This window comes from Oryx dammah, unplaced genomic scaffold (assembly GCF_014754425.2).
Source record: "Oryx dammah isolate SB20612 unplaced genomic scaffold, SCBI_Odam_1.1 HiC_scaffold_10, whole genome shotgun sequence".
In the NCBI taxonomy this organism is placed as follows: Eukaryota; Metazoa; Chordata; class Mammalia; order Artiodactyla; family Bovidae; genus Oryx; species Oryx dammah.
In genome coordinates, this window is record NW_024070194.1 from 65,295,733 (window position 1) to 65,584,090 (window position 288,358).

Below are 288,358 nucleotides of genomic sequence, written 5' to 3' on the forward strand. Positions count from 1 at the left end.
CTTTTATCCAGTTCAGCGTTGAAGACCAGCATTTAAATGTGACTCTGTAGGGAATTCTCTGGTGGCCCAATGGCTAAGACTCTGTGCTCCCAATCCAGGGGCATGGTTTTAATTCCCAGTGGGGGAACTAAGATGCCACAAGGTATGGCCAAAAATAGAAAATGTGACTATGCCCATGAAACACTGCTAAATCTTAATTTGATGTTCTAAAATACTGAACAGGGTCAATTGCAATAAATTCTCATATATTTTTTTCTTGCCTTAATCAAGTTATTGGATCTTCCCTGTAGCTCAGATGGTAAAGAATCTGCCTGTAGTGAAGAAGATTCTGGTTCGATCCCTGGGTTGGGAAGATCCCCTGGCGAAGGGCATGGCAACCCACTCCAGTATTCTTGCCCGGAGAATCCCATGGACAGAGGAGCCTAGCGGGCTTCAGTCCACGGGGTCACAAAAAGAGTTGGACAGACTGAGGCGACTTAGCGCACACACATGCACCAGCTAAAAAGCAGATTAAAAACAACTTTCGATACAAAAGACCTTTAATAAAGTTTGTGCTTTAAAAATATGTAACACTAGTGTTTCTTAAATCTTGTACTCTTTTCAGTTGTGGGACAAACCCCTCTTTGCTGTAGGATCATTTAAGTTTCCTCCACAACCTTAATGACTTCTAGCCAGTGGCATCAAACAGAGCTTCTGGAAAATCTGTAGCATTTAATTTCATATTTCTTCTGACACAATCTTGAATTTTCTCTCTCTCTAATTTATATTTCAGAAAGGCTTCCTACAGCAAAACATTGTGATTCTTTCATAATTATCAATATTTGTTGAGAATATTAATATTATAGACTGAAAATTTTCCTTTATTGTTGATATTCTAATTAAAATGTAGTATATAGATTATTAAATTTATGTGTGGGGCTTTTTGCTGTTTAAATTTTTTAAGTTGCTTTTTGAAATCATGAATTGAAAAACAATCCAAGGTACAAAGATACTTTCTATAGCTCTGTTGATGTACAACTGATGTATAGTAAATGACACATATTTAAGATGTACTATTTGGTCAGTTTTGACGTATATACATACGTTTGGAAACCATCACCAAAACATGTTCATTACCCTTGAAAATTTCTTTCTTTTTTTCTTCGCCTCGCAGGGCATGAGGGATCTTATTTCTCTGACTAGGAATTGAACCTGTGCCCTGAAGTGGAAAAAGTTTCTCAAAAGTTCCCTTGTGCCCCTCTGTAATCCTCCCTTTTTCCTTCCTCCCACCCCTTCCAGTTCTTTTACTCCCTATAGATTAGTTTGAATTCTCAAGAATTTAAAGAAATAAGACCAACCAATCAACATGTCTTCTTTTTAACCTGTTTTCACTCAGCATTATTTTGGGATTCATCCACACCATTGTATCAGAAGTTTGTTCTATTTTATGGCTGAATAATATTCTGCAGTATGATTTTTTTTAACACTATTTTTTAAAATCCATTCTTCTATGCTGGACAGTTGGGTTGTCTCCAATTTGGGACTATAACAAATAAAGCTGCTATGAGTATTTGTGTACAAGTCTTTGTGTGGACATATGCTTTAATCTCTCTACCTAGGAGTAGAATAGCCAGGTCATGCAGTAAGTATGTGTTTAACTTTTTAATCACCTGCTAAGCCATTTTCCAAAGCTGTACCATTTCCATTCCCACAAGCAGTATCTGAGTTCCACTTCCTCCACACCCTTGCCAACACTTACTACAATCAATCTTTTTAATTTTAGCCATGCTAGGATAAGTATTTAGTAGTGCCTCATATGGTTTTAGTCAGTGCAACAGTTTTGATGTCAAGTTTTTTTAAATTTTGGTTAAGGCATAAGTATTTTTCAGGGTTCCGCTGGTGGTTCTCATTTATACCCAGGTGTGGCAATCAAACTGGATGAAACATACAGAGGAAAGACTTTAAATATTGGTTTTATAGCTTGCATTTTCACACATTTTACTTTGACAGCCCTAAACCACTTTTCACCAGGTTTGGTCTTTCATACAAAAGCTGACTGCTGGATGTTGCCATTTGCCATTATTGTGTGAAAAGAAATGGTGTGGAAGAACAGGGGTTTTTTTTTTTTAGGTTTTGCTAGGGTTAACACGGAAGGCAATGGCAACCCACTCCAGTACTCTTGCCTGGAAAATCCCATGGATGGAGAAGCCTGGTAGGCTGCAGTCCATGGGGTTGCTAGGAGTTGGACACGACTGAGCGACTTCACTTTCACTTTTCACTTTCATTCATTGGAGGAGGAAATGGCAACCCACTCCAGTGGGTTCTTGCCTGGAGAATCCCAGGGACAGGGGAGCCTGTTGGGCTGCCATCTCTGGGGTCGCACAGAGTCAGACACGACTGAAGCAACTTAGCAGCAGCAGCAGCAGGGTTAACAACTGAGTGAGCAGAAAGTGGATATTAAAAATGTAAAATTATCTAACAAAACAGAAACAGGCTCACAGATATAGAGATCAAACTAGGGTGGCCACTGGAGAGAGGGAAGAGGGTGAGATAATACAGGGGTAAGGATTAAGTGACACAAACCAGAACAGATAAAATAAATAAGCTACAAGGATATATTGTACAGTACAGGGGATATGGCCACTATTTTACAGTAACTTTAAATGGAGTATAAACTTAAAAATTGTGAAACTTCTGCACACCTGAAACTTACTGTTCATCAACTATACCTCAATAAAAAAAAAATAATAACCTGGTATATTGTACAGCACAGGGAATACAGCCAATATTTTATAATAAATCTAAGCAGTGTATAATCTATAAAAATACTGAACTACTATATTTTACACTTGAAACTAATATAATATTGTAAATTGACTATATTTCAATTTAAAAAACTTAATCACAAAAATTTAATATTCTCATAATGTACAAAGAACTCATAACTCAACAATAATACAACAAAGCCAAATAAAAATGGAGAAGGCAAAAAATGTGTACAGAGCGATAACTACAGTTAATAATACTGGATTGTCTATTTGCAAGTTACTGATACAGTAGATCTTAAAAGTTTTCATCACAAGGGAAAAAAAAAGGTAACTGTGTGTCTGTGGGTGGTGACAGATGTTAACTAGACTTATCCTGGTGATCATTTCACAACATATTCATGTACTGAATTATCATGTCGTACATTAAAGCTACAATGAGGTACCTACTGCCTCACACTTCTTAACAGCTGCTAGAAAGAGGGAGGGTGTGGAGATACTGGAACACCTGTGCACTGCTAATGGGAATGTAAAACTGTACAGCCACTGTGGATTCCAGCACAACAGTTCCTCAAAAATAAAAGATAGATATGATCCAGCAATTCTACTTCTGGGTATATACCCTAATTTATTAAAAGCAGGGGTTCAAAGACATATTTGTACACCCATATTGAGGCAGCTTTATTCACAAAAGCTAAGATGCAGAAGTAAGCCAAGTGTCCATGGATAAAAGAACAGATAAGCAAAATGTGAATACACAAGGAATGGAATATTATTCAGCCTTAAAAAGGCAGGAAATTTTGATTTACACTACCACATGGATGGAGCTTAAGGACAACATGTAAGTGAAATAAGCCAGTTTCAAAAAGACAAACACTGTATGATTTTACTTATATGAAATAGTCAGAATCATAGAGAAAGCAGAAAGGTGGTTTCCGGGGGCTAGAGGTAGGGGAGTTAGTGTTCAATAGGTACAGAGTTTTGGTTTTTACAAGATGAAAAAAGCAATGGAGATGAATAGTGGCGATGGTCCCACAATATTATAAATGCATTTAATTTTTGTTGTTGTTGTTGAATTGCTAAGTCATGTCTGACTCTTTGAGACCCCACAGACAGCAGCCCACCAGACTCCTCTGTCCTTCACTACCTCCTGGAGTTTGCTCAAATTTCTGTCCATTGAGTTGGTGATGCTGTCTAATACCACTGAACTGTACCCTTTAAAATGTTTAAGATGATAAATTTTATGATATATATATATATTTTACCACATTTTTAAAAATTGGAAAAAAAGAAGAGATTCAGAGCCTTCCTGGTAGTCCCCTGGTTCTTAATGTAGTCCCTCAAGAGACCCAGCTGTACTTCCCAAGTTCAATGAGCCATCAGAGCTTTTCTCCAAGAACTTCTCCTTTATGCCTGAGCCACTTTGAATGGAATTTGTTCCTTATAAATCAGTGATAATAGGTAGCAATGATAACGGCTCAGAGTCACAAGGTCTAGGGAAGCACAGTGTATGCGTGTATCTCAGTATTTCACAGATGGTAATGCTTATTAAGTAACTGAACACTGGGCTCCCATGGGCATAGTCTGTGCAGTGTCACTGCAAAGAAACCAACAACCACATTTAATTTTAAACCAAGCCTACAATTCTTAAACCCCTCTTCTTCCCTTTCTTCTCACTTTCTGCCTCTCTCTTACCCTGCAATGTCCCCAAACATCCTTCTCCCTGCTTAGCTCTCAGCTCCCCACCAAAAATTCTCTCCCAGGCTTTCTTGGGCATTGTTTTCTTCCCCATCCTTCTCCTGGGGTTATTCTTCCATCTCTTCTGGTTTTCCTCTCACTCACTAGCACCAGGGTGTGGAGCAGGAAAGGGTTGGCTGAAGGTGAACAAAGGTCAGAGGACTAAGTGGTCAGGCAGAGGGAGGTTTTAAGAAGCAAGAGCAAAGATATGTACTATATTTAAAGCATATACGGACTTCCCTGGCAGTTCACGGATTAAGACTCCACTGCAGGGAGCATGGGTTTGATGCCTGATAAGGAAACTAAGGTCCCATATGCCACACAGTGCAACTAAAATTTTTATTTAAAAAACTCATCCTCCATCCATGGGATTCTCCAGGCAAGAACACTGGAGTGGGTTGCCATGCCCTCCTCCAAGGAATCTTCTTGACCCAGGGATCAAACTCGAGTTACTTACATCTCCTGCTTTGGCAGGTGGTTTTTTTTTTTTTTTTTTTTTTTACCACTAGCCCCACCTGGGAAGCCCTAGTAATAGGATCCTAATTACACATAGGTGTTATGGTTAAAATAGAAATCATGAGCAGAATTATTTTTTTACTACCCATTTGTAAGTACACCTTTACCAGGACAGAAAGAGGAGAAGCAGATACCCGAGATGATATCCTGAGCATCTCTGGCTGTGAACAAGGTGGAATTCAGAGGCTCACACAGCTGTTTATCATTATCTCTCAGGGAGCTGTGGATTGACTGGACTCAGCTGGGTGGTTTTTTCACCCTGGTCTCTCTCCTGCAGCTTTATTTAATTAAGGGGGCTGGGTGCCTTCACCTCATCCCTGATGCCTCTGTGTTTCTCCACATGGCCTCACCCTGCTGCGGGCTGAAAGAGCCAGTGAAGGGCTAAGCCCACCACCACTTCTGCTGTCCTTTATCTGTCAGAACAGTCACAGTGCCTGCCTGGATTCAAGGGGGAGGGAAAGAAATGGATTTCACCTCTTCATGGGGAAAGAGAGAGATGGTTGTGGCCATCTTTGGAAAATACAGTCCGCTGCAGGGGGCATAAAAGTTAGACATTTATATCAGAAACAAGTATTCCTTATGATTAAGAAAGAGCAAGGCAAATAAATGGGCAAAACTATACAAAATGCTAAACCAAAAGAAAAAATAATCCCTCTCCACTGGAGGAAACAAAGGTAGTAGGATTCTTACCTCAGGTCAACCCAGGCCCCTTGCCAGAAGATGAAAGTGCCCTTTAGCTGGGAGGAAATGAGCCAAAACACAAGTTGGACTCGGTGGATGTGCCCAAAGAGTGAGGTTGGAAGAAACTGAAAATCCAGCTCAGAAACCTAATTCCCCTGCTTTCTCTATCCACAAGTCACCCTCTGCAGAGATATTCCAGGGAGGCCCTCCCCAGACAGGAAGCCACCTGGAGAATTTTCTTCCACTCCATCGTACCAGGATCATCAGTTCTTCCTTGCCTGTAATTCTATCAAGCATTCTCTTCCCCATCTCCCAAACTCAGTCACTGCCACTCCTGTGTCCTGAAGCTATTTCTGGAGTGTTCCTCTACTGGGGCTTTAACTCTGCCCTTGCAGACTCTCCACTGAAACTTTCTCAACGGTAGGTGGTCTTTTCTCTCACACTCCATGCACCTTAAGCTCAGAGGGTGAGTTTGCTGTTCTCTGTGCTTCCCATTGCTACCTGCAGACATTCTAGAGGCTCAACTTTTTATTTAAAATAATACAAAAAGCAAACACATGTTTCTTTTGAGGCTCATGCCATTTGGGTAAACTATTCCGTTTACCTCTTCAGAACTGCCATCTCCCTGACTTCCAGTCACTCCTGCTCTCTCAGAACCCTGACACTTGACTCCCAATCTTCAATTAAGATGACCTTAAATCTTGTCATCATTCTGTTTGTCCAGAAGAGTCATGCATTGCACCTGTTTCCTGATTTCTCATCCAGTTGGCACTCTGGTCCCCTCAAAAGTGTTCCAGTCTCAACAGTTCTATGTGACCACCCTAACCCTGGGTGACTTAACACTTTGCTACTTTTTGGCATCTTACTTCCTTGACCATTTCAGACACCCAGGCCCTTGGTCACACCCTGGACATTGTCAGCATCCATAATCTCAGTGCCTCCAGAAGCAGACTTCAGACTGCCTCCCTTCTGACCACAATGATCCATCCTTCCAGCTGGCTTGTTTTGGCCACTCCCATTACAGCTAAACGTTCTCCAAACCTAGGTAACCAGCTCTGCAGGAGGGCCACATGAATGAACAGACTGCTTCTGCCACCATCACCAATTTAAGACCTCTCAGGCTGCTTGGAAATCCCATTATATTCTTCTAAGCATCTCACTCTCCGATTCTTTGCAATGCCCTTGTTAAACTTTCTCCAGCTCCCTAAATCTATGACCTGCTAACCTCCTATCAACCCCCTCCCCCAGCAGATGATCCTACTTCTTTTTTTACTTTAAAAAGAAAATAGAGGCTTCAGATATTATTTTACAAAATCTCATGGATGAGAAAACAATCCTGGACATGGTCCCCATGGTCCTAACCCAGCTTGTCCCTACTGATCTTTCTTCAGTAGCCCTGCCTCGTACTAGCACTCCCAGGATGCCAGTCTCACTGGTTTACACTTAATTTCTAATCCCTTCTGCCCCTCTCCCACCTCCAACCCAGCCCATCAGCAATGCTGCAGGTTCTGGTTTCATACTGTATCTTGGATCCAAACTCTTCTCATCATCCCCACTGTTCAAATCCTGATCAAAGCTACCATCATCCTTCATCTGGATGGTCCCAATGGCCTCCTAAATGTTCTCTTAACAGCTTTTCCTCTTGTCTCGTCTGACTGATCCTCCAATCACAGGCCAGCACAATGGCACAAGGCAGAAATCAAATCACTTGCTAAAAACCTTCCAATATCTCCCCGCTACAATTAGAATAAAACCCAAAGTCCTCAAGGCTGACTTCCAGCCCTGCTTGGTCTGGGCCTGCCTACCTTTCTGTCCCCAGCCTTTACCACTGCCCAACTCTTTCTCCATATTCTAGTTACCTTGCCTTTTTAACTTTCTCTGTTCCTACCTCAAGACCTTTTCTTGCTCTTTCTTCACTATGAATGCTTTTCCAAGTCTCTGAATGGCTGCCCCTTTCCATTATTTTGCAGAGGTGTTCCTTAACCTCTTTTGCCATGAAAGTCACTCTGCTGCTTGGCTCCACCTCTTTACACAGTACTGTGACTGTTCAGAACTTCCCACTGGCTGCCCCTCACTCAGAGCAAGACCCCTACTAGGCCAGAACAGTCCCTTCCTTGCTGTTTTTCTAACATCTTGAGTGCCCTCCTAACCCAAGGCCTTTGAATGTGCTTCTCCTTTTGGTTGGAATATTCTCATCCAAAAATCCACATGGACTGCTCTCTCATCCATTTAGGTGCCACCAGCGCGCTAAGTGCAGACGGCTGCCACTGGCGCGCTAAGCACAGCCAAGAGGAGCTACCCCACGTCCGAGGTCGGGGCAGAAGCCGGAAGGACCCCATGCCCGAAGGGCGGCGGCCAAGAGGAGTTAGCCCGCGTCCGAGGTCAGGGGCGGCGGCCGGGAGGAGCCACCCCACGTCCAAGGAGCAGTGGCTGCGCTGGCGCAGGAGGGCCTAGAGGAGCCATCCCACGTTGAAGGTCAGGAAGGGCGGCAGTGAGGAGACACCCCTCATCCAAGGTAAGGAGCAGCGGCTGTGCTTTGCTGGAGCAGCTGTGAAGAGATACCCCACGCCCAAGGTAAGAGAAACCCAAGTAAGATGGTAGGTGTTGCAAGACGGCATCAGAGGGCAGACACACTAAAACCATACTCACAGAAAACTAATCAATCTAATCACACTAGGACCACAGCCTTGTCTAACTCAATGAAACTAAGCCATGCCCGCGGGGCAACCCAAGACGGGCGGGTCATGGTGGAGAGGTCTGACAGAATGTGGTCCACTGGAGAAGGGAATGGCAAACCACTTCAGTATTCTTGCCTTGAGAACCCCATGAACAGTATGAAACGGCAAAATGATAGGATACTGAAAGAGGAACTCTCCAGGTCAGTAGGTGCCCAATATGCTACTGGAGATCAGTGGAGAAATAATTCCAGAAAGAATGAAGGGATGGAGCCAAAGCAAAAACAATACCCAGTTGTGGATGTGACTGGTGATAGAAGCAAGGTCTGAAGCTGTAAAGAGCAATATTGCATAGGAACCTGGAATGTCAGGTCCATGAATCGAGGCAAATTGGAAGTGGTCAAACAAGAGATGGCAAGAGTGAATGTCGACATTCTAGGAATCAGCAAACTAAAATGGACTGGAATGGGTGAATTTAACTCAGGTGACCATTGTATCTACTACTGCGGGGAGGATCCCTTAGAAGAAATGGAGTAGCCATCATGGTCAACAAGAGAGTCCAAAATGCAGTACTTGGATGCAATCTGAAAAACGACAGATGATCTCTGTTCGTTTCCAAGGCAAACCACTCAATATCACAGTAATCCAAGTCTATGCCCCAACCAGTAACGCTGAAGAAGCTGAAGTTGAACAGTTCTATGAAGACCTACAAGACCTTTTAGAACTAACACCTAAAAAAGATGTCCTTTTCATTATAGGGGGCTGGAATGCAAAAGTAGGAAGTCAAGAAACACCTGGGGTAACACGCAAATTTGGCCTTGGAATGCGGAATGAAGCAGGGCAAAGACTAATAGAGTTTTGCCAAGAAAATGCACTGGTCATAGCAAACACCCTCTTCCAACAACACAAGAGAAGACTCTACACATGGACATCACCAGATGGTCAACACTGAAATCAGATTGATTATATTCTTTGCAGCCAAAGATGGAGAAGCTCTATACAGTCAACAAAAACAAGACCAGGAGCTGACTGTGGCTCAGATCATGAACTCCTTATTACCAAATTCAGACTTAAATTGAAGAAAGTAGGGAAAACTGCTAGACCATTCAGGTATGACCTAAATCATATCCCTTATGATTATACAGTGGAAGTGAGAAATAGATTTAAGGGCTTAGATCTGATAGATAGAGTGCCTGATGAACTATGGAATGAGGTTCGTGACATTGTACAGGAGACAGGGATCAAGACCATCCCCATGGAAAAGAAATGCAAAAAAGCAAAATGGCTGTCTGGGGAGGCCTTACAAATAGCTGTGAAAAGAAGAGAAGCAAAAAGCAAAGGAGAAAAGGAAAGATATAAGCATCTGAATGCAGAGTTCCAAAGAATAGCAAGAAGAGAAAAGAAAGCCTTCCTCAGGGATTAATGCAAAGAAATAGAGGAAAACAACAGAATGGGAAAGACTAGAGATCTCTTCAAGAAAATTAGAGATACCAAGGGAACATTTCATGCAAAGATGGGCTCGATAAAGGACAGAAATGGTCTGGACCTAACAGAAGCAGAAGATATTAAGAAGAGGTGGCAAGAATACACAGAAGAACTGTACAAAAAAGATCTTCACAACCAAGATAATCACGATGGTGTGATCACTCATCTAGAGCCAGACATTCTGGAATGTGAAGTCAAATGGGCCTTAGAAAGCATCACTACAAACAAAGCTAGTGGAGGTGACGGAATTCCAGTTGAGCTATTTCAAATCCTGAAAGATGGTGCTGTGAAAGTGCTGCACTCAATATGCCAACAAATTTGGAAAACTCAGCCGTGGCCACAGTCAGTTTTCATTCTAATCCCAAAGAAAGGCAATGCCAAAGAATGCTCAAACTACACACAATTGCACTCATCTCACATGCTAGTAATGTTCAGAATTCTCCAAGCCAGGTTTCAGCAATACGTGAACCGTGAACTTCCTGATGTTCAAGCTGGTTTTAGAAAAAGCAGAGGAACCAGAGATCAAATTGCCAACATCCGCTGGATCATGGAAAAAGCAAGAGAGTTCCAGAAAAACATCTATTTCTGCTTTCTTGACTGCCAAAGCCTTTGACTGTGTGGATCACAATAAACTGTGGAAAATTCTGAGAGAGATGGGAATACCAGACCACCTGACCTGCCTCTTGAGAAATCTGTATGCAGGTCAGGAAGCAAGAGCTAGAACTGGACATGGAACAACAGACTGGTTCCAAATAGGAAAAGGAGTACGTCAAGGCTGTGTATTGTCACCCTGCTTATTCAACTTCTATGCAGAGTACATCATGAGAAATGCTGGACTGGAAGAAACACAAGCTGGAATCAAGATTGCCAGGAGAAATATCAATAACCTCAGATATGCAGATGACACCATCCTTCCTTATGGCAGAAAGTGAAGAGGAACTAAAAAGCCTCTTGATGAAAGTGAAAGAGGAGAGCGAAAAAGTTGGCTTAAAGCTCAACATTCATAAAACGAAGATCATGGCATCTGGTCCCATCACTTCATGGGAAATAGATGGGGAAACAGTGGAAACAGTGTCAGACTTTATTTTTGGGGGCTCCAAAACCACTGCAGATGGTGATTGCAGCCATGAAATTCAAAGACGCTTACTCCTTGGAAGAAAAGTTATGACCAACCTAGATAGTATATTCAAAAGCAGAGACATTACTTGCTGACTAAGGTCCGTCTAGTCAAGGCTATGGTTTTTCCGGTAGTCATGTATGGATGTGAGAGTTGGACTGCGAAGAAGGCTGAGCGCCGAAGAATTGATGCTTTTGAAGTGTGGTGTTGGAGAAGACTCTTGAGAGTCCTTTGGACTGCAAGGAGATCCAACCAGTCCATTCTAAAGGAGATCAGCCCTGGGATTTCTTTGGAAGGAATGATGCTGAGGCTGAAACTCCAGTACTTTGGCCACCTCATGTGAAGAGTTGACTCATTGGAAAAGACTCTGATGCTGGGAGGGATTGGGGGCAGGAGGAGAAGGGGACGACAAAGGATGAGATGGCTGGATGGCATCACTGACTCGATGGGCGTGAGTCTGAGTGAACTCCGGGAGATGGTGATGGACAGGGAGGCCTGGCGTGCTGCGATTCATGGGGTCGCAAAGAGTCAGACACGACTGAGCGACTGAACTGAACTGAAAAGTGTCACTTCGCTAGATCTTCCTCGATGACACTAATTAATACAGCACCTCCATCCCCACTCCCATCACTCTATTCTTCACCTTTTAATTGCTGTCAAAATGCTGACATTACTTGACATGTTAAATATTAATTTGTATATTGTCTGTTTTCTCCCAACTAGAATGTACCTTCCATGAGAGCAGGAATTACTCTCATCACTACTGTTTTGCTTGTTCTTAGAAGGGTAAGGGGTAAACAGTTTTTCCTTAAGTATTCGATGGCTGAACTATCTGAAATTGCCTAATGAATTTATGGGTCCAATTTATGCCTTCAGGTCTCCACCACCTTCCCCACAGATCCAGCTGTAAAACGACAGAGGAGGTGACTTCAACCTCATTTCCAAATCTGGCTTTAACTGCTGTGTTTTCAGATTTCACCCACTTTCCCTCTGGAGATTCTACTTTCAAAAGTCACCGGATTCTTCCCAGTTAGTCCTTTGTGATTACAAACCCTGCGGCCAAGAGTGGCTTGGCCCCTGCGCATCACTGTATCTTTGTAACCCATTCTCAGTATGTGTTACATTAGATCTTAGATCGCTGGGTCAAAGGGTCACTGCAGACGTAAGTTAAATCTCTGTGACCGAATCCCCGCACAAGGTTTTGGCTATTTTGGATTTCCACCAGCTATATGGGAGAGGCCACAGTCTCGCCTGCCAACTGAGTGTCATTAGTCTTTAGGGGGTTGCCAACCCGATAATCAAGACACTGTCCCTGCGGAGCACACCCTTCCTCGCCCAAGCTCTACCACGGAGACCGACCAACCGCGGGCGGCGCGCGGCCGGCAAGCAGGGCCTTGCACAACTGGCCCCCAAAGAGGAAGGCCCAAAAGGGCTAAGTCGACACTTACGAACACCGCTGCAAAAGAAACCGGCTTCTGGGGCTTTGGTGGAACCGCCGTTTGGGCCCCAATCCCTCGGCCGGTGGTAGATACCCCGAGGCGACAATCCAGAGGGCGCCTCCGAGAGGGGAGGGCCCGCGACGCAGGTAGGGGAGGGTGAGAGGAAGGCGCACCTTTCCCTCCCCTTCAGCGCAAGCTGTGGTCTTCTTTGGGGAGGGGGGAGAGGAGGAGGATGGGGAGGGAGGAAGGCGGAGGTGGGCCGTGGGAGGTGGGGAGGGGGAGGGGTGAGATGCGCGGAGGCACAGAGCCTTCGAGTCGGAAAAAGCAGCCCCGGGGCTTCAGGCGTCTGTATCCGCGTCCGGGGGTGTGTTTCCCACCAGGCGCCCTCCTCGCACCTCGATGCGGAGCCGCGCGCCGAGCGCCCCACGTCTGCGTGCCGCGAGGGCCGGGCCGGGCTGACACCACTTCCTCCCCAGCCGCCGACCCGAGCCGGGGTGCAGCCCCCGCTCCGCGAAGCCTCCCGGCCGCCGCCCCGAAGCCTCCCGGCCGCCGCCCCGAAGCTGCCCGGCGCACGAGTCTCCGCCGAGTGCCTGCGCGCCCCGAGCAGCCGTCGAGGTAAGTGGCGCCGGCCCGCCTGCCCCGGGCCCCCTGGGAGCGGCACCCGGGCCGCCCCCGGCCCCCGACTCCCCGCCCCGGGATGTCTCCCGACCAAGGTCCTGCCCGAGGCTGGGCCCGGTGAACGCGCGGCCCCGCTGGGCCCTGGAGGGCGGTCCCCTCCGCCGACCCCCTGCCCTTGACCCAGCTCCGCGGGGTTTGGGGCTGGGGTTCGCCTTCCCCCACTTGGGTTTCTTCAGATTTGACCGATTTCCTGCCCAGAAAATTGCTCCAAAGTCAGACAGGAAACCGGTGCACCCTCGCCTGTCCATGGGTCCAGGAGCCCAGCCTGACCGGCGCTGAAGGGCTTCCAGGGGCATTTCAGGTGGCATTTCAGGGGGCATTTCCGGGCGCCGTGCATTGAGTACAGGTCGTGTGAGAATTTGAGAGTGACGGTCACAAGTCTGTCGTGTCTTAGTGTTTCCTTGAAAACTTTCAGACGGCTGTTTCTTCTTTTTAAAAATAACTTTGCCTCCGAATTATTGTCCTTTTCGCTTTAAAATAGCAGGGAGGAAGGAGCTGAACACCAGGCACAGGTGTAATTTCGCTTGGAATGAATATCCAGAGTGCCCATTTAGAAGCACGAAGCAAATTAACCAGGATGTCGTTATATCCAGGAGGATCTCGGGGGAGGGGTCCCCTAGAACACCTCATCCAAGCGCACCCCTTATCTTCCTTCAGGGAAGGTGCTTCTTATCATTCAGACCGTTGTGGAACGCTAAATGTGTTTGTTCCTGGTGCCACTCACTGCAGAGCGGTTGAAAAATAACTTTATATGCAATTGTTATAGAAAGAAATGGAGTATCAGCAGAAATAACATACAGAAGAAGCCCAGGGGTTTATTAGTGCTCAGGTATAATGTGGTTTAAACAAAGGCAAGAGTACTAACTACTACTGATTTTAAAGTCTAGGCCTCTGAATGGAGGTTTCCAGGCCTTTTGTCTCTTTGATTAAACCTCTGGGTCAATTTTCTCTCTGGCCCAAATACTGAAATAGTGGGACAGCCCATGGGCAGCCTTACAGTAACATTGGCTAGCAAAATTAACAGAGAATCTACTAGGAAATTTCTGTAATGTCTTCATGGTGGTGTTTGCTGTCTGCTCAACGTGTTGTGAAAGGTCTAAGAAATTTAATGTCATCTTCAGATTCTGAGCCACCAGGGAATCAGATGGTAAAGTCTGCATGCAAGGCGGGAGACCCAGGTTCGTTCCCTGGGTTGGGAAGATCCCCTGGAGAAGAAAATGGCAACCCACTCCAGTATTCTTGCCTGGAGAATCCCATGGACAGAGAAGCCTGGCAGGCTACAGTCCATGGGGTCGCAAAGAGTCGGACACGACTGAGCAACTTCACTTTCTTTCTGATTCTTAGTCATTTTCACATTATTACTGATATTTATATCTTTCCTGGATATTTGGGAAACTTGGGTTCTTTTAACTAGAGACCTGTCTTTAACTAGAGAAAACATGATGTTAAGTTGCTTTGATGTCTCTAACCTTATCAGTAAAGATTATTGGCCTACCTGATATCTACCATTAAAATAGCAATTGAGGAGTTTTCAGAATTCTTTGAATCTGCCCTGTCTTAAATGCTTACAAAGAATGGCTGATCACTAACAAAAAGAATAGAGAAAATGATGCTAACAGATGTTGTGAAGAGTCAAATCTTTTGAGGTCTTTTATTTCTGAGAAGTTCCTCAAGAAACAGTGAATTTCTGGTCTACATGTAAGAAGGCGCATTTCCATTCTATTGAACAACTTCAATAGGAAATTGATGAGCCCAAGCTTGGGTAGGTCTATATAATCGATTTCAAATTTTTTCAAGTGTTAATTCTCAGGAAAAATAACTTTGTAATATGGATTACTTTATGACTCAGTTTCTTTAAATCTTAAGCACTGCTTACTAGGTTTTGTTCCTTGGTGGCTCAGATGGTAGAAAATCTGCCTGTAGTGCAGGAGACCCACATTAGATCCCTGTGTTCAGAAGATCCTCTGGAGAAGGGAATGGCAACCCACTCCAGTATTCTTGCCTGGAAAATTTCATGGACAGAGGAGCCTGGCGGGCTACAGTCCATGGGGTTGCTAAGAGTTGGACATGATCGAGCAACTAACACTTAACCCTAAATTTTGTAGCGTCTATTAAATCTTTTGTATTTGTATATCCTGAGAATGTATACCAATCACCTACTATTTTTTTTTTACTTTTTTCAATAACAAATTAAAAGTTCTAGATATCTTCATATTACTATTAGAATGAACTGCTCATAAAATGCATTGCCGGGACTTGATTAAGTGGTCCAATGATTAAGACTTTCCTTTCCAATGCAAGGCATACCATTCCTGGTCAGGTAGCTAAGATCCCACATGCCTCGCAGCCAAAAAACCAAAACATAAAACAGAAGCAGTATTGTAACAAATTCAATACTTTAAAAATGGTTCACATAAAAAGCCTTTTAAAAATGCATCGCCGAAAATGCCTATATTTAATAGACCACTTTCAGTTTCTTTAAACCATCCCACTTTCACAAACATTTTCATTTACTTCTAATCCTCTTCAATGTTAATTATTTTTATACTCAGTACCTCTTAGTAGTGCGGAAGCTTGTAATAAATTGTGTGCCGTAGTCTGTCACACCAAAACATTTACAATTACACTGCATCCTCATCTCCTAGCCATATTCCTTGCACCATAGTTGGGACTCAAATAACATTTACTAAATGTCCAGCAATATTAGTTCCACTTCTGCGTGGTACCATCAATCCGTCTAAGCCCTGAGACCCAGCTGGCCCCCTACCAACCCTGACGCTTGAGCAGGCAGAGCTATAGCATCGCCCCAAGGCACCACACCTTCTCAGCTCCTGTAATAAAGCTTGAATTCTTGACTCCATTTCCAGACATTTTCTAAACATCATCTTTGCACTTGAATCACTAAGAATCATATTATAAGAGGTAGTCTTTCTTCTCTGTCAACTCAGTTTCCTCTTTATCACCAAATGGTCATCATAAACAGTTATTATATTTATTTAGCTTATATTTTGTATAACTGTGTTAACTAACTTGGATGTGTTGTTTCAGTAAGCTTCACATGCTGCGTTTATGGGGCTTCCCCGGTGGTGCTGTTTCCCACCTGCCAGTGCAGGAAGCATAATGAGGGTTGGGTTCTATCTCTGGGTCAGGAAGATCTCTGGAGGAGGGCATGGCAACCCACTCCAGTATTCTTGCCTGGAGAATCCCATGGACAGAGGAGCCTGGCGGGCTATGGTCCATAGGGTCACAAAGAGTTGGACACGACTGAAGCAACTTAGCGTACCTGCACGCACCCACATGGGCTTATACCACTATTAACCCTTTATCGTTGAGGAAATGAAAGTGCAGAGAGGATAAGAAGCTTACCCATGGAGTGAGAAGCAGAGCTGACCTTTGAACTGAGTCAGTATGACGCCAGCACTCGAGGCGCTATACCAAGGGCAAGGGCTAAATGGTGAAAAAGAACAGGAGGCCTTTGCTCAGTGAAGTTTGAGTTTAATAGGGGAGACATAAATGGGCAGTTACAGCGCCACACACAACCAGGGCCCTGTGCTATGGGAGCACCCATCAGATTCCTACACCACACGAGGGTCAGGGAGGATGAAGTGAAGGTAGGCCCAGCAAAGAACATGCCTTTTTAGAGTGAGAAAACATGTCTTTTGAAAAAATAATCTTCTTTAGCAGTAACCATTTGATTTAATTTTTGGCCGTGTTGCACAGTATGTGGAGTCTTAGTTCCCTGACCAGGGATTGAACCTACACCCTCTGCATTGGAACCACGGAGTCTTAACCACTAGACCATAAGGGAAGTCCCCATGTGGTTTCATTTTTAGCTTTATATTTCCAATCCTCTTGATAATGGGCTGTGTTAATTAAATCAATGAACAGTGAGTAGCTTTTTTTTTCTACTTCTGCTGGGGATCCTTCTGATTTAATCTCATATCACAGACTCATCTGTGAAATGGCTGCAGGCTGGGAGCAGGGATAAATGCTAAATCACACAATAGTTATGTTTGCACAAACTGGCCAGAAGATTTATGTCCATAGATCTATATCATATCAAACTGGAGGGAAAATACAGAGTGATAGAACAAGCAAAAACTAGATTTATTTTCCCTTTTTCACTATGAAATATTCCATACATACAGTAGATGATGTAAGATACATATGTGAGTGTGTGAAAGTCCTTCAGTTGTGTCCAACTCTTTGCGACCCCGTGCGCTATATGGTCTGTGGAATTCTGCAGGCCAGAATACTGGAGTGGGTAGCCTTTCCTTTCTCCAGCGAATCTTCCCAACCCAGGGATTGAATTCAGGTCTCCTGCATAGCAGGCAGATTCTTCACCAGCTGAGCCACAAGGCAAGCCCATACATAAATTACAGCTAATAATAATAAAACCGACATCAGGATACATATCATCTAGCTTAAAAAGTAAAATAATATTAGTACCTCTGACTTCCTCTCAATAGCATTACCCTTTTTTCTTGATGGACTTCCCTGGTGGCTCAGGTGGCAAAGCGTCTACTTATAACGCCAGAGACCTGGGTTCAATCCCTGGGTTGGGAAGATCTCCTGGAGAAGGAAATGGCAACCCACTCCACTATTCTTGCCTGGAAAAGCCCAGGGACAGAGGAGCCTGGTAGGCTACAGTCCCTGGGGTCGCAGAGTCGGACACGACTGAGCGACTTCACTTTTTCTTGATAGAGGTCATCATTATTCTGAATGTGTTGATTTTTTGAAAAGTATTTAGAAAGCAGGTATAAGCATTTACAAAGATACCAAACTGGGAATTAGAGTATATTGGCACTTGGGGAACTGAAATTATTTTTTAATATTTATTTATTATTAGTTTATTTATTTGGCCTAACTGGGTCTCACTTGCAGCAGCTCCCTGCGTTGAGAGCGCAGAATCTTAGCCACTGGACCTCCAGGGAAGTCCCCTGGGAAACGGAAATTAGAATCTTCACTGACTCAAAGCATGGTCATAAATAGAGTGGCCTATAAAGTAAAGAGAACTTATTTTAATTTAAATAGCATGAAAACAAAGTGGATTACAAATGGTTAAGAGAAAGTACCATGGAAGTACTAGAATCTTAATCATTAATGAAGTAACCAAGATTCATCACAGGATAACTGTAACGTTTAAGTATGGTAAAGCATGCATACGTTAGGAACTGCTAATTTCCATATTACTTCAATTTCTACTTTAAATAGAATTCAGTCATTCCAAAAAATATTTGCCAAGCACTATTCCAGGTGAATGGAAGAGACAGAGATCTCTGCATTTGGGGAGCTATATTCCAATGAGGAGACACAGATAATCATGAGTAAGCATCATAATAAGTAAATAATATGGGTGCATGAAGAGTCCCACTTAAAAAGGTAAAATTGAATGACGTAAAACTGCAGTGTTAAATAAGATGGTCAGGCTTGGCCTCATTGGGAAGGTAGGACCTGAGCCAGGGTTTGAAGGAGCTGACTGTCAGAGGGAACAGTGTTCTGAGTAGAGGGAACAGCTAGTGCTGAGGCCATAAGGCACAAGTCAGCCTGGTGCATTCGAGAAAAAAGGCACCTGTGTGGCCTGGAGGGAAAGAGTAATAGGAGGTGTGGTTGGAGACGGAGGAGGAGGATGAAGAGATGGCAGGTCACGTAGGGTCTTGTAACACATCATGAAAACATTGGCTTTTATGCTGAGTTAAACTGAGGGGCCGTTACAGGATTCTGAGAAGAGGAATAATGTGATCTGACTTACATGTCAAAGGCTCACTGTGATTGCTTGACAAAAAGCTCGATAAAGTCAGAAATCTATTAAGAAGCTTTGGGAATCGGCATATATTTTAATGGTAGAGCCAATAGGATTTCCTGGCAAAGTGGATGTGGGATTTCAGAGAAAGAGGAACCAAGATGTCTTGAAAGTTCTTGACCCAAACAATGGGAAGAATGGAACTGGCATCAACCATGTGGGCAGTTTAGAGGGGAAGCTGTGAGAAGTTGAGTTTTGGGGAGGGAGGTCTCAGAGGGAGGGGACATATGTACACATATAGTTGATTCATGTTGTGGTACAGCAGAAACTACAACATTGTAAAGGAATTATACTCCAATTAAAAATGAAAAATCTGGAAAAAGTTTTGGACATGGATATGAAATGTCAGCTGATAATAACTATGTGCTTATTACATAAAAGGCTACAGTCATGCAGCCTAAGTAACTTTTGGGGAAGGTACTATCATTAATTCTCATCGTACAGATTAGAAATGACAGTTTAGAGTTTTAAGAATTTTACCCAAGATTACATTTTAAGAACTGGGATGTAAAACTAGCTCTTTAGGATCCTAATGCTTTAAACTCTTCTTTTGAAATTTGCTGAAAGAATTGACCAGCAATCTTTATCATATAAATGAAATAAGAATATAGTAAGTTAATCAGTAATATTTTATGCCCTTGAAACTCAAGACAGTGAGAGTTCTTTTTAATAAATGAGAGAGCGGGAAATGAATATTGAAAAGCACCATATTTATATATGAATTCACAACCAGTGACATGGGCCTTATAAAAGGTTTCCGTGATTGTGAGGGTTTTTGGAATTTATTTATTTATTTGGCTGTGTTGGGTCTTAGTTGCGGCATGTTGGACCTTCACTGGGGCACGCAGGCGTCTCTCTAATTGTGGCTCGTGGGCTTAGTTGCCCTGTGCCACATGGGATCTTAGTTTTCAGACCAGGGATTGAACCTACTTGTCTTGCTCTGAAAGGTGGATTTTTAACCACTGGACCATCAGGGAAGTCCCTTCTAAGAGTATGAGTTTAACATCAGGATTCTGAGGAAGGGAAGACCACGGCCTTTTCCACAAAGGAGGTTTTTGTGCCGCGAGATTAAGATGCTTATATTTTCAAAATCTAAAACCAGATGGATTTTAAATGGATGCACGAGTTAGAGCAGGACTAAGAGTTCACTAGCAGCTGTTGAAGAATGGTAGGTAACACTGCTGTGACATTGGAAGTGGCTTCTAGGAAGTAACTCTGAGATCAAGATAGCTGACATTTGTTTTGGCTACAGTAGGTGTCAGGGCAGAATAATTATGACATAGTAGCAGTTAGTGGAATTCTGATTACTTCATTGTCTGCATCATAGTTCATGTTGTAGACTATTTTTTCCCCCACAAGCGAAAGTTTGTTTTTTAGTTAAGTGCATTATTAGAATTTTGTCTCAAAAAGAATGAACGAATCAGTTATGTGACAGAAAAAAATACCACAAAATCTTTTTCAGGCAGTTTACAGAATGATCTCAATTCAGTGAGCTGACTAAATGAATTTGTCTAAGGCTACTGTATTTATGGTATTAACGAACTCTTTCATCTCTGCTGATAACATAAAATTCTCAGTTGGTGGGTCAATGAACTGATGAGGTTTGGGATGTAGCATTAAAAAAATCATTTATTTTATTATTTTTTAAGGAGAATGACTCCTGTCTAGTTAAATTCCTAAATGATATGGCTTAGCAAGTCAAGACTGTTTCTTAGCAAATCCAGACTATTTGTTGACTGACATGGTGCTTAAATTTCTGCCATTGTATGTGGCAAACAGAAATGAAATGGCTTGGGCCCGGGACGTGGGTAAGTGCAGTGCGATCCTGTGAGCAAATGGCTCCCAAGATTGCCGTAGAAGAGAAAAGCTGAAACCCAGGGAGCTCACTGCCCTGACCACCAGAGCAGAAAAGTGCCCCTCATTCGAGATTCACAGAAGGGACCTCTTTGCTTACGTTCACACTCAAGTTGAATGACACTCTGCTGAACATGCTGACGCTGGAACTTTTTCTCCAGTCTTATCACATATCTGTCGAGGGCTGATCATGTGCCAGACAGAGCAGAAGGTGTAAAACAAAATAAGATATGGCACCAAAGCTCCAGAAGCTTCTGGTCTAGTGGGAGACCCAGGCCTGCAAATAAACACATTCCAGTTTGTGAAGAGCATAAGACGGTGATGGGAGTGGTTGTAGGGAAGACATCGTATGGGGGGAACCAAGGGCATTTTGAAGGGTAAAGATATTTCCAGGAGGCCCAGTGGCAGAAAGCTTCCTCAGGCACTACATGCATGAAATTGTTCAGCAGAGCTGCTGCATACAGGGCAGTGGGAAAGGAAATGGGGAGATTTGGGTTTAACTCTTAGTATGTAATACTCAGATTATGTTTATGTGGTACAGTCCCCATAGTCTGCTGCAACCTTTGAGTCAAAATGTTTAGCACTTGCAAAAACAGAAAACTCCGGTTCTCTGGAGCCCTGTCCAACACAAGTATAATGCAAGCGACATAGATTATTTTTATTTATTTACTTTGCCACGCCATGTGGCATGAAGGATCTTAGTTCCCTGACCAGGAATCGAACCCATGCCCCCTGCGGTGAAAGGGCGGCATCCTAACCATTGGACTGCCAGGAAAGTCCCCACATAAATAACTTTACATTTTCAAGAAGCCACACTAGAAACAAGTCAAAGAGAAACACGGGGTGTTGATTTAGTAATCTTTTTAATTTAGCATGTATGTGTCCAAAATGACCGTTTAATGAATTAATGTCAATTATACTAAATTACCGGAAAAGGCAATGGCACCCCACTCCAGTGCTCTTGCCTGGAAAATCTCATGGATGGAGGAGCCTGGTGGGCTGCAGTCCATGGGGTCACCAAGAGTCAGACATGACTGAAGCGACTTAGCAGCAGCAGCATACTAAATTACAGTAAATGTAAGTCATATTGAAATTGTGGATGAATTCTTTTTCTTTTTTCATACTAAATCTTCCAAATCCATCGTGTCTTACACTTAGAGCACATTTCAGTTTGGACGAGCCACAGTTCAAGTGCTCAGTGGCCACCTGTGGCTAGTGGCTACTGAACTGGACAGTGTGGCTCTAGGTAATTGCACAAATACTGTATCCTAACTAAGTGTTGACTGTTCAGCTGTATGGAGGATATTAGATGCCTTATGGAGAAAACTAAGGGGAAAAAGAAACAAAAAGCATTTTCTATTACTGTGGGGTGTGTCCTTGGAACCAGATTTTAATGCATAGCTCAGCCTACACCCACAATGCTTCATTAGCCCTCTAAGCAACAAAAAACCAACAAATTGCCATTGCTTACTTTTTATTCTTTATCTTCCCCTCTGCCCACCCTCCCATCCTCACCCTTATTTTTTTGGATTCTTCTTAAAAGTAACAGGGACTGAAAAAAGAGTGGAAGTAAAACGTAGAGCAGGATACCGTAAACCCACATCCGGCAAATATGATTGGTTGCCCTAGACAATGGCGGTTGTCAACTCTTTTTTTTTTTTCTCTTTAGCTTTCATCTGCTAGCTCACAAGCATAACACACCCTCACAACAGCCGCTCTCTTTGTGATGGTCTTCAACTCCAAAAATACACCTCCCTTCCAGGGTGGAGAAGGAAATGGCACCCCACTCCAGTACCCTTGCCTGGAAAATCCCATGGACAGAGGAGCCTGGCGGGCCACGGTCCATAGGGTCGCAAAGAGTCGGACACAACTGAAGTGACTTAGTACACAGTAGTTTTTAGCACATGGTGGTTTTAGAGGCAGATACAGTAACAAAAATGATGATGGTGGTGATAATAATAATGGCTTAGTATAGTATATCAGACACTATACCAAGGACTCAGGTTAAATCACTTAGCCAGGATCACCCAACAGCTGAATACATTTACTGAGTACATGATATGTGTCACAGGCTTGGATGAAAATACAAGATTTTCTGCCTAACCTCAGTGTGGTGTGAAAGACAGTCACGAATTCAGTTGCATTCAAACTGGACAAATAGATACTGTAACAGCAGGATTAGCAAAATAGCTGCCAAATTCTCCCTCTTAATGATCACCATCGGTCTGTGTCTTTGGAAGGCTATGTGGCATGGTTGTGAACATGCGTTTTCGAATGAGACCTGGGCACTGTCCAGTCCTCCACTCACATGAGCTTGTGCAAATTATTGTTTCTCCAGCCCTAAGTTTTATAACCTATAAAGTTAGAATAATGTCACTACATCCTAAGATTGCTTTGAGAATTAAATGAGAGACTATTATGTGTCTGATCTATAGTAATTGTCCCATATTTATAACCCCTACTATTCTTTTTTAAAGGTGCTAATACATATTAACACGAATGGTTATCCATTGAGTTCCAATAGTTGAACTGTTATCCAGCCATAGCACTGTGCCAGCTACTGGGAGAGTTGAGTCAAAATGCTTAGGCACTTGTGAAAACAGAAGACCGTGGTTCTCTGGAGCCCTGTCCAATACAAATATAATACATATAAAATGCTGCCCCTCTCAGCATAGCTGAAAAGATTTTTTGAAATCTTGGTTGTTGATTCATACTTTTATTGAAAGGCTAGAATAACATAAGAAGGTGGTATGACTTACTTGGCAGCTGAACAGCCTCCTTCTTGACTATGAGGCTGACAGGTTCTATAGATGGATGTGTTGATTGACAGAAGGCAGCTTTCCTGTTTGGTTTAGATAAAGATCAGGTGTGTAAGTTTCAGTCCTCCTTGCTGGCTATTTGCTGAGGCCAGCAATATGGTGGCTTCCACTTATGCTGAAAGTGGAGCTCCTAAGAGTTCTTAGTGCATTTCACTGAATGTGGGCATTTCTTTTCTCAACCCCTTCTAATGGATGGAAGGATGGATGAATAGTTGGCTGATTGGACTGGGATCTCATGTCTGTTACAGAGCCCCAAACTTTCTGCGTCCCAAACTGCTTTATTTGTTTTTGTTTTCTTGGCTCAAGTCTCACCTTAAGAACCTGTGAGCCAGTTCTCCCATAGTGTATAGGGCAAGGATTCTTGCTGATTTTACACCCAGGGCAGTTGCAGTTTCTCTTTGTTCCTAGTGACAGAGGGGTCGAATGGCCCATAGCATCAGTCCTTAATTACTCCAGTTTGTCCATGGACTTCCATCTTTGCTGACCCCGAGTTTGGGCGTTTTCCTTGGCTCTTTGTTTGACGGCCCTCCTCCAGACCCACATTGGACCACTGTTTCCCTTGCTCTCGTCGTTCTCTATACAATCCCTTCTCCTTAACATCGTCCAGAAATTCCTCAAGGTTTTCTATCCAGCAGCGGCATACTTCCTTGCTTTCCAGACTGCTCTGGAGTCATTTCACTTGAATCGTAGGAAAGGATGTGTATTCACTGCCCACTAACCAGAAGTTATCAGCACATTTATTTTTTTAAGAATACTTTTATTTATGTATGTATTTTTGGCTGTGCTGGGTCTTCGTCGCTCTGTGGGCTTTTTCTCCAGCTGCAGAGAGCAGGGGCTGCTCTCTGGCTGCAGGGGACGGGTTTCTCACTGCAGTGGCTTCTCTTGCTGTGGAGCATAGGCTCTAGGGCACGCCGGCTTCAGTAGTTCTAGAGCTACTGGGCTCTAGAGCACAGCCTCAGGAGTTGTAGAGCATGGACTTAGTTGTGGGATCTTCTCGGATCAGGGGAAGAAACTGTGTCTCCTGCATTGGCAGGCGGATTCTTCGCTACTGAGCCACCAGGGAAGCCCCTATCAGTGTACTTAAGTGATTTAAATTATGTAGATCATGAAACAATTACCACGGTAAGTTTGGTGAATATCCATCATTTCATATATATATATATAAAATCTAAGTAATAAATTTTTTTCCTTGTGATGAGAACTTTTAGGACTTACTCTCTTAACATCCTCCATATATAACATACAGTGTTAATTATATGCATCGTGATGTACACTACATCCCTAATGCATGTTTATCTTATAAGCAGAAGTTCGTACCTTTTGATCACCTTCTTCCAATCCCCACCCCACCCCCCAGTAACCACAAATCTAATATCCTTCTGTGAATTTCTTTGTTTTTGAAGTATAGTTGACCTACAACCACCGTGTTAGTTCTTGGTGCACAACATAGTGATTTGATCTTTCTATTCATTACAAAATGACCACCACAATTTTTGCCATTTTCTCATTATTATTTTTGGATAAATACTGACATTTTGGCTTTTTTTTAATGCACTGAATATTGACATAAATAGTCGTTTACCGCGTGTTCCTTTGCATGACACTTTTCTGCTCACAGCCTTCATTTCTTCACTTGCATATGGGACTAACATATTTTGCAGAGCAGGTGCAACGAGGCAGAATCTAGCATAAGAGCATAGTACCATGCTGGAGTTGTAGAAGGTACCCTGGAGTGGTAGCTGCACTGATCATTTGCTCCACTACCAACAGCTGCAAAACAGACCACCCCAAACTCAGTGCTGTGCAACAGACAGTTTTATTGTGATCACGGATTGTGTGGGTCAGGACTCGACACCACAGGGCTAGCTGGCTTCAGCTCCGCGTGATGTCTGTGACCTCATCTGGGGATACTTGAACAGCTGGAGGTGGTGCAAACTGCTGGAGACTGGGCTTACCTGGAGGATTTTTCACTCACCAGCTTGGCCCCTGAGCTGGGCCAGGACTGGTAACCAGAGTGTCTCCTGTAGCCCCTCCAGGTGGCTCTGGCTTCTCACGGGGTGACAGCTGGGCTTGCACAGGGAGTGTATGGAGGGAGTTCTAAGCGACCTTGTGGATGGCCTCTCCTGGCCTGCCCTGCCCTGCACACAGAGCGTCACTTCCTTAATACTGCATCCGTCATAGCAGTCAGAGACTGCTCAGAGTCAAGGGGAGAGGACAGAGACCCCACATCAAAGAACAGGATGCCTTATTTAAAACCATCATCGTCATTACCATCTTTACACCGTGAATCTGCTTCTTCCGTATGAATAAGGAAAGGAAGTGCTTCCAAGTCCCATAGCAATTGAAAGAACATTTTCCTCAAGAGGTTACACGTTGCCCAGGAAAGGAACATTAGTGATAAAAATAAGCTGGATTTTCCAGTATCTAACCAGGTTAGATCCAATATATAACCTGGTTCTTTTTTGTTCCATACTGGTTTTTTTTTTTAATCTTTTTTTTAGCCATGCCACAAAGCCTGTGAAAACTTAGTTCCCCAACCAGGGATCGCACCTGGGCCCTTGGGCAGTGATAGAACAGTCTAAACCAGTTGACCGCCAGGGAATTCCCTCATTCTGTACCTTTAAACAGTAAATAGACAGTTTTTAAATGCATTTTCAACACAGAAATAATACAGGGCATGACATGGCGAGGGCCTTCTTTCCTTGCATTTAACGTAAAACTCAAGCCGTTTTTGTCTTGGCTAAAACTTTTGATTCTCATAATCTTCATATACCCTGTACTTACCTATAACATTTTTTTATTTGTTTTTAATTGTAGATAATTACAATATTGTGTTGGTTTCTGCCATACATCAACATGAATCAGCCATTGGTATATACATGTCCTCTCCCTCTTAAACCTCCCTCCCACTTCTCACACTTTAAAAAAAATTTTTCCATCTATTTGTAAACCAGTGGTTCTCAAACTTTAGCATGCAAACAAATCACGTGGGAGGCCTTTTAAAATACAGATTGTTAGTCCTCACCCCCAGAGTTTCTGATTCAATCATTTTGGAGTGGGGCTGAAGAATTTGCATTTCCAAGTATCTGGGTGATGCTGTGGCTATTGGTCTGAAACTCACACTTTGAGAACCACTGTTGCAAAAAAAGGGGCTTCCCTGATGGCTCAGCAGTAAGGAATCCACCTGCAGTGAAGGAGACTTGGGTTTGATCCCTAATTCAAGAAGATCCCCTGGAGGAGGAAATGGCAACGGACTCCAGTATTCTTGCCTGAAAAATCCCATGGACAGAGGAACTTGGAGGGCTACAGTCCACAGGGTTGCAAAGACTCAGACATGACTGAGAGACTAAGAGGGCAGCAGGCAGGCTGCAAAGAAAGTGCAGATCCAAATCCAAAAAGATTAGCTTGGACCTCACTAGATTTCCCAACTCTGTCAACCCCCATGTGCTTCCAGAGTCTGGCATTCTTCTCTTAGGATATATGTACTGACTCAACAAGGGCAATGGTGACGCGATCACTCTTGGCACTTCCTGAGCATCTCACATGTATGAGGCATTTGGTGTTATCTTGTTTAATCTTTACAAAAATTCAGTGAAATATCCTTGTTTAATAGATTGAGAAACCAACACTGTTAATAAATAACAGGCCAAGTTTCTCAACATTTTACCACAACGAGGGTAGGGCTGAACCCCAGGTCTTACCACAGTGAGGGCAGGGCTGAACCTCAGGTCTTCCAGAATCCAAAGTGCTGGCCCATGCTCTTAGCTGCTGTGCATCCCACCATCGTCTCAGGCTGCAGAGAACAACTTCTCACCCCTCGAGAGTGAGTGATCTCTCTTCTCTGATCCCTTATTATTTTATATCTTTCCTATTATTCTTTGTGTGTGCTCTGTCACTCAGTTGCGTTTGATTGCAGCTCTGACTGTAGCCCTCCAGGCTCCTCTGTCCATGGGATTCTCTAGGCAAGAATACTGGAGTGGGTTGCCATCTCATACTTCAGGGGATCTTCCCTACCCAGGGATCGAACCTGCATCTCCTGTGGCTCTTCCATTGCAGGCGAATTCTTTACTCCTGAGGGGGAGCCCTTAAATTATTGTTACATGGTGTTAAATTATTTTCACCTCTGCCATCCTGTTTAGACTTTGAACTTTATTCATCCATTCACCAAACAGTCAAGGTATGGATTCTAGCATTACCATAAATTCTGGCAGAGAGCTTGCATCCCATTATTGCTTCTTGAGATAATGAATGAATTAAGAAGTAAAGAATCATGGTCTAAAACTATGACCTATCGCTGTGTAGTTAAATGAGTACATGTGAAAATAAACAAGTGGTCTCTAGGTATATTTGTCTTTGTATCACCCATTTCTCTAGGTCATCCCGACCTAAGAGAGTAAGAAATATGATTATTATAACAGCAACTACTTAATGGCCCCATAAAGCAGACCTGTGTTCTTGGTTTCCTTTAGGGGAACAAAAGATAGTCTGTTGACTTTTTGTTTTTTGCCTGTTTTGTATATCATGGTGTGTATATGTTAATCCCCAACTTCCAATTTATATCTCTCCTCGTCCCTGCCCTGCTATCCGCTTTGCTAACCAAAAGTTTATTTTCTATGTCTGTAAGTCTGTTTCTGTTTTATAAGTAAGTCCATTTGTGTCCTTTTTTTAGATTCCACAAATAAGTGCTATTATATGATATTTGTCTTCGTCTGACTTAATTCACTTAATGTGATCATCTCTGCTGCTGCTGCTAAGTCGCTTCAGCCGTGTCCGACTCTGTGCGACCCCAGAGACAGCAGCCCACCAGGCTCCCCCGTCCCTGGGATTCTCCAGGCAAGAACACTGGAGTGGGCTGCCATGCTGCAAATGGCATTATTTCATTCTTTTTTGGCTGAGTAGTATTCCATCATGTGTATGTGTGTATATAGATAGCTACATAAATACATACATACAGCCCACCTCTTTTTTATTCATTCATCTGTCAATAGACCTTTAGGTTGCTTCCGTATCTTGGCTATTGTAAATAGTGCAGCTATTAACGTTCGGGTGTGCATGTGTATTTTTAAATTAGAATTCTCTCTGGATATATGCCCGGGAGTGGGATTGCAGGATTATACAGTAACTCTAGGTTTATTTTTTTAAGGAGCCTCCATATTGATATATGTGAGCTTCCCAGGTGGTGCTAGTAGTAAAGAACCCAGCTGCCAATGCAGGAGAGGCAAAGGACGTGTGTTCAGTCCCTGGGTTAGGAAGATCCCCTGGAGGGGACATGGAAACCCTCTCCAGTATTCTTGCCTGGAGAATCCCCAAAGCCTGGTGGGTTACAGTCCATAGCGTTGCATAGAGGCAGACACTGCTGAAGTGACTTAGCATGCGTGTACATACTGATAACCATAGAGACTGCATCAATTTATATTCCCACCAACAGTGAAGGAGGGTTCCTTTTTCTCCATACCCTCTATAGTATTTATTATTTGTGGACTTTTTAATGATGGCCATCCTGACTGTTTGGATTTGTAGTTTTGATTTTCATTTCCCTGGTGACTCAGATGGTAAAGAATCTGCTTGCAGTGCAGGAGACCTGGGCTTGATCCCTGGGTTGGGAAGATCCTCTGGAAAAAGGAATGGCTACCCACTTCAGTATTCTTGCCTGGAGAATTCCATGGACAGAGGAACTTGACAGGCTACAGTCTATGGGACTGCAAAGCACTGGACATGACTGAGCGACTAACGGTTTCTCTTTCACTTTTTGTCTAATAGTTAGTGATATTGAGCATCTTTTCACGTGCCTGTTGGCCATCTTTGTGTCTTCTTTGGAGAAATGTCTATTTAGGTCCTACTGTATAGCACAGGGAACTATACTCAATACTCTGTAGTAACCTATATGGGAAAGAATCTGAAAAGTAATTTGTATATGTATAACTGAACCAGTTTGCTGTACACTTAAGACTCACACAACAATGTAAATGAACAATACTCCAACTAAAAAAAGAATCTTTAAAGAGGCTGTTGTAAAAAAAAAAAAAAAGATATGTATATATTTTAAAACACTCTCCCTTTTCTTTCCATTCATGACTTTCCCACCCCTGCCAGTTACAACCAAGAATGCCTGTGGAGCCAGTTGGTTTTCCTGGTGGGGAAAGGATGGGCTGAGCATTAGGCTCCTGGTCAGGAGACTGTTGGCTGGAACAGTGTGACATGCACTGCTCACCGTCACCCTTCTCTCCACGACCATGTTCAGAATATCCGATCAGCCCGTATCCTTGAGCATTGGAGCATCCAATATGATTTGGTGGAGATCTTCAGGGGGCCTGCTTTTCTTTGAGGAGGTGACATTTAAGCTGAGTCTCAAGCACCAAAGCTACTGCATTCACCTAAAATCTCTCTCCTCAAACCCTAAGCTGCTAATAAGACTCTAAATAATGGATCTAAGGCAGTGATTCAAAGTGGCACTTAAGTAATTAGTGATTCCATACTATTGCAGCTAACTAATTTTCTGATCTAGGATAAGTTGCTTAAACTTTGTAAAATATAAACACTGACTAGCTGTTTAATGATATGAAGAAATTGTTATTGATTGTTTTGAGTTATAATGATAGGATTGGGGTTATATATATATTTTTAAAAGTTGCTACATTTTAATTATAATGTTATTTCTTTTTAAAAATTGCATTGAAATATAGTTGATTTACAATGTTATACTTCCCAATTGTTTTACACATTTTGTAAAAGATTATTTGTTTGAGTTAGGATCCAAATAAAATCTACCTGTGATCAGTTAAAAAAAAAAAACAAAAAAAAAAACTTTGTAAAATAGGAAAAATAATGCCAGCTTCTAAAGGATTATTATCAGAATGTCTTCAGCCTTCCCGGCCTTTCAGAGGCTAAAGAAGGCTTCAGTTCCAGTTGCTTATGGTATTGGGGCTACAGTTACTGAGTACGCAGAGCTCAGCCAGGCCTGTTGTACACACTGTACATGCATTCATTTATAGACTCTCACCTGGACTCCACAAGGCAGCTAGTTATCATACCTTTTGAAAATGAGAAAACTAAAGTGCCGAGAAGTTTAAGTAACTTTCCCAAGGTTACCTAGCCAATAAGTGACAGTGCTGGGTTTTGTCTCTGAGTTCTAGACTCTGCTCCGTCCCTGGGGAAGGGTCTTGTCTGCCCCAGCTGGCTCAGTGGTCCCCCAGCCTCAGCCGTGGGTGGGCCCACGTGTCTCAAGGCAAATGTGAGCAAAATAGCAGCGCCCCCACCACCACACAGACACCCCGCACCCCAACTACTTATGGAAGATGATTTGGGAGAAAAATATTGTTAATAGATGTTTTTTGCTTTTTTTTTTTTTAAGGGATGAATCATCGTGAATGTGTGGGAGTAAAAATTCAGTTCCTGTCTTGAAAATAGTTCTAAATTCAGTTCTAACTTCAAAATAGAGTAGAAAACATTGTCAGTGCATCTTTGAGGAAAAAGAAAATTTACTAATTTTAAAATTTACTAAAAATTTACTCATTTACTAAAATTTTAGTAAAATACATTATAATTTACTAAAAAGTTTTAGTAAAATTCATAGAAGAATAATTAGAACTGGGTTGCCGCTGAAAACTCTTAAATGCACCTCAGAGTTTTCTGATATCTTTTCCATGGTACATGGTATATATCATGTTTGGGACACGCGTGCTCACAGAAATGGCCATAAATACTTGAAAATAGAGAGAAGGCCAGGCCGTGGTGGGGACACACGCTGCTTGAGCTCATTAATGCAGAGTTTACCACCCTTGACTGCTATTTTTAATCAACAGCCCCAGTCCTTTGGGGGTTTTGGTGCCAGGTGCAGAATACTGACCAAGACCCCAAACCAGAGATTTTCTCACCCCACAGAAAGGCAACAAGAATTAATTGATATTTCCAGTTTTATCCTTAAGCCTTGCTGCGTATAATCTTTCAGCAAAGGAAAACATCTGGCTCGTAACATTATTTCTTGAAAAGAAGGACAAATAATCCATTTCCAGCAATAGAGAAGTGGTTAAATGATGGCACGGCACATCTGTGGGGGACTTCCTTGGGGTTAAGACTTCATACTTCCATTGCAGGGGCCGTGGGTTCAAGCCCTGGTTGGGGAACTAAGATCCCACATGCTATGTGGTGCAGCCGAAAGAAAAAAATAAGTAGATAAAAATAAAATTTCAGTTTAAAAGAAAGATGTTTGGAGCCATGAAATTGGAAGAACTGAGAGACAGACAGGAATGCATGTTATAATTGCTACTGACCGAATGGACTCACCTTCTCAGATAGGTTGTCTTGTCTTATCTCTCCTCCCCACTCCCTTCTGAAGGGGCTCCATTTGGTTTCCACCCTCAATGCTTCTCCAGAGATAACCAGTGACTTTTATGTGGTTAAAACCAGAGGTATTTGTTCACTTCTCATCTTGAGAACATTCAGCATTGTTATCCTATTTTGTTGATCAATTCCTTAGCAGTTTCTTTCTGGAGGTGGAAGACACTGCATCAAATGTTCAGGGACATTTTAGGACCTAACAGCATACAGTTGCTTGTAGAATTCCATATTGTTTCTTCTTGGTATTACAAATAAAATGTGAGCCTTTACCTCTTCACAGTGAGAATCTTAAGATTCTAAGACAGGCTGAGCATGCCAGACACTTAGCCAAGACTGTTCCTTTCAACCTTTAGAGTTCACAGTGTAATTTTTAGGCTCAACCAAAAGTGTCAGTCCATCCTAAAGGAAATCAGTCTGAATATTCATTGGAAGGACTGATGCTGAAGCTGAAACTCCAATACTTTGGCCACCTGATGCGAAGAACTGACTCATGTGAAAAGACCCTGATGGTGGGAATGATTGAAGGCAGGAGGAGAAGGGGACGACAGAGGATGAGATGGTTAGATGGCATCACCGACTCAACGGACATGAGTTTGAGTAAACTCTGGGAGTTGGTGATGGACAGGGAGGCCTGGTGTGCTGCAGTCCATGTGGTCACAAAGAGTCAGACAGAACTGAGCGACCGAACTGAAAAAAGTCTTGAATTTTAAAAATATTTCTTATTTGCTTAAATACAAAGATTTATTTTTCTTTATTGTCTTAAATATTTTTGGAAGTGAAACAACTTTTGATTTCCAATTACAAGTGTTTAATAGGCAGACCTTTGGTGCCTAAATGATAATTCTTCATGATACATAAATCTGTGAAATCCATCTCTTTTGAGTTTGAAAGTTACAGCCTGAGCACTCTCGTAATTTCTGTTGCCATGAATTGCATGTCCTGGTCTATGAATGTCAGTCTTCGCCAGACCTTAACTTTACATTTCAGTGCGGCATCACTGTGAATTTTTTTAAAGCTTTCTATTTATTTTTAATTGTATTTTTATTTATTTATTTTTTGGTTGTGTGGCATGCAGGATCTTAGTTTCCCAACCAGAGATTGAACCCAGTGCAATGGAAGTGTGGATTCTTTTTTTTTTTTTAATTGGAAATGGAATAATCAAACAAAATCTCATTTATTTCAATAGCTCCAAGTGCAAATACAGCAAGCCAGTACACAGTTTCAGGACACTGCTTTAAATACAAAGAAAACTTGATATACAAAAATGAAAGGGTAAATAGCAGAAATAAAGTTCAATTTTTAAAAAAAGTTCAAGTAACCTGAAAACCTCTAGACTAAAATAGTCTTATATCAATTCATAAATGCCTTAATTTATAGATAACAGTGGTACATTCTAATCAAAAAGGACTTCCCAAAGAGTCACTTCAAACTGGTCAACTCCAGATAAGAAGAAATTCCTGGCACTGGCTATTCTGGATTCGGCACTCACTCATACTGTACAGACTGGTATGGTTCAATCCATGGCATTTGGTTTTTATACAAATTCCAAAAAGGTATTTAAAGTTCAATAGGAGGCCAACACCACTACCAAGCATTCCTGAAATGGCCACTATATATTTAAAAGGTTTAAAGACCAATTTTGGCTTCAGGCCTATGGCACAATGTTGGGGGAAAGACTTCAATTAATACTCCTTCCATTACTTAAATCCTTTTTGTAAGATTAGCAAAATGGCCCTTAAAACTTCCTCAGAAAAACTGTATTTAAATATATGAAAGCTCCCACTAGGAAATTAATTAAAAGTTGTTGATATTCTTTTTAATCACTTAGTGGCCAAGTCATATGTATATTTCTGCTCCCCAGAAGCAATGTTAGCTGCTAGCTTCAATTCAAGAAATGCATATTTTCCAGAAGGTTTATATGAGATGCTTATTCCGTCTTTTACTTTCTTCATCTTTTCATTGTAGGCATTAAATTGAGAGTCTGTTCCAAAAATTCTGTCCCACCATGTAAATGTTTCCGATGAAGTTCATGTGGTGCAAATTGTGATGCCGAGAACCAGCATAGAAAGGAATGAGATTTAAAGGGTTGAGAGGAATGTCATAACCACTATGGACATCAATAGTCTCTATCAAACGAACAGTCACCCAGGCCCAAAGAAGAATAACATGATCACATAAAAGTATGATTCCAGTGAAAAATCCAGTTCTAAGAATTATGGTTTCCAGAGGATGTGCATATTCAGCTTCCATTCCAAATGGAGCCTGAAACTTATGATGAATTTTATGAATATATTTATATATTCTTTTGTTATGTAAAAGCCTATGCAAGAAATAGTGTCAAGTATCCTCGATCACTGCACAGCCAAAACATCTTGCCAAAAGCGTGTACCATCTTGGCATTGTTTCCCAATCGTAGGGAATACTGAAATACTCTGTAAAATAGTAAGTTCCACAAGTCAATGGAAGCTGGATAGAAAAGTGATTAAAGAGAAGCACTTTAAAACGTTTCCATTGGTTTTCCCATGTTTCTGGTTTATCCTTTTGAATTTTGTACTTTTTCATGTAAGGTATAAATTGAAACAAAGATCCAGGTAAACAGAACAAGAAATAAAGGACCTCGTGAACTATGAGAGATCCCCACGTTGCAATCTGGAACTTTGTATAATTATTCAACATATAATTCCAAGCAATTTAAAATGGTTCCTGCAGAGGATTCTCAGGCAAAAGTGAATCTACATATTCCACAGCCAAGGATGCTGAACTAAAGACGCTGATACTTTCATTTGTTGCCATTTTTCAAATCTTTGCAGACAGCCTTATTATTCTTGCGCGCCACCCAGTCTGCAGCCGCCACCTCCAGAGCTGTGCTAGGCGCTGCCACTCGATTCTTTTTTTTTTTTTTTAATTTAGTTTTTATTTGGAGCAAAATTGCTTTACAATGTTGTGTTGGTTTCTGCCCTACGACAGTGCAAATCAGCCTTCCTTCCCTCCTGCATCCCACCCTTCTGGGCCAACACAGAGCCCCAAGCTGAGCTCCCTGTGTTGTATAGCAGCTTCTCACCAGTTGTCTACTTCACACATGGTGGGGTACCTGTGTCGATGCTGCTTTCCCTGTCGCACTTTTTCCTTCCCCCACTGTGTCCACAAGTCTGTTCTCTGTATCTGCATCCCTTCCCTGCAAATAGGTTCATTCATACTCTTTTTCTAGATTGCATATATCTGCATTCAAATATACGATGTGGGTTTTCCAACATCTTTCTGACTTAACTTCACTCTGAATAACAGGTTCTAGCTTCATCCACCTCACTAGAACAGACTCAAATTGCTACAGTATCAAGACAGAATGATACTGGCACAAAAACAGAAATAAAGACCAGTGGAACAAGATAGAAAGCCCAGACATAAACCCACACACATATGGGCACCTTATCTTTGACAAAGGAGACAAGAATATACAGCGGAGAAAAAAACAGCCTCTTTAATAAGTCGTGCTGGGAAAACTGGACAGCTACATGTAAAAGAATGAAAGTAGAACACTTCCTAACACCATACACAAAAATAAACTCAAAATGGAAGTGTGGATTCTTAAGCACTGGACCACCAGGGAAATCCTTGATAACTTTTTAAATGAAGTGTGTCTTCTACTACCAATGGAGATAACAAGTAAAATGATGATAAAATAAAAAGACACCTTTTCTGTTCCACTCAGTTGACACGTGTGTGGTTAAGGAATACTGTGTCATAGCTGGTTCCTACTGGTGGTAGCCAGATTTCATATTTGACAGTAGGAATCATGGCTTCAGAAGTATTTGAATGTCAAAATATGTTTTTGAGTTGAGGAAATAAGTTGCCATTAGTTTTTCTTTTGGTTTCAGTGTTTTTTTTTTATGGTGTACAGTAACCTGTGGGTCTATTTTGCTGTAAGAAACGACTCACAAAGCTAGCCAACAGTCTCAGAGTGTTGTGGCAGATTCAGCCCCAAGGAGCTGTTTCCTGCTTTCTAAGCAAAGCCTGGAACATGTGCTCTGCTGGGGACTATTCCACGCATCTCAGGGGACATGTCTGGTCCTTTTTACTGCAGTGATGGCCTAGGTCAATGACTCTTCATTCTTAGGAATCTTTAGGAAATATCCCCTCTGCCCTCCTGCAAATTAAAAAGCCATCTGACACTAATATTCTCATGCTTGGATATTTAAGAATTTCAGCAATCGCTCGAGGAAATCCTCATTGCACTAGAACACACTGGTCTTCACTGCCGAAGCAAAAATGAGAAATTGAAGCCAAAGTGTTTTGAGCTCTTTCCCTTCATCCTTTTCCACTTTCAGCTAGGAGTTGGAAGAAGGGAATGTTACTGTTTTAAAATCATGCATCAAAATCTTGTGATTACCAGATAATTTCTGTTTCCACCTGTTTGTTGCGCACAGCGTTAAGTCCCAGGTGGCCCCTGCCTTTCTACCTATCCTAAGGGGTGGATGTCAGGACCATGGCCAGATAGGGACCCTAGGTTAGCATAGCTGAGCAGGGAGATGCTATGACAGCACCCACAGTCATGTCTATGAAGACAAAACCCCATTCTGGAGTCTTTAGAAGCTTTGATGTGAAAGAGCCTCCCTTTGAGCTGAGATGTTACTGCGTGAAATCCTGTTTCAGATTGGCTTCTTATACCACGTGTGCCTTTTTCTCCTCTTACATTTTCTTGGTGCCTGTGACCTTGTGTCATCTCTAGGCAGATGTGCTGCGAGTGTCCAGGTGTACTTTGCACCTACGTTTTTCTTTCACTACATCTCCCATGCTGTGACTTTTTGACTATGTGGCTTATTTTCTGCATAAGGCAGGAGCAAGCACCCTGATGGAACAGACAGGACTTGAGTTTGAGTCCTGTCCTGTGTGATCTCGGGCCTGTCACTCAAACTCCTAACCACAAGTTCTTCATCCTTGAAGATGGGAGTGAGTAGAGTTATCCATCCCCACAGGGTTTTATGATAATTAGATGAGATAACAAATCAGCTCTGCTCAGGATAGATTTTTTTTTTCTTTTGTATTGTCTTTGCCAGCATCTCACATTTCATTCTCTCCTTGTTCCTCTTTCTCTCTCTCCTTTTTTTTTTTTTGGCTTTTTTTTTTTTCAAGGAGTACCATTGTATTTAGTTAGTTAGTTTATTTTTTTATTGCTCTGGGTCTTTGTCGCTGCGCACAGGCTTTCCCTCGTTGCAGTGAGCTGGGGCCACTCTTCACTGCAGTGCACAGGCTTCTCATTGCAGCGGTTTCTCTTGTGCAGCACAGGCTCTAGGCACACAGGCTTTAATAGTCGCAGTACTTGGGCTCAGTAGTTGTGACACATGGGCTTTAGTCACTCCGAGGCATGTGGAACCTTCCCAGACCAGGGATCGAACCTGTGTCCCCTGCCTTGGCAGGCGGATTCTTCTGTGTACCACCAGGGAAGTCCCTGCTTTGCTTTTTTAAATTCAGATCCACCAGACTTAAAAGAGTTTGGTTCTTTCCCCGCTCCTCAACTTTTTCTCTTGAAAAGTTTCAATACTTCAGCAACAACAAAAAAGTAAGAATAGTGCAACAGACAGCCGTATTCCCATCACCCAGATTCACTCGTTTACATTTTACGGTGTGTGCTTTATGTTTTTCACCATTTATCTCTTAAGAACAAAGACCTTCTCAAACACAAACCACAGCTATCACACCCAGGAAATTTAATTGATTTAATCATTTTCTGATACACAGTTCATATTCACATTTCCAAATTATCCCAATAACATCTTTTTTTTTTTCCCCTGAAGAGTCTAGACAAGTCATTTTGTTTGTTCTGCAGAAAATCCCTCAGTGGAGATTTGTTGGATTGACCCCTCCAGACTAGACTCCAGCGAAACACTCTGGTGCATTAGTGTAGAGGTGATGCCACGTTCGGGGGGCGTTACCACAGGGGCAGTGATGTCAGGCTGTCCCATCAGTGATGATCCTAAGTCTCTGATTATTTGGTTAAAAGTGTGTCCACCAGATTTATCCGTTTAAAGCATTACCTTTGAAAAGCATTAAAGAATACTCTTTTGTCACTTACTATTTCCAAGTTCTGTTGAACGTTTTGAGGTCTTATTCATGCATCTCACGTCTCACCTACCTGGAGCTTGACTTAGCATTGCATCATCTTTTTTCTCTTTCCTTCTCTTTTTCTCTCTTTTCTTGACTGTACCTCAAGGCTTATGGGATCTTAGTTCCCCAGACCTGGTCCATTGGCAATGAAAGTTCAGAGTCCTAACCACTGGGCTCCCCAAGGAATTCCCTCCTGTTCATTCTTACCACCCACTATGGTGGCTGTAGAAACGTTTCCCTTCTCTTTTCTTTTTTAAAAATATTTTTGGCCACACTGTGTGGCATTCGGGAGGTTAGTTCCTTGACTAGGGATTGAACCTCACTCCCTGCAGTGGAAGCACAGAGTCTTAACTGGACCATCAGGTAAGTCCCCATTTCCCTTTTCTTATCTGTCTCCCCCTCATCGTTTCTCCTCCACTGCTTCCCCTTGAGGCCATTCAGCCATTCAGGGAAGACTTTTGCAGGCCTTCTGTGACCAAGACAGGCACTATGTTTGGCGCTAGGAACACAGACGTAATCCTTGCCCTCATGAAACTTAAGTGAATGTATTGCATTTTACATTTTTTATTCATTCATTCATGTGACAAGTATTCACTCAGTGTCTATCATGTTTCTGCATTGCTCAGCTTCCTGGGAACCCAAGAAACAAAAACAGTCAAATCCCTGCCCTCACGGAGCTTACATTCTAGTTGACAAGTGGAAGTGAAGTGAAATGAAGTCGCTCAGTCATGTCCGACTCTTTGCGACCCCATGGACTGTAGCCTATCAGGCTCCTCTGTCCATGGGATTTTCCAGGCAAGAATACTGGAGTGGGTTGCCATTTCCTTCTCCAGGGATCTTCCCCACCCAGGGATTGAAACCAGGTCTCCCGCATTGTAGGCAGATGCTTTTACCGTCTGAGCCACCAGGGAAGCCAAGAGAATGTAAACAGGGAGAAGTGGGCTTGTGGTAAAGAGCTGATTTTGAAAGAGGTCAGGGAGCACTGAGGGAACCTTTAAGCAACCACCTAAAGGCTGTGGGGAGCAAACCATTTAGGTCAGCAGGAAACAAGTGTTCAGATAAAGAGCAAAACATGTGCAGATGCATGCCGGCACAGTCCTCAGAGCAGCTGGGGGCTCCCGGGAGCAGAAGAAAGGAAGATAAAATCAGAGACTCGAGGGATGGGGCGGGGCTAAGTAGTAGTTGAATATGTGAAATGAGAGAGGAGTTTGGGCTGGAGATGCACACTGGGATTCGGCAGCTTGTATGCAGTGTTTAAAGCCACAAGACGGCGTGAGATCAGCCGGGAGTGAGTGTAGACAGAGGCCAGAGGGAAGACCAGGAGATCTGGGAAATGAGGAGGGGCTATGGGAGAGGCTGAAAGGAGAAGCCAGTGAGGTTCCTGAATCTTACACGTTTTGAGGACATTCCCTTTATAAAAAAAATAGAGTACAAAATGATGAATAAAATTTAAAATAGAAAGTAAATATTTAGAGTGAGAAAGGAATCACAACAAATGGCTAATATTTTAAGGTAGTTAACCACAAATCTAAAAAAAAAAGATACAAATGAACTTACTTACAAAACAGAAATAGACTCACAGGCATAGGAAACAAACCTATGGTAGAATCTAGAAAAATGGTACAGATGAACCTATTTGCAGGGCAGGAATACAGACAGAGATGTAGGGAACGGACATGTGGTCACAGGGCAGAAAGGGGAGGGTGGGAGGAATTAGGAGATTAGGATTGACATTTATACACTGCCACTAAGGTCCGTCTAGTCAAGGCTATGGTTTTTCCAGTAGTCATGTATGGATGCGAGAGTTGTTGGTGATGGACAGAGAGGCCTGGCGTGCTGCAATTCATGGGGTCGCAAAGAGTCGGACACGACTGAGCAACTGAACTGCACTGAACATGTAAAACAGGGGCTTCCCAGGTGGCTTGGCGGTAAAGAATCCTGCCAAGCAGGAGATGCAGGAGACTCGGGTTCAGTCCCTGGGTTGGGAAGATCATCTGAAGGAGAAAATGGCAACCGACTTCAGTATTCTTGCCTGGAGAATTCCATGGACAGAGAAGCCTGGTGGGTTAGAGTTCATGGGGTTGCAGAGTCAGACACGACTGAGTGACTGATCATGATGGGTAAAATAGATAGCTGGTTGGAGCCTGCTAAAAGGCACAGGAAGCTCAGCTCTGTGGTGACCTAGAGGGATGGGATGGGGCTGGGGTGGAGTAGGAGGGGATATATATATGTATACATACGGCTGATTCATTTCATTTTAAAGCACTTATACTCCAATTAAAATTTTTAAAATTAAATATATCAAAATTTAAAAAAAAAAACATGGTTACCAAAGGGGAAAGGGGAAGGGGAGGATGAATCTGAAATTTGGGATTAACAGATACACACTACTATATATAAAACAGATAAACAGCAAGGACCTACCGTATAGCACAGGGAACAATATTAAATACCTTAACCTATAATGGAAAATAACCTGAAAAATAATACATATATATGTGCATTATATGTAATATGTGTATATACTATACATATATATGTATAAGCTGAATCACTGTGTTGTACACCTCAAATATTATAGTAAATCAACTGTATTTCAATTTTAAAAGAAGGTGTGTGTGTGTTAGTCACTCAGTCATGTCCGACTCTTTGCGACCCCGAAGGCCCACCAGGCTCCTTTGTCCATGGGATTCTCCAGGCAAGAATACTGGAGTGGGTTGCCATTTCCTTCTCCATTAAAAGAACATACATGCCACAAATATCATAATATCCCCAAAGCACATTTTTATTTTTATTATTACTAACTGCCTGACATATGTCTTCCTGCATTTTAGACTGCATCTTCTCTGATTAGCTCTCCATATGAGGATGGATTTGAAATACAGTCTTCTATAGTGGAAATAGCTAATTTAGTCTTTCCTCCAGCTAGGTTACTCAACATTAATTGTGTTACTGGTAATTTAGAAAAAGTTTTGCTTCAGTCGCATAACTCTCCACTATCAAGCCTCATCTGTAACTTCCTCTGTGGTTTCTTCCACTGGGGGTGCTTCTTGCCCAGGAGCAAGACCTCAGAGAACTGAGTCACTTGCTTTCGCTAGATACTACATGGTACCCATGGCTCCCAGTGGCTCAAGAAGCAGCTGGTCCAGTTTAGCTGGGACCCCACAGCTCCTGCCCCCTCCCAACTGCTAAGCTGGCCCTGTGGGTGAGGTCAGGTGGCCATGGAGCCTGGGTCAAGGTGACTCCAAGCAAGTAACAGAGCAGAACAGTGTTTCCTTCAGATATTCTCCTTTAGGAATAGAGGATGGCATCCACAGTCTGTGAGATTTACCTTAGGTCCAGTTCTTGCTGGAGTCCAGGTGAAGTGGAAGTGATGCTGGCAGCCCACTAGCCCCACTCCAAGCCCTGAGACCACTACCAGGGTGATCTCTCAGCCAGAAAGCAGTGTTCCATGCTGTGGCTTGGGTGCCAGAAGAGGCCTCGCTCTGGTGCATGGGCTCGGCTGCTCTGCAGTATGTGGGATCCTAGTTCGCAGACCAGGGATTGAATCCGAGTCGCCTGTATTGCAAGGTGGATTCTAAACCACTGGACCACCAGGGAAGTCCCTGGAATCCCTGAAACTTAAGTTTTATGAACTTTAAGTCCAGCTGGTCTCTGTTAGGAGGAAAAGCAGGAAGGAAAGCATTCATGGAAGCCAAGTGAAGAAAGCATTTCCAAAACAAGGTGATCGGTGAATGGTGTTAAATGCTGCTTAAGAGGCTGAGAATTAACTATTGGACTTAGAAATGTGATGGTTGTTGGTGATCTTGACACAGTTTGGTGACGTGGTAGAAACAAAAGTTCATGGTAAAGAAGATGCCTGCAATGCGGGAGACCAGGGTTTGATCCCTGGGAAGATCCCTTGCAGAAGGGGGTGGCTACCCACTCCTGTATCCTTGCCTGGAGAATTCCGTGGACAGAGAAGCCTGGCAGGCCCCAGTCCATGGTGTTGCAGAGTCAGACACGACTGAGCAACTAACGCTCTTCATTTCGTCAGTTTGAGATGCTAGAACAAAAATACCGTAGACTGGGCAGCTTAAGCAACAGACGTTTATGTCTCAACAGTTCTGGAAGCTGGAAAGTCAGAGATCAAGGCAGGAGCAGATCTGGTGTCTGGTGAGGGTCTTCCTGGTGTCTTCACATGGCAGAGAGAGAGAGAAGCTCTCTTGTGTCTCTTTATTTATCTGGCTGCACCAGGTCTTAGCTGTGGTGTGTAAGATCTAGTTCCCTGACCATGGATTGAACCCAGGCCCCTGCATTGGGAGCGAAGAGTCTTAGCCACTGGACTACCGGGGAAGTCCCTCAAATCTCTTCTTATACAAGCAGTAATCCCAACATGAAAGCTCCACTCTCATGACCTAATTTCCTCCCAGAGGCTCCATCTACAGATACCATCACATTGGATATTAGGGTTACAACAAGTGAATTTGGTGGCAGGGACGGGGTAGGTGGGACACAAACATTCAGCCATAGCGGGATAAGTTCAAGAGAAAACAGGGAGAAGTAGGAAACAGTGAATACATATAACTCTCTGTAGGCGTTGTGTGTATGAAAATTAGTTCCTGTTGTTCTTATTTACAAATGAGTGAATAATACATTTTTCTATTTTTACCTCTTCAAAAAGCCCTAAATTATGTTCTCACTTTTGTTTGATGCCACAGTAGGTCCTAAATACAAAAGCAGTTCCCCATACTTTATGTAAATGCTCAAAATAGAATAAAAAGGGAACTTAAGAAAGTCTCAAGATCTCTTTTCAGCCCAAGCATATACAAGGGACACTAGTCTACTTCTTGTCTTCTAAAGATATAGAAAAGTCAATAGGACAGAGGCAGGTGAGAATTTGCATTCATATAAGCTGCCCTTCCCCCATGTCACATGTGGTTAACTTTTGATGCTGTTGAATATTTTTGGGTCTCTTTCTGCCGTCTCACTTTTCACCTCCCTGGAGCTTGACTTAGCAGAGTACATTATTACTCTGCCCACTCCACCCTGCATTCACTCAAAACTAAAACAACTTGGAAAGAAGACCATTTAAAAATCATACTCTTGGTGCTTCCCTGCTGGTCCATTGAGTAAGACACCACACTTCCAATGCAGGGGCCCTGGGTTCAATCCCTGGTCAGGAGCTGGATCCCACGTGCCACAGCTTAGAGTTTGCGTGCCACCACTCAGACCCAGTTCAGCCAAATAAATAAATACAAATATTTTTAAAAATAGATCTTTTAAAAAATACAGTAATCCATTTCATGTTATGTACATGTGTGTGTATGTACACTGTCAACAAATTCTAAGACTTTTTCAAACACCCCATTGGTGTTTTTTTTAATTATTAAATAAAATATGTCATTTCATGCTCACTCTTACATTTACAAATGTTTTTTCCATAAAACTTTTGCCATCACAATACTGCCTACCAAAGACTCCTGTTGTCTTGGCTGTTCCTTTTGCATGGTCATACATACACACACTTAACGACATCCCCATGAATTTCCTTTGTGATTGATTGTTGTATTGGTCTGTATTGTTTGTAAGACCATAGTGATCATCCTGTTAACTTCATAACTGTTTGTTAGCCTAATTCTTAAAATTTTCACTGATTTCCACCCATGAATGGATAAAGAAGATGTGATACATATATACAATGGAATATTACTCAGACATAAAAAGGAATGGGATTGGATCATTTGTAGTGAAGTGGATGAACCTAGAGTCTATCATACAGAGTAAAGGAAGTCAGAAAGAAAAACAAATACTGTATGTTAAGGCAGATATGGAGTCTAGAAAAATGGTACAGGTGAGCCTATTTGCAGGGCAAGAGTGGAAATGCAGATATAGAGAACTGAAATGTGGATGCAGGGAAGGGGGAGGGAAAAGTGGGACGAACTGTGAGAGGAGCATTGACACACACACAGACACACACAGACACACACACACACACACACACACTGCTGCTGCTGCTGCTGCTGCTAAGTCTCTTCAGTCATGTCCGACTCTGTGCGACCCCAGAGACAGCAGCCCACCAGGCTCCCCCGTCCCTGGGATTCTCCAGGCAAGAACACTGGAGTGGGGTTGCCATTTCCTTCTCCAATGCAAGAAAGGGAAAAGTGAAAGTGAAGTCGCTCAGTCGTGTCCGACTCTTAGTGACCCCACGGACTGCAGCCTACCAGGCTCCTCCCTCCATGGGATTTTCCAGGCAACAGTACTAGAGTGGGGTGCCATTGCCTTCTCCTACCATGTGTGAAATAGCTAGCTAGTGGGAAGCTGCTGTGTATCAGAGAGCTCAGTTCGGTGCTCTGTGATGACCTAGACGGGTAGGAGGTGGGGGTTGGGAGGGAGACTCCAGAGGAAGGGGTATATGTATACATATGGCTGATTCACGATGTTGTACAGCAGAAACACAACATTTTAAAGCAATTATACTCCAATAAAAACATTTTTTTCACTGATCTCAAGTATACTGTGCAAAGCCAGTTAAGTCGACCCAAGACATTTCTTATAGTTCTTTGTTGAGTGTTATTTGATCCTGCGTGTAATTTTACAGATGTTTCTGCTTCCTGTTTTATGTTACACAGAAGTTTTACCTCCCTCCTCCCCCACACATTGCGAGAACCTTTAACCACGGGCCATGTTGTTCCATGAACCACTTCCTCTTGAGGAGGGCTTTCATTGCATTTTGAAAAAAACTACACAGCAGGAATTGGGTAAAATGCAATATTGTCTGTTATTTTCCAGTTGTACCATACACTGGCTACTTCATGATCTCCACCAGCATTTGTGAGCACCTGGATTCTGCACTACTACATATTCCATACCAAGTGTGATTCCTATCACCAACAGATTTTTAAAAAATTATCTCCTCTTTTGTATCTGTAGTTGTAATATGTGGGCTGGAGCTTCCCTGGTGGCTCAGTGATAAATAATCCATGGACCAAATGGTTCGATCCCTGGGTTAGGAAGATCCCCTGGAGAAGGAAATGGCAACCCACTCCAGTATTCTTGCCTGGGAAATCCCATGGACAGAGGAGCCAGGCAGGCTACAGGCCATGGAGTCACAAAAGAGTCAGACAGACTGGCTAAACAGCAACAATGTGTGGGCTGATTTTTTTTCCCTCAAAAAAATAAACACAGCCAGTTGGGTTTTTTTAATTTAAAAATAATAAAAATATCAAAACATTTTGATACTGAAAGAACCTCAGATTTTCCAACTTTCTTTCTCATGAATTCTGTTAATAGTTATAGTTTAATTCTGGCAATCTAGCTATAGACTCAAACAGCACTTTACTTGCACAATAGTACATGATACACGATAGTACACGGTACACGATAGTGCTACAACCAGGGTGAATCTTGAGGACAAATATTTCAGTCCACCTACATGAGATGTCTCAAGTAGCCAGATGCATAAACAGAGAAAGTAGGGTGATGGATCCTAGGATTCGAGGCTGGGGGTGGGAGGGATGGGGAGTTACTATTTAATGGGTATGAAATTTCAGTTGAGGAAGATGAAAAGGTTCTGGAAATGAATAGTGGTCATGGTTGCACACCAATATGAATGTCACAGCAATCCTACGAATTACATGTTAATCTCTTTATTTTACAGATGAGGAAACTAACCCAGGGAGGTTTAAAAACCTTATCCAGGTTGTTGTTGTTGGCATCTGGATTTACTGATAGGGTTGCCAAGTGCAATGGACAGCACGTCTCTCCACGACGTATGCTGACATCCATGAAAGTTGGATTCCAAATGATCAGTAGGGTTATATGAAGGATGAGTGGACAGAGGAGGATGCTACTTGAAGGGAATAGTGTGTACCAAGACAAAGAGAATGTTTAAAGCCTGTTCAGACAGTGTCAAGGGCCCTGATGGGTAAGAGTTGAACCCTGAAGAGTAGGTTGGGGCAAATTATGAAGGACTTTAAAAGGTGTGGCGAGACTTGAACTCTCCCCACTTCATCGTGATCAGCCACGGAACAGGAGATTGAAACATTCAGATTCCCATTTCAAATTCGAAATGATAGTGATGGGACTTGATGAGGAATCCTGGAGGCTTGATGAGCTGCTGAGAGTCTCAACAGTGAGGATGAAGGAAAGGAAAGCTCTCTGCAGGAACCACTGACAGGATTTTTTTTTTTTTGGACTGATGGGGGTGGAAAAATGGGAAGAGTCTGGGGACTATGCCAGGGTTTCTAAATTAGACTAATAGATGGATAATGACCAATAGTCAAGCTAGGGCATATAGGAGGAGAATGCACCAGAGGGGGAAGAATGATGGAAAAGCTTATGAAATATTGAATGGGTTGTTTTAGGTGAGTCACTCAGGTCCAGAATCATGGTTGGAATTTCTCATCCAAGTAGCAATGAAACCCGCGTGCAAACTGAGTTAAACAGACAAGGTTAACTTTGCCATAGATATAAACAGATGTCCTATTAAGCAATATATAGATATATATTTACATAATATATGTTATATGTTATATATAAATATATTTATATTATATAACATAATATACAACATGAATATATATTAGAATACTATCAGGACACTTTTTCCTGCACTCTGGGGATCTGACTGACATCTAACACTAAAGCATTGACATAATGATATGGTATATGTATATATTGTGAAACAGTCATCACAAGTTGCATTAACACCTCCTAGAGTCACCATGTTTTCTCTTACAGGCAGATTTTTTAAAATATGCATATTTAAAGCTTATATAGGAAATGTGTATATGTGGTGAAGAAAAACCATCTGTAGATAAAAAACAGGCTTAGAAGTTTGAGCCTTAGGGAAAGACAGAGCCTTAGGGAAAATGCCACCATCATTCAGGGACTCTAAGGCAGAATTTCGGCCTGAATGTACAGCCTCAACCACCCCATCCCACTCCTATCCAACTCTCTGCACCCTCCAAAAAAAAAAAAAAAAAAAACAACAGCAAAATCTATCTGATAAAGAATGATTCCAAATGTTTTTAATCAACGGAGTTCAGAAATGACATACTCACAAAAAGATGTTAATTCCACCCAGTCGCTATGTGCATGTTGCTTGTTTCACAATCCATTGCTTCACTAAGGCTCCTCCACCCCTTCTCTTTTGGCTGTTAACCCATACAACACTTTGAGTGCTCAGGGCTGGGTGTTTCCTTTCTCTCTTTTTACTCTTGATTTTGACCTTCAGGAAATAACGAATAGACACAGCCCTATTTTCTTGTGCGTGTGTGTGTATGGACACTGTATACATCCATAGAACTCTGGTTCTGTTCATTCCAAAAACAAGGTTTTCTTGTAGGGAAGATAAATATGTAATCTGGTTTGAATTTACACATTAATACACATTTACGTTATTAATAGCTCTTAACTAAATGTTTCAGGATTTTCACCAAGGATAACAACGCTTTTAAACTGTGATCCTTTCAGCAGCCTACTTTACTTATAACAAGATTTATGGAATAATTTTGATGTTAACTCCTTTAAATAATTCAATATCAACAGACTCTAGGGAAAAGGAATGAAAGGGCTGGGGGAAGATTTTTCTACTTTGATGAACATAGGGGGAGTCAGCAGAGGTCACAAGAATGGGCTGCTGTTAGGAGTTATTTCCACATTAGGTATATGATTCACTCTGGCATGTCCTCAACCTGTTCTGTTTTTTTAAATTTTTAACTTAATTTTTATTGTGTATTGGAATATAGTTGATTTACAATGTTGCGTTAGTTTCAGGTGTACAGCAAAGTGATTCAGTTATACATATATTCATTCTTTTTCAGATTCTTTTCCCATATAGGCTATTGCAGAATATTCAGTAGAGTTTCTGTGCTCTACAGTAGGTTCTTGTTGGTTATCTGTTTTATATATAGTGGTGTGTGTATGCCTCTACCCATTCTGTATTGGTGGTGTATACAGTCTGAGAATCTAAGGTATTTGGGCTCAGTGGATATTTCTGACCCATCGATGCCACGTCTTAGCCGCTGGGCCACCAGGGAAGTCCACAGGGTGGATGTCTGGAAGATATGCACTGATAGACTCCAGATAGTTTTTACAGCCCTCATTCGTTCTGATTTCTCAGTGTCAGTGCCCTTCTAGCTGTTTACTGTTAATATCAGCCCAGCTTATAGATCAGTTTCTAGAACAAGGTTAAGTGCTAGACAGTGTCTTCGTCATTGTCATCATTACATCTCTGTACTTTCAAGAACTGATTTTTTAAATCATTTAGGTCAGTTTTAAATAAGCAGAGTCAGTATTACAGAGGTCTTTTAGCTACATACAAAGAGACAGAGGGTTTAGTTAAATCCTGGTTAACTAAAGTTATTAAATATGAAAAGGTATTATTCTTAAGTATTAGTCTGAGGTTATAGTAAAGGGAGAACTATACGTTTTCATGATAATTTATTCAAGGAAAGATAAATCCACCTTGACTTTGCTTATTTTAGCCAAATATTTTTTATTGACGTATAGTTGCTGTATGGTATTATGTAAGTTACAGGTATATAGTATAGTGATTCACAATTTTTAAAGGTTATACCTCATTTATAGCTATTATAAAATAGTGGCTATATTCTCATGTCTTGCAGTATATTCTTGTAGTTAACTTCATACCAAATGGTACCTCTTACCCTGCACCCCGATATTGCCCCTCCCCTCCTCTCTCTCCCCACTGGTAACCACTAATTTGTTCTCAACACCTGTGAATCTGCTTCGTTTTTGTTCTATCCACTAATTTGTTGCATTTTTTTAGATTCTGCATATAAGTGACATCATACAGTACTTGCCTTTCTCTGTCTGACTTATTTCACTCAGCATAATGCCCACCAAGCCCACGTGTGTTCCTGCAAATGGCCAGATTTCGCTCCTTTTATGGCTGAGTAATATTCCACTGTGTATGTTTACCACAGCTTCTTTATCCATTCATCTATTAATAGACACTTAGGTTGCTTCTGTATCGTGGCAATTCAAATAATTTATGTTAAATACAAACACACACAAGTGTGTGTGCACAGATAATATTATTATGGTTACGTGAGAAAGTTACATATGTGATATCCACATAAAAAAAGATCAGCCATGAGTTGATCATTGTTAAAGCTGGACAGTGGGTACATGAAGATAATTACATTATTTTCTCAACTTTTGTATGTATTTAAGTTTCATATAAAATGATGGAAACACAAACACACGCATACATACACATACATATTGTTTGGTTTAAATAATCCATGCCGATCTCATTCATTCACCAGACTTCTTAGCCTGAACTGTAATGAGCACTGATTTTCTGGTGTTTTAGAGCATTTGCGACCCTTAGAAATGATCTGCAACAAAGCCCTCATCTTACAGACGAAATAGTTGAGTCTTTATTGCCAAATAACACATTACTAATTAAGCCTTGTGACCGTGTCCCCTAATGTCCTAATCCAGCCTCACCAACAATGTCAGGACCAGAGCAATTAGTTATACCTCCCAGGGTGTCCCTCCTCACCCTTTATGGAAGCACTTTTTTCTCCTGTGGCCACTTCCTTCGCTTGGTTTAGGTAGAGAAAGGTTATAATGTAAAATACGTTTTATTTCCATCTCTTATCACTTGATCATGTGGCCGTTTTAGTTCTAACTGTGTGTCATCCTAATATTTCCAAATAAATGTGCTGAAAACTGCTGTTTCAGATATAAACTTGTAAAGCAAGGAATTTTTTGGTAAATTTGCTTACTCACACCTGACATCATTTTTGTGTTCGTTTTCAAGTGGAAATGAAGTTCTTTGTGGCTCAGGTGCCATCGCCCATGATCTGAGGCATTCTCTTTTTCCAATCACGATGTCCTATGTGGTTGTGAATTCCTGAATGTCACCCACTTGTCCAGTTGGCCCCAAGGAGACTAGTTCTGTCTGGGAAAACAGTCCCATTGTCACTGAGACAGTCCCTAGAGTTCGGCTCAATCTTGGACCAAGCAAATTGCAGAGAGGTCAGGCATGGATGTGCAGGCTGAAATGAACCTTCCTCTCCACAAGCTTTTCTTCTCGACTTACTTGCCCATTGATGGGCCTTTTGGAGGAAAAGAAAGAGATGGGACAATTATCCCCAAGGACCAGGCTTTTATTAGACTGTTTATACCTGGATTTCTTCCTTTTTCAGATGGGTGAGTCAAACGAAGATATAGACCAAATGTTCAGCAATTTGCTGGGAGAGATGGATCTCCTGACTCAGGTAAATTCTCCTTCTTACCTTTCAAATTAGAAAAAAAAACCCACAAAAAACAGTGTTACTGAATTTGATTCTAATATGACAAGAGAGCTATCTTTCTAAAGACTAGAAATGGACAATGTTATATAGTCCTGCTGTAACTGTAGTAGGGGAAAGAAATAAAGCTTTTTTCCTGATTGTACCCTTCTGAGTTCAGTTAACTGAATACATGGATCACACACACATTCTGTTATGGCAGTTCTCATGCTCATGGTGTTCAAATACTTAGCAATGCCAGTGGAGGAATTTTCCCCAAGCAAACCCTCTGCAACCACCACCCTCACTGAACAATTTCCCTGGCAGTTACCTTATGTAAAGGCTAATCCGCTAATGACTTTCTTCATAAAGCTCTAAAATAAGAATTATCCAGTATTCCTAAATAAGAAAGTCAGGGATTCCCAAAGTTTTCTACAGAATAAATGAAGACTAACCTATTTTTTATGTTTATTTTAGAAAAATAAATCAATACTAGTTAGTATCTACTTTATATTCTATATGAAATTCAAGTAAGTTCAGACTCAGTGAAGGAAGAGACAAAAGATGAGACAATAGGCTTAGAGAAAAGGGGCCCTGACTAAAAACCAGAGGGATGGGAGCCTCATTTCTGTAGATCTGAGGACTCTTTTCCACCCGTGAAGGGGGAGAGTTTGATGAACGTCTGCTTGTCTCTGTCCACTCACTTCTGCTCCATAGAGGAATGACTATCGTGTTTGGTCAGTTTGGGATTTTCATAGTTGAGTATTGTTGCTATAACCTCCAGAGTAAGATGGGGACCCCTCAGAGTGTCTTGGATCTGCCTTTACTGAGAGCCTTTCTGAGTTTTGATCTTTACTGTGCTCAAGTGAGTCCAGTCACAGGGTTTGCTTGGCTAAAACTGATTAAAGGAGTTTCTTCCTAAAACTAGTTTCCTTTCTCTTCTTTCCCTCTCTGTTTTACTCAAAGCCTATTACATCACACATTCATGGATACATATTTTGATAGAGAACTATTTATAATTTCTTTAAGTCGCCTGTATACTCCTGAGAAAAAGTGAGTTGGCTTCCCTAATTGCAATGTTATACTTCCTAATTATAGTGTTTAAAAAGCAACTGGTTAATGAGTATTTGTGTGCGTGTGCACTTCCTTTCACTAATTTTTGCTCCGGTATCTGCCCCATAGTTTCTCTATCAACCTTCCCTTTTCTTGGCAATTTTTGCAAGCTTATTCTGGTTTTTAGAATGAATTCTGGGGTTGCAGTCACTCTTCCTTACATTTTATCCTTGATTCTAACTTTCTTTGGTTCATTTTTTTTAAGCTTCTTGATTAGTGGTCTTTTTTTTTTCTACTTATAACTGATAGTATCTCGTTAATTTATTCTCAAAAATATAATGATTGCTTCTTTCAGAAATTTAAAACATGAACAAGGATATTACTACATCAAATTAACATAAAAAAATATACTTACCGTCATGAAAACATTCATGAGTAGAAACAGGTGAAATTGCTTCTCAAACTATAGATGTACAGATATTTTAAAATATTAGCTTTTAAATCATACAAGAAGTCACTTTTTCACTTAAAAAATAACGTTATTTACAAAATTAGTAACTTACTGTGTCTTCATTTCTTTTTAACAAGAGTTTTATTAAATAAGAGCAACAGCATTAACATTTTACTGTATAATAAAAGATTGCATCCTGAACAGTTCTTTTCTTCAAGTGACTAAATATTCCTTTCTTTGATGTCATAACTTAAGTCTTAATGAATTATATATACAGCGTATGTGTCACAAGTGCACCATTACCAGAAATATTTTCTGTTGTTTATAAAAACAAACGACTTCATTCTCATCAGTCTCAGTTGATATGTTTTGTTTCAAAGTGTACTTTCTAGAATAATTTTTAACTTGTCTTTTTTTGTAGGGAAAAAAAATCACCTAAAGTGTGCAAATAATACAGTTTTTAGAGAACATGTTTAGAGAGAACATGGGTAAACGGTAGATAATTCTTTACTTAATGAATAATTTGCCCTGCAAAAATGTGAGTATCCTGAATAACTTTGGGGCTGGGGCTCTGTTTTCACAGAGTTTAGGAGTCGACATTCTCCCTCCTCCAGATCCTAAACCGCCCAGAGCTGAATTTAACTACAGTGTGGGGTTTAAGGATTTAAATGGTAAGCATCATCATTTCTTTTCTTGAGTAATTTGAAATCATAGCAATGACTAAAATCTGTCAGAGTGTAATTTGTAGCTCTAGAAAACTAGGAATACACTTCCTTAGTTCTACATATATTCTTTCTGAGATTTTAAAAATTGATTGCACTTAATTTTATGAAGAAGTTATGTGCAAAAGAACACTGGCTTAGGAGGAAATAAACCCTTTTTACATAGTTAGGAGATCCAAACTTCTCCAAGCACTATACATGGAACCATTGTTGTTCAGTGACTAAGTCATGTCCAGCCCAGCGACCCCATGGACCACAGCATGCCAGGCTCCTCAGTTTTCACTGTCACCTGGAGTTTGCTCAAATTCATGTCCATCGGGTTGGTGTCCATGAGATCTAACCATCTCATCCTCTGCCGCCCCCCTTTCCTTTTGCCTTCAATCTTTTCCAGCATCAGAGTCTTTTCCAGTGAGTCAGCTCTTTGCATCAAGTGGCCGAGGTATCAGAGCTTCAGCAACAGTCCTTCCAATGAATATTCAGGGTTGAACCATTAGCATTAATGTAATAATATGCTGCATGGTGTTTGTGCTGATGATGTTGGGCAATAAATGATTGCCCCATGCTTTCTGATGCTTTGTTTCTGAGAAGGCTGTATTTCCCCCATTCCCATTTCCTCAATCTCGTTCACGTTGCACACAGCAGCTAGATTTCTCTTCCTCATCATCACTTCCACCCTGCTCACACTTTGTTCATCACACTCACCATCCGGTGACTGCCTGATCAGCCAAGTGCCGTCCCGACTTGATTCACGCCATGGCTCCCTGGATGCACATGATCTCACAGTAATCTCACACGTGGAAGAAATTCCAGCGAAACCATCCTCCCTCCCCCTCACTCTGAAAATCCGGGTCTGCCGTTTCCTTTAAGAGATAACTCCCAGGACTTCCCTGTGGTGGAGTGGTTGAGACTCCTCCATGCTCCCAAGGCAGTAGGCCCAGGTTTGATCCCTGGTCAGGGAACTAAGATCCCACAAACCATGTGGTGCAGTCAAAAAAACAAAACAATACTTAACTGCTAGTATTAATGTATAGAAAGTCTTGAAAACAACAAGAGAAAATTCTTAAAAAAAAAAAGAGAATTAACTTCCAACTCACTGTCTTATGAAGTCTTTACCAGTTAATCCCAATTTTTCAAAAACATTTTTTTCACTCTTAATGCCCTTTGTGCTTTGTTTCCTGCTGGTGCTCTTTTGAGAAGTGAGAGTTCCTATGATTGGATGGTGTGCCTGCAGAAACTCTATCCTCACCCCAAATCTCAAGGCACATTAAAGAAATCCCAGTTGGTGGAGACCGACTCTCTTCCAAGTATATTCATTAGTGTTGCTCTGTTTGCTGCTGTCCAAAGACCTGGGAGAACTTTCCATCCATTTCCAGCCTCTCCCATCCCCTGCTTTGTAAAACTCTAAGATCTTGCACCAGAATGCACAAGAATTTCCTACATAGGCCTCCAGTCAGCACTTGGATTTGACTTTATAGGTGGCCTGTGAGGATGCTCAATGTAGGGAAGGCATTTGCCTCCCTTTCTTTTTTTTTTTTGGGGGGGGGGAGGAAAGGATATTTTTAGCTTTATTAAGGCTAAATTGATGAATAAAACTGTATGATATGTAAAAGTGTACAGTGTGCAGATTTGGTGTGCATATACATTGTGAAAAGATTTGCCCCATCAAGATAGTTAACCTATCCATCTCCTCACATATTTACTTCTTATTTTAGTGAGAATGTTTAAGTTCTACTCTTTCAGCAGATTTCAATTATACCATGCAGTGTTAGCAACTAGAGTCATCGTGGTATACTTAGGTCCTCAGACCTTATTTGCCTTATAAAAGTTCATATTCTTTCACTAACCTCATCCTATTTCCCCAACCCCAGTCCCTGGCAACCTGTACTCAAACTTACTCTTTTCTAAAAAATTAATTCATTTTTTAATTGAAGGGTAATTGCTTTACAGAAAAACTGACACTTTAAAATGACTTTCATTTAGTTTTTCCAGGTACACCTCATTATCTTGTTCATGAATGTGATTTTCCCTATCAGAGTCCTTAAATGCACTGGAAGACCAAGATTTAGATGCTCTCATGGCAGATCTGGTAGCAGACATAAGTGAAGCTGAGCAGAGGACAATCCAGGCCCAGAAAGAGACCCCTCAAAAGCAACCTCATTCAGCATCCCTGTGTGTGCCAAGTTTCAGTGGTACAACCTCTCTTGGTTATGGAGCAAATGTTGCTGCAACGAGTCAGTATGATGACGACTTACCACCTCCACCAGCTGATCCAGTGTTAGACCTTCCACTGCCACCACCCCCTCCAGGACCCATCTCTCAGGTAAGTCCATGGGGTCAGGACTCTTGACCTCTGCCACCCATGGTCTCTGACTTTCTTCAGAGTGACGATTCCATTCATAAATGTGTATGCCCAGGGCTCTAAGATTCAAAAAAAACAAGGATCCCAGATGTGTTCATTGCAAAGTCAGATGTAAAATGCCTGTGAAAAGACACGTTGGTGAGAATAAGGAACTTATTACGGCCATTTTCGGGAATTATTACAGTTTGGCTAAAGTCTACATTTGTATGTGGCTTTTCCTGATAATACTCAACCTTTCGGGGGTCATATTTGATTAACTTGGTGTGAGCTGTGGAAATGATTTACACATTGCTGTGTCCCTGATCCTTGCCCAGTACATAAAGAATAGAAGGCATTCCTTACATATTTCTAAATCGAACTAAATGGAATTTTGCTGAATTTGACAGCCTTGTTCATTGGCAAAGATATCACTTGTAAGGTCAAAGTTGGAAGGGGTGTTATGGGCAAGCAGGTGGTAAGTGTTTGATATTAATAGATTTCTGGGAAGTTCATATTGTCATTATTTGGGATGTCAGTTTATGTTCCTCATCAATGCAAAAAGGGTGCTTTAAGGATTTTGCTTAGGGTAAGCCACTTTTAAAATATTTTAGAAAAATAAAAATAATAAAATATTTTAGAAAAATAAAAAAAATAATAAAATATTTTAGAGAAATAACCTAGCTCTATTTCCTGTGGCTCTCACATTTATTGTACTATATGCTGATCAGTACTTATAAATACAACCCTAGGAACCCTGAAAATCCCTACAATATCTTTTGGATGAATAAATATGAAATATAAACAAATATCAAATACTACTCATTGCTGTATTATGTGATTCTTGTATAAAACTTATTTGAAAATTGGTGATCCATTTAGAACAGAGGCTCTTTTTTCCTCCAGTTTATTGAGATATAATTGATGTATAATATTATAGAAGTTTCAAAGGGCCTGGTTGAGTCCAAAAATCTTTTCAGAGAGAATTTTGTACATTTATATTATTTACAGCAAGATGCAGGAACATAGGGCTTCCCTAGTGGCTCAGCAGTAAAGAGTCTGCCTGCAAGTCAGGAGCCGCGGGAGACATGGGTTCCATCTCTGGGTTGGGAAGATGCCCTGGAGGAGGGCATGGCAACCCACTCCAGTATTCTTGCTTGGAGAATCCCATGGACAACAGAGCCTGGTGGACTACAGTCCATAGGGTCACAAAGAGTTGGGCACGACTGAGGAGACTTAGCATGCACATATGCAGTAACATAACGCTCCCCTGGTGGCTCAGTGGTAAAGAGTCCAGCTGCCAGGGCAGGAGACGCAGGTTCGATCCCTGGGCTGGGAATATTCCCTGAAGGGCTTGGCAACCCACTCCAGTATTCTTGCCTGGGAAATCCCACAGACAGAGGAGCCTGGCGGGCTACAGTCCTTGGGATCACAAAGAGTCAGACATGACTTAGCAGCTGAGCACAAGCACGACTATACAAGTTTAAGTTACACAACATGGTGAGTCTTAACCACTGGACAGCCAGGCAAGTACCAGTACAGCCTTTTATCAACAGAAGGTGACTTAAGACACTAGCAGTGTTGGGAATACTCACTCGCTTGTATGATTAATGGACTGTGTTGATGTCTTACGTTTTACAGGAAGAAGAAGAAGCTCAAGCCAAGGCTGATAAAATAAAACTGGCATTGGAAAAACTGAAGGAGGCCAAGGTCAAGAAGGTAAACTATGAATCACTTTTACATGGGGCAGTCAAATTAACAACTTCTTCATATGCTTAAGGGTAAAAAAGTTTTACATTCAAGTGGTACTTTCCAATGAGTTGTATTTCTTTTAACTTAAGGACGAAGATAAATTATTCTTTCCATGACATCAATTGCTCATTTGTGATTGATAAATAGGGAACCTATGTTAGTATCAATGTAGAAGTTTCTACCCCCAGGGCTCCCTCCCCTGAGGATGCCCTCTGGGTTCTGCTCACTCTTGGGTAATAGCAGGTGGCATTCTCTTCTGGGCCCATCTCAATTTGGTTAGAGTTCAGCTTCCACTGGCATCACCTCACTTCCACAGTTGCTTTTGTGCATGTTATATACCCCCTGGGGCAGCCCCTAGACTGCCCTGAGTGTCCAAGTTCTCCCATGAAGCTCCAAATGTTCTTCTGGCTGGTGCTGTGTGTTCAAAGTTGCGTAGGTTTTGAGTCACCTGCCCCAACCCTGTGGTCCCAATAAGCGTGTAATTTATTATGCATTTTCTGTAGGTTTTTCCAGAGACGCATTTATTGTGTTGTATCAGAAACACACATATTTAACCTCAGTAAAAGCATCTGCCTAATAATAAAGTGTTAATAATAGTTAATTTGGTAAATTAAGAGAAAGATAAAGTCTCACCTCGACCCCTGAGGCATATGCTATGACTGAGACTCATTAAGAGCTTTTTAATTACAGTTGGGTGAATTATTCTTTTCCTAGAGGGTGTTCGGTTTTACGTTCCTGCAGCCTCTGTCATGGTTCTTTGGATGAAGGAGTTCAACACGTGCTGATTGATGTTTAATAAATATTCCTTCATTACCTCAGGATACAGTCATGGTTCATCTGTGAGCACGTTTCCAGCTCAGCCTGGTTCCTTTCATTTCAAGCACGCACGCACCTTCTTACTATTTCCCTTCCTGTTCTCTATGTGTAATTACATTCTGTGGTCGGTTAGTGAGCTGATGCCTCTGAGGGGGCCGTTTCCTTCCCCGCCTCGCACTCCGTGAATCCCTGGTTAAATCCAGCTCTCCTTCTGCTTAGCCCGGGACATCAGTGCTGCCAGAGCTCACCACTCCAGTCTCTGTCTCACGAACCTAGAGAACTGCTTCCACCTTGTCCTCCCCATGAAAACCTCCAGTACCTCCCTCCTCTTCCTCCTGATGTTGCCACCCATCGCGGAGAAGTAGAAGCGATCCAAAGAAAGGCTCTCCCAGCTCCTAACACATTGGCCTCCTGCCCGCCTGCACCTCCGGCAGCTGGTCCATAGTCTGGTCCCTGTGGATGGCCTGTCGTGTTTCTAAAACCAGTCTCCTTCATGTGCTTAACTGGAGATGAAGAGGACAGGGACGAGCGAGTGGTATTTCCTGCTGGAGACCAGAAGCCAGAGAAAGTTGCCATAATTCAGTTGAGGTGAATTGTAGCGGCAGCGAAAAGCAGCACGTGCCTCTAGTCCATAAAGTGTATGTGAAATAGAAGCCGCTCTGATCAGGGGGAGAGAGAAGAAAATTAAGAAGCCAAGGTGTTTGTTTTTTCTGACTTGAGGTACTTGAGGCTTATTTCTAAAAAGGCTGTGTGGCACAGATAATTTTTTAAAAATAACTGAGTCATACTCATCCATTAATAAAGTAAATAAGGAATGCTAACGCATAACCTACAGCATGTTTTATAAAGGCTGGAAATCAAGTTGACCTGAAGTACTCTGTCCTCAAATATTCTGCTGGGTGTTGTCATCTTTTTGGATCGGGAATGATGTACGTAGTTTGTGGTGCAAACTGGAAAGAGTATCAGACTCACTCATTGACTGTATTTGTTTCTTTGTGGTAAAGAATCTGCCTACCAATGCACGAGAAGCGAGAGGTGTTGGTTTGATCCCTGGGCGGGAAAGATCCCCTGGAGGAGAGGATGGCACCCCACTCCAGTATTCTTGCCTGGAAAATCCCATGGTCTTTACTACAATGGATCAGAAAGGGGAAGTCTTTTCATTCTGGAATCATTTTGCCCTATATGATACGGTATTGATGTGAAATGGGGTCGCAAGGAGTCGGACATGACTGAGAGACTGAACTAAACTGATTGATGTGAAGAGTACTCGGCTTGCTACATCAGTAACCATGCTGTAGGGTGTCGTGTGCTGATATAGGACTAGCCTTCAGCTTGGAAATGGGAAGAAAGCTGTGAAGAAGAGTCAACGTGGTTTCTTCTCGCTAAACATCACCTGCCTTCTCTTGGTTTTTTCCCTAAGTTTCATGATTGTGGACATTTGTAACTTCATGTGGGTTAAATTTAGTTTGCAGTTTCTGCCAAAAGGAAAACCAAAACCAAGCCCTTTCCATCATTGCATCATTGTCAAACTATGCGGTTTGCTTTTTGTCTCTCTTTAAAAACAAAAGATAACACCAAGCTATGTTTTATTTTTTCAAGAATTCCTAAGCAAGAAAAAATGTGGTCAAAAGTCATTGATTTTCCCATCGGGAACATTGTCCTCTAAATCCTAACATTGGTAGGGTTTCTTAGGACCCGTAGCTACTTTATAGCAATAATCCTCAGCAGAGAGCAATGGGTATGCCTTCTATGGAAAATAAGCCATGGTCATTCCAATATTTGAGGAATTTCTGTTTTTCCAGGCACCCCTCCAAGCGTGATTTCTCAGGTCAGATGAATGTTTTTTGTGGGTTTTTTTGGCCGTGTGGTATGGCATATGGGATCTTACTGTCCCAACCAGGAATTGAACCCTGTACCCTGCAGTGGAAGGGTGGAGTCTTAAGCATTGAACTGCCAGGAAAATCCCCAGGTGAATGTCTTTGACACTGTGGTATTTATTTGAGCCTGTTGTGTTAAATACATCAAAAGATGAACAGACAATAGAAACGAAGTGTCCAACTAGAAGTTTCTGGGCTACAGGTTTCAAAGGAAAAAAAGTATTCTTTGGCCAAGCCTGGAATAAAAGCCTAATTCAAATGGCCTCAGGAGGAGGAAATGCACTTTACTGCCCCAGTGTTTGCATTTGAGTCTCCTGAGTGCAAGTGGGGGAAGGGAAGATAGTAGGTGTGCTTCAACATGTGGTCTTCTCCTGCTCCTCACCCAGATTCTTATCACCGCCCACAACCTTGGTTGCTGTCAGTAACTCTGCACAGCAGTCCACAGGAACTGTGTGTGCCCGTCACCGTTCACTGCACAGTGTCTTCAGGATCCGACTGGGTGGGAGAGGGTCCAGCAAGGCAGTTTACCTGCTGCTCAGAATGTGGCCCAAACTTTAGGAGAGGAAGAAGTGTTGCCAGTTGTATGACTTCTCTTTCCATTCCGTCTAAATACTTTTTATATTTATTTTTAAAAATGTATTTATTTATTTGAGTGCACCAGATGTTGGTTGCTGCACACAGCATCTTCAGTCTTTGCTGAGGCATGCGGGCATCTTTAGCTATGGCATGAGAACTCCTGTTGCAGCACGTGGGATCTGGTTCCCCAACCAGGGATCAAACCTGTGCCCCCTGCACTGGGAGCGTGGAGTCCCAGCCACTGGCCCAGCAGCGAAGTCCCAATACTTTTTAAATAATGATACGCTTCCTATGTGAGTGACCAGGAGCAACCTTAGACAAACAATAGGCAGAACTTGTCTCTATCTCACACTTCTCTTTTCAAGCTAGAATAGAAATTTAAGCAAGAGTGTCTGGGGGTCCTGGGTGACAATGCTGCTTCAGGAAATCTCTGCTGGTAGTGTGTGGAGTAGCTTCAAACACTGCAGGCTGGAGGTTAGATGAGGGTGGTCTGGAAAGGGAAAGACAATCCCAAGTGGCAGAGATAGACTCTGAATTAGGGGGGACCAGTGATTTTGGTGGAGAAGGCAATGGCACCTCACTCCAGTACTCTTGCCTGGAAAATGCCATGGACTGAGAAGCCTGGAAGGCTGCAGTCCATGGGGTCATGAAGGGTTGGAGACGACTGAGCGACTTCACTTTCACTTTTCCCTTTCATGCATTGGAGAAGGAAATGGCAACCCACTCCAGTGCTCTTGGCTGGAGAATCCCAGGGACGGGGAGCCTGGTGGGCTGCTGTCTATGGGGTCACACAGAGTCAGACACCACTGAAGCAACTTAGCAGCAGCAGCAGTGATTTGGGTGGGCTTTCCTGGTGGCTCAGATAGTAAAGAATGTCTGCAATGCAGGAGACCCAGGTTCAGTCCTTGGGTCAGGAAGATTCCCTGGAGAAGGGCATGGCAACCCACCTCAGTATTCTTGCCTGGAGAATTCCAGGCACAGAGGAGCCTGGTGGGCTACAGTCCATGGGGTCACAGAGTCAATATCTCCCTCATCAGAATGCAGAGTCTCTGAAGACTGGGCAAGCACTTTGCTTATTGTGTATTATTTCTGTTTTTGTGAATTGGTTTCTCTAGCACCTGTCTGTATTCCTACACCTTAAACAAATGCTTGGCACATGAATGAGTCTGTGGGATACCTTCTTACCTAAATATGCAGAAGCAATAGAAGTTGAAATCTGAACCTTTCTCTGTGGCTTTCTCCAGTTGCTGGAATTTACTGGCTGTCCTGTGGCTTTATCCTCAGCTTGTTGTCAAGATACATATGAATGATAACAGCTCGAAGTCACTGATGGTGGATGAGCGGCAGTTAGCGCGAGATGTTCTCGACCACCTTTTTGAGAAAACCCACTGCGACTGTAACGTGGATTGGTGTCTTTATGAAATATATCCAGAACTGCAAATCGGTAAGTCCCAGTCCTAACGGCAGGCTGTATTCTAGAAACCTGTGGTTGGTTTGCTTTATTATATAATGGGTTTTGATCTAATTACAAAGAAGAGTTTTGTTCAAGGCTGTGAAGACCACCCCACCCATTGCTTTCCTTATGTCGGATTCAGTGCTTGTCTCTTGCTTGGTGTGGGGTGAAGAGACTCAGATGGAAGCAGGTGGCCAGACCCGGGGGAGTGTGCATTATTGCAGCTACTTCTCTAGCAGATCCAAAAGGAAAGTGAGTGACAAGATGATGCTTCTTACTGTTTAGCCAGCTGAGCCGATGGGCCTGGGTACTGATCAGCCATTGTCTCCTTAACGTTTGCTTCTTTAAACTAAGGCAGTCATCCCCCACCTTTTTGATGCCAGGGGCCAGTTTCATGCAAGTCAGTTTTCCCATAGACCTGGCCCGGGGTAGTATTGGGATATTTCAAGCGTGTTGCATTTACTGAGTTCACTGAAAAGAGCAGGTAGGTCTCTGGCAGCGATACGAGCGATGGGGAGCAGCTATAGATACAGATGAAGCCGCTTCACGCACTCGCCCGCCGCTCACCTCCTGCTGCTCAGCTGGGTTCCTAACAGGCCACGGACCACTACCAGCCTGTGGCCCAGGAGCTGGTGACCCCTGCTCTTGGGCAACTCTGCCCCAGGCCTCACGTCCCTGTCCACTTCTCTTCCTCCGCACCTCACTCACTTAGTATCTGATACTTTGTCTAGTGGAAGAGGCTCAGCCTCAAAGAGCAAAGGACAGTTGATAGAAATTGATGAACTAAAAAGCAGTTAAAGAAAGATTCTGTTACTTCTCATTCTTAATCCACTCACAGAACAGTTGTCTCCCGGGAGAGCTGGGATACAGAATTTTGGGGATACAGGGTTGCCCGTTTTAGAAGCTTTGGGGGTATGTCTTACAGGAGGAAATGATCTACAAGGAAATAATCCTCCAAGTTTTCTTCAGTTCTCAGAGTCAAATAGAGAAAAGACGGCAAGGAAGGTTTAGGGATGGTTTCGATATTCGTATAATACATTGTGTTTTATATGTATTTTATATGTGTTTAGGAAGCAATGTTCTGTGGGGCCCCCAACCTCTAGGATCTAATTCCTGATGATCTGAGGTGGAGCTGGTGTAATAATAATAATAGAAATAAAGTGCACAATAAATGTAATGCCCTTGAATCATCCTGAAACCATCCTCCGTCCCCGGTCAGTGGAAAAATTGTCTTCCATGAAACTGGTCCCTGATGCCAGAAAGGTTGAGGACCTTTGTATAAGTGCTTATTAGTTATCTCACTGGAGAAGCAATGGCAACCCACTCCAGTACTCTTGCCTGGAAAATCCCATGAGCAGAGGAGCCTGGTAGGCTGCCGTCTATGGGGTTGCGAAGAGTCGGACATGACTGAGCGACTTCACTTTCACTTTTCACTTTCATGCATTGGAGAAGGAAATGGCAACCCACTCCAGTGTTCTTGCCTGGAGAATCCCAAGGACGGGGGAGCCTGGTGGGCTGCCGTCTATGGGGTCACACGGAGTCGGACACAACTGAAGCGACTTAGCAGCAGCAGCAGCAGCAAGCAGCTATCTCACAATTTCATTCAAAGTTATTTACCTAATTACTGCCTAACTGTCCTCCTTCCAGACAGGGTGGAGGGCTATTGAAAGTAGTAAAAAACCCAAATACAAAAATGGAGCGATGGCTGACCACTGCCACTATATTATAGGCTCATCTGCCATGTTTTTTTACGGGAAGTAAGTTGAAGCCCTGAGACTGAAGAATAGACATAACAGAGATGTTACAACATCATGTAAGAATTAGGAATTTCTAAAACCAATGAGAAGTATGAAGCATTGTGTTAGCTCAGTACCAACTTATTTCTGTGTTGGAAACCCTGATATCTTGGGTCTGAAAAAATGCTTTCTCTTGTTACATCAGAAAGGTTTTTTGAAGACCATGAAAATGTTGTTGAAATCTTATCAGATTGGACAAGAGACACAGAAAATAAACTGTCATTTTTGGAGAAAAAGGAAAAATATGCTGTATTTAAAAACCCCCAGGTAAGATAATTTGTATATTGTTAAACCATATAAAATATCCATTCTGTAACGTCAGCTGTATCCTCACAAGATAGCTCACAAAATTTCATATTATTCATTATCTCACAAAATATCACAAATGTATTCCTTTCAAAGAAATACAGACTCAGCGCTTAGGGGTCAGGACAGGGCCCCCTCATGCCCACGTGGGCCTGCCTCTCTGGGGTAAGGTAGGTTGGGGCGGTACAACCTTACTGTCCTAATGAGAGCAACTTTGTTGATGAAGCAGCTGAGTCTCTCTCAGTTTCTCAGGCCAGGTGGCGTTGGGAAAGTGCCTCTTCCCAGTTAACTGTGGTCATAGGGTGGTCTACTCATCCTAAAAATGTGCCAGGTGTTCAAATGAACGCAGGAACCTCAGCTGTAACCCAAAGAGTTTTCTTTTCCCAGCTGTGCTAACATGTAGCCCCCACTGTGCGAAGACCAGTGGGGCCTGAAACCAAAATAAGAAGTGTGAGGCCTGGGGTCTGTGTCTGGAGAGGGTGACCCACCTTGGTATTAGCATTAGCCAACCTTCTTGCCAGGAGCCCCGAAGAATGTCTTTTTCAGAGAATGTGTTGTGAAAACAAATTAAGGTCACCTGCTTGCTGTATTGCTGTTCATTTCTTTTTATAAACATCTTTTATGTTTCTAACTTCAAAATTAATACCAATTTATTAGAAAAAACCTGAAAAGTAGAAGAAAGGAAATTTAAGTATTTCCACAGTTCAGTGATCATCACTATTGATACTTCAGGCAATTTTCGTTCCATTGTTCTTTTTCTTAACCGAAATTTGGTAGTGGTGGTGGTTTATTTAGTTGCATGAGTAAGAAGCAGAGACGGAACCAAAGTGGCATGCTTCCGCTTGGGTGCAGAAGGGCACTAGCCACCATGGGGGAAAATGACCTCATGGTCTCTCCCCTCCTTTCCAACCTCTCTCTCCTGCCAAGGTTCATCTCTGACCATCCGGGACCAGGCCCAGCTGGAAGGAAAGTCATACAGGCATCACATTTACAACCTCCAGAAGGGGCTTTTATTTTATTTTTTATTGATTGATTTTACTTATTTGGCTACGCTGGGCCTTAGTTGCAGCACTAAGGATCTTAGTTGCAGCAAGATCTTTAGTTGTGGCACGCCGGCTTTTAGTTGTGGTGTATGCACTATCCCTGACCGGGGATCAAACCCGGGCCTCCTGCTTTGGAAAGGTGGAATCTTACCTTCTCGAGCACCGGGGAAGTCCCTGGGAGGGGCTTCTCCTTTAAAACAAAGTCGTCTCTCGACTTCAGTGCCCAGAGCCCCTGCCCAGCCAGTGTGGGCGTGTGTATCAGTCAGGGTTGGAGACGTGAACACAACCTGAGGATCCAGTGGCTTCTAGCAGCAGGCGTCTCCTCTCTCCAGGGCCTGCAGGTCAGCAGGTCCTCTGTCCCTGGCTCCACAGTGTGAGTCAGATCAAGGGAGCTCCACATGCCTCTTACTGTCCTCAGACCAGCAGCCACCTGTGAAACACTCTCCTCCTGGTGAAGGGCAAGCGTGCTGAAGAAACCGTGGAAAAACGCCCTGCCACCTCTCAGGCCCTCTGCTCCCATGGAGCCACATTCTGTTCGCACACCCACATTCTGCTGGCCCAAGCAAGTCACGTGACCAAAGCGAGCATAAGGTGGCAAGGACGTGCGCTCCGGCCATGCCGGGGGGTGGGCACTGCACAGTCACTAGCTGACAGGCATCAGTGAATTCTGACACAGGACGGAAGAGAGGACTTGGGGTCATGGTCTGGGCTGCATCAGCTGTGCCCCAGCTCTAGCCAGGCTGGTTGTTCACCAGTGCCCTGAAGATACCCAGTAATTTTTTAAATTGAAGTATGTTAATTTATACTGTTGTGTTAGATTCAAGTGTACAGGAAAGTGATTTGGTCATACACACACACACACACACACACGCACATACATGTATATTCTTTTTCAGATAATTTTCCATTACAGGTTAATAGAAGATATGGAGTAGAGTTCCCTGAGCTATACAGTAGGTCTTGGTGTTCACCTCTTTTATATATAGCAGTGTGTGTATAATCCCAGGCTCCTGCTTTCTCTCTCCCCTTGCCCCCATTCTCCCCTTGATAACCGTAAATAGGTTTTCTGTGTCCGTGAATCTATTAATATTTCTGTTTTGTAGGTAAGTTCATTTATATCATTATTTTAGATTCCACATATAAATGATATCATATCATATTTCTTTCTCTTCTGATTTACTTAATATGATAATCTCTGGGTCCATCCATGTTGCTGCAAATGGCATTATTTCATTCTTTTTGTGGCTTAGTGGTATTCCATTGTATTTATGTACCACATCTTCTTTATCTGGTCATCTGCCCATGGACATTTAGTTTGCTTCAAAGAGCCCCAGTGTTTAACCACCCCTGGGCCTTTGTCCATTCTGTTCCTCCTGCCCTGAATGCTCTCTTTATTTCTTTTCCTCTATCTGAATATGAACATCTTTCAAGGCACAGTTACAACTTTGACCTACTCTGTGAAGTCTTCCTTGATCATCTCAGGCCACAGTAATTTCCTCCTCTCTGCAAACCTACAGAACTTGGCTCATTTTTAATTTGTGCAGTCTTATACAGCTCCCCCATCTATAGATATATAGCCATCTACTTACATTTATCTTCTCAGTGTGATAAAATGATTCTTAAAACAGTGATATTTTACATGTGAAAAGTACAAATATTTACTCATGGATTGATAAGTGTTTGCTTGATTTACTCATTATCCCAACAAGGTGATTTTAAACAATGGATTTGCTATTTCTTTCCTATCCTGCTGCTCTCAAAGCCTGCATTTTCAGAAGCTGTGAGAAAGAGGGGCGGACTGCAGCTGAAAGTCTCATTTCCCATTTTAAAGTTTCTTTATTTTTCAGCTCAGATTGTCCCTAACAGATAATGGATTAACTATTAAATGCTGCCACTTGTTACAGAGCCCCCCAAATTCTCACCCAAGAGCAGTCAGTCCTTCTACGCATTGCACTGCATGATCCCCAGCTTGGAATTTCATTAAAGCAAAAGCACAGTATAGGACTACCACCTGGAAGGGCAAAAGGTATTCAGAAGCTGAAAAAGTGAGAGGGGTCTCAGAAAAGATAATGGCTTCACAATACCCTCATAAAATGAGACCCTTCCTAGTTCAGAATGGAGAAGGAAATGGCAACCCACTCCAGTATCCTTGCCTGGAAAATCTCATGGACAGAGGAGCCTGGTGGGCCGCAGCCCATGGGGTCGCAAAGAGTCCGGCACAACTGAGCTACTAACACTTACTACTATAGTTTAGAAAGGCTCTTGCCCTGTCTGTCTTGCAGAGGGCGACACACGCCCTCCTTTTCTCAAATGATGACGACACACACACACACACACACACACACACACGCTCTGCAATCTTCCTCATGTTCCTCTCCTTTCTTTCAACGCATTCATGATCACATTTTTCCAGGGCCCTAAAGCAAGCATGCTTGCTAGCAGCACATTCTGTATTCATTGTCAGGGCTAAGTTATCACATTTTTTTTAAATTTTGGTAAAATACACATAACATGGAATTTACCATTTTAGTCACTTTTTAGTGTGCAGTTCAGTGGTATTAAGTCCATCCACACTATCATACTGGGTTCTTTCCTGTGGTGTTCAGAGCAGTTTAATACTGAGAAAGATTATGAAAAATTCAAAGCTCTGGCGCTAATTGTTCTTGGGCAGTCACTTATCTGTTTCCTTATCTGAAATAGCAATCACACCTACATTGTGGGGTTGCTGTGAGGATGAAAAGTGTACCTGTAAGGTCTTAGTATAGAGTTCGGGCAGGTGGTATATGTTCCATATCATATTAATCACAGTCTGCAAGCCAAATGCATAAAATTAGAATAATTTCCAAACCCTATAGAATAACCACACTAATTCACAATATGCTGTCCTTTCAAATAATACATAAAAGTTTATCTTTAAAAATGTATTAAAAGATAATTCAAGGATATCAACCTTGAACATTCACTAGAAGGACTGATGCTGAAGCTGAAGCTCCAGTACTTTGGCCACCTGATGAGAAGCACTGACTGATTGGGAAAGATCCTGATGCTGGGAAAAATTGAGGGCAGGAGGAGAAGGGGGCGACAGAGGATGAGATGGTTGGATGGCATCACCGACTCGATGGACATGAGTTTGAGCAAGCTTGGGGAAATAGTGAAGGACAGGGAAGCCTGGTGTGCTGCAATTCATGCGGTCACAAATAGTCGAAAATGACTGAGTGACTGAACAAAACAGAAAGATAATTCAATAAGATTTATGGAAGGAGTTGTACCTGACTTATTTCCTCTATTAAGTTAACAATTTGTCATTGTGGCACATTCTATTTCTAGGAGATCTCCTAATTCTACAAAGTTTGCTTTGCAATTTGCTTCCTCTTTATTTTCAAACTTCAGTGTAAGCAGAAATCATCCAGAAAGTGTGCTGGAATGAAGATTCTCAGGTCCCCTGAGATTCCACTTCAGTAGGTTGGGGGTCCCGGGAACATGAATTGAACAGAGCTTTGAGGTGGTGGTGGGGGTCACACTTGGGAAGCACTCTCATCATGTAACTAAACATTTGTGTCTAGACTCGGGAGGCTCCTTAACTTAGTCACTACCCTCCAGGGTTATATGTTGTAGTTTTAAAACTTTTTTTTCAGGCATTATTTTATAAACTTTGTTTCCACCTGCTAAGTCGCTTCAGTCGTGTCAGACTCTGTGTGATCCATAGATGGCAGCTCACCAGGCTCCCCTATCCCTGGGATTCTCCAGGCAAGAACACTGGAGTGGGGCTGCCATTGCCTTCTCCAATGCATGAAAGTGAAAAGTGAAAGTGAAGTCTCTCAGTCGTGTCCGACTCTTCGCGACCCCATGGACTGCAGCCCACCAGGCTCCTCCGTCCATGGGCTTTTCCAGGCAAGAGTACTGGAGTGGGGTGCCATCGCCTTCTCCCTTGTTTCCACGTAGAAGTCCTTAAATGCTTTAACAATGGTGGTAGTTCTGTCTGACATAGTCCATAAGTAGATGTTCCAAAGGGATAATCATGGGAAAGGCGAGGACCCTGCCTCCTCCCTGAGTCAGGAGCTGCTGGAATTAGCATAGGTTTAGTCTCTCTGCCCTTGAACTGCACTGACCTTCAGTTTCAGGGGTAGTGGGTGTGGTGGTAAGAGCCCACACGTAAGACACACTTAGCTCTGGTGTTCATTCTCACTGCAGTGCCCTAGCTCTTTAACCTGGCTGAGCTTCAGTGTCCTAACCTGTAAAGTGGAGGGGGCTGTCACTTACCTTGCAGCTTTGTCATTAGGATTGGAGGTGGTCTTTGCAAAGCGCCTGGCTGAGGATCTGCCATATAGTAGGTGCTCCCCGCAAATCATGAGGGTTTCTACATGGTGGTCTTCCTTGCCTTTGCTAAGCTGGTTCTCTTTCCAGAAATGTCCTTTCTGCTTCTCTCTGTCCCTGGAAGTTGCCAAGTAGCAAACTCTGTGTTGTGACTGACTCATGCAGTTTTTAAAAATTAAAATTGGTTGCCCACACTGATAAAAGTCCAGATTTCATGCTTCTCTGGAGAAGCCAGAGTCTCTAGTCCTCAGGGACCCTACATGGTGATCAAAGGCCTGGGATCTGGGATGCTCCACTATCCTCCAGTTCTGGGCTTTTCCAAGGGCCCTGGGGTCTCCAGGCTTCCAGCATTTGACATGGAATTCTAGACCATGGTTAAATTAAATGACAATTGTATCCTTTGCTAGCGTTTTCTCTCTTGTGCTTGTTTCCTCATTGATTATACACTGTGCGGGGAAGGGTAGGTGTTACTTCTGGCCAGTGGGGCAGTGCTCAGCACTTGGTAAGCCCCTTGATAAGCATTTGGTTGACAGAGACCAGACACTGGTCCTCAGTTTACCTCCTCCACGTATGTGTCCCTCTCCAGCAAGACTGCGGGTTCTGTGCAGTGGCTGCCATGGTGATGAACCCTTACTGATCCTATCTTTTACTATTTCATTTAGAATTTTTACCTGGATAACAGAGGGAAAAAAGAAAACAAGGAAACAAATGAGAAAATGAATGCGAAGAACAAGGAATCCTTGCTTGAGGTAAGATTAATTTTGCAGAGCAGTAGAAAAGAGAAGAATATTAGCTGTATCTTTGTAAACTATTTGCTTCTCAGAATAATGGGCGATTCAGAGACACACTGAAATTTTAACTTGGGGTTTTAAGATCAAATTATTACTAAATTATAGCTATTTAGATCATTAGACTGGTTCTTTGAGTTGGTCGTTCAGAAGTATTGTTTTAGACAATATAGTTTACTCTTCATGAAGTTAGATTGGTAAGTCTTGACTAAAAGACAATAATCCACATGAAACTCATCTCTAACATTCCATAGATTTCATTGCTTACATGCTCTTAACAGAAGTCAGGTGTGACTTCTTTGCAGTGAATTCTCCGATGCCCCTCCAGCAGGCAGGTGTGGTAGAAAGTGTGAGATGGCAGTTGGAGATCTGATCCAAGTTTGGTTCTGCCTATTGAGGTTCATGTGTTATTGGGCAAGTCCAAGAACCTTGGTTTCCTGTATCATATTGCATTATTACAAAGATTTAGGAAGAGACTGGAAGCACCATGTGTAAAGTATGCTACACGTGTCTGATTATCACTCAAGGCTGTATTGCTGAAGTTCATTTGATGGTTGATTTTTTTGAAACTTCTGAATGACTTTTCACATTTCAACTTTGCTAAAAATGGAGGCCCTGGTGCCTGCCTATAATGCAGATGCCTGCTAGGCCACAGGTCACAAATGGGCATGGGAGCCCCAGATTTTTGTCATCCCAACAACATGATGACCTTTTGAATTAGGAGATTTGTGGCTTCTCTTGAAAAGTCAGAAGACCTGGTGACACCTGGGCCCACATTCCCGCCTGGAGCCAGTTCACTGATGCTCATCATGAGGGAAAAAATGTGTAACTATGTGGGGTGATAGATATTAACTGCACTTACGATGGTGATCATTTTGCAGTATATACATACATCAAATCATTAGGTCATATACCTAAATCTAATGCAATGTTCTATGTCAGCTGTATCTCAGTTTAAAAGTATGCCAAAAATAAAATACTAATTTATACATATTTTATGTACCGAATTAATGATAAAAATTTTTCTATTTACTAGCAGTGAAATCATAACTTTTCCACTTACAGGTAAAGGAATAAGTTCTATATTTATCCACCTACAGTAATAGAAATAAATTTTATGTAATACTTCCACAATATGTACCAAGATTGTACTCACTACCTTCCTTATGAAGTTGGGGCTGTCAGCACTCTTATTTTGCAAGTAAAGGCACTGAGGTTGAATCACTTGCTCAGAATCACAGAGCTAAGTGGTCAAGAAGCCTAGAAATCGAACTCTGGAGCTGAAATTCAATCACCGTGTTCCTCCTGTCTTTTGGCAAATAGTATGCAGTGTCAATATATGCATTCAATTAGAGCTGTAGACAAAATGATTTTTAGCTTGCCACAGTTTATTTCAATGTGAACAAAATATATGTTTTATCTCTGATGGGTTTTATATCATTGGAATCTCAATTTCAGGAGAGTTTCTGCGGAACATCCGTCATTGTGCCAGAACTCGAGGGAGCTCTTTATTTGAAAGAAGATGGGAAGAAATCCTGGAAAAGGCGCTATTTTCTTTTACGAGCTTCTGGAATTTATTATGTCCCCAAAGGAAAGACCAAGGTCAGAAAGAAAAACAAATATGCTTATAAAAAAGGCATTTCATGAAAGTGAAAGTCACTCAGTCGTGTCCAACTCTTTGCAACCCTATGGACTATACAGTCCATGGAATTCTCTAGGCCAGAATACTGGAGTGGGTACCCTTTCCCAATACTGGAGTGGGTAGCCTTTCCCTTCTCCAGAGGATCTTCCCAACCCAGGGATCAAACTCAGGTCTCCTGCATTGCAGGCAGATTCTTTTCCAGCTGAGCCACAAGGGAAGCCCAAGAATACTGGAGTAGGTAGCCTATCCCTTCTCCAGCGGATCTTCCCAACCCAGGAATCGAAGTGGGGTCTCCTGCATTGAAGGTGGATTCTTTACCAGCTGAGCTACCAGGGAAAAACTAAAGAAATCCTCAGGTGGAAATTTCAGTACTCTGCCTTTTGCTGAGATTCATGTGATGACAGTGTTTATTCAAATAAATATGCTTTTAGGATAGAATTTCTGAAATCCTGAATCTTTCAGCTGCTTTCTTTTAAAGGTAAAGAAATCTATCTACTTTAAAAATCAGGTCTCAGAAATTATGACCAAACCATTTCTCTAAAGATTAATTCATCTTTTTTACCTATTGATTTCAGAGGACTTTTTTCCCTCCCTTTTTACTCTATTGTTCTGTAGGCATAAGAGTAAGACTTCTTTTATCTGGAATCATACATCTGGGTATAGCCAAATTGGGGGACAGTTTAGCAAGATCTAGGCAAATGTAAAAGGGAATACCCCTTCAAAGGCCAGCTCCATGTTTAGCAATCTACCCCACAGAGTATTTTTAAGTATTTTTTGTAATAGCAAGATATTAAAATAACCTCTAGTCATCTATAGTAGGATGGTTAAATAAATAATTACATCTGTACAGTGTAATGTTATACAAGTATACAGTGTGATATAGCCTTTCATACATCCTGACATAGACCCCAAGATATAATGTTAAGAAAAAGAATAAATTCATGAAAAAATATTAAGAGTAAAATCTCATTTATATTTTTATAATTTTATATGTGAATATGTCTATACACACATAGGCATATAAATATATCCCCCAAAACATTTGGAAGAATCTCTTCTCTGGAGAAGAGAAATGAAATGAGGAAAGAAGAGGGAAGGAAGATTTTCATTTTTCTTTTAAATATATATTTATATTTAATTTATCTTTAAATATAAATATATATTTATTTTTAAATTATGATGAATGTTTTATTTTTCTAATTAAAAAGACTAAAACTTTGAAAATCTAGAAGAAAAGCTCTCACAAGAAAAAAATGTACTACCATATAATAAAGAATAATTGTGCATTGAGATCGGACACGACTGATGCGACTTAGCAGCAGTAGCAGCAGCAGTGCATTGAGATGTAATAATTCTGCCCTTTATTTTTTATTCATTAAAAAACAGAATGTGAGAGGAGAGAAAAAGTAATAGAACAAATTTGTAGTTGATGTGTCACCAAATATGTAGATTAGAGGTCTTCACAATGTGTGTTATACTTAAGGAGGGGATTCTGTTTCCATAGCAACACTGCCAGCCCTAAAGAGATGGCATGAAAGGAATCTTTTCTCCTCAAGAAGAGATTGAGGAAGTGTGTGCTGATTTTCTGAGCATCAAATACTGCTCATTGTTCATCCACAAGGGACTTTTTTCCTAAATGCTCAGTCATGAAATCCATCAGTGACTTAGAATGGCAAAAGCCAAAATAAAACGTCTGACAAGGTGCTCAGTCACCGTGTCTGGACCACGCCAACACAGCACTGAAGTCTCGGGGTCAGCCAGTCGTCTCTAGGGGCCCACGTCTAGTTGTCTCTAGGGGCCCATGTCTAGTCGTCTCTAGGGGCCCACGTCTAGCTGTCTCTAGGAGCTGGGACACCAGCCCACGTCTGGCTGTCTCTAGGAGCTGGGACACCAGCCCACGTCTGGCTGTCTCTAGGAGCTGGGACACCAGCCCACGTCTAGCTGTCTCTAGGAGCTGGGACACCAGCCCACGTCTAGCTGTCTCTAGGAGCTGGGACACCAGTGCAATCTTTTGCTCCACCTGTGGCACGCTGCTCTGCCCTAGATGTGCTCTTTCACTTCTTAAAATGTAGGCCTGGCTTTTAGAAGGCTACATGGTAAATGCTTAAGTAACACCTGCAATTCTGTATTTTCCTACTAAAATGTAACCCTTCATTGTGCCGTGAACAACCTTGGGGAAATATTACCTGTCAGCTAGGTTGAGGTTATTTTTTTCCTTCTCTTTCAGACATCTCGAGATCTGGCCTGTTTTATACAGTTTGAAAATGTCAACGTTTACTATGGGATTCAGTGTAAAATGAAATACAAAGCACCCACTGACCACTGCTTTGTTTTAAAGGTAGGTTTTAAGTCCTTACCTTAGATCTGTAAGCAGTTTGAATCAGTTATTTCCTTTTAAGAAGTGTTCAGTGTTATATAGCTAACTACAAGTATAACATAATAAGCTTTGTATTGTAAACCAAAGTAGGAGAGGCGAAAGCATTTCTACCCAGCTCAGATCATTTCCCCCAAAGTCTGTTACTGAGTCTAAAACTTTCAAGTTAGCCTGTCTGGATTTCTTCATCACTTTATGAGAATAAAAGCTCTACATTTTGGATAGATTTTATTTATAATTTCCTTATTCCATTGTAAGATATTTTGAGAAATTAGGGAGTTGACAAGACTTCCCAGAAAAATATAGAAAATAGAAAAATAGAGAAAAAATCTTTTTCTAAAAATAGTATTAGTGGGTCTGGAAACTTTTTAAAGTGCACATTATCAAAAGACAGTATATATTATCAGGTGTCTGGTAAGGTTGACATTAGCACCATATTTTGGAAGGTTGGGCAGAAGTAACTTTTCTCTGCCAAATGTAACAACTGACTCCTAGAAATGGACTCAAGGGATTTCTGGAGCTCTTCTGGCCACGCCATTGCCCCTGACACCACAAATTCCCCTTCACAAGTTCACACCAGAAAAACCCAGGTTGCCTCATTCCATTCGGCTCGGGTGCAGGGCTGTGTGCAGAACTTCTTTTTTTCCTGCAAATATACTTTGTTATTTTTTATTAAATTATAAACATTGCTGTGCAATGTTATATAAATGACAGGTGTACAATATAGTGATTCACCGTTTTTAAAGGTTATACTCCACTTACAGTAATAAAATACTCGCCTAGAAAGTGCCATGAGGAGAGTGGCAAACATTATACACTGCATCTGCAATGTAGTGATTTGAGCACTTTTCACGTGTTAATTAATAGATTAATTCATTTAATCCTTTATCAGCCTTCTGTGGTAAGAGCCACAGTTCTCCCTAGTTTGATTTCTGTATTTGCTTTTGGCTGTGCTGGGTCTTCATTGCTGCGCATGGACTTTCTCTAGCTGCGGAGAGTGAAGGCTACTCTCTAGCTGTGGTGCACGGGCTTTTCGTGTGGTTGACCTCTCTTGCTGCGGCTCCCAGGTTCTAGAGCACAGGCTCACTAGTTCTGGTGCACAGGCTTAGCTGCTCCATGGCATGTGGGATCTTCCCGGACCAGGGATCGAACCTGTGTCTCATGCAATGGCAGGTGGATTCTTTACCACTGAGGCACCAGGCAAGCCTCTCTCTATAGTTTGTAGATGTGGAATCTGGGCACAGAGACTCTCAGCCAGGAACTAGCTGAACCAGGATGAGAAGCCAAGGCAGGGTGGGTGGTGTGGGGAGGCTATTCTCTCAGACACTGTTTGCCAGCACACAAAATCTCTTCTCTGCCTCCCTTAACCCCAGCCCCAGCTGCTCTTGAACTGTGTTTTCACTGTGTTGCTGTCTGCCCTCGGGGCCCTCGTTTGTAGTCCTGAGACTCTGAGAACTTAGGAACATAGAGGCCCTCCTTTGCACATGGGCATCCTAATGCCTGCACGGCATAAGAATGTCTTCTGGCTCTAAGCATCAATAGTCAGGGCTTCTCTGCTGGTGATGAAATATGCTTCAGAGCAGACAAATACAATGAAAGTTGTCAGAAGTGGGTAAGGGCCCATAAACCCATGGCCAGAGGCTGGAGCAGAGATTTTCAGCAAGAGAAAGCAGAGATCTCAGACCTAGAAAGCTCCAGGCTGAGGATTTAGACCAAGTGAGCAGGGTGGGAATGTGGTCACTAGTGCTGACTCACAAACTTGGGACTAGGTCCCAGGATCATGTGTTGAACTATCTGTCCTGGGATGCAGGTCACCCTGGGCTGCACCGAGAATGGTGATGCTGAGACCCAGCTGAGGGCCTCCCATGGACAGGGCCAAGGGCTCTGAGGTGGAGAAAAATGCAGGCTTGACGATACAGGAACAAACAAGCATCAGAATAAACAAACAACCCACCAGGAACATGCATTTCCCTTTTCTCAGATGATGATGACGGATTCTGTTCTTAAGCCAAGTTCCTTAATGGGCAGTCACTCTGGTCGTTTTGCACTTAGGCACACTTCTCACTTCCTTCCCAAAATGCTGGGGATTTTTACTCATTTGCTGAGTAAAAGGGTCAGTCATCCTTTGGAGAACTTAATTTTCTTACAAACATTCTGGTCACTTATTGCCCTTTCTGTCCACTCTGGAGGGTGGAAGAAACTCTTGATATGCAAATATTTCATGAGGGTGAGCAGATTGACAGAATTCAAAGAGTATGCACATGCGTTGCAGAAAAGGTTCAGGATCAGAGTAGCATGTTAAGAGATCGTGTGAGTTCACAGACGTGCACAGGCTGAGAAGTTCAACCTGGGAGCTTCTTACTCAGGATGAACCCACGGATTATGACCATCCTTGGAGGGTGCTGCCAGGAAGATGGGAGTTTTGAGTCCTGGCTCTGTCTCCTGGCACAGTGTCAAGACTCTCTAAGCTTCACTGCCCTCTGCTAAGAAGTGGAAATAACACTTCCCGTGCAGATTAACCCATCTCTGCCTGCCAGACCATTAGTGTAATGTTGGCAGACAAACATGTCTGTTGACGAGAATTTCTCAAACTTGAGAGTGCATGGACTCACCAGGAGAGCTCTTAAGACAGGTGGTTGGGCCCCCAGAGCTTCTGATTCTGTGGGTCTGGGATCTGGCCCAGGAGTTTGCCCGTCCACCAAGCTTCCAGGTTCTTATCTGCCTCTTCCTTCCACAGCTGTCACCTTTTCCAAAGAACCTTTCTCTGTTTTCCAACTTTTGCTGCAGACTTTACCATGTCGTTGAGTGATCGTGCATTTGTTTACGTGCATCTCCCTCAGCAACACCCCAGCCACCACTTCCTAAGTATGGTGTAAGCCGCTGTTCCTCATCTCTGCCTAACCACCCAGAGCTATCTACTGGACGCATGAGCCCTCGGTTCTCATTAGGGTTCTGCCGCTCTGTGTGACTTTGGATACATAGCTTAACCTCTCTGGTCTCCCACTGTTTCGAGGATCTGTAAGATCCCTTTGGACAAGGGTCTGCAGTTGCCCTGACCTTTGTGTGCTGCATGGCATGTCTGTGGGAGCTTCTCCTGACCACAGAAGAGGCTGGCCAGTGGCATGGAGCTGGCATTTTTCCTTAAACTTCTTTGCAAATATTTTCGGGCTAAAAGCTCAAGGGAGTAAACGCCTTGGCAAGGTCGCAGGACATGGCGGAAGACTAAGCACAGGGACTCGCTGAGTGGCGTCCCAGGAACCTGCAGGGTTCCTGCCTCGATGGGGGAGCCAGAAAGGAACCTTGAGCCCACCAGGCAGCTCGTCTCAGAATCAAAAAACCTGAGGCTCACAAGTGATCTTTGAGGTCATCTTCAAGATCATCTGATGTTTAATTCTCCTTTATCCAATCCTGGTACACTTGTGATATGAGGAAGTTGGTGAGATGCACGCCACTAATGTTGGGGAGAATAAACCAAAGTCTGTACATCAACCTCTTCATCACAGGAGGAGCCGTGGTTACAATTCAAGGTCAAGTGTTTTTGCCTGTGTTTTGTGCTCAGTAGCCACTGTGTTTAAAGAAACAACCACATTTTACTCTGGAGGAACACACTAAAGAAATTGTTGATTGTGCTGTTTAAGTGGATCCCTCTACCTAGACAGCTGCTTCCTGCCTTTCACTCCAAGCACAATATGATTTACAGTCTGCTCCTGGGAACCCAGCTTTCCCATCACATGACATGCACACACACACACACACACACACAAATTTTAATATACCAACCCCAAGGTAACAAAAATCAACTTTTTAAATTCTTCCGGGGGAAAAAAAAAAACAGCTGTTTTCTAAGAACAATTATAAACACCAGATTGCTGGAGACACCCATGTTTTGCCCCTCTTACACAAGGGCCAGACCAGAAAGTTCTGTTCTGGTTCAGTTGGAAAGTTTGGTTGGAAGTTAGGGAGCCGTGTTTCTGGTGCTGAAAGACAAGAATGTTCTGTATGACCTTGGACCTTGAACAGTCCATCCCCTTTGCACCTGCCCACCACTGCATTCTTTGACCGAGAGCTCCTGGAAGGCCTGGGTGACCCCCAATGCAGCACCCAGCTCACTGCCTCTTAAAATTGGACAGAGATACTCCTTCTCTGGGCCATCCATGTGGGGAAGAGATGACAGAAGACAGGGCAAAACCCTGAATTCCTCGTACCAGAAATAACCCGAGGCCTGCATGAGAGTCACAAAAGCATTAATTCCTCGACAGGAGAATTACAGCATGTAAGCTCCCTTATCTGATAAATGGAGAAGTGATTTGGATTTCTTGTAGGGCTAGAAACGTGAAAGATGTGAAGGTTTCCAGGTGTTCAAAAAGCAGGAATGGACATGGCTGTTGATAATACAGTAAAAAGTGCTTGTGATAAATCATGTCAGTTCTTTCCAAATTTAGCCTCTATAAAAAAGTACCCCTGTTCCTAATTCTAAAATTGCTACCAGTGATTTTGGCCACCATCTCAGGAAATTTCAGATGCTGTGAGAATTTTCTAAACATTTTTTGAAAGGTGCTAATTTGTGAAGAGTTTACAAATGGTCTTTGGAATGACTTTTTTCCAGCATCCCCAGATTCAGAAGGAGTCCCAGTATATCAAGTATCTGTGCTGTGATGATGCCAGAGCGCTAAGCCAGTGGGTCACGGGAATCAGGATTGCCAAGGTAAGAGAATGGGTGGACTCACCTGACCTTGAATTTGCCAGCTAGCCTGGCACATTGACGTGGGTCCAATCTTTGTGTTACTTGGAAACAGCTGATTCATTCTTTTTTTTTTTTGGCTGCACAAGATCTTAGTTGTGGCCTGTGGGATCTAGTTCCCTGACCAGGGATCAAACCCAGGCCCCCTGAATTGGGAGCTCAGAGTCTTAACCACTGGACCGTGAGGAAAGTCCCAACACCTCACCCATTCTCACTAAGTCAATGCCACCACTATCGCCTCATTTATTTGCCCATTGGTTTTTTATTGAGTTAAGTGGGAGTGGTTGACACGTGGACCTCTCCCATGACCTGAGAAGCAGGGATTTATTTTCACACGAGCCATTGCAGATATTGATTTCTGCAGAGCTTTGCAAGTGTTGTGCGTAATTAAGAAACATGACATGCAAGCTATGGCAAAATTACATAGAGACAGGAAATGGCACCCCACTGCAGTATTCTTGCCTTTAGAATCCCATGGACGGAGAAGCCTGGTGAGCTACAGTCCACGGGGTCGCAAAGAGTCGGACACGACTGAGCGACTTCACTCTCTCACTCACTCATGTGTCATCACACTGCATAGCTAAAGCTCCCTTCTCGTGGGGAGGTACAAATATTACCTGATTTTGCTAATCTGGAATATTATTTCACATATGAAAACATGGTTTGTGGATTTTTCTTTTTAATGGAAATACTTCTACTAAAAGTATCTTAGGAAAGGAGTAAAAGGAATAGTCATGAGGTCCTCTTTTCCCTGAATTTGTAGATTGCAGTGGAGTGCAGAGTTTGGGATAAATGGATTGCTCTGTTGCTTCTTTTGTGTTCTCTCTCTAGTATGGGAAGACGCTCTATGATAACTATCAGCGGGCCACGGCCAAGGCAGGGCTTGCCTCTCGGTGGACAAACCTGGGCACAGTCAACGCAGTGCCGCCAGCCCCGCCTTCCACAGGTACCATGCCGGGGGTAGATTCTGACACCTGTTCCAAGCTCAGAGCTTGTGCTCAACTGGAAGATACGCAGTTCTGTGCCAGAATCCCAGGACAAAGACCAGACGTGGATGCATTATTATGCCATTCTCTTCCACGTTCTCTCCTGCTTTACTGTGTCCTTCTCATCAACACCAATCCCTTCTTCAAAGAAACAAATTTAAAACCCTCCTATGACTCCAAATCCCCCTCCTGCTCCATCTCAAGCACACTGTTCTAAAGGGTGGCCTGTATTTGCTGTCTCTGTTATTCTGCTTCCTGTTCACTTCCTGGGGCTTCCCGGGTGGCTCAGTGGTAAAGAATCTGCCTGCCAATGCAGGAGACCTGGGTTCAGTCACCGGGCTGGGAAGATCCCGTGGAAAAGGAAACGGCAATCCACTCCAGTATTCTTGCCAGGGTAATCCTCTGGACAGAGAGGGCTGGCAGGCTACAGTCCATGGGGTCGCAAAAGAGTCAGACATGACTTAGTGTGTAAACAGGAATGACTGTTCACTCTTCATAACCATTTCACTCAGGCTCCTGCCTCTAGTACATCATGGAAAATGCTCTTGCTAAATCAAACTACTATAACCTCCTCTTTTTTTATATATATTTAAACTTTCTAGCTATACCCCACAGCATGGGGATCTCAGTTCCCCCAGCAGGGATCAAACCCCAGGCCCCTGCATTGGCAGTGTAGTCTTAACTACTGGACCACCAAGGAAGTCCCATAAACCCTTCTTTCTAGTTGCCCTTTCAGTAACCCCAGCACAACTGATCACTCCTCCTGGAGCCAACCCCTTTTCTGCGGTATTACCCTCCAAGTCCCACACCCGGCCTTTACTTCTCTAGCTACCCTTTTTCAACCCGCTCTTTATTAGAGCAGGTTTATTCTTCTTCTACCCCAACTTAAATTACCCAAGGCCGAGTCAGTCCTAACCCTACTCTCATACTATCTCCCTAAGTGATCTGATCCACACCCAGTGCTGTCTACACGCTGACCACCTATAACTGCATAAATCCAACCCAGGCTTCTCTGTTGACCTTCAAACCCATGTATCCAACTGTCTGCTCAGTGGCTTCATCTGAATGCACCCCAGACCTCAAACTCAACATCTGTAAAACTGAGCCCATCCTCTTCCTCTCCCGACTTGCTCCCCCATGATTGTTCTGTTTCCACAAATAACATCATCATCTGCCCAATTACTCCTGCAGGAAACATGCAAGAAAAGCTCATTGTTGTCAGGGCATGTCCGACTCTGCAACCCCGTGGACTACAGCATGTCACGCTTCCCTGCCCTTCACTGTCTCCCGCAGTTTGCTCAAATTTATGTCCATTGAATCGGTGATGCTGTATAATAATCTCATCCTCTGTCGTCCCCTTTTCCTCCTGCCTTCAATCTTTCCCAGCATCAGGGTCTTTTCCAGTGAGTCTGCTCTTCACATCAGGTGGCCAAAGTACTGGAGCTTCAGCTTCAGCATCAGTCCTTCCATTGAATATTCAGGACTGATCTCCTTTAGGATTAACTGGTTGGATCTCCTTGCAGTCCAGGGAACTCTCAAGTCTTCTCCAACACCACAGTTCAAAAGCATCAATTCTTAAGTGCTCAGCTTTCTTTTTAGTCCAACTCACATCCATACATGACCACTGGAAAAACCATAGCCTGGACTAGACGGACTTTTGTCAGCAAAATAATGTCTCTGCTTTTTAATTTGCTGTCTAGGTTGGTCATAGCTTTTCCTCCAAGGAGCGAGCGTCTTTTAATTTCATGGCTGCAGTCACCATTTGCAGTGATTTTGGAGCCCAAGAAAATAGTCTGTCACTGTTTCCATTGTTTTCCCATCTATTTGCCATGAAGTGATAGGACTGGGTGCCATGATCTTAGCTTTTTGAATGTTGAGTTTAAATCCAGCTTAGTAAGTTTTCCCAGAAGGAAGCAGAACGCTTGGCAGACAATAGGCTAGAATTTGAACATGGTTGGGATGACAATAAATTAATACCTTGTAGGGTTTCTCTGAAAGTGAAGTAATATAAACACTCTTAATACTAAATGTTTGATACATGTTCAATTCATTTTCCTAAATGAATTGCTTAAATCCAATTTTTGTAGAACACTATCACAGCAGTCAGATGAGATGTCCATTGATCAAAAAAGAGAATCTTTCCCGTAATGGAAAATCCGTTAGTAGATAGTAAATTAACCCATGTTGGTTCTGCTGTAGAGTTTTATCAGAAATAAGCCCTACAGAGAACAAATGTGCTAGGATGTTAAACCATACTGGAACTGTTCCTGCTTATTATTTTTTTGGAACCTCTTGAGAGTAAGTAGATTGACTATTGTGTCCCTTTGCCCATTAAATCTTCCCTTTGTATTTCCTAAAAAATAAAAAGTAAAATGAGGCCATTTTCTTACAACAACAGCGCAGTTATCAAACTTTGGAAATTTAACTTTTCATGTTGATAAGAGTGTTTGTAGGTAAACCACAGCCTGTATTTCAGTTTTGCCAGATGTCTCAGTGATGCCGTTACAACAGTGCTCTTTCCTAGCATGGGTTCCCTCCAGAACTGCATTTCGGCCTCATATTTCTGTCTTCCTCTTTGATTTGGCACATTTCCTCAGCCTTTCTTTGTCTGTCAGGACATTAACATATCTTAAAGAATGAGGGCCATTTATTTTATAGAATGTCCCTCAGTTTGGATGTGTCTGATGTTTCCTAATAATTGATCTCAAGTGACGCGTTTGGGGCAGGACTGAGCTACTGGGTCCTTTTCGGGGTGCCGCCTTTGGAAGCCTGTGGTGTCTGTGGCCCCGCCGGGAACATTCAGTCTGGCCGCTTAGCTAAGGTGCTGTCTGGTTTCTCTCCCGTGCAGCTTTTTCATGCTGTATTTAAGAATTTTTGCAGATACTTGGAGACAGCAGAAGTGTCTGAGTCCTTATCAAACTTTCCCTTCTTCCCCTTTTCCTGGAGTGCTTAATGACCTTCTTTGAGTTGTTCTGTAGATTTATGGGCTTTTCAGCATATTGGGAAAATATCTGAAGAAGCAAGCACACAGTCATTTCGTAAATGTTTGACAGAAGAGCTGGTCCTGAGCAGAGAGCTAAGGCAAGCTCAGATGCACTCAAATGGGAGACCTCATGTCCGGGGCTAGGAGGCAGTTCAGCTGTGGGAGGAGCAGCCACCTGCAACCCCCTACCTCCACCCCACTTCCCCCCAGTCCACCCCAGGATGCCCTCTTAGGAGCTGGAGATCAACACACAGCTGCTTCTCTCTGACTGACTCTCTCAGAACTGTGGAACCTCAGCTAGGCACACTTGTGCAAAAGCGCAAATAAAAAGACAGGAAAAGAAGCACATATCAGAACTTTCTGGGGAAAATAAATCTAATTCTAGGGTATATTCAAGGTTTGTACATTTTGCTCAGTCCCCTCTGTCTACTGTTTTTGTGCCCAAAGTATTTTTTTTGTTGAGGATAACATTCAAAAGTTGTTTCTGTACACAGCATGGTACAAACCAAGATACATCCATTTCAGAGAAAAATCACCCACAGGAAGAATTCTTTTAGAAGGGAGGTTTTTGAGATTTATTTCTCAGTTACCAAAAGGATTTTAAAAGCAGAACATAGTATTGTTTGGGACCCCAGTTAATCCAGATCCTGTGGCTTCTATAAAGCATTCACTTCCCTGCATGTTTTGCTGAACCTTATGAAGTATTGTTATAGAAGCTCAGATTTTTTTTTGTAAACCCTGTGTACCTGTAAATCCTTTCACTTTGGAGACAAACTGCTTTATCTTTTCAGATTAACTCTCAAGAATGTTGAAAATACTTCACTGACTATTCTAATTTTTAGTGAAGTATAGTTGATTTACAATATTATATTAGTTTCAGGTGTACAGCAAAGAGATTCAGTTTTCTATTCAGATTATTTTCCATTATGGGTTATTATAATGTGAGACACTGAATATAGTTCCCTATGTTACACAGTAACTCCTTGTTGCTCACCTATTTTATGTACAATAGTTTGTATCTGTTGATTCCATACTTCTAACTTTCCCTCCCCCTTATCTACTCTTCTCTTTCTCTGCCTCTTAGGAGTTAAAACAGGCACCACCCAAGCCAATGGTCAGCTCCCCCAGGCAACACAGTCTATGAATACTGCTCTCGGAGAAGACTGGAGACACCTTGAAACAACCAAGGTAAGACTGGGGGTACCTGACCCACTTCTATCAGACTGTCTCTTGTAAGCCCATATTCTAAACTGTGTTCAAGTAACTGCTTCTTTAAAAAAAGAAAAAATACAGTTCCAACAATTCAAGTCACTATAATTTCATTTAGATAATTGCTCCATATATATAATCTTAAAATTACATAGGCTAGAAAGGAAAATTAAAACCAACTACTACCAACAGAGCTTCAGGAAAATGTAAGAATCTTTTTTAATACTGAGGATTCGTAACTATTTTTAGTTTAGCTACACTTATTTTGACTGAAGTGATTTTGTTTGTAATTCAAGTGGTTTTAGCCCTCTCTGAAAGTGGCACCTACATTTTAAACCCTTGGGATTTTAAATTATTTTTTGTGAATAACTTAGAGTAGTGTGATAGTCAGAAGCCCTTTATTAAATGCTAACTGGGCCCCAGACCAAATTAGAATACTGATAAGACTCCACTATAAAATATGCACTTTTGTATTTTCCTGTTAATGTTCTACGTACATCCTCAGGCTAATGGAGAATAAAACACATCTGAAAATAATAGCCAAATTGGTATAACATTCTCCATAACTGTTTTTTTTTTTTTCAGTAGAGGAGATATAATGAAGAGTTATTTAAATCTAAAATTTTAGCTAAAAGTTATAATTTAGTTACTAGTCCAGTTGCTAACATCTCAATTGACTATACAAGTTCCACTGAATATTTCTTATATGTTACTCAAACCAACTATAAATGTACCTTCAGAAGTTTTCCACCCTTTCACTTTGTCCCATCAGCCAATGGTGGAAACAAGTCATATAGTTATTGAGCTGCTTATAATTTTTGAAAAAAAATTTAGGTTATTAAAAGGGCCACCTGGGAAGCCCTTATGTATGTATGGTACAGGAGCAAAATAATTTCAGACACCCACTCCTGACGACTGCATTTCACAACCAGCTCAACTCAGACCAAGAAAAATGTGTATCTGTGCATGCCTACAACCCTAGCAGAGCTTCTCTGGAGGCACAGTGGCAGAGAATCGACTGCCAAGCAGGAGGCTTGAGCTGGATCCATCCCTGGGTGGGGAAGAGCCCCTGGAGGAGGGCATGGCAACCCACTCCAATATTCTTGCCTGGGAAATCCCATGGACAGAGGAGTCTGGAAGGCTACAGTCCAGGGGAGTCCCAAAAGAGCTGGACACGACTTGGTGCTGCTGCTGCTGCTAAGTCGCTTCAGTTGTGTCCGACTCTGTGCAACCCCATAGATGGCAGGCCACCAGGCTCCCCCGTCGCTGGGACACGACTTAGCGACTGAAAAAACAAGGGTAAAGACTGAGGTGGCAAAGAGTCGGACATGACTGAGCAACTGAACTGAACTGAACTGAAAGACTGAGGTAACCCCAAACTAAACTTTGTACCACTAGAGCTCTAAGACACTGGCAACCTTGTATCAAGCAGTTCCTAGAAGATACATTCCGAGAAGGCAGTGACACCCCCCTACAGTACTCTTGCCTGGAAAACCCCATGGATGGAGGAGCCTGGTAGGCTGCAGTCCATGGGATCGCGAAGAGTCAGACACGACTGAGCGACTTCACTTTCACTTTTCACTTTCACTTTTCACTTTAATGCATTGGAGAAGGAAATGGCAACCCACTCCAGTGTTCTTGCCTGGAGAATCCCAGGGATGGGGGAGCCTGGTGGGCTGCCATCTACTGGGTCGCACAGAGTTGGACACGACTGAAGCGACTTAGCAGCAGCAGCAAAAGATACATTATTAGTATTATAATAAATACCTGTGGAGTAGGGCAAAGTCTTCCATGTAGGGAATACAAGGTAGATTAGCACCAGGTGATAACGTTTTATTATTGATGATCCTGTTGAAGGGCATTTGGAGTCGTTCTGTGTCCCAGAGCACAGAGGGTCTAATTCAGGAACAACCTGGAGTCTCAAGACGGAGATTGGGGGCCACCCCTGGCGGGGGTTGGGGGACGGGACAGATGCTTCCTAAATCCGCAGACTCAGCTGTCCAGGTAGATGTCACATCCGCACGGCCCTGTGGTCACAAGCATAACGCTGTTGTCGCTTTGTTGAAGGACAAGAAGCCCGGCCCCGGCCTCGGCAGCCACGATCCCGGAGCGCCCAGGGCCCAGCCCCTTCCCAAGTCCAGCCTGCCTCCGCCCCCTCCTCCCGTGCGCCGATCCTCGGACGTGGGCGGTGGCAGCCCGGGGACGCCCCCCAAGGCCAAGGGCGCGGCCGCTCACTTCCCTGCTCCGCCCGACGACCTTCTGCCGCCGCCCCCGCCGCCGCCGCCGCCCGTGGAGGACGACGAACTTCCCCCGCCACCCCCCGACTTTAACGACACGCCCCCAGACTTCGTGCCTCCCCCGCCGCCGTCGTTTGCGGGGGATTTGGGGGTCTCTCTGCCGCCGCCGCCGCCACCCCCACCCGCCTTCGCCCCCGAATCCGTGAGGACGCCCCCGGTGACCGTCAAAAGGCCGCCGCCTCCGCCTAAGAGGCAGGAAAACCCAGGACCACTGGCCGGGGGAGGCGGGGAGCAAGATTTCATGTCGGATCTCATGAAAGCTTTGCAGAAGAAGAGAGGCAACGTGTCCTAAAGGGAAGCTTAGAAATACCTTCGGGTGATGGGTGTAACATTGTTAACCTGAAATGCATTTTTGCTACTTTAATTCCATGACTTCATTTTAGATGCAGTATTGAAGTATTCAGACTAGAAATGCAAATAGAAACTTCTCCCTATTGCTCAAGTACATTAGTAATCCTTAACCTACACAGAATTGAGACTATCTGCGTGAATGTACCCATATTTTCTATGTATTTCCATTTCGATAGATTTTTGTTTTCCCTTCCCAGTTTTTGTTATTATGTTCCGAAGCATCAAATTAATAAAAGTTTAAAATGGTTTATCTGAAAATGGTATTTCTAGAAATATCAGTATAAATCTAGTGCAATATCAATCCTATTTTATAATATATACTTGACCTTTTACAAATCCTAGGCCTTCTAAAGTCTTGTTGATCTTTGAAATATGTTCCATCTCTGTCTCAGTAACCTCCAGAATTTTCAGAAAAGTTGAAAGAGGAGAAAGAAAAAATCAGGAGATGTAGAGTGAATTTAGTTTCTTTGAGATTTCATTGTTTGGTTGAAGTCCTGGACATACCCTAACTTGGTTTTGGTCTTCTAGTGGCTGAATAAGATAGTAATTGGTTGAAGGGGAAGCTTTTTAGATAGTTTTTGGATTCTCTGTTATTATACTATTATTTGCTATAAGTTGTTATGATGCTATAAATTGTATAAAAATAGAGACAGGAAAAGGCAATCATATTCTTCAATGTGGAATGTTTTCCCTCAGATAAACTTAATGCTGTTTTAACAACCAATGTATCCTAAGTTCCTGTTACCCTTACCTCCTCTTTCTAATTGGCTGAGAATCCTTTTAGATTTTTTTAGTTTTATTTCCATGGTTCTATTTTCTTTTTAAATGTAAAACACCTCAAAATCTTCTTAAAGTGGGTAGAGAATAATAATGTGTTATTTTCTACTTAAGGAAGATGATTAACCTGATATTTTAATATTTGGATAAAAGTTAGCTCTAAATTGACATTTAAGACAAAAAGCAAATTCAGATTTTAAAACCAAAATATTTAATCATTAAGCCTGATAAGGTGCACTCAATTTTTCCTAAACACTGGGACCAATGGCCATGGAAAGGAAGGGCTCAGAGAGCAGGACTGAGAAAGGGAGAGGGAGAGAGGTGTTTATTAACGGGCTTCAGTGGAGACCCCCAAACTCAAACAGGTAGAAATATAAAAATGCAAACTTTAAAATGTTCTTGAGTTTTAGCATTAGATGATATATACTTAAAAAAAACTACAGAAGAGAATTAGCTGATTTTGTGGTCAAAATATTAAGGCAGTTTTAGTGGACCAAAAGGTTGAATGCACTGTTTTTCTCTATCCCTGCCTTTGTTACAGGATATAAATGAAAACACTGGGAAGTGGATGGTCCAGACAGCCCTTGCTTTGCATAGATCTGCCTGCACAAGTTCCAATTAGCACAATTTAGATAATAACACTAGACCCCCAACATGGCTCATATATGCTGCCACAGTATTTTAACCAGTAATTAGTTTTAACTAGTAAGTAATTATATGGAGTACAAATTTGCTGTTAGGTTTTCAACCCATAAATCACTATATAAGTAACAGATACATATCATGATCAGTGACAAGTTACATTCCTTTAACGCCTGTTAGGGATTGATCACTGATTATTTGTTATTCAGTTTATGTACAGACAGAAAAGTGTCTTAAGGTGATAAAGTATTATATATGTGTGTCAAGTCATTAATGTTTGGAGATACAGAAATATTCACAGATTAAGTGAAATTATGTCAGAATTCCTTTAAAATACTTGGGGATATGTAAATTCTACTTCAATGAAAACAATAACTAGAAATGGAAAGTGTGTAAGGGTATAAATGAAGCAAGACTGATCATGTATTGATAATAAATTGGTTGAATGGTAAATCAGGTTCATTAAACTATTCTCTTTATTTCTGTAAATGATTGAAAATTACCATAGTAGACAAAAAAAGCTTGAGGAGTATGATTAAATTATATTATTTGATATAACCCAAATTTCTAGGTACATGGTGTTAGGTTGCTAGTTTTAGAAAAAAGTTATAAATGCATTAAAAGATTGTCATAAGGTTTTAGTTATTGAGAATAACTCAGGTGGTTTATTATTTATTAAATTTATTAATTAAAACAAAAATGATCACAAAGATGTTCCAGAGAATAGGCCAAGTTTATTTGGTTAAAAAAATATTTCTATACCATTATTATAGAGTCCAGTATTGTCAAGAAAATGTAGGTGGTCATTAAGAATTTATCAAATAGATTGTTCTATCCTGGGTTTGATGACAGAAGTATTCCTTAATTGATTTGCCCCAAATTAAGATGAGCAGCTAACCCTGAGCTCTCTGGCCCAGGAAGGAGTTGGGGAGGAATAGCCTGCTCTCTCAGCTGCAGAATGCTTCTGGAAAGGATGGCGGAGAACTTGCTGGAGGAGGTGGACCTGGGAAGCAATTTAAACTAGATAAATACAGATTCTCTTACTAGGACCCCTACGAATTTTCTAAATTTTCGAAACAACTAGGTAAATTTTAAATGTATATGAAGCTGCTTAAACATTTTCTGTTTCATTACAACTTCAACTGTGGCTGTTACTTAACATTTCTATTGTTCCACAGGAAGTTCCTTAGGTATTAGTTTTTTTGCTAAAACAGGAGAGTTAATATGTACAGTGTCATGAAGAATACATATATATCCTCATCATTTCTTAGTTCCTTCACAGCATTAAGAGAATTATAATTTTCTAAAATATTTATAAAAATAAGAGGATGTCAGTGATTTACACTATTTCCAGATCAAGGGTATGGATTCCAACTGACGCTGCTTTCTCATTTGCAATTTTGCCCTGTGATGTAAACTGAGGAATCAAAGAACTCACCTCTTTCAACAATAAATTCTGGGATCGAAATGTGTATTTTCATTTAGTTATAAAATAATTAAGTCATGGGGATATACAGTATGGTGACTATAGTTAATAATACTATACTGTATTTGAAAGTTGCTAAGAGAATCTCAAAAAAAAAAAAAAAAAAAGAATAGCTCTCAAAAGTCCTCATCACAGGAAAAAAAAAAACGTAGCTATGTATACGGACGGATGTCAATGAGACTTACTGTGGTAAGCATTTCACAAAATACACAAGTATCAAATCATTAGGCTCTATACCTGAAATTAACAAAGTGTTACATGCCAACTATACCTCAATTTAAAAAGTATGGATAACCTATATTAAACCTATCTAATCTCACCTGCTAGTTTAAAAGCTCCCTGAATATATTTTTATACTTTTCCACAGCACCTTGCAGAGAGTGGATTCTCAAGAAATGTTTGATGCAGAAAGGTAAACACAAGAGGTATGTGTCAAGGGTTATAGGTCTAAAGGTTTGACAAAATCTTTTTCCTGCAATGAGAATTTAACCCTTGGTTAACTTTCTGGGTCTGTTCCCTAATAACCTGCTAAGTGGTTTGTCCACTGTATCACCATACAACATGGCTCACGACTGACAAATGACACTTGGCCTGGGAGAACTGTGAACACCGGAGACAACGCTGGGCTTCCTTTAGTGTGAGGACTCGTGGGATGAGGCAGGTCTCTTGCGGGGCTACTGGAAACTATGCCCGTGGAGCTGTTATAGGAGCCACTGGTTTCTGTGCAACATGCAGCTTTCCAGCCAGGGCCACCCCTGTGTCTTCCCAGTGTGGATCGTGTCCTCCTGCACCTGCGCTCTACCGCTGTCCCTGCCTGCCTGTGTGGACACTGCAAGAACTGCAAAGGAGGAACCGGATGGTGCCTGCCGGTAAGCTGTGTTTCTGTCCTGTGTCTTTCTGAATCAAGTGGGGCCAACAGCAGCCTGCAATAATCTTAGGAAGCTGAATGTTCACTTGAACCTAGGAAGACATCTCCCCTCCCATGGTGGACACTGCATCCTTACTTAAATATAATATTGAGGAGAGAGAGAAAAGAGAGAGTGAACAAAAGAGAGGGAAGGAAGGCAAAGCAAGCCAACAAAACACCTTATTAAACACTGTTTAGTTCCTCAACTTAGACTGATTTATCTAAAGATAACACCGACAACTCCTTTCTCTTTGTTTTTCCCTAATACTTTAAGAAGGTTACACTTTAAAATATTTTATTTTCTAAGATGAAAACCTGGATTTTGTTAGGCTAATTGAACTACTGAAATGAAAAGTTAATGCAAGCTCCACATTAGAAATGGCAAGAACAGTTTATCTGTCATGCCCGCTCTGGTGAGTTGTGGTGACTACACAGTACGCTGTGACGAAGAAGATTCTGAGGCTGTGACCCATGTGGGACAGAAGAGGGCCGTGATCATCAATAATGTCTGCAGGACTGAAGAGGGACAGCACGAGTGCCAGGACCATTCCTCTTCTAAAAAATACATTGTGTGTAATGCATTTTTAAACAATTAGGAAATATTTGAGACATAGAAGGTATACAGAATAATAAAAACAAACACCTGTGTGCCCTCTACTCAGCTTCAGAAATAAAATGCTTCCCGTATGGCTGAAGCCCTGAGTATCCTTCCCTAACCCAAACTTCCTCCTTGTTGCTAAGCAGTCACCATCCAAAGGTGATGTTATCATCTCTCTTCATTTTTGTTACTTTTATTATATATGGATATATCCCTAAAAACATATCATTTTACATGTGTTACATGAAATTGGGGTGGTGACACTCTGTATGTATTCCTTTGCTTATTTTGCTGATATAATGAGAGTCATCCAAGCTGAAGAGTGTAGATGGTGCCTTCATCTTCATGGATGTCAAGACTCATTTCAGTGGACCCAGGTTGCTAGAGCCATGGAAGCCTGGTGAAAACAAAACCTAACCCCCTTTGGAGAGATGCTCATATCAGGCTTCACCAGATTTCTGAGACTAAAATCCAAAACCCCCAATGTGAACAGTGAATAGCAGAACCAGACCCTCAGGAGTTCAAATAATGTAGGTATGTGATATCAAATGAATATTTAAATTTTTAAGCACATTAAAGGATAAATTTTGAAATACAAGAAAATGCTCCACTGATTTTAAAAAAAGAAAGAGACCAGGCAGTGAGAATTCTGGGAAGCTAGTGCTAGCAATGATGTGCTTTAGTAAGTCTGCAAAGAAAAAAAAAATAATTGTGTTTAAAAGACGATACATTTAAAAATGAATAAAAGTAAGTCCAGGAAAGTCAACGACCTTACCTCTGAAAAATCGTTCCTTTCTGCTTTTTGCACTGCGGATTCTGCCATCCAGTTCTTCAGCACATATCTAGGATTAACAGCTTAAACAAAGAGGGAGAGGTGCATCGTGGAACAATGATTACCAAGTCGACACAGGCCACATGAAATCACCACTGAAATGAGATAACCTTTAAGAACTTTGCTGGAAGGCCCAGATGAGAACAATGATCAGCTTCAGTCAATTCTGATTGTTTACAAACAATGTACAGTATTCTGACCTTGTGGCACAGAAAAAACTGTTTAGCATTATGAGCAATATTATGGTTTATCTTTTCAGTGTTTCATTGATTTGTTTTGTCACCATGTCCAGTTCTCTAAGCATTTTATACAGTGCAGAGTAAGTAGAAAATTCATCCTGTAGCCCACGTGAAGAGAGGAAAAAATTTGTTGCTTTTAACATCTTCAAACAGAATTAAGGTCTGACTCTAAGACTGTTTAATGCTGATGTTGCCAAAGGCAAACAGGACAGGTTACATGCAAGCAAAACTCTCTGTAAATTTATATTTTTTACAGTAACCATGCATTTTTCATACTAAAAAGTATTATAATACTGAGACATTGCAGAAACTATGTCTTTATTTGAGATGAACCTTTTCCAAAATAATTTATCAAGTGGGTGGAGAGGAGGCAAGTTTATCCCCAGTGGCATAATAGGAATTCAGAGACGACTCCTGATATCACCATTTTGTGATTCTCAACAGCATTCTTCTGAGTTACTTGAATGGACAGAACATACAAATTCCATTTCAACTTGGTTTTAAAGATCTGCCAAGACATGACAGATACTCTAAAATACAATTTCTAAAACAGAACTTCCCTGTGACCCAAGTAATCCTATTTCTCTAGGAACACAGTCTTTGGAAACAAATTTAAACATTCAAAAGCATTATTTATATTATGGAAAATTAGAAGCAACACGCTGCTGCTGCTGCTGCTGCTAAGTCATGTCAGTCGTGTCCGACCCTCAGCCACCCCGTGGACTGCAGCCTTCCAGGATCTTCCATCCATAGGATTTTCCAGGCAAGAGTACTGGAGTGGGCTGCCATTGCCTTCTCCGAGAAGCAACATAAATACCTATTAATAGGGGACTAAGTGAAACAACAAACTGCCAACATCCGCTGGATCATCAAAAAAGCAAGAGAGTTCCAGAAAAACATCTATCTCTGCTTTATTGACTATGCCAAAGCCTTTTGACTGTGTGGATCACAATAAACTGTGGAAAATTCTGAGAGAGATGGGAATACCAGACCACCTGACCTGCCTCTTGAAAACCTGTATGCAGATCGGGAAGCAACAGTTAGAACTGGACATGGAACAATAGACTGGTTCCAAATAGGAAAAGGAGTTCATCAAGGCTATATATTGTCACCCTGCTTATTTAACCTCTATGCAGAGTACATCATGAGAAATGCTGGGCTGGAGGAAGCACAAGCTGGAATCAAGATTGCCAGGAGAAATATCAATAACCTCAGATATGTAGATGACACCACCCTTATGGCAGAAAGTGAAGAACTGAAAGAGGAGAATGAAAAATTTGGCTTAAAAAGCTCAACATTCAGAAAACTAAAATCATAGCATCCAGTCCCATCACTTCATGGCAAATAGATGGGGAAACAGTGGCTGACTTTATTTTTCTGGGCTCCAAAATCACTGCAGATGGTGATTGCAGCCATGAAATTAAAAGACGCTTACTCCTTGGAAGGAAAGTTATGACCAACCTAGATAGCATATTAAAAAGCAGAGACATTACTTGGTCAACAAAGGTCTGTCTAGTCCAGGCTATCTATGGTTTTTCCAGTGGTCATGTATGGATGTGAGAATTGGACTATAAAGAAAGCTGAGCACCAAAGAATTGATGCTTTTGAACTGTGGTGTTGGAGAAGACTCTTGAGATTCCCTTGGACTGCAAGGAGATCCAACCAGTCCATTCTGAAGGAGATCAACCCTGGGTGTTCATTGGTAGGACTGATGTTGAAGCTGAAACTCCAATACTTTGGCCACCTGATGTGAAGAGCTGACTTATTTGAAAAGACCCTGATTCTGGGAAAGATTGAGGGCAGGAGGAGAAGGGGATGACAAAGGATGAGATGGTTGGATGGCATCACTGACTTAATGGACATGGGTTTGGAGTGACTCCGGGAGTTGGTGACGGACAGGGAGGCCTGGCATGCTGTGGTTCATGGGGTCGCAAAGAGTCGGACATGACTGAGCGACTGAACTGAACTGAAGTGAAACAATACACACTCTTTCAAAGATATATTATGCAGTCACTAAAAATGTTGCATTATAAAGGGTGAAGTAAGAAAAATGTTTATTTTTAGTTAAAAAAGCTCTAAAATTATACCACAATATGATTACTACAACAATATTTTCTCATAATCAATACACACAGAAAAAGACAGACCAGAAGGAAATGCATCAAAGAGTGAATAGCAGTTGTGTTTGAGTGATAGGAGTCTTTTTATTCTTTCTACAAATTTGCATTTTCCAAATTTTAAAGAATTCATAAAATAATTCATAGAGAACTCTTTTAAAATAAGAACACATACATACAATGAATATATACAGTCCTTAGATGAAAAAGAAATTGGCATGCAAGGAAAATTGTGGAAGCAGTCAGCTTAGGCAGAGGGAGTAGAGTCACCCAATTTAAAGTCTACACTTTATAGAAACCTGGCAATGGGATACTCTTAAAATATACTAGGAATTGCAGCTGCAAACAGAAGTAGCTTGGATCAAATTATACACATACAAACTATTTGAAATCACAAAATTGTAGATCTGCTTATAGAATTCTTTGAAGAGCTACCTAATTCCATACATTTTTAAAATCTGGTCTGGAACTTGACCATTGCTCATTGTGGAAATTAAAAGTACACTGTTCAACACTTAATATTTCTTTTACTCAAAGCTGCAGCCTTGAATTCACTTAAATATCTTTCATTTTACCATCTCATTCATCCTGTCATGACCAAACAAATCCAAATCCTAAAGTCAGTCAGTTCAGTTGCTCAGTCGTGTTCAACTCTGTGAACCGCAGCACGCCAGGCTTCCTTGTCAGGCATGATATTTTCTTCTTTCAATTTCTTTTTTTTCTCTTAATTGCTGAGAGTATCCATATTGAGCTGCCCTATACATTTTGTATGACTGCATCAATGTACATAAGTGGCTGGCAACTGAACCCATGCTGAGCCCCAAATAGGTTATTCACTTCCTTGTAAAAACTCCACTTGCAAAAAAAAAAAAAAAAAAAAAACTCCACTTGCTTTTATTTCTACAGTGATGTCCTGAGTCAAGAAGCAATCTCATCCATTAACTTAATGTGGGATATTAGCATCCCCTTATTTCATCCACATGGATCAGCTGCCCTAATGATACCAATTTATTACTAGCTCTCGAGAGTCCTCAGTAAGGCAAGAGAACTCGAGGACTTGAGTCCTTCTGTCTTAACTTATTTGATCTGTTAGACCCCACAGTGCAGAAAGAACTAACTTCCGTTTTTTTCTTCTATTTCTTTTACCAAGCATGATGTTGCAGGGTAAACAGAAAGCAGTATATAAAGGTGATTTTTTCTTTAGCTCCATCATTTAATGGATGTGTATTAAGGCCCAGGCACTGTAACAAGATAACTTACAAATATTACTCCTCACGATTACAACATTCCTACAAAATATGCCCCCTTTACAAATAGCTGAGAGCCTTGAAACTTTATATTATGCAGCAAAAAAAGTGGCAAGATGAGATTCATCTGTCAGATTCTAAAACTCATGTTCTTTCTGCCATAAACCACATCATCTTCCTTGTCTCTCCACCATCTTTGAAGACCATGTTATTTAAACATCAATCGGCAAACGTACTGAAAGCAGGGTTATCATACTCAAACTAAAAGTCACCTGCTGAAACCAGAAAGGCTTCTATTTGACACTTCAACTCCATGAAAATAAAGTTACTATAGTTAAAAGCAAAACAACAAATTCAGTTCCCTCAAGTAATTACTTCCAGGTTTCAAAACCTATCACTTTTATATAAAAATCTTTAAAGATGAAAAAAATCAAAAGGATTACTTACCTGTCATTCTTTTTCTTCTTTCAGAATCTGAGTCACTGATGTTACTAAAAAATGAACAAAACAAAGGACAGAATTAATCACTGTCTCCCCAAATCATATCTTTTTTCCAAAAGGGTGAATATTATTTCACAAGACAAATATTGAAAAAGTTTTAATTACACTGAATCAGTACTTGAAAGGGACAGAAAATACTGTTTGATTAACCAATACATAAAATAATGCCTTATTTAGTTATTTGGGCTGTGTTGTGCTTAGTCACTCAGTTGTGTCCTACTCTTTGCAACCCCATGGACTGTAGCCCGCCAGGCTCCTCTGTGGATGGGATTCTCCAGGCAAGAATACTGGAGTGGGTTGCCCTTCCCTTCTCCAGGGGATCTTCCCAACCCAGGGATTGAACCCAGCTATCCCACATTGCCCACAAATTTTTTGCTGGGTGAGCCACCAGGGAAGCCCATTTAGTTATTTGAGATAAGCCCAAAAGTTTTATTTTTACCAATTGAAAAAATAATTTGTCTTAAAAAAAGAATTTAAACTCCCTGGCACCTATTTTTATCTTAAACACAGTTTTCTGAAAATAACTTGTTCTTTGTTACTCACGGTCAGCTTTATGAAAACCCTCAGCTGTCATTAAACTGTGAAAGGCTCTTTGCTCCTGTGCATGCTGTGGTCTCCCTCTTCAGCTTTTTCATGTCCCACCTACAACTTCATACTCTTTCCTGTTTGTTGCTTCTGATTCATTGTGACAGGTATGAAGCGGAGTAACTTTTGACAATTGTATAGGATGTGAGGACAGTTAACAGACACTGGATGAAAGCCTGGGGCGCTCTCTCTCTCCAGAGTTTCAAGGCTTTGAGGGGGTGGGTCCTTGGGCGGTGTTAACAGAATTGAGGTGAACAGAAGGGTGCTCTCTGTATGGGTGAGATGTTAGCAGACATGCCTCATGCAGAGCAGACTTCCAGGGAGTTAGAAGGAAATGTTGGAAAATGGAAAGGAAGTGAGGAATCTGATGGATTGATGATGCTAAAGTAACACATTACATGCTCTTTCAAGAAGTAAGATTAGGTTACTTTACCTCTTTAGTCTCGAAAGGTACTGGGACACCCAGGCAGGAAAGAGTTTGTGCTTTGAGATCATTTTCAGTGCCCAGAATTCCTAGAAGAAAATACAGTAATAGACTGCTTATTTTAACTGTATGTTCCTTAAATTGTATGTTCCAATATTAATAATTTATAACATCCAGATTTCTTTTAAGGTTCTCTATTTCAAGCAGAAGCAGTAAAAAGGAACAGTGTTTTCCTTTTCTTTATATAACATTCAACTCAAATTCTAATTCATGGAAATTCGTGTCATGGAATGATTTAAGAGAAATAAAAAAATATACAGAGTTCTTGTAAATAGACATTACATGTGAATACTTATCAAAACCCTTCCTTTAAATAGGGAACTTGCTTAATTTATAATTTACTTTCAAAATTTAATTTGTAACTATTTTATTTAGTTATCTATTAATTCATTATGTCAGCTATGTGCCAGGAACTATGTTAGTTGGGAAGGATATAAAAATTAATAAGACATAGCCTCTGCTTTTAAAAAGGAAAATGTGTAAACAAATAATTGAGTGCTGCTTTAGAAGTGTTATAGATATACATAATGGTTAAAGGAACAGAAATAAGCAATTAGCTCTAGCTAAGTGTTACAGGGTTGAAAAAGTTTCAAATTCAGAAGACACAGAAATGAACTATTAAAATAAATAAAGGCGTTATGATATACTCTCCTAGATTTTCCCAATATTCAGTAATTTAAATATTAACACTTGTCAAGAACTTGTTCAGATCACGTTAACATTACTTTGTCTCAGTTTTCTACACATTAAATGATAATTAGTTCTGATAGGCAAATCATTTCTAATTTTAAAATTATATCCAAGATGCTTAATAGTTAACAGTTTGCTGAATAAGTCGACATTCTTTTATTCAAATCACTCCTAAAAACATAATTTATGGCTATTTCACACCTGTGAGAACTATATGTATATATATAATTTTATGTGTATATATATGTATATATTTCTTTAGTTAACAGAAAAGATCATAAAATATAATGAAGAAACTGAAATTTTTAAAAATATGGCTATGTTTTTATCTGAAAATAATAAAAACAATGATCAATATAAAAGATTCACACCCTATAAATAGATCTATATTTATAAAAATCTATAATAAGTAGGAGTCTTCTGGCTAGTTCAGTTCAGTTGCTCAGTTGTGTCCGACTCTTTGCGACCCCATGAACAGCAAGACGCCAGGCTTCCCTGTCCATCACCAACTCCCAGAGTTTACTCAAATTCATGTCCATCATTCCAGTGATGCCATCCAACCATCTCATCCTCTGTCGTCCCCTTCTCCTCCTGCCTTCAATCTTTCCCAGCATCAGGATCTTTTCCAATAAGTCAGTTCTTTGCATCCAAGTTTTGGAGTTTCAGCTTCAACATCAGTCCTTCCAATGAACACACCCAGGACTGATCTCCTTTAGGATGGACTTGTTGGATCTCCTAGCAGTCTAAGGGACTCTCAAAATCAATTCTTCAGTGCTCAGCTTTCTTCACAGTCCAACTCTCGCATCCATACATGACCACTGGAAAAACTATAGCCTTAACTAGACAGAACTTTGTTGGCAAAGTAATGTCTCTGCTTTTGAATATGCTATCTAGCTTGGTCATAACTTTTCTTCCAAGGGGCAAGCGTCTTTTAATTTCATGGTTACAGTCACCATCTACAGTGATTTTGGAGCCCAAAAAGATAAAGTCTGTCACTGTTTCCATTGTTTCCCCATTTACCATGAAGTGATGGGACCAAATGCCATGATCTTAGTTTTCTGAATGTTGAGCTTTAAGCCAACTTTTTCACTCTCCTCTTTCACTTTCATCAAGAGGCTTTTTAGTTCTTCACTTTCTGTCGTAAGGGTGGTGTCATCTGCATATCTGAGGTTATTGATATTTCTCCCGGCAATCTTGATTCCAGCTTGTGCTTCATCCAACCCAGCGTTTCTCATGCTGTACTCTGCATAGAAGTTAAATAAACAGAGTGACAATATACAGCCTTGATGTACTCCTTTTCCTATTTGGAACCAGTCTGTTGTTCCATGTCCAGTTCTAACTGTTGCTTCTTGACCTGCATATAGATTTCTCAGGAGGCAGGTCAGGTGGTCTGGTATTCCCATCTCTTGAAGAATTTTTCAGTTTGTTGTGATCCACCCAGTCAAAGGCTTTGGCATAGTCAACAAAGCAGAAGTAGATGTTTTTTGGAACTCTCTTGCTTTTTCAATGATCCAGCAGATGTTGGCAATCTGATCTCTGGTTCTTCTGCCTTTTCTAAATCTAACTTGAACACCTGGAAGTTCTTGGTTCATGTACTGTTGAAGTCTTGCTTGAGACTTTTGAGCATTACTTCTGGTTAATATCCATATTATTCCATAAATGCAATGGATTAGTATTAAAATAAAAAGATGACACATATTCTTAAAACTAAATTAAGAACAGCCACTTTGGTAACAGTTCAGCAGTTTCTTTAAAAATTAAACATACATTTACTAAACAACCCAGCACTTCTACTCCTCATATATACTGAAGAGAAATGAAAACATGTTCACACAAAAACTTGTATATGAATGTCCATAGCAGTATTTATTCACAATAGCCAGAAAATGGAAATGATCCAAATGTCCATCAACTAGTAACTGGATAAACAGAATGTGGTCTATCCTTATAAGGGAGTTATAAAGTAATAAACAGGAAATAATATTTTAAGATCTACTTAAGAGATCTTAAAAGTAATAAAGAGGAAAGAACCACTGATATAGGTTATGACATGGGTGAACCACAAAAATATGCTAAGTGAAGAAACCAGACACTAAAGTCTACATATCATATGATTCCACTTACAGAGACTGTCTAGAAAGGGAAATCTTAAGAGACAGAAAGAAGATTAATAGTTGCTTGAGGACAGAAGCAGAAAAAAGGGATTCACTGCAAATGGGCACAAAGGATCTTTTAGAGTGATGGAATTTGTCTAAAATTGAACTGTGGCATAGCTGCAAAAATCTGCACATTATTTAAAAATCATTGAATTGTACACTTAAAAATGAGTGGAATTTTAGGGTATGTAAATTATGCCTTAACAAACCTGTTAAAGAAAAGTAAGTTAAGAAAAAAGCCAAAAGGCGTGAATAAATACCTGAGAAATGACTAGTTCCTGTAATTGGCTTTGAGTGATCTCACTGAGCTGCCGAAATGTCATTGTAAAGTCAGCTTCTGTCTTTTCCATGAGCTAATGAAAATAATTACATTTAGCAACCTCAGTCATTCCAAGACTATACAGTGTATTCAGTCAAATGTTAATTAGGAAAAAAAGATAAAACGATAATAAACTCACATGTAAGAGAAATGCAATTAAATCATCATCACCCTCGCTTTTTCCAAGTAATCCCAATTTGGCTTTGAACAGTTCTCTAAATCTAAAAGGAAAAATGCCAATTCAATTTGTTATTAAAATTCTCACTATTATAAGAATTGCCCTCAAACCAAGCAGGATGCTTTAATATGTGTTCAAACAAACAAACCTTGTATAATAAAGAACGGGATACTCCTTAAGAATCTGAGTGGCACTGTAGGGAGAAAAAAAGAGACCATAGGTAAACCTTAATATTCGCATTCTTGAATTACATTTTATGTGAACAAAGTGAACCTTCTCATATATTAAATAGTGTGTGATTATGTCTACTGATTCTATTTTAGTGATTTAATTATATATCATATCTTAGAGAAAACTGTCCATATAAATTTACTGCCTCAAAGATTTGAAGACAGTACAGGTCAAATCATGTCACTCCTGAAATATCACTATATACAATTAGCTTAGAGGATAAATGTTAATATGTCTCCATAATACCAAAAGAATTTGGTGTATTTTAAAACTTATCTTAGACCCCAAACAATGCATTAGATACCTCACCTAGTACGATGACATTTTATTTGCCTGAATGGGATGGAGGGGAAAATAATGCGCAAATAGACATCTAGTGAGGGAAAATATCTGAAAAACTTGTTCTCTTTTAACAATAGAGAAAGTGGCAGAGAAGGAAGGTAACTCTGGGAGGTGGGAAATGTAGTAGTTTCCAAATCAGAGGGGGTGGGTGGGGGAGGAGTGAGTGAGTTGCTCAAATCATTAAAAGGTAAGGAAAGTAGGGGGAAAGCTAAAGATAATGCACAACGTAAAACAGAAGGAATAAAGTATATCAATTATTATAATCAATGTGAATAGCCTATATACGTCTGTTAAATAAGAAGCTCGACTACTTAGATATTCAGAAAAACAGTAATAAATAACCTTTGGATCAAAGAAGAAATAAACTATGATTTCACAACACCGAAAAAACAATAAATAGGAGAACACTTTATCCTTATACTATGGAAAAAGGCCAACACTGTACCCTCCACCCCCTCAAAATATATATACATATATATAAACATATATATAGTTTGGAAGCCTTCATTATTACATATTAAAGATTGTTTTTAAAATGTTTCTTGGTTTTAAAAAGGTGATCACTATACAGATATATTTTCACACTGATTTAATTAGTAGATTTTAGGTTTACTCACAGCTGCTTTTGCCTAGGATTCAATAATGGGTTTATCGCTTGTAACAACTTGTTTAAATTAAACATCCCAATATTGGCCTGATTTCCTATTTTATATCTTCTTTCATCATCAGATGTGTTTGGTACAAAATCTGTTTAGAACAAAAATACAACAATGATGACAATTATAATAGTTCTTTCTTCATTTTTAAGTTTACATTTAAACTTAATGAATTTATATTTATTAGATAAAAACATTTCTGACATTTAACCATTTAACTCAAGAGTAATGTAAATACTTAATACCCATGCTCAATGAAAACCTTTTAAAATGTGAATATTTGCCTAGTAGAGGCACACATTTCTAACCTACAAGAATTTCCGGGTTATCACATGTACTTCACACTCCAACTCAACAGCATGTTCCCCCACCCTGATTCTATAACAGATTAGTAAAGGGGAGATTAAGTTACGTGACCAAGGGCACAGATTGAGGATCGATCAGATGCCAGAGCTCAGACTCATGTCTGTCTGACAACAAAGGCAGTTGTTGTCAAAAGTTCCTCTCCCTTAATGGCATCTTCTCTTAATAAGTAATTTTTTTGGCTTTCTGGTTTTTTTTTTTGCCACTCCTAGGGGCTTGCAGGATCTTAGTTCCCAGACCAGGGATTGAACCTGTGCCCTTGGAAGTGAAAGCTCAGAGTCCTAATCTCTGGACCACCCATGGATGGGGATTCCCATCTTTGAGGACTCAATATTATCTCCCTGTGGCACCTGGAAGATTGAGTAGTACATAACACAACTGTTTAATCAATGAACCCAATTTTTTCTACTACGTCAGCATTGTGTTAGCAATAATGGTTTATCTAAAATAAACCAGAGATATTTTTTCTTTAGTGAAATAAAGAATATACATATAAATCATACATACCTGGATTATATGCCTCCATAAAACCAAATGGACCATAGTCAATTGTAATGGATAACAAACTGAAGTTATCAGTATTACAAACGCCTAACAACAACAAAATGCCAAAAGCATGATAATAAAATAATAAAGCATTTTTAACTGTATAAAACTATATAGAATAGGAAAGGTCATGAAGATGCATTTGTTTTAGAAATGAAACAAAATTAGTTTATCAGTTGAAAGTTTAACTGGTGAAGTCAAGTAGCTTAATATATATTAAAACTGTATTTTAAAATTAAATTTAGCCTTTTGTTGTATACTTCCCCTCCCCAAAGATTTCAAATACTGCAAGAACAAAAGCCCTAAGAAATAAAAGTTCCTCTCATTTGTCCTGAATTTCTAGCATTTATTTGAAAATATATGTAGTTTGGAATGCAACTGAGACTACTAAAGAAAACATTAATTTTCAAAGGTTGTGAGAGTAGGGGAAAGGTAAAAATATCCATATTGGTACATATCCATATACCCCATAAGTAACAGTCCTTAGCTGCAGACCACCAGCAGAGTGGGGAGGGAATGTGGCCTCCTAGAGGAGGGGGTCATGGCAGAGTGTGGGGAAGGAGGGAGGCTGGGCGTGCATACACCAGCCTAACGTAGGAGAATTGGACATGGTGGCAGCAGTGTCCAGGGTAGACGGTTTCACCCTTTTCCAGAGCAGGATGACTCAGCTTGTCAAAGTGTTCAGTATTTATATACTCTCTAATCCAGCCATTCCACTTTTAGGAGTTTATCCTCAGAAACTCACCTTCAAATACAGCTGCACGGTCATCACTGCAGCACAGTTTGTAAAAGCAAAAACTCTGAAACACCTCCCTGCTCACCGCCCCAACCCATCCCAAGTGAGACATAGTGAGTATGTAATTAAGGCAGAGTTCAAGACGTTTTGCAACGTGAGGACCCTCTTTGGTATTTAGCCAGAGATCTTAGTATATATATGATTTGCTTTTCAGTATTCTCAGTTCAGGCAGATATTTCTTCCAGTGTAACCTCACACAGTGAATGGCTTACAACACACACAAGCCAGCCCTGTTCTTATAGATGTATGAATACCATCCCAAAAAAGTCTAGAAGAATTGAGATGAAATCGTTATTAATGATCCTGGAAGATCAAGAATATCCTGGAAGACAGAACTCACAGGCACTTCTGTATATTTTAAATTCTTTACCATAAGCAGATAGTGCTTTTATGATTAAAGTTTTTTTAAAAAAAGCTTTTAAAAGACCTAATGTAATATATATTCAAAAGCAGAGACATTAATTTGCTGACTAAGGTCCGTCTAGTCAAGGCTATGGTTTTTCCTGTGGTCATGTATGGATGTGAGAGTTGGACTGTGAAGAAAGCTGAGCACCGAGGAACTGATGCTTTTGAACTGTGGTGTTGGAGAAGACTCCTGAGAGTCCCTTGGACTGCAAGGAGATCCAACCAGTCCATTCTGAAGGAGATCAGCCCTGGGATTTCTTTGGAGGGAATGATGCTAAAGCTGAAACTCCAGTACTTTGGCCACCTCATGCGAAGAGTTGACTCATTGGAAAAGACTCTGATGCTGGGAGGGATTGGGGGCAGGAGGAGAAGGGGACGACAGAGGATGAGATGGCTGGATGGCATCACTGACTCGATGGATGTGAGTCTGAGTGAACTCCGGGGGTTGGTGATGGACAGGGAGGCCTGGCGTGCTGCGATTCATGGGGTCGCAAAGAGTCGGACACGACTGAGTGACTGAACTGAACTGAACTGAATGTAATATATACTCACAAGGTTAAAAAGCTTTACAGGTAACAGTACCCCCATCAAATCAAGGATGCTTATTCTATTTTGTGTATCTGTTCCATTCAAAATCATTTTAAGCATGAGAAAATTGTTTCTCTTTTGCTAAAAACAGATTCATATATTATAAATGTTATTCCTGTTCACTGGTGGGAATATTTTAAAATACATACAAAAAAGAAGTCTTCTGGCTTCAACAGATTAATTCTACTTTCTTATCAGAAGACTGAAACATCAGTAGATAACTTACCATGAGCAAAACCAACAGACATCCACAAGGCAATGAGCTGTGCTGTCTCAAACACCACAATAGAAAAAAAATCCTAAAATAAAATTTAGAAGATTTTCAGATTTCTCAGTAGTGTATATGCTTTTAGGATCTTTCTGTTTCCAGCATGGGAAGATCCCCTCAAAGGTGGGCCAAAAGATGATTAAAGGGATGGAAATTAGTACAAGTTAAGAAAACAATGGAAGAACATAGAATTATTGACCCAGAAATAACATATAAAAGGGTCAGGCACAGTATTATGAACAGATTTTCTCCATGCACAGTAAGAAAAGGAAAAACATTAGAACTCAGCACAAAGGAGTTAAATGTAAACAAAATGAGTTATTAAACTTTGAAATAAGTCACCAAGAAAAATAATGGAATTTCTTTCTCTGTGGCTGTTAAAAAGGTTATGCAGATCAAAAAATTTCCATAAGAATAGAAAATTGCATTTGCTTATGATGTATTTTTTTTTACAACCACTACTATAGAAATATCTATATATCAAATGTGTGAGAAAAGAATATATGTGACCAAGTTACAAAAAACAACATATGTAATTAGGATGTAGTCACATCTGTTCTCTTTTTCTAGATACCTTTCAAACAGAACAGCTTCCTTATCCAAGTCTTGTTTACGAGGTAGTTCATTATCTTTTCCTTTCAAAACATGTTCAAAGTGCTCTACGTTTCCCTTTTTAACTTTAGTTTTTTAAGCGCTAGGTTGTAACCATTGAGGGTGGCCAGCCAATAGAGAAAAAGAGTATTGCCCTTTGTTTTTTAAAAAAAACTTACCACATATCTGTTAGGTTCCTTGACATCTACTAAGGGGAAGTACTCCTGTATGATGAAGTCTAATAACATCCTAGAGATAAGGGGAGATAGTCATCAGTGTTCCTCAGAATATAGTATCGAATATCAATCATCTCAGTCTACTCCTGACATTCATGAATTCATTAGAATGCATGCTTATTATTTAAAAAAAATAAAATAAGATTTTACACCCAGCCACAGAGAAACATTTCCTCATTGCCAATCACAACTGGAAATACGTTTCTAAGATCATATTAGATGCCATCTTATTATGATGCAACTCAGATTGATTCAACAAACATCTATGGAGAATCTCCAAGTGCTAGGAAAAAAAATGACAAAACCCAAACCCAGACATTAAGGAGCATAGATTCTATTGGGGAGAAAAACATCTAAAGAAATAATGACCTCACTGTCTAATACATGGATTCATAGTTAGTTCAGTCGCTCAGTCGTGTCCAACTCTTTGCGACCCCATGAATTGAAATATATAAAAAGGACAAAGATAACAGAGCAAGAAATGATTGTTTATGTGTAGAAGGTCATGTAAAGTTTCACAAACAAGGTTTCAAAGAAATTGGTCAATGTTTGAAGTTAAAATATTGAAGTTGTGTATCATGTTCCATTCCCTACTTTGCCTTCTCTGCTTAGTCGACTACTAGTGTTTCTTGCGTTGGATGAGAGAGAATCCTGAAAAAAATCTGGGGACTGCAGATATGATTTGGGAATTATTAAAACCCATTCAAAACAATAGGAGTGGATTAGAGTTTATTTAGAGTGGATTAGAGACCTGTTTCAGGCACTTGGGAAACAAAACGGAATATATACATGGTCGTGGTAGCCAACATAGGCATTTTCAGGATAAACTGGTCACCAATATACATCAAATGTCAGAGAGAGAAGTGAAATAATTTAACTGAAGTATGACCACCAGATGGAACGATTTCAGTGATCTGGTAAATCTGAGTGGAATGACCACCCCCCAGAAAAATGAGAAGTTAGAAACAGCGCCCTTTGAGAGGAGACTCCTCTCTCAATAAGCTCGGATGACCCTTAGTTCAGTGTTGTTGTTGTTGAGTCACTAAGTCTAGTCTAACTCTTGAGACACCATGGACTGAGGCATGCCAGGGTCCCCTGTCCTTCACTGTCTCTTGGGGTTTGCTCAAATTCATGTTCACCAAGTCAGTGCTGCTATCTAACCATCTCCTCCTCTACTGTCCCCTTCTTTTGCCTTCAGTCTTTCCCAGCATCAGGTTCTTTTCCAGTGAGTCAGTTCTTTGAATCAGATGGCCAGAGTATTGGAGCTTCAGCTTCAGCATCAGTCCTTCCAATGAATATTCAGGACTGATTTCCTTTAGGATTGACATGGTTTGATCTCCTTGCTGTCCAAAGGGCTGTCAAGAGTCTTCTCCAGCACCACTGAGTCCAGTAAACACTTGCTAAAGAGACTTGGGAGAAGAGTCATGACAACGGTGATGACTTCTCTGCTCTTCTCTCTCCCCATACTCTTCATGGACCAGGAATTTGGACTTAAACTTAGTAAGCTGATAACTTCCCTGATAGCTCAGTTGGTAAAGAATTTGCCTGCAATAATGGAGACCCTGCTTTTTGATTTCTGGGTTGGGAAAATTCGCTGGAGAGGGGATAGGCTACCCACTCCAGTATTCTTGGGCTTCCCTTGTGGATCAGCTGGTAAAGAATCCGCCTGCAATGCAAGAGCCCTGGGTTCAATACTTGGATTGGGAAGATCCCCTGAAGAAGGGAGAGGCTACCCACTCCAGTATTCTGGCCTGGAGAATTTCATGGACTCTATAGTCCATGGGGTTGCAAAGAGTTGGACACAACTAAGCGACTTTCACTTTCACTTTCAAGCTGATAACTACAGTGAGGATTCATCATCCAAATGATTCTAGTTCGTCCTAGAGAATTTTCTTGTATTATTTCTAGTGGCCTTTTAAAACTGTATGATCTTAACAAATGGAAACAGAATTCTTCTTAAAGGAGGAAATGTTTTTGTTTGAAGAAACATCCTGCTAAGTCAGCTTTGAGGAAGACAGAATTTTGTGAGTGCTGATTCCGCAGGCCCCAAGACATTGGAGTTTGGTGGAAGCTACGCTGCATGACACAAGGGGAAGAGCTTTGATCTTTTGAGGGAATTGTTCCTCTGTCTTACCTGAAGAAATCTTCGGTAAGATTTGTTCATAAATGCTTTGTGCAGTTTCAGTCTGCCGTTTGTTTGCTTTCGCCCTGTTGAAGGGACTGGGTCAACCCAGTATGAAACAGGCATCACACACATGTCAAAACTGGAGTCCAGGAAAGAAGACACGTGAGCCAGAGCACTCATCCTGGGAACCCCAGATGTTGGAGGAGAGCTCTGGAACCTCGTGAGGCTGCAGAATTCAGGAGTTTGAGTTGCTTCCGCCTGGTGTCTGGGTGGCACAGAGGCCCTCAGTTCCAACTGGGCTTCATACTAGATAAAAACACTCCTTGAGAAGAGGGTCTACTGAGTCTAAACACATCTTTTTCAGCCTCCTAGAAACCCACACTGTGGTAGACACACAACATATCTAATAGATGTTAAAAATATCTATTAATTGAAATTTGAGGTCTTACTTACAAGAAAACCAAAAATATTTAAACTTCACAGCACATAAACAAGCATTTCTTTCCAGTGTCTTCTACCATTAAAAAAAAAAAAAAGACTGGTTTTCTAACCTTAGTAAATCCAGCTCACCATAATGAGTCAAAATTTCTAATGATCCAATTCTAAACCAGGATTTTGCAACACGCAGCACTACTGCACCTGGAAAAGAAACATTTATTTTAGCATAAACTATTTTAAACTGTGCAAATACAGCGTAACATGCTCTTCTTAAAAATGAAATTATTTTAATAAAAAATAGAGTGATTGAATTTATCAGAAAAACAATTAATTTACATCCTACAAAGGGCCAAGGCTTTTATCTCTTTCTTTAACTAATAAAGCATGTAAGGCTGTCAGCTGTTCTCAACAGCTCTGCTTTATAAGTAGTTAAATATATTTATTATTGGTTTTCAGGTCTCCTCCCTCGCCAGAGATTTAGAGACAGGTTTCCCTTGCTCTTTCTCTTTTTACTGCTCTACGGCACTTTCTGATTTTTTACTTCTGACCTACTAACAACTGAGGGGAAAGGTAACCAAACTTACTGGAAGTAAACAGGAAGTAAGAGCAATTGGGGGTGGGGGGTGTCTTCTGGGAAGGAAGTGTATGAATGTTGGTGCACTGGCTTTGTGACGTCTTGGGATGTTTTGCATTGGTTGTCCATGAATTTCCCATGTTCACTTCCCAGATGTTTTGCTCTTTCAAAAGGATGGCTTAGTGATATAAGCATATGAGAAAGGATATTCTACTATAATATCATAATGCTGAACTTACATCATGATGATCCACAGGTCATGTTTTTGATCTTTTGTTTTTTAGTATTTTAAAGTCTTGACTGAATTTGTTACAATATTGCTTTCTATATTTTGGCTTTTTGGCTGCAAGCCATGTGGGATCCTAGCTCCCCAACTAGGGATTGAACCTGCACCCCTTGCACTGGAAAGCTAAGTCTTAACCACTAAATCATCAAGGAAGTCCCCATGTTTTACGAAGACTGCTGAGATGCCCAATATCTGGTATTCCCGAAGAAGTTAGTCTACTTTTATGTAAGCATTTTAAGAACTGTCATTACCTCGTTCTTTTGTAAGGTTTCCATTGTAGAATTGATCTCTCCATACGACATCATCACTCACAACCAGACTGAAAGGTAAGAGAACCATCCAAGTTATACTTTTAACTGCTAGCAAGCTATAAAGAAGTTATAAGCTATACCTATTTATGTATGGATGTGAGAGCTGGACCATAAAGAAAGCTGAGAGCTGAAGAATTGATCCCTTTGAACTGTGATGTTGGAGAAGACTCTTGAGAGTCCCTTGGACTGTAAGGAGATCCAACCAGTCCGTCCTAAAGGAAATCAGTCCTGAATATTCATTGGAAGGACTGATGCCGAAGCTCCAATACTTTGGCCACCTGATGCAAAGAGTTGACTCATTGGAAAAGACCCTGATGCTGGGAAAGGTTGAAGGCAGGAGGAGACAGGGATGGACAGAGGATAAGATGGTTGGATGGCATCACCAACTCAATGGACATGAGTTTGAGCAAGCTCTGGGAGTTGGTGATGGACAGGGAAGCCTGGCGTGCTGCAGTCCATGGGGTCGCAAAGACTCAGACATGACTGAGCATCTGAACTGAACTGAAAACTAAGAAATAATGAGAAGTCAGGCTCTTGGGGGTTTATCTGCTCTCTTCACTGATGTATTTCTGAAGGTAATGTGACGCAGTCCTGAAAGTTAGCTTACAGGAAAGGAATTACCTTGCAGCTCTGCTGGTGGGAATTCCGAGATAATGCAGAGCTTCACTACATAGAAATTCTCTTACAGAGGAACGAAGGATGGCTCTGCCATCTCCATTTCTATGGGTAAAACAATAAAAAAGATGTTCAGTTATAATTCAGATAACATTAATTTTTACTTAGATGACTAAAAAAAAAAAAAATGTACCGGGAGTACGGGGTCTTTCCTGAGCCTTTTAATTGCAGCTCCCATTTTTCACCTTGCCTTAAGGAAAAAAAAAAAAAAAAACACAACTAAATATTAGAAGATTTGTTTTAATATTTAGCAGAAAAGCTGTTCTACAAGAAAACATACAATACCTGTTCATGTAAATTCCAATAAGATGGGCTCTTCCATCCCCAAGCTGATCTGCCCATATCCCAAACTAAAAGGGAAAAGAGAAAATTATTCATGTTTATTAAACTTTGAAGTGTTTATTGTAATCTTATATTCAAAGTTACTTTGTCAAATGACACTGGAACAGTGCATTTTTAAGATTATAATAACAACCTGAATAAAGGTGAAAATAAAATTCAATCCATAAGTCAAATTCATTTTAAAATTATAAATTTAAGACATATAATTAATTTCTTCATTATTTTATAGCTGAGCTTAAGCTTGTTTGGTAGAATACTGACGACTGACCTATTTAATTCCAGAACATGAACTAGGAACAACTGTCAGTAGAAAATTTACCTGTACTATACATATACAGTATAAAACCAGGAACATACTGTACCTGGAAAAAACCGCTTTTGAATGGACATGATTAACTGTTTCCAGACTTTTGCATTAAGATTTGTTTGTGGTTGTTCAACTCCCAGCTATGCCACTTACTAGCTGCGGAAATTTGTTTGAGTAACAATCTCAGTGAGACTGACTTTTCACTTACATAAAATGGGAAAACCCTTGCCAGATTGTTGTAAGAATGAATGTTAATATATGAAAAATGCACTATGTCCAACGCACTCAAGTGCCCCAAAGATGGTAATTATTATTATTGCTAATGATTACTTGCTAAAGATCAGTCTATTTTCTTAAATTAATCAAACTCACAAGAAAGTCACAGCAATTTCAACAATTGGTTTTGTTTCCTCCTTTTTAAAAAAAAAATCAGTCAGATTCCACAGCTTGAACTTGCTTCAACATCTTGCTTTACTTCTAGAAGTCAACATTAGTTATAAAGTAACATCTTTGTTTTATTTCTAATTGCTTTTGCATGTACAACATCCCCAGTTAATCCCGATTTAATTTCTACCAGTTTCTATTAAAAGCAGTTCTAAAACTTTGCTTTACAGCTATTCTGGCAAACCCTTCTGAGGCTTTTATACTGATGCATCATGCGAACTGACTTTGCTTAAATCTCTTGCCAAGAACTCCACAGAATGAGTTTTTTTTGCAGTAATTCACAGAGCTATTATATTGTGCTGCCTCAGTTTCCTCAGTTGCATCAGAGAAACTTAGGAAATCACATCAGCTAATCCATATAAACATTTCATGACACATTCTTCTAGAAACATCTTGGTGAAGTTTCAATATATTAAATATTAGAGAAGCTAATGCAAGGAGAAGGAAATGGCAACCCAGTCCAGTGTTCTTGCTGGGAGAATCCCATGGACGGAGAAGCCTGATGGGCTATAGTTCATGGGGTCACAGACAGTTGGACACAACTGAAGTGACTTAGCATGCACGCACTTCTGTAATGGGATAGCGTTTCCACCAGCTGCTTATATTTGCAGCTGGTGCTATATACTGGTGCTATTTTTTATATTAATTAATTAATTTGGCTGTGCCAGGTCTTAGGCACTCGGGGTATTCAATGTGTTGTGGCATGTGGAATCTTTTAGTTGTGGCGTGTGGGATCTAGTTCCCTGAGAAGGCTTCGAACCCAGGCCCCCTGCATTGGGAGTGCTGAGTCTTGGCCACTGGAACACCAGGAGAGTCCTGGTACTATTCTTACCTGGTGGCCGCCATATCTGTGAGCCAATGGAATGGATCCAAATACTATCTTTCCACCACTTACAAGCTGGATAAAATCATCTGTTTCTGAGACAGATAAATCAAGGTCCAAAATATCTTCTAGCACTTCCTGAGGCAGGGGGAAAAAAAAAACAAACTTCTTGCAAACATAAGTAATCCTTTAATAGTTTTTGAGAAAATAAACTTTATGGAAGAAGGAAATTAAAAGAATAAACTTCTTACAAAATTAGATTAATATCTTCCCAGAAGAGATGTACCACACTTTCTAGGATTATTTATGCTACTTGGGAAAATATGTTCATTAGATAGTTCTAAAATGTTTGTGGATTTCTTATTATGGATGGTAAAATAATATTCTTCCTAGCACATATTCTTTCAAGGAAGTAGAAAAAAGTAAATGTCCTATTTTTTTTTAAATCTCAAATTCATTTATATCTTGAAAGAACAATTTAGAATTTGTTATTAGAGCCCCTTTCTAAGAATTTAACTCATTTACCTCTTTTTTTTTTTTTTTTTTCACAAAAGTGTGTTTTCCTTGTAAGATAATTTTAAAATGAAACTGAATACCAGTCCCAGGAATAATTATTCAAAAGTGATTTCTAAGAATGACATTCTCCAAGTTATAAAGTTTAAACACAAATCATTTATCAATAGACTAACAAGTTAACTCCAAAAAATGTTACTAATTGTTAGACAAAATTATAGTGAGTTAAGTATTTGTGTTGTGAAAAAGTAAAGCCTAACCTTTGAAACTGCTACAAGACGTACTCTTGATTGGAAAGGAGTGGGGAAGGCAATTGAGAAAACACAGTTTTTCACTTTACGCACATAATTTTCTTTAACAGGATCAGTTGGCAACACAGCTGATAAAAAAAAAAAGACCTTCTTAATGTTCTCATTTGTTGCATATACAGCATTAATAATCCTTAGAAAGGCTACAGTTCTTCAAGAAAATCGACTTGAACTACTATTTTGTTCACACTTTGCTATTTAAAGCTCTCCCATTATTTTCAACCATTTTCTGATTCCAGTCTCAGTGAGAAACTTCAAAACATTTGATACATGCCTGTTCACAATGCTAGAAATTTAATAATTGACTCTAAAGAGATATGTTTCATAAGGTCCATATACTAAAGTACATATTTTAAAAGCTGTAGAGGAAAAAGGAGAGCTTTGAACATGTTTACTTTTAAGTATAATTCTTAAAACCTTAATGTTCTCCTAATCTAAAGCAATTAAAACAAAAATATAAAAGAGGACTAGGTGTATTACTAAAAGATATAAGAAACACAAAAATCTATGTTTCTGGATAAAGATATTATCAAGTTACCACTGACCCTAAATTATTTACCAAACATAATGGAAATCCAATTAAAATCCAGTAGAATTTCTTTTTTGAAGAAACAAAGTGTAAATATAGGAAAATAAAGACTTTTTTTAAAATAAGAGAGATAGGAGCTTCCTTATCATTTTAAAACTTATAAAAATATTGCTATCCCCAAAATAGATGCAAAAATCAATGGGACGCCAAAAGCACAGAAAAAGTAATGTAAGAGGTCCCTGTATAATGAAAATGATCATTTTGAATCTGTGGAGAAAGGTGGCAACAGGTTGATTTGCTAAACTGTTTGCAATAATTCCTATTTATTCCACCCAAGCCTAGGTGAACTAAATATCAGTTATAATAGAAACAAGAGAATTCTCATATCTCCTCCATGGGAGTAAAAAACAGGCAAATGTGGGTCAGATTTAGGTCTTCATAGTTTTCCCTAAGTACATGGCGAATAAGGCAACTCATGGGGAATTATCCACCAACAAAACCTCTGATTAGTAGTTAAAGTGAAGTTGCTCAGTGGTGTCTGACTGTGCGACCCCATGGACACCAGGCTCCTCCATCCGTGGGATTTTCTAGGGAAGAGTACTGGAGTGGGGTGCCATTTCCTTCTCCAGAGGTAGTAGATGACCCAATAGCTTGTTTTCTTCTCTCTAGGAGAGCCACTGTGTGGAAACAGACTAAATTATATAATAAAGGCATTTTCTTTTATGGTGCTATACAACAAGTATACGACGTTTAACTGATAGCTATGATTTTGTACTGATGGACTCATACTTTGGCAAGGTAGTTCATCAGCTAATACCTGTGGTCACTGACCACGGAACAAAAAAGACTTTCACAGGCAATCAGTCCTCACCCTTATTACATTTAGCTAACTCTTCAGTCAGAGACCAAGACCCCAGCAAAAATTCCAAATATATGCTAACTCTTTACTTAACGTTTCGGAGAAATTGGTAATAGAAGTAAGGGTATCGTTTCAATTCTTCAGAATTCAGTGGGGCCTCGGAATATGAAATGCACTAAAATGGCTCACCTTTCAGTGCAACCATGTTTGAACCGCTTCTCTCACTAAATGTTCTTATCAGTTATATTGATAATTTTATCAGTTATTGAATAACCTCAAAATGAGGTACTTCTATGCAGTACTATGAAACAAGATATGGTTAATACATATATATGTATAATACTTCCTTGGCTGTAAAACCTAGTCCTACCTAGTGTTATGAACAGTATCTTCATGATGGAAATGTAGCCAATTCTGCAATATCAAGATAACTTTGAAAATGTTTTTAGCAATCCATTTATTCCATTTTTATCAGTATTGCTAGTTGTTTCTTTTAAGGGTAGTGAAAAAGACTGCACAAAACGAGTCTGTTCTTTGGTAGTTAATTGCTCGGCATAAACCAGTGTGTTAACTTCCTAGACTGATGCTTGACTTAGTTGGGTCAAAAGAACTACTTGGTATTCTTTGGGTGTCCAGTTGGTGGGTTATTGTTCATCAGAAGTTTAGTTGCAACGTTGGAGGCCTTGACTAATTTCTGCTGTTTTCCCTACTGAGCCTTGCCATTACTACATCTTTGTAACAGCCAGGTTGTTGTTTTAATCTGGCAAACCATGTCTCAATGAAAACGGCTTAACAGAATCATGCAGAATCCTGTTCTACCAACTATGTGAGCTTGGGCAAGACACTTAATTCCTCTACATCTGTCTCCCTATCTAGAAAAAAAGGGCAAACGACACTACTTGAAGTCACAGGATTGTTACAAGTTCAAGGGTTTACTGCAACTCTATTTTGGCAAATTCTACCTGTTGGTTATTTCTTAGTATGTAAACCTAAATCAAGATAAGCCACCAGGTGCATAGTAACAGCCTTAATCTAAAGCACCTGGCACATCTTTTACATACTTTCAAGACTGGAGTGGGGGAACACCTGGATAAAATGGACATTAAAAATTTTAATTCTTTTAGTCAGTTGAAGAAACACTTTGAAGATAAATCTAAAAATACTGTGCTCAGCTATATGGGTACTTATGTTTTTTTAAGTGCAAAATGCATGGGTGAGAACAAGAAAAAAATATCAGAGAATCACAGTTGTCTGCTTGCTGGTCTACACAGGAGTTATTTTTTGTTTCTTGGTGAGGACAGAGGAAGTTTCTATTTCTGTATCCCTGATGCTTACACGGTCTCTGATCTGCTTTGTGCGTTTATGTGCTTGTGTTGAATGATTAATTATATCACAACTTCTGTTATAAAGGCCCAGAAGGTAAGGAATCTGCCTATGCTTGAGACCTGGGTTCAATCCCTGGGTGGGGAAGATCCTCAGGAGAAAAGAATGGCTACCCACTCCAGTATTCTTGCCTGGAGAATTCCATGGACAGAAGAACCTGGAGGTCTACAGTCCAGAGACGCCCTGTTAGTACCATGACAAGAATAGATGTGGACATAGGATTAAGGAAAGGACTTTCTAACCCTTCTCGGGTATTAGTCTTGTCCATTCTCCAGTATCCCCTGGGCTGTTTACAAGTAGCTTCAACATTATCAAATAGGAAACAACTCCACACAGCTCAGTACACCCACGCGCGGGACTCACACATCCAGATGTGAGCAAGACCGCCAAACTAGACCACGATATACCTATGAGGTTTTCAGAGGAGAGAGTCCAGAAGTCGAGAGACGAGACTAATCTAGCTCCTCTTTCACAATAGCCCTGCTCGGGGTTTGACTTGTTCCTGGAAAGGTGCAAAAGGTTGGCATTTCCTTGAAAGCTAGGTCGCCATAAGGAGCCGACAACGGCGTGGCAGGTGACGCCCAAGAGAAGCAGCGGCGGTAACTGGAGCCTCCAAATTAGGCAGCAAAAAGGGAATTCGATCCTCTGCGTCCTATTTCCGCCTAAAAACGCAGAAGGAAAGTTAAGGACTGTTTGTCGGGCGCCCTGTAGCATTTCTAGGTGACAGCTGGTTTCCGCCAGGGGTAGATTGTGGCGGTGAATGCCGGAGGCACGAGCTGGACGGGGTAGGGAGAGGCCGCTTTCCAGGAGGAAGATCCCGCTGGCTTCCCCCGGCCTGGCGGCCGGCGGAGGTACGAAGGATCCAGCCGTCGCGGAGTAACCTTTGCGGCCGCCCCTCCAGCTCTCCAGCTAGAAGGTCCTCCATTAGAAGAGCGAAGGGGCGAGGCGTGTTACGCCAAGCTCTTCCGGTTCCGAACTTCCGGTTCCGGGTCCCCGGAGGAGGGGCCGCGGGCCAGAGGCGGAGCCGCCGCCCTGCCGCGACTTTCAGACTCGGACCATGGCCTCGTGCTGGTGGCCGTGGCGGTGGCGGCGCGGCTGCTCTTGGAGGCAGGCGGCGCGGAGCCCCGGGCCCAACTCCGCCGGCCGCGCGGCACTGTCTGCGCCGCGGGTTGCCGCCGTCGCCGCCGCTGCCACTGTCGCTGTCGCCCGCGCGCAGGTGAGGCCGGGGAGCGCACGCCGCGGCCGGGCGCAGAGGTCACGGCACCAATGACAGCGGCGCCGCGAAATGAATGGGGCGCAAGCTGCACGCGCGGCGGGCGGGGACCGTGGGGCCGCGCTAGGATGCGACCCTGGGCTGGCGGGGCTCCGAGGATGGGACCGAGCCGAGGGGTGGGCGCCCGGCGTCCGCCTGAATTGGGGGTGCCCCGCTCGGGGCTGCAGAGCGGTGTCCTGGGACCCGGGAGCGTCTTGGGTGTCAGGAAGGGGCGACAAGGAGCCGGATCCTGGGCAGCGCAGGTGTAGCCCAGTTTTCTCCTGGAGTCTGTAACGCGTGGAGAGCGTCTGCAGGTGTTTCTTTTCGAGTTAACAGTCAAGGCTTCGGGGGCAACCGAACTTAATTGGGATTTTAGGGCAAAAGGTGCTCTGAGCTCTCAGAGATGAGGAGGGCGGGGGTAGCCTCGGAATAGGTCTCGTGGAGATCGCGGGGATGATGCTCATACTGAACCGGAGATCGGTTGTCCGGTAGTTGCTTCGGAGGGAGGGCACAACTGGACGGGCTGGAAGAAGAGGCCCAAGAATGCCGCAGAAGTGGAGAAACCTTGGTGTTTAAGTCTGACTTCTTGAAGTAGAGTCAGAATCTGAGTACTAAACTTTGGTGTTATCTGCTGCTGCCTTTGGACTCCCATCTCTTTTTTCCTCCCTTTGTGGTCAGTTTAGCTCTTGCGTATTGAAAAGTTTCTGTGGCTCTGTAAATCCTTTTCTGCACTCTAGTGATTAACTTGCTGTAGGCTAAGCTCGTATTGGATAGTATAAGCACGCAAGATCGATGGACTCACTGTCTTTTGGAGACTTCTCGCGTCACATAGCTATTATGTGTTTGCCTCTCATCTGCAAGACTCATTTTTTAAAAAAAGTCTATTTGAATTTAGGGCTCTCTCCTGTCTCAGATTTGGTACACTTTCATGTACCCATCAAATACCGTTTCCCAATATGAAATATGTAGCATTTCTAAGTGGAGAAGGCAATGGCACCCCACTCCAGTACTCTTGCCTAGAAAATGCCATGGATGGAGGAGCATGGTGGGCTGCAGTCCATGGGGTCGCTAAGAGTCGGACACAACTGAGTGACTTCACTTTCACTTTTCACTTTCACGCATTGGAGAAGGAAATGGCAACCCACTCCAGTGTTCTTGCCTGGAGAATCCCAGGGACTGGGGAGCCTGGTGGGCTGCCGTCTCTGGGGTCACACAGAGTCGGACATGACTGAAGCTACTTGGCAGCAGCAGCAGCATTTCTAAGTGTCTGCTTTTGGATACATATGAGTACATAAATCACAATTTATTCAGGACACTTGAAGAGAGAATGGCAGTTGGGCTGGTCTGCGGAAGAGACAATAAAGAGAGAATATGAGGAATAGAGAGACTGTGGGATCCGTGTAGGTGCTGTCCTAGCCAGGCTTCAGATATTCCTAGTACTGCAAATGAGGATGTTATTTGCAGAGAGGGATGCACCCACCACTGACGACATTGATTCTTCTTTGACACTCCTGTTTTTGAAAAAATCCATGCCCATTAAGCAATTATCTTAGCTACATAAAGGCTGCTTTCCTGGAGAGAATTGTTGGAGGAGCTTTGCTGATGATCCCAGTACTGTGTATCTCTCTTTTTTAAATTAATTTTATTTGTTTGTTTACTGGCTGTGCTGGGCCTTGCTGCGTGGGCTTTTCTCTAATTGCAGCGAGCAGGGCCACTCTCCAGTTTAGTGCATTGGCATCTCCTTGCGGAGCACGGGCTCTAGGGTGTGAAGGCGGCAGTAGCTATGTCACGTGGGCTCAGTAGTCAGCCTCCCTGGCTCTAGAGCACAGGCTCAATAATTGTGGCCCACGGGCTTCGCTGCTCCCCAGCATGTGGGATCTTTTGGGACCAGGGATCGAACTCATGTCTCCTGCACTGGCAGGCAAACTCTTTAACTCTCAGCCACCAGAGAAACCCGATACCGTATATTTCTGATTTCTGTATCAGTGGTTGTTTTTCACCGTAAATTAATACTGGAGCTTTCTAGTGTCTGCCTTAGGAGAGGGTGTGTTTTGGCTAGTTCAAGTCTCTTAGGGCCTACTAGTCCTTGGGGACAAAGAGCAGCAACAGTAAAGCCACGCCCGGCTCTCCCAGCAAAGCTCCCCTCTTACTGATGTTTGTACATTCTCTAAACCTCTTCACTGAGAGTGTTCACGTATCTTGTGATAGGACAAAAACCAGGGTGTGTCTGATTGTGCCAAATCACTAGTCGGTATGTCTTGATTCTTACTCAGCATTTTCTCTCTCTCTCTTTTTTTTAAAGTAACTTCGTGGGAGGCAAGTTGAATTTCAGGGGAGCGTATGAGATGGAAAGATAGAAAATCAAATTTGGGAGATGGTTGATGTTCGCACTAGTCGTGGCCCCTAGGTGGCCCCAGTTCCACAACACCCTTTGAATACAGCTCTTCTGTGTATTTCTAACCTGACTTCAAAAAACCTCGCCCCAAGATTCTTTTAAAGCAGAAGATAGCTTGGCTGAATACATCCTATAAATGTTCACAGCCAAGAACTTTACCTGTAATCGCTCAATTAGTACCAGCATCTTTGGCATAGAGTCTCAAGATAACTACTAGGAAATGTTGGGATTTGAGCCAAGACCTACCGTCTAGGCTTTAAACAAGCTACACGTTGCCCAGTAATTAAGAGCCCTCTGCTGGCTGTGTAATTTTAACTCTTCGCTGCACTTAGAGATTTGGTTTCAAATTGAATACGTATTATAATAAATACTAAATTCATGTGAATTATTTACGTGTGAAGGCTGAAGAAGTAGGTTAAGTGTCACGTTAGGTTGAATTCAAAGGAGGATTGTCAGTTTTTTTCTTTAGGACATTGTAATGCCTGGGATATCATTAATGGATATGTAACGCCATGGGGAAGATACAACTCTGGGCCACCTTTTTAGGCCACTGCCTGCCAGGCAAAGTCAGTGTTTATTGTCATTTTATTTTTTAAAATAATGGGCCATTTAGAAAATTATTTGACTGCCTTGGGTCTTAGTTGCAACACGTGGGATCCTTCCTTGCAGCATAGGAAGGATGCCTTGCTTCAGGGCATGTAGGATCCTGGTTCCCTGATGAGGGATCGAACCCATGTGCCCTGCATCGCAGGGTGGACTCTCCCCGACTTGTCCACCAAGGAAGTCCCTATTGTCATTTTAATACATCTAAAGCAGTATGTGTTCACTAGAGAAAACTCAGAAAATATGAATTAAAAACGAAAAGCAAAAAAACTCCCATGATCTGATTTATTTCAAAATAACCATTTTTAATACCCCCCTTATGGTGGACACAACTGAGCGACTGAACTGAACTGATGTGCTTCCAAACCCTGGATTTTATTTGTATAGTTATACAAATTTTTAGCAGAATCACATAGTGCACACTGTTCTGTAGGTGCTTTTTTATTTTGATGTGTTGTAAACATGTCTGTATTATCAGTTTTTCAGACTTTTCTGAATTTCAAGTTCCCTGGCTATATAACACGTAGTTGTCAGAGTCAAGCCCACATTGTAGGACTTTATTGTAAAGTTTTGGTTGTAAGACCAAAACAGTGGATTCGTTTTCTTTTTGCTAGTGCTAAATCTCCTTGGTCAAAATGTTTTCTTTCAATATCCTATAAGAGCCCTTCTTACATCAGATTAGTAGCTTTGGAATGCCTGTGACCCTGAATTCTTCCAGTTTGCCTGCTGTGTCTCTGGGTCACCAGTGCCTGTCACATTTCCTGACCCATAAGAGTGCACAATAGTTGTCACCACAACCTCTGAGTCTTCTAGAAGCCATCTTCTGTTGTTCTCAATCTGTGATTAAGTTAATATGATCAAAATGTGCTGCTGAGCTTGTTTGTTAATACTACTTTTCAAGAAGTACCATTTCCAAGTATATTCAGGAACAGTGGCTTGACATAGGCAGTGTTTGTGTAAATATATTTCTTAACACTGAAATCCTCTTTCACTGTCTGGGCAGGTGCTTTGGGAATCTTGATTATTGTCTTAAACCAATTTAAGATTTTAAGAGTGTAAGCCACACTAATCCTTACTACTCTCTGCCCAGTGTTAGTTAAATGGAAGGGAATTTCATATCTGGAAAGATAGGTATAAATGTGGAGCAGTCTTTGGGGGAAAGGATAGATTATAGATGTTTTCTATTTCCTGCTTTTTTTCATATTTATATTTTCTGTAATGACAGATACTGATTTTGTAATATAGAGGGGAAATTTTCTTACCATTTTCTCTGGTTTGCAGTCTCTAAATGGACAACTAAAAGATTAATTCAGTCAGTGCAGTTCAGTCGCTCAGTCGTGTCCGACTCTTTGCGACCCCATGAATCGCAGCACGCCAGGCCTCCCTGTCCATCACCAACTCCCGGAGTTCACTCAGACTCACATCCATCGAGTCGGTGATGCCATCCAGCCATCTGATCCTCTGTCGTCCCCTTCTCCTCCTGCCACCAATCCTTCCTAGCATCAGAGTCTTTTCCAATGAGTCAACTCTTCGCATGAGGTGGCCAAAGTACTGGAGTTTCAGCCTCAGCATCATTCCTTCAAAGAACAAAGAACACCCAGGACTGATCTCCTTGCAGTCCAAGGGACTCTCAAGAGTCTTCTCCAACACCACAGTTCAAAAGCATCAATTCCTCGGCGCTCAGCTTTCTTCACAGTCCAACTCTCACATCCATACATGACTACTAGAAAAACCATAGCCTTGATTAGATGGACCTTTGTTGGCAAAGTAATGTCTCTGCTTTTCAATATGCTGTCTAGGTTGGTCATAACTTTCCTTCCAAGGAGTGTCTTTTAATTTCATGGCTGCAGTCACCATCTGCAGGGATTTTGAAGCCCCAAAATGTAAAGTCTGACACTTTCCACTGTTTCCCCGTCTGTTTCCCATGAAGTGATGGGACTAGATGCCATGATCTTCGTTTTCTGAATGTTGAGCTTTAAGCCAACTTTTTCACTCTCCTCTTTCACTTTCATCAAGAGGCTTTTTATCTCCTCTTCACTTTCTGCCATAAGGGTGGTGTCATCTGCATATCTGAGGTTATTGATATTTCTCCTGGCAATCTTGATTCCAGCTTGTGCTTCTTCCAGCCCAGCGTTTCTCATGATGTGCTCTGCATATAAGGTAAATAAGCAGGGTGACAATATACAGCCTTGATGTACTCCTTTTCCTATTTGGAACCAGTCCGTTGTTCCATGTCCAGTTCTAACTGTTGCTTCCTGACCTGCATACAGATTTCTCAAGAGACAGGTCAGGTGGTCTGGTATTCCCATCTCTCAGAATTTTCCACAGTTTATTGTGATCCACAGTCAAAGGCTTTGGCATAGTCAATAAAGCAGAAATAGATGTTTTTCTGGAACTCTCTTGCTTCCCCGGACAGCCATTTTGCTTTTTTGCATTTCTTTTCCATGGGGATAGTCTTGATCCCTGTCTCCTGTACAGTGTCACAAACCTTTGTCCATAGTTCATCAGGCACTCTATCTATCAGATCTAAGCCCTTAAATCTATTTCTCACTTCCACTGTATAATCATAAGGGATTTGATTTAGGTCATACATGAATAGTCTAGTGGTTTTCCCTACTTTCTTCAATTTAAGTCTGAATTTGGCAATAAGGAGTTCATGATCTGAGCCACAGTCAGCTCCCGGTCTTGTTTTTTCTGACTGTGAAAGATTACTATTTTGTATAAATTACGGGAATTCTTATTTAGTGTTATAAAAGTTTTTCATGAATATTCTCTTAGAAGTTTCTTAATATTTTATTTTATAGATGTCCTATTGTAATCTTATGAAGAGTTTAACATCTGCCTTTCAAAATATGTATGGTATATCACGGTAAGTTTATTATCCGTATTGCAGCTAAAATTATTAGTCATATATATTGCCAGTAAATGTCTGTTCTAAATTGCGGTGGGCTATTTAATTCAGGAAATTGACTGTGCTATTTAAGTGCCATAATACCTGCTTTGTGTGATCTTGGTCTTCTTAAAAAGAAGCAGCCGTCCATTGGTGGGGGCAGGGAGGGGACATTGGTTCTAGGGTACTCTCACCTCAGATACCAAAATTGGGGGTGCTCAAATCCTTTATATAAAATGACATAATATTTGCATGTAACCTACACACATCATCCCTTATACTTTGTCATTTTTAGATGACTTATAATACCTAACATAAATGCTATCCAAATAGTTGCCTAAGCATGGTAAATTCAAATTTTGCTTTTTGAAACTTTTATTAAATACACACACAGACACACACACATACATATTTTCAATATGAGGTTGTTTGAATCCAGAGATGTAGAACCCTTAGATAGAGGGGCCCAACTGTATAATAAAATTCAAACTTGGACTTCTTTGGTAGCTCAGGGTAAAGAATCCACCTGATTCCTATTGGGGAAGATCCCATATGCCTCAGAGCAACTAAGCCATGAGCCACAAGTTTTGAGCCAGCGCTCTAGCGCCCAGAAGCTGAAACTGTTGAGTCTTTGTGCTGCAGATGCTGAAGCCCGTGCACCCGAGAGCTCATGCTCTGCAGGTAGAGAAGCCACTGCAATGCGAACCTGATACATTGCAACTGGGGACAAGCCCTCACAGCAACTGCAGACCCAGCATAGCCAAAATATATCTATCTATCTATATATATATATAACTGTTAAAAAAATTTTTAAACTCAGAACACAGTGAACATGGTTTATATTTCTTTTGATTTTGTGGCTCCCTAGGTCCTGGTTATGAAAATTGGTGTAGTGTAGAGCAGGATCAGAATTGTATATGATCTTTAAAATTATGACCTTTTTGCATTCATGCTTAATTCCCAGCAAGTATCTAGGCTTAAATTTTCCATCCTCCAACTCTGTTACATATATATGTATCTGCATAGGTCTGTGTAATTCTTTCTTTAAAATGAAGTAACTCGGCAAAATAGTGCCCAGTCTCCCACTGTGTGCATTTCTGCTTAGGTTCCATCACACGACGCCAGTAGCTTGCTGCTTCAGTAAAACACTGAGTGGTGAGAAGTACACTGACCCTTTTAAGCTTGGCTGGAGAGACTTGAAAGGTCTCTATGAGGACATCAGGAAGGTAAGAGATTTTTGATGATACTGTGAAGTTAGGTTGCTTTCTTTGAATTACGAAAAATGTGCAGGTTTTCCCATGTGTGCCGTGCCATTCATTGCAGACCTGATTCCCAAATGTCTGGTTTTAAATGTTTCTTGAACAGTGAGTATGGGGCAGTGTGGAATATGCCACAGAAGTCACCGCCAGAGCCGGGTGGTGGCACGTGCACAGAGTCCTCTGACCCTTTCCCCCCAGACCGGTCCCCTGCACCGGGCCCAGTGCGGCTCCGAGGCCTCCAGTGACCCCTGCCACTGTCCTCCACTCCAGTTCTGAATATCAGTGCTGGGATGCCCCCGACAGGACTTTCTTCATCAAGCATTTGGTTGCCCAGATTCTCAGTGGCCCCCAGCCTCACGTGGATTCTCCTCTGCTGCCCAAGATGCTCATGTTCCCCTGGTCAACTTCCTTCCCCTTTCGAGATTCTGCATGTACCCCCGCCAGGACCCGCCCCACTCTGCTGTCCACGGCGCCAGCACTTCCTGTCCGAGGAGCCACGCAGAAGCTGCGGAGGAGGAGCTCCCTGAACGCCTGCCCACCCGTTCCAGTGCACGCCCCTGCTGTAGCCTGCCTCCTCCAGTGTCGTCCCTGCATCTGGTTAAGCCCCACGCCCTTTGCCTCCCGCTTGGGGCCCTAGGTTCTTCTCCTCCAATTCCCTGTTCTCCGTGTTGGTCTGCAGACTTGCCCTCTTGATTCTCCTCTGGATCCATTTCAGATGCGCCAGCTTCTTCCTGTTCATCGTTTAAAGGACCATCCCATCACCCTGTGGCCTCCCGGTTCCGCTCCAGTATTCCCAGCCCCTCTCTCTCTGTTCTGCCCCTTCACCATGGCTCCATCACCGCCCTTTGCCTTCCTATCAGCCTCTCACCTGAAACTGCCTTTGCCCCCTTCTACTAAATCCGACAGGCGCCGCTGGCTTGTATCTTCCAGACCCTCTGAACATTGGACCCTGCTGCCCACAGCCCTTCTGTGAAGCCCAGCCCTTGGCTTCCTCACTGCCCTTGTGTTCCTCAGGCCATGCTTCAGTCGGCTTCCTGGGCCTCTCTCCGTCCCCTCCAGCTGCTCTCTGGGGCTGTTTGCCCTGCTTCTCGCTCTGTCTTCAGTTTACCCATTTCTGTGTTAAAGACTCCCATGTAATGGCTCTGGCCCAGAATGAACGTTCTCTCCTAAACTCTACTGGCTCCCTGGGCAGCTCTATGGAACGTCCATCCCTGTCTCACACGCAGATCTGAAGCTCCGCTTTTTCCTACAAATTGTTTTTTCTCTTGTTTATCCTGTTGATGTGAGGTTGTCATCCAGGACCTTGAGGAGGATCCTCGACCCGGCCCACTCCTTCCCCTCCACACCCTCCTCTCATCTCTCTCTCTCTTTTGAAAGTTGTTTTTATTTATTTTTGGTTGTGTGGGATCTTTGTTGCTGCACGAGGGTTTTTCTCTCGTTGCGGCAAGCAGGGGGCTACTCTCTGTGGCGATGTCTCTTGCAGAGCCTGGGCACTAGGTGCACAGGCTCCAGTAGCTGTGTTTCTCAGGCTTCGTTGCTCCGAGGCGTGTGGGATCTTCCCGGGCCAGGGATCGAACCGGTGTCCCTTGCATTGGCAGGCAGGTTCTTATCCCCTGGACCCTCAGGGAAGTCCCTCGTCAGAATCTGGCCTTCAGTCCCCAGCCCTGGGTTTCTGTCACCCGGCCGCCCTGGCTCTTGCCCTGCCGGCCTCAGCCTGAGCCAGAGGTGCCTCCTGTGCGCTCCTGGGCAGCAGCCCTCAGCTCCAGGACGGGAGTCCTCGCCCTGCCACACTACACTGCGGTCCTGTTTCCCTGCCCCTGCCTAGACTCTGAGCTCCGTGTAGACGAGAGGCTGTCCATTTATCTCTGAAACCTCTGCGTTTATTATCGTCCTTAGCACCGAGGAGGGAGTGCCGGGCCTGCTGGATCGTGTGCACTTGAGCCCTGTGAAGGGCTGCTGGGCCCGTTTGTTGCTCCTGGGACACAGGCTCTGATTCTTCTCAGCAAGTCTCTGAGAGAGACAGGACACACACGTACCCATCCCCAGGACAGCTCTCCCTCCTCTTCAGGAAGCAAAATCCTCCTTAGCTTCTGGTCGCCAGGCATAGCTTGTCTCCTCCATGAAATGCTCATTTTTCTTGCCCACACTGATCTCTCCATTCTTTGAACCTTAATGAACCTACGGCCATTATTCAAGTTGCCGCTGTATCATTCACTGAATATTTCATATTTAAAAAAATTTTGCTTCCCTAATGCCATCATAAGCTCCTTGCAATCATGCATAGTGTGTTGTACAGTTTCCCTGTGAACCTTTGGCTTGTGTGGCTGAGAAACCCCTGAGCCAGACGCTGACGCTGCCCTTCTCTCATCTTGTCTGCCCCCGACCTTCTGCTTCACTGGCCCCCACAGCCCGCCTCTTTGTCCTCCCGCCACCCCGCTCCAGGCTGCAAGCAGCCCTGTTTCCTCCCTCTGCAGCTGTCACCAGCCATCTGGTGATCCCCCTCCGCTGCGGTCGCGCAGCGTCTCCCCCAGCGGCAGGCCCACCCAGCACGTAGGCCCCTGGCGGGGGTTGGCCAGGCACCCCTTGCGGCCCAGCCGCAGGAGCCAGCTTTGTGGCCACACACTGTTGGCACCTCTTCCTACCAAGTGTTGGATTTCCCCGTTGAAATGAATGCACTAAAATCAAAGCTGTGCGAAAGAAATTCTGTTGACGTTTTGTGTAGTTATGCCACCCTGTTGACGCAGAGAAACTTTGTTTCAGGAACTCTTCATATCTACAGCAGAACTTAAGGAAATGTCTGAGTACTACTTTGATGGAAAAGGAAAAGCCTTTCGACCAATTATTGTGGTGCTAATGGCCCGAGCCTGTAACATTCATCACAATAACTCCCGGTGAGTGAGTTCCGTTCTCTCCTCTGTTTTCTATTCAGCAAACTTTCCTTCCCAAGGTTAACATTTACTTTCTTGTTTACCTAGTACCTTGTGTCTGCAAACTCACTTTGTGGTGAATAATTTCCAGCTTTGTATTCCTAAGGTCACCCTGGAGTCTAGTCTGGGCATCTTCCTTTTCCACACTTTTTAATATCCACGGGAGAACAAAAAACATTTTAGAATCTTCAAAGCTACATTGAGTTTTCTCATGCAGAAGTAAAGAATGGCAGCATGTATGCCTACTTGTAACTGTTGTACACACGGGGCCATTTTTCTGAAGGTTGATGGTTATAAAGTCATGAGTTAGGCCCAGATTCTGGCCACCACACCCCCTGCAGGACCTGAGTTCCTGTGGCCTTCAGAAACATGCCAAAGAAAATTTTTCTTAAAAGAAGGCATTTTTACTTTTGGTCTTCAACTTCTGTGTTGCAAATATATGTAAAAATTTCAACTATTAAAACAGCTGCCATGTTTTAACATTAAAGGAAACCTTGAAACGACAGAGGACTTACCCATTGCCATTATTCTTAAAACTCTTCGCCATGTTACTGGAGTGTCTTCACTGTGTTTATTTTTACATCAGGCAGTCTTCTGATGGACACTCCAGTGGACCATAATGTACACTGGCACATTTTCCTGGTGTTGACCATTTGCATTCACCTCCCTTTTATCTGTAGATAGCTCAGGAAAAGGTGTAGCCCTTAGGGAGGGCCTTGGGTTTGCCATGCTGGGAAAAACCGAAGGCAGGAGAGGATGACGGAGGATGAGTGGTTGGATGTTATCACCCAGAGTTGGCCTAAGTTCAATGGACGTGAACTTGGGCAAACTTGGAGAGATGGTGAAGGACAGGGAGGCCTGGCGTGATGCAGTCCATAGCGTCGCGAAGAGTCAAACAAGACTTGGTACCTGCACAACAGCAGCACAGCTTTGCCAGCACCAAATGTAAGGATGATGTAAGAGCGGGCGTCAGGTGGCACCTCTTAGCCCGCACTCAGCTGCTTGTGCCCTGTGGCTATGCCACTCCAGCTCCAGGGCATGACGCTGTGCTCAGGGGTTCCTCCCATTTGCCCTGAGACTTTCTAAATGCTCACAGGAGAGTTTGAACAAGCAGCGGGATCTCTGGGGGTGGCTATTTTCCCATCATCAGGATCACTTCACCTAGAAGGCAGAGCAGCAGAAATACTCCCCTCTGAACCAAACTTGAAATACCTCTCATGAGGTCTGGAACTGGATTCCTCAGCCTTGGCTCTGCTGACTTTTGGGGCCAGGTAGTCCTTTGCTATGGGGACTATTCTGGGTCTTGTAGGGCTTTTGGCAGCTATACCTGGCCTCCATCCAGTAGATGCCAGTGGTACCCCTTCCCCAGTTGATGACAACCAGAAAATGTCTCCAGACATTGCCAGGTGTCCCCTGAGGAGCAGAATCAGCCGTGGTTGAGAACCTCTGGTGTAGAGATAGAGTTTATATCTTTAATCCTCCGGATTAACACCTGATACAGCTCTTCACCCTCAGAGATTACATGGGAAGGAAAACATTCTGCGTTGCTTGCTTTAAATCCTGTCAGCTGTTATCCCCATTGTCAGAGCCTTCAGTTTATGTCATTGAAACTGTAGAAATTGTTGGTTTGCAGGAATAAATGGGAGACTATGATACAGAAAAGGCATTGCTGGTTTAAAAAGTAAGTTCCATTCTGCCTTCCCTGGGGATGTCCTGGCTCCAGCTTCATTCTCCCTGTGGTGGGAGCAGGGCTGACTGAAGACTCAGCACAGAGCTGTGTCCAGCATTGAGATGTGAGTCGTGACTGGTGTGCATTCTGGTGGCACAGTAGCCTAGCACGATTACTCTCTGAGCCCCAACTTCTTGGGAATACTCACTTGCTAAAGACCCTTGTGCATCAGGCACTTAATGGACCAGGTGTCTTCCCACTTAAAGCAGGAGCGGGTAGGGAGCAGGGGGAGAGCCTCTGGAGAGCAGGGGCCATCTGTGGTTTTGCTGTAAGAGGTTTATGAGAGCAGTGTGAGCAAAGGTGGCTGAAGATCCCAGGCGGGGCCCCACAGGCCTGTTTGCAGCGGGGCCCCCAGAACCTGTTCACCTCTTGAACTACCTCCTTGTCAGAGTCGGCAGGATTGCTTCATCACTTGACAGTCGAAGTTGATTGGCTTCTCTCAGGCTTGTCAGACATCTTCATCCTGCTTCTGTGTATTAAATAAGTTAAGGGTAATCCTGCAGGGGACTTTAGAAAACAGAACAGAAACCTTAAGAAATAGGGAAAAAACTACCTTCTATTGCTTTATTTTTTTTCCTTCATTAAGCTTTTTCACTTGTCCATTATATGTTTCCTACTAGATTATTGGGAATTCTTATCTGAGGTCCATGGAGGTTGTGGGGGGTCTATGAGCCCCTTGGAATCTTATGCAAAATTGTTCGTACCTTTCCATTTTTCTAGGGAAAGGTACCAGTTCAGTTCAGTTGCTCAGTTGCGTCCCACTGTTTGTGACCCCTTGGACTGCAGCACGCCAGCCCTCCGTGTCCATGACCAACTCCCGGAACCTGCTCAAACTCATGTCCATCGAGTCGGTGATGCCATCCAACCATCTCATCCTGTCGTCCCCTTCTCCTCCTGCCTTCAGTCTTTCCCAGCATGGTGGTCTTTTCCAAGGAGTCAGTTCTTTGCATCACGTGGCCAAAGTATTGGAGCTTCAGCTTCAGCATCAGTCCTTCCAAAGAATATTCAGAACTGATTTCCTTTAGGATGGACTGGTTTGATCTCCTTACAGTCCAAGGAACTCTCAAGAGTCTTCTCCAAAACCACAGTTCAAAAGCATCAGTTCTTCGGTGTTCAGCTTTCTTTATGGTCCGACTCACATCCATACATGACTACTGGAAAAATCATAACTTTGACTAGACGGACCTTTGTTGGCAAAGTAATGTCTCTACTTTTTAATATGCTGTCTAGGTTGACCATAGCTTTTCTTCCAAGGAGCAAGTGTCTTTTAATTTCATAGCTGCAGTCACCATCTGCAGTGATTATGGAGCCCAAGAAAATAAAGTCTGTCATTGTTTCTACTGTTTCACCATCTATTGCCATGAAGTGATAAGATCAGATGCCATGATAATCATTTTTTGAATGTTGAGTTTCAAGCCAGCTTTTTCACTCTCCTCTTTCACTTTCATCAAGAGGCTCTTTAGTTCTTCACTTTCTGCCGTAAGGGTGGTGTCATCTACATATCTGAGGTTATTGATATTTCTGCCTCCAATCTTGAATCCAGCTTGTGCTTCAGCCAACCCAGCATTTCGTGTGATGTACTCTGCACATAAGTTAAACAGGGTGATGTTCTCCTTGACGTACTCCTTTCCCAATTTGAAACCAGTCTGTTCCAAGTCCATTTCTAACTGTTGCTTCTTGACCTGCAAACAGACTTCTCAGGCACGTCAGGTGGTCTGGTATTCCCATCTGTTGAAGAATTTTCCACCATTTGTTGTGATCCATACAGTCAAAGGCTTTCTCATAGTCAATAAAGCGGAAGTAGATGTTTTTCTGGAACTCTTTTGCTGTTTCTGTGATCCAGCAGATGTTGGCAATTTGATCTCTGGTTCCTCTGCCTTTTCTAAATATAAACCTTTTCTAAGGGAAAGGTATACATGGCTTATATTGTCAAAGGGTGATATGGCCCCAGAAGCTTAAGACTTAATCTTCAGTTTTCTTCTGTGTATACTGGTAACCACAGCACCTGGCCAGGTAAAGTGGAATGCACATAGCAGATAATGAGACTTGAGAGTCCAGAACACAGAGTTGTGGTGGATTCCAAGCCATGTGCCCAGAGCCTGCATGGTGAAATGGCAGCAGCTTCAGACAGGCCTGCCTCGCAGAAACCCCTCCCCCACCTGACGTGTTCATCCCAGGGGTCCTGAGCAGACAGCCTGTGCTCTGAACCTGAGAGTCTGCTTCCTTGAGCACCACGCCCTCAAAAGGGTTCAGCAAAACCCAGCTAGCTACCTGTGAGTCAGAGCTCACTTTATCAGAGAATCCAGTTGAAAAACGAGCTCTGTAAGAAAGATTTCTGTGAAATGCTCTGCTTACCGACCGTAGCACGATTACTGTCTCTTCTCCAACGAGCCAAACCTGTCCTGTTTAGAGACCTCCTTAAAGGTACCTGTTCTTACCATTGGTGTTGACATCACCTATTTCTTACGGAAATCTTCTAGCCCTGGAGAGTGGATATCAGTACCAGTGACTGAGATAACAGGCCTACTCCAGTTACGCTGGGCACAGATCTACTGATTTTGACTGTACAGGCAGTCAAGTGCCCCTGAATCCTGTTAGTGCACTTTGCAAAGCCAGACATTTGATTAGATAGAACAGATCGTATGATGTGTTTTAGTTTTTTAACTAATGCAGTCTTCACATTAGTTAACAGGTCAAGCTTCCAAATGTGAAAAAAGTCTTAAATTCAGTGGAAGTAACCTGTGATTCTCATGACAGCAAAGGAAATTATAAAAGCTTACTGTAGGAAAGCTGTAACAAAATGGTCATAACAGCACCAGCTCACTTGAATGATTCCTAGGGTTAGGCCGCTAAAGATTCTAGACCCATTCCTGGTCTAGAATGTATGTGTTTTGAATCAATGAGCCAGGTACTGCCGTGGCTGTTTGTGGGTTAGGAAATTTGGTGCCCCAGGAAATGTTTTTGTCTTTAAGCCAGGAGATGGCACTTTTGATGTGTCCATACTCATTATTAACATGGATCTACAAGTAAAGTCTGTAACAGAGGACGCCTACTGAGGTAGAGAAGGCCTTAGTAACCAGAGGGTTGTCCGTTTCATGGGTGAGGTGAAGCTCCAACCTAAAGGAACATCACTGAGATCAGGACGACTGTAGGGCTCGCTCTTCAGGCTCCTGGCCCCCGGGGGAGGCCGAGTCTGTGACTGAAGGAGTCGCCTTCTGCACTTTGATCAGCTGGGTCCTAAGGAATCACCTTCTGCACTTTGATCAGCTGGGTCCTAAGGAGTCGCCTTCTGCACTGTGATCAGCTGGGTCCTAGGGAATCACCTTCTGCATTTTGATCAGCTGGGTCCTAAGGAGTCGCCTTCTGCACTGTGATCAGCTGGGTCCAGTTTGCAAAACCCAAGTACCGCATCATGCGATGTCACCGTGGGTCCTGTGGAGAAAGCCACCGTGGACAAGCTGCAGGTCTGAGATAGCACCATGGGGGTCACTCTCCACACGCCTAAGGATTCTAAATGCAGTGCTTCAGAGGCAAGAAAACAACCAATATCATGAGCCGTGCATCATTTACAAGGCAGCTCTGCAGGCATCTATTTTTATCTGGAGATAGATCTGAAATATTCAAGAGCTGCTACTCTTGGATGTCAGTTCTTTTCTCCTGGTATTAAAACTGTTAATGGATTTATGACTGTAAGGTTCAGGTTAAAACCACCATTCCCTTCAAAGAAAGACAGTCTTCACACTAGTCTGGTGCGCTTGTTGGAGTTTTCAGATGTGAGTGGCCAGTGACCAAGGATGGTGACCTGCAAGGCGAGTCAGAGCTCGCAGGCATCATGAACGTCAGATGGAGGGCACCTCTGACGTTCATGCCAGTAGTGTCCGCAGAGTGCCAGTGAAGAGTACAGCAAAAGAGCAGATTGCAGGGGCCAGAGACCAAGGCCAAGAAGCTGGGTAGAGGATGAGATGCGGCGAGTGAGAGATGGTGAGGAACCCCGTCCATGGCCCCCTCACCCCAAGTTCAACCTGAACCCTGCATGCCGCTGTCGATGGGGAGACACTTCAAGGTTGTATCAGTAATGTGGAAAAGCCAGCTTTTAGACAGAAGCAGTAAAATCAAGTAATTTTAGGAATGGGAGCACTGAAAAGGAAACATTTGAGCATCAACAGAAGAGGCTGGCAAAAGCAAGGAGCTGTGTTAAGCTGAAAAATGGGTCTGCAAGAGGCACCCACGTCCTAATCCTTGGGACCTATAAGGTGTTGCATTTTGTGGCAAGAAAATGGTCTTTGCAGGTGTGCCTTCAGCTAAGGATTGTGAAATGGAGGTGTCATCCTGGGTTTTCTGATGGGCCCTAAATGCAGTCACTGGCAGCCCTAAAGAGGGGGGCAGAGGAGATCGCCTCACACAGGAGAAGAGCATGTGAAGATGAAACAGAGGGGCTTGAAGGGGGCGCCTTCACAGGCAAAGGTCACCAGCAGCCAGCAGGACTGGAAGGGGTGAGGAGAGGACCCTGCCCTTGAGGCGCTGCAGGGAGCCCAGCCTTGCCAACACCTTGGTTTCAGTTCAGGGGAACGGTTTCTGGACTTGGGGTCTCCAGAACGCGGGAGAATTTCTGTCAATTTAAACCAGCACGTTTGTGGTGACCTGTCACAGAGCCGCCGGAAACTAGGACAAACGCCTTTGCTCGCGTCGTGTCACGTCTGTGCGGGCAGTGTGCTGGCACGCTTCTCCCTCCCTCTGGAGGTGCCTCTTCGGGATGGACCAGGACTGGCAGCACAGGCCCAGCAGGGAAGCAGGACGCTCTCCACGGTGTCGGTTGTTCCGGGGCCCACCCAGCTCAGTGGCAGATAAGATAGAATCTAAAGTGCGTCTGTGCGGATATATCGTTCCATGTACTGAAAACTTGGCTGTATATACCTTCATCAGGTAACAGGTCACATCGTGAAGAACTTTAGAGACAGACTTCGTTTGCCTTTTAAATAGGGAATTTCTGCAGTACCAAACCAATAGTGTCCATTCCTATCCTTTAAAACTCGAGGAGTGTCAGAGGAGAGGTCACCCTCCTGTGACTGCGCCCTTCAGAGCAGGGGGGACACTGCCTGCCTGCGAGCTGTGAAGAGACTTGAAGAGAAATTGGCACAAGATCTTGTTTGAGCTGAGCCGCCAAGTCCAGGTCATTTTTCAGGCCACAGAAACTTCTCATGCCTGCAGTTTAGAGGCTTGGCCACAGGGGGGCAGCAGAGACCACACTTCGGTCAAACTCTTCAGGAGCCGCTTCCTTTTGGGGCTTGCGGTAAGGCAGGTGAATGCCCCCCACTCACAGATCAGCATTTCCCTGACTCTGTGCGTCAGACTCAGTGGGCCTGCCACTTCAGAATCCCAGTCTCTCATGATGGGAGAGATCATGAGAGAGATCCCGACTGCTGTGTCTGAGGAACTGTCAGTCTGCATTTTCAAGAAAACTGGTTTTTGACGAGATGGGCCAGAGATGAGATTTAAGGGATAGTAAGCTAGTGCTAACAAGCAAAGTGAAACGCTTCTCTTTAGAATTACCAGAAGAGGGAAACAGAAGGACATAGTGCGATATTTAGAAGCAGAGCCTCCTGTAACCCACCCGAGAACTCTCTGGTCTTTATACAGTCCCCGTAGTTTTAGGAACAGATGTGCCTCTGTCCCTGTTAAAGTGAAAACCGCACTTACTATTTAAATTTCCACTGACAAGGTTTGATTTTCTTTTTGGAGACAACTGTCTCACTCTTGGGGTTTGCTTCATGTTATATATCAGCATGAATGGGAGGAAAAAGTGTTTTATTTCAGTCACCTGTCAGCTTGGTGAAAGGTATGTGGAGAGGTCATTATATTATTCCATCTATTCCGTCTGTGCTTCTAATTCTTTTACTGTTTTGAATCTGATGAGGGGGAAACCCCTGATGGTGGTGAGGGGCTGGCTGAGTCATCGCTCGCTCTTGTAGGTGTGAAGTGCAGGGGACAAGAACCTCTGCTTTCTGAGGCTCGAGGCCTCCTTTCCCCTGCTGTCTCGCCTGGCTGGTTTTTCCTAGCAGCTCTCCCAGGAGCTGGGAAAGTGTGGCCGCTCTTTCACAGTGGGAAGTAGAAACCGAGCCCATTTTTTTGAAGGTATGATTCGGTTCAGTACTTGGAGGATTTCGTCTTCACACAGTGTGAGTCGTTTCCGGAATCTGTAAATTTGGCTTCCAGACCGTTATGCTGTGCTTGGGTATGCAGTGGCAGCATTTTCCAGATAGAATCTCACACACGTGAAAGCCTAAGTTTGCAGGGAAAAGTATATCAGATAAAATGAGGAAGCGTCGCAAAGGTGGCGCTTATCCTATGTAGGGGCTGTGTCATGATGCCACAGAATGTTCTAAGCGGGAATCCTGGTTTCATCAATTTAAGCATACAAAATGGCATTTTTACAGACATGAAGAGTCTATGCAATTTCAAAATATTTCAAGAAATCTTTGTATTTTAATATCTTTAAAAAAAAAAAAAAACCACCCACCCCAGTGTCTCACTGAGCACTGCCACTTTGCTGCAGTTTCTCAGCAGGGCCCTTGCCTGCTGCTGTGATAATGGCAGTGGTGCCTGAGAGAGGCTAGATGACATCCCCCAGTTGTTTGAAGGTGAGTCTGCTATTAACCAATAGCAAGTATATGTTTCATCAGGCTGAAATTCATTGAGAAAATATTCTTTAAAAAAAAATCTGTTTAAAAAATGACTATAAAAGCCTACATCTTTTCTTGCGCATTCAACTCAAAAAAAGAAAGGATTCGGTCAATGTACCTGGGAAATAGTTAAGGTCCAGGCTTCTCCTGTAGGGTCTGTGAGTGTCTCACTGAGAGATTTGGAGCAAGCTCCTGGAAGCCCTCTGGAGCTCTATTTTCTCACTCACTAAAGTGGTCTTACCAGATCATTTGTCCCTCCCTACTATGAAGGAGGCTGTGATCCAGAAGTATTTAGAACAGTTATAATTGTGACATTAATAAATAATAAGCAGCACTTTACAGTTTATTTCCAAGCTAAAAGCACTTGGAAGGTTCTGAGGTTTAGTTCTAAAAATCTTAGGTAAGAGTTGCTGGCAAAGCACTATATTTTAAAATTATATTTAAAGCAAAGTGGGAAGATAGTCTTCAGGCTGATTTAGTAGTTAAATTCCAGCATCTGTACGGTAGCTATACATCATTTTTCATGGCTTTCTGCTAGAACTGAGGCATTAGAAGGAGCACTGGCTTTTGCATATTTTCAGGTTAGATTTTTAAAGGAAACATCACATTTCAGGATCCCCTTCACTTTTCTCCTGAGAGAACGTGATATTTGAAAAGTAAGCCAGAGGAATAAGTGAAACATTTGGTTAACATGTGTTTGATCCAGGCTTCTGTTTTTAAGGTTCAGAAAATTCAGTTGGTTATTTTCCCAGTTTGATTTTCTTAAAATTCAGTGTTTTAAAATTTCCCTAGAAGATTGATGGTGATAATAATCATGATTAAAAATAAATTGAAGTCCCCTTTTAGCTGTAGAACTCATATCCATGTATCTTCTTGGAGTGCTTTTCCTGTATTTTGTGTTAAATATGGGAAATGAAAGTTTAAATTTCAAATGCACAGGTTAAACATGAATTGGAACCCATACTCCAGTATGAATGAATTATCGATTCATATTGATAACCAATGTCAGTAGCCAAATGGAATTGTGAATTCCAGCTATCTTGGTTATGGAGGTCTTCGTGCTACATGTGGTGGTGGTTTAGTCACTAAGTCGTGTCCGACTCTTGCAACCGCGTGGAATGTAGCCTTCCAGGCTCCTCTGTCGATGGGATTCTCCAGGCAAGAATCCTGGAGTGGGGTGCCATTTCCTTCTCCATACTGAACATGTAAGACGGTATTAAAAGGTTTGAACAGTGATTGGTGGTGGTTTAACACATGATTCTCTAGATTGCTTTTTGCCTATCTTCCCCATCAACTCCTGAAATTTAGTTATAATCTAATTGTAAACTTGATCAACTGACCAAGACCACTGTTACAAGACATAAAGACAATTGTTATCAGTCCAATGCCCAGACTTATAAGCTCTTTATCCTTCTTTTGTTGTTCATTATACAAATAATTCTTCTCAATGTGGTGTCCCGAAAGCATAATCTTGATTCACAGTATCTCCTGTGTTTTTAAATGTTCTACAAATGATAGAATTGGCTGTGTAGGGAAGCTGAAGTTTTTGTACAGTTTCTCTTAGAGAAATAAAATTCTTTATCCTAGATCCAATGTCCACTTTTCACAAGACGATTGCTGAGAAGGTTATAGGCAGCGTCTCTGTTAAAAAGCATTGCTTTCTGTTAACTAGAAATGTGCAAGCAAGCCAGCGTGCCATTGCCTTAATTGCAGAAATGATCCATACGGCCAGTCTGGTCCACGATGACGTCATTGACGATGCAAGTTCTCGGAGAGGAAAACACACCGTTAATAAGATCTGGGGTGAAAAGAAGGTACGTGCGGCTTTTTGGTTTTTTTCATCTTTCGTATTAAATGCCACACTCTTTGGATTGCATTTATTTTTCAGATTTGTCTCAAATGATGAAAATGTGTTTCATCAAATGTGGTCTTCTAGCTTTCAAAATAGCTTCTTGTATATAGTTTTTATCTATATACAGATGTTTGATTGTAGATAACACCATAGAAAGATAAATGTACTATTTCTGTTTAATCACAGTTTTACATAGAATTTGGTTAAGGAAAGCATATTTGTAGTTATCCAAAAAGTGTCTCTTATGAGGAATCACACCTTTTACTCGGGCTCATATTACTCAGATTCACCTGAATTACTTAACCACCACATGTGAGAGTGTCAGGGCGAGTAAATAAACAAACAAACAAAAGTATAAATACACAAGCACACACACACATATTCCCTCTCCATCCCTGCCCATCCCTCACATGTCTGTAGTACCTGGTTCCCACCTGTTTGCCAGTCGTATTCAAAGAAGAAATCATGCCTTAATTACTGTGTTGACATGCTGGTTTTGCTTTAGTATACACAATTCTGTTGTATAATCAAGTCCGCATTTTCAATTGTAAGCCTCTTAATCACCAATTTTAGATGAAAAGGTTTTGTTTCCTGTGACATGTCCTGCAGTTTGCTGTGTCCATTTTCAGGGCCTGCTCTAAAGCCATTACTACTTGAGCACTTGGGCAGAGGAGGCTAAGTGAACAAGTTGGCGTTTTCTCCTGCCTGGCCCCCTCTCATGAGTGCCTCTGCTGTTGGGGGCCTCCTGAGTGCAAATGGGAGATCGTGTTTCTACCCTCACCGCCTCTTTCAGCTGCGCGGCTGGTCTGCCCTGCCGGGGGCCACCTCCCCTTCCCTGCCCCTCAGACAAGACTGCGTGTTAGCAGTAAAGGTCCATTCACACAGTACCTCCTCCATGAGCCCTGGTTTCCCTGCCTGTGTCTCTAGCCTTGCTTTCCTTTCACCCCTCATCCCAGCCATCCCCAGTCTGGCAGCTTCGCTTCCCTTTGGGCCTCGGGTGCTGGGAGCCAGCACGAGCAGATCCAGCGAGGCTCCCTTAAGGCCCGACTCGCCTTTGCCTGTCGGGCCACTTAGCCTCATGACCTTTGCCATGGGTGGGACTCCTCGTTCTGGCTTCCGGCACTCAGGGATCCCCAGGGCCGAGAAAGGGGAGAAGCAGGAGCTCGGAAGTCCTGAGCCTTCAGCTGCTCGAGCTGTAGGGTGGAGGCGGATGTGTGTGTGCCTGTAAGTCATGATATGTACTGTGACTTTATCAGTGTGTATTTACAGTTATGTCAGGATACCTCATACAGTGTATGTTGTATAAAATGATGTTTAGTTGGTAAACAAACTGAACACTAATTTTTAAATGCCGGAGAACTAATAGACAGTAAACACTTGGAACTTCTCTGGTGGTCCAGCAGGGAAGACTGCACGCTTCCGCTGCAGGGGGCATGGGCTCAGCCCCTATTTGAGGAACTTAGGTCCCACATGCTGCGTGGAATAAGGACTGAAAATGTGGTTATGTTGCATAGTCTAGGGATTAAAATTTCCATGAACTCTATCATTTATAACTACTCTTTAACATTTATGCGTGTCTTTAAGTATGCAAATTAGTATACTTGATTATAGCATATAATCCAATCATATGATTTATAATTAGTTGCAAACACAGTGCAAAGGTTTAACTCATCATCTAAAGAAGATTGAAAAAATATCGATGCATGTTCAGTGAAAAAAAAATTTTGTTCTGGAATGAGAGGCCGTGTAATAGTGTACTAAGAGCTTTGAACTAGGAGCCCAGGTTCCTTGGTTTAGTTTTCATTGAGCAAAGCATGTGTGGTGCCATGGTGTGTGCCAAGTACTAGGTGGGTGATTCACAGTCTGTGCCCGTAGGGGTTTGGCAAACAGGAAAAAAGTGGGAAGAGAGCAGTACCCAAGGGGCGTTGTGCTCACAGGTCAGACCGAGGGGTCTCCGTGGACCTCCTGCAGGAACCGCCGGAACTAACCCTGCACACGAGTCGCCAGGTGAAGGGGAGGGGCTTTTTGAGCAGAAGAAACAGTTAAGTGCAGAGGCGTAGCCACACGGTGTGAGGGGAGAACGAATGGTCCAGAACTAAATGAAGGCAGTGGGATGCATTTTACGGTGGCCAAGGATGAAGCCAGGGGGTCGGGCACTTCCCATCTCCAGGAGTTCATTTCTTCAGCTCTCAACTAGAGAGACAGACTGGGTAATCTCTGAGAGCCCAGAGATTCCAAACAGGGTCCCAAACGTGTAAAATAATCCCGCCGAGGAAGAGGAAAAACAGACCCAGGATGAGCCCTCCCTCCCTCCCATTCTGGACTTCTCTCCTGGGAAACTTCATTGTTGGCGCCAGTGCTCGGACACTTCTCTCTGAAGGTTTTTCTTCTTTTCTAGGCTGTCCTTGCGGGAGACTTAATTCTTTCTGCAGCATCAATAGCTCTGGCACGAGTTGGAAATACAACTGTTATATCTATTTTAACCCAAGTGATTGAAGATCTGGTGCGTGGTAGGTTAATTCTGACTTTTCTTCTTTATTCATTCTTAGTATTTTACCAGCCCTCCCCGCCCCTCCCCCGCAAAAAAACCAAAAAACAAAAACCCTCACCTGGCCATTTTCCTTCTTTGTAGGTGAATTTCTTCAGCTCGGGTCAAAAGAAAATGAAAATGAAAGATTTGCACACTACCTTGAAAAGACTTTCAAGAAGACTGCAAGTCTGATCGCCAACAGTTGTAAAGCAGTATGTACGTTCTGTTTCTTTTCAAGTTAAAAAAAAAAAAAGCCTCCTAGCTCTTTCTTGGGAGCTAATTCTCATAGAAAAAGTTGCACTGGAAAATCTTAAAATAGTGACCAAAATCCCAAGAGTAATTGAGAAAAGAATTGCATCCCCAGACAGCAGAGAACTTCTGCTATGGTTTTCATTTTTGCTGTTTAGGCATCAACTTTCATCTCTCCTCCTAGGAGTTGAATCAAAACAAGCTTTCTAATATATTCCCCAATCTGGTTTCCAAATGGGTGCAACATTTTGAACAACTAATCATAAATGATCTCCCTCATGGTTACCACACACTGTTTTGTACATTTTACATGTAAAAAGTTATAAAGTGCTATGCTGTGTTCTTAAATATTGACCTGGGCGAAAATATCCAACTAATAGATTATACCAGTGTTCTGTATCCTCTTCTATGAGTAATAAATCCCTCCCAGTTATATGGAAATAAAAAAGCCCTTCTGCTTCTGAGTATAAGCTGAGCCTGAACCATAACTTTTCTGTACCCGTTGCTTTCTCGGTGGCCTTCCCTCCGCTCTTCACATAATTTCCTTTTTTAGAAAATCGATATTGTCTTTAATCATTCAGTACTAGCTCATGAATGAGAGACAGTTCTCTGCCTAGAATTATTCATCTGACCGTCTTTCAGCCTAGCAGATACACAGGATGAAAACTGGGCCAAGTAAGAGTCCTGTGATTAAAGCAGCAAGAAGGGGAGACTCCTAAGGGGCAAGTGTCAGTTCATGATACACTCTAACATAATTACAATTGCAGAGAGCTTTTTCTCAGACCTCTCAGGTGAAAAAGCCCCTTGCCAGTAATGTGTCTGGAAAAGTGTCAAGAAATGTGTAATTGTAATTGAACCAAAAAAGAATGAGGACAACATTTCTTCCTAAAAAGACCCAATTGAAACCCAGAGGAATGTGAATTATGTAGAACATGATGGCCACAATCTCAGCCATTTTTGTCTTTTTATTGAAAGAGCATTTTTTTTCTTAATTTCCCAGAAATTGTGAGTGTGGTTTTCTAAAAAAAGAGAGACAAAAATAGGATAGGCCTGAGAATGCCAAATTAGAAAAAAAAAAAAAAGATTTAAAATGGTGGCCTTCAATCTTAATTAATCTTAAGAACATTGATGTTTCATTGCTTATCATACCCTTGATGGCCAATGTCTCCGTGAAGCGGGAGACCCAGGCTCACTAGTGTGTTAGGTGACAGGGAAATTTCGCAGGCCTGAGGCTGCAGAGAGAAGCACAGCCGTTAGTGGGGCAGTTGGCTCTGACACACTGAGGGTCATTGTCTGCAGAGTGGACATTCCACCTGCCCTGGAGCCAGAATGGGAGTGTGTGCTCGGCGAGCCACGCCGTCGGGGAGAGACTGCATTCGCTGTCCTCTGCTTAGGAAGCCAAAGACAGGGTCGCGCGCGTATTCGTTCATAAAGAGGACCTCGTCCCTCACAGGTGGGCAAGTACAAATGGACCTGCAAGTTAACAGGGCTCGACCCTCATTAAAAATGAAATGTCTCAGGCTCTCCACCAGGAGGCAGGCTGCCATCAGCCCTGAACTGCCCACTTTTCTTGTGATTTATTCCTGAGCTCCAGAGCTGTTAGAATAATAAAGCAGAATGCTAGTGTGAGCTCCCTGAATAAAAGTTTCTATATATAAGTACCTATGGTGAGAGATGTTCCAGAGGTGTTATATATTCAAAGCTGCTATTTTTATGTGATTTTGGTATTTAAAATGCAGACACGTGGGCTCGGAGAGAACACATGCAAAGCAAATTAGAGACACCGAAAAGAAGGGGTAAGAATTTAAACATCAGAATCATTAGAGAGGAATAATGAAATTCAGGATGTCATGGCAGTTTGAAGGAAACCTCACAGCTTACAGTTCATTGCCCTAAGGACCGTTTAATGAAAAATGGTATTAAATCTAAGAGAGGGCTGTTGAGGATTGTTTTGGAACACTGACTGACGTTAAAATAGAAGTAATCTTAAAAGGTGATTGGCTCTTTGTTTCTGTACATAGTCACGCAAAATACATTGTGGAGTTTACCAGTGAACGCTGTGCCTTGTTCCCCAGAAAACCTCATGGGAATGAGGCCAGAGGGGTCTGGTGTCCCACCCAGTGTTTTCCAGTCAGACAGTAGCTGAGCGGAGATTTGACCCCAGAACTGGGTATGATAACCCTGCAGATTCATGTATCCATTCATTTTCTCGGTTTTTTTTCCTCCTGAATTTCTGTTCTCTTGAGTGCTGCGTGTGGCCTGCAATCAGTGGACTGTCTTCTTGGTGCCTTATTGTCAAAGCTACAGAGAGTCGCCCCAGAACCTTGGTTTGTGGGTCATAGCTGTAGAACGCCTATTTTTTTATTATGATATTCTTATCTAATCTACACATAGTCTTGATTCAAATGTTAATAGTTCTCATAGTATTGTTAGAACAAATGGGAACGTTGTTTTCTGGCCCAGGATCTAGTCTAGGATCTCATGTTGCATTTAGTTGTCAAGAATCTTTATTTTTTTAATTTGAAATATAGTTGTATTTTAGGCATATAGGAAAGTGATTCAGTGATATATATATATATATAGATAGATAGATATATGAGATTATTTCCACTATAGGTTACTATAAGGTATTGAATATAATTCTCTGTGCTGTGTAGTAAATCCTTGTTTATCTGTTTTACTTATAGTAGTTTCTGTCTGTTAATCCCATATTCCTAATTTATCCCTGCACCCAGTGGGAAACATAAGTTTGTTTGCTATGATTCTGTTTCTGGTTTATATTCAGTGATTCATTCTTATTATTTTTTAGATTTCACATGTTAGTGATATCATATAATATTTGTTTTTCTCTGACTTACTTCACTTAGTATAGTATTCTCAAGTTCCATCCATATTGCTGCAAATAGCAGTATTTCATTCCTTTTTGTGACTGATATTCCAGTGTGTGTGTCTGTGTGTGTGTGTGTGTGTGTACACATACATCTTCTTAAACCAGTTTTCTATTGCAGGGCACTTGGGTTGCTTCCGTGTCTTGGCTTTGTAAGACTGCTGCCATGCACGCTGGGGTGTGTCGCAGACGTGGCGCTAGGCTGTGGTGTGGAGTGGGCTATACTGGGGGCCTGGGCACCGTGGCTGTGGTGCTTGGGCTGTGTGGCCTGGGACCTGGGCTGCCTCTGTGGCCGGCCTCTCCCAGGACCTGTTGGCCCAGATCCAGCTCCAAGCAGAGGTGTGGGGTGGGCAAACCAGAGCTGTTGGCTGGGGAGTGAACCGCTGTGTGCTCCTCCCCAAGCCCCATGGTTCACATGGTTGCCTGTTTTCCTACAGCCACGCTAACCAAATGTAGCCTTAGACTTGAGTGTTTGACAATCTGATAGATGAGAATTGTTGTTACAATGAGAGTTTTAATTTACATCTCTCTTTTCTCGGTGAAGTAGAACTCCTTTTAAGAGGCTGAAGGGCTGTTTTCAGTTCTTTAATTTTTGTGAATTGTATATTCATGTCTTTTGCCCATTTTCTTGATGGGTGGTTGGTCTTTTTTCCTTCTCAGTTTTAAAGAGTTCTTTATATATGAAGAATATTAGCCCTTTATCTGTGATTTTATGTTGAAAAAGTTTTCTCCCAGTGTTTTCCATTGGTTTCTGATGACCACCTGTTTTGGTATTTTTTCAATATAATGGTGGAGCTCCAGTAATCTCCATTATTTTTAATAAATAAGACCACAGTACGTATATTAACTCTCATAATGATGTAAACACACCCTTTAAAGACAGAGATGCCCAATAGATGTCAAGGGCTATGCCCTTGTCGATGTGATCTTTCTGATGGTTTTGAGGAAAGGTGTAGAAGAGTCTCCTGAGAGGTGTGGTCCTTACCCCCCACCCTCGACTCGTGCGTCCCATGGCCTGCCTGTGGACCTGCTTCAAACAGAACAGTTAGCTGAGCTCTGCTCTACCCTCCCCAGGACTCAGATGGGGGGCATCTCTCTGAGGCTGAGACGAGACGCGTGCACGTCAGCCTGCCTCCTTTCTGGTTTGTGTTGTGTCCCTTCTGACTTTCCTGGTCAGACAGGCCTCACGGGGCAGGGGCAGCAGGGGAGTGGTGCTCTTCATGTCGTTGTGGGGAAATCTGAGCAGCAGTGTCCCTTTACTGCCTGGCTTTGTGGGGGGCGGCGAGGCGGACTCAGGGCTCTCTGCTTCCTCATCGCCATGACCGGCCTCTCTACTTTGAGGCTCATTAAAGGCAGCGGATCCACGTGATGGGGACCAGTCTCTGAGGCAGACCGCCCGGGTTCGGTCCTGATTTCGCCATCTCCTCGTCCTATGACGCCTGGTCCCCGCTGCATCTTGGCGCCGGCCTCCTCAGTGAGTGGCAACGTGAGAAATCTCAGGATAGCGCCCGGCAGAGCGCTCAGTGGCTGTTGGCTTTTACCCTCACCAGCCCCAGAAGAGGCACCTGTAGGCTGTTGTGAGATCTAGGGTGATGCACAGTGCTTACCGTATGCAGTCCAGGCATTTTCATCCATCGAGTTCAGAAATAGAATGGCGTTTTTAAAAGTCTTCGACTTCTCAGGAAGGAAGTTTGTATTTCTGTGTTGCTTTGTGCATAGGAAATCGCATCACCCTCTACAGAACTGCTTTACGAGTTATTTCTGTCTAGAAAGGGGATGTCTTTGTTTTCTGGGCTCAGCATGTCCCAGGCTGCCCGAGCCTGGCTACGCACTCGTTCTCCCAGCCAGGTTGATGAATTTTTTGACTTCTTCACAATTTCTGCACTGTCTCCCTGGTGGTCTCATGGATCCCTCCCTACAGCCCACCGTGGGTCAGTGCCTCAAGTAAGTGTCATTCACTCAAGTAAGCAGCTGCCTGGCCTTTTGCCACGTGTGCGTTTTCATCGAGGACACGTGACCAAACGTTACACAGGCACAGGCCTCACTCAGTCCCTGAAAACCTGCTCAGGTTATGTGTTCTGGCTGCAGCAGCAGGCCGGGACACTCCCCGGCGCCTGTAGGCACAGCAGTGGAGGAGGAGGGCTGGTCACAGTCTCGGCAGACACTCGGGGTTACAGCCAGACGCCCGCGGTGTGCGGAGAGCATGGGTGGCGTCTCGTGTCCTCCTTCCAGCCTCTGCTGTAGGTGCTTGTGAGCCTTGGTTTTACAGACGAGGAAACTGAAGCACAGACAGGATCACGAAGGTCACGTGATAACTGAGGGGCAGAAGCACAGCCCCCCAGGCTCACTGTGGCGCCCACCTGCCTGTGCCCAGCAGGGTCTCCCGTGTCCCCAGAGGCGATGAAGGTGAGGGCTGAGGTCAGACAGGAGGCCCGGAAGAGCTCTGTCTGGCTCTCGGGGCCAGTCCAGGCCCTCTCTCCCCTGGAGGAGTGTTCTCCCCCACCCCACCCCCGTTCTCTGAAGTGTGGCCGGGCCTGCTTTGCACGCTTAGCAGAGCAGCGTGGAAAGTGCTGAGTGGCCAGCGCCAGCCAGGCTTTTCGAGTTTTACAGAAGACTTAGAGGTCCTATTCCCTCACTGAACAGGGGAACAAGCGTTTATACAGCTACCTGACTTCTTGTGAGAGAAACAGGGAAACAGTAGGACCGGGAACTGTCCTTAGGTAACGGAAGAGCCATACCTGTGTCTGAAGCATGAGGCTTGAGGCTGTTACAGACACCAAGAAAAAACAGCTTTTCAGAATCAAGTGAAATCACCAAAAATGATTATAAGTACTACAAATGGGGAAATGAAGTATGGCCACATCCTGTGTACGATTAGATCAGATCTCTACTTCTAAAATAAGGGTAAGTCAGTAGAAAAATAAAAATGATGCCAACAGTTGGGCCAGGTTTGCCAGGCGCTGGAAGACAGCGTTTCAGATACTGCAGTCTGTTTGGTTTGCACATCAGAAAGACAGACTGGCAGGACTGGTCTTTTTTTTTTCCTTTTGAAATTCGCTAAGTCGTGTCCGACTCTTTGCAAACCCATGGACTGTCCATGGAATTCTCCAGACCAGAATACTGGAGTGGGTAGCCTTTCCCTTCTCCAGGGGATCTTCCCGACCCAGGGACCAAACCCAGGTCTCCCGCATTGCAGAACTGGTCTAGTCCTGTCTCCTTTTTCCCTAGGCGGTGGGAAAGATGGCCTGTCTAGTGAAAGGAGGCGGGAAAAGCGAGTCTTCTTGAAATTTAAGAAAGTCTGAGACTGAAGTCCTTTATTCCACAGGTCAGACACACAGGTACCCTGTCTGTAATTGGTCTCTGGAGAGCAGTCTCTCCTGGGTGCACACCCAGCTCATGGCCCCTTTCCTGAGGAGGAGGAGGTGCGAATCCCCATGGGGCCGCCCCCCTGCCTCTGCCCTCCAGCAGCTTACCTCGGGATCCTCTGTTTCAGGTCTCTGTCCTGGGATGCCCTGACCCAGCAGTGCACGAGATTGCCTTTCAGTACGGGAAGAACGTGGGCATCGCTTTTCAGGTTGGTCTGCTGCTCCGGAGGGGTGCGGTCCGGCGGGCAGGGCAGTGGGGACACCGGTGTGGCGGGCCTGTGACAGCCCTTTCTTCTCCAGCTAATAGACGACGTCCTGGACTTCACCTCGTGTTCTGACCAGATGGGCAAACCGACCTCAGCCGACCTGAAGCTCGGGTTAGCCACTGGCCCCGTCTTATTTGCTTGTCAGCAGGTAGGTTTTATGCACTTCCCTGGGACACACTTCCAGGAGGCTCTCTGGGACCGGTACCTGCCAGGCACAGCTGATGGGAAGGTTAGATGAGGTGGGAGTGTTTCTAATAGACCAGAGTTCTAGACGTGATCCCAAGTACAGGACTGAAGCATCCAAGCCAGTCATTTTTGCCTCTGAACTCTGGTTCCTTGCCTGTAACATGGAGAAGATTATAAGCTTCCTTCCAGGGCCTCTGTAAGGATCACCGGAGATGGCATTCTTGGAGATACTGTGTGCGTTAAGTGCCGTGTGCATTTAAGGAGGCACTGCGATCATTTCTGTGTTCTTGGGCACTGACAGGGTGGGTAGTTTCCACATCTCCATTATAGGGCTGTACTTCGTGCATCAGAGCCTCTTAAACAGGCGCAGGAAGGCCCCCAGCAGGAGTAATTTTCCAGTTCTGGAAATTTAACGGGACTGTTGGCTGCTCGTAGCGAGCCTCTGCCATTGCCTCAAAAATGTCAAGAGCAGAGGGATGCACTGGGACCACAGTTTCTTCTTTGTCCAGACTGAGGGGCTGTCCATTAAGGAAGTAAAGCTACCATCATCTTCCCCTTAATATGCATGAAAAACTGGAAGTTTTGAAGCCTCAGTGACTCGGAGGGCGGACCCTTCCAGATCCTGCTCTGGCCCCTGGCCACGCTGCTTCTGGCTTGCCAAATGCTCTTTGAAAGAAGTAGGACATTAGCTGGTATTTGGACTTCTTTCTAATAGATTTTCATCTTTGTGTTTAATTCATTATTTAGCAAAGCTAAATGTTCATCACCAGGCTGTGAAATTTAGAATTAGCTCTTTGGTCCAGAATGTTGTAACTTGTATCTTCAGCAGACGCTGAAGATTTTGCCTCCATTTCTCTCAGAATTTACAAAGATAAATCACGTTTTCCATAGACTTCAGTGATTCCTTTTTTTTTTTTCCCTTATGGTCAGATTTTTACAAATTGGATCCATTTTGATATTCCAAAAACCAGTGACCTTGCTTTTGCTCAGTTTCTGGTGTAAGAAAACAGAGTCTTGTCTTTTAGCCGTAAACAGGGTGATACTCAGAGAAGGCGGGTACCTGGGGGCAGCAGGGGACGGAAGAGTGAGGCTGGGGTCAGAGGTGCTGGGGACAGGCACTGGGTGGCCTCTCGGGATGCTGAGGCAGAGGTGAGAAGTGTGAGGTCTGCTAGGAGTGGCTCCTTTCTTCTGACTTGCCCAGCCAGAACTCAGAGCAACACGTTCTGACAAAAATCTGTCAAATTACCTTGTGTGCATTAAAGCGTGAGTGACGGACTTATTTTTTTAACCATGAGCTCACAAAAAAGCAGAGGATTCACTAGCCACATCCATGTAAAGCCTCTGATTAGAAAGAGGCGGCACTGGCTGCAGACCCGAGGCTCCTTCCTGGGCCACGGTGAGGAAAACGAGGGTGAGGAGCCTCAAGCTGGGCCCGGCACTCTGAGCTGCTGCCCCCAGTCCCCGGGTTAACAGGATGCCTGGGGAACGCACCTCTCCCTGAAGAAGCCTGCAGTCTGCTGAAAGCCTCAGAGGGCTGTGCTGTCAGAAGTCTGCCCAAGTCTACGTAACTGTCCTGAGCCCCTGGGACTCAAGTTAACAGTAGGGTCCCACTTCAACCTTAGGATGGAGAATGTTTGCCTCTTCTGATTGTGTTTGACCATGAATGTATTTCAGAAGAAACACACTTACTCAAAGGAGTATCACTAATTCTGCCTGCAGGTATGGAGGGGGTGATGTTGGAGGGCAGTAGACCACTCCCACAGGTTGACTTGTCAGTTGTCTACAAAGATTAAGAAGTGATGGTTTTTTTTAAAAAAAAGGAAAAGGGACAAACAAAAGCATGCAGTGTACGAAAGCACAGTTCTGTATCACTGGGGCACCCCGGCACTGCGAGGCACACACTCAGCCTCACTGGCCAGGCTTCTCCCACCTGCCCAGAAAAGGAGTTAAAAGGCACAGCCTTTGGAGTGAGGCCGAGCAGGATGATGCTCCAGACAGGACTTGTTTCCTAAGCAGACTGATTGTTCTGTCTTGTGGCGCACGGGTTTACAGTTATTTTCAAATAAAACATCGCGTCTAAGTTCTACTAGTTTACACTGTCAAAAATTAAGATTCTTGGTCAGAAATTTGTCAAGATTTGTGGGGCTAAAATTGACTTGGGATAAAACAAGTTCTGTAACATGAGACTGTGCAGTATCTCCACTGAAGGCAAACGCATTGCTCTTAACCTCTGATCTCACAGCTCCTCTGTGGGAAGTAGTATGTCCCTTCTACAAATAAGAAAGTGATGCTCAAACTTGGCCAGAATGAAACCTCGGGTAAATGGTGCAGCAGGCGGTTAAACACTCTGCATCCTCTTAGACCACTGTCGTGTCCCCACACGCTCAGTATTACTGCTGCTGCCTGTGGGGATTAGCGCTGGTGTCCAGAGCGCCCGTCTTGAGTCCCCAGAGGCCACCCAGAGCAGGGAACTGGCTTCTCCCATGCTGGAAAGGCTCTGAAGACACTCAGGAGTCTGAGTCAGCCTTTGCTGTTTGCCCATTTAGTGGAGTAATTCCAAGATGCATGTCATTTTTTTCCATAGGTAGGTGTGTTTTATTTGCAGATTAATTACTCTTTGAATTTTTCCATTTAAGAACATTGAGTTTCATTGCACCAGGACAAGCAACCTTGGGAGACCACTCTTCCTTTCATTTAGCATGCTGACTTGTCTTACAGTTAGGTTTTTGTTGATAGAAACCCCTTCTGTTTGGAACTCATTATTTCTGAAATCTCTCTGAAGGGGTTTTTTGGTCAACTGGGAATTTAAGAAAATCTTCCACATGTCTGGGGAAGTCCCAGAGATGACAGCATGCTCCCATGTGTATGTGTACACATACCATACTAGCTATAAAGAACACAAACCTTAACGTTAAAATCTTTAAAGAACAGAGGTTGGATTTCAGCATCTTCAGAAACCAAATGGAAGTTGTTGTTTTTTTTGATAAGATTATATTTGTTCCCAAATACCGTTGAGAAGCTCTCTCCTTCCTTCTTCTGGATCTCTTCCTTCTGTGATCATTCAGCAGACTTAAATGTCAGCCTGGAGTCATGCTTCCAACTGCCAACAGCACCGCCAACAGCCCCGCACCAGCTGCACGGGCTTCTGCTATTGTGAGCGTTGCCGCCTTAGAGTCACCCCCAAGTTTTGCTTGAGTAACAAGCTCACCACAGTTTACCGACCACCTTTTGTCATTAGTTTATGGACAGACTTTACAGTCAGACTCTGATTTTGGCCACAGGTGACATCCCTCTTAAAATCAGAGCCCAAAGGCCACAAGAACTTCCTGTTTCTCAGTACGTCTGCAGGCAGGCCAGCGCTCCTCCCGCGTGATGCATTGCTCCTTTCTTCTCACAAGTTTCTGGAACAGGAACGCCTAGGGGAAGAGTTTGATATTTGCATATTAAAACTGCACATACTTCATGCTTCAAAGGAAAGATGTAGTCAACACTCAATGGAAAAAAAAAATTTTTCCCCCCAAGTTTGCTTTCTCAGTCCTTTTTATAGTAAAAGGAATCAAGAGAAACCACCCAGTCAGCACATTTTACTCCAGTTGTTGGTACTGCAGGAAAATGCTCATCTCCCCTAAAAAAGGCAGTTTTACCAGTTGCCGAAACACTATCACATTAGCTTTGAGGATGCGCAGCCTTCTAGAAATCCAGCTGTGAAATGTGGTGTTAAGTAACTGAGACTCAGGCCTGCTTGGTTTGACTCTTACCACGTCCATGGGATTTTCAAGGCAAGAGTACTGGAGTGGGTTGCCGTTTCCTTCTCCAGGGAATCTTCCCATCCCAGGGATTGAACCCAGGTCTCCCGCATTGTAGACAAACTCTTTACCGCCTGAGCTACCAGGGAAGTCCTCAGTAAAACTGATAGGAGCTTTCCCATGAAACTTAAAATTTTTGTTTTTAAAAGACCAGTCCCTGAAACTAATCACTGGTTTTCATTTAAGAACTAACCAGTTGCCGCTCTTTACATTTCATAAGCAGGTTATCAGCAGCCTCTCCTTTGTCTGGACACGTACTTTGTTCTGAAAGGAACATTCTTCATTCGTCATTTGCTGCCATCTAGTTGAGATTTTTCTGTGTGACCTATTTTCCCTTCCAGGATTACTAACACCATGGTGGTGCCAGGACAAAGCTGACTTCATCCTCCAGGCGCCCTGCCAGGGCAGCACTGGGCACTGCCCTGAGCACTGCCTGGCCGGAACCACACACCTTGTAACCTCATTTCACGGACTGTAAGCTCTTAGAACAGATTTCTGTCATGTAGCTTGGCTCCTCCCTAACACAGACGAGGAGGCAGAGTAGCGCAGCTGCGGCAGCAGCAGGCTTTGAGCTTGAGTCTAGAGGAAATGATTTGGTGTCTTGGCTTCCAGGTTCTGTTCATGGTGACAGTACCCTTACCTGGTTGCTAAGTACTACAGGACAGATTTTCTCTTCATTGCACCTTGGACCTGTTCTTTCATTTTCCTTTTAACTGCTGTCAGCCTAGACTGGTGTTCAGAATTCACTCCAATAAAAAAAAAAAATTTCACCCCAGTAACCTGCCACTTCTATCTCAGTCTCCTCTAACTCCATGGTTCTCAACCTTGGCTGCGTATTAGAAATGCCTGAAGAGTTTTTAAAATATGATGCCGGGGCCAAACCCCAAGCCAGCTGAGTCAGAATCTTAGGGAGCAGATCCAGGCAGCTGCACCGGAAGCCTCCCCAGCTGATTGCAGGGCCGGGGGGTGTCTAGCAGTGCTGCCCCGGTCCCGTCCACGAGCTGAGCTTTTCCTGGGACTCCCTCTGCTCAGAGACCTTGGTGTCTCTCTCAAGCGAGACGTAGTTTAGGACTAAAAGCAAAAGGCTTACCCTCCTCTTAGGCCGGTGATTTGATTTTCGTAGTTTGTAGGCAGGCCCAGCCTCCCCTGGGAATGCACTAGAAGGGCACCCTCGGGCCCCACGGCTGCCGAGTCATAAACCTCAGGGGAGAGGCCCAGTGGGCACCCAGTGACTTGGGCAGCCGAGAGCTTGAGACCCTGAGGGAAGCCAGCAGTTGTCAGGGTACACCCCGGCTCCTCCCCTCTCACTCAGCGTTGGACCCAGCAGAGAACATGCGGCAGAGCGAGCACAGGTTGAGGTGTCCTGTTCACTCTGCTGCTATAATTGCTACAGCTTCCTACTCCCCCACCCCCATCATTTAAACCTTTGATCACTTTTTTTTTTTCAACCTGTTCTTAGAAACTGATGCTTTAACGTTTGATTTCTCCCAAGAGCTCTAAATAGGTTTTCTCTCTGGTTAGTTCCCAGAAATGAATGCTATGATAATGAGACGGTTCAGTTCACCAGGAGACGTGGACAGAGCGCGACAGTACGTATTACAGGTGAGACGATTTCAAAAGGAAGAGCAGCAACAGTAGGTATGGTGCAGTGGAAGGGTTCTTTGGTGACCAAATGTAACAAATTTTAGACATAAGACCAAGTTTGGTCAGGAAGTGTTCTGTTTTCCTCCAAGAGTTTTATTGTGTCTGGCCTATGTTTAGGTCTTTAATCCATTCTGAGTTTATTTTTGTGTGTGGTGTTAGGGAGTGTCCTTCCTAATTTCATCTTACATGAGGCTGTCCAGTTTTCCCAGCACTGTTTACTGAAGAGACTGAAAATCACTGTATAGTCTTATCTTACCTCTTTTGTCAGATGAGGTGACCATAGGTGCATGGGCTTTCCATCCTCTGCACTGACCTGCATTTGCTTTTGTGCCAGTATCATACTGTCTTGATTACTATAGCTGTAGAGTAGGTACAGTCTGAAGTCAGGGAGCCTGATTCCTCCAGCTTTATTTTCCTTAAGATAGTTTTGGTTATTCAGGGTCTTTTGTGTTTCCATACAAATTGTAAAATTTTTTGTTCCAATTTTATGAAAAACACCATTGTTGGTAATTTGATAGGGATTGCACTGAATCTGTAGCTTGCCTCGGGTAACAAAAGTCCTTTTGACAATACTCTTTCGAGAACATGGTCTCTCCCTCTGTTCATGTTGTCTTTCATTAGTATCTTCGTTTCCTGCATACAGTTCTTTTGCCTTCTTATGTAGATTTATTCCTAGGCATTTTATCCTTTTTGTTCCACTGGTAAATGGGACCGTTTCCTTAATTTCTCTTTCTGATCTTTCATTGTTAGTGTATAGGAATGCAAGAGATTTCTGTGTATTTTGTCGTGCAACTTTACTACACTTCACTGATTAGCAATTTTTCTGGTGGCATATTGAGGATTTTCTATGTATAGTATCATCAAAAAAGCAAGAGAATTCCATAAAAACATCTACTTCTGCTTTATTGACTATGCCAAAGCCTTTGACTGTGTGGATCACAACAAACAGTGGAAAATTCTTAAGAGATGGGAATACCAGGCCACTTGACCTGTCTCCTAAGAAACCTGTATGCAGGTCAAGAAGCAAAAGTTAGAACCAGACATGGAAAAACAGACTGGTTCCAAATAGGGGAAGGAGTACGTCAAGGCTGTATGTTGTCACCCTGCTCATTTAACTTATATGTAGAGTACATCATGAGAAATGCTGGGCTGGAAGAAGCACAAGCTGGAGTCAAGATTGCCAGGAGAAATGACAATAACCTCAGATATGCAGATGACACCACCCTTATGGCAGAAAGTGAAGAACTAAGGAGCCTCTTGATGAAATAGGAGAGCGAAAAAGTTGGCTTAAAACTCAACATTCAGAAAACTAAGATCATGGCATCTGGTCCCATCACTTCCTGGCAAATAGATGGGGAAACAATGGAAACAGTGACAGACTATTTTTGGGGGCTCCAAAATCACTGCAGATGGTGACTAGCCATGAAATTAAGATGCTTTCCCCTTGAAAGAAAAGTTATGACCAACCTAGACAGCATATTAAAAAGCAGAGACATTACTTTACCAACAAAGGTCTATCTAGTCAAAGCTATGGTTTTTCCAGTAGTCATGTATGAATATGAGAGTTGGACTATAAAGAAAGCTGAGCGCTGAACAATTGATGCTTTCGAACTGTGGTGTTAGAGAAGCCTCTTGAGAGTGCCTTGCACAACAAGGACATCCAACCAGTCCATCCTAAAAGAAATCAGTCCTGAATATTTACTGGAAGGACTGATGCTGAAGCTGAAACCAATACTTTGGCCACCTGATGCGAAGAACTGACTCATTTGAAAAGACGCTGATGCTGGGAAGGACTGAAGGCAAGAGAAGGGGACAACAGAGGATGAGATGGTTAGATGGGATCACCAACGCAATGGAAACGAGTTTGAATAAACTTCACAAGTTGGTGATGGACAGGGAAGCCTGCTGCAGTCCATGGGGCCACAAAAAGTTGGACAAGACGGACTGAATGAACTGAACTGACTGATGTATATCATCTACAGACAATGACGGTTTTACTTTTCTATGCGAGGCAATCACTGTTGAGTAATAGCAGTGAGTGGACATCCTTGTCCTGTTCCTGATCTTGGCAGAAATGCTTTGTCTTTCACCAAGGAGAATGTTGTTTGCTGGTGGCTTATCATAGGTGGCCTTTATGTTGAGGTAGGTTCCCTCAATGCCCACTTTCCGTAGTTTTTGTCTATCAATTTTTGTCAAAAGCTTTTTCTGCATCTATTAGAGATGATCATATGGTTTTCATTCTTCAGTTTGTTAATATGGTATGTCACACTGATTGAATTGCATATACTGAAGAATCCTTGCATCCCTGGGATAAATCTCACTTGGTCATGATGTATAAACCTGTTAATGGGTTGTCAAATTCAGTTTGGTAGTATCTTGTTGAGGATTTTTGTGTCTAAAATGTGTCATATTTTGAAACACGTGGTAAAGAAAATCTGAGTCCTTTCAATCATGATGCTACAGATACCTGGTTCTGAATGACAGGGAACCATGCAGAAGAAAATAAAATCAACTATATGTCTTGATTCTGCCATAAACATTCTGCCATAATAGAAATAGTAAATATAGTTATTAGTGTTTAGCTTTTTGAAAGAACCAACATAAAAACATGATTACAAAATGGAATGCAAATCTCTATAGTGTAAAGACAGGAAAGAGAAGGAGCAGTGGTTTCCTCATCTCAGATGAGATGAAGTCAGAAGTTGATGCTACATGATGACAACAGTGATCAATAGAAGAACTGAAGACAAACAGTCTGGTCAAGCTGGGAGACAGTACGGCTGGGCTTAAACCCCTGTCTTAACAGAAAGGCAATAGATAATTAAAACCAACAGACAAAACTGGTGCCTTTGGAAGAAGAAACTGTTGATTTTCATTGTAAGCTCTTCTGTATTATGAATGTATTATGTTAAGTTGCAGTTCGAATTTAACTGCATAAATTTTAATGTATGTATAACTTAAAAACTAATACTTAAATGAAAAATAGGGGGAAAATAGATGGCTACTTGGTATTAATGAGTTCACTGCTTGCCATGGTAATAGAATAAAAATGTGCTTCAGTCTGAGAAAGGGGGAGAGAGACAGAGAACATTAGAAGCAACGTCCAGCTCTTAATCAGATCTCAAGAGTATGTTTTAACTCATTGTAGCAGGAATTTAAAGAGCTGATCCCAGTGGCTGACATGCATCTGTTCTGTTGTGTTTTGTTCCACGTCCGGTAGAGTGACGGTGTGCAGCAGACAACCTACCTCGCCCAGCGGTACTGCCACAAAGCGGTGAGAGAGATCAGTAAACTTCGACCATCCCCAGAAAGAGACGCCCTCATACAGCTTTCAGAGATTGTGCTCTCAAGAGACAAATGACACCTCTTTCCGGTATTTCTGGCAGCTATTTTACCAGATTGTGCCTCAAGAATTCTGTGGAATATACTTTGCTTCATGTGCAGATAACCAAAAAAAACATTTAAAAAGATCATTTCCTTATTAATGGGACTTTTTTTATTGGCAAAGTTTTTCAGAAAACTTTTTAAATGTATTTAAACCATCTGAATCTGTCATTCTAGTCCTGTAAACTCTAATCGAGGTATCTTGATGGTTATATGTGGTATTGTTTACACAGTTATAGTAGCCACATGTAAAGCCATTACACAAATAAATAATCAATGTTAAAATTCATATGGTTTATCTTGTTTCACCACAGGAGTAAAGATCGTAAAACTGAAGTCTACATTTCAGTCCACATTAGTTAGATTTTAACAGTATCCAAAATTTCATATAGGAGAATGGTTTATTATAAAAGACTGTACATAAAATTTAGACAACAGGTTATATACAAAATTAAGAGAACAGTCCACTTGAAAAAAATGAAGAAGGTAGCTGATCACCAGTGATACTGAAATCATGTTTAAGATTAACAAAGGCAAAATGCGTATGCAACAGTCACATCGATTTGGTAGCAATAATGGCCTTTAATTTTCAGAAATAAACATCTTGCACTAGTCTTACCATTTACTATACTGTTGTAAGTCTGAAACGCCCAGTAGTACGTAACTAGAAATCCAAACAAATCATTGAAACACAGAAACCCACGATTGAGTGCTCTACTTCAATGTCCTAGGCAACAGAGAATTATACAAGATGAGAAAACACCCCTCGAACCCTCCCTTAAGGGGAGACACACAAAGTGCACATGTTGCATTTCAACTATGTCAAAAGACAGCACAGATCTGTTGGCCAGGTATATCCCTGTCCAATGATTAATACATGGCGCACCTTTTCCCCCCAATTACTTTATATTTAAAATCTTTTTATGTTGCAAGTGCCAGGTAATGGGTTAAACAGTGCCTATTCAAAAATCCACTGCATTCACTTCTACCAAAAAAAAAAATACGTAAAAGATAATTAGCATTTCCTATCATTGAATCAGTATGACAGTCCACTGGAAAACCAGAGGACCTGGAGCAGTCCTTAAGAATCTCACCTACAGCATGTGCACTTTGACACATTATCTTAGCTTTGAAAAAGCTACTTTAGAAAAGGAATTCAGTAGACTGACTTGTAAAGAACCATCTCTGATTTTAAATTCTGCAAATATCAGCCACTGCTATTGGGATAGGTTGAGATAAGGCTAAATTTTTTTCCAAGTTAATATATTGAGAAAATAGAACCATAATTCTGCAATAAATCAGTATCTTTTATTTATCATTATTTTTAAAGCAAACCAGTGAAGGAAAGGACAAAAAACCTTTGGTTCACTTATGTATTTATGAATGGAAAAAATTTATAATGCAAATTCACTGATTTAAAAACTTAGGTACAAATTACAACATTACAGGTAACCCTTTGTTTTTGTTTCATGTGGAGAACTTAGACTCAGTTCATTTCAAGAGACCTAAGTACGAGTACTCCAAGTATTACACAAATTGGAAGCATCTTGGATTTTTTTAAAGTGTATTTTAATACATAAATTTGTATGCATGCTTTAAACAAACAGTATATTTCAAGAATGAGAGAGTCTAAACAAAAAGAATGACCAGCACCAGCATTTAAGTTTTCTGATTTTTAGTATTAGTCTGACAGAGCGTTAGTAACCATGCTGCACTGAGACATGTGATGGCACGATCTGAATCACGATTTATTAAATAGACCCCACACCCCCAGAATATTTAGGCTGGTCAGCAAGTTAACAATGCGTAAGTATGTAAGCATAATCCGTGACAGGCAGCCTCGTGTAGAATGCTGCTCAGCAATCCACAAACTGCCTCAGAGATTTATGCTTATAAGTAGACATTCAATTATACCAATAAAACAGCATGTTCTGAAAATATGGGCACATTTTAAAACATTTTAAGACAATTCTGTTAACCATAATAGTCCCACAGTATGACTGAGTGATAATAAGAATCTACTTTAAAAGCAAAAATTTAATCAGTATAGTGCATGATTGATTCCACATAGTTTCCTGGGAACAGACCAGTCACTCGATTGCAGACTCCTTCATACCAGCCATCGTCGTTTTTCTTTATTACATAGATGATTGCACCCTCCATAAATGACAGCTCATCATCCTTGTCTTTTGTATAATCATATATTGCCACAACTGTGGAGAAGAATTGGAAGATCGTGTGAGTGCATTATATCCGACGTTTAATTGAATTTTTAAATGTAATGCCAACGAATAGTATAGCAAACCCAACCTTTTTATGAACACTCTTAATTCTTAAATCTCTATATCCAGGTAGGTCAAGTAGCCAACTGTGTGCCTAAATTACTAGCTTGACCTTCAGGCCAAACCAACAAATAACTTGAAAAGTCAAGAGTTTCTACCAACCTATTTAGGAAAGGTCTCTGAATTTTAGGATTTATTACATGTTTCAATTCATTTGTTCAAATATCTACTAAGTGCCAACCATATGCAAAGCACCATTATCAAAGTAACTATTGAGTAAGGCTGCAGAGCCAACCAGTAAACCAGGTAACAACCCGAGCTAATTTTTATATAAATATATATATAGTGAAGTAAATCTCATCCTACTCATCCCAGAAAAATACTCATATGTTCATATAATTTATGGGGCTATACCTATATATATATATTTATATACCTTAGAGGTCAGCAAGAATTTTTCTTTATTTTTAAAGGAGAAATAGATAAGTAAAGACTCACATAAGATTTAAGAGAACATTTTTACTATTTATTGAGTTATCTATGATCATGCTGAGTACAAAATATCCATTTCCTTTGCAAATGGTTTTGTGCAAAGGAAAGGCATCAAAAAATCACTAGCTTTCCAAACCACTGGTTTCTTATTTTAAGTATTCCTTCTTTCTGGCTTTATAACATGATCATTCTAGAATATGCAATTTTCCAATATATGTCAAAGAGTATGTCATACAAAATTTTTTTTATTACCTCATGTAATCTTTTTCTTAAAAGAGGATTTTTAAGACATTTAAGATATTCTGGAACTCATTTTTTCCTTAAGAAAGGTAGCTATGCTCCATAATTATTCTGAATCAATCAATTACAATAAGGAAGAGACCCGAAGTACTGATCCACAGCATCATTTGATAAGAGTGAAACAGGCAATCTTTTTTTTCCCCCTTTACAAAACAGTATATGAAGTAAACTCAACAAGTACATTTTCCTCCATTTTAATCCTGCAGTGAAATCACCATGTTGTAATCACAGGCTCACTTAACATGCCCAGTTTCAAAACACCAAAACATACAGAATAAATAACATTAATTATCCTGGTATTTTTGGCTAAATAACCACCCAAGAAAACCAAATGACTGCTAGAGACAAACATTTTCTTTTGTATTCTGTCACATTTTTAGTGGTACAGATGAGTTTTAAACTGATCATGACAATGCCTGATATCCTCAAAGTCATTCAGCAAAATTAAAATTTCCTCATGTTCTTAGTTCCACTTATACTAAGAGCTGATAAAAACACTGCACCCAGCTAATTGTTTCTATTTGCCAAATCCCCTCTGTAAATGAAACTTAGTCACCCTCACCTCCCCTTCCCCAATGCATATATTCTCATATAACAGTTCTCATTGCCGAGTATTTAACCATTAACAATGCATGTCCATCCTAGTTTGTAGGATCCTAGTCCACATAAAGTTCTGAACTCTCCCTTCTCTATATCCTCACTGTAGGGTTCTGTGGGACTAGAAATCTAATATTCTTATCTGTCATTCTGTCATGAATGCATGCGTGCTAAGTCACTTCAGTTGTGTCCAACTCTCTGTGACCCTATGGACGCTTTGCAGCCTGCCAGGCTCCTCTGTCCATGGCATTTCCCAGGCAAGAATACTGGAGTGGGTTGCCATGCCGCCTCCAGACCCAGGGATCAAACATGTGTCCCCTGCACTGCAGGCAGACGTGAGGCACCAGGGCAACCCCTACATCTGTCTACATGATAAAAATTTGAAGATAGCTAGCTAGTCCCTCTGAAATCTTCTTTTTCCTCAACTTAGAAACAATGCTTTTAACTTGTTATAGATACACTGTCTTAAATACTTCAGCCTCCTGAATATCGTCCTCAAAAGTAAACATACTACTAGTCTAATATAAGTGACTGAATCTGGCTTCTGCAATAGTCATGTCATACTGTTGGATTAACATATTCAACTGAAATCCTATTAAACCTGGTTTTAATCATCTTGTGACTTATAAAGGTGACTATTAAAGGCTTTAAATATAACCCTACTAAATATCAACTTTCTGATTAAGACCAGGAGTCCATAAACAATGGCCCATGACCAAATTCAAACCAAACCCTTTTGGTCAATAAATTTTACTGGGGCACAGCCACATCCTCACTTGTGTTTTGTCTACGACTGCTTGTTTTGTTTTTCCCCCTTTGGTTGTGCTGCATGGCTTTTGGGGTCTCAGTTCCCCAACCAGGGATTGAACCCAGGCCCTCAGCCTGGAAGCGTGAAGTCCTAACCACTGGACCACCCGGGGATTCTCAACGACTGCTTTTGTGCTACAACAGTGGGGTTGAGTAGTTGTGACATGTCTGAATGACCAGCAAAGTTTAAGATATTTCATTTTGCCAATATATACAAATACCGAAGAATTATGTTGTACACCTGAAACTAATATGTCAATATACCTTGATTACTTAAAAAGTTTATTATTTGGTCTTTTCCAAAAAATGTGGTGACTTCTGGTTTAAGGCTCATTATTTCATTCAACTTGTAAAGAGATTTCTTTAATCCTGCTCTATTACCAAATATATTAACCATTATATCATTCCAAATCTGTTAGGTAAATATAACTTGTCCCATTTTCATAGTTATTTAAATTTGCTTTTCCATACCAGAAAATATGTGTCAAAACACAATTCAAGACTGCTCACGTTTATCATTCTCATAATAACCACAGCATATGTCTATTTGAAGGTACATGAGAATCTAAATATGAAGTAGAACATTCAAGACTTCCTCAGTAATATGTAGAATATTTACTGTTTTACAATAGAAAACAGCCTATTTACTTCAACCATATATTTAAAACTTGGGTAGGAAAGAATGCTACAGGTATTTGCTTAAGGTCAGTTAATCCAATGAAGCCAACAGAAGGGAGTCCATTTCAAAGGCAATCAAATGTAATCAACTACATAGCAGGTATTTTTCAGAACTCTACAAAGACATTTTATTAGCATAGAAGTAGATGACAAAAAACAAATAGACTCGCAAAAAGCAGTTTCCTGCCCACCCACTACTACTTAGTAATTACAGTGAGTGTCAGATACTGCAGGTGAATTTGGACATTAGAGTTATACATAATTTCCACATTCTGGTGATTATTTTCTCATTTACAAGATCACCTAGCTGAAAACCTTAATTGAGTCTTTTTCTCATGTATCTCCCAATATATTTTTAAATATTTAGATATGAAAGTTCTCTATTTTTATTGTAACAGCTTAGAAATTTGGTTTTAAATCTTTACTAATTACATGAACTTAGTAGTAAATCATTCTTTGTGCCTATCTGTTTATCATCTTAAAAATCGCAGTCAAGTTGGAAATTTGTCATTTGAAAAATCACAATTAACAGACTATATTCTCAATTAAAAAAATTAAAAATGTCTCTCCAGATGAAGGGATAAAGATGTGGTATATGTATTTAATATATGCAGTGGAATATTACTCAGCCATAGTAAACACTAAAATGCCATTTGCAGCAACATGGATGGACCCAGAGATTATTTAACTTACTTACTACTTACTTACTAAGGGAAGTAGTCAGAGAAAGACAACTACTTTGTGATATCACTTATATGTAAAATAAAAAAAATGATACAAAATGGATTTTAAAGAGAAACAGAAATAGACACACAAACATAGAAAAACTTACAGTTAACAAAGGGGAAGAGGGAAGGGTAGGGATAAACTCGGAGTTTAGGATTAGAAGATACAGTAGGGATAAACTCGGAGTTTAGGATTAGAAGATACAAACGACTATATATAATATAAACAGCAAGGACCTACTGTATAGCACAGGAAGCTATATTCAATATCCTGTAATAAACTATAATGGAAGAAATCTGAAAAAGAATTCAGATATATATATACACACATACACATAGGCATATAACTGAATCACTTTGCTGTACACTGGAAACACAACACTGTAAATCAACTATACTCCAATTAAAAAATAAATAGAAAATAAAGAATCCTTGCTTTATATTGGGAAACATTTAGGAACTAAATCATCTTGGCTGAATAAGGGTGTTCAAAACGTAGAGACATACTGGACTAGGTATTCTTTACAGCTCTAAAATACGATCATCGCTAGTTTCTTCCTGTTATAGCAATTCAGTGATGACTGTACCTGTACCTTACCTTTCTCAATATAATTCTTGGGGGCCCAAGCAGGATCCCCATCTGCATATGGGTCGTTATACTGAACTACTGCGGCCTCCTCATCTTCATAATCCACTGGCGGCGGAGGCGGCGGAGGTGGCGAGTCGTCAAACATCGGGATGTCGTCTGGTGGAGGTGGTGGTGGTGGAGTTGGACTATCAGCAACTAAAAAATTCAGATAATTAATTGAAATCAGAAATCAGACTAGATGGAAATTCCTAAGTTAACAGAATTTAAGGAAGCTCTATCTCATATACAGCATGCACTATAATAATACATGCAAGATTAGAAATAAAAGCTTGGTGTGTTAAAGCTTCTACTACTTTTAAGAATAATTTTGCAATAATAAAATGAGCTAAAAATTAAAGGTATTAGGAAGTACTACAAATTAATGAATGCAGAGGTTAGGAGACAATATGTCTTTTTTTTTCCTTTTAAATAAGACTACAGGAGTAAAGAAGTTCTTTTATTCCAAGGTTCAGGTCACAACAAATGTCACTCTTTAGTTAGCCTCTCTCCTTAAGTAAGCCTTATGTCATATCTGTCATTTGGACTATGGTAAACATTATGAATGTTAGTTTAATGGTTTGATAACCATTTATTGTGCACATTCATGTCCCCGATTTTGGCTTTTAGTTACCTTTAGTTTCAAATAAATCTCTAGTGGGTGGATATGTGTTGATTTTTATTTGTTTTATGCAAGGGGAAAAAAAAGCTGTGGTGTTAGGTATGACTCTGTGTGTGTAGGTTTTCTATTATTTAAATTTTAACAAGAGAAAATAAATTTAAAGGTAAATAATTCTAAGCTAGCAGAAAATCTCATTAAATATTTTTTAAATGTTTGCATTCATAACTTTAAAAAAAGATAATCAGCTTCTTAAATGTAGAAAGCAAGCTAAGATTTCTGTATTATTGCTTGTAAAACTAAGAATGGAATGAGGGAAAGACTAGATCCTAAAGATCCAATATCCTAAGAATACATCCTCAATAAAGATTTTAAAAATAGAGTACTGCAGGAAGATGTTTAAAAAAAAAAAACAAAAAACAGAAAAGAACTCAAATCATGCAAAACAATAAAAACGATTCATACCTCAAATTCTAGATGGCTATGGTATGTGTGATTTAAATAAAGGTGTAAACAGTGAAATGGAAAAAATGTCATGCTAGAATTGTTTCAATGAATTATTTTGATACCAGGTAACAAATGCTCCCAATATTAACGAATTCAGAGCTGAAGCACAACTAATTCTTAAATTTCTGATCCACAAATTTCTTTAAAAAAAAAAAGAAAATATTTTGATACAAAGAATTATATAGTCTCCAGTATCTGAGAGAATTCAGAATTCGGACATACTAATATTTCCAACATATTACCTCACCTGACAATATCTGGGGCTATTTATATGATCAAAGAAAATGGTCATCATCTATTCTAAGATATTGTTAAAGTTTTCAACACCCTATTTGCAGTAGTGAGCTGAGAAGATAACCAAAGAACCCAGATTTAAAACGTACGCACATAAGAGCCCTACTGACAACCACTTTAATTCTGTGATTTCTATTTTATCCTATTTGGGGTGAGGAAGAAGACTATTAGGAAATAAGTCCCGTGTGCTGATGCTCATTCAGACAGCTCTCACACAGGTGTGCAGTTTATTCTTCCTACAAATGATAGGATCCATCTTATTTCTGCCAATCCCTTCTCCATAAAGCCTGCTAGTATTATTGAGATGAGAAGAAAATACGTAAGAATCCATTCTGACAGTAAAGAGTCATAGCTCATATCCTTAATATGGCTTAATGAATAAATTATGTATGTTTGCCTGAATTCTTAAAGTGCATTTACTCTTGATTTATACACAACTTACTAGTCTATTTTTCATTCAACTGTCTTTATACCCAACTGCTGTTAATTTACATTGGCTTATCTTCAAATTGCATACACTGGGGCAAGAGTCTTGTCATCTAATTCTCTGTGCATAATACTCTGTCTAGCACCATGTATAATTAGTTCAAAAATGCTTTCTGATGTTAATCATAAACAGATGCAAACATACTGCTTTTTTAGATGCTCATGTCTTAAACTGAAACACATTTATTAATAGGTTAACTGCTCTGTGCATTCATTATCACCACTTTGTCACAGAAAGTGATTGTTAAAGAACATAAAAATTTGTAATTCATAAAACATTTAATATACTGATACCAATTTATCAACAATCTTCCTAACATGCTTTCAAAGAAAACAGATGCCAAATAAAGTGAGGCATTCTGTGGCACCAAGAGAATTACTGACTCAAGATCACAAGTTTGGGAGAAGAACTGAAATAGTACCATGGCCTCTAGAGCAAAGACCATACATGTACATTACACCGAATGTCTGTTTAAAAAAAGGATTACCAAATATCTAATCAATGAGCTTTGGACTCACTAAATGGATGTTTATTATGGCTATTTTAAAACATTTCCTAAAAATTCTTGGCTATTAGGCAGTTCAAAGGTGGAACTGGCTTTGTTTTTAAACTTTTACAAACAATTTTTAAATTCTTAGAGCACCAAGAACCAGCAATTTACCTTTATTCACTAATTTTTTAAAAAGAAGATTCGCTTATTTTTACATGTTTAAACACATAAAGAGTTTCCAACCAAATATAAATAATAAGGTTGGTTTAGGCTCAGAAATTTGAGCATCATGAAACTGTTTTATACAAAGTCTATTAAATCACACATTTCTTAAAGATGGGGACTTTGTCTTAGACTATGTAAATTCCTCCCAGAGCCTAGGATATAACACTGAATAAACAAATACTTGACTGGACGAAGGGAAGAAACGTGGAGAATAACACAACAAGGTCAGGAGAAGCTGCAGGATGGAATTTGCCACAATGTTTTCTCCTGGAAGATGGGCTGGTCATTTGAGTTACACATCTTGTTCAAACCTTTCTGAGATTTATCTGCATGGTGATGAAGCCAAATGAAGTGAATTACCATCTTCAGCATTTTTGGCATAATATAATTCAATAATAGCAGTATTTTCCATTTTGCCAAATAACATTCACTATGATCATGTAGTTAGGATTACGTATCTCCCAGAACGTCAAAGTAATCAGGTGGTAATTAAAAAAAAAAATTCTATCCTAATTCATATATTCAAAAGAATTTCCTAGTCAATCTGACCTTCCTTCAAAAAGACCTAAAAAATGTGACAAGTCTGCCTGTTCAGAAATCATCGTCATGGGCCAAAACATAAAGAGAGTTCTACACGGATCATCACTTAAATGGAGTGCACAGATGTCATTTACTTATTCTTGCAGATCCTTGTTTATCCTAATAACAAATCTTTATATAGGTTCAAATGTATAAAAATTTGAACAAATCTTTCAAAGGCTACAAAGTTTTCTTCAAAAATATTTTGTAACTAAAGGAGAAAATGCCAAAAAAAACACCCAAAACAAAGAAAATAAAACAAACCACCTGTCCTAATAAATTTAATCTCACAGTGTAACTGTGCATCTTGATGAGTTTGCTGGCAACAGAAAACTAATTCCCCTAAAAACTATTGAAAGCTAGTAGTTTCCACGCAATTTTAATTTGAGGCTTTGATTGTGTGTTCCTTAAGATCTGCAAAGATCTGACTTCATGTTTTAGGGCATGTGAATACATAGGAAATTGCAGTTGTGACATTCATCTGAGTCAGTAACCATGCACACAGAGGAAAACTGAAGATCGTGCTCTTCAGTTTCAATAACAGATCTGCACCTATTTTCAAGGTAAGATTAGCTTCTCAACAAAAGTAAGGAAAATGATGACTCATCAGCCATGCATGCTAGAAGGAAACAGCCTCTACTCTTGGACAGCTCAGGTTTTCCAAACTTACTGTTTTCCTGCACCCTGGCCACGAAGCCTGTGAGAGGTATCTGTGGAGTCAACTGAGGCATAGGGGGAGGGGGTGGAGCAACAGAAACTGGTGGTGACAACACAGAATGGGGGAAGTAAAACAGATAAAGGAAAGAAAAGGAAACAAACAAAAAGCAGAGGTCAGTTACAAGGACCACAAACATAAGTATGCAAAGAACAGTTTGTAAATGAAACAAAACAAAACAAGAAACAAAACAAAAACCTGCAGAACCTTCATTTCCCACAAACCTAAAGCTGAGCTGTGCTTAGCCAACTGTTAATTTTATTAAAAAACAAATATATTTATTTTAATCCTACTGTTACAGGGTTTGGGGAAGATTTAGATTTACCATAACCTTCACTTCTATGTAATAAAAATTTTGAATTCTAAGAAAAGACTTTAACAAAACAGGTAAGAATAAAATACCAATAAAGGTTTCTAGGATACTGTTAGTTTACCTTACCTCTCTAATCCTAACAGGTATGTCTAGCTTTAGGGTAATGCTGTAAATCAAAATTCACATAAACAAAACAAAAATGTTATGGAATAGCTGTTTATTCCATGTATAAATAAATGCATTAGTTATAGGTTTCCTTTAAAAACAGTTCTTATGTATCTATAGCATACATCTAAATTATATATAATATAATCTTATTATATATAACATGCATGTATGTTATAAGATTATATAATATATATTATATAATTACATGATAGTATAAAATCATATGATTTATTGTGTAAATTATATGATTTAATAATAAACACAAATTATAAGAATTATATATTATACAATTATATAACATTAATTGTATGATTGATTATATAATATAATCTTATATACAGTAATATAATCTCATTATGTAGCTAAATATTCTATATATCTATATCAGCTCTCTAAAAAAAAATCCTTAAAAAAGGTTACTATTATTTTTTAAGTTGACAATCTTAAATACATCACTCTTAAATTTACTAGGGAATAAGAGTGCTTCATATACCATGTTAATTGTTCACTGAATTTCAAGGGATATTTCAAGGGACCTTCTTCCTTTTATATCACAAAATTCTGTTTACTGGTAGTCACCAAGAAATGACACTAAATTGACAGGGAAAATTTATCAGCTCCCAAAGATCATTTAATTGAAAGATTGTTTCCATTAATCCAATCTAAAAATTGTTTGGTAGGCATAAAAATCCGAAAGAGGTTCAGTGTATAAATAAACAACAAAGCAATGTATGTATTCATTTTCACTGTATGGCTAAAAACAACATTGAATTCACTATGAAATTAGTCCTGGTTCATTCTGATACTCTGTATACAGAAGTATATACATGTGTGTATATACTTGTATATACATGTGTGTATATAATGTTCCAGTATATACACATTTATATATGATAGTTTTAATAAAAGATTATATACCTTTTCAATGTAAAAAAATTTTTTAAAAAAAACTTCCACAAACCTAAAAATTTAAAAAACAACCCTTAGTAACTAGCCATTCTGGTTAGTACATAAAGAAAAGAAAGGTTATGCTGCAACAATACTAATCATATGCACAGAATATGCACATCAAAACACTAAAAACACTTACATGCTACCACTACAACACCAACAGTAACTCAGGTTGAGGGATAATTGATTTGACAACAGATAATATGTTTAAAATGTGAGGCAAATTTGCTTTACAATATCCAAAAATACGGACAGTCAGTAATGACAGTGTCTTCTTTGAGGATAAGCAACCAACCCAAGTGGTGTTAAAACAGAACTACACAAACATGTATCAGGTCAAAAGTCACCAGAAGCCCTATTTGTGGAGTAAACTAAGTAAATGTCTAAGTGCAGAAAAGAAAACACAAAGATGAGATCTAAAAATGCAGCATAATATAAAAAAAAAAAAATTAAAGGTTCATGAAACTAGTGAGACTAATGATCAGGTTAACTGCGGGATTCTCAGCCACCAGCTACTTTTCTTTACCAAAAGGAGAATAGGGGAAATGTGAGGTAAAATTCAAACAGGTAAAGTTTCTCAGGAGCTTGGATGAAAATTTCAGTCTGGAAAAGGGTTCTATAATATAAATTTTGGGATTACTTGTGAATTATGGTATTTCTGCTAAAGTGATTTTTAATTCTTAGAAGGCTTTTTGCTTATAACCACAATTAAGTCTTTAAAATTTAACCAAAAAAAAAAAAGAGAGAATTTAGTTCTATTTTAAAACACTTGTTGAAAACATGCATCATAAATAAAAAGAATTTAAAGCCCAACTTCCTATGTAAATATGGAGTATTCAGCATTTTTTAGGTAACGTAAAATAACATGCAGCTCCAGAAAGTAGCCAGAAAAACCACATGAGAAAGTATGTTTCAGTCTGTGTCTGGTGATCACTGTTTCAAGCCAATAACAAATACTGAACAACTGGCTCATTTCAGATTTCTCCTGGTTGGATTGAGCATCCTGATACGGAAAGTGAAATTAATGACTACTCACTCTAAGCAACTAGAACTTTTTCACATTTTATGTCAAAGTTATTTTCTAATCTTAACAGCCTTTAAACACTAATTGCAGTTAGTGTTGAGATGTGCAATCTGAAGTGAACAGAAAGGATCTGTCAAAAGAAAGTCCTCCCCACTGTTATAATTATTAGAGACAGAATAAGCAGGCATCAAGAATGGATTTTAATGGTTTGGAACTCATTTCAGTATAGGTTAACAAGCTTAAAAGTGATAGCCAGCAATTTTGTTATAATTATTGAAAAGAAAAATTGTCACAATATTTTTAATTTTACTGTTATCAAACTGTATCAAACATGCCATTATTTTTAATTTCAGCTTAATTCATTTCAGAGTTTTTCCTCTTTAGTTCCATTTACAGTATACTAAGTGAATCGGAAGTTTTTGAAAGTGATAAGCAATTATTTTAAAATGATGATTCAAGGTCTAACTTCTTAAAACAAACATGAAATAACATGGTTTCAATTGTTGTCTATCACTGGCAAGAACAATTTAAAATAATTTCCTTCAAAAGGAGCTCCACTGCTGCGTGCGCCTGCTAAGCACAAGCTTACTTGAATTCTGAGAATAAAGTGGACCTCCATTAACATGAGGCTGAGCAGAAAACTGAGCCGTCACAGAGGGAGTCCGTCTGTATCCACCAGAAGATGTCGAGGAAGTGGTAGAGTTGTGCCGAGAAATCTGCCTGGTCATTGTGCCATACTGGGAACCAGGAGCTGAGCCCGGGGCTGCTGGAAAGCATTAGTCAAAGGCAACCAACAAAGAACTTGAGCATCGCAGGTAACCTCCAATGGCAGAACAAAGAGAAGCAGACTCTCAGCAAGAAACATTTTTTATCACTTTTTAAAGTCCACAGCACAAAATAAAGAGAAAAGTAAAGATACAACACGAATAGCTCTATCTCTGAACTTACAAAAACTTACAAAAAAGCAGAAAAAACAGATACTGTGTGGAAAGTGCAAAAGTTAAGTATGAAACATTCTTCAGCCTTTTAATTTAGCATAATCCCAAGTGATATTTTGCTAATAAAATGTATAATCTTTTTCTTTGTTATTTCAGAACGTATAGTTTTTATATGTCAACTGTGTCTCTCCAACAAGATAAGTACCAAATGATAGTCTGAGGTGAAAAGCATTAGTTTTTAGATGTGAATACCTTAGTATCTGGATTGTACACTTCTTTTTCATTGGCAAGTCTACAGAAACACAGTCTAAGAATCTAGCCAGCCAAATCCACTTAAGTTATAATGTTTAAACAGGTAAGCTTATTTTCCACATTTACTAGCATATTTATTTGACTGTTTACTGTATTAGCAGTTATTATCAATGCATATTATAGTAGAATCACTTTTTTAGAGAAGCACAATTTCTAGCTTCAAAGCACCTATGTCAGCTTTGTTGTGTATCACCAAACTTTTAAGAATTCCACACTTTACCCTATCACTTAAATTTCTGTGACTGATAAAACTGAAAAAAACTTTAAGACTGTAAAATAAGGACATTTTAAGGCAGCTTTGGGTAGAAAATCCACTATCTTTCCCCACATATTCGGAGGGCTTTTTTTTCCCCATAGTACATCAAAAGCAATCTTTTCTTTTTTAATTTCAAGCATATTTAAACTAACTAAAGTATTAACAATACTTAAAATTTTATTCAATGTCATCTTTATCAACATCTTCAAAGTTTAAAATTTTAAAGGTTAATATAAAGTTCAAAGCCTCTAAAGTTAACTATACCTTCCAGGCAACTTCAGGATTTATATCATTCTCCCAAACATCTAACCACGACTGAAGAAATAAAAAGGCAGAATCCTGGTTTCCTTTCATTCAGTCATTTCATTTAACCTCTCCTAGAGGCCATACAAATTATTAGAAAAATCATACAGCAAAGGCTGTTCATTAGAAGAAGTGCTAATATTTAACATTTTGGAGCTCCCAAGCCATAGGCAGTCACTAATTAAATCATCCACACACTCATTTTCTAAACAGAGACACACTTTTAAGATAACAGTCTATTCAAATGCCTTTGAGAATGAGTAATTCTGGACATCTAAGTTTTCCAAGGAGCTAAGAGGTAATCCTTTAACCATTTTTAATAGAAATCCTAAAATGATTTTTTTATATTTCTTTGACTTATATGCTGCTAAGTCACTTCAGTCGTGACTGCCCGACTCTGTGTGACCCCAAAGACGGCAGCCCACCATGCTCCCCCATCCCTGGGATTCTCCAGGCAAGAACACTGGAGTGGGTTGCCATTTCCTTCTCCAATGCATGAAAAGTGAAAAGTGAAAGTGAAGTCGCTCAGTCGTGTCCGACTGTTCTCGACCCCATGGACTGCAGCCTACCAGGCTCCCCCGTCCATGGGATTTTTCAGGCAAGAGTACTGGAGTGGGGTGCCGTTGCCTTCTCCGTGACTTATATAAAAATTATATAAAATCCAGGTTTTTTTTTTGGTGACTGAAAACCAAATAGAGCTATTTATATAGTTCCAAACCAGGCCAATTTTAGAATTTAATTTAGTATTTTATTATGAAATAAGTCATAATGTTAAGGGGTATGTGACTGATGTATATATAATTATATATGTTATGTACATATAAATAATACATATACTAATGTATAACTATTTACAATGCTTATATATAATCTGTTTATATATGTAAATATTATTTGTATATTTGATTATATAGGATTATATATTCTATTGGTTTGCTGTTTTCCTTTTATAATTTTTAAGATTCATTCGCGTTGATAAGTATATCAATATATCATTCATTTTTTTGCTTTATTTACATACAAACATGCCACAATTACAATTACTTATCCATTCCACTGTTAGACATTTGAATTGCATCCAGACTGTTGCTATTATTATACCACCATTATGAACATTCCTAAATATGGTTCCCTCAGTTTCTCTGAAAACAGTGGTTCTCAAACACTGATCAGAATTTTATCTTAAGGGCCTATTGTGATACAAGCTGCTTGGCTCCAGTCTCAGTTTCAGAATGAGGAGGTCTGGAATGGAACCTGAGAATTTACATTCTTAACTAGCTCCCACGACAATGATGCTATTGATCTGGAAATCATATTTCAGAAGCCACTGCTCTAATTCAGTGGTGGTTAAACTTTTTGGTCTTAGGGTCCACTCTAAAATTAGAGAACCTCAAAAAATTTTTATTGAAGTGAGTTACAGGAATAGGTAATTACCATATTAGAAATTAAAACTGATTTATCTTTAAAACACATGAATACACAAATACATGTTCCTTTAGCTGTCAAAAATGATGCTATCAAATGTTATGTAGCCTCTGGAAAATTCCACTGTGTCCTTGTACCAGAATGAGAATAAAAATGGCAAACAAGTCTTAGTATTATTATGGAGATAATTCTAACCTCAAAAACGCCAAGAAAGGATTTTGGCAACACCCAGGAGTCACATATCTATATTTTGAGAACCAGTACTCTAGGGGAAATATCTAGAAATTAAATTGATAAATCTAAGGTAAGAAACCTGGTTCAACTTGACTGAGTAACAACAAATTACTTTCTAAAGGGAGCATATTAACTAATAAACTGCCACCAGCAATGTACCTTTCTGTTACTGCACATCCTCACTGACATTTGGTACTAGGGGACTTCGACATGTTTACCTATCTAGTAGCTATCAAATAGTATCCACTGGTTTTTATTTTCTGTCTTCCTGATTATTAATTAGGTTGAGGGCATTATTTTTTCCACATGAACTTTCTGCCAACAACTTCTATTACTAGGGCTTTTTATTACTTCCTTTTCTTTTGAGTACAAGGTGCCAATGTTTTTAAAAGAAGATGCTAGATGTTTTTATTTCACCTAAGCTCCATTATTTGAGACAGTTCTTTATCCATTTCCACCCAAATGCTACTGTGCATTTCTAGGCTGAATGGTTTTATATAGTCTATATTTGGAATTCTTATATGCTCAATCCAGTCTCCCTCAACCTGGGAACAATTTAAATGTATTTTACTGATAAAAATGTTTTCACAGCACCCTCAGGTGCCATTAATCCTTGACTACAGCAGAGTCTTTCAACTGTGAGCCACAGGAAAGCCTCAGAGCACCCTACACATCATTCTCTTTTCCATTTTTCTTCTTCCTGTCCTCCACCTTCACCCCACTCCTTTGACTGTTGTATACACCAGGGAGTTCCAAATCAAGTCTCACTTAAAAAAAATACTGCATCACTAATAAAAAAATTTTTTTCAACAATCACTGCTATAATATTCCTAGAAAGATCTAAACAAAACAAAAGCTAAACCACATTAATTTGGTTATAAACAAGGTAGAGACACATTTGACATCACAGAGAAGTTTCTGAGTAACTTCAGAGGTCTTTCACAAGGAGAAATTAGTGTAAATTAGATTTAATACTTTAAACTTTGTACTACCACCTACAACCTAGTAACTACTACAAAAGCTAACAGTCTAACAGGAGCTGACTATGAACCAGGCACAGTAAGTTAAATCACTCCAGTGGTTATGCAGTCTCATCTATCACAGTGTTCGCGGGGAGGGGAGGTGGGAGAGGTGGTGCTGGAGAAGCTCCAGAAGGAGAGAGGACAGAAATGTTTTATAATAAAATAGTTTATAATTCAGGTCAGAGTGCAAGAAAGAGAACTAATCATTCTGCAACAGTAAGAAAGTACAATGCTTTGGAAAGAAGAAAAAAACAGAGAAAGACACCCATATGCAAAGCATGTTAAAGAATAAGAATTTTACAAGGTAAAAAGGTCACTGAGTTCACACTTTCATTAACTATAAAATATGCCTGTTTTTATAAGTAGCCTTTACTCCTTTTTCAACATCCTTGAGAAACTAAGAATTTTTCCCAGTTTTGATTATCGAACTCATTTTTCAGATGTATATTTTAACAACAAAAAGTCTTCCTTTCATTTACTAAACAATCAAGGGACTAATCATAGCTCTACTATGATTTCTTAAATTTTTATATAATCTAAAAAGTAAAAGAGCTTTTCTTAGTTTAATCCCATGTTACATTCAGAGCGTTTACTGATGTATGTATCGATTATCATACATAAAAGCAGGAAAGTCACAACCAGCTATCACAGAGTTGATACACCTACCAGCCTACAAGGCAACATCAAAGTTCAGTGATGCATAATTCACATTAAAGACACTGATCTTTCAGTTGAATTATCAACAATATTGGTTTGCTCTTGAAATAGTAATTATCATTCTTGACTAGTACCCAAGTATTTCTAAAGTAAAATGGCCCCAAAGTTATTTCATATGCTTTTTTTATAAGTAAGGGAAAACAGCTGCAAAACTCTAAAAGCTCTGAAAACCAATCAAAAATTGTTCTTAAATTTGTTAGCTTTCATTCTGGCAAAAATCACATAAATTTAATAAATAGTTTTATCTAATGTAACTAAATTGCTTCAGACTTCCATAATAAAGCTCATAAATACTACCACATATGACAATGGATTAGTGGATGACATACCTGGTCCAATGGTGGGTGGTGAGGGTGTAGGCACGGCGATGGGAATGCCAATACTGCTGCTGCCACTGTTCTCTCGGCTGCCACTTCCTCCGCTGCTTCCACTGCAAAAGGGAGAGAAAAACCATGAAAACAGCAATTCTAGGGACTCCTTCAAAAAATATAATCAACTCAAAGCCACCAGACACTATTATGATGGATGTGTGTATGCATATGTATACACACACTTACACAGAAAGAAACATTTTAACTGTCCAATACAAATTTTAACTCTAATACCTCAAGTGGTTTTTGTGTTTCACTGTGTGTGTTAGTTGCTCAGTCGTGTCCGACTCTTTGTGCCCCCAAGGATTGTAGCCTGCCAGGCTTCTCTCTCCATGGAATTCTCCAGGCAAGAACACTGGAGTGGATTGCCATTCCCTTCTCCAGAGGAACTTCCCAACCCAGGGACTGAACCCTGGTCTCCTGCATTGCAGGCGGGTTCTTTACTGTTTGAGCTACAGGGAAATCCATGTGTTTCACTATGTTTCTCTATCTACTGAAAAACCAATATAATCATATAGTACTCAGAACTGTAAGAGATCATTGAGAAACCAATGACCAATACAATCTTATATACAATGAATCAGCAAGGATTTAAAACCTAGTATAAACAGCAGTGAACAGAGCAGACATGAACTACACTGTCATGAACTCCTGGCTGAGAATGGGAAACAGACATTAAAAACAGTGGGATGGAGGCCACAAAAGATGCTATGGAAGTTAATAAAAATGGTAACCAACCTTAGTCTGAAATTAGTATGCAAACCTCTAATTAATCTCAAAGAATGGTAATAAGACAGGGAAATTTTTGGAAAAATGAGCAAATGAGAAAGAAGAAAGACCATAATGAAATTTCACCAAGGAACATTCTAGAATAATGGATACTATTAAATTTTAACTTCTGTGGACTTACTGTCCCTTTAGGTATACAATCTCACACTGACCAGTTTCAGTAATGTGGAGTGGACATGTTGTTCAGTTGCTAAACCATGTCCGACTCTTTGTGACCCCATTGACTGAAGCATGCCAGGCTTCCCTGTCCTTCACTATCTCCCTGAATTTGCTCAGTCATGTCCATTGAGTCAGTGATGCTATCTAGCCATCTCATCCTCTGCCACCACCTTCTTCTTTTGTCTTCAATCTTTCCCAGCAGCAGAGTCTTTTCCAATGAGTCAGTTCTTTGCATCAGGTGGCCAAAGTACTGGAGCTTTAGCTTCAGTCTTTCCAATGAATACTCAAGGGTTGATTCCTTTTAGGAGTGCACATGTACACATATGCAAATATACATATGTACCTATGTAGCCTGAAGCTCCATATTATATTTTTAACTCAACATCATTGGTTCAATAGGCCCAGAAACCCAGCAGAGTAATAATCTGCACTGTCTAGATTAATTTGTTTTCTTCAATATGATCCCTCTATAATTACACTGTCACATACTAACAGAAGGGAAAAAATATTTCTATAACAAAAATAGTCTGATGTGAAGGCCTCCCTCCTCCCAAGCTAGTCAATACTCTGCTTTGTGCCACCACCATATAACAGACAGATGCACTTATGTGCTTGTATGATTAACTAATCTGTATGCCTTTTTCTAACATGGAGGTTGGCAAGTTACAGCCTACAAGCCAAATTTGGCCCATAGTCTGATTTTTATAACCCATGAGCTAAGAACACTTTTTAATATTTTAATTAGTTGGAAAAAATCAAAATAATATTTTATGACACGTTAAAATTACGTGAAATTCAAATTTCAGTGCCATATATTAAGTTTTGTTGGAATACAGCCATGCTCATTCATTTACGTGCTGCTGGTGGCTGCTCTCATGACAGAGCTGAGTAACTGCAGCAGAGACCATATGGACCACAAATCCTAAAGTAATGACAAATCTGGCCCTTGATAAAAAAGTCTGTTGATCCCTATTCTAATAGAACAAATTCCTGAAAAAAAGAACTGTATCTCACTGGTATATATCCCTAGTATAATGAAGTAACTTAGTTGTTGAATATGATTAAACTATTACTACAGCCACTACAGAGAAAAATCATGCTTTGATGTAATAACTCAATAATAAACATATAAAGAAACAATTTAAAAAACAATTTTGGTCCTCACTGAATTCATACTGATACTGTAACTTCAGACATCAATATGATAATTTACTTACTAACAGGAATAACAACAACAAATAACAATTACATAGCATTTAAGAGCTTGGTATACCCTATGGAACTGAATCCTTCAAAATAATTTTAACAAGTTATATCTCTAATAAAACCAACCAAAAATCAAGGTAAAGAGCAGTTCCCTGCCCAAGTTATTAAGTGAGAGGCAAAAATTAAATGAAAATATTAAACTATATAATAAAGTACTCCCCAAATAAAGTAGTTACTTTAGGGGGAGGGAAGTAGAAGCAATCACTGGGAAAGGCCTGAAGCGGACTTCTGGGTTGCTGCTACTATTCCGTTTTTTCATCTGCATGATGGTTACTTGACTATATTCAGTTTGTATCAATCCATCAAGTTTTATATTAATAAATTATCTCCTTTTCTGAAATGCACGTTATGTTCCATACCAAGTTTTTAAAAATCCACTGGGTAGATTCCCTGGTGGCTCAGTGGTAAACAATCCACCTGCCAATGCAGGAGATAAAGGTTCGACCCCTGATCTGGGAAGATCTCACACGCAGCAGGGCCACTAAAAGCCCACGGCACCACAGCTACTGAGCCTGTGCTCAAGAGTTGAGAACCACAACTGCTAAGCCCACGTGCCACCACTACTGAAGCCCATGCTCTGCAATAAGAGAAGCCACCACAATGAAAAGCTTGTGCGCTGCAACTAGAGAGCAGCCCCTGCTCTCCTCCACTAGAGAAAAGCCCGCAGAGCAACGAAGAACCAGCACAGCCAAAAATTAATAAAATAAATTTTTTAAAATAAAGGGGAAAAAAATCCACTGGGTAGTTGATTTCTAGAACTTTTTAAAAAACAATTTATATAATAACATATTCTACAGTCTATCAACTCTCCTAAGAAATTCTTCCTCAGAGCTTCAAGTTTAAATCTCATTGTATAGTTTCTGATATTTAACCATTTACTCAAAAAATTTCACAGTGGTTATCTTGATATTTTTTTCCTAAATGACCATTAAAAAAAAAAAATTATTTAGTCTTCATCCAAATGTACATATGTACCTTTGTCAAAAAGACGAAATACTAGCAATCTGCTAGTAGTATAGATACTAAAAAATCTTAAAAAACAGAAGTCATGATATATCTTTACAGAAATGTATACAGTATTATCATCCTCAACCTTACCATCTATGTTAGCATCAGAGGAGCCCTTTACCTATAATTCTACAGGAGTTTGTCACCAATCAATAACATACATTCTCAGCTGTTCAAAGGCTCAATCTAAAAATTTACCTGTGTGTCCTTGGTCTCTGATTTAAAGAAGCCGTCCTGCCTGGACTATGCTGACTTCCCAGCCTCGCAGGACTTGTCATGTAGTCATTAGGAACTGTTGGAGGTTTAACAGGCTCGAGGGTTTTGTAAGGAGTATTTCGTCTAAAGAAGCATAATAGAGAAAGGAGTAATGGATAAGAAAGATAAAATGGTATTTCCCCCCCAAATTTGTGACTATCCCTTTATTACCAAGTATAACACAATTTTTTAAAAATACTAAAGTTTGGTTTTAAAAAATGCTTTAATTGGAACATATGAATTTTGTTACTTTAACAAAAGCTAAAATCTGTTACCTTTTCTTAGGAAAACCACTAAAAAAGGTAAAAGTTCTAACTAATCTTATTTCTAAAAATAATAATTATAATTTTTTAAATTCTCAGTAATATGAAACTTTGAAATACATATGATTCCCAACTCAGTAACCCACAAGGCGCTGTCCTTATGTATTGTGGAAGCTAAATATCTCCTCTGCAATTTATTCCTACCTCAATATGGGAATATTAATATATGGGCAAGTACATTCTGGCCCCAGTTGTGATGCCATTAATTTCTCAATAAATGATTTTAACTTTTCTATTTAACAACTTCATGTTTTTTTTTCAGGGGCAAGGGGTTCACAAAATGAAAATAGAAACTAAGAGCCTACAAAGAAAGTTGCTTACTGATTCCTGTTACTATAAAGTAACAATTCTACCACCCCTCCACCAAAAACAAGGAATACTATAATGTGAATAATCTTTCAGGACTGTCTTACCAAGTGTTCAGTATTTGCATTGCATTGAAAATTGGGAAGGAAGAAGGCACAAACTTATCTTTTCTTTCTGCACTGGCCTTCTCACAAAGCTACTCTAGAATGAAGGGCCCCAAAATGACCAGCAGAAGCACAGAAGGATTCCCAGTAAAGATTCCCAAGTCTCGGGGGAAGCAGAAATGGGGAAAACAGAAGAACTGCAGGCTACCAAACCAAAGTATGCAAAACAGGTCACTTATTCAAAGTTCTATAATATAAATATTGCAAATACATGTAAAAACAATATATACGGAAACCTCCGGTTATTTCATTTTAATAAATATTTCATTTTAAGGTCAGATTGATATATATGTATATAAAATTTTTATAATGAATTGGAAAATAATAGACAATGCTCATTTATACACATACAAAAAACTTTTCTGGTACAGAGTTCCTCAGAGAAATTACAGAACAGGCAGATTCATTTTGGATTCACTTTGGATTTCCTTCATTGGATCTGAAGAACGTAGATGTAACTGAGTTCTTACCCCAGCGTTCCCCTGCCTGACATGGGAGGACTCGGTGGTTTCTGAGTAGGAGGATTTGTTCTCGACAGTGTGCCAGTTCTTGCAGGCTGGTTATTTCCATGCTAAAATGTGGAAAGAAATGCTTTTATTTTTACATCAAATTGTTCTCTTGGTGTTTTGACACCATGTATTATTATTTTTTAAATATCAGAATGTGAAATAAGGATTCCCAGACAGCTTTAATAACAGACTTTGGTACTATATTTTAAAAAGTCAAGATACAACCTGCACTTGGCTTTTCATATTATTTTGCGCCCTTCATGCCAATTAATTGCAAAATACAGGTGAGATTACTGAATTTTATATATTATTTTATTGTTATACATGGTCACTGAGATCTAAGTTTTCTGCAATTCAAATATTCGGTTTCCTGAAATTTTCGAAACGTGTGCATGAATATAAACTACAGATCTCAGTGTCAACTTGCTAAAATATTCATCTGAAAAATCATCTCTATCCCAACAACTCAGTAACAAAGTCACATGTAATGTCTGGGAAACCTCCTAATTGTAAGTCAATAAAAGCAAGGCAACTATCAAAAAATGAGCAAAGCAATAAATGTTAGCAAAATTAATGTTCCTATATAAATGCAGATGTCAATATATCTTTGATATATTAACACATCCAAGCTAAATGTTGCTGATTTGAACTGGGTTTGAGTATATTTAACCCATATAAATCCTATGGGGAAAAAAGCAGACAGACATAGGAGAAGTTTTCAAGTTTTAGTGGCTCTGCAGCCTCTATCAATACAGAAGGAATACTGTGGATCAAGTGATAAGTAGTATCTCTTACCTTGGCTTTTAGCCACTTTACGTTGGCAAAAAAGGGGGGAAAAAGTAGAAATTAATTCTAGATATCTTATCTGATAGGACAGTTACTTGATTCATGTTAATAAGCTTTTACCCAGTCATATTTCAAGTATTTTATAAAGAAAAGACATCCACAAGCAGTAGGGAAATATTCATAGGTATCACATATTTATTCAAAGTAATATATTCATAAGAAAATCACCACTTAATTATGCCAATCTCATGCAAATTATGTGATTTCTTAGGTCAGTATTTTATCCTATCAAACTAATTCAACTGAATCATGGATGATAAAAAACAAACTTTGATTTAAATACAAACACCACAGCTCATTAAATGTATGGCTATTTCAATACATCAGTGCACAGACCTTAAGACTCTTGGACAATGGATGCTCATGCTTCATTATTGGAATGGTACAGAATTTTAAAGAGTGATCAACTGTAAATGTTAAAATCCAAAACTACAGGTTGCTTCCCAATTCAGAAAAGGACCTAGCAGCTCAGGGTTTAAAACAAAATTACAATGCACCATAACATCTTAGCCAAATTCTAATTAAGGAACAAACAAATAGGGTCTGGAAACCCTCTCATGTGTAGCTTAAGAATCCAAATCCAAAGAGGCCAGCACTAATAGATAGAGTTTGTTTTAGTTCTAAATTTCCTTCTGAACAAGTCTGACCAAAATTCAAAACTGAAAAAAAGCTGCTTTGATCCTAAAGGCTACATCTTTGAAACCTGGCCAGCTTATATATAGAACTAATGTGTCCAAAGCAGCCTACTTGCAACATGCCACTTAAGGAAAATTATCTTCAGACTGAAGTCTTTTTCTACACTGGGGAAAAAGGGGTTCCCTCAAGTTCTTTCCATCTCATTTGCCATTTTAAATTTGTATCTTATCATTTTTCAAGTGACCATAAAAGCAACATTAAGGAAAGCATCCAAAAATGGAATATACCTTGACCCACATTCTTATTGCTAGAAACTGTGCCAGAACTTTGGTATTCTTTAACATTTGTTTAGAATAACACGGCTCATTATTATCTAGATTAAACAATGTCTGGAATCCTACCTTGCCACTACATTTCACAACTGGATTTAGAAATTAAATTTGAATAGCCTCATTATCTTTGAAGAAAAGACACATTAATGTGATAGCATTAAAATACACTAAATCCTATTCTAAAGTAACATCTTCCCTCATATGCTGTTTCAAGTGAATGAGAAAACAAAAACATAGCATTCAAGTATAAACTAGTCCCAAATGAAAGGGTGTAAGGATAATTTATTTGGGAATAAAAATTCTGCTTGAATTCTGCTACTGTGTAATGGTGTAACCTTTACCTGTTATGGAGCACAGCCTCCTCTGTTAAGTGTGTGTAAATTTACACAAAGATGTTGGGAGTGCTGGAAGGAAATGATCTCTGTACCTTACAACTCAAAATGTAACTGGTTCGCAACTTAATGTCCCACTTCACTGTCCCCCAAGCACATTTTAGAAATAAAACATCTTAAGGAAATAAAACTAAGCTTTTTATTTCCTTAAGATCTCAGTTCATTTCCTTAATATTTACATTTATGGATGAGTCAGTTTACCATCTCCCTGGACTCTAAGGTTAAAAACAATAGAACTCTTATTCCACCCTATCTGCAGGCCCTAAGTAGATCATAAGCTTCGCATACCACAGGAATGAAAGTCTGTAAGATGCCAATTCCTCTTTGAAATGATTCATCAGTTTATTCCTCTAATAAAATTGAAACCTTTAAAAACACCATTCCTATGTATTATAAAGCTTCAGTGTTTCCATTAATAAAATGGAACAACCCTTAGATCACATGATCTTTTCAAAGCTTGAAAACAAAGACATATGTGGAAAATCCTGCACAAGTTATGAACCAGGCTCTATAGCTACTATTATTAACAAATAATTTTAAATGTTTCTACTATGTATTCAAGTTTACTCTGAAACTGTATAGCCTGCAAGTTTTTAAGAGAATAGGACATGAAGACACTTACCTTGACACCGTGGCCCACATCATCCAGAACTGTATAGTCAATAGGTTTCCGAATATACCTTACAGGTCGCTCCATGTTCGCAGGTGCTATTATTTTGTGAGTTCTTGATGTATTCTTATTTGTTGTCAAAATACCAATCTCTCTTCGAGCCACTTTCTCTTTATGAATGTCCACAGTCTATATTTTAAATTTGAACAAAGCAAGAAAATATTATTTGGCAGAGTAAATAATATATATAATGTCCACATATTAAGACTGTATCATATGTCTATTTTCCAGTGAACACTACTACATGCTCCCCTTCAAAATCAAGCAAATTAATATCTTTGACATCAAAACGTGGAATCTCTAAAGCTGATTAAAAGCACCAACTAAACTATTGGTTTTGATTCCAAAGTGATTCTGAGGGAAGCGATTTTCTCTCTCAAAGACCCTGGTGTGTGTGGAAAGGGAGGGCTCCTACTCTGTGTCGCTTACACTTTATTTTGTGGAGATACAGACCAGATAAAGAAATCAGTAATTACAACTAGATGAAGTAACTACTATAGTGACACACGCACAATTTATTTGCAATTACTCTAAAGGTGTTCAGAGCAAGATATCCAACTAGGTTGAGAAGGCTTTAATAGAGTAAGTACATTTTAAAAAATAAACAAATATTAGAGGCAAATTATGGAAATATTTAAGGCAAAAAGAACAGCATATTACAGACAAAGGTTTAAGGAGGAAAAAAAAAAGAAGACAAGAGAAGACCAGGGGTTACAATTTGGCAGCAAGGAGCCCACACATCTGCAGCCTACCTAGTACTGGCCTTTAAAGAAGGTGGGGTTTTGTTTTTCTTATTTAACCGTCAGAATTAAAAAAAAAAAAACTGGCTAGTAGTCAGCACATGAGAAATAGTTACACAACCACTCAACAGTTTAAGCTTTGGCCTAATAATAATGAGTGGGTAGCCATTCCCTTCTCTAAGGGACCCTCCTGACCCAGGAATCGAACTCAGGTCTCCTGCATTGCAGGCAGATTCTTTACCATCTGAGCCACCAGCAAAGTCCCAATAGTAATGAAAAACCAATAAAAATTCAAATTGAGCAATATCATCAGGTCTGTATTCTAAAAGATCCCTCTTGCACAGGAGGACAGAGAGAAGACTACGGGGATGAGACCAGTTAGAAAGTAGTGAAAAAACAGAAGCATGTGAAATGAACTGAAAGGGGGTGGAGGTGAGGGGGACTGTCAGGAAATAAAGGTTAATGTTATGTGTATTTCTGCACACCTTGTGAGAAGAGGTGCCGATTCTCTAGCCTTAGAAGATACAGTGTTTCCTTAAAGCACAAAAGGCACGCTTACTGTCCAGTATAACAAAGATAACTTCAGAAGGCTTACTGCCCATTATAAAAGAGCTGGTCCGCTAAGCTGGGAGCTCCTTTCCTGGAAAACATCTGACTGTGTACAGCCAGGCACCACCTGGCTGTCTCGGACATATCCTATAGAAAGTGGGGCTGGTGTCTGACACAGTGTTGACTGTGACCACAATAATGACCTTTGTCTCTAACCTGGAGTCTCACGTCTTCTCCTCACTTAACTTGTGAGCATCCGTAAAGGGTAAAATCTCAAACCCCTCACAATGTTTGAAGCTTTGGTAATGAAGATGGAGTGCTGACAAAGACAAAGCTTTTTAGAGTTGGAATGAAAGGATAGCTAATGAAAACTGAGAGAACCCATGGGAATCGTGAGTGAACATGATCAACTCGTGTGGTCCCCCAGGCAGTGTATGTTACGGCTTAGTAATGAGGCTGAACTGGGGCAGCAGCTTCAGGCTGAGTACCAGGAAGTAATTTCAAAAACAGCAGCCTGAATGATTCCCTGGCTACTGTCAACTACTCACTAAGTTCACTCAGTGGACCCCAAAAACAACTAATAATATTTATCTGCAGAGGGAGACGATTCTTTCAGATCTATACTGAGCATGAAAGAAGGAAAACTGTAACGACTCTAAGCAGGACCAGGAGAACCTAGAACTCTGGCTAGTTTCCTTGGGAGACTGAAGGGTCGGAGGGGACACACAATGCTTGTTAAAGAAGAAAGGCAACAGCTGGCTCTCTTCCTGCTCAGTCCCTCCTGCAGTTTGTCTTCTCAACCTTCTATTCATTTGAAATGAGGCAAAGACCTCGGCATTTTTGACAGTGGGCCCTGCCTGCTGTGAGACAGCTTTGGCCCTTTGGGGAAACTTTCCCCAAAACAATCTCCCAAGGGCACTGACTTGTCCTGCAAGCTCTTCCATCCTAAATTGGGTTTTAAATGATGATGAAGGTAATTCACCAGAGGGAGAAACTCACCCAAAGATTAAATTCTGTCAGCCTTGCCAGCTTCAGAAAACACCCAGTCCTACATTGAAATCAAGCAAGAATTACAGAGCTGGTCTTCTGACAATGGAGCAGCCAAGAGCCCAAGTAAGGTGAACTCCTAAAAACAATGATGCCACTGTGCAGATCAAGCCCAAGTCAACCAAGGGGTACAAACTCATGGCCCCCGCCAAAAAGTAATATGGCTGTAGCTGCTGAATAAAGGTGTTCCCAACAGAATGGATGATGTCCATCAGCAATGATGACCTTGCTACAGAAAACAGAACGCAGGCCTTTTAGGTGGGCCCGAAATGCTCGAAGCCACAGCACTGCTCAAAACAAATAAACTGACCTTGTTTACTGGAGCAGAGTCGCTCTCTCCCAACCTCCCCATACACCCTTAAGAGAAAGATGATTAAGGGTGGGGCCAAGTTCTCCAAGTCCCCAAGGGAAATTGAAGACCAAGCACACCTGAGTGTGTGAGATCACTCTGGGGAAGGCAGGACATTTTATAGCTGGCTGATATAAACATAGTGGAGCCCACGTCCCCATCCTGTGGAAGGAGAGGGTATCTGCTTTCAGCTACGAGCTTTGGGCGCGGTTCACAGTGGGGAACAGAAGCTAATGCGTCCTTCTGGGTGGGGTTCTTGGGACCAACTCAATGGATTACTGTTGTGCTTCCACCAATGAATGTATAATTGGTATTGATATTTTTCATGCTTGCACGGTGAATGCTCTTAAAAGCCAGAGGAGATTATGCCAACTGGGAAAGAGTGGCATGTAGAAAAGCGCTAGTGGTCCCAGTGTCCACCATCCTTAGGACCCCTCTGAGTACAAGTTTCTGTGCATGGATGATTTTACTGACTGGAGCCTCTGGCAAGAGGAGCAGCCTCCACTGGAGGTGCCCCTTAGGTTTGGTGTATTCAAGAATGCAGCCAGTCTAGCTCCTATGACATCCCAGCTTTACATGAAAGAGTGGCAGCTACATCCTTAGGGAAAATGTCTCTTCCATACTGCGACCTAAACCAATGCTGTTGATTCACAGAAAGTGAAAGTGAAGTCGTTCAGTCGTGTTGACTCTTTGCGACCCCGTGGACTGTAGCCTATCAGGCTTCTCTGTCCATGGGATTCTCCAAGCAAGAATACTGGAGTGGGTTACCATTTCCTTTTCCAGGGGATCTTCCCGACCCAGGGATCGAACCTGGGTCTCCCGAGTTGGAGGCATACGCTTTAACTGCTGAGCCACCAGGGAAGCCCGTTCATTCACAGAGGATCCTCTAGATGCCTGGGCCTGGTGCATTAATAACTCAACTGAGCTGACACCCTGTGGTGTTCTATGGGCCGCTGTGCTGTTTGACCTCAGTGCCAGCTACAAAGAATTGAGAAGTGGGTATGGCTGCTATGCTCCGTGGGCGGAGCTCAAGGATGTTCTCACAGATTTGGCCAATATTCCCTGCAATATACCTTGTGAGATTTTTACTGATCTGAGGCTGGTACCCATTGGGAATAGCTGTTTGGGTCTGCTACTTGGAAGAGGACAGACTGACATCTTAAACATGGGCCATATAAATTGTGGAGACAAATCATAGTTGCTGATGAGACCATGTGGGTCATTAACACATGGCCATGGTAAGGGCCCACAGTCTGACGAGGCCAGCTGCCGTCCAGCTGCTGATGAAGCCTGCACTGCCCAGGCCGCCATCACTGCCGGCAGATCCATCACCATTCCAGATGCGTCAACACGTGGACCATCATAAACAGACACAGAGTAAAGGACTCTGTTCCTCACGCAGAGGTAACCACTGCATCCCACACTGTGAGTCCAGGAGAAAGACCCATCTATCTCCTGGAGAGAGACGCCACATCTCCCACCATTGGCAGACTAGCTACATCTAACCTTTAACCCCATCTTCAGACCATCAGTGGTGCCTCGCATCAAAGGTGCTCTTTCATGTTATGGTATTACAATCCCGATCCAACCGGCTGACTCCAGCCAAACCACCTGCCAGTTCCTCCAGGTGTCTTTCCAACCACCACCCCCAATTCCTGTAGCTTTTCATTCAGTCACCCCAAGGGACAGATGAATGCCACCTCACTGGTGGCATAGACAAGTAAGACAGATTTGACTGACTACCTTCAGGTAATCCTCCCAAAACAAAACAAAACAACTACTAGATTCAGATATTTGTACTGAACTGGGAGCCCTGATGCCTACCACCCGTGCAGGAGAGGACACTGGAGAAACAGCTGGCCTGTGCTCCCTAAGTAGGTCTCACCTGTGCTGCGCGGGGGCGGGGAGGACACTCTTTACAGAAGTACTTAAGTGGAAGTCAGGCATTAACTTACCTCCCTCCAGAAATGTGGTGACTTGTACTTTAGGGGTGATTCTAAGAGACCCTCAAGCATTTAAGCAAGCACCACCAGTAGATCCTGTACCCTCAGACAGCTACAACCTCTCCAAAGCATAGCTATTCTGACTAAGTAGGAGGGGCTCCCCAGAGGCATAACTGATTTGTTAATTATGTGCAGTCCGCTCCAAACTATTTAACCCTAAAATGGAAGTTATCTAATTAGAAAGGGTGGTTTGAATGGTCCCTGCCTTAAGCTAAGGTGAACAATGACATCGTATCAGCCCTGGAGCCATTCGGGTCAGGGTCAGTATTGTTAGGGATGACAGAACCGCCCCAGACTTCCTTCCTGCAGACCAGGCCAAGGCTGTGCGTTACAGCATCCTCCTGCAGTACTTGCGTGAGGTAGAAAGTCAGTGCAGAGACTTGAAGAGAAAGCCACCTGGCTCTCTAGAGCAGACCCTGAAGGGTTATAGTATTTGTTCAGCTGGCTGGTCGAGGACCCTGGGAAGCCAAACTGAGGTTCAGTATTGCAGTTTGGCCTCATTCCACTACCATGTTGATAGTACGTAAACTGAATTACATGTTTTATGAGACAAATTCAATGGCTCTGGTCCCAGGTTCTGTCAGACAGATTACTCAGGGTGGTCAATCATAGGAAATTTTGCCAGAAGCCAAGAAGGTAGAGAAATCAGGGATGAATGTTGTTGGAAGGCAATTACCCTTGGACCCACTGCATTTCTGTACATCTTGTAGGTAGAGGCACTCTCTTTGTCCCAGACTATTTTAAGTATGTCTACCCAGTAAATAGCGAGGAGGGACAGAAATGTCACCCTCAGGAACAACGGGCAGGTTTGCTCACTGTCTCGCACAAAAAGATGTCATCTCCCTCCAGGGTTAAGGTCAGGCAGGCTTTCTGCCCATTATGGAAGTCTGGGGGGCTCCTCTCCTGTAAGAGACTATACTACACATCCGGAAGCATCACCCACCCTCCTCACAGTCTATGGAGCTCCGGGTTGGGAAAAGCAGCACAGATGCCAACAACTCTGGCTCCTGCCCCTGTCATGAGTCATCAAGTCTTACGTCTCTGACTGAGAAATCCTGTGTCTTCTACCAACATCCACGAAACTATGGAGGGAGCTAACTTGTTAAACTGGAGTTAGTCAATGTGTGTGTATGTATGTGTGTGTGCATACGTCTGCATGTACCCCTACATATGTCTTAAACACTTTTCTTTTCTAGCAGGTCCAGCACAGGATTAACCAGTACAAATTTTAACTAAATTTTGCTTGCTAAGGAATTAAAGTTTTGGTACTTATTACTCCACAGAAGGGACAATATTGAGATTTCATCAGAATATTAAAAAAGATAGACCACCTTGGTTTGCTCCTAATCCTATAGATGTTCATTCTCTGTCTCCTTTACAAGGTCACCTGGCAGACAAGGTGCCTCCAGGTTTAGTCATAGGTTCTTCCCCTTTACAACCTGCCCCTGACAAATTCATCCACATTCAGGTCTAAATTACTACTACACATCCATAAGCTCTTCTCCATCCTAGACCTCTCTTCTACACTACAGAATCATACAAACACCTGTGATGTTCCTCTTGTATATTTCAATGGTACCTCAAAATGAACGTGCCCAAAATATACTAAAATATACAAAATATACAGAGTTGACTTAACCCCACTTCCTCCTTCAGTTCTCTATCAAGTTAAACAGTTCAGACATCTAAAACTCAGTTCATATCCAGTACCATTAAATCTTGTCACTTTTGCCTTTAGGTAACAGAAATGTGTTTCCAACACTTCAATTCAGTCAATCTACTATCATCTCTCACCCTGGCTACTGCATCTGTCTTCTCACAGGCCCACCTGCAGCCAATCTAGCCTCTTTCCAACTGTTCTCCATAGGATAACCACTGTGATCTTCACCAAAAAGACTAAACTTATGAAAAAATCTGAAGCTATCTGCTTAATCCTTCTTAAAAGAACACCCCATACAGTTTCCAATCTTCATGGGGAAAAAAAAAATTCAAAATGGCTCAAATATCACGGTGTCCACAACTCCCTTTAAAATCATCTTTTTAAAAAAATCCTTACTTCCCTCAAACACTGTGGAACTATTCAGGACATTATTTCCAATTATCTGAAAAAATTTTTCTGAGTTTACTCCCTTACCAGTCTCCTAACTGGGAATAAGGAAAGTCTACATCGTTACCCGATCAGTGGCATATAACCCTCCAAATGGCAGGGTGAGTGAATACGGCAGCAGCAGGAGGGGAACAGGCCTGAAACATCTGTATGATGGCATGATTATGTTCACCAAGCCAAAGTCAGCTTTTCCAGGGAGACTGGTTCCTTCTCACACTTGAATTTCCTTACTTTCACACTTTAGCTGTCAAAAGAATCAGTCTGATATAAAGAAAACTAATTTTCAATTCTAATAAAGATAAAATTCAAGAGTCTTCTAAGTTGAGAGGGACTAGCAGGTTGCAGCCGGAGAAGGCAATGGCATCCCACTCCAGAACTCTTGCCTGGAAAGTCCCAGGGACGGAGGAGCCTGCAGTCCACGGGGTTGGTAAGAGTCGGACACGACTGAGCAACTTCACTTTCACTTTTCACTTTCATGCCCTGGAAAGGGAAATGGCAACCCACTCCAGTGTTCTTGCCTGGAGAATCCCAGGGACGGGGGAGCCTGGTGGGCTGCCGTCTATGGGGTCACACAGAGTCAGACACGACTGAAGCGACTTAGTACTAGCAGCAGCAGCAGCAGCAGGTTGCAGCACCCTTACAGCAATCTCTGGCCCCATGAAGCTCAGGTGAAACCACTACAATCAACCAGATGTACTATAAAGCCAAAGTAAGACAGCACGGTTCTTAAATAGAGTTAAATAAATGGACCGATTCAACAAAAGACAGAGCTGAGAAACAAACTCATCATGATCGTAAGGAACCTTGTTACCTTACAGTGTCTGCACAGGGCCAAAGAATGCATTACTTAAATAGGGCAACTAGTTTGCCAGATAGAAAGAAAACACAGAAAACGGACCCCTACCCCACACTCACTAGAAGGAAAAACCAATTCCAGATTAATTAAATATAAATGCAAATAAGTGGCAAATTTATACTTGAACTATTACATTAATGAGAATGAACTACTATGAATGAAATATACGAATTACAGATAAATAGTAGAAACATAAAGCTGAATTTAAAAAAGCAAGTTATATACAGGGTTTTGGTTTTGACTACATATAGCCTGAATCTATTTTTATAAAACTCAAACCCAAACAAAACTAAACAATAACTATTTAAGGATACACATACATGTGATCAACTTTAAAAGGGCAAGAAAATAACAACATTCCTTGGGAGTAGACTGAAGCACACAGGTAGAACTGACCATCTTCTAGTAAACTTTGGTGGTAGAATCACATGTTTATTTTGTTAGAAATTTTATGTTACATCACATTTATTCTTTTGAATGTTATTAAGTATAACTTTTTGAAGTATTTAATTGCACAAAAAGCACAAACAGAGCAGGGAGAAAAAAAAATGACTAATATTCCTGGAGCACCATCATAAGACTCCATAAAAGAAACCTCACTTTAGCCAGCTGTATTTGGCAGGCCAAACAGAAGAAAACAGACTGTGGGGGGGTTGGGGTGGAGGTGGAGGTGAGAGGGATAACAAGCAAAAGGAACAGAACAAAAAAAAGGTCAAGAGGCATGAAACCACAACATCTGCCTAGAGATAAGAGACAATTTAAAAGAGCATGAATAAAAATAGGTTGAACTGTACTCATATTAAGGAGTTACTAAAGAAAGACTAAAAAACTGGAAAACCAGATTTAATGGTTTCTACCTAAAGGGTCGAGTGAGCCCTCAATAATATGGGAAGGGGAAGTAAATAGGAATAGGTAAAACAACTTGTGGCGAGGCGAAGGTCCAAAGAAAAGAACATGCACAGTATTCGAAGAGTGATTCTATCTAGAAAGAAAAAGTTTTCTAAAATGAATGTTGAAATAAAAAAGAAAAATTTCACAAGTAGATAAGATTTTTAAATTGCCCCTTTTCCAGGTTTAACTATTTTAAATTATGAAATGCTTCAAACATGATAAAACAAACATTCATATACACACCACTCGGATTAAATACAGATTAACATTTTGTCTTGTTCCCTTTTAAGACATGATTATTTAAAGTCATTGTACAGAAATACATTGTTTTAACTTTACTCCCCCGTAGCACTTTAGGAAGTTCCAGGGTGGTAAAGGGGGTAGGGGGTAAAGTTGGGAAGGAAGGAAAGAAAGCATATGCTCCTTTTAAATATATTCTCCAGAAAAAAAATCCTTTTTAATTATCGAAAGACAGGCTGGAAAGAATATGACACAGCAAAACTATTCAATATTTCACATATTTTCTACACTATCATATTGGAAGGGCTACAGTCTCCATAAATGCCAGTGTCCATACAGGGAGGCTTTATAGGTTTCAAGCAAAGAAACTTGTATGTAAGTAAAATCACAATAAATGCTCATTGAAAGAGTAACTACCGAACGAAAACCAAAATACTTTTGCCCTGAATAGAAAAAAGAGGAGTATGAAAGGGGTAGAAAAAGTGTAAAAGAGGCCTGAGACAAGCCACACACAGGAAGCCTTCAGCCAAGAAAGAGACAATCTTTGTCTGTTACAGCTTCTTTTGGAGCAGACTTTGGAAATGGCCCTCTGCCCAAAATTCTGTGTTACAGGCCTTTGTTCAATAAGCCTGAAACAAGGTCCCAATCAACTGTGAAGTTAACTTGATTCAGAATGACCTATATATACACACACTATAAAAAAAGATCTATTTAGAAAAGATGAGCTACAAAATAAGACTCTGGTGGAAAAACATAATATAATGAAACACTCAGAATTATTCCAAAATATTTCATCCTGGGAAAGACTGTCACTAACACTCTGGCCTACACTCAATTTTTTAGTACAACCCAAGGACATTTTTCTGTCCACTAACCTCCTGCTTAAGAATATAATGCACACTTTACAACACTCTACATGGCAGTTATGTGTCCACCTCAAAAATATATACTTTTTGTTATGTGCTTGATTTAATCATTTTATCCAAACCAGGATTTAAAGTAAATATGAACTTTTAAGAGGACATTAGGGAGGAAGGGGAGTCTCATATACATTTAATTATGGTTGATTTGTGTTGTATGGCAGAAACTGACACAACACTGTACAGAAATTTTCTCCCTCCAAAAGAATTTTTTTAAAAAAGAACATTAGGTCACAGTTCATCTTCTACATGTCAGGTCATGAACTTGTACTTATTCCCAACTACTACTCCTTGTTGTTGTTCAGTTCAGTCGCTCAGTTGTGTCTGACTCTTTGCGACCCCATGAATTGCAGCACGCCAGGCCTCCCTGTCCATCACCAACTCCCAGAGTTCACCCAAACCCATGTCTGTTGAGTCAGTGATGCCATCCAACCATCTCATCCTCTGTCATCCCCTTCTCCTCCTGCCCTCAATCTTTCCCAGCATCAGGGTCTTTTCAAATGAGTCAGTTCTTTGCATCAGGTAGCCGAGGTATTGGAGTTTCAGCTTCAACATCAGTCCAATCAATAACACCCAGGACTGATCTCCTTTAGGATGGACTGGTTGTATCTCCTTGCAGTCCAGGGGACTCTCAAGAGTCTTCTCCAATACCACAGTTCAAAAGCATCAATTCTTCGGCACTCAGCTTTCTTTACAGTCCAACTCTCAAATCCATACATGACTACTGGAAAAACCAGAGCCTTGACTAGACGAACCTTTGTTGACAAAGTAATGTCTCTGCTTTTCAATATGCTATCTAGGTTGGTCATAACTTTCCTTCCAAGTAGTAAGCATCTTTTAATTTCAAGGCTGCAATCACTATCTGCAGTGATTCTGGAGCCCAGAAAAATGTTTTAATATTTCAGGAGGGTCCCTATCCTCTCAAAAAGATAATACATTAAAAATTCTGTAGAAATGTCAGGCGTTGTAATACAATGACTTCAAGAGCACAGACTCAAGAACCAAACTGCATAGATTTAAAAGCAAACTCTGCTGCTGCTGCTGCTGCTAAGTCACTTCAGTTGTGTCCGACTCTGTGCGACCCCATAGACGGCAGCCCACTAGGCTCCCCCGTCCCTGGGATTCTCCAGGCAAGAACACTGGAGTGGGTTGCCATTTCCTTCTCCAATGCATGGAAGTGAAAAGTGAAAGTGAAGTCGCAGTCGTGCCCGACTCTTAGTGATCCCATGGACTGCGGCTCACCAGGCTCCTCCGTCCATGGGATTTTCCAGGCAAGAGTTCTGGAGTGGGGTGCCATTGCTTTCTCCAAGCAAACTCTGCTGCTACTGCTGCTGCTAACTCACTTCAGTCGTGTCTGACCCTGTGCGACCCCATGGACTGAAGCCTACCAGGCTCCTCCATCCGCGGGATTCTCCAGGCAAGAGTACTGGAGTGGGCTCATTTACTAATTGTGTAGCCTGGAGCAATTACTTAACTATTCCACGCCCTCACAGTTTTCTTATCAAACAGATGAGGTTTAAAAACAAGTAATTTTATCAACTTCACACAGTTAATATGAAGGTTTAAATGAGCTAATATGGATAAAGGATTTTCAACAGTATCTATCATCTGGAAAAAACTAATGTTAGCTTTTTGTTGTTATTATTCTTTGTTCCCCAATCCATACTCAAGTGTTTAACTGAGTTTACCAGATGGTGTTAAACCAGTTAAAGCTTATAGCCTATACCAAATACAACTCTTACAAGAAATCTTAGAGGGGGACTTCCCTGCCGGTCCAGTGGTTAAGACCTCGCCTTCCAATGCAGGGGGTGAGGGTTCAATCCCTGGCAGGGAGTTAAGCTTCCACATGCCTCAGGGCCAATAAATAAATAAACATTAAAAAAAAAAAAAAAGAAATCTTAGAAATTAAAAATTGTTACTTAGTTCATTTAAGTCATGCCAGCTATATTAAACACATAATAAGGAGTACAAATCGAATCAGTATGATCAGAAGAGTTAAACCTAACACTTCAAAGGGATTTGGAGTGTACTTAAAAATAACCCCTTCCAAGCCTCATTTCTTTCATATTCATCACAGGAATATTTTTGGTCCTGTAATTCTTACAAGAAAGGATATCATTTGGGGATATTCATAAAGAAAGAATATTTAAAGGTACAAACTGGTAGATTAAGAGAACTGATTACACTGGTTTTATATATTTACACACACACACATCATGCTGCTGTGCTGTTGAGGTGCTCAGTTGTGTCCGACTCTTTGCAATTCCATGGACTACAGCCTGCCAGGCTCCTCTGTCCATGGATTTTCATGGGATTTCCCAGGCAAGAATATTAGAGTGGGTTGCCATTTCCTTCTCTAGGGGAATCTTCCTGACCTAGAGACTGAACCTATGTCTCCTGTACTGGCAGGTGTATTCTTTACCACTCTGCATCTGGCAGGTATGTACCACCTGCCACACATATACACATTTTTTCCCCTTCTCCAGAATGATAAAGGGATATAAGAGGAGAAAAATGAGTGGACAAGAATGTCCAACAAATCGTTAAATATCAGAAAGCAAATGGAGGCAACATTAACAGGAGAAGCTAGAACCCCAAACACCCGCAGATGCCAAGGCAATTTATTCTAAAAGAAAAAAAATGACCCTTGAGAGGCTGAGAATTCGGAAGCAACAGGTTCTTTAGACTACAAAAGTGAGAAAAAAAAAATCAAAATCACAATGAGATACTACTTGATATCCACTAGAATCGCTGTTTAAAAAAAATAGAACAGAGCTTCTGAGCACGTGGAGAAACTGAAACCGGGACACACTGCCAGTGGGAATGTAAAACGGTGCATCCACTCAAGGTAACAGTCGGCAGTCCCCTGAAGGGTTAAACACAGCGTTACCACAGGATCCAGCAATTGCTCTCATAGGTATGTAACCAGTGTACCTGAAAACATGTCCACACAGAAACTGGTACACAAATGTTCACAGCAGTGTTATCCGTTAATACCCTCAATTGGAAAAAATACAAATATTCATTAACTTATAAATGGATACATTTGCTATATCCACAAAATAGAATACTATTTGGAAGTAAAAAGGAATCAGCACTGGCACATGCTCCAATATGGACGAGCTTTGAAAACATCATGCTAAGTGAAAGAAGACATCACAAACAACCACTTACTACATGACAGCACTTATATGAAATACCCAGAACAGGCAAATCGATAGGGAAAAAAGTAAACGACCACTTGCTGAGGGCTAGGTGGAGAGAGAAGGCAGGGACTGAGGAGTGAGAGCTAAGGAGGATGGAAGTTTCTTTTGACGTAATTACAATACTCTAAAATTTTTGTGGTGATGCATGTGCAACTCCATGAATATAACAAAAGCCACTGAACTATACACTTTAAGTTGGCAACTGTATGGTATGTGAATTCTATCTCAATACAACTGTTTTTCTTCTAAAAGTGAGTAACAAAGGAGAAGTTAAAACAGACAATGCAGAAATACAAAGGATTATGAGACTAATATGAACAATTATATGGCAATAAAATGGAAAACCTGGAAGAAATAGACAGATTCTTAGAAAAGTTCAATCTTCTAAGACTGAACCAAGAAATAGAAATTATGAACAACCCAATTACAAGCACTGAAATTGAAGCTGTGATCAAAAGTCTCCCAAAAACCAAAAGCCCAAGACCACACGGCTTCACAGGAGAATTCTACCAAATATTTAGAGAAGAGCTAATGCCTATCCTTCTAAAACTCTTTCAAAAAAACTGCAGAGGAAGGAACACTTCCAAACTCAATTCTATGAGGCCACCATCAAAGACAACACACACAAAAAAGAAAACTACAGGCCAATATCAATGTATTGCAACATAAATGCAAAAACATAAATGTAAAAATCCTCAACAAAATTTTAGCAAACAGAATCCAACAACACATCAAAAAGCTCATATACCATGATCAAGTTGGGTTTATTCCAGGAATGCAAGGATTCTTCAATATATACACAAATCAATCAATGTGATACACCATATTAACAAATTGAAAGATAAAAACCATATGATCATCTCAATAGATGCAGAAAAAAATTGGGGCAAAATTCAGCACCCATTTATGATGAAAACTCTTCAAACAATGGGCATAGAAGGAACCTACCTCAATACAGTAAACACCATATATGATAAGCCTACAGCAAACATTATTCTCAATAGTGAAAAACTGAAAGCAGTCCCTCGAAGATCAGGAACAAGACAAGGGTGTCCACTTTTACCACTATTATTCAACATAGTTCTGGAAGTCCTAGCTACAGCAATCAGAGAAGAAAAAGATATACAAGGAATCCAGATCAGAAAAGTACAGCTCTCACTGTTCACAGATAACATGATACTGGACACAGAAAACCCAACAGAAAGTATCAGAAAATTACTAGAGCTAATCAGTGAATTTAGCAAAGTTGCAGGATACAAAATCAATACACAGAAATCACTTGCATTTCTATACACTAACAATGAAAAATCAGAAAGAGATATTAAGGAATCAATCCCACTCACTACGGCAACAAAAAGAATTAAATACCTAGGAATAAACTCACCTAAGGAGACAAAAGAACTGTACACAGAAGATTATAAGACACTAATGAAAAAAATCAAAGATGACATAAGCAGATGGAGAGATATTCCAAGTTCCTGGGTAGGAAGAATCAATATCGTGAAAATGACTATACTACCAAATGCAATCTACAGATTCAATGCAATCCCTATCAAATTACCAATGCCATTTTTCACAGAACTAGAACAAAAGATTTCACAATTCATATGGAAACACAAAAGACCCGAATAGCCAAAGCAGTCCTGAGAAAGAATGGAGCTGGAGGACTCAACCTTCCTGACTTCAGATTATACTACAAAGCTACAGTCATCAAGACAGTACGGTACTGGCACAAAAACAGAAATATACACCAATGGAACAAGACAGAAAGCCCAGAAATAACCCCATGCGCCCAATGGTACTTTATTTTTGACAAAGGAGGCAAGAGTATAAATGGAGCAACGACAGCCTCTTCAATAAATGGTGCTGGGAAAACTGGACAGCTACATGTAAAAGAATGAAATTAGAACACTTCCAAACACCATACACAAAGGATACCATACACCAAACACCATACACCAAACTCAAAATGGATTAAAGACCTAAATTTAAGACCAGAAACTACAAAACTCTTCGAGGAAAACAGAACACTTGATGACATAAATCAAAGCAAGATCCTCTCTGACCCACCTCCTCGAGTAATGGAAATAAAAACCAAAGTAAACAAGTGGGACCTGATTAAACTTAAAGCACAGCAAAGGAAACTATAAGCAAGGTGAAAAGAATGGGAGAAAATAATAGTAAATGAAACAACTGACAAAGCATTAATTTCCAAAATATACAGCAGCTCATACAACTCAATACCAGAAAAACAAAGAACCCAATTAAAAAGTGGGAAAAAGACCTAAACAGACATTTCTCCAAAGAAGACATACAGGTGGCTAACAAACATATGAAAAGATGCTCATTATCGCCCATTATTAAGTGAAGTGAAGTTACTCAGTCGTATCTGACTCTTTGTGACCCCATGGACTGTAGCCTACCAGGCTCCTCCATCCACAGGATTTTCCAGGCAAGAGTACTGGAATGGGTTGCCATTTTCTTTTCCAGGGGATCTTCCCGACCCAGGGATCGAACCCACATCTCCTGCATTGTAGGCAGACGCTTTACCATCTGAGCCACCAGGGAAGTCCTTTATCGTTCATTATTAGAGAAACACAAATCAAAACTACAATGAGACATCACCTCACACAAGTCAGAATGGCCCTCATCAAAAAGTCTACAAACAATAAATGCTGGAGAGGGTGTGGAGAAAAACGGAATGCTCTTGCACTGCTGGTGGAAATGTAAACTGATCCAGCCACTATGGAAGACGGTATGGAGATTCCTTTAAAAACTAGGAATAAAACCACCATATGACCCAGCAATCCACTCTCAGGCATATACCCTGAGGAAACCAAAATTGAAAGAGACACACGTATCTCATTGTTCATTGCAACACTATTTACAATAGCTAGAACACAGAAGCAACCTAGATGTCCATCAACAGACGAATGGATAAAGAAGTTGTGGACATATACACAATGGAATATTACTCGGCCATAGAAAGGAACACCTTTGAGTCAGTTCTAATGAGGTGCATAAACCTAGAACCTATCATAGGGAGTGAAGTAAGTCAGAAAGAGAAAGATAAATGTTGTATTCTAATGCATATATATCTAGAAAAATGGTACTGAAGAATTTACTTACAGGGCAGCAGTGGAGAAACAGACATAGAGAACAGACTTATGGACCAGGGGCGAGGGGAAGAGAGGGTGAGATGTATGGAAAGAGTAACATGGAAACTTACATTACCATATATAAAATAGATAGCCAATGGGAATTTGCTGTATGGCCCAGGAAACTCAAATAGGGGCTCTGTATCAACTGAGAGGGGTGGGATGGGGTGGAAGATGGGAGGGGGCTTCAAAAGGGAGGGGATATATGGATACCTATGGTTGATTCATGTTGGGGTTGGATAGAAAACAAAATTTTGTAAAGCAATTATCCTTCAATAAAAAAATTTTTAAAGAAAGTGAGGAACAGAGCTAAAAGCTGGAGAATTAACTGTCTATTAGATTTGGGTAAGGCCTGCTCACACCACCAAGTGACAGTCTCCGTCACATATTTACAGTTTCTACTTAAGCATTTTAGTTCCTCATTCTTAAACAGAAGCAGACTAGAACCACCAGATCATCTGAGACAACACAGCAGGGCAGGGTGAGGGAAGACCTAAAGCAAAACAAAAACTAAAAAGAAGAAACTCCCCCTGGATTTTGTACAGATTAGAGGAATCCTTTTCTGAAAAGGATTTACATTACATGAAATATATATGTATGTATTATATGAAGCATAAAAGATAATTCATTGACAAAAACCCAACTTGTGAAAAAGAAACAAACATTCTGAAAAATTAGAAAGAACAGTAACTGATACACTGGGAATGTATTTTTGAGATGTCTTCCAAAGGTAAAGGAAAACAGAACCTAAACATTAATTTAAAAGGTCTAATATCTGAATCTAGAAAAAATGGGAATATATGAATCTATGAATATTCCCAGAATATACAGGAAAACAAATTAAAGAAATAACAAAATACAGGAGCATATCCCCCAAATACCAGCATAACCCCAAAATACAGGAGCATATCCCCCAAATACCAGCATAATGTACTTTCAAAAGACCAAGTTATATCCCTGTGAAATTTCAAAATATCACAGCTAACAATAAATATTCCAAAGTTTTCAGAGAGAAAAAGGCAAGTTACATACAAAGAATCAGACACATGAGACATCTCAGTGACAATACTGGCAGCTAGAAGAAATGGACTATCCTGCCTTTCAAAGTATGGAGGGAAAATAATTTTCATTCTAAAACCAAAGCAGTCCAGCATAGTGATAATAATGCAGATTCTAAAGCCAGACTTCCTGGTTCAAATAATGCCATTTAATAGATGTATGGCTGAACAAGCCAAATAACCTCTGTATCAGTTTTTTCATCTGAGAAGTGGGGTTGTTGTGAGGGTGAATTAATTCACAGGTGTTCACATGTGTACAACATCTGAAAAAAAAAAAAAATCTGATACACAGTTGTGTCTTAGTCGCTCAGTGGTGTCAACTCTTTGCAACCCCATGGACTGTGGCTCGCCAGGCTCCTCTGTCCATGGGATTCTCCAGGCAAGAATACTGGAGTAGGTTGCCATTCCCTTCTCCAGGGGATCTTCCCAACCCAGGGATCGAACCCAGGGTCTACTACATTGCAGGCCTGATACACAGTAGTTACTATTAAAGTGCTCTAGAGAACAAGACTGTGTATAGAAAGGGGCAAAACAGATCTCAGCTTCTCACTATAATCCTTTGGTAGTATCTGACTGGTCTGGGCACACTCACATACTATCAGACAGGAGGAGGGAATTGTGAAACCAAGTCCAGTGATAACTGCTCAGTAGAGAATAATATCTGAGGTGGGGCAGGATGGCTGCTGAGCGGAGCTTGTGGGTCGTCAGGCTCTGCCCTGGGTCCTGGCTGGGTAGGGTCGTTCAGGTCCTCCTCCTACTGCTGTGGTTTGCGGCCTGAGGAGGTGCACTGTACCTCCATATTGGGGAGATGGGAAAAAAAGTGCTTTATTGAGGAGATTCCGGACGAGACCATGGTTATAGGGAACTACCGGACGCAGCTGTATGACAAGCAGCGAGAGGAGTACCAGCCGGCCACCCCTGGGCTTAGCATGTTCGTGGAGGTTAAAGACCCAGAGGATAAAGTTATCCTGGCCCGGCAGTATGGCTCTGAAGGCAGATTCGCCTTCACCTCCCAGACCCCTGGCAAGCATCAGATCTGTCTTCACTCTAATTCCACCAAGTTCTCTCTCTTTGCTGGAGGCATGCTGAGAGTTCACCTGGACATCCAGGTAGGTGAACACGCCAACGACTATGCAGAAATTGCTGCCAAAGACAAGTTGAGTGAGCTGCAGCTACGAGTGCGACAGCTGGTCGAACAAGTGGAGCAGATCCAGAAAGAGCAGAACTACCAGCGGTGCAGAGAGGAACGCTTCCGGCAGACCAGCGAGAGCACCATCCAAAGGGTGCTGTGGTAGTCCATCCTGCAGACCCTCATCCTTGTAACCATCGGTGTCTGGCAGATGAGACACCTCAAGAGTTTCTTTGAAGCCAAGAAGCTGGTGTAGCCATCCCAGGCTTCCCAGGCCAGCCTTCCTCTCTGGCTGGGGAAGAAAGGACCTCCTGGACTAACTTCTCTCTGGCAGGAGGACTGGTTTCCAGCCATGGGTATTTGGAGGGGAGAGGGGCCACAGCCCAAGCCGAGGGCAGCAGCTTGGCTGGCTAATACTGATCAAGTGGTTGGATAAATGCCTGCCCCCTCCCCTGGGCCCTTTGCAGTAATCTGGTGAAGCCACCGGGAGCCCTACTGACACCTCAGAATCACAGTGTTACTGATCAGGGATGTGAGCCTATTGTCTGGGGTGACTGGGGGGAGGGGAGCGGGTGGGCAAGCCAATCTTCCTTTGCTACCTTGGAATTCTGACCAGATTGGGGCATAGCTGTGATTCCCTGCCACCCAGGAAACCTCACTATTCCCTCCTTGGGCCCAGACCCAGCCTGCTGATCCGGGGTGTGTGTCAATTGAGGGTGGGGTATAAGGAGCTGCAATGTGGGAAAGCAGCCCTGAGGTTGACCCCAGGTTCTTTACGTGGTTCTTCTTTTGGGGACTAAAGAAACCGGGGTCAGGCCAAGCAGAGGCCTTGGTGCTGGCTGGGGATGGGGCCTGCAGAGTCTCACTGATTTCATTTTCAGTACGTCTAAGTTTGTTACATTGGTTTCCCAATTAAAAAAAAAAAATTGAAAAAAAAAAAAGAAAATAATATCTATATGCCTTTAGCTCAAATGAGACAGAAAAATAGAAAACACAAATTTATATAGAAAGTGAACCACCTGACCAGTCAAGAACAGAAACAGGAAGTAATAAAGAGAGAATCTTGGCCTGGTTGAGCATCAGGATCAGAATAACCCAGGACAGGTGGGGTCAGATTAAAACAAAAAAGGCAATTTGTCAAGTAAGAGCAAAACAGAGTACTCAGAGAAGAGAAATTGACTTTAACCACGGTTAAATGACAAGCTTGTTCAAAGACGAGACTCACTGAGGTTTTGGGGGTTGGTTTTTTTTTTAAGGCTAAATTAAAAGCGTTTAAAATTAAAAGATAACAGGAAAACAAAAAGGAATACCAACTGAGGCAATATGGCAGATTAGATACCTGCAAACTCTCCCAGTTATGAACTGCCTAAACATACTTGATAGACTCTTTAAAAATTCAGAGTCCAGTATTAAATACAGCAAACAAAATCCAGGGAGGAGGGAGAAGGGGGGACTAAAGATCAGAACAGAAAAAATCAAAGAAGTTACTCCACAGGGGTTTGCTGACCACTAACAGACTTAAGACTTACATCAAATGGGAACAAGGGCTTCCCTGGTAGTTCAGCTGGTAAAGAATCTGCCTGCAACACAGGAGACCCCGGTTCAATTCCTGGGTCAGGAAGATCCCCTGGAGAAGGAAATGGCTATCCACTCCAGTATTCTTGCCTGGAGAATTCCATGGACAGAGGAGCCTGGCAGGCTACAATCTATGGGGTCACAAAGCAACTAACACTTTCACTTTCAAATGGGAACAAAATAGAAGGCCTTGGTTTGCGAAATGCGGGAAGGTAGAAGTGACATGGCAAAAGGATCTCTGCAGATGTGATTAAGAATCTTGAGCCAGAAAGATTATCAATTACTGGTATGAGCTCATGTCGTCACAAGAGTGTTTAGGAAACTAATACACACGCACACACACACACACCCCTGAGGGGGAGGGGGAGGGCAGTTATCCAAGAAAGTATAACAAGTTCCCATGTTTTCAGGTACAAAACTCTCAACAGTCCTTGTTCATACCCCAAGAACACTTGACAGAATAACAGAATAAAACTGTCTAGGAATACATCTTCAATTTATCTTACCAACGTATCACCCTCAGCATGCAGAGAGATCTCAAAGATGATATCTTAAGATGGGCTCACAACCAAAATTTATAAAACACCTAAGGAAATAATCACCATAAGCAGGAGGCAGCACACACACATATGTGCACATACATACACACATATGTGCACATACATACACGTGCACACTTACACAGTAAGGCCTCCAGAGAATGTTAACCCGAAAGAGAATGTTAATCCAGAAGAAAGGAAACTAACGGAATAGATGACATGAATAAAAGGTACAAAATAATGGTGGTTCATCTGAATCCAAATAGTTCAATAACTACATCAAGTGTATATACAATAAATGCCCCAGTTAAAAGAAACGTTACACTATTTTTGTTTTTAATTTTTTATTGTTGGCTTGTGGGATGTCAGCTCCCCTTTGAGGGATTGAACCTGGGCCATGGCAGTGAAAGCTGGGAGGAATGCTAACCACTAGTCTACAAGTGAACTCCCACACTGTATTTTTTATAAAATCCAGTTATTCTTAGAAGAGGCAAATCTTAACTGGAAAAAGTTGAAAGTAAAAGAAAGGGAAGGATATATTCTGTATGTTAACATGTAGTATATTAATGGTATCAAGACAAAATAGGCTATAATTTTTAAAAACTCTAGGGCCAGAGAGTATTTTATTCCATACTAATGCTGTCTTTCATCAAAAACAGTTTTACATGAATTTACTCAATGGAGGTTTTATAATTTATACTTTGCTCTTCGAAAAGAACAAACTAAAAACATTGAGAAGCTTTCATGCCAAGCTTGGAAAAGGGAGGGGACAATTTTAGAAAAAATGAACACGTGTGACTGCACATAAAACTGCAGGTGGCTAGAAAGGAAATCAGCTCAAAGGAAATATAACTAAAAATAGGCTTAGAACAGCAGTCTAATGCCTTCATTTGGATTTTCAAATTACTTCAGAGCTAAAATGCACACAATTTGTTTTTAACCAAGAGGGTTATTTTAGAAATAATTTCTGCCATAATTAAATACATTTATTTATGTGTTAGAAGTTCTCAAGTACCACTTGCAACTCAGAGACCAAAGGATTTTTAAATGTGCAGTGATCTTAATAGCAAAATACAGCACAGTTAATCATTTTTGACAAGTTGAAATAAAAATTCCTATGACAATAAATTTCGCTGGATCTCTAACATAACAAAACATTCTTAGGGGTGTTATGCCTTGATGTGTGTCGTGCCAGATTCTTTAATAGAATTCCTCTATCTTTAGATATTATTATGAATTTAGAAGCCCTAATGCTAGAAACACTTAGAAAAAGACTTAAAAGTAAAAAAGTTTTCTTAAAAAAATTAAGACAATGAAAGTGGTTTTTAAATAGGAAGCTACTGCCTCCAAAGTCTCTTTATCACATGAATTTACTCATGAAGAAACATTAAACATATTCATACCGACATTCTACAAATTAACTGGTCTATAGTTTTCAAAAGTATCAAGGTCAGGTAAAGTCGAGCGTAGACTGAGGAACAGTGGCAGACTGAAGAAGGCTGAGGAGACAGGATAACTAAATGCTTCTGAACCGGCTCAATTTCCCATAAAGTTACTGAACAAACTGGCAGACTGAAGTAGAAATTTGAGTAGAGAGTAGTAATATATCCAAGTTATTCACCTGATTTTGATGCTCATATAACAGCTATGCAGTAGCATGTATTTGTGTCTAGAAAATACACACCCAAGATTTCAGGACTGATGGGGCACCACAGCAGCAGGTTATTCTTAAACAGTCCGAAACAAAAAAGTTCTTTGTCCTATACTTGCAATTTTCTGTGAGTTTAAAATTGTCGTTCCTTCCCCTCCAAAAAAAAATTTTGAAGTCATCTTTACTACTTACAAAAATGAGAGCAAGATTTTTTTTTAAAGTTCATTGATTCAGAGGTATTTAGCAATCAATGTTCCATTAACCTATGAAGGAACACAACCAAGGAAAATTTCTCTAAGATAAGGATACAATGATTTTTTTCCCCATCAATTGAGATTAAAAGGGGACAGGCCCCATTCAAAACTGTAACAAATTCCAATAGCTCTGAAGTCTCTTGCATTGAGCTTCTCTAAAGATATACTGTGACCTTCCACTATAATTTCCTTCCCTTTTATTTGTTGAAATTAATGGATGCATGCATGCTAGGCACTGGGATGATCACAGCAGAACCCCGCAGAAGGCAAAGGAACAGGACAAATTAACTAGGTAATTCTAATAATAAATGCTTTGAAAGGGAACTATAGGATGCTGTAAAAACATCAGCAGAGAATTCTAATAATATGTGCACAGGTAGGAGACAGGGCAGAAAGGGGCATTGGGAAAAATCACCCTTTAATAAAATTCAGGGTAAGACCTCAATGATGAGTAGAAGGGACGTGACCACATGAAACACGCCTTTAACAATATGAGTCATGTATGCAGAGAGACTTTTATCCCTAGAACTTAAAAATCCTAGATGGGTTAGTAATAAGAAATAAAGCCAAAAATAAAGGCAGGTGCCAGGCCTCTTAAAGAACCTTAAATGCTGTTAAAAAGATTTTAGGATTTTTATTCTTGCAGTCCAGTCACTAACCTCCAAACCGTTTTTACTGTTCATCCTAATTTTAAGTCAAGGCTTACACAGAACCTCAATATGTAATATAAACAAAAGCAGCACTAACCTCGCTAAAGTATAAACAGAGTGCTCTAGAACTTCATCAGATGAGCCTCCTGCTTCCCTAAGTGAGAGCAAAGGCAAAAACAGGAGAAAAGAGATGGGCCCAGTATGAGAAATAACAAGCTGGGCTGCATTAGCCAGACTTCCAATCAGAAACTGGTGAAATATTCCAATTAGAAAAATTCAAAGACCATTTATAACAGAGGGACTAAACACAAAGGAATGGGAAGGGATAGGGAAACAGAAGTAGGTACAGGAGCCAATGTTCTCAGCAGGAAGAGCTAAAATCCTAAATCCAAAAGGACAAGGGCAGGAGGATCACCAGAATGAGGAGGAAGAAGTCACCCAGACAGGGCCACCTTGAGAGGAACATGGCCTTGTCCTCGAGACAGCCAGTCCACTGGGAAGAAACCAGGGTAATAAATGTTCTGCGCTTTCCTTCCTCACTGCTGCTGACCTGCCCGCATCCACACTGGCTGCACTCCCTCTGAAGCCAGAAGTCGCAGATGCCCATGGACATAATCCATATGGTAAGCCTCCCAGGACAAAGACCAAAGGGGAGAGAAAAATCAAGGAAGATCAAACAGAAGCTACCTGTCATATAGCAGCAGGCACAGAAGTACTGCTGCTGCTGCTAAGTCACTTCAATAGTGTCCAACTCTTAGCAACCCCATAGATGGCAGCCCACCAGGCTCCCCTGTCCCTGGGATTCTCCAGGCAAGAACACTGGAGTGGGTTGCCATGTCCTTCTCCAATGCATCAAAGTGAAAAGTGAAAGTGAAGTCGCTAAGTCGTGTCTGACTCTTAGCGACCCCATGGACTGCAGCCTACCAAGCTCCTCCGTCCATGGGATTCTCCAGGCAAGAGTACTGGAGTGGGGTGCCATTGCCTTCTCCGACAGAAGTTACTAGGAAAGATCAAATGTACTCTTCTGGAACCAATGAAATGCTTTCCACAAGGCCAAGGCAATTAAACTGAAGGTGAAGAGTGACCAGGAGTTAGGCAGAGGAAATCGAGTACGTACCCATTCCAAGCAAAGGGACTGGCCACAACAAAGGCACGCTGCTAAAGCACTATGTGAATGAGGAGGTGTGAAGCCAAAAGTAGGGAGGGCAGGGAGAGACAGAATGAAGCTAGAGAGGCAAGGGGAGACAAGACTGAGCCTATGTTGATACCATCAACCATCCAGCCTTTGTCCTGCAGGCAAAGTATAAGAACTGACATGATACCACTTGATAGAGGTATTGGTGCGTTTTTAATGAAAGTAATAGGCAAAGAGATTTTCCTCTTAATGGTAAAAGTCAATTCTCACTCTTACTTATTGACCGGCTCCTGCCTGGCTGTTTCACAAGAACTCCAACACAGAGTCCAAGTGTGGAGATGAACGCAGACACTGATAATATCTAATTAAAGGACCTACTCCATTTCAGCCTCTTAATTCTTCATACTTGGACTTTCTCAGGGAATAAGCGGGCAAAAATATATTTGGTGATCACAATGAGTACTATATTTAAGATTCTGAATCAAATAATTCAAAATTTACACTAAGGTATGTTCATTTTCCTTTGAAATGGAGAACTTTCTAAACACAACAGTGGTTAGTTCAGTTCAGTCATTCAGTCATGTCTGACTCTGCAACCCCATGGACTGCAGCACGCCAGGCCTCCCTGTCCACCATCAACTCCTGGAGTTTACTCAAACTCATGATCATCATGTCGGTGGTGCCCTCCAACCATCTCATCCTCTGTCATCCCCTTCTCCTCCTGCCTTCAATCTTTCCCAGCATCAGGGTCTTTTCCAATGAGTCAGTTCTTCGCATCAGGTGGCCAAAGTATTGGAGTTTCAGCATCAGTATCAGTCCTTCCAATGAATATTCAGACTAATTTCATTTAGAATGGACTGGTTGGATCTCCTTGCAATCCAAGGGACTCTCAAGAGTCTTCTCCAACACCACAGTTCAAAAGCATCAATTCTTCAGTGCTCAGCTTTCTTTATGGTCCAACTCTCACATCCATACATGACTACTGGAAAAAATTATAGCTTCGACTATACAGACCTTTGTTGGCAAAGTAGTGTCTCTGCTTTTTAATATGCTGTCTAGGTTGGTCATAACTTTTCTTCCAAGGAGTAAGCATCTTTTAATTTCACGGCTGCAGTCACCATGTGCAGTGATTTTGGAGCCCCCCAAAATAAAGTCTGACACTGTTTCCACTGTTTCCCCATCTATTTGCCATGAAGTGATGGGACCAGATGCCATGATCTTCGTTTTCTGGATGTTGAGCTTTAAGCCAACTTTTTCACCCTCCACTTTCACTTTCAGCAAGAGGCTCTTTAGTTCTTCTCCTTTTGCCATAAGGGTGGTGTCATCTGTGTATCTGAGGTTACTGATATTCCTCCCGGCAATCTTGATCCCAGCTTGTGCTTTATCCAGCCCAGCGTTTCTTATGATGTACTCTGCATATAAGTTAAATAAGCAGGGTGACAATATACAGTCCTGACGTACTCCTTTTCCTATTTGGAACCAGTCTGTTATTCCACTGCTGCTTCTTGACCTGCATACAGATTTCTCAAGAGGCAGATCAGGTGGTCTGGTATTCCCATCTCTTTCAGAATTTTCCACAGTTTGTTGTGATCCACACAGTCAAACTCTTTAGCTTAGTCAATAAAGCAGAAGTAGATGTTTTTCTGGATGTCTCTTGCTTTTTTGATGATCCAATGGATGTTGCCAATTTGATCTCTGGTTCCTCTGCCTTTTCTAAAACCAGCTTGAACATCTGGAAGTTCACGGTTTACGTACTGTTGAAGCCTGGCTTGGAGAATTTTGAATATTACTTCACTAGTGTATGAAATGAATGCAATTGGGCGGTAGTTTGAGCATTCTTTGGCATTGCCTCTCTTTGGGATTGGAATGAAAACTGACCTTTTCCAGTTCTGTGGCCACTGCTGCATTTTCCAAATTTGCTGGCATAACTGAGTGCAGCACTTTCACAGCATCATCTTTTAGGATTTGAAATAGCTCAACTGGAATTCCCTCACCTCCACTAGCTTTGTTCATAGTGATGCTTCCTAAGGCCCACTTGACTTCACATTCCAGGATGTCTGGCTCTAGGTGAGTGATCACACCATCGTGGTTATCTAGGTTGTGAAGATCTTTTTTAGATAGTTTTTCTGTGTATTCTTGCCACCTCTTCTTAATATCTTCTGCTTCTATTAGGTCCATACCATTTCTGTCCTTTACTGTGCCCGTCTCTTTATGAAATGTTCCCTTGGTATCTCTAATTTTCTTGACGAGATCTCTAGCCTTTCCATTCTATTGTTCTCCTCTATTTCACAAATGATTAATCCTCATTCACAAAAGACTGGATTTTTAAAAGTGCCACAGGGTAACTTAAAGTTTCGAGGATCTACTCCTTGTCAGACTCTAAGGGAGACCCTAGGGACAAGACACAGTGATGAACCCAACAAATGAGGTTTCTTCATCATTAAATTTACCTCTAAGAGAAGAAACAGGCATTAAATAGGTAAACACACAAGACACAATCACAAATTTGCCACATGCCACAAATAAAAGCAACAAGGAAGAGGTGGGAAAAAGTATTTCTAGATTTAGAACAAAAATATCACTGTTCCTTTTTGCAAAAGCAACATCCAAGGATAGGAGACAAAATCAAACCACAATGGACTGACACATATATATGTTTTGAGGAAGAAAACTGCCACAAGATGACAGATTCAAGAACTTAAGTCTGTGAACTGTCAAGAGAGAAAAGGCAGTCTCTCAAAAGTTATGGCAAGGAAAGCTTTTTTATAAGATGGAGGGAAAATGCTGAATGTTGATTAGAGGGCTAATGCAAGAGAAGCCGAACGCTAAAGGGAGAGAACAGATGATTAGCTATGACTAATAATGCCAACATTTTATATCCAGGTATTAGGCTAAATTCTTTACATGCAATTCCTTATTTCGTCCTTTAAGATCAGCACTATTGGGCCAACTCTGCATACGGCAAAAGTAAACACAAAAAAGTTAGGTAATTTGAACAGATCACATGCAGGCAGAACTAGTATTCAAACTGAGATCTTTATGAGTTCAAAGCAGACTATACCACACTGTCTCATTCAAAAAATACTTTTAAAATCATCTCTTACATGCCAGTTAACTATGTACTGAGGATAAAAAGATGAACAACTCCTGGGGCACAATCAGCACATGGTACTTACACAGGATGCTTTTCACCTTTAACGAGAGGAGGGGGAGACAGACATGGACCTCAAGTCACTGATACCAGGGGGAACGAGTAAGAGGGCATAGCACAAAGAGAGCAGCAGTATCTACCCTGAACTAATCAGTGAAGACTTCAGATGGTGCTTATGTTAAGCAGAACAGAGTCAGAACAAAGTTAATGCCAAGTAAGACAAACAGATTACAGAAAAGAGGCACAAAATTGCATGCTATGTTTAGAAGACTTCAACAAGTTGAGCATGGCAGGAATGTGATGCAAATTGGAAGAGACCAGACCAAAGGGCCTTTTATACCACACTAAGACATCTGAGGTTTAAAACCATAGGAAGCAAAATACCATTTCCAGGCTTTGAAACAAGACTGGCAACTGTAAAGACTCAGCAATTGACTAGGAGGTTCAAGTTGTAGCCTGAGGCACAGCTTACAGACAACCAAAAGGTCAGAAGATCTGCAAAGAAACTCCCAAACTAACCTCTTATTATCAGACCAGAAAAAGGAAGGCTCCAGCCTCTTTTTAGAAAAACGTAGCCTTTATTCTAAGTTAGATGAGAGCAGTCTTCAGTTATTACTATTAATCAGGACAGAACTAAAACATGGTTTGGGCTTCCCAATGGCTGGGAAAGAATCCGCCTGCCAATACACGAGGCTCTTCCCAATCCCCAGGTTGGGAAGATTCCCTGATGAAGGAAATGGTAACCCACTCCATATTTTTGTCTGGAGAATTCCAGGGACAGAGGAGTCTGGTGGGCTAAAGTCCATGGGGTCAAAAAGAGTTGGATACAACTCAGTGACTAAACAACAACAAAACTATGGTTTAGCCCAAACTTTGTTATTAGTAGGGAGGGGTTTGGAGGTTTGCTTCCTCAACACCCCAAAGAGATTATCTGAGGCAGAATGTGGGTTTGGGTGATTCATTTCTCCAAAAAGCATATTGAACAGAGGCAGGATAGCCTGCTGTCTGCCTTGAAAGTAAAGAACAGAGTCTTCAGTTTTCGAAGGATACTCCCATCCTCGCTTCAGGGCTGAATCACATCAGTCTGCCATCTGACAACGGTGAGGGAAGATGGATACTCTTTTTTTCTGCTCGGCATGCTGCTCTGATTCAGGACTTGTACATTTCCCACCAAGCAGATAAGAGAAGCAGCAAAAGGATACAGCCACTCCGCTAACATAATGCAAGCCATTATTCAGCTTCATCAATGAAAACAAATCAGAGAGAAATGAATTGTAACTTAGAACTTCAGATTTATCTTTCAAAACTAAGCTCCAGGTACATTCCTCATTCTAAACAAACAGACATCCTAGTCACCGTGAACAAGTCATCATGACTTCGTCTAAGAGCATTATCTCAGACTGGAATGCATCTGTACTCCATGTCCGTATGATCAAATACACAGACTCCCATCAAACCCCAACTTACACATCACTCCTTCAATGCCACCCAAAAGACATAAGCAAGGGACTTATTTCTCTATTCAAATGTTTATTAACTATTTCCAGGTATTGTACTGAATAGTATACAGACCAATCCTTCCTAAAGAGAAATTTTAACAAACACTTACTGAATGCTTAGACTATGACAGGTTTAGTGCTAAGTTCTAGAATTTTTTAAATTAAATAACAATACAATCTATTGCCTTTCAAAAACTCCCTTACTACAGTAAAAAAACATACATAGTAAATGTAGCATTTAGGTTAAATGGGTAAGGACAAAGAAAGAAATAATTAAGACCAGAATGAAAATCAATTTAATAGATGAAAGTCAATTCTACACAGACTTTGCTTAAAAATGAAGAGGAGGGAACACTGTCCAATGTTATTTGCTAAGGTCGGCATTATACTAATACAAAGCCACAGACCAGTAATCACTGGGATGTGTGTTTTACCACACACACACACGCACATGCACACACAGAATAGTCTTACTGAACTCAAAGCTAAAGTTGAAAGTGATAATGACCAGTCAGTAAGAAGATGAGTAAGGAATCCGTATTTCCAGGCTACCAACCATGCTGCTAGTTAGTTAGATGTGAATTTAAAGTTTTTTAACAAGCTGTTACCTGTGAGATATGATTGATGGAAGACTCCATTCTCCGAAGCTGAGAGGCTTGGATGTCCAGCAGCTGGAGCACATTGTTAGCCAATGCATTTATTTGATAAGCGACACTAGCTAGGGATTGGGTTGTATAGGCTTTGGTCTCTTCTAAAGCTTTTCTCTTGTCTGTAGCCTGAAATAAGAACAAAAAAGCCCAATATTTATTTTGGTTAACATTCATCAAACATCTGTTCTATAGAAAGGCAGCATTAGAATTATATTTTTTTAATAGAAAAGCCCAACTGAATCAAAGAATTTACCAGACCAGTTTGATGAACCACAAAGCACTCCTCTGTCCCTAATAAACAGGTGCCTCAAGTCCTGCTGGCTTACTCTCTGCCTGCCCTGACCTCCCCATGGGTGCCCTCAAGGCAAGCTATGAACCTCCTCCAGGACCTGTGAGTAATAAATTTCTCCATTTCACTTTCCCTTACAGTCCTTTGTTGAACTTTGAGCTCATCATCCATGACACCCCAGGGCTCTACTTAACAAATGGTAACTTAACAACAACAAAAAAAATCACAACATCCACTAGTACAATGATAGGGACTAAATCCATTCTACCTTACAATCCTGTTTACATCAATGAACATCAGAAATCCAAACCACTGTTAACCATTACAACCAAGCTTCTCATCTCCACAAAAACTACTATAATCTTATGACCCTATCCTTTACCCATCTGTTTTCCCCAAACTCCAGTGCAGTCAGACAGTAAGAAATGTTTAGAGACCAAGTTCAAAGCTAAGTTCAGAGAAAAATTCAAAGACAAATGATAAACTCTAGGAGGGTGAGGGAGGGGATGAGTGGGGAGCAAGCAGGGTAGCCAGCAACTTATATTACAATTAATATAGAATCTAAAAACGAAATGGCCAAGGATAGAAAAAAATGAAACAGATCTAACAGTTCAAAAAAAAAAAAAAAAAGGCAATGCAACCACTCTTAACCGTGTTTAATAACATTCAACCTTGCTCATCATAGAAAAGAAATGCAGATGCAAAGTAATATGAGAATATTTCTCATCTATCCACCTAGCAAAAATTTAAAAGCAGGACAAGGTACTCTGCAAAGTTGCAGGGAAAAACTCTGATAACACTCTCTGCTGGTGATATCCAGCAAAATTACATACAGGCTTATTTTTTGTCCCAGCAATCTCACTTTTAGGAATCTCAAAGAATCACTGGCAAAAATATATATGTAATTATTCATTACAGCACTATTTGCAATAGGAAAAGACTATAAACAACCAATACAACCACTGATGGGGGATTGGTCAAATAAATTATGGGATCTCCAAACATTAGGGTACTACACTGCAGTAAGAAGTAATGTTGAGAGATACTGTTATTACCACCACACCCAATCTCCAGAATATTGCTAAGGTGAAAAAAAAATGGTTATAGAATGCTACAACTTATGAAATGAGAAAAGATACAAAAACATATTCCTTTACTTTTTAAGAAAAAACGATAAAACATAACATCTTTAAAAAATAATTGCATATGCGGCCAAGGGTCAATAGGTTGGCAAGAATATGGATAAGATTCTTTAAACATATCTTGTTTTCAGATTTGCTTTTTGCAACTATGCATACAATTTACACAATTATAAAACAAAATTAAATTTTAAAAAGGAATTCCCCAAAATTAAATGTCAAATTAATCAAATGAGCATCCAATTAGTGGCTTAACCAGAGAGGAAATATCCTACAAGTGGCTTCAAAGCACAGTAGTTTGATTGTACATTTCTAATGGGGTTTATCCTTAGGACAAAAACAATTAAAAGAGGAAAGAAAAATACTGACTCTGTTTTCAGTCACTTTATTGCTGATGGTAGTTTTGGAATTATTACCCAGAGACTGCTGTTTGTGTGGTGGTGGTGTAGCTTAAAGCAAGTCATTAAATATGTTTAGGTCATTGAGAGCTGAGATTTGGGGCATAATTCAAAAAACATTCTGATGTAAGAAGAAAAAACCTGTAGTTCTGCATTTAAGCTGAAAACATTAATCTGAACTTAATTTTTATTGTATCACATTTTATATATCAATATCCAACAAAAAAAAAGCCTAAATGGTGACTGTAGTTGATAACACTGTACTGTAAAATTGAAATTTACTAAAAGGACAGACCTGACATGTCCTCAGCAAGGGGCGGGGCGGGGGGGTGGTGGTGGCGGGGAGATACACATGAAGTGATCCATGTGTTAACTAAGTACTGTCAATAGCAGATACAGGTGCCACTTCCAGGCCTAGACATAAAAGCCTCCCACTCGTGTTCGGATGCAATGGTTACAAGTAAAATGCAGTCCTACCAAAAAAATTCGTATAATGGCATCGCCGACTGGATGGACATGAGTTTGAGCAAGCTCCAGGAGTTGGTGATGGACAGGGAGGCCTGGCGTGCTGCAGTCCATGGGGTTGCAAAGAGTCGGACACGACTGAGCAACTGAACTGAATCAAAAAAATTAAGTTGTACTTAACAGAAACCATTGTACACTGTTTCCATTTTTAAATTTAAAATAATTAAAATTAAATAAAATTTTAAAATTCATATTCTCAAACTAGCCACATTTTAAAGAGCTCAACTGTCATGTATGGATTGTGGCCTTACTGGAGAGAGTGCAGCTCTAGTCACAGTTAATTTCCTCTTTAAACCATGGATTTAAAAGTTAAGTCTGCACAAGAATTACTGTTTTCACTTATTTCACTTAAGTTTAGTGTTCAATAGTTGGTCTCCCTCATTCTTTGATACTTTTTCTGTATTAACAACCAAGCAGCCTTAATATGTCCGAAGGATCACACAAAATGGATTATAAATCAGAAGACTTCTCACAGAGCTAAAACAGACATCGTTAATCAATTACAACAGCCTTCCTCCAAAAGTCTAAACACTCTTAACTAATCACTCTAGGAGCTGACATGTGATTGTAACCAATCTGCCGTCCCTGTCTTATGCCACTGATGAAGTTTGCTTAAAATGGAATAAACATATGGCTTTAAAAGAAAAGTTAATTATTTAAAAGAGCTAAACTCAAAATAAATAGTGTAGGCCAAGAACTTAACAGGAAATTCCTTAGATAACTGAATTTTCTCAACAGCCCATATATAAAACTGTCTTCTTCCTCCCGTATCCACCTGTGGAAACCAAGTTTTACTGAGTTAAGATCTGCTTGCTGGAGGAAAGAACCTTTTCAAGCAGTACCTACTCCTATTACATCCTTTCCCTGCCCCTCAAGGTGACTAAACAGGCAAAGTAAGCTCTTGTTTTTCACTGTTTAAAATGGAAATGATGATGCTATAAGCAATCTCTCTCATACCCATATATTTATCTTTGACCCCACCTCCTCATCCTCGTTCTCAGCTTCCACCTATGACCAGAAGAAAAACCTCTCTCCCTCTATTACAGCTAAGTACTTGAAGCCCAGAAGAGACAAGAACATCCTCACCATAAGTGTGCTTAAAAAGTAATACATTCTGGGTGAAAACAAATTACAAATTACATTTTTGCCTTTTTTTAAAGAGAGAGAGAAATTTACAAAATGAATGCATCATCATGGAAATGGGCCTTACTAACATTTTAGTATAAGTTCTTCAAGTCTCTCACGTACATGTGTTTATCTTACAAGAATGTAAAACTAACCCTACTTTTTTCATTTAAAAATGTATGATGAGCATTTCCCCATGTGCTATTCTTCTATTACTATTCTTTTTCAAAAAAAGAATTTTCAATAGCTACACAATAATGGCAGTAACTGTTAGCTGACTGTTCTTTTAATTCCTCTAATATTAAGACCCTGATTTTAATCAGGACATCAACGTATACAGATTCAAATCCAACTTCCTCTAAATAACCAAACAAGAGGTGGCATTATTTCCAAACATTAACCTCTAAGCTAACGTTAAGAACACCATTTCTAAGTTAGGGCCCGACTACTGAAAGACCTGGCACATGTCCTATAGTACTAGCCTGTCTAAAAACATTTCAGAAAACAGCTTAAGTTAAATTACAGCGCTCTTTTTCTCACTCACCTGAACCCTTCCCTACACTCTAACAGGAAGATCGGAAAATTATGCTTGCTCTGAGGAACAGTCTCTCTCCATGTCTTAACTGCAAGACATAAGGCTTCCCTTGTGGCTCAGCTGGTGAAGAATCCACCTGCAGTGTGGGAGGCCCGGGTTCGACCCCTGGGTTGGGAGGATCCCCTGGAGAAGGGACAGGTGGCCCGCTCCAGTATCCTGGCCTGCGGAATTCCATGCACTGTACGTGTATAGCCCGTGGGGTTGCAAAGACTCGACGCACCTGAGCGGCTTGCGCTGTTAACTGCGAGTGGTCTAATGATCCTGCTTAGGTAACAAAACAGGGGTCTTACGCATGTTTTAAAAAAGTTTCTCCATCTTGCTTCTGTCTTTACTTTTCCTCCCACCCTTTGTAGAAATGACACCACATCGTATCTTTTTCTATCTTTTTAACAACTTTTAGCTTAACTCTAATCCAAACTTGCCAGAAACTTTTCCAAAGTAAGTTATTTTTCCCACAGAATATTTCAAATATTTATGTAAGGTTTTTCCAATTATATTAATAGAATGGAAGCTATTTCATGGTAATTCATTAAAAAATTACGCACATCTACCAAAACACACCATATTTCAATGACTCCAACGAAACAGCTATGTCAGATGCACCATTTTTACGTATCACTCAGGGAAAAACCGGCCAACTCCATTATGTCAGAATGCTTTCTTATGAAGAAATTCTATTTTATACTTAACAGAAAATGCTCTTTGGGATTTATTTAGATGGTGAGCTTTATATGTCACTCTTAGTGACGTGAAGTCGCTCAGTCGTGTCCGACTCTTTGCAACCCCATGGACTGTAGCCTATCAGGCTCCTCTGTCCATGGGATTTTCCAGGCAACAGTACTGGAGTGGATTGCCATTTCCTTCTCCAGGGGATCTTCTCAACCCAGGGATCGAACCCGGGTCTCCCACACTGTAGACATACGCTTTACCATCTGAGCCACCAAGGCAGGCCACTCTTAATCATACAGTAATACCAGCTATAGATTCATTTTCAGATTTATCCAACTTCCAAAAGAAACCCTTTTTATCTTTTATTTTGTACGATTCAAGATCCAACAAAACACAGCTCACAACTCTTGACAGTCATGTCTATTCAGTTTCCAAATCTAGAACATCCCCTTCAACCCTGACCTTTTTTTTCTTTCAAAACACAGACTTTGTTTTAAAATTACAGGTCAGTTGTCTTATAGGAAGTCCTACAATCTGGATGTGTCTGACTGTTTCCTCATGATCAGATGCAGATTAAGCAGAATGGCTAGAACAGGTGATGCTATAAACTTCCCACTATAAGCAATATATCTTTTAAAATAAGACTCCATCTTTATTTCCACGATTTTCTTCCAAACTCCTGACCCCAATTCTGCAAACTTTGATGCTGGTGCTATCTTACAAGGGGGTAACCAAAAAAAAAAAAAAAAAGACAAAACCCAAGACTCTCTTCTTTCCTCAAATGGTCTTTAAATGTTTTGACTCTAGTCCTTCCTCAAATGGTTTGATGACAAGCTGCAATAATCCAGTTATCCCAACAGTAAAACTATCCAAATTCATACAAGTGGGAACAATGACAACTGCTGCCTGGCTGATAGCTTTCTAAGGACAACATTAATTGTAAAATGCATCCCAAGAACAGAAATTTTAAAATGTAGGGGTGAGGAGAAAGTTTCTTAGAATTGCTAAAATATACTCTATAAAGTTAAGGTTTCTGTCAATTAAGAAGGATTTAAAATGTCAATTTTCAATACCTGTAAGGAAGAGTTATATATACACAAAACAAAACATCTATTTTGCTGAAGGCCACTTAAAGGTCTGGCTTGAGAAGTTTCCAGAGGGAATCCAGAATCCCTTTGTGGTAAAGGCTGAGAGGAGCACATAGGCCAAATCCTGGTTGGAGCCACGGGGCTCAGAGTATGCACACGCGCAATATCCAGCTAACAGTGAAAGGATCTAATTTTCTCCAACACAACCAACACAATTTCCATTCCAATAAAAGTAAAAAGGAAATAAAAAGAAACCCTACCAGGTTACAGCAAATATCCAGCAAAAAGAACAAACTTTTTGCAGAACAATTCAGGTTGAAACCTCGTCACTGTAACCCCAGCACAGCTCCTCCCCACCACCTTCCACTTAAGCAAATGCTCACAGGCCTATGATCCTTTCATTCCCAGCAGAATCCAGGGAAAACCTCTGCTGGCTACTGAGTCACACAGCGCTGATGGACAGGAACCTGAGTTGTGGCGCATGCTCTTTAACTGAAGAGCAAATACAAAACAATCAACAGCTGCTGCTGCTGCTAAGTCACTTCAGTCGTGTCTGACTCTGTGCGACCCCACAGACGGCAGCCAGTATCCTCATTAAATAACATTCCAAATTCAATTCTAACGTAGATTATGTTTTCAAACCTTCACAGGTCAATTTATATCTCCAGGGCACTTCCAATAACTAGATAATTCAGTTCTGAAATTTTAGGTTTTACCCTAATTATAACCTCAGTCAATGAATTATATTTATTAAAAACAGGCAAAACCTGCAAAAACCCAATTTTAGAAAGAGCAACTACATTTAAACACAAAATTAGTTAAATGTATTATTGACAGAATATGTTCCATAGGAGTCCAAGACACTGGGTTCCTTCCATCAACTCTTTCCATGTTAACTAATTATCTTCTCATATCATCTTATTTCTTCTTAAAAGGAATTAAACTGAAAAAGCCATGATGAGGAGTGCAGCTTGGACACACACTTTCATATTCTGCTGGAGGATGCAACTAGACAATAAGTATCACAATTCTTTAAAATGTATTTATTCTTTACTTCTAGGAACTTACTCAAAAGAAATAAAAGGCAAAGTGCAAAGAAACTGTATGTTCAAGAATGTCCACACCGTTGTTTAAAACAGCAAAAAAGAAAAAAAAAAAACTACTAACAACCTAAGTGGCCAATGATTAGTGTTTAAAATATTATTAGAATACCATGCAGTCAATAAAAGTAATCTAGATATTTACCAACAAGGAAAATGCATTAAATTAGAATTCAAGCTGGGAAGCAGAACCACTGTGAGTTACAGAATAATTATAGAATTTTACCTTACACAATTATAGGACTAGCTCGGAAAGCTGTGACGGTCCCAAAGGGAAGTAGGAAGATCAGAGAGTCATCAACGAGAGTCTATTTGAGACATCTGACACATTCAGCTACAAAAACGTGGCTGCAAAGGGAAGACTCCTGGGGAGATCTGAGAAGCTGCAGGTCTCCCACCAAGTGAGTGGCCCTGATGCATCTGTTAACCAAACCATCAGCAACCAGAAAAAAAGAGCTGGATGCAGAGCAAAGGAGATCAAGGTCTGCCTGGACCTCACCAACACCTCCACGTCTCTCACTGCATATCACCACAAAAACCTTCGGAGGTTTAGGGAGGGCTGCTTACACAAATTCTCTTTTGGCCAATTCTAGCCATACCCAGCTTCAGCTTAAGTAAACTGATACAGTACTAACTACCGTGGCACCCCCGGTCAATATGGTACACACTCACCTCTGTCATCACATTCAACTCCTGAATTAAAACAACAGCAAAATCATACTCCAGTGTAACACGATGCAACCATCCCTTATACAACTGAAAAGATGCTATCTCCTCAAAACAGAATATAAAGTCTATCTTCTCTTCGAGTAAAGTTCTTTCCTTTCCTAACTGAGTTGTACTTCCCCTTTGATATCTTGTGACTTAAATACTGAAATACAAGGTTAACCAGTAATGCAGAAGAATGGGGGGAAGAATTGGTTACTATACACACAAATATTAAGAAAGATATAGAACAATTCATAACTACTAGTTTTCATTCTATAACTGGTCATGAGGTGACCAAGAGCAGCTAGTGTTTATCATAATTTTCTTCTCCCACTATCCATCACAATTTTCTTTGCCCTCTGCAATCATCTCATCCGGTCACTGTTCCTTGCCTGATGTGTCTGTGTCTTTGCGACCCCATGGACTGCAGCCTGCCAGGCTCCTCTGTTCATGTAATTTTTCAGGCAAGAATACTGGGAGTGGGTTGCCATTCTCTTCTCCAGGGAACGTTTGAGACCCAGGGACATCCTGTGTCTCCTGCATTGTAGGCAGATTCTTTACCTGCTGAGCCACTGGGGAAGGAAGCCCAGAGACTCAAACCTTCTTTACCATCAGCAGCCCTATTTGTATTGTGTTGCATTAGCTTTCCATTAACTTTTATAGTATAGGACTCGGGAGTGGTTAAGAGGCACTCCAGGGTCCTTGTGCATTCCAGACACACTCCTCTCCACCCCCACTGTGTAGTGAAGTGAAGTCGCTCAGTCCTGTCCAACTCTTTGTGACCCCATGGACTGTAGCCTATCAGGCTCCTCTGTCCATGAGATTTTCCAGGCAATAATACTGGAGAGGATTGCCATTTCCTTCTCCAGGGGGTCTTCCCAACCCAGGGATCGAACCCAGGTCTCCCGCATTGTAGACAGACGCTTTATCATCTAAGCCACCAGGGAAGTCGTAGCAACCCAATTTCCACTGACGGTCGGGATCAATCACCAGTTGGGATCAATCAACCATAACCAATACAGTAATCTCCTGCTTTGCCCATTAGTTTACTGGCACAAGGAAGGCAAAGTGGCCAGGTGTTCAATTTCCAGTTTAACAGAACCAATGCTGCACTTCCTAGTAAAAGCATTCCTCTTTAGAACTCAGAATTCTACACTGGCACGCCCAAGAGTTGATGATAAAGAAGAAAAATTTTTGCCAGCAGATCATTAGAGGTAAGTGAGAAAAGGTCACTTTATTTCCACCTCTTGAGCCCTAGACCTATGAATGCTGGCTACAGGAGAAAGCCCACCACACACCTGTGACTGATTCAGAGACCAGACCCCATCTCAGAGAACATTACATCAGCACTGCAAAGAACTGCCACCAGCAGGTACAGAGTCTTCAGAAGGACATCCCACTGTTCTATCCATTCAGCTGCTTTGAGGTAATGGGGAATATGGTAAGACCAGGGATTTCGTGAACATGAGTCCAATGCCACATTTCACTTGCTGTAAAATCAACTGCCTGGTCAGAAGCAATGTGATACAAAATACCAAGACATAATTAAGGCATTCTGAAAGTCAATAAGGAGTTTTGGCAGAAACAGTGCAGGAAGGGAGAGCAAATACATGCCCAGAGCAAGCAGCTTTTTCAAGGAGAACAAAGTGTTCTCCTCTTGTTATGGAAGTAGTCCAACACAAACCACCTGCCACCAGGTATCTGGCTGGTCCCTCCAGAGGAATGGTGTCATCTTAGGGGGTCACAGTGGGGGCACTCTACCATTAGCAAGGTGGTCATTCAGCAGTAGTGGGCTCCAGGCCAGTCGTGATGTGTCTGAGCATACACACCATCTCCATGCCTGCCACTGTGATGTCTTTTTCATCAGCCCTTTGGGCAAGGACTGAGGTAGATGGGGAAAGGCTGAAATCCAGACATGATATCCTGTCCACCTGATCATTAAGATCCTTCTCTGCTGAGGCTGCTCTTTGATGGGCATTCACAATGAACCCAAATATTACTTTGTGTCCATTTGGAAGTATGTCTGTATATCTACTCCCCATACTTCCAATTATGTTCCTTCCAAGCCCATAATCAATTAGCCAAACGATTAGCTACTGCCATGAACCGAGTGGGTCCCCATCTCTAACCATCTCTCTTTCCAGACAGAACAACAAGATGCGCTGCTCAAAGATGTACCAGTGAGCTGCAACAAGGATTTACCATATAGCACAGGGAATTATATTCAGTATCTTGTAATAATTAATAACCTATAATGGAAACTAATCTGAAAGAAAAAGTACATACACATATATAATCATTTTGCCATATACCTGAAACTAACACAACATTGTCAATCAACTATACATCAATTAAAACAGAAAGATCTGCCCACAGAGGGAACTTCCCTTCACCACTGCGCTCTGGGTCACGGCTGACTGTGGTTATAGGGCTACAGACGTCCATGCTGGCACCGGCATATCATGTAGAACCATTTATAAACTAGACCTAAGTTGTTTTTTCCTCAGTTAGCTGGGACTCCTCATGAGGCCCTAAGTGTGGCCTCAAAGTGAAGAAGCAAAGAAACAGGAGCTTAAGTATACACCTTGTGGAGTATACATCACAAGAAAAGGTATATAAAATACTCAGTAATAAAATCAAGTTATAAAATGATTATATACCTGCTTTTTTAAAAAAGAAATGGCGTATGTAAAGCAATTATCCTTCAATAATAAATAAATAAATATAAAAAGAAAAAAAAGAAATGGCATAGGGGGAGACCACTGCCTCCCAGCCTATGATTCTAGGAGTGAACGAAGTACAGTTTAAAAAAAAGTCAGTGAATCCACTGAAGTGTTTCCTCCAAGGTTTGAACACCACATGAATTTTAATTAACCGGAAGGGAAAAAGGAATAGAGTGAGAAAGTTTTCTCCAGATAGTTGAGGAGAAATACTTCCTCCAGATAGTTCATTTTTTTACCAATGAAACAACTAAAGCTCCACATAAGGGATCTATAAATGGAGAAAAAAACAAACAAACATTTAACACTTTTCCAGGTTATTCTTCATACAGGACAAATTCATATCTTTAATTCATACTCAAATAAATGTGACTCTGCGAGGTAATTACTTAAGGAATACAATGCATCATTTCACAAACTACAAGGTAAAGTGGTAGTTAATACCGTCACAGTCAGCACCACCCTTAATTAACTGAGTGGAGAAAACAAAGCACTCCTGCTTTAAAACAAACAAACAAAAATCAAGGTTCTATAAATACCGACAAAAGTAACTTGTGCTACCACTGCCTGCCTATTTCCCCACACCAGCTCACAAAACAGCCTCACAGAATCAGTATTGGCCGTCTCCATCCTAGACTGATTCATTAGCATCATCCGAGACCTGATTCACTGACCACATTTTCCAAACCAAAAAATCACACCGAGCATGACACAGTCTGACAAACTATATTTTCCCCTAATTTCTTCATCCATGATTTAAAAGTGTAAGAATTACAGTGGTATTAAGAATCAGTTAACAAATCTTACTGAAAGCAGCTAAATTTTCTAAATTATAGCTATTCCCCAAAAATAGAGTCACTTTTACAAGTATTCCAAAAAAAAAGCCTGAGACATGGACAGAGGGATATTCTGTTCCCATCCATCAGTTATAAAACAGAAAGAGATAAAAGAAGGACACCTTATTAACAAAATACCACATACTGAATACAAACCAAATAAGTTAACCATTTAGAAATCTAAATACCAATTAAGGATATACAATAATATTAAAAATAAAGCCATCTAACAAGATATGTACAAGATCTATATGAGGAAAACGACAAAACTCTGATGAAAGAAATAAAAAAACTAAACAGAATCCACGGTCTTGCCTAAGACCTGATACTATCAAGACATCACTTCTCCCCACCTTGATCTACAGATTCAACAGATCAAAATCCGAGGAAGTTACTTTGTGAATATCGACAAAATGATTATGACGTATATATGCAAAGATGATGTCAGACAGCTGAATATGATGTCCTTCATCACATCTACCTTCAACAATTTTGCATCCATCCTTGGACAAAAGGGAACTGTGGGATCCAGAGAACAAATTGCAAAACCCAGTGTAGTACAAGATCAACGAGAGCTGTTTTAAAACAGACTTGTACCCATGGTCTCAGCTGGACTTAAAACTGGCTCTATAGCAGAGGCCACAGCTACAGCCCCAGTTAGCTTTGGTTCTGACACCAGCACCAGATGTCAGGGGCACAGGAGGACTTTACCCACTTGTAATCAGGTAATACAAATACAGACATCAGTCTCAGGCATCAACCATGCACTGACCTGTGAACCAGCTCCAGTTCCTTGCAGCTGCAGTTCAGGAGCCCCTAGAGAACACTAATTTAGACAATCACTCAGAGACAAGAGAACCTCTGTGAAAGTCCAGGAGTCCCGTGGAGAAGTTCCAGCCCACCACTATAGCAGAAGAAATGTGAGATAAGATGCACTGGAAAGGGTAAGAAGAATAGTCTGATTCCACCCACTTCACACATCCCTTCCAAGGCAGCACAGCTCAGTGCCAAGAGAGCCCTTCTCAACTAATGACTTCTCCGCCAGGTCAAATGAGCGCAGGTGAGGGAGCCCGTGGCTTCCCAGCTGTGGGACACACTGCCAAAGCCCATTTCTTTCTCGCTCCATCCAGAATTCTGAAGTGTGAACAGCACCTCTAGGAGGTGGTGAGTGGCTGGTACACAACAAAAGGGATGTGGATCCTACTGAGCCTGTCAGAGACTCCACTAAGAAGCCCGACCACAAGCTTCTGAGAATGCTTTGCCCACAGTGCCCCGCGTGCCCAGCGTTCCATATCCCCACCTCATAACTGGCTCAAGAGAGTGCTCCTGATAGTGGCAGAGTGAGCTTTCGCAAAAGATCAGTGAGCACACACAGAGGCAGACTGAACCTGCGGCCTGGGAAAGACCATAAACTTGAGCCATAAGCACCACCCTCAGAAAAGCAAAAAAGGATACCTGTTACTTTGCAGGATTAAAAAAATGCAAGCAAGCTTAAAAATTGTCACAAGGAGGAGCAAGATATTTAGAGCAGGCATATCCTTAGAAGATCTATCAACGCTTTGGAATTCCTAGCAGACGTGACAAGGTATTTCTCTCCTGCAGTCAATTAGTAAAGACTGAAAGAGCTGACAGCTCTACTTCAAGTGTGAAGACAGCAACACAAGAATTCAAAGAATATAAAAATTCAAGAAAAAAGGACACCATCTAAGGCTCACAATATTCCAGTAACCAATCCCAAGGACAGAGTTCTGTGATTTACCCAATAAAGAATTCAAAACAGTGTTTCAAGGAAACACAATGAGCTACAAGAAATCAGAAAGATCATTTAATGAAATCAGTAAACACATGAACAAAATTTAACAAAGAGATAAAAATCCTAATAAAGAAACAAGTTCTGGAGCTAAAAGATGCAATCCGTGAAATAAAAAATGCAACAGGCCATCAACAGCAGCATGGATCAAGTAGGAGAAAGAATCTGTGAAACAGGAGACAGAAACTTCAAACACTGGAGAAAAAAAGAGTGAAAAATGGCTACATGATTTGGGGGATATGATTAAAAGAAACAATCTGTGAATTATTAGAGTCCCACAGGAAGAAGAGATGGAGAAGAGGGCACAAAGTATTTTTAAAGAAATAACAGCACAGGACTCCCCAAATCTGGAGAGAGATTTGGACACCCAAGTCAATGGACCAAAGACCTTACAGAGACGTCATCAAAGAAGAGACACAGATAGCAGATACACATAGGGAAAGGTGCTCCACATCTTTAGGGGAATCCAAATCAAAATGAGTTATCACTACACACCTATCAGAATAGCCAAAATCCAGAATACTGACAGCACCAAATGCTAGTGAGGATACAGGGCAACTAAACTTTCACTCACTGATGACGTGAATGCAGAACTGTACAGTCACTAGAGGTGAAAACACAGGTATGTACAAAAACCGGTACACGAATGTTTACAGCAGCTTTTATTTATAACTGCCAAAACCTAGAAGCAACCAAGGTGTCCTTCATTGGGTGAACAGATAAACTGTGGTATATCCACACAACGGAATACTATTCAAAGACAAAATGAGCTGTCAAACCATGAAAGGACACAGAGAAACCCTGGATGAGTATTACTAAGTGAAAGAAGCCAACCTGAAAAGGCTACAAATTGTAGGATTCCACCTATATAACAGTCGTTACAAAGTAAGCCTTAAGAGACGTAAAAAACATCATTTATTGCCAAGAGTCAGGAAAGAGGGAGAGATGAGTAAGTGAAGAACAAAAGATTTTCAAGGCAGTGAAACTACCCCGTAATATAGTATAACGGTGGACACATGTCATTCTACGTTTGTCAAAACCTGAAGAATGAAAAAAAAAAAAAAACAAAGAATGTACAACACCAAGAGTGAACCCTAAACTATGTACACAAACTCTAGACTCTGGGTGGTAACGATGTGTCCGGGTAGGTTCATCAACTGTAATAAATATACCATCCTGATAATTTGATATTGATGTTGATAACATGGGAGGCTGTACACATGTAGGGGCAGACAGTATATGGAAATTTCTGTGCCCTCCATTCAATTTTGCTGTGAAGCTAAACTTGCTCTTAAAAAGTCTATTGGGGGAAAAAAGTGAAAGAGAAAAAAATAAATCCGTTCACCTCAGTATGTTAGCTCAAGCACAGTTCTGATGCATCAAACAAAGTTTTATGAGAACACCTTCACACCTATTAATTTACATGCATCTATGGTTTTCTTACTACAGTGACAGAGCTGAGTAGTTGTGACAGATCCCTTGGCCTGCAATGCCTAAAATACTGATATTACCTGGCCCTTTGGGAAAACACTGACCACTCTTGCTCTGGAACAGTGATTTCCAACCCGAAGTGGATATTGACATCCCTAGGGAGCTTTAAAAAAAATTCCAGAGCCCTAGACCCAACCTAATCCTTACCTCCCCTCTAAAAAAATTACAATTTAATTGGCCTAGGGGTAGGACCATTAGCTATTACTACACCAACAGAAAAATCTGTACAATAAAACGGGAAAATCTACAAGATAAAAATCAGGATACCCAATAATACAGAAGATAAAGGCAGGACCCTAATACACAGATCACAGAGACCACAGAGAACTACATGACCAACTAGAGCCGTAAGTCTGGCTCTGAGCTCCACGAGTCTGCAAAGAAACAAGATCTCTACATGATTTACAGTATTCGTGAGGTCAAAACATTTTGGTGAAACTAAATTTTTTTTCTAAGACTTCAGCCTGACTGTAAAAGGAAAGCTTTATTATAATTTTTCTCTGTGATGTAAACATATCATTTATTCCTCTCACCTTACACACCTTACCTCTTAGCCCAAAAAACAAAAGTCCTCAGAGTGGCAGGATTTCCTACAGACAGTACCATGCTCCCTGCCTGCCTTTCTTCTCTTTTTGGTGGGGAGTTGGAGTGTGGTGGGGTGGAGAGTGAGGCAGGAGGAGTAGGGAGAATAAGGATGAGTGTGAAAGAAATGCACCACTAAACTGGAGATAAGGTGGCTCTATATTCCACATTATTAAATACAAATAATAAGCCCACCAATCCAGGGAGTCCCCAAGTTATGACACATGGTTGATACAAAAGTGATTTATTCAGACCTATAATTCATTTCTGCTGCATTTACCCACTTTTGAATGACATCTGTTGATTATACGAAATGTGTCCACACAAAAGAACAGAGTATATATCAGGACAAAGCAAAAGCACAATTTCACCTTAACAATGTTACCTTACATTTAAAATGTGGTTTCTCTGTTTTCCAAGGTGGGAAACACTACACTGGTGTTCTACATTTTAAGGACAGTAGTTGAGGGATATTTTTGACCAAGCCTTCATCTCCCCCACTACCCCCCCTGGCAACTGACACGATCAAAGTCAAACAACCTTCAGCTCTTTCAAATGTGCCCTGGTGCGCATTCTGTACTTACTACCTAGATCCCACGCTTGTCAACCTCCCCTTCCATGTTACTCATGACTCAGACAAACTCACACTATGAGGCATTCAAACTTCCCTGAAACCCCCAAACACTGCTCTATTCCTTAAAATTCTCTCTACAAGATCCTTTCTAAAAGGGACAGTTCTCAATCCACGTGTAAGTCACACATATTTTGAAGATATACACACACACAAAAGATTCTAAGTGTCTAAAAATGCAGCAATCTATAACACAGGAGATTATGACAGAACATCAGTTAACATCAGAAGGAGAAACTTGCCCCTCGCCCCTGACCCAACAGTACACAGCCAGGGAGAACTCAGGGTCCCTCCCATTCCTCTCTCCTGCTCCCCTGCTGCCCACGCTGCCAGCTACCATCAAGCCGTATTCCTAGTCTCCAACCCACTGCTCTGCCAATCAATTCAACTGTGGAGGAGTAAAAGCTGGAGTGTGGTGGAACCAACTGTGTACTAACAGCTGAAAAAGAGAAGGTCTATAGATTCACTTCTGTGACTGCAAATTACTTTCTGTGGGCGTACTAGCTTTATGCTGGAGAAGAACGGTTCCAGGTAAAATAAGTCATCTCTGAGTTCTCCCTTTCCTATCAACCGTATCCCCTTTACCAAGCTTCCTGATTCTTCTGGCACCTAGTCCGTCCTTTTCTCTCTTAACTACAGCTATCTCAATTCAAGAAATACCCTTTACGTGTGGACAGATGCAACCGTCCTCTACTGGTCACTCTGCATCCTCATCCTCTGAGCAAAAAGTGGAAGGATACAAAACAGACTGACAGTGGTTGGGAGGAGCGGGTGAGCAGGCACATGGGAAGGGGGAAGGAAGGGGAACTTTCGGTTCTGCTTTGACTACAACTGAATTATCAGAATCTTTTACAGGAATCTTTTCATTACCTAGATGCTTCTTAAAAAAAAAAATGCTGCCTGACATTTGTTCTTTGCAAAAGCAAAATTCTACTGACTGCCAAAACTAAAATCAAAAACCTTTCAAAAGCAACAATTTTCTTCCATACAGAATGTTTCCTCTTCCCTAAATTTAAGGCTTTATAAGCTATGGTTCAATGATTTTTCACATAACTATACTACATATAATATTGACATCACAACACCTAGTGAAGAGTCTTTTACAGAGTATACAATTAATAACTATTTGTTGAGCATGAAACAACTATTTGTTGAGTTACTTTTAATACAGCTCTACAGCCTCAAACACTCTTCCTTCTAGCAAAGAAAAATAAGTAGTCACAGCCTATCGTAACGATTCCAGGCACTAGAAAGTTCAGATAATTCACCACCACTCATTACCATCACGCAAGACCAGCCTCCCATCTCCTCTAGAGCTCCTTCCAATCCATCCGTATTCCAGCCTCCTTCCAATCTGTTCTCCACTCTAAACAAGAGTCATCTTTAAAAAGTAAAAATGATAATGTCATCCCATTACTTAAAATTCTCAATGTCTTCTTATCAGCTTCAGAAAAAAAAGACCAACACCCTTAACACAGCCTATAAAACCTTAATGATCTGGTCCTCACCTAACTCCTCTCAGATCACTATCCTCTCTCTGCTCACTATACTCTAGAGCACAAGGGTTTATATTAATAACTCATTCGAAATCATTCTGCTTTCCCTCACCTTTGGGCCTGCACATATAATGCTCCTGGTTCCCTCTGGTAGGGACAGCGCTGTTCCTTCCCTAACAGTTTCTTGGTTAACTATCTATATGGTCACCCTTCAGATCTCCATCCCAGCGTTACTTCCTTGGTTTGCCAGGCTAGGTGGAGCCACCTGACAGGATACTTTCAAGTCAACATGCATTACCCCAGATAAAATTTATTACAGTATGTGATTTGATTAGTGACGGAGGCAGAGATTATATCTGATTCACAAAATACACTCAGGGCATAATAGGCAGTCAAAAACTGCTGAATAAGTGAACAGGGGACAAACTAATATATTCTGTAATACAATGAAGCACATTACATATAATTATGCATGTTTCATTTTACTGGCATTCCTATGGTTCCAAACTTAAAAACTTGTGAAAATTTGCCTGTTTGCTTTAGGATTTTTATGGCATTCTCTGATTATTCTGAAAGAATGGGAGTATCACCAGTCTGTCTCCCTAAGCAAGCTCTGAATATGATTATTAATTGTAATGAAACATGGAGCTGAAAACAAAGATTTCTCAATCTTTATGAAAGAGAAATGGATTAATCCAAAGTGTTTTTTATTAAAAGTATAAAAAAAAACCTAAGAAGAAAAATGCCAGAGGAAGAGCTGAAACAAAACAAAAAGCCAGTTGTTGTTGTTTTTTCTCCCACTTTAGTTGGGTTTCTTTTTTTTAAGACATAAATAAATTAGTACAGAAAAGGGATATATGGTACCATAGGTAATATCAACAACAGATTACTTCAAATCTAATTTGGAAGGAACATACTCAAATTAGAAAAAAATTAAATGATTACTATAAACAATTTAAGACCAGTGTTTCATATTACTTCATAAAAATCATATAATATAAACAACTTCCTATTAATCAAATAAATTCATTCGAACAAATTACCAAACTTTTAGCTTGGGTAAGATTTGGAGAAAACAGATATAGGAAACTAAAACTATTTGGAAATTAGTGCTGAAAGGTAAAATATACAGAGGAAAACTAACATTCAGAATATAAGAAACTATCAAAAATGATTAACATAGAATATGGCAGTATTAACAGAATTCCTGCAGAAGGAACTTTAAAGTTTTTATGAGGTATTGCACAAGCTTTAAGTCAGAGATGTCCACTACAGACAGGGCTATACAGTGATATTTAAAATTCAGACTCCCAGCATTACCTTAAATGGAAGATGTTAAGCCTACTAAACCAACTATTCATATCAAAGTTTCTCCAAGTGTGGTGTGCAGGCTACTGAGGATCCCTCACACCCTTTCAGGAGATTTACAAGGTCAAAACTACTGCTTTCATAGTAATACTAACACTATTTGCCTTTTCTTCTGACAAGATGTCTTTCAATATTCTGTGTGACAAAAGGAAAAATACTTTAAAATAATTCTGCTGCATTCTAAGTATAATAGGAAAAAACACTTGTGCAAGCTAAATAAGTCATTTTTCCATGGAACTTCAAAAAACAACTTCAAAAACTACGTGTTACCTCAAAAAACAACTGACAAACTATGGTTAATCAGACTGGACATTTGGCAGACATCTTCCTTAAAGTGAATGAAGTAAGCCTATCATTTCAAGGAAAATTTTTGTTTGTTTTGTTCAGCAATGTTTGTTGCCAACAGTAAAATTCGAGCTTTCAAGTAAACATTAGAATTTTGGAAACCTTTAATCCACCAATGTGAGCTTGGAAGCTTTTCAATAACTTAAGACTCATGAAGATCTGCAGTGATATTAACAAATGTGATTTTTTTTTAATATCCTGTAATGGAATGGGTCAACATTCAGAAGGATCCACATAACTAAGTGAACAAATATTTTCCATCCAAATGACCCATGCAATAATTTTTAATGTACTGGAGTATAAAATGTTGACATTGTTTCAGAGTCCACACTGCAACAAACCGTTAAGAACTACTGAGTTTCAATACAATATCAAACAAAATTATCCACAGTTATACATGGACTATTAAAATACTTCTCTCTCTCAAACTACATAACTGTATGAAGCCAGATTTTTCCCATATACTTCAACCAAAATAAAGTATCACAATAGGCTGAATGCAGAAGTAGATATGAGAATTTAGTTTCTTCCAGCCACACACTAAAGAGAGTTGGAGTCATAAAACTATGCCACTCTTTCCAAACTTTTGTTTTGGAAACCTACGGATATTTTTCAAAAAATTACTATTTATATTCTTTATGTTAAAACCCATCATGTTATTTTAAACAAATTAATAAATGTTTTAAATTTCTCCATTTTAATTTTTGATACAGTACATACTGATAAATATAACCCATCTCAAAAACGTTCTCTGGAGTCCTTGGCTTTTTTTAGGAGTATAAAGGAGTCCTGAGACCTTTACGTTTCAGTACGGTTGATCTATACTGTGAAGAGAGAAAGACAAAGACGTTCTAATTTAACACAATCTCACTTACATTTTCTCTCTTCAGTAAGACTGAACTTATTTATTCAATGTCTTGATATCTTCGTTACGACAAAGTAAACATTTCAACATACAAAACAGAAGGAATAAGTGGAAGTAAATTGGAGGGTTTTTTAGAGGAAACTGAAGAAATAACTCAGAAACAAACGAATGAAAAGCACTGGAATTACAAGACTAAAAAGTCAGAAGCAAACTAATAAAAACCATCAGGACTGCAATTGGACATAATCTAGTTTAAACGTGTCCTTTTACAGAAGATAAGAATTAGCAGGAGAAGGAAATGGCAATCCACTCCAGTATTCTTGCCTGGGAAATGCCATGGACAGAGAGGCCTAGTGGGCTACAGTCCATGACGTTGCAAAGAGTCAGACACAACTTAGTGACTAAATACCAACAACAAAAGAGTTAAAGGCTGGTTAAAATACAACTAATTCGTGATAGAGTGAGGATGAAAACTAACCTTCCAGACTCCTTGAATAGTCCATGTAAACTTCCAGAGCTTATATACCAGGCAATGGGCAGGCACTGGAGATATGGGAATGAACAAGACAAACCTGGTAAACCTGCTTTCTTGGAGATCAGCATCGGGTCAAACAGATGTAATCAGTACACAGAGGAAACACATTGGATTCTATGGGAGCACTGAACGGAGTATAAACTGAGCTCGTAGGGAAGAGGTCTCTACGAAAGTAACCTCATTACTGTCATCTACCAACATCAGCATCACTCCCTCTTTTGCTAAGGACTCACTGATTCATCACCATTCCTATCATTATTCTTAGTGATGTCAACATTCACTCAGATAATCCACCCCAAACCCTGGCCTCTCAGTCTCCAGACTTCCTGAACTAAAACATTTTTTTCTTCATCACTGTCAAAATGCCTCATGGTCATCACTAGTATTTACAGCATTTTCAAAAATCTAGATCTCTAAAAATCCTGTATTCTGAACATCCAATTTCTTCTTCTATCTCTGGAGTTGACTTGCTCTAGCACCTCAATTTCAACAATCCTTAGATTTCACAGGACTTCCCATTCACTAATCGTCCCAGTTTTTCACTATCTACTTTGCAACTAAGACGTGCTCCAAGTATAAAATACACATCAAATTCCAAAGACTTGGTACTTTAAAAAGAATGCAAATATCTCATTAACAAACTGTGTTGATTACTTATTAAAATAATTGTATTTTGGATGCACTGAATAAACACAATGTTATTAAAATTAATTTGAACCTATTTCTTTATACTTTAATATGGCTATTATAAAAATTTTAAATTAGATATGTGGCTCACATTATAGTTCTCTGAGGCAGTGGTAATCTATTCTGTGATGACTCCTAAATGTGGATCTCTGACTCCTCCTTAAACTCCAGAAGGACTATCTACCTAGCCTATCAACTTCATTGTCAAATCTAATGCAGACTGAACACACATCCACAAAGAGCACTCTTGATAGCCCCCCGCCCATGTGCAGCCATCCACTGACACAGGTAGGAAAATAATTTCGACTAGCAGTCATCCTGCAAGCCCTCTTTCCCTCATATCGCATAGTCAATCCATCAGTAAGCCCTGTTCAGCGCTGCCTTAAAAATGGCCAACCTCTCCCCCGAATTCCTCACCCCATAACAAAGTACAAGCAATTCTCATTCTCTGCCCGGACTAGTATAATAATACCCTTCCTCCTGGAAATTTTGCTCTTGCTTTCCCTTTAGTATGTTTGCCACTCAGTAGCCTGAATGATTCTTTCAAAAAATAAATTAAGTACTGCAATGATAATCCCATCACATCTGGAATAAAATCCAACCACTTTTCAAGGCCTACATGTGATCTGACCCCTGACAATCTCTCTGACCTCTCTCCCACCAGTCTCCTTCTCACTACCCTGTAGACATAACCCTTAGAAAGATTTTTCCCATCTCAGAGCCTCTGAACTTGCCTTTTTCCTAGATCCTCATGGGGAAGATGCCCTATCCTCCAGGTCTCAATTCAAAGGTCACCTCCAGAGATTATCACTTCCTCCTGCCCAATCCCAGGTTTCTGCATCCTGTCACCCTATTTAACTTTCCAAACAGCACTTCTCTCTATGTGAAAGTCTTTGTTTTGTGTTTTTATTTTGGGTGGGGGGAAGGGGAGGAATCCCCTGTCCCCTCCCCTCTATAATGAAAACTTTCTAAGAGTAGGAACTTGGCCTCACTTACTATTTTATCTGTGGTACCTGGAAGGTACTCAAAAGATTTTGATCAAATGAAGAATGATAAATGAATGCAGTAATTTTTCACCTAAACTACAAGACCTGACACAGAAGTGACATTTAGACAAAGAGGAACAAGCTCTCTAGTTAGACAACACCATTTGCAAAGGTAGAGAAGAATGAAATTTCAAAAAACTGAAAGGGCGTTATGACTGGTAAGACTAGAGCAATAGGATGAATGTAGCAAGACTAAAAAGACAGGAGCTATACCATAAATGGCCTGATAGGCCTCACTGAGAGACTGCATATTTATGAAGAATCACTGACTAACTTTTAAGCAGGGGAGTGACATGATCAGATTTCCATTTTCAAAGTGCCAGTCAAGCCACAGTGTGAATAATGGGGATGTGATCAGAGGGATATGTGGTAATGTAAAGACAGAAGCTAGAGCAGTTGTCTAAGCTTTACACTAGAGTAGTACAATAGAGACAGAGAAGACTAATTTAAAGAGATATTTAAGAGGAAGAATCAACAGGACGTGGTACAGATCAATCAGTGGTGGTAGTTGGGTAAGGAGGTGCCAGGGAAGCATAATGGAGGAGGCAAGAGATGAATAAACAAAATGTGGTATAATATACACACACTAGAGTATTACTCAACTGTAAAAAGGAATACAGTACTAACACATGCTACCAAGTGAATGAACCAAGCTTGAAAATATCACGCCTAATACAAGTCAAAGAGACACGAAAGGCCACATATTGTATAATTCCATTCATATGGAAGATATAGAATAAGTAAATTAACAGACACAAGGCAAATTGGTGGATCCCAAGTGCTGGGGGCAGGGTGGTTGAGATGGGAACAAAACTGCTTAACAGTCTCAGGCTTTTCTGAGGAGCAATGAAAATGTTTTAGAATACATCAAGGCAGTGGTTGCATAACACTGAATGTACTAAATACCACTGACCTGTATACTTTAAAATTGCTGGTTTTATACTATATGACTTATAGCTCAATTTCTAAAACTGCATTATGAAGCAAATAATATAGCTATATTCTAATCAATCTATGGCAGGAGTTACTAACAAAACTGGTTGTAAATTTTAAATATATTAAAATTTTTAAAGCTCTCTACTCCTTACTGTCATAAATAAATTATAGTAACATTCATTATCTTTTCCCCCACATATAGCAGTTGTGCAGTGGATTTAATAAGACTTTTATCTTGTAGAGATACATACTAAAATATTTATGGATGAGATGATATGTCAAGGATAGACTTTACCAGAACAGTAAAGAGACAGGAGAGGATGATAGATGGCCATGAGCCGGCAATCATTAAAGCCAGATGATGAACATGTAGGGGTATCATTATACTATGATTTTTTTAGTACATTTGAAATTTTCCATAGTGAGTTTTAATTACTATGCTAAAAATTAGTGAAATAAGACTTCGGGGCTTCCCTGGCAGCTCAGTGATAATGACTCCACCTGCCAACACAGGAGATGTGAGTTTGAACCCCGATTCAGGAAGATCCCACACGCCATGGAGCAACTAAGCCCATGCGCCAAACACACGTAACATTCCTTAGGGTGTTTTGGTTTTAGGTTTTTTCCACAAATACTAGTTCACTACCAACTATATCTCAGAAAATTTCATTTTGTAAATGAAGAAAACTGGTAAATTAGTTAAGCATACCTATTTGGGTACTTTTAAAAACTTTTCAAGTCTCCTTTCTATGGAATTAAAGTATGTGTCAGCTATTTGCTTTAAAAACAACAGGCAAAAAAATAATAATAATAAAATAAAAATAAAAACAACAGACAGTAATCACCATTTTCCAAATGCCTTATCTTCTTAATTTTGTACTTTAAAAAGAGTCCCTTATTTTTAGCATGATGTCTTATTAAATAAGTAGTAAGGTCTAAAAAGTTTTTAGTTCCAGGGCTTGGCTATTATCCTTCAAAAACCAAGCCATAACTTCAGTAAAAGTTATAATCAACACTAAAAGGCATTAGAAAAAATACACAGCTCCCCCCAAATTCAAACTTTCTAAATGCTCCAAAATTAGCTTTTAACTATGACTTTTACCTTATTTTTTGTACTACCACTATTTTCATGGAATTACAGTCTATATCTCTACTAATATTTGACTCAACCTCTTGTCCCAATATTAGCATCTTCCTCTGGCTAATACATTCTTGTCTGCTAACTCACAAATGTCTAATTCCTAGAATATAATTTAACCTAAGATAAACAGAGTTATCTATCCTAAATAGCCCTAGAGAGACTTCCCCAGCCAACCAGTGCTTAAGACTATGCTTCCACTACAGATCCCTCTTCAGGGAACTAAGATCCTATATGTCAATAAATAAATAAATAGCACTGATCAGAACTCAAATGCCCCAAACATCTCTTTTCTACTTTAAGGAGTATTAGCATTCACCACCTATCAGAACCAACTGGAGAAAGCAGACACACAGAAGAGGAATTAGAAAAGTGTTCTTATTTGAAGGGATTATTTCAACAATTTTCTAAACAAAACAAAACAAAAAAACCCACTTCTCTCCAAAAGACAAAAACAAGCTAAAACTGAGAATCTAATCACAGACTAGAACTAGATCACAGTATCGCATGTAAAGTTCTTAGTGGTACTGTAGTTACAAAATGAAAAAAAGATGTTTGTTTTAATACAAACATTCCAATGATATACAGCCCTAAAGAATATTCAGTACTCTTGAGAGCATCAGTAAGAACTGGTATAAAACTCCACTCTTATGAATGGACTTTCATTAAGACCTAACAGCAAGGTCAGATTCTGCCTGTTTAATGGCAGCACTGTGTTAGTTGCTTGGTCATGTCCAACTCTTTGCGACTTCATGGACTTCTCCGTCTACCGGATTCTCAAGGGAAGAATACTGGAGTGGGTTGCCGTTAATGTTCAATTAATGTTATGACACGATATAGGTCAATCTAACAATTAACTGAGGAACTTCCATAAAATTATCTAAAATTCCATTCTCTTTATTGAGATATAACACTACTAGTTTCAGGTGTACAATAATTCACTATTATTTGTATATACTGCAAAATGATCACCACAGTAAGTCCAGTTAACCATCACCACACAAATTTACAATTTTTCTTTCTTATACCAAGAACTTTTAAGATTTACACTCCTAGCAATTACACAATATTATTAACTAGAATCACTATGTTGTGCATTACTAAACCTTGTTTAATTCATGTATTATAGATTTCCAAACTACATCTCCAATTTCTCTAATTTTTCAAACAACTGTTTTACTCTAACTTTCAAGTACAATTAAGATTTCTACCATTTTTAACCTGTCCTCATCTCTGCAATCATTCTGACTGTCTTTACCTGAACACAGTTTGTGTGGAAATCAGAACTACTCCAAATATTTCAAGAAGTTTTTTGTTTTGTTAACGTCTACTAATTTTTCTAAAAATTTCCGTATCACAATTGCAAAGCTGATTCAGAAGAGGAAAAGGCAAAAACACACAAGTAAGGAAAAGGGACCAGTGAGCTCAGTGAAAAACTAGCTTACAACTCCTGTAATTCAATACTTCAAGTGCCAGAGCTACTATATTTTGTGATTCAGGCAAGTTCCCAAGTTATAAACATACCTGTTCTTATAGTACAACTTGGAACTCAGAGGAAACAAATAGTAAAATAGTTGTGAGGATCCCAGACACAACTCACAAGAATCTGTTTATTTCATGCCATTTCTGGACTCATTCACATCTATAGACAGTGTGATATGGATAGAGTATGGCTTTTAGAGCCTGTCAGAGTTACAGAGAAATCCTGACTGCCAATCCCTAACTGTACGATAAAATAAAAATTTATTTACATTTTCCGAGTCCTAATTTCTTCATCTGTAAGAGAATACTGTCTATCATGGAGTTTTTGCAAGGATTAAAGATAATACGAATCAACCAGCAAAGACTGTGACACAGTAAACACTCAATAAGCAGAAGCAGGTGTCTTACTCTTCCCTTTTCTATTACCCTCTTCATACATTCTTTTTATCCACTTAGGATGCAGAATCAGAAAATCTGGGTTTGACTCCAGGCGCTATCTCATACATGATATGGAACTTTAGGCTAGGTATTCAATGTCTCAGAACCTCAGACTGCTCATTTGTTTAAAAAAGAAAAGGAAAGGAGAAAGAAAAAGATCATAGAACTACTGTAATACCTAAGTGACATCATTTTATAAACTGGAATAAACTATAGAGTACCAAAAGTCAATTTTTACCTACTCCAAAGTGCTCCCACTCAAAAAATTACCTGCCTTCCAAGACTATGAGTCTAATGAGCAAATGAATACAAACTAACATCACAGGTACAGGAAATCAAGCTAAACTAAGCAGCTCACTGATGGTATCCCCTCATCCTCCCAGACTTCAGGATATACTTGTTGACCAAAAAGAAGCCCCTATCGGGGGGATTCCAGAGGAAAAAATTAAAAAGTTAAGAGGTAAGGAAGACTTTTCTGTCCTTACTCAAACTATGCTGAGAAATCTTTCGTAAGCAGTTTCTGCTCCTTTTCACGTATATCTCCTTCCTACTCCCGCTGAGTCCCTATGATAAAGGCAGTGTGGACCCTGAAGTGGAGTGCAGAGAACTGGCCAGAACAAATGAATTCTAGTTGAACAGTGACTGTCCTTGACATAACCACCAGAAAAGTCAAACTAAGGTAGAAAAATGCAAAGATTTGTCTTTATGTCTAAACAAAATACACCTTCTATTTTGAATACTATTTTCCCCTAAGAAATTCAAAAGCCCTGTCCTTTTTAAAAGATAGCGGACTCTTCTGAGGAGTTTTGCTATTAATAATAAAATTTAATAAAGTCAACAGGATCAAAAGAGCTAACAAAGTGCTCAAGGACTCAATTGCACTACAGCCAAAAGAACTTGCCCGCTGAACACCTTACCAGAACTGTACTTCCAAAGTGTAGGAAAGAAACAAAATCAAAACTAAATTCTCAGGATAAAAATCACTCAGGCAATAACTCACCTTGGGTATAAAAAAATTCTCAAAACACAAGTGACCATATACTTTCTCCAAGTGAAACTATGTTTACACAGGATGTTGGCCATTACCCAATCAGTCACAGAAGGGATACAGAGAGATCTCAAAAGACATCCAAACTGATATTTCCAGTACTATTTGTCCCCTCTCCACAGCACCACGGCAGATCACAAAATCAGCTACCACCACATCAACTTCCACAAAGTGCATGTCATCTCTGGAGCCTGTCTGAGCCTCCTGGGAAAGCAGCTAGTGACCATCTTCGTGAATTTCATTTTTTCCCTCTCCCCCAAGTACTTATGAGTATCTCACTAGTGTTGAGGATCATCAAAAAAAAAACAACTTGGGGCCAGTGACAGTGCATCTTAGCACCATGGTACTAACATGCTTAAAAGACTACAAGAGAAACAGAATGATTTATTTACAGATATAATGAAATTTTACAGTGCTTCAAAATCACATGATGGTAGCAAGAAGGGAAAAGAAAAGGGGTCAAGGAAGAAAAAAAAAAACAGCACACAACTACCTGAAAAAGAAACAGTCAACAGACAGGTTAAAACATGTTTGCAGTGGCCAACACGTAGCAGTTACCACACCATATATTTGTCAGATTTCCCAACATGCAAAACAAAAAGAAACCAGCCCTTTATGAAGCGCCTGTCTGCTGACTTCTACAAAGAAATGACTTCTCTAGAACTTGGGTAATTTAACTTCCTGTGCTCTTCCTTTGGCTTTCAAAATCTTTAACACCTGCAGCAAACTGAGATTCACCTCAATTTTAAAGTTCTTCACGTGAACTTGAATAAAACGTGTTTATTTTCAATATCGATAAACAGTAAGATAGCGTTTCTATTTGAAAACTATATTCACATTCCTATTAGATTTAAGAATATTTTCTTAAAAGCCAAATATAAAGTTTGCAAAAACAAGTAATACAGTAGTTGTGGCAAGCACTCAACAAGTTTATCAGCGGAATTTCTAAAATAAAAGCCTGAAAAAATGTATGCGATAAATTCCTAGTAGTGCTACTGAAAATACAATGTTACTAATATGGGAATTGAGAAATATTCAAAATATTCTGAAAACAGTATCTTCTTCTAAAAATAAAGAGGAAAAGTATTTGCCAACACAGAGACGATTGGTTCTTAAAAATTATAACCTACATGGGATGCCTTTCTATAAATACTTTAGTTCTCTACTGCAATAACCCCAGCCTTTCAAAGCACGTTTTGGTCATGCCTTTCCACTAACAAGCGAGTTTTTCGTGCCATTACATTGATACAAAGGACCCTGCTACTTTTATTTGCTTCTACTGCGAACTGTTCAGTTTACACAATTAAAGGTCTACAAATTAAACCATCACACAACATAATTCACTTTCAAACATTAAAAGCAAACAACCAATCCCTGTCATAGAAAAGTGACAAGAATTTTCTAATAAATTTACAGTAACATATTTGTCGTTACAGTTCTAGTTCGGAGATTCATTCTATACGTGTACTTAGAATGGAAAGAGACAAACCTCAGGGAAAAAAAAGCAACCGGCGATTATACCGTTCTATTTTTACTTAAGAAGCCACCAGTTCAAGAACTTTTAGGGAAGAGAGAATATCCAAGCCATTTTTTCAAGTAGTTAAGGATAATTTGTGTTTTACACTAACTACCGCCCTAACAATCTCTAGAATATATTGTGGTGGGGGCGGAAGTGAAATTGATGAGAGGGGAAAAAAAACCGACTTGAAAACCAACAGGCAGGCAGATTTACAAACCTTCAATTAAAGGGAATTCGGAGGTTAACTTCTCGACGCCCTCCCTCGCTCCCCACCCGCTTCCTCCTCTCCTCGGGGAGGTCTATGTGATGTGACTCATGACCAATCTTTTTAAAAAATAAATAAATAAAAGACACACCCTCTGGGCTGAAACTGACATAATCGCCCCCACCCCACCCTCCCCCGATGCACCCCCGTTTCCCCTCCAGCTCCTGCCTCTCCTCGTCCCGGCCCTCGGCTCTCCGCTCAGGCGGCCGCTCCGAAACCTGCGGCTGGCGGCCGGGACGGAAGCCCAGCGGGTGGAAGGCGGCTGGAGAGCAGCGCGGTCCTGGGGGCCGAGCCCGCGCGGGAGGAGGAGGGCAGCGGGGCGCCGGGCTGCGGCGGCCGCGGCTCCGGGATCCCTCGCCCATTTTCTCTCTCGGCTTCTTGGGGTTTCAACCACCAAAGCCACTTCCTGTATCACAGCCCGACTTTCCCGAACCCGGCCGCTCGCTATCTACTCCGGCTGAGCTTGGGGCTGGGGTTAGGCTTTGGGGTTGCCGCTGGGGTTAGGCAGCTCCCCCACCCGCCCAATGGGCTGGTCACTCGGGCGGCCGGTGGCGGGTCCTCGGCCCGGCCGGCAGCGCCCGCCCGTCCGCCCGCCCGCGCGGCTCACCTGTATGTAGTTGTTTTCACAGTAGTCCGCTACCCGGGTCAGGTTCTGGTAACTCTCAATCAGCGCTCTCTTGCCGGACGGGATTTCCTCCTCTAGTAACATCTGCAGCTCTGCCATTTTCCACCCCTCCGCATCGCTTCCTCTCGCGTTAAAGAGACAGAGGCAACAGCAAGGTCCGCGGAGGCTCCCAGCACCTCACAGCCCGGATACAAACCGCCTGCCCGCCCTCCCGCCTGGTATTGTGGGACAGCACCTCCTCCTCTTCCTCCTCACTTTCTCCACCCGCCTCCACCCACTTCGCGCAGGCGCCGCAAGCTCGTTCTCTCGCGAGCTTTCCTGCCTTTCCCTCCCACTTCCCCAGACCATGGGATTTCCAACCCCCCCCAACTTTGGCATGGCCTTCTGGGAATTGTAGTCTCTCACTGGCTTGCTGCCCATCAAAGGCGCATGCGTCCAGGGAGCCTCCGAAAAAGACTCGGGAGGAGAGTAATAAAAGAACTTGGAAAGAGGCTGGAGGTTTAAATCCCAAGTTTCTTGACAGCTCCGGGAGATGGCGCCACAGAGTGATTCTAGAGAATGAACGAGTTCATTCTAGTTCATTCTCTAGAACAGGGTTCCCCGAGAAGGCTGTGAAGCTTGGCAGAATTTGCTTCACTAGGAATCAGATATCATTCTGACAAGGATTAAAAGGGACTAAATATGGAGAACTCCAAATCTTTACTTCCTCCATCTTTTTAGAGATAACGCGACTCAGGCTTTACTGTCTAAACTTCTGCTGCCCTCAATTCACTTAAAATTTAGTCAATACTTGATATTGCCAGCTCTGTACCAAGCAATGAAGTAAACATTGCAGGTACAAGTTGAGTAAGGATAATTTGTACCTTTGCATGCATGCTTAGTCGCTCCCCAGGTTCCTCAGTCCATGGGATTGTCCGGACAAGAATACTTGAGTGGATTGCCATGCCCTCCTCCAGGGATCTTCCCTATCCACGGATCCAACCTCCATCTCTTACGGCTCCTGCTTTGGCAGGCGGGTTCTTTATTGCTAGTGCCAACTGGGAAGCCTACTCTGTACCTTTAAAGGCCCACAATTTAAAAGCAACCAGATGCATATAATCTAAAAATATTCACTATGTTGTACACGTGAAACTGAAAAGGAGTCCCCTTAACACCAAGATCTCTTATTGAGTTTATAATTAATTTCTCTCTCCAAAACTTTATTCATTTCTTCCTCCCCTTTAACTTCAATCCTGTGCTAACAATACTAATCAACCAGTGTCAGATAACTAAACTTACTGCTGTCAATAACATTTTTTTTTTAGTTAATTATTTTTTTATTGAAGGATAATTGCTTTACAAAATTTTGTTGTTTTCTGTCAAACCTCAACATGAATCAGCCATAGGTACACATATCTCCCGTCCCTTTTGCACCTCCCTCCCATCTCCCGCCCCATCCCACACCTCTAGGTTGATACAGAGCCCCTGTTTGAATTTTCTGAGCCATACGGCAAATTCCCATTGCCTATCTATGTAACTCCAATACTTTGGCCACCTGATGTGGAGAGCTGACTCATTTGAAAAGACCCTGATGCTGGGAAAGATTAAGAGAAGGAGATGACAGAGGATGAGATGGTTAGATGGCATCAGTGACACAATCAACATGGGTTTGGGTGGACTCCAGCAGTTGGTGATGGACAGGGAGGCCTGGTGTGCTGTGGTTCATGGGGTCGCAAAGAGTCGGACACGACTGAGCAACTGAACTGAACTGAATGCACGTTTCCATGTTACTCTTTCCATACATCTCACCCTCTCCTCCCTCTCCCCATGTCCACAAGTCTATTTTCTATGTCTGTTTCTCTGTTGTTGCCCTGTAAGTAAATTCTTTAGTACCATTTTTCTAGATTCAGTATATATGTATTAGAATATGGTATTTATCTTTCTCCTTCTGACTCACTTCACTCTCTATAATAGGTTCTAGGTTCATCCACCTGATTAGAACTGACTCAGAGGTGTTCCTTTTTATGGCCGAGTAATATTCCATTGTGTGTATGTATATATACCACAACTTCTTTATCCATTTATCTGTAGGTGAACATCTAGGTCGCTTCCATGTTCTAGCTATTGTAAATAGTGCTGCAATGAACAATGAGATACATGCGTCTCTTTCAATTTTGGTTTCCTCAGGGTATATGCCTAGGAGTGGGATTGCTGGGTCATATGATAGTTTTTTGCCAAAGAATGCTCAAACTACTGCACAATTGCACTCATCTCACACGCTAGTAAAGTAATGCTCAAAATTCTCCAAGCCAGACTTCAGCAATATGTGAACCGTGAACTTCCAGACGTTCAAGCTGGTTTTAGAAAAGGCAGAGGAACCAGAGATCAAATTGCCACATCCACTGGATCATGGAAAAAGCAAGAGAGTTCCAGAAAAACATCTATTTCTGCTTTATTGACTATGCCAAAGCCTTTGACTGTGTGGATCACAATAAACTGTGGAAAATTCTCCAAGAGATGGGAATACCAGACCACCTGACCTGCCTCCTGAGAAATCTATATGCAGGTCAGGAAGCAACAGTCAGAACTGGACATGGAACAACAGACTGGTTCCAAATAGAAAAAGGAGTACATCAAGGCTATATATTGTCACCCTGCTCATTTAGCTTATATGCAGAGTATATCATGAGAAACGCTGGGCTGGAAGAAGCACAAGCTGGAATCAAGATTGCCAGGAGAAATATCAATAACCTCAGATATGCAGATGACACCACCCTTATGGCAGAAAGTGAAGAGGAGATAAAAAGCCTCTTGATGAAAGTGAAAGAGGAGAGTGAAAAAGTTGGCTTAAAGCTCAACATTCAGAAAACAAAGATCATGGCATCTGGTTCCATCACTTCATGGGAAATAGATGGGGAAACAGTGGAAACAGTGTCAGACTTTATTTTGGGGGGCTCCAAAATCCCTGCAGATGGTGACTGCAGCCATGAAATTAAAAGACGCTTACTCCTTGGAAGAAAAGTTATGACCAACTTAGATAGCATATTGAAAAGCAGAGACATTTCTTTGCCAACAAAGGTCCGTCTAGTCAAGGCTATGGTTTTTCCAGTGGTCATGTATGGATGTGAGAGTTGGACTGTGAAGAAAGCTGAGTGCCAAATAATTGATGCTTTTGAACTGTGGTGTTGGAGAAGACTCTTGAGAGTCCCTTGGACTGCAAGGAGATCCAACCAGTCCATTCTGAAGGAGATCAGTCCTGGGATTTCTTTGGAAGGAGTGATGTTAAAGCTGAAACTCCAGTATTTTGGCCACCTCATGTGAAGAGTTGACTCGTTGGAAAAGACTCTGATGGTGGGAGCGATTGGGGGCAGGAGGAGAAGGGGACGACCAAGGATGAGATGGCTGGATGGCATCACCGACTCGATGGATGTGAGTTTGAGTGAACTCCGGGAGATGGTGATGGACAGGGAGGCCTGGCGTGTTGCGATTCATGGGGTTGCAAAGAGTCAGACACGACTGAGCGACTGAACTGAACTGATGATAGTTTTAATCCTAGTTTTTTAAGGAATCTCCATACCATCTTCCACAGTGGCTGTATCAATTTACATTGCCACCAACAGTGCAAGAGTTTTCCCTTTTCTCTACACCTTCTCCAGCATTTGTTGTTTGTAGGCTTTTTGATGAGGGCTATTTTGACCAGTTGTAAGGTGATATCTTATTGCAGTTTTGATTTGCATTTCTCTGATAATGAGCGATGATGAGCAGCTTTTCATGTGTTTGTTAGCCATCTGTATGTCTTCTTTGGAAAAATGTCTGTTTAGGTCTTTTTCTCACTTTTTGATTGTGTTGTTTGTTTTTCTGATATTGAGTTGTATGAGCTGCTTGTATATTTTGAAAATTAATCCTTTGTCAGTTGTTTCATTTACTATTATTTTCTCCCATTCTGAGGGTTATCTTTTCACCTTGCTTATAGTTTCCTTTGCTGTGCAAAAGCTTTTGATAACATGCTTAATGATGCACTAACATCACTGTTACAGGTGTCACTATTAAGGTACAAACTCAGGTTGTTTCACTAGGGCAAGTTGAGCTCACAGATTACAGAGTCACCTGGCCAGAAACTCATAAATGAGAGATTCTGACTCCTAAAATCACGAATACAGAAACGTCACAGAGCAATGAGTAATCCCAGTTTCTTTGTTCCTCCCCTTTAGAACACCTGTAACTCAAAGACTAAGCTGGCTCATCTGAGCCATTTGATCTGAGGCTCATCTCCCATTCACCTGGCTTGGTGCCCTGCAATAAATCCTTGCTTTGCTGTAAACTTGACTTTCTGAGCCATGAGCACACAAGCCCTTTGCTTGGTTACAAAACTAAGATAATACTGTAAATCAGCTTTGCTACTGCTGCTAAGTGGCTTCAGTCGTGTCCGACGCTTTGCAACTCTGGACCTAACCTGTCAGACTCCTCTGTCTGTGGGGAGTGGGTTGCCATGCCCTCCACAGGATCTTCCCAACCCAGGGATCAAACCCGGGTCTTCTGCATTGCAGGCAGATTCTTTACCACTGAACCACCAGGGAAGCCGTAAATCAACAATATTTCAATTAAATTTTTTTTAATTTTTAAAAATAAAAACAAACGTAATACTTTTTACTGGTATCACGTCCTAATCTCTCGTTCTTCAGGATAATGTGTGTGTGCGTCCCTACACTTTTGAAGTTTTGTACAGGTTCTCTACATAGTGTAAGATCATTTTGCTTTTTCAAAAATCTTCAACTGCTTTAAAATAGTCTTAAAGAACATATTTCAAGAGAAACATTAAAATGCTTTTAATATAATGGACTATGAACAATTTTGTCCAAAGGCTGAAAAACAAACTAACAGTCACTTAAAAGTCATCGTTTCATCTCTCTGTGAGGTCATTTAGAACCACAGTAACTATAAGAATAACATGACAACCGAATGCTTAAAAATTGACCCATCAGTAGGTATTTATTGGATATTTCCTTTCCTAGGGGCCGTAACATATTCAGCGCTCTACAAGGAAAATTCATGTCTCCCATCTGAAAGAGGTAACTACTCCTGGTCACCAGATTTTTTTTTTTTTGACCATGCAGCTTGCAGGATGTTAGTTCCCCAACCAGACTGAACTCAGGCCAGTACTGGAAGTGCTAAGTCCTGACCAATGGACCACCAGGGAGTTCCCCAAATCAACGATTCTAAGGTCCATAAATCAATAAATGAAATACTCTACACAATAATCCAAGATAGATGTAATAGTCTTTCTTTACTACTTATCATTAATCTACACATCATTTAATCCAAGTCGTTGAAATTTGATATTCTTTAATTTGGTCTCTACATGAGCCAGATTTAACCAAGGAAATCACTAAACATTTCCATACACTGCAACATTTCAAAAACACATCTGAGAATGATTGGACAGGTGACGCCACTTTACTGTTTCAAAGTCCTGTAAGACTTCTTTAATGCTTACAACTCTGAGAGATGAATGACCTAAAGCTTTTTTCTATCGTTACCAAAAAAGTAAATTCAAGTTTATGCAAGTTAAGAGATTTAGCTAACAGCCCTGAAAATAGTAGTCAAGTTCTCTGACTTTTAGATTAGAGGTCCTTCTACTTTCCAGTTAAAACCATCTCTTAAAATATTTATCGTTCATAGAAAGTCTAATCAATGAAGTGATCCCTCATAGGGTAATTGAGTATACTAACCTTGTATTTTTATTTTAAAAAATTAGTCTCCCTTATAATGATAGTCTGTAACAAAGCAATATTTCTTTTAAGACTAAATTAGGATTTCTGGGAAAAAACTGTAAAACACAGTACCATACTGTAGTCATGGGTTTTCAGTATCTTTTGACACAACTCAAAATAAAAAATAATATTATATAATGTGAACCAATATATAGAGAGATATATATATACATGCTGGTATAAAAGTTTCACCAAACTAATTATAGTATTCTGATTTTTCCTATTCTAATTCAATTTATTTAATGCTGGTAAGGATTATTAAATTGATTTTATGATCCATTACTGAATCATAACCCACAGTTTGAAAATCATTTTCTCCTTCCACTAAATTAAACAAATATGATTCTTTACTAAGCATGTGTTATTATCATAAACTTCTTGTCATAAATTTTAAAAAATCACAGTTATTAACAGAGCAGAAAAAATTTATTCAAAGATTTAATAGAATAAATTTAGCTAAAGTAGAGTCTTTTCCAGTAAGTCAACTCTTCACATGGGGTGGCCAAAGTATTGGAGTTTCAGCTTTAGCATCATTCCTTCCAAAGAACACCCAGGGCTGATCTCCTTTAGAATGGACTGGTTGGATGTCCTTGCAGTCCAAAGGACTCTCAAGAGTCTTCTCCAACACCACAGTTCAAAAGCATCAATTATTTGGCGCTCAGCTTTCTTCACAGTCCAACTCTCACATCCATACATGACCACTGGAAAAACCATAGCCTTGACTAGACGGACCTTTGTTGGCAAAGAAATGTCTCTGCTTTTCAATACGCTACCTAGGTTGGTCATAACTTTTCTTCCAAGGAGTAAGCGTCTTTTAATTTCATGGCTGCAGTCACCATCTGCAGTAATGAGTCTATAAGATTTATAATTCTCTTTTCTAGCTGCAGAATACTCCACTGTTTCATAGTACCACCATTTATTACAGGTGTGTGTATCCACCATTTATTACAGGTGTGTATGTGTGTGTTTGCACATATGTATGTAAGATAAAGTCCTAGAAGAACCATTGTTTCCTGGGATGTGTGCGTTTCTACTTTTGATATTTTCATACTACCGTTTGAGATTCTGTCATCTTACACTCTAAGTGGCTGATTAGATGAGAATACTGGTTGACATACACCTTTTCCAGCACCTTTGACAGACTTTTATTTTTGCCATTCTGCTAGGGTAAAAAGCAGTATCTTAGGATGACTTTAATTCCTTCTGTTCTGTGACTGTGTACATTTTCTTAACCATTTGCAATTTCTATTCTTTGTCCTTTTTTCTATTCAATTTTTTTGTTTTTCCAATTTGTATAAAATTCATTTTTATATTAGGGAAATGAGTTCTTTATGATACATTTCAGGTACTGTTTTCCAGTCAGTCATTTTTTTAATCTTACATGGATAGTTTTTGTTATATTAAAAACAAATTTATAAGATTTTGAATTTATCAAACATTTTGTTGTCTATTAACTTCTAGGTTTTGTGTACTACTTATTAGCAAAAAGCTTTTTTCAAGATTTATTTAAGAATTAAAAAAAAATTACACTGAGTTGGGAGTAAGGGGTGGGATTTAAGTGTTTGGTCTGTTGGAATTTTTTTCAGTGTAATGTCTGAGTTGTGAAGCCAACTATTTCTTTTTCCAGTAAGTTCTGGTGTTTTGCCATGTTTTCTTTAAATGTATGTACTAACAGGGCTTCCTTGATGGCTCAGTTCATAAAGAAACCACCTGCAATGCAGGAGACCCAGGTTCCATCCCTAGGTTGGGGAGATCCCCTAGAGAAGGGAGTGGCAACCCATTCCAGTATTCTTGCCTAGAGAATCCCACGGACAGAGGTGCCTGGTGCGCTACAGTCCATGGGGTCCCAAAGAGTCAGACACAACTGAGCAACTAACACTTTCACTTTCATGTACTAATTAAGTTAAATAGCATTTTACTTATGTATGAACTCATGCCAGTACTCTTATAAAAGAGGTGATTCTCTGCACAGTGATAACATGGAAATTTGTTAATTTTCACTCGGGAGAATGTGCTTGTAACAGAAGCCTCTCAAATTAATTCATAAATTATTGGGATTCTTTTGGAATGCAGATAACTTTATAATTTAATCTTCTTTTAAGTCTGTATACTTTTATATTTTCATATAATTTTTCTAAAATGAATACCTTTTTTTAATGTGAGATTATTGCATGTATGAGCTTCCCTGGTGGCTCAGATGATAAAGCGTCTGCCTGCAATGTAGAAGACCCGGGTTCAATCCCTGGGTTGGGAAGATCTCCTGGAGAAGGAAATGGCAACCCACTCCAGTACTCTTGCCTGGAGAATCCCACGGATGGAGGAGCCTGGTAGGCTACAGTCCATGGTGTCACAAAGAGTGGGACACGACTGAGCAACTTCACTTTCACTTTCAAAGTAAAGGATCTGAATTGCTATGTCAAAGCAATTTACGCTGTGCAATCCTAGTTAAAATCCTACAGTTTTTTGGAAAAATTGACAAGGTTATTATAAAACTTGTCTTAATGCAAGGCCCTAGTACAACCAAGACAAAAGAAGAATGAAGTTAGAGGACATACACTATCAAATTTCAAGACTGACTTAAAAACTACAGAAATTAGGTCCAAGTGGACTTGGTGAAGAACTTACAAATAGTTCTTTGGAAGAGACACTAACATACACAGAAACTTAATTTATAACAAAAGTGCCAATGAAATTCAAAAGGAGAAAGGATCCTTTTTTTCCCAATAAATGTACTGGAGCCATTGGCTACTTTTTCTCAAATGAACATTGAGTCTACACACAATACTCCAAAATTTATTTAGGATATCAGTTCAGTTCATTCACTCAGTCGTGTTTGACTCTTTGTGACCCCATGGACTGCAGCACGCCAGGCCTCTCTGTCCATCACCAACTCCCTGAGTTTACTCAAACTCATGTCCATTGAGTTGGTAATGCCATCCAACCATCTCATTCTGTCATGCCCTTCTCCTCCCGCCTTAAATCTTTCCCAGCATCAGGGTCTTTTCCAATGAGCCAGTTTTTCATCAGGTGGCCGAAGTATTGGAGTTTCAGCTTCAGCATCAGTCCTTCCAATGAATATTCAGGACTGATCTCCTTTAGGATGGACTGGTTGGATCTCCTTGCAACCCAAGGGACTCTCAAGAGTCTTCTCCAATGCCACAGTTCAAAAGCATCAATTCTTCAGTGCTCAGCTTTCTTTATAGGCCAACTCTTACATCCATACATGACTACTGGAAAAAATCACAGCTTTGACTAGATGGACCTTTGTTGGCAAAGCAATGTCTCTGCTTTTTAATATGCTGTCTAGGTTGGTCATAACTTTTCTTCCAAGCTAAAGATAGAGAAGCTCTATACATTTAGCAAAAACAAGACCGGGAGCTGACTGTGGCTCAGACCATGAACTCCTTATTGCCAAATTCAGACTTAAATTGAAGACAGTAGAGAAAACCACTAGACCATTCAGGCATGACCTAAATCAAATCCCGTATGATTATCCTGTGGAAATGACAAATAAGGAAATGGCAAACCACTTCAGTATTCTTATCTTGAAAACCCCATGAACAATATTTAGGATATATCACTTTCCAAATGTAAAAGGTAAAGCAATGTGCTTCTTCAAGAAAACACAGAGTAACTTCACAAGCTTGGGGCAGGCAAAGATTTCTTAACCAGAATACAATAAGCACTAACAAAAAGGAAAAGAAAAAAAGATAAATCACTTGTATTAGGTTTTTTGTTTTATTTTGTGTATAACTGCTTTTTAATAAAATGAAAAGCTAAGTCATTGTACTCATTTCCTATTGCTGCTGTAAAAAAAATTACAACAAATTTAATGACTTAAAACAACACTATTTTATCATCTTACAACTCTGGAGATCAGAGGTCTTGCTTGTTTCAAATTAAGATACCAGTAGGCTTTTTTCCTTCCAGAGGCACTAGAGGAGAATGGATTACCTTGCCTTTTCCAGCTCCAAGAGGCTACCTGCATCCCTAGGCTATGGCTACTTCTTCCATCTTCAAGTCAGCAGCACAGCATCCTCAAAGCTCTCTCTGACTCTGCTTCTGTCATCACAACCCCTTCTCTCTGACTCTGACCATCAACCTGCCTCCTCTAAGGACCCTGTGACTACATATGTCCCACATAGATAATCCAAGATAATCTTCTCTTTTCAAGATTCTTGACTTGATAACATAGGCAAAGTCCCTTTTGCCATGCTTAGGTGGTAATATAACATATTACCTTAACAATACACACAGTTTTCAGGGATTAGGACACGGACATCTTTGAGGGGGCCATTAGTGAACCTACTAGAGCCACCATTAAAATTAATACACTGCTCATGAAAAGATACTATTAAGAAAGTGAAAAGATAAGCTACAATGCATACATTTAACAGAGGACTTATATTTGGACTATATTAAAACAAAACAAGAAAACTCCTCCAAGTCAATGAAGAAAAAAAAAGACAATGCAAAAAAAGAAATGGATAAAAGAGGACAACTGGAAAAAAAAAAAGACAACAGCATTCCAATAAATATATGAAAAGGCACTCAACTCAATATTTACCAAGGAAATGCAGCTTAAAACTATAATAAGAGAAACCACCAGGATGTAGTGTAAAATTTAAAAGATTGTACTACACACCCATTAGAAAGGCTAAAATAAAAAATCCTGACAATAGCAACTGCTACTCACAATGTAGAACAACTGGGCTTGCATATATTCAAAATGGTGCATCCATTTTGGAAAACATAAAGTTTTATAAAGCCAAACATATATATACTTAATAAATAACCTAGCAAGCCAACCCCTAGATATTTACCTGAGAAAAACAAAAACTTATGTTTGCACAAAAACCGTATGAATGTTTATAGTAAAAAAAAAAAAAAATGTTGGTAACAACTCAAATGTCCTTCAGTCAGTTACTGAATAAACTGGATAAACAAATCGGTTTATGAATAATATGTAATGATGTAACGTGTAATACTATACACACAAAGTCAAAGATGAATCTCAGATGCGTTTTCCTAAGTGAAAGAGGCCAGACGCTCCCCCTTCAAGAAAGACCAACAGTACCCAGCGGTGGCATATTACATCTAGCACACACACACATACACATGGGTATATATGAATACACAAGTGTAAAAAGGGACTGTCACTTTGGAAAACTGTTTGGCAATACCTGTTAAACCTAAATAAACCCCTCCTTAAGGTCCAGCAATTCACTTCTAGGTTTATGTTCAGAGCAACTTCATTCATAATAGCCAAAAAATGGAAACCACACAAAAGCCATAAATAAGAGAAAGGAGAAATAAATGGTGGTATATTCATATAATGAATACATGCAGCAGTAAAAGGACCAAACTAGTGATAAATGCAGGAACACCGATGACTGAATAACTAGGTGTACTCTCAGAGATGAAAGATGTTTTATCAAGTGAAATTAATCAGACATAAAGAGTACATTGTGGTGGGACTTCCCTGGTGGTTCAGTGGTTAAGACTTCATGCTTCCAAGGCATAGGGCATGGGTTCAATTCTGGGTCGGGGACCTAAGATCTCACATGCCCCACAGTGCTGAAAAAAAAAAAAAAGTACAGTGGGTATGATTTCATTTCTAAAGTCATGGATGATGACAAAATTCAGAATTGTAGTTAGTTGTTATAAGGGATGGGCTGGAAAGGAACATGAAGAAATCTTCTGGGGCACCAGGAATATTCTACATCTATTTACCATCTGGTTGGAGGTTACAGGGGTGCATAGGGAAATAAAAATCATCAAACCACACTCTTGATGTAATTAATTAATTTATTTTTGGTTGCACCAAGTCTTCATTACTGCCCAGGCTTTTCTCTAGTTCCAGTGAGCAGGGGCTACTCTTCAGTTGCGCTGTGCAGGCTTCTCATTGTGGTGACTTCTCTTGTTGGTGAGCACAGGCTCCAGGGCACATGGGCTCAGTAGTTGTGGCGCACAGGCTTCGTTGCTGAGCAGCATGTGGGATCTGCCCAAATCAGGGATCCAACCCGTGTCTCTTCATTGGCAGGCAAACCCAGTACCATTGAGACATCAGGGAAGCTCAAACTTACTCTTAAAAGTAGTGTGCTTTGCACAGTTTACTGTATGTATATTATATTTTGGGCTTCTCTGGTGGCTCAGTTGGTAAAGAATCTGCCTGCAACACAGGAGACCTGGGTTCAATCCCTGGGTTGGGAAGATCCCCTGGAGGAGGGCATGGCAACCCACTCCAGTGTTCTTGCCAGGATAATCCCCATAGAGAGAGGAGGGGGTACAGTCCACAGGGTTGAGTGACTAAGCACTAAGCATCTTATATTTTATTTTAAAAGTGGATAGAGAAAAATAATTTTTAAAAAATTTCACATGGGACTTCCCTGGTGGTCCTGTGGCTAAGACTCCATGCTCCCAATGCAGGAGGCCTGTATTCCATCCCTGGTAATGGAACTAGATTCCACATGCTGAAACTAACAGTTTGTGTGTTACAACAAAGATCTAAGAGCCCATTTGCCACGACTAAGGCCCAGTGCAGCCAAATAAAGAAATATTAAAAAAAATTATGCACTGAGAATCCCACCTGAGTCCCAGCAACCAGCCTCCGAGGCAACAAATGTTATCAATTTCTTATAGACCTTGTAGATCTTCTATGCACATAAAAACAATTTTTTGTTACCTAAATTGTACATGGTGTTCTATCTTCCTGCTTTTCTGTTTATTTAAACATAACATGAAGATCTTGCTATATCATACATTAAAACTGTCCCATCATACTTTATGGTATTTCACTGAATGGATGGGCCATAATTATTCACTCAGTTCCATGTGGAAGGACATTTAAAGTGTCTTGAAACTTTATCACCACAACCTTGCAGTGAATAGTTTTTTACATAAGGAAATCTAGTGCTATATATTATTAAAACATATTTAGATGCTGCTGTAATTTAAATGGCTTGGTAATGGCACATGAAGAGACAAAAACAGGAAATCCAGAAAGAAGCCCTCAAATATAATGAAACTTTGTATTTGCTTGTTGGTTGCTCTGTTTGCTTATGTATGCACATGGGTGCATGCTCAGTCATGTCGGACTCTTTCTGTGACTAAGCATGCACGCTACAGTCTCACCAGACTGCTCTGTCCATGGGATTATCTTGGCAAGAAGACTGGAGTGGGTTGCCATTTCCTCCTCCAGGGTATCCATTTACTCATCTAAAACACACTGGCCTATTATGGAGAGAAAAACAGTCCAACCTTTTAGTTCTGATTAATCCTGGATGAAAACAGTTTACTGGATTTGGCTTTGCTGAAATAAATAGAAAGGCTTGAATTCTCAAAAAAAAAAAAAAGATTTGCCTTGCAAAATTCATTTCTGTGAAGTAGTATTTCTCCATTTTTCCAGTTTTCAGAATTTCCAAGGGCGTACAACTTATAAAGTTGAGTTTTTATTGTGACAAAATATATAAGTAACACAAAATTTACCAATTTAAGTGTACAGTTTAGTACTGTTAAGTATATTCACAATGCTAATGTACAACCATCACCTGCGTGCATCTCCAGAACTATGTCATTCTTTCAAAGTGAAGTTTTGTTCCCATTAAATAATAGTTTCCCATTCACCTCTCCACCCAGCCTCGGGCAACCAGCAGTTGCTTTCTGTCTAAACTAATTTGACTGTTGTACCTCATGGATGTATAATATTTTTCCTTCTGTGACTGGCTATTTTCATTTACCACAACATATTCAACGTTTATCCATGTAGCATGCATCAGAATTTCCTTTATTTATCATATTCCACTGTGTGTATATTCCACATATTATTTTTCCACTTATCTGTTCATGGACACTTGGATCCACCTTTCCGTTATTGTCACTAGTTTTGTTATAAACATGATTGAACAAATACATGTCTGGGTTTCTGCTTTTGATACTTTTGAATAGAAGCCCAGAAGTGAAATGCTAGGTCATATGATAATTCTAATATATATGTGTGTTCTAATATAAAGAGAGAGAGAGAGAGAGAGATTTGGTCTCAATTTCTGGGCTTCCCAGATGGCTCAGTTGGTACAGGATCTACCTACAATACGGAAGACACAGGAGATGCTGGTTTGATCCCTGGGTCAGGAAGATCTCCTGAAGGAGGAAATGGCAACCCACTCCAGTTTTCTTGCCTGAAAAATCCTGTGGACAGAGGAACCTAGTGGACTACAGTTTGAAGGGTCGCAAAGTCAGACATAACTGAGCGACTAAACACACACACGTCTTTCAGGGTCTTAGTTCCCTGCCCAGGGACTGAACCTGAACCTGCAATGAACGTGCAGCGTTGAACCAGAGACCACCAGGAAAGTCCCTGGCAGTTCTATATTTAATTGCTTGAGGAACTGCCATACTGTTTTCCAGAGCTGGTGCACTATTTTACATTTCTATCAGCAGTGCACAATGGTTCCAACTTCTCAACATCCTCCCAAAATTGCTATCTTCTGTTTTTTGATAATAGCCATTCTAATAGATGTCAAGTGGTATCTCACTGTGACCTTGATTTGCATTCCCTTATTGATTAGTGATGTTGAACATCGTTTCAAGTGCTCATTGGCCACTTGCATATCTTCTTTGGATAAATGTCTCTTCAACTCCTTTGTCTCTTTTTAAATCTGTTTCTTTTTGCTGCTGCTGAGTTGTGGGAACTAGTATCTTAAAGGGGGTTATTTCAAATAGAAAGGGGAAAGAGGTGAATTATTCAATAAGCAATGTGGGGCAACTGGGTAAAATTCTGTAAAATTAAAAATTATTACACTTTTCATAGTAGTATTTGCTTTATAAAGGGAAATAAATATTCAGATAAGAATGTATACCTTTTGTGCACCATATCCAGTCCCTCCACCTATCAAGGCAATCACTAGCGTGAATTTCATGTTTATCTTTCTATTGAAAAATAATTTTACATATTAAGCTTGTATAAATAATTCACAATTCTGCTTTTGTATTTTATATGTTCTTCAAATTGTTTTTTTCCACTTCACATTAAATTCTTAGGCTTCAGAGTCAAATATGGTCCATTGTTTTTTCATTGCTGAAACCTGAAACTCTAATCCCCCAAAGTTATGGTTCTGGAGGTGCGGACTTTGAGACGTAATTAGGTTTAGATTAGTTCATGAACTTGGGACTCTTGTGATGGGATTAGTGCCCTTATAAGAAGATGAAGGGAAAGAGACTTCTCTCTCTATGAACGTGCATCACATTGAGGAAAGGACAGCAAAGAGGAGCCACCTGCAAGCCAGGGAAAAGGGGCTCTCACCAAGAACCCCAGGCTGCTGGTATACTGATCTTGGATTTCTAAGCCTTCAGAATTGTGAGAAATAAATGTCTGCTGTTTAAGTCACTCAGTCTATGGTAGTTAGTTAATGAGAGCCTAAGATAAGTATCCATGTTTTCTTTTTTTAAAAAAAATTTTTGGCTGTTCCACCCAGCATGTGGGATTCTAGTGCCCTGACCAGTGATCGAACCTGCACCCTTTACATTGGGAGCATGGAGTCTTAACCATTGAACCACCAGGGAAGTCCCCATATTTTCTTTTTACAATTCTATTTCGAGGGCTTGTTATGTAAACTTTTCCTTAACATTTAATCATAAGCAAGACCACTGTGCTGCATAACTTTAGGGGACATCAGCTAATATCAGTTAATTACAACATGAATGGTACCCTCTGGGGTTGTGAGACACAGCAGCTGTTTTATTTCTCTTCTAAGGACTTTAAAGATACATTTGACACATTAGATCCTTAATCTGTGTGGAATTTATTATGTGTGTTTCTGAAGTAAAGTAAAGTCGCTCGGTCATGTCCAACTCTTTGCTACCCATGGACTGTAGCCTACCAGGATTCTCTGTCCATGGGATTTTCCAGGCAAGAGTAGTGCAGTGAGTTGCCATTTCCTTCTCCAGGGGATCTTCCCGACCCAGGGATCTAACCCTGGTCTCCAGCATTGCAGACAGACGCTTTACCGTCTGAGCCACCAGGGAAGCCCATTTCTGAAGTAAGGATTTTAATATTTTTGTTTTCCATGTGGGATTGTTCCATTGAGACTTAATAGCTCATTCTTTCTTCACTAATTTTTAATTCCTGTCTATCTCTGGCTTCTCTATTCTGTCCTATTAATCTAGCTTTCCTCAGTCAATATCACTCTCATTAATTACTAATTATTCTTAAGCATGCTATTTGGCAGTGCCAATATTTTGTGGTAGAGATGGCTATTTGTTCAGCAAGCCCAGTTTTCTTTTAGGGAGAAATTTAAGTAGACTAAAATTTTTAATATTGTGTGAAGTGGGACCCATATTTGCCACTTTCAGAGCTGTGAGGTGACATTCACCATTTCTAGAGCTGGTGCCTAAAAGTCTCCCCTGAGACTGTGTCTTCTTCCTTAGTGTCTTCTTCTGGCTAGAGGCAGCAGATCCAGTGGAGGACTCAAGTGGTCTTTGGGATGATGGAGGCTGATAATCCTACCTTTCTGGATGACTAAATGGAGCAGAGTCCACCCTACCCGAGTGAGAGATAAACTTCACTGTGTTAGGCCTCTGAGATACTGAAGGAGTTGATTGTAGCAGATAGCCCACTCTGATTAATATAACCTTCCATCGTGTTCTGGAATCATCTTGCCTGTTCTAGATCTTCTTGTAGGGCTTTGAAGAGTTGGGTTATAAAGTTCCACAGAGTCCTATGAGGATTATAACTGACTTTACATTGTTATTTATGCATTAATTTGAGAATAGTTTTCATCTTTGTAGTTTTGCGTAGAACCATCATGTGTCAATTTATTCAGGTCTTTCATGCCCATTGATAAATTTTATAATTTTTCTCCATAAAGGTATTACATATTTTTCTTTGTTCAGAGTATTTTGAATTTTATTGCTATTGTCAGTATTTTTCTATTACACTTTCTAATTGATTATTGTTGGTTTAAGGGATCATTATTGATTGACTTTATGTTCAACAAGCTTGCTGGACACTTTCTTCACTGTAATAACTGCCCTAAATTTTCTATGTGGACAAACATCTCATCTGCAAATAATGAAATATTTACTTTTTCTTTCCTGATCATTGTATCTCATTTATACTTTTCTTTCTTGTTGTATTAGCTAAGACTGCTTATCCTCTAAGAAACTGTAGTTTTGCTTTTTATATTTAAGTCTCTAATCTATGTGGGCTTAATTTTTTCATTCCAACATTAGAAAGCTATAGATTTTGTATATTTATCCAAAATTGTTCATCTTCCTGAACTCAATTTTAGTAGCATTTTAGCTTATTCAATATCATTTTTCTAGATTGACAATTCTATTATCCAAAAATAATTTTGTCTCTTATATTTATGCTTCATTTTTTCTTCCTCTTTGGCTGTCTTTCAGAAGTATTCCTGGTGTCTTTGTTCACTTAGTCTGCCATAATAAACAAATACCATAGACTGGGTGGCTTAAGCAACAGAAATTTATTTCAAGAACTCTTGGAGAAGCCCAAGATCAAGATGCTGGCTTATGGGAGAGAAAGAGGGCTGCTGCCTCCTCCTCTTCTCATAATGGCACCAGCCTATGGGATTAGGGCTCCACCCCGTGACCTCAGTTAACCTTTAGCATAGGTCCTTTCTCCAGATTCAGTCACACTAGGGGTTAGGGCTTCAACATATGAAGTTGGGGGACACAAACATTCAGTCATTAACAGATAGTACTTCCGAATAATAGCCAAGATTGGATTTTTGTCTTTTCATTTTCTCTTTTGATTTATGTTAAAGTTTTTAATATTTATCTTTCTATGTATTTCTGGAGTAGAATCTGGCCACTCAAAGAATAATAAATTGTGGTGAATTTGTCTTGGGCCATTACTCTTAGAGAGGCTAGAACTGTGTCTCCCAGATGAATTTATGTGATGTTTGGCAGATAGAAGTGAAGCAGTTCTGAAGGACACCAGGCTGGAGTAGCAGCTTGACACACAACTGCTCTGAGTCTTAGGTCAGGGGTGAGTTCATCTCCATGGAGACTGGTACCATTTTGTTTTGAAGGTTGTGCACGTCGCTGAGTTTAGAAGCAGTGAGAGGTAATGTTGGATTCAGTATGTCCTGATGGGTTCCAGTTTGTGCTTAGGGGGTTTCAGTTTGTTCTTTCACATCAGTTCCTGACTACAAGATATGCTGATCTAGAACCATTTTAGCATCAGGTCCAGTAACAGAGGCGAAGTGTTCCAGAGGCCTCCCACAGTCATGGAAACTCTAATCCCCACAATTAATCTCTTATACTATATCAATCATAGTAGTTTTGCTTTTGTAATCAAACTGTGGAAGTCACTCAGTCATGTCTCTTTGCAACCTCATGGACTGTAGCCTGTCAGGCTCCTCTGTCCGTGGAATTCTCCAGGCAAGAATACTGGAGTGGGTAGTTCCCTTCTCCAGGGGGTCTTCCCAACCCAGGGATTGAACCCAGGTCAGTTCAGTTCAGTTCAGTCACTCAGTCGTGTCCGACTCTTTGTGACCCCATGAATCCCAGTACGCCAGGCCTCCCTGTCTATCACCAACTCCCAGAGTTCACTCAAATTCACGTCCATCGAGTCAGTGATGCCATCCAGCCATCTCATTCTCTGTCGTCCCCTTCTCCTCCTGCCCCCAATCCCTCCCACCATCAGAGTCTTTTCCAATGAGTCAACTCCTCGCATGAGGTGGCCAAAGTACTGGAGTTTCAGCTTTAGCATCATTCCTTCCAAAGAACACTCAGGACTGATCTCCCTTAGAATGGACTGGTTGGATCTTCTTGCAGTCCAAGGGACTCTCAAGAGTCTTCTCCAACACCACAGTTCAAAAGCATCAATTCTTCAGCGCTCAGCCTTCTTCACAGTCCAACTCTCACATCCATACATGACTACTGGAAAAACCATAGCCTTGACTAGATGGACCTTTGTTGGCAAAGTAATGTCTCTGCTTTTGAATATGCTATCTAGGTTGGTCATAACTTTTCTTCCAAGGAGTAAGCATCTTTTAATTTCATGGCTGCAGTCACCATCTGCAGTGATTTTGGAGCCCCCCAAAATAAAGTCTGACACTGTTTCCACTGTTTCCCCATCTATTTCCCATGAAGCGATGGGACCAGATGCCATGATCTTCGTTTTCTGAATGTTGAGCTTTAAGCCAACTTTTTCACTCTCCTCTTTCACTTTCATCAAGAGGCTTTTTAGTTCCTCTTCACTTCCCACATTGCAGGTGGATTCTTTACCATCTGAGCCACCAATGGAATCAAACTGCAACTGATACAAAAATGGTCTTTGTGGGTTCAAAACAAAGTACAAAGTCCTTTGCATGGCAGATGTGACCTTCAAGTTGGCCTCGATCATCGCTTTCACCTTTCCAATCATCGCTTTCTAGTGCTGTGACTCACCTTCCCTCATATCTATGGTCCCATTATATGAACAAACTTGCTGCTGATCATATACAATGTACTGTTTTAGGTTTTTTTTCTTTCAGTTTTACTGCATATAATTGACATATCTGTTTACCACACTGGACTGAGTACCTTAAAAATGCTCTGTAACTTCAGTGTCAATTACATTACATGACAGTAAGGACTTTTAAAATAATTGCAAGTTAAGTGTTAGCCACCTCTTGGCGACCCCATGGACTGTAGCCTGCATGCTCCTCTATCCGTGGAATTCTCCAGGGAAGAACACTGGAGTGAGTTGCCATTCTCTTCTTCAGGGGGGTCTTTCTGACCCAGGAATTGAACCTGGGTCTCTTGTATTGCAGGCTGGCCAATTCTTTACCATCTGAGCCACCAGCGGCTTCCCTATAATTGTAAAGGAAGGAGCATCTAGGAGAATCCTTTTTAACTTATGTTAATATTTACTCCTTTATGTTTCTTAAAAATCTTAAATGTACTATTTTACCTTACTTATGGTCATGTATAAGAAGTAGGCCCAGTCTTAATTAAATATTAATTAAATATCAGTAGAAAGACATGATCTAGAATGATTTACTGCAGTAATCATTTTATAATGTATACAAAGATCAAATCATTATGCTGTGAACCTGGAACTAACAGATTGTTGTATGTCAGTATATATCAAAAAAAAAGAATGCTTCATATTAGTCACTATACTGAAAGTACTAAAAGGCATTAGTGTTCCATGAAATACATTTTAGGTAGAATTATAGGATTATATAAGGGTTCCATGGCACCCTACTCCAGTACTCTTGCCTGAAAAATCCCATGGATGGAGGAGCCTGGTAGGCTGCAGTCCATGGGGTCGCGAAGAGTTGGACAGGACTGGGCGACTTCACTTTCACTTCTCACTTTCACACACTGGAGAAGGAAATGGCAACCCACTCCAGTGTTCTCGCCTGGAGAATCCCAGGGACGGGGGGAGTCTGGTGGGCTGCCATCTCTGGGGTTGCACAGAGTCGGACACGACTGAAGTGACTTAGCAGCAGCAGTAGCAGCATAGGGGTTCCACAGTGGCTCAGTGGCAAAGAATCCGCCTGCAATGAGGAGATGCACCACTGATTTGATCCCTGGGTTGATAAGATCCCCTGGAGGAGGGCATGGCAACCCACTTCAGTATTCTTGCCTAGAGTAACCCATGGACAGAGGGGCCTGGCTGGCTACAGTCCATAGGGGTGCAGAGTTCAACATGACTAAATTGACTAAGCACACATGGGTAGATATATAACTAGAAAGGTGCTTTAGGAACTGATTTACCACACTCATCATTACATTTCGGTAGGAAGTACCATATCTAAACCAGAACAGCTACATAAATGAGCTACTTTTTAAACACCTTTAACTTAATAACCTCAATTTCTTTTCTCTATGCTATTCTCCATGATTGAAAATCCATAGTACCAGCAAATGGATATACAAGCGAAGTGATTGGCAGAAAAAGTCTTACTCATCATTACCTAAGTTTACAGCTTATTATAAAACCTTAATGAACAGTTGCCAAAACGAAGTCTTAGATGTGAAATAAATACCCACGTCCTTTCCCAAGTATGCATAACTGATTGAACGTGGAAAGGCTATAAAAGAGCAAACAGTAGAGGAAGCAGTAGATATTAAACAGTAGACATAAAAGCAGTAGATATAAAATTTTCCTTGTTTGAATAAGTTAGAAAAATTGTTAGCCTCTTACACTTTAGTATTCTAGAAAAAGTTCAAGATGTAAAGTAAGAGTTTTTGGGATTGACTGACTCCTGGCTTCGCTCGTGTTGTCCTTTAGTCATTAAGTGGTGTCCGACTCTTCTGCGACCCCATGGACTGTAGCCTGTTAGGCTCCTCTGTCCATGGGATTTCCCAGGCAGGAATACTGGAGTTAGTTGTTATTCCCTTCTCTAGGGGATCTTCCCCACCCAGGGATGGAATCCATGTCTCCTGTACTGGCAGGCTGATTATTTACGACCGAGCCACCTGGGAAGCTTTCACTACAGAGTCCTGTACTCACTGGCTACTTGTTCTTGGACAAATCCTTTAATACGTTTCAATTTCCTCATTGGTTAACAGTCTACAGAGTTTCTGGAATATGTTATACGCTTGGCAAGTATTTTCACTCAGTAAGCCGCAGTTTTTATTACCTAGACGGTAACATAACAGCAACAACCTCAACGTTTACTAAATATCAGTTCTGTTCAGTCGCTCAGTCGTGTCCGACTCTTTGCGACCCCATGGACTGCAGCACGCCAGGCCTCCCTGTCCATCACCAACTCCAGGAGTTTGCTCTGGCTCATGTCCATCCAGTCGGTGATGCCATCCAACCATCTCACCCTCTGCCATCCCCTTCTCCTCCCGCCTTCAATTAGTAAATATCAGGAGCAAGCAATGAGACCCCAGTTCTCCGCATCAAGTCCAGTCCCACCGGGATTCCTCCGAAAAACACCACAGGGGGTTGATTCCCTTCGGATGGAAGCGGATGTGGTGTTTCTGGAAGGAGCATAGGATGGCGGGATTTCCGGACCAATGGCTCCAGCGTCTACCGGACGGAGAAGCCGAACCGGAACCTGTGGGAGGAACTCCCGCCACGGGGAGGGAAGTGTCCGGAAGCGCCGGGAGAGGGGACCACATTTCCCACAAGCCCGTGGGGTGGGCGGGGGGACGGCGAGGGGCGGGCATCGGGGACCTTAACGGACAGGCCTTACCCCCGCAGAATCAAGGTAAAGCCTGGCACTGCGGCTCCAGGGGAAGAGTAGATTTGGACTAGTCACCCTCCTAACCCATCCCGAACTGACAGGGGGACCTTGGCGACTTTGGGGTTTCCGGGCCGCAGGACTCCACCCCCCAGAACCCAAAGCAGCTCCTCCACTGTGGGCCTGGGGGCGCTTCCTAGGTGCCTGACGATGCGGTTCGATGCGCTAGGAAGGCGAAGGCCCGGGGTCCATCCTTTTCTAGGGCTGTCGCGCCTGTACTGGGTCATCGTTCGTCCCTGACCCACGCCCTGTCTTCCGGTAGCGCGGGCTGGAGCGGTACCGTGCCCGGCTCCTTGGGGCTCGAAGTCGGGGGGATGATGCCAGGGAAGGTGTTCTTCCTTCCCCCGCCCCGACTAAGTAGCGGGCGACCTTCCCTCTCCTTTGGTTGTTGCTCGGACGTCCTTGTGTCGGGGCGGCTAAAGCTGTCGAAGGCCTGTGAGCCAAGCACTGCTAAGCACCTCCACCCAACATCCCTAAATCCTTTCCTCTACCGGTGTTAGGAAGATTGCCATCGGGAGAGGCGAAGTGACTTGCCCCTAGGTCGGCCACAGAACTTTAAATGGCAGAACTTAAGGTTCGCACCAAGGCTCTCTGGATCTAAAGCATTTTGCTTAAACCCCATCACCTTTCTCCAAACCTTAACCTAAGACGCTGGGGACCACAGTCATTTTTTTTTTTTTGTCCCGCAGCGCACCGCCCCCCCCCCCAACCCCCCACTCCGCGCGCTGCACCCCCGTGGCGGTCGCGCTGGCAAGGACACTTCGCTCCGGCCTGTTCAAACAGCGATCCCAGGGCCCTCCGGGGATCCACTTTCCCTGCTCTCCTTTTCTGCCTTCTCCGGGCCAACTCCTCTGGGGAGGGACAGACAGCGCGCATCCCCGCCGCAGCCGCCGGGCTGGTGGGTGGAGTTTGCTGCGCGGCGGCAGCAGAGAGTGGGTCCCCTCCACCCGCAAAGCTCTGGGGCGGGGCTGCCTGGAGGACGCGGACGGACAGACGGACCTCGCCGGGATGGGGGGTGTGGCTGCCCCGCCAGGGTCCTGTGGGTGGGACGGCTGCACCGCGACCACCGGTGCCCTGGGCCCCTCCGCCTTATGCTAGAGATGCTCTTCCTCTCGGTGAGTTATTTTTCCGTCCGAGTGGCCCGGCCTCCCCAGCGTAGGTCACGCCCCGGGGAGGAGGAAGGAGCCGGGCCATCTCGGACGGTGTGGCCTGGAAAGGGCAGGGCCACGGGGAGCTGACCAGCTGCGCTTTGGAGTCCTCCTCCCTTCGGGAATGTTGATCCGCGGCTGCGCTCCATGTTTCAGTTTCATGCAGGCTCCTGGGAAAGCTGGTGCTGCTGCTGCTGCCTGATTCCAGGCGACAGACCTTGGGACCGGGGCCGGCGCTGGCGGCTGGAGATGGCGGACACGAGATCCGTGCACGAAACCCGGTTTGAGGCTGCTGTGAAGGTGATAAAGAGTTTGCCGAAAAATGGTACGTGCACTTGGGCCCCGCTGAAGAAGCCTCCTGCAGAGGCCCGAGGCCCCAGTTTTCTGAATCTCACCTCCTTGAACCTTCTTTCTGCTTCTGGTCTTGCTTATTTAACCTACTTATTTTCTTCCTTGATTTCTGCATGCAGTTGAAGGGAGGTGTCGGATGTGAATTAACTGCCGGCTGATCTTTCTAGCCTGAAACAGATATAGTATCCATATCTTAAGTAGTTTGTATTGTTGAAAAATCTCGTCACTTAATGACTTCGGATTTGGGTATGGTAAAATAAAATCTAGGATAGAGATGCCTGGGGTCGCATACTCAGAAAGTCTACTTTCTGAAAACTTTTCATATGAAAGAAAAGAACCACTGTATTCGCATGTAAAACGATTTCTCTTATTTAAAAAGTGGGTAAATACTGCTTTAAAAAAAAAAACTGTTTCGTTGTACTAGTGTTCTCTCTTTTCCACTCATTTGGAGTCTTGCCACTTAGGTGAAAAGTCATTGGAGTTGTTCTTTGATATTTGGCTTGTCATTTTTCTGATCTTTGTCAAGATTTTTCTCTGTGTGGTTTGATTATGACCTGTCTTGGTATGGTTTTCTTCATGTTTATGCTGTTCAGGATTTTGCAGAGCTTTTTGAACTTGTAATTTTATGTCTTTGACAAATGTTGGAAAGTTTAAGGCCGTTATTCAGATATTCTTTTTTCCTGTGGAAAGGCTTGAAGAGGGGGACTTTGACTTTTCACTTATCTTTCTGCATTATATGAATTATCTTTCACAGTAAACTTATATGTTTAAAATGATGCTTTTAAGTGCTATCATTGTGCCAGAGTGTAAAACTAACTGAATACAACACTAATATATTACTACAGTATTTAATGTCATGGTCCCTATTTTCATGATCATCGGGGTAAGCAATCCATTGGGCCAAGTTCAGTAAATCATTGGGCTAAGTTCAGTACTATTAACAAACATTCATTAAGTGCAGATAAAAAAGGTTTTGAAAACAACTGTACATAAAATAACTTTGCTTTCGTAATCTTCTAACATCAAATTGGAGGACACATGAGGAATTGAAAGAGAAGAGTGAATGAACAAAATGTAAAGAAATAACATAGGAACTTAGGTTTTTTTTTTTTTTTTTTAGGTATTGATTTTTAAAACCTCTGATTGAGAGAGTTTATAGGAAGGCATGATGCTAAGAGTTTTGTTTAAATGGTACCTTCATCTTTATTTCTAAAACACGTGTTTTTACACTTCTTGAGAATTGATAGGATAGACTTGGTGATAGTTTGCTATCTTTTCTAGGATCATGTATTGCTTATTAGGAAATCCACGTAAGTATAAATACAGTTTGTATTATGTAACATTTAAGAAGATATTGCAAAGTCAAGAACCTCTGCCAAAAGGCAACAGAGTTAGGCAATGTTCAGTACTGTACTATTATTCCCTGAAATGAAATTGATAGTAATTGAAGCAGAACTATTGTTATAATGAATCATTAATTTTTTTTCTAGTAAAACTTTTAAAATGTGTCATCTGTCCTGGATTATTTTGCAAATAAACTTATAGTTTTTTGTTTCTTGTTGCTTAATCTTTATTATGGTATAAAGTTACAAAGAATCCTGTAGCATCTTGTTTAGTATACTCTTGGCCTTTAGAAATTTGTTTTCCTATATAGTATTTTAAACACATATATATCAAATATATTATGCATGAGCACCTTGAGGACAAGATTATACTTTATCCAGTGTCTTATACATAAGATACAGTCAGTATATGTTATTAGTTTTTGTTGTAACCTAATGTATATGCTAGTCACCTTAACCAATAAACTTTTAAATCTCAGTTGACTAAAGATATTATGAGATGAAGCTTTTGATGTTTTAAATTTGGGTTTGTGTTAGTGAAATAGGTAACCATTTTAAACTATAGTTTCTCCATTTTTCCCCCTCTTCTATGTAAAAACTGTATCACCGAAACACTCTATCTAATGGATATTCTTAAATGAGCATGTAGTGTGTACTTAGTTATTATTGTAATTTTGGAATTAATTATGTATTCCTGGCCAAATCTGAACTATCCGGCCTCAGGTTGTCTGTGTTGTAATTTTCACAATGTGTATGAACTGTTAGCTTTTGATAACTACATGATATCAGATTATTATGCAATCTATGAAGTTTAAAAAATATTTTTACAGTTTTAATTTTTATTATAAATTTTGGAATAAAAGTAATATACACTAAATGTAACTTTTGAAAAAATAAAAATGAGCAAAAAAGAAACTAGAAGTAATCTATATGCCTATGATCTAGCTGTATCCTCTTTTAACATTTTGATGTGTTTCCTTCTACTCTGCTTTTTAACTATGTAAGTATTTATTTTGCAGAAATAGATTGTTCTGGTTATGCTGTTTTAAACTGCTGTTTTGTTCTCATTTCATAGTAGATCATGAAGCATTTTTCATGGTATTTTTTATATTTTTCTACAGTAAATTTTTAAATGATTTCTACTTGTCTTTATTTTCTGTATTTTAAATTTTATTACAAAATAACACATACTTTGTAACATAAAAGTAGTGCAAGTGAAAGTTGCCTCATTCCCCATTTCTAAGTCCCAGAGATATTCAGTGAGAATAATTTGATATGTATATATCTACATCACACATTCACAAATACAAGCTGGCTCTTACACACACATGTACAACTCATAAATTTGCATATATGTTTATTTTTTGAAGTTGGAATAAGACAATAAAATTGTCTACAACCTTTCCACTTATAATATGGCATGAATGTAATTCCATATTAGTACACAAAAAACAGCAAAATTTTTAAGGGCGGTAGTTATAAATAATCCTGTCATATGTGTATCGAAATTATTTAGTTTGTTATTATAAAACATTTATATTCTAGTTTTTCTCTGTTGTTAAATAGTATTGCAACTTATAGCATTAATTCAAACAGTTTGAAATTTTTAAATATAAAAACGTTTCCTGATATGCTAGAAACATGTATGAAGACTGATCCTTAAAAAACTGATGTGTCTAAAAACTATGGAGGTAGGAAATGAGATACGTATTTCATATTGGATTAATTCTTTTTCTACCACAGTACATGCTGGTTGGCTGTAGCCCAACTTTGTAATCCATTGAGAAATCGGAAATCAAAAGAAGTTGAATTTCTGGCTGTTGCAATTTGAGTTAGCAGAGTATATATTTCACTTTTTCATTTATTCTAGTCAGTGTGATTTGTCACAATTTTTGGATAAAAATACCTTATTACAGTTGCATGATACAGTTATTCTATATTTGAGAAGGCAATGGCAACCCACTCTAGTACTCTTGCCTGGAAAATCCAATGGACGGAGGAGCCTGGTGGGCTGTAGTCCATGGGGTGGCAAAGAGTTAGGCACGACTGAGAGACTTCACTTTCCTTTTCACTTTAATGCATTGGAGAAGGAAATGGCAACCCACTCCAGTGTTCTTGACTGGAGAATCCCAGGGACGGCGGAGCCTGGTGGGCTGCCGTCTATGGGGTTGCACAGAGTTGGACACGACTGAAGCGACTTAGCAGCAGCAGCAGTTGCATGATACGGTTATTCTATATTTTGGTTTTTTAAGTGACATTTACCAATTATTTTGGTCACACTTATAGCATATTTGTTCATTTATTCTTTTATTTATCAAACTGTTGGGCATTGTTATTAAAGTGTACAATCTCAGAGTTTTTTGATTTGGCCTATGCTGTGTGGCATGTGGGATCAAACCTGTGTCCCCTGAATTGCAAGGTGGATTCTAACTACTGGGTAGCCAGGGAATTTTATTTTTAAATCAAAGGAATAAAGAAACTGAGCCATAACTTTTGTTGCTGTAAAATAGGAATAGTTTGAACTATTAATGAAGTATTAAAAAATCACTATTTGTATAGCTTAGCTAATTTATTGCATTAAATGATCAATTGTATTCTCCAAGTGATCTTAATGTATGTTTTCAACAGGTTCATTCCAGCCAACAAATGAAATGATGCTCAAGTTCTATAGCTTCTATAAGCAGGCAACTGAAGGACCTTGTAAATTGTCAAAGCCTGGCTTCTGGGATCCTGTTGGAAGATATAAATGGTAATTTTATGAAGAAAGCTATGGAAGAATTTTTAAGTTTAATATAATTATCATCTGACTGTTATTTATGTGGTTATGTATTATTCTGTGCATAAAGTGTTCCAAGTATTGGTCCATTTTTATCCTCCATGTGCTCCAGCACAATTTCACACAAATAGGAAGGTCTTGGGGAAGAGAGAAAAACAATAAAACCACAAGAGGTGGGTATATCAAAGATAAAAAAGCATTTTCAGTTAGTCTTTTCCTTTATGGAATTTTTTTTTCTTTTTATTATGCCAAGAAGTTCTCGCAAACTGCATTTAAAAGAAACCAAACTCTCCTGCTTCTTTTACCTGGCAAGAAAAACACTGACTTTGGCTTGTCAGGTGACATGTTTTGCTTCAAGCCTTTAAGATAATAAGTAACTAGGAGCATGACTCAGGTTCTGGTTACTTTTTATCTCAACTATCACTCCTGTCCCACTGTACTTGAATAGAAATTTTATTTTTAATATATTTACCAGAATCACAAAATACCTCTGCCATGTTTCCAACTGACCAACATTTGATGCTCTTAAACAAAATATCGTGACCGTACATCATGTAAGTCAGGAACAGTGTGTGCTAACTGGCAGAGTAAGTCTTAAGAGCCATATGTTTCAATGGCCAAGTTCACCCTGCACTGGAAGTCCTTAAACTCCTTTGAGGATTTCTTAGTCCTGTACTTTCCTCTAAGATCTTTTTGAAAAGTCCTAAGATACTAGCTTAAAGGTAACAGTAATGGTTTTTAAACTGTTTGAAGAAAATTTATTTATTAATGATTTCCCTCAGAATTGACCTTTGGTGGAGTTTAACTGCTTCTGGAAAATATCTCTAAAAAGAGAGGTTTTCATTTTAGGGAAAAATTTCAAAGGCTCTTCTCATCATCTAAGACTTTAAATTTTTCTTGTCCCTCACATTTTCAGTGTTTTTAGAAGTAAGAAAACGTTTCCATTTTTCAAGTGTCTAAGTTAGACTCTTATTTAAATTAACCAAAACTTCTGTTCATTGGAAACATGACTGTGACAGTGCTTGTAAAATTTTCTAAAATGTTCATTTTTGTCAGTGTTCTTTATAATGATAAAGACTTTAAAGAGTTTTTAGCAAATAATCATGAACAGTGTATAGTATCTGTGGCCTGTAGTCTGTATAATGTGGTCTCTGTAATCTATGATATATATATATTTTTTATACTTATTAATAAAGTTTTAGATACTACTCAATTTGCCATTTTACTCAATGACATTTTTCTTCAAGTTTGGTGCATTTAAAGAGATCCTTTGGAAACATGTTAATGTTTATATTAATAGCTTTAAGTAAAGCCTATTTTAAATTAGTGACGCTATAGCAGTAACTGTAAATTGCATTCTAAGCAATTGAAATCAGGCGTCTTTCTGTTGTTATTTGGCTATCTTCATTTCTAGGGATGCGTGGAGTTCTTTGGGTGATATGACCAAAGAGGAAGCCATGATTGCTTATGTTGAAGAAATGAAAAAGGTAGGGAAAATAATTCATAATAGAAAATAAAAATTTCAGGGCCGCCTTAATTTTTATATCAGTCTAATTGCTTTGTTTTAAGAAACAAGGAGATTGTATTACATTAGAATATAGAATCTAGATTACTGACTTTATCAGGGCTTTATCTGTATCAAAGTTTATCTTAAGGTGCAGTTTTTTCTTGAAGGTAGATCACATCATGACATGGTATTTTCTTTTTTTCATCTTTCCTATCTTTCTCTATAGTTGACTTCTGCAGAAAGTATATGAATAGGAACCTTTTAAAATATTGATTTCCCTTTCTCAGGAGTCTGGGACTTACCTGGACTGTCTTTAAAACATTTCTGCTTTGAAACTTTTAATGAGAAATAGGTAATAAAACTGCCCAACAGTGTTCTAGTACAAGTGTTGACTCATAAATTGAGATGTTCCTATCAGTAGATTTCTCACTAACAAGCTTTTTTCTGTGAATGCAAAAATTCTTCAGAAGGAGAATAAGATAAGGATGCTTTTAGTTTGTCTGGTAACTAGTAAGGAGGGCATTCTTTATTAATTAGCTCTTCCAGAAGCAATTTGATGAAGAAATCATTTTTAATTGTCATTTTAAAGATGATCTTAATGCCTTTTTTATAAAGGACCATTTGTATGTTGTAATAGATCAGAAGTTGTGAAATCTAGATCTGCCTGAGAATGTAAAATAACCTTTGAACATAAAGAAAATCTGTAAAAAGGAATAGTTTTTGCCACGTGCTTCGACAGTATTAATCTCTTAGTAGTATTCTTTATTTGGTAGATTCAGACTGATTTGCTTTGGTCTAATCTCTTCTGTACTGCTCAGAGTTGTGCATTTTGTTACATTTTCACAGTTTTATTTGGTGGACTTTGTTTATCTGTTACAGAGGTCAGAGCTTAGTTCTTTTGGTTGTTAACTGTATCAGTAGCGCAACAAAGGAGCCTTTCTAAAGCAGAAAGAAAGATAATCTACAGCTTTGGTTTGATACCATTCATACCATTCTTTTCTTTTTTTCCTTAAATATTGTTATAATCTTTCCTCAGTCCCTCCATTTTAATTCTTTAGTGGTAATTTTAATTATGTTTTGTAGATTGATACAGAAAAGATATATATATATGTACATATATATATCCTTTATTTAAAAATGGAAAGAAAACCAGTAGTGGTATCATATTAAACATACTGTGCAGCAACTAGCTTTCTGCCTGTAAAAAAGAGTGTTAGATATTTTCCCAATCAGCACACATAGAACTAATCTTAGACTTTTTAATATCTGTAAAATATTCCATATATAGGTAGGAGGTGGGAGGGAGATTTAAGAGAAAGGGGACATATGTATATCTATGGCTGATTCATGTTGATGTATGGCAGAAACCAACAGAATATTGTAAAGCAATTATCCTCCAGTTAAAAATAAATTTTAAAAATTCCACATATAGAAATAATTTGTCAGTCACCAGCTTATGACTATTTGAATGCTTTTCGTTTAATTTACCTTGCCTTTTAACTCTGATGATTCTAAATTGGCCCATAGTTACGAAGGTGTCTGAAAGTGGTTACCATTTCTTGCCTTCCTTAAGTACCTTTTTAAATACCAAACACAAGAATTTTACTTTAGTTTCACAGTTTTTTATTTTATATTACATTAGTGCCTTTAGTGTTTAATGCACAATATATAGGTTATCATGTAAAATTTTACACGAAGATTATGTAGTTTTCAAAATGAGAACGCTTTTAAATCTTAGCCTGAAATTTTTCTAGGGTAGTATATACATTAATATGTAATTAACATAGATAGATACTTTGAGGAGTCTGTAAAGGAACTTATCAAAGTTTGTCAGTAAGTAAATTATAAATATATTATTTGGTCCTAGTGTGGATCACATTAATAGTTGGTTTTCACAAGATTTGTTTCATTTCATTACAGATTCTCGAAACTATGCCAATGACTGAAAAAGTTGAAGAATTGCTACATGTCATTGGTCCATTTTATGAAATTGTAGAAGACAAAAAAAGTGGCAGAAGTTCTGATTTAACCTCAGGTTGGGCTCTTTTACCTAGTTTTTCATTCAGCAATTGATATATTATGTGTGTATTAATATTTATATGTCTAATTTTGTTTTCACTTTCACATGCCAGTCCGACTGGAGAAAATCTCTAAATGCTTAGAAGGTAGGAATAAATGAAATCCATGTGAAACTTTTGTTCAAAATTTACATGTCAGAAGAATTCTGCACAATTTTATATAACTTAACGAGCTTTTCACTCAAGTTCTTTTTCTAAGCAGATACATTGCACCAAGTTCCAAAATATTATAAACCCTAATTTTTAACCCTGAGTTATTGAAATATGACAGATGGTTCATTTGTATACAGAATTGTAACAGAATTCATGGTTTTATTTTTATGATTCATACTTTATATTTTCTGTTTGCTTTATGAATTGTATTAGCAGTGCTATGGCTGAAATGACTTGCTAGCTAATTTTAAGTGATTATGTTTATAGTATGGTTTAACTTTAGTGTAGCTAGAGTTTTAGAGTGTTTAAAACAAGACGTCAGTGAATTCACCTCACTTGTCTTTTTTGTTTAGAATTCTGTTTTCATGTTCTCAGTAAAGAATTGAAAGGATTATCTTTATGTACTAGCAGGAGCTGAATATTCTGCAGATTTGCTGGTATTAACTGTCAACATTTGCTCTTCAAATTGTTTTAGAAAGAGTGAAATGAGCCAGTAAGAGTCATTTTAAATGACAGTCATATATGTTTTAAATAAAAATCAGCTTGGCCATCCTTACTTTCTCTTTCCCTGGCATCCCATTCCATCTTTTACTAATTGATGGAAACGATAATCTTCTGTCCTAAGTCCTGCAGATTGTGTCTGCCATCATAACTGACGGTGATTTCTACTGTGTATGACTCAGTACCACACCCTCTGTATCTGATTGGCTACTCGAGGAGTCAAACATTAACAAATTACATTCTTTATATTTCATACTTACTCAAGTCAGAAAAGACTATCAGTGTTTTCTTTCTCTGAAGTGTGTTGCTAGGATGCAGAAGGGAGTAATTCTGGACCTGCTTTGGCTGTGTCCAGCCTACAACCAGAGGCAAATGTTGAAAAAACTAATGAAGTTTCAGATAATGATGTCTCAGGTCCATAATCCCCTAGCTATAATTACAAATTTCAAAAGGCTTGATAAAGCTTTTTTGGTAACCCGTTTGGCAGAAAAACGTGTCCTAATATGTATAGGAGGAGCAAACCTTGATCTGAAATGACATGAGGCTATTTTAAGTTTTTATTCTAATTTTGCCTATTACTATGTTTTGCTGTAAAAATATTATTTAAAAAAATTTTTTAGTGAGAGCTACCTTTAGACTCTATTGAAGGTATTGTATAATATACATTATATACAGTATATGACTGTTGCAAAGTTAGAAAACTGGATTTCAAATCATATCTAGATCCAAGGATTATGAGGGATGTGGACCTATACCATAATTTATTTAACCTGTGCCACTCTAAAGGAATTTAGATTGTTTCCTCTTCTGATCATCAAAGCCTGCTGCTGAAAGTAACCATGTACAAATGTCATTTTACATAGGTAGAACTATATAAGTAATAAATTATATTAGAAATATAATTGCTAAATCACAAATTATGAGTGTTTGATGGATGTTTCCACTTTTGTAAGATATTGCCAAATTGCAAGACAGTTGGTAATCTTTGAATTTGTTATTTTTTTTTTTTAAACAAAGAATCTTATTAAGAAGTAGTTCTTTTTGTTCTTATTAAAAGTAGGCCAAGTAGAACAGATTATCTATGTCACATGGGCTTTTTCAGAACGTACGTAGTAAGTTTGGAAATCAGGAAGTAAGAGCTTTCCAACTTCATTCTTTTTTCAAAATTGTTTTGCCAGTTCTTGATTCCTTGCATTTCCCTATGCATTTAAGAATTGGCTTGTCAATTTTTATAAAAATGCCTAGCTGAGATTTTGTTAGAGATTATAATGAATTACAGATCGTTTTGGGGAGTATTGTCAGCTCAACAATATTACCTTCCAATCCATTTCTTTAGCTCTTCTTTAATTTCTTTCAACAATGTACCATCATTTGTAGTGTATAGTTCTAATACCATCTTTTGTCAAATGTGTGGCTAGTTATTTTATTCTTTTTGCAGCTATTGTAAATTGACTCTTCTAATTTCATTTTTGGATTGTTTATTGGTAGTTTGTAGAAATACATTGATTTTTGTGTATTGATCTTGTATCTTACAACCTTACTGAACCATTTATTATTTCTAATAGGCTTTTTGGTAGATTACTTAGCATTTTCTGTGTATGAGGGCATGTCATTTGCAAACAGAGGTCATTTTACTTCTTCCTTTCCAATCTGGATGCCTTTTATTTGTTTTTCTTGCCTGATAGCCCCAGGTAGAACTTACAGTACGTCCTTGTCTTGTTCCTTGTTTTAGGAACAAAGCATTCAGTCTTTTAACATAAAGTATGATTCTAGTTGTAAGTTTTCATAAATCCCCTTTATCAGATTGAGAATTTTCTCTTATATTCTCAATTTCTTCAGTATTATGTTGTTGAGTGTTGGGTTTTGTCAAGTGCCTTTTCTGCATCCATTGTGATAATCATATGGGTTTTGTCCTTTAGTCGGCTACTATGGGAGCAGGCAATGGCACCCCGCTCCAGTATTCTTGCCTGGCAAATCCCATGGACAGAGGAGCCTGGTAGGCTGCAGTCCATGGGGTCGCTAGGAGTTGGATACAACTGAGCGACTTCACTTTCCCTTTTAACTTTCATGCATTGGAGAAGGAAATGGCAACCCACTCCATTGTTCTTGCCTGGAGAATCCCAGGGAAGGGGGAGCCTGGTGGGCTGCCATCTCTGGGGTCGCACAGAGTCGGACACAACTGAAGTGACTTAGCAGCAGCAGCAGCAGCATGGTGTACTATGTTGATTTTTGGACGTTGAGTAGCTCTTATTAATAATTCTTCATGCTTTCTGCACCTCTTATCACAGAGGTGATACGGGGCTGCTTTTGTTGCTGTCTGGTGTTTTGCTAACAAACATCCATTTGATGAGAGGGGTTAGGTGGTTCCCTGTTGCTTTCTTTGTTGAAGGTACCTGTGAGTGGTGGGTGTTTCTGTATTTTACTTATTGTCAGTTTTTATTTATTTATTTTTTCTGGTTGTCAGGGGAAGAGTAAGGGAGATTCAAAAGCTGTGCTATAACCATGATTCTCTGAGAGGGAACAGAGGTCAGTGTTGACTATAGAGCTGAAGTTTTACTTTTTATTGCTACTGATTAGAGAGATTTAAATAAGGCTATAAGCCTGACTGTTAAAGATGAATGGAGATTTAATAGGTTATTTGAGATGCATGGAAGCATCCAGAAGGGACCTGTATAATTGAAAATAAAGCCCAGATGTTTGTGGAGGAAGACCACTGTTTTTGGCCAAGAGCCACTTAGGATGCCTTCATTATCTCAGAGTTATGGAAATATAATCCCCAGTGTCTCAGAATGTGGTCCAGTAACCATCAGCATTGGCATCACATAACGAAGATCATGGCATCTGGTCCCATCACTTCATGGGAAATAGATGGGGAAACAGTGGAAACAATGTCAGACTTTATTTTTGGGGCCCCAGAATCACTGCAGATGGTGACTGCAGCCATGAAATTAAAAGACGCTTACTCCTTGGAAGAAAAGTTATGACCAACCTAGATAGCATATTGAAAAGCAGAGACATTACTTTGCTGACTAAGGTCCGTCTAGTCAAGGTTTTTCCTGTGGTCACTTATGAATGTGAGAGTTGGACTGTGAAGAAAGCTGAGCACCGAAGAATTGATGCTTTTGAACTGTGGTGTTGGAGAAGACTCTTGAGAGTCCCTTGGACTGCAAGGAGATCCAACCAGTCCATTCTGAAGGAGATCAACCCTAGGATTTCTTTGGAAGGAATGATGCTAAAGCTGAAACTCCAGTACTTTGGCCACTTCATGCGAAGAGTTGACTCATTGGAAAGACTCTGATTCTGGGAGGGATTAGGAGCAGGAGGAGAAGGGGACGACAGAGGATGAGATGGCGGGATGGCGTCACTGACTCGATGGACATGAGTCTGAGTGAACCCCGGGAGTTGGTGATGGACTGGGAGGCCTGGCATGCTGCGAAGAGTCGGACACGACTGAGCGACTGAACTGAGGAGCTTTATGGAAATCTAGAATCTTAGATTACCGCAGATTTACCGATTCAGAACCTGCATTGTAACTAGATCTCAGGTGATAATGTTTGAGAACCTTTGATATATTTACTCTCAAGGTATGACTTTGGGTAATAGGACAATTTGTCTCTTTTAAGTGATTGATCGCATTAACTAATGCTTTTTCTTTTTTTAAACTCATGCTTAAAAAAAAAGATAGCTTTCCATTTACTGTGTAAAGACATAGTAATGTAATTTGTGCACCTGAAGCCCTAAAGGTAATAAAAGGATAAAAAAAAAACTTTTTAATGCAGTCTAACCATAATATTCATGAGTGCTTTTAGGCCCAAAGGTGTTTATGTTTTCAGCATGCTAATGTATGTAACAACTGTCTCTTCATTTATTGTGTATAAAGATCATTCATCTCTTACCTTTACATTTTGATCAGTGTTAAAATAATTTATCCTCTGCCTTGTTTAGAAAGAATTTAAGATAGTGTTACCATTTTGTTGTGAACAGATAACTGGAGGAATTAATGTAATGTACATATATTTATAGTTGAAAAAAATAATACTGTTAATTATATATTAACATTCTAACTTTTTCTCCAAGATTATTTTATTAGTTATTTGTGAATTACACAAGGTATTATTTGTAAATTGCAACATGATTGTGTGCTACAGCATAAAGTTGAAATGGTCATTTTGTATTTTAGATCTTGGTAATGTTCTAGCTTCTACTCCAAATGCCAAAACTGTTAATGGTAAAGCTGAAAGCAGTGATAGTGGAGCTGAATCTGAGGAAGAAGACGCCCAAGAAGACACGAAAAGACCAGAACCACGTGATAGCGGTAATCTTTGGGCGATGGGCTGATCACTTTACATTAACTAAGATGAAAGGCTATGGAGAGGTGTGGACTAATTTGGCGTTGTGTGTGATCAGGGCACGTGGAGGGCCTGGACTCTTGACCTCTAACCAGGTTTGTTGTGGACCAAGAGGCTCCAGAAAAAGTTCACAACAAGTTCAGGGACAGCCAGCCTTAAGCATAGGTGGGCTGATGTTAATTGAAGGCTAAGAAGGATAGGTCACTCCTGTAAATGTAGTGCCTGAAATGCTGCATTAGCAATGTATTCCATTTATAAATATGCATATTGTTACTAAGGAGAGGAGACAAGTTAAACCCTCAATATCTTGTCGAGAATAGCATGGGTGCAGAGAATAGGATACAGCCAGAGATTCTGATGCACAGGGAATGTTGGAATCATGGGGTATTGCACTGGGGGGGCCTTGTGAGGAAGAGTACCAGTGATTCTTCGGGAGATTGTTTTAGAAGGGGGGGTGGGAAGACACTAAAACAAACCATACAGCTGAGTTTTGCCTTCACTTTCCAATAAAGTCTGACAAGTAATACCTTCTTTGAAGGCTCTTTTTATTGGCTATGTAGACCTCTTAGTTTGACCAAGTCTCAAAGCAATTTGCCTATGCCTGAGAGAATGAAAGAACCTTGAGAGAGTAACTCTTGAAAGGGATTTGAGGAGATTCACATGCAACCAAAGCAGTTTTGAAACCAACACAGTTTGGGTGAGCTCTCAGCATGTAATTAACCCATTTTCAAGGAGCACTCTGTCTCCTTGATTCAAGTAAGAAGCCCTTCAAAAGGATTATCTTAGGCTAGAGGAATGACTACCCAGTATTAGAACATAGTGTACAGAAGTTTTCCTACAGTGAACTTTTATGAATCTCTCCCTTTTTACATGACAGATAAGAAAATGATGAAGAAATCTGCAGACCATAAGAATTTGGAAATCATTGTCACTAATGGCTATGATAAAGACAGCTTTGTGCAGGGTGTACAGAACAGCATTCATGCCAGTCCTTCCCTGAATGGCCGATACACTGAGGAAGTAAAATCTGTAGATGAAAACTTGGAGCAAACTGGAAAAACTGTTGTCTGCGTTCACCAAGGTACTGTCCCTGTCAAAATTTGTTTCTCTGGGTTCTTGCCTGTGAATAAAATACTCTTTTAGTAATTTTAAGATATTTAGGAGCAGCTAAGAACTTTAAAAAACCTCTTATGAGTAACATCTTAGGGTTTTCAGTAAGATAACCCTTACTATTATAAGGGTTATCTCTTTGAAAGACTGAATTAGGGCTGGGGCTTATATTTTTCTTGAGACATTTTTTATTGTGTTTTTATATGGCATTTTAAACTAAAATCTTGGAAATTTTTGCTTTTATTACTGATGTTTGTTTTAACTCATACTCTAATTATATGACACTTTTGTTCTCAAGTCAGCAAGGTAAGTTACAGTCTTTTCATAAGTTAGGGCTCTAGGGATGAGCATATAGTATGTATATAGTGAATCATTGACATTGCTGCAATTCACTCAAGAAACCAAGAAATACCATTTCTTAATATAACAACCAAACATGAATGGTTGCATCCCAGATTTAGGGCCCTAGCAGGTAGTCAGTTTTTTTTCTTATGTGTTATTAGGTTTTTATAAGCTTGATCTGGACAGTGTCTTTGTAAAATTCGATGATAAAATACTTTGTAATCTTTTTACATAAAATTAGATTGAATTTAAATTTTTTGTAAGTTAAAATAAATCAACTTTCATATTTCTATCCTAATATGAAAATAATATAGAGCCAATAAGTTTTGAAAATAAAATAAATGCATTGTTCTTCAATTAGAGAATAACTATTCTACCTGGACATTTGTTTATATTTAGATGTAAACAATGATCGTATTGAAGATATTTCAGGAATTCAGCATTTGACAAGTGATTCAGACAGTGAAGTTTACTGTGATTCTATGGAGCAATTTGGGCAAGAAGAGGTAAAAATAACATTTTTTTAATTGGTAAGTTTTCAAAGTGATATATTCAAATTCCATGCATAACTTCTGCTAATAACAGATGTGTATGCTTTTCACCACTTTGAAAACATACCTGTAAAATGTTTAAACATTTGTATTTTGTTTTTTTGTGAGTTTAAAAATATGTAAACTTTCTGACTATTCAAAATATTTAAATATTATAATTTATAAATATTCTGAGAGAAGTGGGATGGGAGGCAGAAGGTGAATTCCTTATGCTAGTCTTTATGTCTGAGACATTAACAGTCAAGAAGATTGAATAACTTAAATAAATCTGTTCTTCACGTTGACGTATTAGACTGAAATTTTGAGTGGAAATACTTTTTAAAATTTCAGTTAAGATTTAGTATTGAAAGTGAACTTTGGAAAAAACCATTAAAGTACCTGAATTTTATTTTTCTTTTTTGACAACTTTTCCTGGTAACAGCTAAGGTGGTTTTGACAGTTGTATTTATGCTTGTTGTTTATATATCCCACCCCCCAGTCTTTCCCCACCCGTATTCTAACACAGTTCCTTTTAAATTTCTTTTCACTTTATTTAATTTTTAATTTCATTAATTCATTATTTTTAACTTTATTGAGGTATAATTGATTTACAATGTTTTTACAGTGCTTTGAACACATTAACTATAGGTATTTAAATGTTTCTTGGATGAATGACTCATGAGAACAATTCATTGCCAAGTATCTCAGTTCTTTGCTCATAGATGAATCATCTCCATCCCATTTCTTCCCTTCAGATGGGAGGCAGAAAATGAGTTGACATTTTCTAGAAAAATAATATTTTCTATGATAACATTAAAAAAACCACTTTATAAAGTGTAATTCTTCACTTGTCATAAGAACTTGGTGATGTATAACTGTTTTCCATTTGTAGTCTTTAGACGGCTTTATATCAAACAATGGACCATTTTCCTGTTACTTGGATGGTAATCCCAGTCAACCATTGGAAAGTTCGGGTTTTCCTGAAGATGTTCAAGTACTTCCTGGGAACAGCAGCCCTGGGAACATGCAGGTAGCAGCAGTTGAAGGCAAAGGTGAAGTCAAGCGTGGGGGAGAGGACGGCGGGAGTAACAGTGGCGCCCCGCACCGCGAGAAACGGGCTGCAGAAAGTGAGGAATTCTCTAACATTAGGAGAGGGAGAGGTAGGTGGCACTTGTTTTTTGTTCTCACTGCCTTTATAAAGGAATTAATGAAATGGGGAGGTTCTCAGTAGGAGAGGCACCAGGACTGTCCCTTGGCAAAGGGAGTATTGAGGGTTATCCTCAGAACATCTGACCGTTGTCCTCTATGTCTGGTTCTCTCCTTTGACTCTGCAGGGCACAGCACTGTATTCTTTGACGATATGGGGGAGAACATGTCTATTTCCACATGTTTTATACACTTCTTTAAAGTAGCCAAATGTGTGTCCTGTCACCTCTTTTTTTATTTTTGTCTTTTGGCTGTGCCATGCAGCATACAGGATCGCCTGCCCCCTGCAGTGGAAGCATGGAGTCTTAACCCTTGGACTGCCAGAGAATTCCCTTATAATAATGTTGAAAACTTACACATTATATAAGCGAACATGTAAAACTTGTGATATCCCATTTCTGCAAGGGTAAGGTAACATGGTAGTGCCTTTTACGCACTGCAATATAAAACTGTTTCGGACTTCCCTGGCAGTTCAGTGGTTAGGACTCTGCATTCCCAGTGTAAGGGGGCATGGGTTTGATCCCTGATTGGGAAACTAGGATTCCCAATGCAGCTCAGCCAAAAAAAAAAAAACAACCAAACGAAAGTTTCAGTCTTTCTGAAAAATAACTTGGCAACATTTATTAAAAACCACAACAGGGTTGTTATCCTTTCACCCAGAAATTCTTCTTTGAATTTGTCTGACCTAAAGAAATCAACAGAAATTTGGACAAGAATTTATATACAAAAATATTCATTGCAATGTTATTTGTAATCACAAAAATTTGGAGTCATCCAAACTATCCAAAAGTGGAGAACAATTGAGTAAATTACTTCTTCGTCTTACTAATGAATTCATGTAGCCATTTCAGTGTTACTGGGACTGGAATAAAATTTTATTATTTAAAATAAAATTTGTTATGAACACACAAATATTCATAATATTTTTTAAAAAGTAGTATATAAAATTACATATAAGGGGTAATGCCAATTCTATAAATACATGTGTAGGGAAAAAATGGATGGATAGATAACCATGTGTTAATAGTAGTGAGATTTCCATATGTCTGTAAGTATGATGGAATTTATAAGAAAAATCACTTAAAAACCTTTGGGAGGCTTACAATGACCAAATAAGAAAACATGGCTATTTGGTATAGGTCTCAGTACTCTAAGAGAAACAGTTTTCATATTTTTCAATCTTGTTACTATATTAGTAAATAATTCTTAAGAACGTACCCAAATATGTGTATTATTTATATATTATATACATTGAGTTGTGTATCAGTTTATTAGGTACATTATAAAACCTTAGCAAAAAAACAGTAAGTGTAAGTGGAAGTTTCCACCTATGTCAACTTCTTTGATTTTAGTAGTTTATTTTGTGTACTTTATTATTGCTGCCACTCCATTTTGGAAATTTAGATCTCAAAGAAACAGAGGAAAAATGACAAAACAAAACCCAAACCCCACCATTTCTACTTTTATAAAAATGATTGTTGTTGTTGTTTAGATGCTAAGTCATGTCCCTCTTCTGCAACCCCATGGACTGAACCCCTCTGGCCATGGAATTTCCCAGGCAAGAATACTGGAGTGGGTTGCTGTTTCCTGCTCTAGGGGATCCTCTCGACCCAGGGGTCAAACCTGTGTCTCTTGCATTGGCAGGTGGATTCTTTACCACTGAGCCAAAAAGTAATTTATTTTGGTCTCTTAAAATAGGGCACAGGATGCAGCATTTGAGCGAAGGAAGCAAGGGTCGGCAAGTGGGAAGTGGAGGTGATGGGGAACGCTGGGGTTCGGACAGAGGCTCAAGAGGCAGCCTGAACGAGCAGATCGCGCTTGTGCTCATGCGCCTGCAGGAGGACATGCAGAACGTCCTCCAGAGACTCCACAAACTGGAGGTGCTGGCGGCATCACAGGTGGGCTTCTGCATTTGTCTTGTCTTGTCTGCTGTTGATCTTGCCAAACAATGTGCAGCTGGAATCTGCATTAATCTGATTTAAATGGACCACACAAATGATACCCAAACCTTATTTTAGCAGTTAAGTAAGAATCTATTTTTAGGGAACAGGGATCAGATGATGTTTTTTCAAGAGGTGTATTCAAACACACACAGGAAAATATTCAAACACACTGATTTGAATGGTTTTGCTAAGAAGGAGATTCTGGAAGCATAAAATGGTACACAGTAACAATTTACAGAATGGTTTTTCAATGTTGAATGTGTGATTTTTTTGGTACTGTGTGTTTAATATCTCTTTCCTGTTGGACTATTAAACACCATGATTGTAGGAACTATTTTATTTACTACTGCATAAGTGTGGAGCCTCATTCCAAGTAGGGGGCACAGTAATTATTTGCTGTTAGATTAAAAAAGAAATCTGATTTACACACATCAGTGGAGATTAATGATTTTTAAAAGGATCTACTTTTGAAAATATTATTTCAGAAAAGACTGTGCCAAAAGTCAAATACCACTTAAAGTAATAGGAAATTTTCAGTCTCTAAGATTAGTAGTACCATGTTGGAAGTATGAAGAAGAATAGGAGAATAAGAATTATCGAATAGTACAGTTTTAGGCATTAACAGAGACTGTAGCTAATGTTCTAGAGTCCATCATTGAAGTGTCATTGTTTTATAGTAAGCATGGTTCTCTATCTTGACCTCTTTTTAAAATGCTCTAGGGGCAATACACTAACTTCCCATTTTTTAATGTAAATTATTTTTAAGATGAAAACTTCTGAGCAGAGAGAAAGGAAAAATTATAATTTGACCTCCACTATGGTTTGCTGTAGCTGATCATGAATTTCCAAAACAAATATTTGGATGTGGTTCACTTAATCTTTACATGTTTACATTCTTAACGATCACGGCTGCAGTTCTCCTTGAATGTTTGTAAGTTGGTAGTTTATATGGAATTTAAGGAATTAAGAAATGTTGAGTAGGTAATTTAAAAAGAATGTAAAAGAAGTAATGGCTCATTAATTTGAGGTTTTATTTTGATAATTTTATATTTGAACTACTATAAAACATAAAATGCCAAAGATAACTCTTTGGCTGGCAACTTTAGGGACTTTTAATTTGGTCACTGTGAGTTTCAGGATAATCATAATTAGCAGAAAAATTGAGAATAAACTAATATTTCAGGCTTCTTTTAAAAGACAGGAAATAGGGAAAAAGTACTGTATTTTTTCTTTCTGTCAAAGCTAAATCACTGTTTGTATTTATAGGCAAAATCATCAGCATTACAGACCAGTAATCAGCCCACTTCACCGGTAAGAAATTCTTTTCTTAAATCTAAGCGCCAGGGTTTCAAACAGGTTACAATAAATATAGATTATATGATACTCTTAAAGTTTTCAAAATAATATTTACCATTTTGAACTTTGAGGTTTAAAATATATTTGTTTTAAAACAGAAAGAGAATCATAGACTTGGAGAACAAACTTCTGGTCACCGTGGGGGAAGGGTGGGGGGAAGGGAGAGTTTGAGATGGACATGTACACACCGCTATGTTTAAAATGGATAACCAACAAGGACCTACTATATAGCACAGGGAACTCTGCTCAAAGTTATGTAGCAGTCTGGATGGGAGGGGAGTTTGGGGGAGAATGGATACATGTATATGTATGGCTGAATTTGTTTGCTCTTTACCTGAAACTATCACAACATTGTTTGTTGACTGGCTACACTACTATACAAAGTAGATTTAAAAAATTATATATCTATTTTTGTCTTGTAAGTCTGAAGTATTTCTGAAAGTCTAGTTACTGAATTATGCTCTAAAATTATCTCCCTCCCTCTAGGAGGAATGAAATCTTTTATTAGTTGTTATATTTTAAAGATTATGAACTAGATGTGTTTTTAAGTTTATACATGTAACAGATTGGTGACCAGCTTATTTTATTTTCTCAGAGACCATCTTGGTGGCCCTTCGAGATGTCTCCTGGTGCATTAACCTTCGCTATCATATGGCCTTTTATTGCCCAGTGGTTGGTGCATTTATATTACCAAAGAAGGAGAAGGTAATATGATAGTTTTATAATTCTAAAGTGAAAAAAGTGAAAGTGTTAGTAAGTCACTCAGTCATGTTCAGCTCTTTGTGTCCCCATTGACTGTAGCCTACCAGGCTCCTCTGTCCATGGAACTCTCCAGGCAAGAATACTGGAGTGGGTTGCCATTTCCTCCTCCAGGGGATCTTTGTGCCCCCAGGGATCAAGCCTGGGGCTCCTGCATTGCAGGTGGATTCTTCACTGTCTGAGCCACCAGGGAAGCCTGTTTATATTACCAGTTTACATACTGGTATATAATTCTAAGCAGTATGTATTCTAAGCGGTATGCAAACTCTTCTACAGCAGACAGAGCTTTCAGCAGTAGTCAGGGAGATAGGTCCATCTTACAGATAGATCGTCATACTGAACATCCTGTACTGATCTGAGACTGTGACTACCTTGGTAACGATATCTGGTGGGTTGCTAGACACTTGTTAGATTATACATTTTTTCACTTGAGAGCATCTAAAGAATTTGTACACTTTTGATTCATGCAACAAGAAAATGATTGATCATAGGCATAAGTTTTATGGAGAAATAATGTTCTTAATGTCTGATGTTTATTTTGGGCCCTTTGCTAATATTAAAGGACAACAGATGAAAAATAATGCCTGCATTCATTTTCCGTACCTTAGAAATATAGACACTGGCACTTTAGAAAATGTTCACCCTGGTGGTTGACTTTCTCCAGAAGTAGTAGGGCTTATTCTAATTTGAGAACCAGAATTCCAGATTGGATGCCAGGAAGTAATTCAGATAAGATGGAAAATAATAGAATCATTGTCAAGTACTCTGAGGTTGTCTAGATGAGGAGTAATGTGAGGCCAAAACTATTGGGTTCAAGAAAATCTTTAGAGCAATTTTTTGAGACACTACATAAACTGAATTACTTTCCCTAGATGGGCAGATGGACAAATGTTGGTCATTCTTGGCCTCACTGATTATGTTTTTGTTGTTTTGTCACCATTTCCCATTAGGTCAGAACCAATGGGGAAAAGAGAGGGGGTGTTTGGTGGTAAGATCTTAAGTGTTCTCTTACATATGTGCAGTAGAAACACATTTTTTTTTAAAAACCTACAAATTTAAATAATTGTGTGTTTGTTGTATCTCTACCAAAGAACTGACATTTCTAATTACTGCACATGATAACAAAAGCAAAAGCCAAATATTTACCCTTCTCTTACATCACAGGGTTAAACGGCTTACTACTCTTAAGTGCTCTAGGGAGAGTACTTCATAGTAGAGAAACTGAAAATGCACGTGACCTCAGTTTAGTCTTCTTTGTTCTCTGCTTATGTTATGATAGTTTGATTTATGTTTATAAATGAACTCAGTAAGTTTTCTGGTACATTAATGTTCTTGGAATATACTTGCTGACTTACAGAAACTGAGGTGGGATTTCAGAAGCCTAAGCTGCTTTCTCAGTGTCATTTACCCCCTTTCTAAGCCATCTGTGTATGTGTTATTTCAGCTGTTAAGATACAGACCGTAATTTAAATCCTTTCTTTTTCCACACAATTTATGTTTCTACTATGATGGTTGGGTTCTATATAGTGTTTTAAATCCTAACGTCCCTGATAGCAGGAGGAAAAAAGAGCCAAACTGTTTTTCAGTAGGTAGTTATGCTAAATTTAAGCAGCTGGGAACAGTGGTGCTAATGGAAAGTGTGTATATATTTTGCAGTGCATTTAAGAATTCTTTTTCATGTTTTCCTTTGTTGAAAGTTGGGTACTGGAGAATAAAGAAATGGCACAGGACAAAAGAAAGTAAAGCTTATTACTTCAGTGTTATTTCACACTTAAGGTTGAAGCAGCTTGTCACTTTATTAAAAACTGAAAAAACAAACTGTACTTTGCTTAGTCTCTGAAAATTGCAGTTCTTCTAAAATGATTATTATTTTTTAATGTTCCTCACTAGTGAAAGTATATAACAGTCCTCCTAAGTATGCCTTCTACTTGTTGACAGATGTCTCTGAATGGGAAAACTTTTCTCTGTTTTTAATTTTGTTTTATTATTATTGAATCTGTATCCAGTTTTCAATGTATCCTGGGTGTTTAGTCCTTCCAAGTTGTAAATTATTTAGTGCTGTGCAATTGCATTTTGATGAGATAGTGTTTTTATGTATTGTTTGCTTACATGTGTAACAAACCAACCGGGGTTGGAGGTGGAGCCATGTTTGATTCGGAAGTAAAGTTTTGGCTTTGAGGGGCTCTCAGTTCAGTTCAATTCAGTTCAGTCGCTCAATTGTGTCTGACTCTTTGTGACCCCATGAACCGCAGCACGCCAGGCCTCCCTGTCCATCACCAACTCCCGGAGTCCACCTAAACCCATGTCTGTTGAGTCGGTGATGCCATCCAACCATCTCATCCTCTGTCGTCCCCTTCTCCTGCCCTCAATCTTTCCCAGCATCAGGGTCTTTTCAAATGAGTCAACTCTTTGCATGAGGTGGCCAAAATATTAGAATTTCAGCTTCAACATCAGTCCTACCAATGAATACCCAGGAATGATCTCCTTTAGGATGGACTAGTTGGATCTCCTTGCAGTCCAAGGGATTCTCAAGAGTCTTCTCCAACACCACAGTTCAAAAGTATCAATTCTTCAGTGCTCAGCTTTCTTTATAGCCCAACTCTCACATCCATACATGACCACTGGAAAAACCATAGCCTTGACTAGACAGACCTTTGTTGACAGAGTAATGTCTCTGCTTTTTAATATGCTGTCTGAGGGCTTTAGGCATGTTTTAATCTGGCAGTTTTCATTCCAATCCTAAAAAAAGGCAATGTCAAAGAGTGTTCAGACTACCACACAATTGCACTCATCTCACACACTCAAAATTCTCCAAGCTAAGCTTCAATAGTACATGAACCATGAACTTCCAGATGTTCAAGCAGGATTTAGAAAAGACAGAGGAACCAGAGATCAAATTGCCAACATCCATTGGATCACTGAAAAAACAAGAGAGATCCAGGAAAACATCTGCTTTATTGACTACACCAAAGCCTTTGATTGTGTGGATCACAACAAACTGTGGATAATTTTTAAAGAGATGGGAATACCAGACCACCTGACCTGCCTCCTGAGAAATCTGTATGCAGGTCAAGAAGCAACAATTAGAACTGGACATAAAACAACAGACTGGTTCCAAATTGGGAAAGGAGTACCTCAAGGCTGTATATTGTCACCATGCTTATTTAACTTACATGCAGAGTACATCATGAGAAATGCTGGGCTGGATGAAGTACAAGCAGGAATCAAGATAGCCAGGAGAAATGTCAGTAACCTCAGATATGCAGATGATATCACCTTTATGGCAGAAAGCGAAGAAGAACTAAAGAGCCTCTTGATGAAAGTGAAAGAGAGTGAAAGAGTTGGCTTCAAACTCAACATTCAGAAAACTAAGATTATGGCATTCAGTCCCATCACTTCATGGCAAATAGATGGGGAAACAGTGAGAGACTTTATTTTGAGGGGGTCCAAAATCACTGCAGATAGTGACTGCAGCCATGAAATTAAAAGACACTTGCTCCTTGGAAGAAAAGTTGTGACCAACCTAGACAGCATATTCAAAAGCAGAGACATTACTTTGCCAACAAAGATCCATCTAGTCAAGGCTATGGTTTTTCCAGTAGTCATGTATGGATGTGAGACTCAGACCATAAAGAAAGCTGAGCACTGAAGATTCGATGCTTTTGAACTGTGGTGTTGGAGAAGACTCTTGAGAGTCCCTTGGACTGCAAGGAGATCCAACCAGTCCATCCTAAAGGAAATCAGTCCTGAATACTCATTGGAAGGACTGATGCTGAAGCTGAAACTCCAATACTTTGGCCACTTGATGTGAAGAACTGACTCATTTGAAAAGACCCTGATGCTGGGTGGGAAAGATTGAAGGCAGGAAGAGAAGGGGACGACAGAGGATGAGATGGTTGGATGGCATCACCGACTTGATGGACATGAGTTTGAGTAAACTCCAGGTGTTGTTGATGGACAGGGAAGCCTGACGTGCTGCAGTCCATGGGGTCACAAAGAGTCGGACACGACTAAGTGACTGAATTGAACTGAACTGAACTGAATCTGGCAGTGTTTATCAGGTTTTTAGTCTGATAGAAAAGAATATTAAAGAACATTGTGCATGGTTTGGAGGAGACAGGTCCGTGTTAGCAGTGTGAAGACAAAGAGCTAAAAATCCTCTTAGGATGGGATAAGTGTGGCCAGGAGAGGCCCATTCTGTATGTCATGCTCTAGCACAATGTCTGGCACGTATCTGGCTTTCATTAAATATGTGCTGAATATATGGCTAAATGCCCACTCTTGGTAGAGCAGCTGAAGTACCATGTGACATGGATAAACTTTGATTTTATTTAACGTATATGCATCTGGATGCAAGCACACACTGAGATAATCCTATACACATGTAAAGTAACTGCTTATCTATTTGTATTAAGCTTAAAAAAATTTTTTTTACATGAAAAGTAATACTTAAGGTCCACTGCTTGATTTTTTTCCCCCCAATATAGAAGAATATACATTTTTTATAGTTGATTTAGTGTTAATTCTGCTATATAGCAAAGTGATTCAATTATACATATATATATTTTATATTATTTTCCATTATGTCTAATCATGCTGCTGCTACTGTTGCTAAGTCGCTTCAGTCGTGTCCGACTGTGTGCGAACCCATAGACGGCAGCCCACCAGGCTCCCCCATCCCTGGGATTGTCCAGGCAAGAACACTGGAGTGGGTTGCCATTTCCTGCATGAAAGTGAAAAGGGAAAGTGAAGTCGCTCAGTTGTGTCCGACTCTTAGCGACCCCATGGACTGCAGCCTTCCAGGCTCCTCTGCCCATGGGATTTTCCAGGCAAGAGTGCTGGAGTGGGGTGCCAATAGAATATTGAAAATCGTTCTCTGTGCTATACAGTAGGACCTTGGTGTTTATCCATTCTATATAAACAGCTTACATTAGAAAATTATGAAAGTAAATGAGATCCTATATCACTCTGCAGGGTATCTGAAAAACATTCTTTCTGCATGCTATGAAGAGTAACATCTGTAGCCCTGTTCAAAATTAGGCCCTGAACAGCCAGCCTCCTAAGATGGTACCTCCAGTGGTACCATATTCCCTCAGATACCTAACCTGGACATTCTGCTATTAGAATCGTCCATGACTTAAGTTTTAAGTACTGATAGCATACCTTTCTTTTTTGACCAAGCCACATGGCTTGTGGGATCTTAGTTTGCTGACCAGGGATCAAACCCAGGCCACGTCAGTGAAAGTACTGAGCCCTAACCACGGGATCACCAGGGAAATC

At 40.5% G+C, this 288,358-nt stretch overlaps 6 protein-coding genes and 1 pseudogene across 24 annotated transcripts in view; 4 read left to right on the forward strand and 3 right to left on the reverse strand.

Annotated features, from left to right (window-relative positions):
• The first annotated feature begins 12,327 nt into the window (after positions 1–12,327).
• LOC120869255 (amyloid beta precursor protein binding family B member 1 interacting protein) lies at positions 12,328–104,294 on the forward strand. Of its 3 annotated transcripts, XM_040248441.1 has the most exons (17): positions 12,328–12,540; positions 12,775–13,009; positions 50,152–50,223; positions 52,323–52,410; positions 54,495–54,781; positions 56,438–56,515; positions 61,102–61,261; positions 63,212–63,333; positions 69,392–69,478; positions 70,976–71,119; positions 73,387–73,497; positions 78,140–78,238; positions 79,106–79,220; positions 83,328–83,431; positions 85,520–86,310; positions 101,475–101,478; positions 104,285–104,294. In XM_040248441.1, the coding sequence occupies exons 3-15, from the start codon at positions 50,152–50,154 to the stop codon at positions 86,039–86,041; spliced, it is 1,989 nt and encodes a 662-aa protein (XP_040104375.1). In that variant the 5' UTR covers positions 12,328–12,540; positions 12,775–13,009; the 3' UTR covers positions 86,042–86,310; positions 101,475–101,478; positions 104,285–104,294. The 3 variants fall into 3 exon arrangements, with proteins under 3 accessions (XP_040104375.1, XP_040104376.1, XP_040104374.1); XM_040248442.1 differs by lacking the exon at positions 12,328–12,540 and having other exon boundaries at positions 12,689–13,009; XM_040248440.1 differs by lacking the exons at positions 12,328–12,540; positions 12,775–13,009 and having other exon boundaries at positions 50,051–50,223.
• Positions 33,029–34,749, reverse strand: LOC120869260 (annotated as a pseudogene).
• LOC120869256 (protein adenylyltransferase SelO-like) lies at positions 88,234–115,755 on the reverse strand. Of its 2 annotated transcripts, XM_040248443.1 has the most exons (19): positions 115,205–115,755; positions 111,979–112,097; positions 111,215–111,343; positions 109,575–109,639; positions 109,423–109,479; positions 109,236–109,334; positions 108,555–108,622; positions 107,557–107,644; positions 104,824–104,893; positions 104,012–104,084; positions 101,958–102,041; positions 101,049–101,178; positions 100,007–100,051; positions 99,820–99,901; positions 99,622–99,714; positions 96,465–96,544; positions 95,393–95,436; positions 91,286–91,365; positions 88,234–88,522 (listed from the first exon to the last, which is right to left on the reverse strand). In XM_040248443.1, the coding sequence occupies exons 1-19, from the start codon at positions 115,509–115,511 to the stop codon at positions 88,400–88,402; spliced, it is 1,836 nt and encodes a 611-aa protein (XP_040104377.1). In that variant the 5' UTR covers positions 115,512–115,755; the 3' UTR covers positions 88,234–88,399. The 2 variants fall into 2 exon arrangements, with proteins under 2 accessions (XP_040104377.1, XP_040104378.1); XM_040248444.1 differs by lacking the exon at positions 101,958–102,041 and having other exon boundaries at positions 115,205–115,747.
• A 42-nt stretch (positions 115,756–115,797) lies between these two features.
• On the forward strand, positions 115,798–154,793 carry PDSS1 (decaprenyl diphosphate synthase subunit 1). Of its 2 annotated transcripts, XM_040248467.1 has the most exons (11): positions 115,798–116,013; positions 121,852–121,916; positions 123,043–123,163; positions 125,957–126,087; positions 136,205–136,346; positions 138,783–138,894; positions 139,017–139,126; positions 145,544–145,624; positions 145,716–145,829; positions 151,195–151,275; positions 154,538–154,793. In XM_040248467.1, the coding sequence occupies exons 1-11, from the start codon at positions 115,855–115,857 to the stop codon at positions 154,676–154,678; spliced, it is 1,257 nt and encodes a 418-aa protein (XP_040104401.1). In that variant the 5' UTR covers positions 115,798–115,854; the 3' UTR covers positions 154,679–154,793. The 2 variants fall into 2 exon arrangements, with proteins under 2 accessions (XP_040104401.1, XP_040104402.1); XM_040248468.1 differs by lacking the exons at positions 115,798–116,013; positions 121,852–121,916; positions 123,043–123,163 and having other exon boundaries at positions 126,004–126,087; positions 136,246–136,346.
• ABI1 (abl interactor 1) lies at positions 153,872–239,957 on the reverse strand. Of its 12 annotated transcripts, XM_040248461.1 has the most exons (13): positions 239,651–239,957; positions 210,128–210,295; positions 180,765–180,941; positions 178,732–178,746; positions 177,898–177,998; positions 176,578–176,718; positions 173,116–173,216; positions 172,150–172,223; positions 172,043–172,049; positions 168,169–168,345; positions 165,079–165,165; positions 161,181–161,366; positions 155,079–156,914 (listed from the first exon to the last, which is right to left on the reverse strand). In XM_040248461.1, exons 1-13 carry the CDS (start codon positions 239,765–239,767, stop codon positions 156,739–156,741), a joined length of 1,527 nt encoding a protein of 508 aa, XP_040104395.1. In that variant the 5' UTR covers positions 239,768–239,957; the 3' UTR covers positions 155,079–156,738. The 12 variants fall into 12 exon arrangements, with proteins under 12 accessions (XP_040104384.1, XP_040104386.1, XP_040104389.1 ...); XM_040248462.1 differs by lacking the exon at positions 165,079–165,165; XM_040248450.1 differs by lacking the exons at positions 172,043–172,049; positions 172,150–172,223 and having other exon boundaries at positions 153,872–156,914.
• On the forward strand, positions 198,612–200,006 carry LOC120869265 (transmembrane emp24 domain-containing protein 9-like). The gene has a single exon (XM_040248469.1). It carries the CDS (start codon positions 198,788–198,790, stop codon positions 199,229–199,231), a length of 444 nt encoding a protein of 147 aa, XP_040104403.1. The 5' UTR covers positions 198,612–198,787; the 3' UTR covers positions 199,232–200,006.
• Positions 239,958–261,526: 21,569 nt separating the features above from the next.
• ACBD5 (acyl-CoA binding domain containing 5) overlaps positions 261,527–288,358 on the forward strand; it is a 33,330-nt gene continuing 6,498 nt past the window's right edge. Inside the window, exons 1-13 of one of the 4 annotated variants that reach the window (XM_040248449.1) lie at positions 261,527–261,593; positions 262,931–263,099; positions 267,097–267,217; positions 268,659–268,731; positions 270,672–270,786; positions 270,884–270,916; positions 275,664–275,798; positions 276,710–276,913; positions 277,684–277,790; positions 278,707–278,974; positions 280,719–280,918; positions 282,230–282,274; positions 282,915–283,024. In XM_040248449.1, the coding sequence (XP_040104383.1) occupies positions 263,024–263,099; positions 267,097–267,217; positions 268,659–268,731; positions 270,672–270,786; positions 270,884–270,916; positions 275,664–275,798; positions 276,710–276,913; positions 277,684–277,790; positions 278,707–278,974; positions 280,719–280,918; positions 282,230–282,274; positions 282,915–283,024 (1,487 nt within the window). In that variant the 5' untranslated portion in view covers positions 261,527–261,593; positions 262,931–263,023. Of the gene's footprint in view, positions 261,594–262,524; positions 262,742–262,930; positions 263,100–267,096; positions 267,218–268,658; positions 268,732–270,671; positions 270,787–270,883; positions 270,917–275,663; positions 275,799–276,709; positions 276,914–277,683; positions 277,791–278,706; positions 278,975–280,718; positions 280,919–282,229; positions 282,275–282,914; positions 283,025–288,358 lie in introns of those variants that run through there. The other 3 variants (XM_040248445.1, XM_040248448.1, XM_040248447.1) reach the window with 3 other exon arrangements.

Excerpts from the sequence above, each read along its gene's own strand:
- PDSS1 (XM_040248467.1), top strand. The coding sequence starts at position 115,855 with ATGGCCTCGTGCTGGTGGCCGTGGCGGTGGCGGCGCGGCTGCTCTTGG. Across the intron at positions 123,164-125,956 it reads TCTATGAGGACATCAGGAAG|GAACTCTTCATATCTACAGC; the intron begins GTAAGAGATTTT and ends ACTTTGTTTCAG. Across the intron at positions 145,830-151,194 it reads TCTTATTTGCTTGTCAGCAG|TTCCCAGAAATGAATGCTAT; the intron begins GTAGGTTTTATG and ends CTCTCTGGTTAG.
- LOC120869255 (XM_040248440.1), top strand. The coding sequence starts at position 50,056 with ATGGGCCTTTTGGAGGAAAAGAAAGAGATGGGACAATTATCCCCAAGG. Across the intron at positions 63,334-69,391 it reads CTGTATTTAAAAACCCCCAG|AATTTTTACCTGGATAACAG; the intron begins GTAAGATAATTT and ends TATTTCATTTAG. Across the intron at positions 71,120-73,386 it reads TCCCCAAAGGAAAGACCAAG|ACATCTCGAGATCTGGCCTG; the intron begins GTCAGAAAGAAA and ends CTTCTCTTTCAG.
- LOC120869265 (XM_040248469.1), top strand. The coding sequence starts at position 198,788 with ATGGTTATAGGGAACTACCGGACGCAGCTGTATGACAAGCAGCGAGAG.
- ABI1 (XM_040248461.1), bottom strand. The coding sequence starts at position 239,767 with ATGGCAGAGCTGCAGATGTTACTAGAGGAGGAAATCCCGTCCGGCAAG. Across the intron at positions 172,224-173,115 it reads ACCACCCACCATTGGACCAG|AAAACATTTCTGTCCTCTCT; the intron begins GTATGTCATCCA and ends CTATTTTATTAT. Across the intron at positions 156,915-161,180 it reads CAAGAATTATATTGAGAAAG|TTGTGGCAATATATGATTAT; the intron begins GTAAGGTACAGG and ends TCTTCTCCACAG.
- LOC120869256 (XM_040248443.1), bottom strand. The coding sequence starts at position 115,511 with ATGCTACAGGGCGCCCGACAAACAGTCCTTAACTTTCCTTCTGCGTTT. Across the intron at positions 109,335-109,422 it reads GGAAAGACCCCGTACTCCCG|AAATGGAGATGGCAGAGCCA; the intron begins GTACATTTTTTT and ends TTTTACCCATAG. Across the intron at positions 99,902-100,006 it reads CCCGTTCTTTATTATACAAG|ATTTAGAGAACTGTTCAAAG; the intron begins GTTTGTTTGTTT and ends TTTTCCTTTTAG.